Source organism: Chiloscyllium punctatum, chromosome 8, assembly GCF_047496795.1.
Source record: "Chiloscyllium punctatum isolate Juve2018m chromosome 8, sChiPun1.3, whole genome shotgun sequence".
NCBI classification, from domain to species: Eukaryota; Metazoa; Chordata; class Chondrichthyes; order Orectolobiformes; family Hemiscylliidae; genus Chiloscyllium; species Chiloscyllium punctatum.
The window spans coordinates 112,180,250-112,468,607 of NC_092746.1; the positions used below are offsets into that span (position 1 = coordinate 112,180,250).

At 41.7% G+C, this 288,358-nt stretch overlaps 1 protein-coding gene and 1 long non-coding RNA gene across 10 annotated transcripts; one reads left to right on the plus strand and one right to left on the minus strand.

The window, feature by feature from the left end:
- Nucleotides 1–15,265: 15,265 nt before the first annotated feature.
- On the minus strand, nt 15,266–211,610 carry LOC140480815 (actin-related protein 3B). 9 transcript variants are annotated; one of them, XM_072576242.1, is made up of 13 exons: nt 211,383–211,609; nt 158,079–158,134; nt 151,380–151,504; nt 135,526–135,636; nt 131,868–131,963; nt 102,754–102,861; nt 77,951–78,094; nt 74,368–74,541; nt 65,669–65,761; nt 42,586–42,711; nt 39,233–39,316; nt 27,060–27,133; nt 15,266–15,390 (listed from the first exon to the last, which is right to left on the minus strand). In XM_072576242.1, exons 1-13 carry the CDS (start codon nt 211,424–211,426, stop codon nt 15,381–15,383), a joined length of 1,245 nt encoding a protein of 414 aa, XP_072432343.1. In that variant the 5' UTR covers nt 211,427–211,609; the 3' UTR covers nt 15,266–15,380. The 9 variants fall into 9 exon arrangements, 8 of the variants coding, with proteins under 8 accessions (XP_072432343.1, XP_072432344.1, XP_072432345.1 ...); XM_072576246.1 differs by lacking the exon at nt 15,266–15,390 and adding an exon at nt 206,019–206,126 and having other exon boundaries at nt 24,373–27,133; nt 211,383–211,610; XR_011961408.1 differs by lacking the exon at nt 15,266–15,390 and adding an exon at nt 28,143–28,312 and having other exon boundaries at nt 27,007–27,133.
- Nucleotides 211,153–223,169, plus strand: LOC140480819 (uncharacterized). The gene is made up of 3 exons (XR_011961409.1): nt 211,153–211,410; nt 212,159–212,262; nt 223,066–223,169. It is a non-coding gene; the product is annotated as an uncharacterized lncRNA (long non-coding RNA).
- Nucleotides 223,170–288,358: the final 65,189 nt, after the last annotated feature.

Consider the following 288,358-nt stretch of genomic DNA (forward strand, 5'->3'; position numbering starts at 1 on the left):
GTTGTCCCAGTCAAAGTGGTGTCCTTCTTTATCTGTATGTAAGGATACTAGTGAGAGAGGGTCATGTCACTTTGTGGCCAATCGGTGTTCATGTATCCTAGTGGCTAGTTTTCTGCCTGTTTGTTACAATTCTTTCACGGTATTTTATAACTGACATTAGTTTTGCTTGTTGTCTGTATAGACAATAGACAATAGGTGCAGGAGTAGGCCATTCTGCCCTTTGGGCCTGCACACCATTCAATATGATCATGGCTGATCATCCTTAATCAGTATCCTGTTCCTGCCTTATCTCCATAACCCTTGATTCCTCAATCCTTGAGAGCTCTATCAACTCGTTCTTAAATGAATCCAGAGACTGGGCCTCCACTGCCCTCTGAGGCAGAGCATTCCACACACCCACCACTCTCTGGGTGAAGAGGTTTCTTCTCATCTCTGGCCTAAATGGTCTACCCCGTATTTTTAAGCTGTGTCCTCTGGTTCAGCACTCACCCATCAGTGGAAACATGTTTCCTGCCTCCAGAGTGTCCAATCCTTTAATAATCTTATATGTCTCAATAATATCCCCTCTCAGTCTTCTACACTCAAGGGTATATAAGCCCAGTCACTCCAGTCTTTCAGTGTAAGGTAATCCCGCCATTCCAGGAATTGACCTTGTGAACCTATGCAGCACTCCCTCAATAGTCAGAATGTCTTTCCTCAGATTTGGAGACCAGAACTGCACACAGTACTCCAGGTGTGGTCTCACCAGGGCCCTGTACAGCTGCAGAAGAACCTCTTTGCTTCTATACTCAATTCCTCTTGTTATGAAGGCCAGCATGCTATTAGCCTTCTTCACTACCTGCTGCACCTGCATGCTTACCTTCATTGACTGGTGTACAAGAACACCCAGATTCTGTACTGCCCCTTTACCTAAATTGATTTCATTTAGGTAGTAATCTACTTTCCTGTTCTTGCCACCAAAGTGGATAACCATACATTTAACCACATTAAACTGCATCTGCCATGCATCTGACCACTCACCTAACTTGTCCAGGTCACCCTGTAATCTCCTAACATCCTCCTCACATTTCACCCTGCCACCCAGCTTTGTATCATCAGCAAATTTGCTAATGTTATTACTATTACCATCTTCTATATCATTAACATATATTGTAAAAAGCTGCGGTCCCAGTACTGATCCCTGCGGTACCCCACTGGTCACTGCCTGCCATTCCGAAATGGAGCCATTTATCACTACTCTTTGTTTCCTATCAGCCAACCAACTTTCAATCCAAGTTAGTACTTTGCCCTCAATACCATGCGCCCTAATTTTGCTCACTAACCTCTTATGTGGGACTTTATCAAAAGCTTTCTGAAAGTCCAGGTACACTACATCTACTGGATCTCCCTCCAGGTCTTTCAAGTCTTTCAAGTTCATTAGCTGCTGTTTTAGTGTGTTTGTGGGTTATCATGATACCAAGGGGTCAACCTGAGTTCCAAATCCTCTCAAGACTCACAAAGAAAGAATGTGTTGGAGGCCAAATGTGAGAACACACATTTATATTGTACAGGACTGACTGTCTTTATGAGTACTGAATCTCATGCCATCTCCCTTCAACATTGATCAAACCAATGTCTACAATCAGAATCTCTTCCAATTTATAATCTCTACTCTTTATCCCTATGCTAATCTGCCTCAATTGCATTGCTCTCATTCTCACCTCTTCAACAATGCCCCATCCTCACTCCACCTCACCCAGCCCCAGCTAAATTCCATTCCCCCTATAGCAGCCACTGTTAAATCCCACTTGATACCAATAAGGTGCAATACAGTTTCAAATCTCATACACACACACACACACACAAACACACACACCATAATTTCATCCCCTCTTTCAAGCTTTAAAAACTTGGCAGTGACTCATACAGAAAAAAAAACATGAATCACACAAGATATTGAATATAAAAGAAAAAGTGATGATTGCAAATTAAATGAGATTAGATTAGGTTCCCTTCCCTGCAGTGTGGCAACAGGCCCTACCAGTCCACACCAACCCTTCAAAGAATAACCCACCCAGACCCATTTCCCTCTGACTAATGCACCTAACACTACAGACAATTTAGCATGGCTAATCCACTTGACCTGCACATCTTTGGACTGTGGATGGAAACCAGAGTACCTGAAGAAAACCCATATAGACAGGGAGAGAATGTGCAATCTCCATACAGACAGTCACCTGAGGCTGGAATTGAACCTGGGACCCCGGTGCTGTGAGACAGCAGTGAAAGTATTTGAAAAGAAGTATTAAAGATATATTTATTTGGAGAGCAAAGAGAATACAAGTAATTTGGAGAGAGGTAAATTATTTTGAATGAATTTTAGGATTTTAAAATCCTCTATTATATGGATGTGTCTTGGCATTATTCAGTGAAGAAAAGATGGCACAGCACCACCTGGTGTTTATAGTATCCATTGCGACCAAGGAGCTATTTTACCACAATTTCAACAAATCTAAATGTAAAATTCTGGAAATACATGGCTGGTCCATTGGACTTCAAGAAAAAAATGTGTTAAAATTACCATGGGAGCCCTCAGCAAATGGTTCACCAAGGCAAACGTTGATCATAGAACCTTACACTATGGAAGGAGGCCATTTAGCCCATCAAGTCTACACCAACCCTCTGAACAGCATCCCACCCGGTCCCAGCCCTATACTAAATTCCTATGACCCTGCAATTCCCATGGCTAATCCACATAGCCAGCTCATCCCTGGACACTATAGACAATTAGCATAACTAATCCACCTCATCTACACATCTTTGGACAGGAAGAAACTGGAGCACCCACACAGAAAACTTACAAACTCCACACAAACAGTCAGCTCAGGGTGGAATTGAACCTGGGTCCTTGGCACTGTGAGGCAGCAGTGCTGACCATTGAGCCATCATCTTAGCCCCTGCAGTTGAGAAAAGCTTTCTTCCAACAATCTGATTCAGCACACACTCTCACACAGTGGCACAGTGATTAGCACTGCCTCACAGCACCAGGGACCTGGGTTCAATCCCTGCCTTGGGCAACTGTCTGTGTGGAGTTTGCATATTTTCCCTGTATCTGCGTGGGTGCTCCAATTTCCTCCCACAGCCCAAAGATGTGCAGGTTAGGTAAATTGGCCATGCTAAATTGCCTGTAGTGTTAGGTGTAGGGGGATGGGTTGCTCTTTGGAGGGTCGGTTTGGGCTGAAGGGCCTGTTTCCATAATCTAATCTAAAAAATTGATTGTGTAAAAGCTCCCTTTCATGAAAGTCATTCAAAGCTTTTAAATTGCAAGCACTTAATCACTTAAAATAATATATAAAAGGACACTTTTCTACCCCACGTGATAGGCAGCTAATTTTTGATACCTTATAGAACACTTCAATTTAATTGATCACAACCATGAACATGTTTGTGCTAGTGGGATCTCTTCGGGGGATGTGTTGAATACCTTATCAAAGCATTTCCACTGTCCCCTTGCAGCAAATAAGTGCTGACTAGAGCAGTTATTTCTGGGGAGCTATTGTCAAACCTACAAACAATATGTCCAGCCCAGTGATATAGTTACCCTCTGACTTACTCAAAAACCTATGAAAATTATTTCTCAAACGATACCTTACTAGACTCCTCAAAGTTTACCCTATTAGATTTCCTCTTTGATCAGACTATCAGGTGGCACGGTGGCACAGTGGTTAGCACTGCTGCCTCACAGCGCCAGAAACCTGGGTTCAATTCCCGCCTCAGGCGACTGACTGACCGTTTGCACGTTCTCCCTGTGTCTGCGTGGGTTTCCTCCCACAGTCCAAAGATGTGCTGGGTCAGGTGAATTGCCCATAGTGTTAGGTTAGGGGTATGGATGGGGTGGGCTTGTTGGGCCGAAGGGCCTGTTTCCACACTGTAATCTAAACTCAGTCCAGTTTATCTTTATAACTTGAAGTCTATTGTGCATGGTATTAATTTGGTACCTTCACCACTCTCACAATGTCAGCCTTCCTAAAGTGAGGTGCCCAGACAGCACACAATGTTTTCACTGTAGTCTATTTAATGATAAGCCTAGGCTTAGTATTGCAACTTTCTCTCGAAAGATTAGTTGTCGAGTGCAATGGAAGTTTCAATATTAAAGGTCCTTTATTTTTCAGCATTGGATGCACCTCAATTTTCCACTGGGTAAATTCATAAGCATATTTCCATAAGGACTTGCTGCAGAAAGGCCACCATGATACACTATATTAATAATCATTTCAGAAGTACCTTAAAAGGCATGCGCCAGAGTACAAGCAGTGACAGAAGGCACTAAACAACCTGCAGATTTACAAACAAAAATGAATGCCTTGTTTAAATGACACATCTGTCAAAGCATTGACTGATTCTACAATGAATGGAAGACACTTATTTAAAATTTCTACTTTAGACATTATCTGATATAAATTGGGCTTATTTTGTGAATTGAATTTTTGGTTCGTGTCTGTTGAAATAAATCTACATATTGAAATTCAAAAAAGTAATTTTTTTCCATCAGGCACAGTAATTATGGTTTGTAATCTTTCTTTAATCTCACTTTATTAAAAATATTCCTTGACATTTTTAAGTGATAACTTGGTGTAGTTTTATGAATAAAGAAGATATTGTGCTTTATTATAAAATCAAGGCAATTTAATTAGCATATTAGTTCATCATTTGTGAAGAAGCCAATTGTAAATAACTGAAAATGCCTTTGAAAGGAAAATTCCTTGTGTTTTTTATTCATTCATGGGATGTGGGTGTTACTGGCTGGGCCAGTATTTATTGTCCAAACCTTGGTGCCCTTCAGAAGGTGGTGGTGAGCTGCTTTTGTGAATCCGTTTTGGTTACTTCTCATAATCAATCACAGGAGTCTCGATTATATGTTTACGATCATCTTTTCAAGCAAATGCAGGTAAAGTCGATCCAAGATGAGCTAGAATAGAATTCTGATGAATACAAGAAATTCATCTCTTTTATACACCTTTGATTACACAATTCATTATTTGAATTCTAAACTTGTTTGTATATGATCACATGAAAAGTGGATGGTTCCAGTCCCAGGTGAATATCTTTTACTTACTCAAGGCAGGTTCATTTAATCTAGCCCTGAAATACCAGTACTTCATCAGGTACTGTTTACTCTACTCCTTACCTAATTAGGTTCTGTTTAATCTTATTCTCCCCTGCTGTCTCCTAATTAGTTAATCCTTTATGATTCCCAAGACCATACTGAAAGGTTCCTACTGCTCTCAGCCTATATGGTGTACAAACTTCTCCAGGAGAATTGTACTCCCTTGGTTTGACCGTGATCATAGAAATTCCTATTTAATTTTTACAGTCTCCTGTAGTTTATTGAAGTTTTACAGCTCCTACACTCCCTCCTTTTGGCTCTCAGTCCACGTCTGAGGTAGCCAATATTGAGATACTGTCCCAATCCTTTACACTCTGCTATCCATTGATACTTGCTAGGTAACCAACTATCCATACAATTTTTCAATGTGCAAATGGCTACAGCACTAAATCAATTACCTCTTTTGTTACATATATCAGATGAGCACAAACTATGAGGTGGCCTCTACACTATATTTATATATTGCAGTGCTAACCACACTACACTTTATCTCTAATGCCTAAGTGGTATATTGTGATCTCTTACATAATGATTCACCTCATTACCCCTAACTTCTCAGCCATATATAATGCCTTCCTAGGTGTTGTCTTTGATAACAACAAGACAATGCCCAGTACTGCACACATGTTAAACCCATGAGCTGGCAACCAGGGATGCTTTTCATGAAAGATTTTAAAAGATGAGCATTTGTTAGCTTCATAACACTCAATGAATTTGTATCAAATTCTCCTGTATTTGCTCAGGCACCCATAACCCATAGTTACTGCAATCATCATTGTTATTTGCATCATCAAAATATTTTTTCCCATCTTCATTACTTTGCTAATAGTATCCACATGAGTGGTCAAGCTCTGAAACATTTATGTCTGGTCTTAGTCTGCACCTAACTGAGTATCCAGGGTCACTAGTATTAGTATTTTCTAATGCTTTCTTAAATGGTCAACTTAGGCCTTTTGGTCCATGTTAGCTAGATTGATTGAGTTAACTAAAGTGGTTCCTGTATCAAACATGATAGCAACTTCTAACAAATGGCACTTCAGCCAGATCTCCCTCCCAGGCCACTGGCTATATTCCACTGTTGATTTGAGGTGCTTCTAATATTAACTGACACATGCTGGTCACATACAATGGTTCAGTAGGAGATGAACACCATCAGGCTAGGGTTATACAGAAATGGTTGGGAACAAAGGTAGCAGCTCATGGACTACATGATCATACAAGATCTTATCATCACTAACAAGCACAAATCTGACTTCTGGTCCAGGGCTTAATATCGGAAAAGGTGGGTAAGCTGGTATGGTTTGTGAGATTTGGAATGCTTCTTCTCAGATTGTTGTCATGGCAGGTGGTGAGTTGGTTGGTAATGATCCTTACCTCCCTATGTCCACCTACTCTCATCCCATGCTCATGTTTGTTGCTTATCAGCATTTGGAAATTTAACAAATGAACCGAAGTCCCCAAAGAGTCCCAAATAAATGCCCATGTCTGTTAAATCATCATTGCTTATATGTTCAAATTTAAGTAGTTCCATACTGCTCTACAAAGTTGCTTGATATTTTTTGATTGGTCAGCAATTGTCTAAGGTAGGATGTCCTCCTCAAGTTAAGGGTAGAAGTCTCACCTTCACATGCTGCATGACAGCCATTAAAGTTACCACTTCTATTTTAGTTGGAGATGTGCGTGTAAATAGAGAACTGCTTGTTTGTGTATAGCTATGGGTTCTTTGACCCTTAATGCAAGATGCACTGCAGAAATTCACCAAAGGTCCTCAGACAGCACTTTCCAAACCCACAACTACTTCCATCTAGAAGGACAAGGTTAGCAGATATACGAGAACCCCATCACCTTTGAATTCCCCTCCAAACCACTCACTATCCTGATTTGGACACATATCACTATTCATTCACTGTCGCTGTGTCAAAATCCTGGAATTCCCTCCTTAATGACATTTTGTGTCAACCCACAACAGGTGGACTGCAGTGGTTCAAGAATGCAGCTCATCACCACCTTCTCAAGGACATCTCGGGACAGGTAATAAATACTGGCCAGCAACACTTTCATCCTACAAATGAATAAATTTTTAAAAATAAATAAATACAAGCTTGGGCCAGACTCCATAGTAACTGTTAAACTACATTTACTGCTAAGCTGTACATGATGTTAACACGATTAGAGGTGTACGAGGTCCAATTTCTTAACAGAACACTAACACATGATCACTCAAATCATAGTAACATCACAAATTATATCAGAATCTCATATGCAAATTCATGAAACCCTATTACTATAATCCCAACATTCAATTGCTGTAGGGCAACCATTAAGTTCATGGATGGACCTGCCAGTAGTGTTTGGGCTAGGGGCAAGGGGATGGACAGGGACTGTGGTATCTGATAACTTTCAGTCTCCTTTCTCTGTATTCAAGCAGAATACCAAACACCACTAGTTTTCCCTACATTTTCCTTGCGGATCCCAAATGCTCTAGCTAGGCTCCATTTCCTCCTTCTTTAACCTCAATGGCTGAGTTTCATAAAAAATTGCAGTGTTATTGACTCATGGACCCCATCACAACATCTCAAATCTATTTCCTCACATTACAAGCCAGATGACTGGAGACCCTGTCACAATTTTGAAATTTCCCGAAGAAGGCTCATGCAGCATGTCTCAATGTCTACCACCCAGTGGCCCTAACTTCAGTGGTCATGAAGTGCTTTGAAACGCTGTTCATGGCATTAATCAACTCCAGCCTTCCCACGACCCTTGACCCACTCCAATTTGCCTATTGGACCAACAGATCCACATCAGATGCCATATCACTTGCCCTTCACTCCTCCCTAGAACATCTTGACACCAAAAACAGCTACATAAGAATGGGGGGGGAGGTGGGGGGAGGTGGGGGGGCTTGGGAGAAGGGAGCAAAGAGTACAATAGATGAATGGGGGTGGGGGTGGAGGTGATAGATCAAAGAGGAGGGTGGTGTAAAGTAGCAAAGAGTACAATAGGTGATGGAGGTGATAGGTCAGAGAGGAGGGTGGAGCGGATAGGTGGGAAGGGAGATTGGCAGGTAGGACAGGTCATGAAGACAGTACTGGGCTGGAAGGTTGGAACTGGGGTAAGGTGGAGGGAGGGGAAATGAGAAAACTGGTGAAGTCCACTGATGACACCACCATACTCAGTCGAATCTCAGATGGCGACAAAACAGACTACAGACAGCAAAACCAAGGAACTCATTGATTTTCAGTAGTATGTTACTCATGCCCTCCCCTACACATTAACAGCACAGAGGTGGAACGAGTGGAGAGTGTCAAGCTCCTGGGAGTGGTCATCAACAACAAGCTTTCTTGGACTCTTCATGTGGACAGATTGGTTACAAAGACCCAGTGGTTAGCACTGCTGCCTCACAGCGCCAGAGACCTGGGTTCAATTCCTGCCTCAGGCGACTGACTGTGTGGAGTTTGCACATTCTCCCTGTGTCTGCGTGGGTTTCCTCCAGGTGCTCCGGTTTCCTCCCACAGTCCAAAGATGTGCAGGTCAGGTGAATTGGCCGTGCTAAATTGCCCGTAGTGTTAGGTAAGGGGTAGATGTAGGGGTATGAGTGGGTTGCGCTTCGGCGGGGCGGTGTGGACTTGTTGGGCCGAAGGGCCTGTTTCCACACTGTAAGTAATCTAATCTAATCTAATCTAACCATCTCTCCTTCCTCAGGCAGCTGAGCAAATTTGGCATGATGGCGAATACCCTTGCCAACATTTATAGGTGCGCCATCGAGAGCATTCTGTCTGGATGCTATGGATACTACCTGGTATGGCAACTGTACCATTCAAGATCAGAGATGGTTACAGAGAGTGGTGAACTCTGCCTGGACAATCACAAAGGCCAACCTCCCATCTATAGAATCCATCTCCCAGGCCCGCTGTCAAGGAAAGGCCGCCAGCATTCTCAAAGATCCATCCCACCCTGGCAATGTTTTTCTACAACCTCTATCATCGGGGAGAAGGCACAGAAACCTAAACACATGCACCAACCGGTTTTGAAATAGTTTCCACCCTACTGTTGTTGGACTCAGAGACTCTTAGTATTTACCTATACCTGTGTTTTTGTTTTTGCTGCTGTTTACCTATTATTACTTATCTGTGCTATTTAACTCTGTGATCTGCCTGTATTGCTCGCAAGACAAAGCTTTTCACTGTGCCTCGGTACATGTGACAGTAAATTTAATTCAATTCAATTCAATTTCATTTCCAATTATACAATACTTATCAAATAACTTGGTTACTGAACCTTGTTTTAAAACAAAACCTTTCACAAGCACCAGATATTTACAATACTTTTAAAGTAAAGTAAGAAATGCAGCAGCTAATTTGCATACAACAAGATCATAATAACAAATCACATGTTTGTGTGCAATTAATTAAGTGACAAATATTGGACAGGACGCCAAAGATAACCACCCACTCTTCTTTGAAATGGCTCCATACAATCTTTTACATTCGCCTGAGGAAGCTGAGAGAGCTTCAGTTTAACATCTCAATGGGAAAATAGTATTTTCAAAATTTGCAACTCTCCCTCAGCAGCGCATGGGATTGTCTTTCTTATTTATTGAGCTCAAGTCCTAGAGTTGGACTTGAATAAAGATTTAGAAGGGAGAGCATAAGCAGCTGAACCACACTGATAACATTGCAGAATGGATAGGATAAATTTAATTACAGCCAAAGTCAGAACACTACTACAGTCACATCAGGAGTAAACTTTGATCAAGAAGTTCATTCTAAGTGTTATTATCATTTGGAGTAATCATAATGTTTTAAGGGACTGTGCATGAGACATTTTACTTAGAAGTACTTTAAAATCAATTAAAAGCATACTCGTAGAAGTATGATTTAATAGGATTAATTTTCTCATTATAAAAAGCTGTAAAAATTCAATAACAAGTCTAAATATATTCTGCCTTAAAACAGTTTACTGGTATAGAAAGGTGCATGGTTAACGTTAGAGTTTAATCAAAGTCTAACTGATGATAATAGATTCCAACTGCCTCGGGATAAAGTGAATTTATCTTCCAAATGAACAGAGAGATTCAAGCTCCCAAATCTTTCAGACAGTTTCTGTTATGTTTTGGGACATGATGTATACTGCAGTATCTGATCAACTTTTGCCTACAGTGAATATGTGCTGTGGCATAACAGGAGGCAGCTGCAGCAGTGCTTCGATTTTAATAGCCACATTTAGAGTCATAGAGTCATAGAGATGTACAGCATGGAAACAGACCCTTTGGTCCAACCTGTCCAGGCTGACCAGATATCCCAACCCAATCTAGTCCCACCTGCCAGCACCCGGCCCATATCCCTACAAACCCTTCCTATTCATATACCCATCCAAATGCCTCTTAAATGTTGCAATTGTACTAGCCTCCACCACATCCTCTGGCAGCTCATTCCATGCATGTACCACCCCCTGTGTAAAAAAGTTGCCCCTTAGGTCTCTTTTATATTTTTCCCCTCTCACCCTAAACCTATGCCCTCTTGTTCTGGACTCCCTGACCCCAGGGAAAAGACTTTGTCTATTTACCCTGTCCATGCCCCTCATCATTTTGTAAACCTCTATAAGGTCACCTCTCAGCCTCCGACGCTCCAGGGAAAACAGCCCCAGCCTGTTCAGCCTCTCCCTATAGCTCAAATCCTCCAACCCTGCCAACATCCTTGTAAATCTTTTCTGAACCCTTTCAAGTTTCACAACATCTTTCCCATAGGAAGGAGACCAGAATTGCACGCAATATTCCAACAGTGGCCTTACCAATGTCCTGTACAGTTGCAACATGACCTCCCAACTCCTGTACTCAATATTTTGACCAATAATGGAAAGCATACCAAACGCCTTCTTCACTATCCTATCTACCTGCCACTCCACTTTCAAGGAGCTATAAACCTGCACTCCAAGGTCTCTTTGTTCAGCAACACACCCTAGGACCTTACCATTAAGTGTATAAGTCCTGCTAAGATTTGCTTTCCCAAAACGCAGCACCTCGCATTTAACTGAATTAAATTCCATCGGCCACTTCTCAGCCCATTGGCCCATCTGGTCCAGATCCTGTTGTGATCTGAGGTAACTCTCTTCGCTGTCCACTACACCTCCAACTTTGGTGTCATCTGCAAACTTACTAACTGTACCCCTTATGCTTGCATCCAAATCATTTATGTAAATGACAAAAAGTAGAGGACCCAGCACCGATCCTTGTGGCACTCCACTGGTCACAGGCCTCCAGTCTGAAAAACCCTCCACCACCACCCGCTGTCTTTTATCTTTGAGCCAGTTCTGAATCCAAATGGCTAGTTCTCCCTGTATTCCATGAGATCTAACCTTGCTAACCAGTCTCCCAAGGGGAATCTTGTCGAACGCCTTACTAAAGTCCATATAGATCATATCTACTGCTTTGCCCTCATCAATCTTCTTTGTTACTTCTTCAAAAAGCTCAATCAAGTTTGTGAGACATGATTTCCCACGCACAAAGCCATGTTGACTATCCCCAGTCAGTCATTGCCTTTCCAAATACATGTACATCCTGTCCCTCAGGATTCCTGCAGTCAGTGCTCCATTTTTATTGTATTGGCTGCCAAAATAAAATCATGGGCTGAGGATTCTGGGTCTGTACTCAATGGAGTTTAAAAGAATGAAGTGGGATCTCATTGACATTTACAGAATATTGGTTAGAATGGATGTGAAAAAGTTGATTCCACTAGTAAGAGAGACTAGGACCAGAGAACATAGCCTCAGAGTGGAGGGATGATCCTTTAGAACTGAGATGAAGGAGAATTTCTTCAGCCAGAGGGTGGTGACTCTGTAGAACTCATTGTTGCAGAAGACTGCGGAGGCCAAGTCATTGAATGGTGTTTAAGGCAGAGATAGATTGATTGGTATGGGGATCAACAGTTACAAGGAGAAGGCAACAGAATGAGGTTGAGAAACATACTAACCATGATCAAATGACAGAGCAGATTCAATGGGCCATATGGCACAATTCTACTCCTATGTCTTATTGTGCTATGCGGTACCAGGTGTCTTTGGAAAGGGAGCACGTGGTGTCCACCAATATTCTTGATGTCTTTAGCAAGAGGTGGGTCCAACAATGGGTAGATGATTCATCTCCCCTTCCAGCTCCATTTTAATTTAGCTCCCTCCACTTCTCTCTACCTCTCCTTCCCCTTTGATGGTTGGCTTTGCCATTAATGACCTCTGCACATAAATTATTCAATTGGAAAATATGGCTAATTTAGTGGTGTTGGTTAATAAATGGAAAAGAAGCACCACAGGTGATTTGGTGATGGGAAAGAAAACATTTAGCTGTGAGTAAGAGCACTGCTGTATTTAAAGGAAAAAAATAATAAAAACAAAGCACCATCCTCACACATTTAGCATTGAACTCTGAGAACATGGGTATTCGACTGAAATAACTCCACAGAAGCTGGTGTCCTGCCACCAAGTCACAGTTTAGTTACAAGCTCCCTCTGCAGCTCTACAGGATGATCTGAGCGTTGTGGTTTACCTGTTTTGGTGCCAAAGTATGCGTTTTCTTCTCACCTTGACCATTATAGTCACTGTACTTCCAATAGAATCATTCACAATGTCAAATGTGCAGTAGGCATTTTGAAGTGAAATACAACAGTTTTTCTTATTCATTCATGGGAGGTAGTTTTTTTTTATTCTGGTAAAGCCACATTTGTTACACAGACCTTTGAAAAACAATTAAGAATAAAGCACACCACAGTGGCTCTGGAGTCACGTAAAGGTCAGAGCAACAGATTTGTTGCACTGAAGGACATGACTGAGCCAGTTGTTTTTTTTTAATGACACATGATGTCAATTTCATGGTCATGGTTATTGAGAAATTGAATTTAAATTCCACCAGCAACCATCATTGAATTTGAATCTATGACTCCAGAACATTAGCCGAAGTTTCTGGATTACTAGCCCCCAGTAGTATTACCACTACACCAACATCAGCCTCAGGCACAGGGGTGTATATAGGTACAAGTGTAACCCAAGGACTCCAGTACAAATGCACCCTAACTGCTCTTCACTAAATATCCTGCTTGGACAACATTAGAGGTATGTTGCAAAGTAGTAATATATGTAGAAAAAAGCTCAGAGATTGCTACAATGTGTGCAACTTTTCAGAGGTGATACTCAAAACTAAACTAAGAGGTATATGCTTATTTAGAGTGGGTCTCCTATGCTTTAGCCGAAGTAAAGTTCCCCTTATTGTTTGAATTGTGATCTAGCTCTGAACATCTTTCCCACTGCTTCAGGTTCTTAATTGTTCGTGACATATCTTATTGTTACTTACCATTGGTTGGTTGCCAGGCTTGGCACTGATTTATCTCTGTTGGGAGAAGTATAAATTGACACTGGCAGCATGGTGTAAAAAAGCAGAAATGAAAAGTGATTTCAAAAGCAATCAAGATGCCAGTGGCAAGTCAAAGTCAGGCAGTCAGAGGGAGGCCCGGCAAGCAAGTGGAGAGGTTTCCTCAGGCAGGTCAGCAGGGATAAGAGGGGCAGTACAGCAGAGCATCAGCAAAGAGAAACATGACAGAAAAGGCCTAGAGATAGCATCTTGGAACAGAGAGAAGAATAATTAAGTGGCCAAAAGATCGATTTTCAAAATGGAGGGAGAAAGGAGCAAGCCGTGATAGAATATGGAAGGGAATTCAATGGCATTGTGGACATATGCATGGGTAAAAAGGATGAAGATATACAAATTTTAAAGGGGTAAAATTGAAAGACAGTCAAGAAACTGCGTGACAGAAAAGCTAATATGCGATAAAGAAAAAGGCAACCTGTGCTTGGCGACTTGCAGGGTTTACAATGTCACCAAGTACAGGGAACTGTTACAGGGAACTGGGAATTATTAATATTACAAGGATTGACTATATTGAATCAAAATCTTGCTTTCACAATAGGATCATATTTAAAAAGACTAGATGGGTGACAACTGTGGAAATACATAAAGAAAGAAATCACAAAAAGTATTGCCATATTACTGGCTCGCCCCACCACTTCACTCAATATTATTCAACACTGCAATGAAAGAAATGGCCTCAAATAGTACACAATATTAAAGCAGTCATTTCTTTCCAGTAGAAAGGGAAAACAGAGTGAGTGATAGAGTAAATGAAATGATTAGCAGAATTGTGACACTTAAGTACTGCAGTGGCTCAGTGGCTAGAACAGTGGTCTGTGAAATCAGCAGTCATGGGTTCAAGTCTCACTAGGGCCTGTGTGAATTGTTGTAAACCTGCTGCATCAACATCCAAAGGAGTACTTTGCTGTAACCAGACTCTGGTGTTGAAGTCTGAAATGGGGCAATATAAGCCAAGTGCGTGAAATCCTATCTTAAGGGCAGCACGGTGGCTCAGTGGTTAGCACTGCTGCCTCACAGAGACCCAGGTTCGATTCCAGCCTCGGGCAACTGTCTGTGTGGAGTTTGCACATTCTCTCTGTGTCTGCTGGGTTTCCTTCGGGTGCTCCGGTTTCCTCCCACAATCCAAACGTGCAGGTTAAGTGAATTGGCCATGCTAAATTGCTCATAGCATTCAGGGGTGTGTAGATTAGGTGCATAAGTCAGGGATAAATATAGAGCAATAGGGTAGGAGAATGGGTCTGGATGGGTTACTCTTCGGAGGGTTGGTGTGGATTTGTTGGCCAAATGGCCTGTTTCCACATTGTTGGTGTTGTACGGTTAAGTTGTTCCAGGGTGGTAAAATGGGAACCAGTACCTTAATCTAACTTCTGAAAAAATTATAAATACATCATTTCCAACAACATACACTTCTTGCATCATCAGAGAGCTCAGTTTTCCTATGAGAATGTTGTACAATACTCACAACAGAGGTGTGCTATACATTAGATTTTATGCTAGCGAATGCCTTCTTAATGTTTCATTGCTTGAAGTATCAAAGGGAAATTAATGTCATATATTTCACTGTTCAGCAGATGCATTCACTTCTGGAAATTGATATGGTTTTTACTCATTTATGATCCAGAAAAAGGGTTAACAGGGGCCATTTGCTTGTAATGATTTTAACAGAATGAATATTCAAGCCGTTATGAACTGTTGGACAGTGCTTTTTATTAATAGTTTTATAAAGGGTTCAGTCATCAATCTTGAAAGTCTTCTGGGTTCCAGTTCATTAAAACCTCATGTGGCTCATTTGCCAAAGTTCACCACTGCTGCAAGACATTCTCAAGGAAACCTGCACAAACAGCAAATGATTCAAAAAATTCAACTGGATTTTTTTTTTAAGAGGCTGAAAAATCTATCGCTGAATATTGCAAGTGTTTTATATATAAAATGAGAATAGAAAGTGCAGGTTATGAAGAAGAAAGCCTAAATTATTCATCACTGGCACTGTTATTCTTTCTATCCTTAATATCCGGGAGATAACTTGTCAGATGTCCCCGAGGAATGATTTGAAACAAAAATGGTCCATCTGCACAGCAAGATAATCCAGCACCGTCAAAGGAAAAATACGTCAGCAAAGAAAAAGAAGAGACAAACAAAGACAGTAATACTGTTTGCAAATTTATTAGTGGACAATTCTGATATGCAGCATTCTGTAATTTATTTCTCTGAGATGGTTTCTCAATAGCCCATATATATTTGCATAGCCGTCGAAGATTGACTGATAGGACTCACTTAAATTGCAATAATATGGAGTACGAGACAAAATGCTGCCAATCAATCCTTGACACAGATCACTGTTTCAAAATGCCAGCCCTGGTTTCAATAACTTTAAAAAGTTTCACAGATTTTGTTTTGCCCAGTTCCATTCTGCTTATCCTGTTGCATTGAGCTCTTTTTTTTTAATAAAGCAGCATTACGTGTGCCAGAAGAAAATTTGATTCATAGCACCTTCCTATTCTCAGGCCCTTGTAGGAACAAACAAGGTGACTTCCATACTGCTCGGAGAGGTGGGTTCATAACCTGCATTGGTATCAGAAAACACATTACTATTGCTAGCTCTTTGCCTAACCATATAGACTCTCAGACCAAAATATCATTAAGTTTAAAAAGCTTTTAAGCACATGTAAAATCCAAATACATGACACTGACATCAAACCCTATTAGTCAAAGCAGGAAAATGAGAATGCCAAGAAACCCTTATTTAAACTCCTGCTGTCTGGCCCACCATGGGAAAACTCTAACTATTACATTTGCAAGCTGGTGGAAAATCAAAGAAGAAGCACTGTGGAGGCCACACAACTCAGTGGAGACAATTGATCCCACCATAGGAAATAATAAAAGCAAGTCCATCATTGGGATCACAGGACAGATTGCAGGTTATGGCTGTTCTAAGAGGCTGGAGGTGAGACACAATTATCTGCAAGAGTCCAGAGAAGACAGCAGAACACTGACCTGATATTGAAAGTTTAGTCAAAAGGAAAGCATATGCAAGGTTTAGGAAACTGAACAGAAGAATTAGGAGCAGGAGTAGGCCATCTGGCCCTTTGAGCCTGCTCCGCCATTCAATAAGATCATGACTGATCTTTTCATGGACTCAGCTCCACTTACCCATCCTCTCACCGTAACATTCAATTCCTTTATTGTTCAAAAATAAAATCTATGCTAGCTTTAAAAACATTTACTGAGGAAGCCTCAACCATTTCACTAGGCAGGGAATTCCACAGATTCACAACCATTTGAGTGAAGAAGTTTCTTCTCAACTCAGTCCTAAATCTGCTCCCCTAATTTTGAATACATGCCCTCTTGTCCTAGTTTCACCCGCCTGTGGAAACATCCTCTCTACTTCCACTCTATCTATTCCCTTTATAGTTTTATATTTTCTATAGATTCCACCTCCCCCCCCCCCCCATTCTTCTAAATTCCAATGAATATAATCCCAGTCTACTCAGTCTCTCCTTATAAGCCAATCCCCTCAACTCTGGAATCAACCTAGTGAACCTCCTCTGCACCCCCTCCAGTGTCAGTACATCCGTTCTCAAGTAAGGAGACCAAATCTGCATGCAGTACTCCATGTATGACCTCACCAGTACCCTATACAGCTCCAATATAACCTCCCTGTTTTTAAACTCAATCCCTTTAGCAATGAAGGACAAAATTCCATTTGCCTTCTTAATAGCAGCTGCATCCCAACCCTCTGTGATTCATGCATAATTTGCACAGCAGCATGCTGAAATTTTTTACCAGTCAAGTAATAGTCCTTTTTACTATTATTCCTACCAAAATGGATGACTTCACATTTATTAACATTGTACTCCATCTGTCAGATCTTTACCCACCCATATCCATGTCCCTTTGCAAAATTTCACAGACCTCTGCACACTTTTCTCTACCAATCATCTTACCACGATCTGCATATGGTCCACAATTCCAAACCATCTCTGTAAATTGTGAATAATTGCAGTCCCAACACTGATCCCTGAGGCATGCCACTAGTCACTGACTGCCAATCAGAAAAGCACTCATTTATCCCCACTCTTTGCTTCCTGTTAGTTAACCAATCCTCTATCCATGCTAACACATTGTCCATAATGCCATGCACCTTTATCCTAAGCAGCAGCCTTTTCATGTGGCTCCTTGTCAAATGCCTTTTGAAAATCTAGATACACCATATCTACTGCATCCCAGTTGTCCATCGTGTTTGTAATGTCTTCATTGAATTCCATTAGAGTAAAATAGAACAAAGAACATTAAGCAGTACAGCACAGTGCAGGCCCTTCGGTCCCCGATGTTGTGCCGAGCATTTATCTTAATCTAAGATCAACCTAACCTACGCACCCCTCAATTTACTGCTGTCAGTGTGCTCATCCAGCAGTCGTTTAAATGTCCCTAATGTCTCTGACTCTACTACCACTGCTGGCAGTGCATTCCATACTCCCACCACTCTCTGCATAAAGATCCTACCTCTGACATCATCCCTGTACCTTCCTCCAATCACCTTAAAATTATGACCCCTCATGACAGCCATGTCTGCCATGGGGAAAAGTCTCTGGCTATCTACTCTATCGATGCCTCTCATTACCTTATACACCTCTATTAAATCACCTCTCTTCTTTCTCTCCAGCATGAAAAGCCTTAGCTCACTCAACTTCTCTTCATTAGACAAGCCCTCCAATCCAGGCAGCAACCTGGTAAATCTCCTCTGCACCCTCTCTAAAGCATCCACATCCTTCCTATAACGAGGCGACTAGAACTGGACACAATATTCCAAGTGTAGTCTAACCAGGGCTTTATAGAGCTGCAGCAAAACGTCAAGGTTCTTAAACTCAATCCCCCATTAATGAAAACCAAATACACCTTTGTAACAACCCTATCAACTTGGGTGACAACTTTTAGGGATCGATGTACGTGGACCCCAAGATCCCATTGTTGCTCCACACCATCAATAATCCTGTCTTTAACCCTGTATTCAGCATTCAAATTCGACCTTCCAAATCACTGACCTTCATGTCATCAGCAAACCTATTAGCCCACCCTTCCACTTCTTCATCCAAGTCATTTATAAAAACTACAAAGAGCAGAGGCCCAAGATAGATCCCTGCGAGACACTACTAGTCACCAACCCCAGGCAGAATACTTTCCATCCACTACCACTCGCTGTTTTCTTTCGGCCAGCCAATTCTGTATCCAGACCGCCAAGTTTCCTTGCATCTCATAACTCCTAACTTTCTGAATAAGCCTACTTTGGGGAACCTTATCAAATGCCTTACTGAAATCCATATGCACCACATCTGCTGCTCGACCTTCGTCAGCTTGTCTCATCACGTCCTCAGAACTCAATAAGGCTTGTGAGGCATGACCTGCCCCTCACAAAGCCTTGCTGACTACTTTTAAACAAGCTGTGTTTTCTCAAATAGTCATAAACCCTATTTCTCAGAATCCTTTCCAGTACCTTCCTTACCATAGACATAAGACTGACTGGTCTGTAATTGCCAGGGATTTCCCTATTCCCTTTCTTGAAGAGAGGAACAACATTCACCTCCCTCCAAGCATTCGGTACTACTCCCATGGAGAGTAAGAATGCAAAGATCACCACCAGAGGCACAGCAATCTCATTCCTCTCTTCCCATAGTAACCATGGATATATCTAGTCAGTCCTGGGGACTTACCTATCTTGATGCTTCCCAGAATTTCCAGTGCATCCATTTTCTTAATATCAACCTGTTCAACCCTATTAACCTGGTCCACGGTGTTTTCACTATCAACAAGGTCCCTCCCTACAGTGAATACTGAAGCAAAAAACTCACTAGGGGCCTCCCTAACCTCTTTAGACTCTAGGGCATCAGTTCCCTCCACTATCCCCGAACAGCCCTATCTTCTCTCTGATCATTCTCTTATTCCTCACGTACGTGTAGAACACCTTTGGGTTTTCCCGAAACCTTCTTGCCCAGGCTTTGTCGTCTCCCTCCTAGCTCTCCTCAGTCCATTTTTGAGTTCTTTCCTAGCTACCCTGTAATCCTCTAAAGCTGTGCCAGCTCCTTGTTTCCGCAACCTTAACTAAGCTTCCTTTTGACGAGAAGCTCTCTGCTCTTGTTATCCAAAGCTCCTTCACCTTGCCATTCCTTGCCTGTCTCAGTGGGACAAAGTTAACCAACATGTGCAACAAGGGCTCCTTAAACAGCCTCCACATTTCTATTGTGCATTTCCTGTAGAACAAATGTTCCCAATTTATGCTCCACAGCTTCTGTCTAATAATAGTATGATTTCCCCTTTCCCAATTAAATATCTTTCTATACTGTCTGGTAAAGGTGAGGCAGTTGCAGTCTCTGTCACCAAAATGCTCTCCCACCAAGAGATCTGACACCTGGCCTGGCTTGTTGCCTAGCACCAAATACAATATGGCCTCCCCCCCTTGTTGGCCTATCTACGTATTGAGTCAGGAATCCCTCCTGGACATGCCTGACAAAATCAGCTTCATCCAGACCAGCTGCACTAAGCATGTTTCAATCAATATTGGGGAAGTTGAAGTCACCCATAACAACAACTCTGTTACATCTGCACCTTTCCAAGATCTGCTGTCCAATCTGTTTTTCCATCTCTCTGCTGTTATTGGGGTGGGGCGGTGAGGGGGGGGGGGGGGATTCTCTATAGAAAACACCCAATAAAGTGAGTGCTCCTTTCCTGTTATTGCCTTCCACCCATGCTGACTTTAGGTCTATTAGCTTGCCCAACACGACCTCTTTCGTGGTAATGATTGTTTCCGGTCCTCACCTACTTTTATCTCTTTGTTGATTATTGGCATGTTATTTGTGTCTTCCACTGTGACGACCAACACAAAATATCTGTTCAAATGTCTCGGCTATTTCCTCATATCCCATTACTAAATCCCCCTTCTCATCCTCTAAAGGACCAACATTTACTTTAGCCACTCTTTTTTGTTTTATATATTTATAAAAACTGTTGCAATCTGTCTTTGTATTCTAAGCTAAATTCTCATAATCCATCTTACTCTTCTTTATAGCTTTTTCTGTGGCTTTCTGTTGACCTTTAAAGCTTTCCCAATCATCTAGTTTCCCGCTGATCTCGGCCCCGTTGCATGCCTTCACTTTCAATTTGATTGCCTTCCTTATTTTCTTAGACATCCATGGCAGATTACCCCTTTCCTTACAGTCCTTCCTTTTCACTGATATATATTTTTGCTGAGCACTTTGAAAAATTGCTTTGAAAGTTCTCCAAAGTTTGTCAATTATCCCACCATAAAGTCTTTTCTTCCAGTCTACTTTAACCAACTCCTCCCTCATCCTATTGTAGTATTTAAGCACAGGACCCTGCTATTGGATTTTATCTTCACATTTTCCATCTATACTCTAAATTTAATATTACTGTGACTGCTCCTTCCAAGAGGATCCCTAACTATGACATCATTAATTATTCCTGTGTCATTACACAGGACCAGATCTAGGATAGCTTGCTCCCTTACCGGTTCCATTACATACTGTTCAAGAAAGCTATCGTGGATACGTTCAATGAACTCTTCCTCAAGGCTACCCTAACTGACCTAGTTTGACCAATCAACATGTAGATTAAAATCTGCCGTGATAATTGCTGTACCATTTTTACAGGCATTAGTTATTTCTTTCTTTATTGCCATCCCCTAAGTAATATTATTATTTGGTGGCTGATAGACTACGCCTATCAATTATGTTTTCTTCTTAGAATGTCTAATTTCCACCCAAATGGATTCAACATTATTCTCCATAGAACTTATATTATTTCTAACCTCTGTCCTGATATCATCCTTAAATATCTGAACTACACCACCCCCTTTACATTTCTGTCTGTCCTTCTGAATAGTCTGGTTCCCAGAAGATTGGAGAATAGCCAACATTGTTTTTTTGTTTAATAAGAGCAACAAGGATAATTCAGAAAATTAGATGCCATGAGCCTTACATCAGTGGTATGGAAATTATTGGAGACAGCATTTTCTGACATTTGGAAAATAATTGACATATTAAAGATGGCCAGCATGGCATTGCACAGGGGAGGCCTTGTTTCACAAATTTGATTGAGTTTTTCAAGGAAGTGACAAAACTGATTGATGAGCGTAGGACAGTGGATGGACTTTACTCAAGCATATAACATGGTCCATCATGGTAGGCTGGTCCAGAACATTAATCCCTGGTGAGTTGGTAAGTTGGATACAAATTGGCTTGGTCATAGGTAGTTGTGGAAAGGTTTTTTTTTGACTGGAGATCTACGACCAGTGGTTTTCTGTAGAATCAGTGCTGGGACCTCTATTCTTTGTAATTTATATAAATGATCTGGAAATGTAGGTGGTCGGATTAGTAAGTTTGTAGATGGCACAAAAATTGATGGAGCTGTGGATAGTGAGGAGTGTTATCGAAAGATACAATGGGATATAGCTCAGTTGGAAAGTTGGGCAGAGAAATGGCTGATGGAGTTTAAACCAGGCAAGTGTGAGATTATACATTTTGGGAAGTCAAATGCAACAGGGAAATATACCATAAATTACAAGACTCATAGCAACATTGACATACAGAGGGATCTTCAGGGCACAAGTCCATAGCTCCCTAAAACTGACAAAGCAAATGGATAATGTGGTAAAGAAGGCATGCTTGTCTTCATTGCCTTCATTGATTGGGATATTGAATATAAAAGTTGGCAAGTTAAGTCCTTTAGTTAGGCCACATTTGGAGTTTTATGTAAAGTTCTGGTTGCCATACATTAGGAATGATGGAAAGACTGCGAAGGACATTTACAGGATAGTGCCTGAATTGGAGTATAAGTAGGGAGAAGATGGCCTAGTGGCATTATTGCTGAACTCTTAATCCAGAGTCCCAAATAATTCTCTGGGGCCCTGAGTTTTAATCCCACCATAGCAGATGATGGAATTTGAATACAATAAAAATCTGGAATTAGGAGTCTAATGGTGACCACAAATCCAATGCCGATTGTCAGGAAAAAAACCCATCTGATTCTTTAGGGAAAAAAATCTGCCATCCTTACCTGGACTGACCTAAATGTGACTCCAGACATACAGCAATGTGGATGACTCTAAACTGCCCTCTGGGCAATTAGGGATGGACAATAAATGTTGACTTAGTGGCGACACCCTCATCCTATGAATGAATTTAAAAAATAACTATAAGGAGAGGTTGGACAAACACTAGATCATCAGACACCGAGGTACGACTTGAAATAAGTATGTAAAATTATGCAAGGCATGGACATGATGGAAAGCAGATTCTTTCTCCCACAGTGGAAATGTCAAATATTAGGGGGCATAACTTATAGATGTGAGCATAAAAGTTTAAACAAGATATGGGCAGCACTTTTTTTATGCAGTGGGTGGTAAATGCCTGGAAAGTGCTGCCAGCAGAAGTGGTAGAAGCAGATATAAAAGCAATGATTAAGAGACATTTTGACATGAGCATGAATATACAGGGAATAGAAAGATAAAGTTCACGTGCACACAGATGGCATTAGTTTAGAATGGCATCATAGTCGGAACAAACATGGTGGGTTGAAGGACCCTTTCCTGTTCCATACTGTTCTATGTTCTAAATTGTGTCAGTACAGGGTTTTGGGGGAGATGCATATTGGTAAATAAGAAAATTAGACCGTAAGATATAGATGCAGAATTAAGCCATTCGGCCCATCGAATGTGCTCCACTATTTGATCATTGTGAATATGTTCCTGAACCTTATTCTCCTGCCTTCTCCCTGTAACCCTTGATCTCTTTACTAATCAGGAACCTATCTATCTCTGTCTTAAATATACTCAATGACTTGGCCTCCACAGCTTTCTGCGATATTGAGTTTCATAGATACACCACCCTCTGACTGAAGAAATTCCTCCTCTTCTCAGTTCTAAAGGGTTGTCCCTTCATTCAGAGGCTATGCCTTCAGGTCCTAGTCTCTTTTCTTCATGGAAACATCTTCTCCACTTCCACTCTATCGAGGCTCTCAGTATTCTGTAAGTTTCCATGAGATATCTCTTCATGCTTCTAAACTCCATTGGGTACAGACTTAGAGTCCTCAACCGTTCATCATATGACAAGCACTTTATCCCCACGATCATTATTGTAAACCTACTCTGAATCCCCTCCAAAGCCAGCATATCCTTTCTGAGATCCAGGGCCCAAAACGTCTCACAAAATCCCAAATGCAGTCTGACCAGAGCTTTATATTGCCTCAACAGAACGTTCCTGCTCTGGTATTCTATCAATCTGGAAATGAATACTAATATTGCATTTGCCTTCCTAACTCCCAACTGAACCTGCATGTTGACCTTAAGAGAATCTTCAACCAGGATTTTTAAATCCCTTCGTACTACAGATTTCTGAAACCTTTTCAAAGAGGATACTTCTATGTCCTGAACAACATTTGCAAGAAGCATGGTCAGTGGGAGCATGTCTAAGCTCCAGGTTTGGAACTTGACTAATAGTTGATATTAAAGCAATGCAGTAATGAGATTAGTATTGACATGGACAGCATGTAGGCAGATATTTTCACATCAAGTTATTCAGAGATAATATTACATAGCTATGGAGCAGGTGGAGCTTGAATCCAGCCTCTTTGATCAGAGGTAAGAACATTACCACAGTGCCATAAAACCCATGTTTGCATATGCTTACCCAACAGCCAAAGGGTACACAGGCAGAGCAAAATTAAGGAGTGACTGCCACGCAGTGCAAGTATTCCATTAGTGCACCTAGTTCACTCAGGTTTGAAGAGCAATGGAAGTGATGTAGAGTGCATCAGAGTCAAGTCCACAGCACTACAGCTGGCTCAGCTGCACAGGGAGGCAAGAGAAAGATCAGAAAAGCAAAAAAAGGCTCGGCATTTCTGTGGCTACAGACGTAAATCCAAAATGGAACATGTTGTCTCCCTGGCACCCCAAGGCAAGGGTGTCACTGACCAACTGCTCAGAACACTGAGAGAGTGGGGGTACACCCAGTGGTCATGGTTTGTATATCAAGGGCTTGGCTAGAATAAAGGGTGAGATTGCGCAGATTTAAAGAATCTGGGAAAGATTTGCCAGTAGGACCTCAGGTGAAGTAATCTAATCGGAGTCCTAAACCTTAATGAATCTAGTGTTACAATGTGGGTAAACCCTCCTGCTTAATTTAAACCAGCAACACAGAAAAGATTTATCCCGTGCAGTAATCTATGAAAAGTCGAGAGGCTAAGAGCAAGTTAATAACAAGTTTATTTTTTAAAGTATAGCAGAGAATAATTAACTGACATCTATTTACAACTCGTTCCTCTAACTTATCTCCTATACTAGTCTGATAAAACCCCCCAGTAAGATTTACCAAAAAAAATTCAAATTTCAAAACCTGTCGTATTTTCCTCTGTAGATTTGCTCTCCAGGTCAGTGTCGATGTTTTTCCTCTGTGCAAACTCCTTCTCTAGACAGGTACCTCTGAGTGAGTTCTTACCAGCAGCCTCCATCTGTTGGTTTTTTGCCAGTTCTCCCTCAACTGTTCAATTTTTCCTCGTCTTATACCCCAAAGCAACAGGTTGTGTCATTGGCTTTTACAATTGTCTATACTAAATACTAAATTGTCTATACTATACAATTATACTAAATTCAAACTTGATTGGAATTTGTTTTTTTTGGGGGGTATAATTTAAACTGATTGGCCTAATTCAATTTGTTTTTTGTCTCCAGGCAGCCAACTACTCTGGCTGCTGGACCAAAAGGTTACATTATATCTTGTTCAGAATACTTGGTGCTGTATCAGGTAGTTCTGCTAGCTTTTAACTCTCTTAAAGGTACAGTACCCCTTACACCTTCATAACACTAAAAATAGGTGGACAGAGCAGATGAATCAAGAGGTGGAGAGATAGAGGACTTTACATTCCCAGGGCAACAGGACTGATGCTGGAAAGGGGTGTGACCTATTGAGACCAGATGCTTTGTGTCAGAACAGAACTGGAGCTAACGTCCCTGTGATCCACTTTGGTAGTGCTATTGGAGGGATTTAAAGTGACTTGGCAGGGGAATAGGTATCAGAGATAGCATTAGAAACTTAAAGTAAGATAGGATTAGAAGAGACAGCATGTACTAGAAATTGTATTTTATTAAACAGGATCTAAATAAGATAAATACTTGCATTTATATAGTGCATTCCACTACCACATCACCATTCTATCATTCTCAAAGCTTTCCATACACAATGACATCCTTCCTTTTTTTCCTGAAGTGTTGCAATGTAGGAACTGCAGCAGCTAATTTGTGTACTGTGATGATGACTAGATTATATGGTTTTATGAAACAGTTTGAGGGAAAAATATTGGCCAGGAAACTGGGAAGAACTGCTTTGGTTTTTCTCAAAATGATGCCACGGGAATATTTGCATCCACTCAGCAGATAGATGGGGGTCTGTTTCAGATGGGGTCTGAAAGCGAACCATTCTGACAATGTTAAACTGGTTTTGCTAAAGTGTCAAAGGGTGAAATTAAACTGCGGATCAGTTTGAGATAAAGGAAGTACTGCTGAAAAGAGAGGTTGAGTATTTTAGGTAAGGCAGTGCACAGCCTTCTGTATGATTGATACAGAATCTTGGAAGCATTGTAAACTGAGGAAGAGAACAGCGATAGGCAAAGACGTTAAGGTGAAGACAGAGTACGTAGAAATAAACTGTTTCCATTGGCAGAGTCTGAGAACCAGAAGACATTAATATAAGGTAATTGGCAAGACAAACCAACAGCAACATGAAGAAAATCTTTATGCTACCAGGCAGTTTGGGTTTGAGATACACTGCCTTAAAGGAACTTGCAGTAGACACTAGTTCAGCCTCAGCTAGAGAACTAAATCTAATTCTGGGCACTATACTTTAATAACAATGTGAAGGCATTGAGAAGTGCAGAAAAGATTCAGGAGAATGATTGCAGGGATGAGGAATTTCAGTTAAACAGATAGATTGGAGAAGATCAAACTTTTCTTTAAAGAAGAAAAGGCTGAGAGGAGATAAAAGCTTTCAATATCATAGTTAATCCAGGCAGATTAAATATGGAGACAATACGTTCATTTGTGAAATGATCCAGAATGAGAGGGTACAGATTTAATTAATTAATAAAAGAAGCAAAACTGTAATATTAGGAAATGTTTTTCACACATCGAGCAGTTAGGGTCTGGTACACAGAGTGTGGTGGGGACAGGTTTAATCAAGGCATTCAGAAGGAAATTACACAGTTATTTTAGAAAAGGAAACTATGTAGACAAATGAAGACAAGGCAGGAGAACAGCACTAGACAAATGGTCATTTGGAGTGCCAGTGCGGAAAAAATGGGCCAAATGGCTTGCTTCTGCGCCATAACAATTCTGTGATTCTGTGAGAGGGTGGGAGGCAGATTCATCTGTGGTTTTCAAAGGGGAATCGAAGAACAACAAATTTGCAGGACATTATGAAAAAGGCTGAAAAGTGGTACCAAATGAATTGCACTTGCAGAGAGCCAGCATGAACACAATGGGCCAAATGTTGTCTTCCTGGACTGTAACCATCCTATTAAAATAAATAACAATGTATATTATAAAATATTCAAGCAATAAGTAGTAAAATATTGAAATAGTTAACAGTCTGTTCTATTTAATTCAATATTTCGAATAATTCAATGATTGGACAATTGAATAGTTTAGCACTGACAAATCCTCTTGTGGTATTTTATTTGAAGTTTCTGAATTAGAATCACTTCTACCATTTTAAGTGTAAAAACTGACTAGATTAACAGCAGTAGATAGCAATAAAGGCAAAATCTTGTAAAGGAGGAAATGACAAAGTCTTAAAGCATATGCATTGTGAAGTGCTTTTATTAAAATGATGCATGGTAGCATTTCATCCATTTATTATAATCTCAAAATATTTAACATTTCTCTCAATGTCCTGGCTCAAAACAGCAAACCTAAAACACTGCAAATAAGTAACTATGTAAGAAGCACAATGTTTAAGGCATAATGTTATAATTAATACTGTAAACTGAAACAAAACATTAAGGGTAATTTTACTTTAAACAAAAAGAAACATTCCTTCTTTTTAAAATAAATAAGCAACAGTTGCTAATGAACTCCATAGTTCCAAGTTCAAGATATTCAACTGTACACATTAGTAAACATCACACTCATCTGGATTGTGCTGAGAAAGTTTCAATCTTATAATGCAAAATAGTTATGAAATATAAACAAAACTGTCACGTGATTTGCAATATATCTTTCCATATTTACAAAGAGAATCAAATTCCTTTAATTGGACCATTTCATTCCTTCACTAGAAAGGGAGAATTAATGCTATTGGCATTACTTTTCAAAACCTACTTAGATTAGTATACTGTATCTCAAGTCCAAAACACTTTCTGCTGTGCTATAAACCTAAGTACAGGAAAGCAGGAACATTGCAAGAACATAAATAGCTGGCGCATGGTGGGCTTAACTAGAAGTAATTCTAGACAGTGTCCAACCCTGTCGGATAAGCGGTTTGGGTTCAACTATCCGGATTACAATTCAGCAGTGGTACAAACCTGCTAGTTCTTCCACTAATCCTGTTCTGTAGCAGGACTTTCAATTCCTAAGCTGCAGTAACTCATAGCTGCCATTATGACATGACGCCAAAAACTGGGTTGTGACGACAAATACTAGGACCAAATTCTTCATAATCCTTTTTTGTGTGGCATACTTGGTAAAACTCAGGCTGTTGGGAGGGAAACAAAGTAGTCATGTTGCTAAATTATTTTCATTTCTTTTCCATCACCTCACTTATCCTGATAATGACAATTATGATGACAGAGATAGTTTTGGACTCCAATCAACACAGCTGCATTTAATATGATGCTATTAAAAAATTTTGCTATATAAAAATGACATTAGAAATATAGGTCTTGGCATCAGAATAATCTTTGTTAGAATTACATACAACTTGAAAGATAGAAGACTGGATCGAGTATTTTCACCTTGAAAAAAGTAATTTTTAAGGGTGTGGAAGCTAAGCGAGCAGAAGGAAATAGGGACACTGGGCTAGCAGTTGAGAAGCAGTCATAAACATTATAAGGGACATTACAGAATATTTAGGAACAAGTAAAGGTACGGTAAAGTTGCCATAGTCCTAGCAGACCATAGGGCTGCTCTCTTATTAGGAAGAAGAAGTACATTCTTAGTAGAAAGAAAGGCTCTGTAGAATAAGACGTGCTATCTGTGATTAATTAAAAAAAGTTAAGGAGTGCATCAAGCTTCAAAGAAAAATATATAATTGTTCAAAGGGTGAATGACAGGTCATAGAGTCATAGAGAAGTACCCTTCGGTCCAACCCGTCCATGCCGACCAGATATCCCAACCCAATCTAGTCCCACCTGCCAGCACCCAGCCCATATCCCTACAAACCCTTCCTATTCATATACCCATCCAAATGCCTCTTAAATGTTGCAATTGTACTAGCCTCCACCACATCCTCTGGCAGCTCATTCCATACACGTACCACCCTCTGCGTGAAAAAGTCGCCCCTTAGGTCTCTTTTATATCTTTCCCCTCTCACCCTAAACCTATGCCGTCTAGTTCTGAACTCCCCAACCCCAGGGAAAAGACTTTGCCTATTTATCCTATCCATGCCTCTCATCATTTTGTAAACCTCTATAAGGAAAAGAACAATTAAAACATTAATTAATACTACTAAATTAGAGTATGAGAGGCTAGCTAGTGTTATAAAGATGTGAGCGTACTATACCTTTAACAGAGTAAAAGCTAGCAGTGACAGCACCAAGTGTTCTCAGTAAGACACAATGTAACATGTGCTCCAGCTACTGGGGTAGCTGGTTGCCTGGAAACAGCAGAACAGATCCGAATTAGGCCAATCAGTTTAAATTATACCCTGAAAAATACCAAATTCCAATCAAGTTTGAATTGAGTATATTGACGATCTCAAAAGCCAATGACACAATCCAATGCTTTGGGGTATAAGACCAGGGAAAATTGAACAGTTGGGAGGAGAACTGCCATCAGACCAACAGCTGTAGACTGCTAGTCAGAACTCTCTGAGAGGTACCTGTCTCGAGAAGAAATTTGCACAGAGAAAAACCTCAACACTGACCTGGAGAGCCAATCTACCGCCAAAGATTAAGAGAAGATTTGACTGCTTGCTGCTGTTAAAATTTGAATTTTTCTGTAAATCTTAATTGGGAGTTTTATTGGATTAGTATTATAGAAGGGAAGGTAAAAGATAGGTGAGAGGAAAGAATTGTAAATAGGTGTTTATTTAATTATTCTCTGTTATACTTTAAGAAATAAAGTTGTTAATTCTTAGTTTAAATAGTTGTTGGCCACTCAAATGTTTACAGGTTACTGCACTGGATAAATCTTTCCTGTGTTGCTGGTTTTAAATTAAACAGGAGGGTTTACCCCGTGTCATAACACTAGGAATGTAAAAAAATGATAGCAAGAGTTCCTGCAAATATTTAAAAAGGAAGACTGGACATTGGACCGCTGGAAAATAATGCTGGAGAAGTAATAATAGAGAACAAAGAAATGGCAGAGGAATTAAATAGATACTTTGCATCAGTTTTCACAGTGAAAGACAACAGCAGCACACCAGACTTCAAGACAATCAGGAGCAGAGGTGAGTACAGCAGCCATCATGAAGGAGAAGATGCTGGAGAAACTGAAATGTCTGAATATGGATAAATGACCAGATCAGATAGACAATATCTCAGAGTTCTGAAGGACATAGCTGAGGATATCGTAGAGTCATTGGTGGTGATCTTTCAGCCATCACGAGAGTTAGGGACAGTGCCAGAGGAATGGAAAATGACTAATGTAACACCTGATTAAGAAGGGAGGGTTGCAGCAAACAAGAAGCTATAGGCTGATTAGCCTGAAATCGGTCATTGATAAGAATTTAGAATCCATTGAGGCTATGCTTGACAAATCTGCTAGACTTTTCTGAGACAGTAATGAGACAGTTAATTGCTCAACAACAAAGGAGAGCTAGTGGACATGATCAATTTGGACTTAAAGAAAGCTTTTGACATGGTGCCACATAGGATGCAGCTAAATAACATAAGAGGCCATAGTGTTAGGAGCAAGATATTGGCATGGATAGAGGATTAACTGACTGACAGAAGGCAGAACATGGGGATAAAGGGGTCTTTTCCAGGTTGGCAGTCGGTGACCACTGGAGTTCTGCAGAGGTCAGTGTTGGGACAACAACTATTCACACTATTCATTAATGATCTGGATAAAGGGACTGAGGGCATTGTTGCTACATTTGCAGATGTCACAAAGATAGGTGGATGGTCAGGTTGTGGTGAGGAGCAGGGAGGCTACAGAAGGACTTGAGCAAGCTAGGAAAGTGGGCAAAGATGTGTCAGATGGAAAACAAAGTGGGAAAAATGTGAGGTTGTTCATTTTGGTAGGAAGAGGCTAAAACTACGTACTGAATGGAGAAAGGCTTCGGAAATCTGATGCACAAAGACAGTTGATGTAGAACTGGGCTGAGAAATGGCAGGTGAAGTTCAACCTGGATAAATGTGAAGTGATACATTTTGGAAGGTCAAACTTGAATGCTGAATATAGAATTAAAGACAGGGTTCTTGGCAATGTGGAGGAACAGAGGGATCTTGGTGTTCAAGTACATAGAGCCCTCAAAGTTGCCACCCAAGTGGATAGAATTGTTAAGAAAGCATATGGTGTTTTGGCTTTCATTAACAGGGGGATCGAGTTTAAGAGCCGCAAGGTTTTGTGACAGCTCTACAAATCCCTGGTGAGACCACACTTAGAATATTGTGTCCAGTTCTGGTTGCCCTACTATAGGAAAGATAGAGGCTTTGGAGAGGGTGCAAAGAAGGTTTACCAGGATGCTGCCTGGACTGGAGGGCTTGCCTTATGAAGAGAGGTTGACTGAGCTCAGATTTTCTCTCTGGAGAGAAGGAGGAAGAGAGGTGACCTGATCAAGGTATATAAGATAATGAGAGGCATGGATAGAGTCAATAGCCAGAGACTTTTCCCCAGGGCAGGATTGACTGGCATGAGGGGTCATAGTTTTAAGATATTAGGAGAAAGGTATGGAGAGGATGTCAGAGGAAGGTTCTTTAGAACATAGAACATAGAACATAGAAAAATACAGCGCAGTACAGGCCCTTCAGCCCTCAATATTGCGCTGACCAAAGCCTACCTAACCTACACTAGCCCAATAACCTCCATATGCTTGTCCAATGCCCGCTTAAATGACCATAAAGAGGGAGAGTCCACCACTGCTACTGGCAGGGCATTCCATGAACTCACAACCCGCTGAGTAAAAAATCTACCCCTAACATCTGTCCTATACCTACCACCCCTTAATTTAAAGCTGTGTCCCCTAGTAACAGCTGACTCCATACGCGGAAAAAGGTTCTCACTGTCAACCCTATCTAAACCCCTAATCATTTTGTACACCTCTATCAAATCTCCCCTAAACCTTCTTTTCTCCAATGAGAAAAGTCCCAAGTGCCTCAGCCTTTCCTCATACGATCTTCCTACCATGCCAGGCAACATCCTGGTAAACCCCCTCTGCACTCGTTCCAATGCCTCCACATCCTTCCTATAGTATGGCGACCAAAACTGTACACAATACTCCAGATGAGGCCGTACCAGAGTCTTATACAACTGCAACATGACCTCAGGACTCTGGAACTCAATTCCTCTACCAATAAAGCCCAGTACACCATATGCCTTCTTCACAGCACTATTTACCTGGGTGGCAACTTTCAGAGATCTGTGTACATGGACACCAAGATCCCTCTGCTCATCCACACTACCAAGTAGTCTACCATTAGCCCAGTAATCCATCTTCTTGTTACTCCTACCAAAGTGAATGACTTCACACTTAGCTACATTGAATTCCATTTGCCACCTTACTGCCCAGCTCTGCAACTTATCTATATCGCGCTGTAACCTGCCACATCCTTCTTCGCTGTCCACAACTCCACTGACTTTCGTGTCATCCGCAAACTTGCTCACCCAGCCTTCAAGCCCCTCCTCCAGGTCATTTATAAAAATGACAAACAGCAATGGTCCCAAAACAGATCCTTGTGGAACACCGCTAGTAACTGCGCTCCAAGATGAACCTATACCATCAACTACTACTCTCTGTCTCCTTCCAGCCAGCCAATTCCTAATCCAAACCTCCAACTCACCCTCAATGCCATACCTCCGTAGTTTTTGCATTAGCCTGCCATGGGGTACCTTTTTGAACGCCTTGCTAAAATCCATATACACCACATCTACTGCTTTACCCTCGTCCACTTCCTTGGTCACCTTCTCAAAGAATTCAATAAGGTTTGTGAGGCACGAACCATGCTGACTATCCTTGATCACATTATTCCTATCCAGATGTTCATAAATCCTATCCCTTACAATTCTCTCTAAGACTTTGCCCACAACAGAAGTGAGACTGACTGGCCTATAGTTACTCGGGCTATCCCTGCTCCCCTTCTTGAACAAGGGGACCACATTCGCTATCCTCCAGTCTTCTGGCACTGTTCCCGAAGACAACGACGACCTAAAAATCAAGGCCAATGGCTCTGCTATCTCCTCCCTAGCTTCCCAGAGGATCCTAGGGGACATCAGGCCCAGGGGACTTATCTATTTTCATCCTTTCCAGTATTCCCCAGACCTCTTCCCTACATACCTCAAGGCCATCCATTCTAATCACTTGTGACTCAATATTCATATCAGCAACAGTGTCCTGTTCCTGAGTGAATACTGACGAAAAGTATTGATTTAGTGTCTCACCAATCTCCTCCACCTCCACACACAACTTCCCACTACTATCCTTGACTGGACCGATACCTACCCTAGTCATCCTTTTATTCCTGACATACCTATAGAAGGCCTTTGGGTTTTCCCTAATCCTACCAACTAAGGACTTTTCATGTCCCCTTCTCGCTGCTCTTAGCTCTCTCTTTAGATCCTTCCTGGCTACCTTATAACTCTCAATCGCCCCAACTGAACCTTCACGCCTCATCTTTACATAGGCCGCCCTCTTCCCTTTCACAAGGGATTCCAATTCCTTATTAAACCACGGCTCCCTCGCAAGACCCTTTACTCCCTGCCTGACTGGTACATACTTATCAAGGACACCCATTAGCTGTTCCTTGAACAATATCCACATATCATTTGTGTTCTTCCCTTGAAGCCTATTTTTCCAATCCACGCATCCTAAGTCATGCCTCACCGCATCATAATTTCCCTGCCCCCAGCTATAACTGTTGCCCTGCAGTGCACACTTATCCATCTCCATCACTAGAGTAAAAGTCACCGAGTTGTGGTCACTGCCCCCGAAGTGCTCACCTACCTCCAAGTCTAACACCTGGCCTGGTTCATTACCTAGAACCAAATCCAGTATAGCCTCACCTCTTGTTGGCCTGTCTACATATTGTGTCAGGAAACCCTCCTGCATACATTGGACAAACACCGATCCATCTAACGAACTCGAGCTATAGCTTTTCCAGTCAATATCTGGGAAGTTAAAGTCCCCCATAACAACCACAGAGAGAGAGATTTGTGAATGCATGGAATGCATTGCCAGTGGTGGTGGTGGAAGCAGAGTCATTAGGGACATTTAAGTGACTGCTGGACATGCACATGGATAGCAGTGAATTCAGGGGTGCGTAGGTTAAGTTATTTTATTTTACATTAGGATTAATTCTTGGCACACATCATGGGCCAAAGGGCCTGTTCTGTGTTGTACTTTTCTGTGTTCTATGTTCTGTATGTTATATGAGTTGGGAGTTCCGGTTCAACATTCTCTTCATTTCAACATGCAGGTTCAATTCACAGTTAGGAAGACAAAAAGCACGGTAGTTCAGTGGTTAGCACTGCTGCCTCACAGCACCAGGGACCTGTGGCTTCAATTCCAGCCTTGAGCAACTGTCGGTGTGGAGTTTGCACATTCTCCTCGTGTCTGCAGGGGTTTCCTCTGGGTGCTCCAATTTCCTCCCACAGTCCAAAGATGTGCAGGTTAGGTACATGGGTTTTGCTAAATTGCCCATAGTCCCCAGTGATATGTAAGAAAGGGAAATGTAGAGTTATGGGATAGGGTGTGAGGGGTGATTCATGGTGAGATGCTCTTCAGAGAGTTGGTGTGGACCTCTTGGACTGAATGGCCTGTTTCCACACTGTAGGAATTCTATTCTATTCTAAATACAATGTTAGCATTCATTTAAGGAGGGCTATAATATAACATCAGCAATGTACTGCTGAGGCTGTACAGGCTCTGGTCAGATGGGATTTGGAGTATTGTGAGATCTTTGGGCCCTATAGCAAAGGAAGGATGTGCTGACCTTAGAGGGGTTTTTGAGAACGAACCCAGAGATGAAGGGTTTTTCATATGAGGAGTGTTAAGGATGCTGGGTTTGTATTCAATGGAGTTTAAAAGGATGAGGGCATCTGATTGAACTCACAGAACACCGAGATCTGGATAGAGTGGAAGAGGAGAGAATGTTTTCATTGGGAGACAAGACTAGAACCCAAGAGCACAGCCTCACAGTGTAGGGATGACCATTTAGAACAGAGATGAAGCAAAATTTCTTCAGCCAGTGGGTGGATAATCTTTGGAACTAATTGCTGCAGAGGTCTGTGGAGGCCAAGTCATTAAGAATTTTTAAGACAGAAATAGATAAGTTCTTGATTGGTAAAAGGATCAAGAATTACAGGGATAAAGCAGGACAATGGGGTTGAGAAACATATCACCCATGCTTGAATGGTAGAGCAGACTCGATGAGCCTAACTAACCTAATTCTGCTCCTGTATCTTATAATCTTACGAACAGGAGTAAATGAAATGAATGTTGGTCATCTGGATGGGGAAAATCGTAGTTAATTATTGATGATAAAGATATGATGGATGTAATGAATAAATGTTTTGCTTTGGACCTTCATGATAGAGCTGGAAATGTGTTGCTGGAAAAGCGCAGCAGGTCAGGCAGCATCCAAGGAGCAGGAGAATCAACATTTCGGGCATAAGCCCTTCTTCAGGAATGAGGAAGGTGTGCCAAGCAGGCTAAGATAAAAGGTAGGGAGGAGGGACTTGGGGGAGGGGTGTTGGGAATGAGATAGGTGGAAGGAGGTTAAGGTGGGGGTGATAGGCTGGAGACGGGGTGGGGACGGAGAGGTAGGAAAGAAGATTGCAGGTTAGGAAGGTGGTGCTGAGTCTGAGGGTTGGGACTGAGATAAGGTGGGGGGAGGGGAAATGAGGAAGCTGGAGAAATCTGCATTCATCCCTTGTGGTTGGGGGGTTCCTAGGTGGAAGGTGAGGCGCTCTTCCTCCAGGCGTCATGTTGCCATGGTCTGGCGATGGAGGAGGCCAAGGACCTGCATGTCCTTGGCGAAGTGGGAGGGGGAGTTAAAGTGTTCCGCCACAGGGCGGTTGGGTTGGTTGGTGCGGGTGTCCCAGAGGTGTTCTCTGTAATGTTCCGCAAGTAGGCGGCCTGTCTCCCCAATGTAGAGGAGGCCACATTGGATGCAGCGGATGCAGTAAATGATGTGTGTGGAGGTGCAAGTGAATTTGTGACGGATATGGAAGGGTCCCTTGGGGCCTTGGAGGGAAGTGAGGGGGGAGGTATGGGCGCAAGTTTTGTATTTCTTGCAGTTGCAGGGGAAGGTGCCGGGAGTGGACCTGACGAGGGAGTCGCGGAGGGAGTAGTCTTTCTGGAATGCTGGCAGGGGAGGGGAGGGAAATATATCCTTGGTGGTGGGGTCTGTTTGGAGGTGACGGAAATGATGGAGGATGATACGATGTATCTGGAGGTTGGTGGGGTGATAGGTGAGGACCAGTGGGGTTCTGTCCTGGTGGTGATTGGAGGGGCGGGATTCAAGGGCGGAGGAGCAGCAAGTGGAGGAGATGCGGTGGAGAGCATCGTCAACCACGTCTGAGGGGAAATTGCAGTCTTTGAAGAAGAAGGCCATCTGGGTTGTTCGGTAATGGAATTGGTCTCCAGCATCTGCAGTCCTCACTTTCTCCACCTTCATGATAGAGACTACAAAAACATCCCAGTAATACCTGTATATGTAGAGGTTAAAGGAAGAAAGGAGATTGGTGAAATTACAATCACTAGGGAAGCAGTGCAGAGCACACTGATGGAACTATGGGTTGATAAGTCTCTGGGTCCTGATGGACTTTATCCTACCATCTTAAAAGAGGTAGCTAATACAGGTGGCATGACGGCTCAGTGGTAAACACTGTTGCCTCATAGCACCAGGGACCCAGGCTCAATTCTAGCCTTGGTGACTGTCTGTGTGCAGCTTGCACTTTCTCCCTACATCTGTGTGGATTTCCTCCCACACTCAAACAATATATTAGTTTACATTTGCCATGGTAAATGTGATGTTATAGGGTCTGGGTGAGATAACCTTTGGAGGGTCAGTGCAGATTCAATGGGCCTCTTTTCGCACTGTAGGGAATCTACATGTGTTTCATTCATTTTCCTAAATTCTGGTAAATTTACATTAAATTGGAAAATAGCAAATATAATCCCTCCATTCAAGAAGGGAGGCACTAAAAAGGAAACTGTAGGCTAGTTAACTTAATGTCTGTCATAAGGAAATTGTTAAAATAAATCACTAAGGAAGTTATAACTGAAACTTTGAAAAACCCAAGGTAATTAGGAAGAATCAGCATGGTTTAGTGAAAGGGAAATTGTGCTTAACTAATTTATTGGAATTCTTTGAAGGAATAACAAAGGGTGCGAATAAAAGGGAGTCGGTTGATATAACATATTTGCATTTCCAGAAGCATTTGACAAGGTTCTACATAAAATGTTATTGTGCAAAAGAGGAGCTCAAAGTAATGGGAGTAACATACTAGCATAAATAGAATTTTGGTTGGCTAGCAGAAAACAGTGTGAGTCCTTTTTCAGATTGGCAGCAAGTGGGGTCCTGCAGGGACCTGTGCTGTTTGATCAACTTCTTACAATTTATACTAATGACTTAGATGAGAGAATTGATGACTTGGTGGTTAAACTTTCAGATGATATAAAGATAAGGAGGAAAGTAAATTGTGAAAATGACAAAACAAGTTTGCAGACCGATTATAGATGAGTAAAGCGTTTGTGCAAAGATCTGGCACTTGGAAAATAATGAGAAATAGTGAAGTTCACTTTTGCAGAGAAAATAAAAAAGCAGAATACTAAATTGGAAAATGACTGCAGAATTACGAAGTGCAGAGGGATCTAGGTATTCATGTTTTGCAGAAGTCATGAAAGCTAATGGGATGCTAGCCGTTGTTTTCAACATAAAATTAAGAATAATATGCTTCAGCTATACAGGGCATTGGTGAGACCACATCTTGGCTACTTGATTTGGTCTTCTTATTACAGAAAGGATGTAAATGCACTGGAAGTGGCTCAGAGAGGTTTACTTTCATGCGACTATCTGTGTGGAATTTGCACATTCTCCCCCTGTCTACGTGGGTTTCCTCTGGGTGCTCCGGTTTCCTCCCACAGTCCAAAGATGTGCAGGTCAGGTGAATTGGCCATGCTAAATTGCCCGTTAGTGTTAGGTGCATTAGTCGGGGTGAATGTAGGGGAATGGGTCTGGGGGGGTTGCTCTTCAGAGAGCCAATGTGGACTTGTTGGGCCGAAGGGCCTGTTTCCACACTGTAGGGAATCTAATCTAATCGATACTTGAAATGAATGGGTTGTCTTATGGGGAAAATTTAGACAGGCTGGGTTTGTTCTCACTACATTTCAGATGAGTGAGTGATGATCTGATTGAATTGTAACAGAGTGACATCACAGAGTGGGTTCAATTCCCACACCAGCTGAGGTTACCATGAAGGACCCTTCTTTTCAAAGAACAATATAGCACAGGAACAGGCCCTTCAGCCCCACAAGCTTGCGCTGACACATTTTGCCTTCCATACTAAAACTGTCTTCACTTACAGGATTTTTATTCCTCTATTCGCTTCCTATTCATATATTTGTTCAGGTGGTTCTTGAATGCTGCTACTGTATCTGCTATTGCGCTATTTTCAACCTCTCCCTCACCTGAGGTGTGGTGACCCTCAAGTTAAACCACCAGCAATCATCTCTCTCTCTCTCTCTCTCTCTAATGAGAGAACAGCCTATGGTCTGGTGGGACTATGGTGATATTACTATAGGATCCTGAACAGCCCTGAGAAGTGGATGCAGGAAGGATGTTTCTTCTTGTGGGACAGTCCAGAGTTAGGGAGCACAGAATTAAAATTAGGGATTGCCGTTTTATTAGAGAAAGGAGGGGATTTTTCATTCCTGTCAAATAGTCGAGCAACTTTGGAACTCACTGCCCTCTGTCACTGATAATTTTTAAGGCAGTTGTAGATAGATTCTTGTCAGGCAAGGTTAGTGCAGATGGATGGGAATGTGGAATTAAAACACACAGGTAAATCATGATCAAATTGAATGGCAGAGCAAGCTTGTAGGGATGAATGGCCTATTTCTGCTCCTATTTGAACATGGACTGCAGCAGTTCAAGGAGGCAGCTCACCACTACCTTTCAAGGGCAGTTGGGAATGGGCAATACGTTCTGACCAACCAGTGACACCTATCTCCCAGGGCTGAATAAAGTAAATATTTCTATGTTTGTGTGCATGTATGTTTAAGTTCACTTACTGTTGATGCAAGCATGGAGCCGCCGAACCAAACTGCATATCGCTGCATATGGTGGGTTATCACCTGGACCTCAATTGGTTTAGGCTTATTGAAATAATGAAAATTAATTATCAGCCTTTAAAACAATCTGAATCAATTACAAAGTTTCACAGTCATTCTTATATCGTAATACGAAATTGATAATCACGCCTTTTGAACTTCTATCTCACAACTTGTTACTTTTATCTATACAATTAAATTCTAAAAAATAAAATGATTAGGGTAACTTGTTTGTAAATTTTTTAACCTCACACTATCATTATAACAATACAATCTCAGGATATGATACAATTATTTTAAAATCGGAATGATTGGGACAGGGCACGCAAGAAGCAGATTGTTTCTAGTACTTCAGATCTTAACAATGAGGAATCCATGGATCAGTTATTCCCAAACATTTTCTTTCGGTGACTCCATTTGAAAGCTTGAAAACTGCCGTAACCCCTCTGTTGGACCTGTGAGTTCAGGCGAGATTGATTTAACAGAGGTCGGCATAACAGTCCTATACAGCAGGCCATGGGAAGAACCTATGAAAGTGGAGGCTGGGGAACCTATGAGGGTGTCAGTGGAGTGGGGTGGGGGATGGCAACCTGCTACAGCAGGAACACAGCTTTTGGAGTCCCAACCCAAACTTTGGGTAGCACCAGGATTCAAGGTTAAAACTAAGATAGGATGATAAGTTTCTCTATATAGCTGGCAAGCTGCAGATTACACTTTGAAAGTTTACAGTTGAGGTAGAAACTAGGTAATTGTTCAAGATTAGATTACCTAAATGGATGAAGTAAAAAGGAAATAAAAGGATGTGGGAACATACGGTTAGAACTATCAGCTCAAGCAGAAGTTAAGTGCTGATACAAGGTGTTGGGACAGAATGGCCTGTGGTTTGTGTGTTTGGACATCTGTAGTGAAAGGAAACTGAAAATGCTAAATAGCATAGTAAAAATTAATCATGTTTTCATCACAGCCTGTTTGTCTCTATCCACTTTACTTGAGTGATGTTTCCTAAAATGAAATACCTTAAGGAAAAGAACGAATCTGAGGAACACGTAAACTAGAATTTTAAGTTTTCTTTTAGAAATAACCTCTCAGTTCTTAAGGCAAACCTTTTCAAATCAATAATGCAGACTCTAAAATAAATCCTACAAAAGTTCATATTTATATCTCAAAACTAAAGGTATTGGTTGAAGTGCATCAATAGACAGGATTTGGAGATGCCATTGTTGGACTGTTGGTGTTGGATGGTGTTGGACATAGACAGGAACTGTTTAACAACAACACATCTCTATTCATGCCTATTTTAACCTCTGTACCCTGTCATCCCCATGGTGACAGGGTGGAGCTGCATGAATTGTCAAGAGTGGCATCCCTGGATTGTCAATTGCTACTGTCTTGGACTACCAGGTGCTTGGATTGTGGTTGCACTCTGGATGCTGTTAAATAGCTTTGTTAGTCACTCTCCCTGGATGTGATCTGATGTTCCTCAAGAATTCCAGGTTAAGTCCATCCATTGTTCCTGCTTTGGTTGCTGTCAGAATGTCATATACTTCCTGGACTTTATAAGGGTTTGAGAATTCAGAATGAACAAATAACAAAGAACAGTACAATTTAGGAACAGGTCCTTCAGCCCACTAATCCAGCACAACATAAGATGCCTTTCTGAACAAAAAGCCTTTTGTCTGTATATGGTCTATTTCCTGTCTATTCATGTATCTGTCAAGATACCTCTTAAATGTTCCTATTGTATCTCCTTCTACCACCTCCTCTGGCAGTACATTCTAGGCACTTGCCACCCTCTGTGTAAAAAAAACTTACCTCTCACATCTCCATTAAAATTCCCCCTTTTACCTTAAACTTATATCCCTTAGTAATAGACATTTCTACCCTGGGGAAAATAAACTCCAATTATCCATGAGGGTCATTTGTAAATTTTGATTTCATCATTTTGTAAACTTCTATCAGGTCTTCCCTCAGCCTCTGAAAACTAACATGTTTGTCTAATCTCTCCTCATAAGTGATACCCTCCGAACCAGGTAATATCCTAATAATCCTTCCCCTGTATCCTCTTCAATCTCTCCATATCTTTCTGATAGTATGGCAACCAGAATTGTACACAGTTTTCCAAATGTGGCCTAATTAAAGTTCAATACAACTGCAACATAACTTGCCAAGTATTATACTCTATGCCCCAACTGATGAAGACAAGCATATGGTGTCTTGACCACCTTACCTACTTGCCTTGCCACTTTCAAGGAACTGTGAAGCTTATCTACAAGTAACTTAAAACTTACAGGATTAGTCATTGTTCCCGAAATGCTCCCCTACTGAAATTTCTATCACCTTGTTGGGCTCATTCCCCAATACCAAGTCAAGTAACCCCTTTCCTTGTTGGATTATTTATATATTGCTTCGAGAAATCCTCCTGGATGCACATGACAAATTCTCCCCCAAAAAAGCCCCTGGGACTAATAGAAGCCCAGTTAATAGAGGGGAAGTTAAAATCACCCACCATAACAGTCCTGTTCTTTTAACATTTATCCATAATCTGCCCACATATCAGTTCCTCTATCTCCCGCCGGCTATTAGGAGGCTTGTCATACAATCCTATCAAGTGATTACACTCTTCCCATTCCTGAGATCTATCCATATGACCTCGCTGGATGAGTCATCCAAGATATCCTCCAGAATGCTCTGAAACAGATTTTGAAGAACTGCATCAGTGCTGTGTTATTTCTTGACAGGTTGATATTGTTGATTTTGTTAGGAGCTGTACAGTGGCCAAGATAATAGCTATCACTAGGCTAGGGAAGCCATCTGATGACCTAGACAGCTGCCCCCCTCCATCACTGAACTTTCAATAATAACCAACAACAGAGATGTGGCAGAGATCATTGGACCTAAAAAAAAACCCTCGCTGAAATCTGTAGTCATAAGTCCCAGGTTTCACCCTTACAGGGAAAATCTGCACAATCTACAATTGCTTGAGGATAGTTTGGGGAGATGTCGTCACTTGGTCCACAAGTGGAACATGAGGAGCTGCTCAAATTGTGGTTGCATCCATCACACATACATTGAACACCTACCCTGAGAGACCCTTTCTCATGGCTACACAACCATTCACCCTGTATCAGCTGTAGTTGTTGATTTTTAACCTCAATATCTAACTATAACTGCTTTCCCAGTTATATGACTGAAAATAAAACCAGGCCTTCAAAAAGGAAGGGGTTAAATTCATTTCTGAAAGAGAACGTCATTGATAGTTGGCTTTTCTAAGTCATCTAAATTTTTAAAAAAAATAAGAGGAGACAATAATGTACCTTTATTCGACCAGCGCTAAGCTGTTCACTAATTTTCAATCTTGCATCCACTACTCTTTTCAGATCTCGCTGTAAACGACGTCCAAAATCCCGAAACATTGTTGAACCTCCAGAAAGAACAATGTTCTATAAACGAGATTTAATTTTGACAAAATAAGGATTTGGCTTTACATGCTGCATGTCCAATGGATTTTCAAAAGTCCTCAAATGTATCCATGCATGTAGAGAAAACATAGTCAACAAATGGGATTTTTTAAAATTTAGATATTCCTAACAATAGTCTAGAAGTCATAAATGATAAAATTACTGGCAGCAGTCAACTGAGGGGTTTACCAACAGTACAGCAGTGCCACCTAGCTCTTGGACCACAAATCCAAAACAGTAGGTACAGGAAATAATTTATGTAAAAGTCTTTGTTGAAGAATAAGTTCTTTATTAGGGAGTATTTAGGGAGTCTGCTGCTGCTTTAAGTCAAACTGCTTTATAAAAGAATTTTTGCAAAGTTGTTTTTTCTAGAAAATAGAAGGCTGAGGGGTAAGCTGCAAGAAGAAGACGTTGCATTGACCCTATTGATAAGTTTGAAAGATAACATTTTGCTTCACGGGAGAGTCCACACTACAGTTAATGATATAAGATATCCACTAATAAAATCTAGGAAGAACTTCAGGAAATGTGGACCTCACCATCTTAAGGTGCATCTGGGGCAAATAGCATAGATGTATTTAAGGAAAGGTTAGGCAAGAAGCTGGAGACAGAAAATAATAAATGGCCACGTTGATAAGGTTAAAAGTAGTGTGGGATGTGGGTGGGTAGCTGGTGACGGAGTGCGCTTGTAAGAAACTAAACACAAGCGTAAACCAGTTGGGCCTAATGATCTGCTCTGTAATATAAATTCTGATCCAGTGACTTTACACAGATGTGCAGAATAGAGGTTTACTTCAGGAATACAATCTCAAATATTACTATCAGTTTAATTACAACATGATTCTTTATAAAACAAACTCAATTAAAATCAATTTAGGCAGCTAGCAGTAATCAGAGTGCACCTATGTCTTAAACAAGAGATATGTGTTTTGAGCCTTGGGGGCTGCCTGCATGTTTCCCTCTGTGGGAAAAAAAAAGAAAAGTCTTCTCCATTTCAAAATAACTCCATGAGGCCATTATCCAGTCACTGAGTCATTCTTCATTTACATGTATAAAGTCCTTGACTAGGCCAGACCACTCAAAACATTCTTAAGCAAGCAGCCCAGACCATAACTTTGTAAGTTGTTTCGGTAAGTGTACAGTGAAGGTTATTTGAAGCACGTTAGCTAGGTTGACAACCAGATTCTAAAACAGATAAAAGTTTATTCACAAAATTACACAATGAAACACAAAGAACAGAATAAAGAACCTCTACAGAGCTCAGTCAATCCAAACTAGACTCAGTTATGCTGTTCTGAATATATACAACAGTCCCAGTTAGCAAATCCCTTAAACACAGTAAAAATGAAACAAATGCTTACAGGTCGAAGTTAGAAGGACAGAAGGAGAGAGAGTTTACCAGCCTTTCTTCACACAGTCCACTGCTGAACTCCCTAACTCAAACTTCAGTTTCTCGGACTGACCACTCCTCTTTCTTAATACAGATCACTTCTAAAACATGATCACTTTGGTTTGAGTCTTATCTGTTTACATATAAACAGAAGGCCCTCAATAAACTCTTTCCTCTTTGTACCAAACCAGTCTAATGGGAGCTGAGTGGTTTATGACCTCTCTGAAAAAAACTAGGGACACAGTATCTTGAGAAAAGGAACAGCTTTTAGGAAAAGGACCAATTTTGTAACACCTCCCCCCCCCCCCTTAAAAAAAGATGAACCATTAATATCAATAGTGGGTGGCACGGTGGCACAGTGGTTAGCACTGCTGCCTCACAGCGCCAGAGACCCGGGTTCAATTCCCGCCTCAGGCGACTGACTGTGTGGAGGTTACACGTTCTCCCCGTGTCTGCGTGGGTTTCCTCCCATAGTCCAAAGATGTGCAGGTTAGGTGAATTGCCCGTAGTGTTAGGTAAGGGGTAAATGTAGGGGAATGGGTGGGTTGCGCTTCGGTGGGTCGGTGTGGACTTGTTGGGCCGAAGGGGCTGTTTCCACACTGTAACGTAATCTAATCAAAAGATGGTTTCATTTTTAAAACCCTTCAAAAACAAACTGGTTAGTAATCTAAAACACACATAAACACTGTACTAACTATACACATGCAAACATGCACAACCACATGCAAATACAGGGCATGGTATACCCGTCAGCGAATGCCTCCGTATCTCATTCAAGTCTTGATAATGGATCGGCAATCACATTTTTGTGACCTGCCACATACACAAATGTCAAATTAAATGGTTGCAGCAACAAGCTCCATCTAAAAAGTCTCTGATAAAGCTATGTCAGCTTCCTTTTGAACTAGCCTGCTTCAGCTTGTGCCATGGATAAACGCCCTGCATTTCTTCAGTTGCTTGAGTCTCCACTGACCTTTCAACTAGAGTAGGCAGCGCGCCTACCAGTGAATCAGCTATATCATTTGCAAGGACAAATTGTATTCCTGGAGCTGAGAGTTTGTCCAGTACTCCTACCACAAATTATCTACTTTACTTTGAACACTTTAGCCTCATTTTACATAATTGAGTGCTTTTTGTCTTACCATGGGTTTCTGTTACCAGTACCTTTTCTGGCAATAGTCCTTCAGGAGTAATATCTCCTCATCCTTCAGCATCACACATTGAGAGGATCCTGTGTCCCTTAATATTATAACACCTTTACCTGTTACTCCTGGCCTATGTGAATAAACTTAACCCTGTATTTTTTTTAGCAGATCTGGCACTTCCTCCTTAATCAACCTCTGATTCAGCTTTCTAGCTTCCATTGGGCTTTCTGTTACCATGCCAACAAAACAGGCTTGCCCTGTTTTCATTCATCTAGCTTTCTCCTAACCCACCAACACTGTGATTTCGTGTGGCCCACTTTATTACAATGAAAACACCAGAGCTTTTTAACTTCTTTGTCCCCCTCGAGGGTTTTTTTTTACCCTGTGGTAAGTTATCCTTATGATCTTCACTGAGATCTACTTCTCCCTTTCCATGTGAGGGTTTCTCTTTGCCCCTATTTCTATCCCTCAAGGACTGAAATTGATTCTGGAAGCCAAACCATGTTTTGTGGACCAGCCCATTATCATCAGTCACATCAGCTGCTTAACCTTGCCACTTTAACTCTCTGCTCTTCCACATGAGATTGCACTACTTCCTCACGAAGGTTCCTTCAGTCTTTATCTCCGGCCTTTAATCTGACTTCCCTTTTTACGAGTCAGTTTCCAAAGTTCAAACTCTCTCTCTTTTTCTTTCTCTTCTGCTAAAACCCTCCGTTCTTTTTTCTTTTTCTTCTGCTTTTAACCGGAACTCAAACTGTTTCATTTTTGCTGCCCTTTCCTTATCTCTCACCTCTAACTCAAGTTGCTTCATTTGCAATTGAATTTTTGCCATCCCTATAGGTTCTGATGGTATTTCCAGCAAGTTTAAATGCTGACCTATTGCTGTAATTATCTCTCCTCTCTTCACAGAAGGAGGCAGCTCCAATCCCAGTTTGTCTGCTAATTCCTGCAGCTTGGTCTTATTCAGCTTTTGCAAACTTCCAAAATCACCAAATCCACTTCCAGAAAACTTTTGGCGACTGGAAGAATCATTACTATCCCAAACTTACTACCCAACCAAACACAACACCCGAAATAAAGACACGAGCAACTACCACTCGCTGCTTAAAATCCTGCAAAGAGCCCCCAATCTGCTATGGACAAGGCAATCATCAGAAACAACACCAGAGTGTCAGAGTCTCTGACACTCCTCTTTTTCTCTGGCAGCCAGGGTTCTCTCATTATACCAAATTAACACTTCCAATCAGGGAACTATTATTCAAATGAGGTCCAGTTGGGTGACCTTGTTACGATTACTACATCCCTCCTCCTATATAAGTCCAAAGACATAGGCCAGTCCTTTTCGTTGGAGAGCCTCCTGAAACATTTTAGCACTGGACCAGGTTCCTCCAACTTGATTTCCAATATGGGTGGTGTGTAACGCACGGGAGCTCACCTCTTGCACCAAAAATGCCTCAGCAACTGTATTTCCACTGGCAAAGGCGTCAATATGGCCGCATCGATCATGTCCATCTCAGATTCAGACGGGAGATAATGGACTTGAACGTGTGGTTGGGGAACTGGTGCAGGAAGCAAGGTTTCAAGTTCTTGGATCACTGGGGTATATTTTATGGTAACCATAAATTCTACAAGAGAGACGGCTTGCACCTTAATAGAACAGGGATCGGCATTCTGGCAGGCAGGTTTTCTGCTGCAACACCGCTACATTTAAACTAAGTAGCGGGGGGGAGGGGACAAGCTGGATGTTTAAAAAGGAAATTGAAGGGGTAGTTAGAACAAGAGAAGTCAAGAAAGACAACTGTATCAAGGAGGCAGAAAACTGGAAAAGGCATCATGCTGTAAAGTTGAGTGAAATAAGGGTTGAGGGGAAGGGTGAGAGCAGTAACAAATTAAAAATTCTATATATGAATGCACGAAGCATTAGACACAAGGTGGATGAGCTTGAGGCTCTTTTGGAAATTGGCAGATACGATATTGTGGGGATAACTGAGACGTGGCTTCATGGGGACAGGGCCTGGGAAATGAATATTCAAGGCTACACGTGCTATCGTAAGGATAGACTGACGGGCAGAGGGGGTGGGGTGGCCTTGTTGGTAAGGGAGGATATTCAGTCCCTTGCGCGGGGGGACCTAGAGTCAGGGGATGTAGAGTCAGTGTGGATAGAGCTTCGAAACACTAAGGGTAAAAAGACCCTCATGGGAGTCATCTACAGGCCCCCAAACAGTAGTCTGGATGTTGGAGGTAAGTTGAATCAGGAGCTGAAATTGGCTTGTCGCAAAGATGTTACTACAGTTGTTATGGGGGATTTTAACATGCAGGTAGACTGGGAGAATCAGGATGGTATCGGGCCTCAAGAAAGAGACTTTGTGGAGTGCCTCAGAGATGGATTTTTAGAGCAGCTGGTGCTGGAGCCGACCAGGGATAAGGCGATTCTGGATCTGGTATTGTGTAACGAACCAGAATTGGTCAGTGACCTCGAAGTGAAGGAGCCATTGGGAAGTAGTGACCATAATACAATAAGCTTCAATCTGCAATTTGAGAGGGAGTGGGTACAATCTGAAGTGACAATATTTCAGTTGAATAAAGGGAAATATGGAGCTATGAGGGAGCAACTGGCCAAAGTTCAATGGTTCAATACCTTAACAGGGAAGACCGTGGAGGAACAATGGCGGATATTTCTGTGTATGATGCAGAAGATGCAGGATCAGTTCATTCCTAAAAGGAAGAAAGATCCCAGGAGGAGACATGGGCGGCCGTGGCTGTCGAGGGAAGTAAAGAAACATATAAGGTTAAAAGAGAAAAAGTATAACTTAGCGAAGATAAGCGGGAAAACGGAGGACTGGGAAGCTTTTAAAGAACAACAGAGGATTAGTAAGAAGGAAATACGCAGAGAAAAAATGAGGTACGAAGGTAAACTGGCCAAGAATATAAAGGAGGATAGTAAAAGCTTTTTTAGGTATGTCCAAGGCAAAAAAATGGTTAGGACAAAAATTGGGCCCTTGAAGACAGAAGCAGGGGAATATATTACTGGGAATGAAGAAATGGCAGAGGAATTAAATGGGTACTTCAGATCTGTGTTCACTGGGGAAGACACAAGCAATCTCCCTGAGGTAACAGTGGCTGAAGGACCTGAACTTAAGGGAATTTCTATTTGCCAGGATTTGGTGTTGGAGAGACTGTTAGGTCTGAAGGTTGATAAGTCTCCGGGACCTGATGGCCTGCATCCCAGGGTACTGAAGGAGGTGGCTCGGGAAATCGTGGATGCGCTGGTGATTATTTTCCAGAGTTCAATAGAATCGGGGTTGGTTCCTGAGGATTGGAGGGCGGCTAATGTTGTGCCACTTTTTAAGAAGGGTGGGCGGGAGAAAGCAGGAAATTATAGACCAGTTAGTCTGACCTCAGTGGTGGGAAAGATGCTGGAGTCTATTATAAAGGATGAAATTACGGCACATCTGGATAATAGTAACAGGATAGGACAGAGTCAGCATGGATTTATGAAGGGGAAATCATGCTTGACTAATCTTCTTGAATTTTTTGAGGATGTAACTCGGAAGATGGACGAGGGAGATCCAGTGGATGTAGTGTACCTGGACTTTCAGAAAGCTTTTGATAAAGTCCCACACAAGAGGTTAGTGAGTAAAATTAGGGCGCACGGGATTGGGGGCAAAGTACTAGATTGGATAGAGAATTGGTTGGCTAATAGGAAACAAAGGGTAGTGATTAACGGCTCCATTTCGAAATGGCAGGCAGTGACCAGTGGGGTACCGCAGGGATCCGTGCTGGGACTGCAGCTTTTTACAATATATGTAAATGATATAGAAGATGGTATCAGCAATAACATTAGCAAATTTGCTGATGACACAAAGCTAGGTGGTAGGGTGAAATGTGATGAGGATGTTAGGGGATTACAGGGTGACCTGGACAAGTTAGGTGAGTGGGCAGATGCATGGCAGATGCAGTTTAATGTGGATAAATGTCTGGTTATCCACTTTGGTGGCAAGAACAGGAAGGCAGATTACTACCTCAATGGTATCAAATTAGGTAAAGGGGCTGTTCAGAGAGATCTGGGTGTTCTTGTCCACCAGTCAATGAAGGCAAGCATGCAGGTACAGCAGGTCGTGAAGAAGGCTAATAGCATGCTGGCCTTCATAACAAGAGGAATTGAGTATAGAAGCAAAGAGGTGCTTCTGCAGCTGTACAGGGCCCTGGGGAGACCACACCTGGAGTACTGTGTACAGTTCTGGTCTCCAAATTTGAGGAAAGACATTCTGGCTATTGAGGGAGTGCAGCGTAGGTTCACGAGGTCAATTCCTGGAATGGCAGGATTGCCTTACACGGAAAGACTGAAGCGACTGGGCTTGAATACCCTTGAGTTTAGAAGACTGAGAGGGGATCTGATTGAAACGTATAGGATTATGAAAGGACTGGACACTCTGGCAGGAGGGAACATATTTCTGTTGATGGGGGAGTGCCGAACCAGAGGACACAACTTAAAAATACAGGGTAGACCATTTAGGACAGAGATGAGGAGAAACTACTTCACCCAGAGAGTGGTGGCTGTGTGGAATGCTCTGCCCCAGAGGGCAGTGGAGGCCCAGTCTCTGGATTCTTTTAAGAAAGAATTGGATAGAGCTCTTAAAGATAGTGGAGTCAAGGGGTATGGAGATAAGGCTGGAACAGGATACTGATTAGGAATGATCAGCCATGATCATATTGAATGGCGGTGCAGGCTCGAAGGGCAGAATGGCCTACTCCTGCATCTATTGTCTATTGTCTATTGTCTATTGTCTCATCAACCTTTGGTGAAGTGAACCCATGGGTTCTGGCAATCTTTCCAACTGCACCAAGGAGCAAAGCACCTTTTGCTCCCGCACCATTGAAAGTTCACAACTTGCATATGGTCCACATACTTGCTCAGGACCATTGCACCGACCCAAAATTTATACACCACTGGTCCTGACCTTACGTCAGCTATTCATCTTACACATGCAGGGCCATTGCCATGGTTCTTACACCAAATGTCATCTCTATAATAAACTAGCACTCTCACTTGGCAGAGTCTTGGGTCTGGCTCTGGCATTCGGAATGCCATTTCACCCTCACCCCCAGGTTCAGGAAGATCAGATTTAACTTGGTATGGACTCTTCTATCCATTAGTAACTCTGCCAATGCTATCCCTGTAGTTGCCTGTGGGATGGTCCTATAATCAAATAAAAATCAGAACAACTTTGTTTGAAGTGAAGCTGCAGGTTGTTTCTTCAAGCCTGCCTTCTAAGCTTGGACTGCCTCTTCTGCCAGAGCATTGGATGATGGATAGTATGGTGCTGCCGAATCCCATTCAACTCTAGGAAATAGCCAAATTCCCAGCTGGTAAATGATGGACCATTACCTGTGACCAACACTACCGGGACCCTGTGTATTGAAGAAAATGCATGCAGCTTTTCTATTCTAGTCCCCGTATTTGACGAATGGATTCTAAGCATGTCCGACCATTTTGAGTAGACATCTACAATGACTACGAACATTGAGCCCATGAAAGGACCTGTATAGTCAACGGGTAACCATGTCCAAATTTATCCGGCCATTCATACGAATGTGGGGGAGCTGGTGGCAGTAAGTTTTGTCCTTGGTGACACTCTGGTACTGCCCCAACAGTGCAGTTATGTCAGCATCCAAGCCAGTTCACCAGATGTAACTTCTTGCCAACATCTTCATCCTGGCGACCCCTGGGTGACCCTGGTAGAGTTTAGCCAATATCTAGCAGTGACCTTGGCTCAGGACAATCACTCTTGCTACATGTAACAAAATGCCATCCCCTACTGTAAGCAGTTCTCTTCAGGTCTAAAAAGGTTTCAATTCTGGTTGTGACGGCACTTTGATATCCACCATCACCACCAGCTGTTCTAGTTTTGCCAGGACCAGTTCTTTCTGTGTCCAAATGCTCATATTGTCAACTGTGACTGGAAGTTACTGAAAATTTAAAACCATTACAGACTCTTCCATTGATGATACCACCAGTGGTATATCTGCCAACTGGGAGACACCTCAATGCATCTATACCGCTACTTGGTCTCCTGTATGGGTGTTCTGATTTGTAATTATAGGCACTTAGTATTAAAGCCTGAATCTGTGAGTGGTACTGCCTTGCCCTTTTTAAAAAGATCAAGTAGGGGTTTGCGGTCCGTTATTATCTCAAATTTCCATCCAAAAAGGTATTGGTGGAACTTCCTGACTCCATACAAATTGGGCATTCCTCTCCACTAGGCCACCTATGAGCTAATACCATCCCAATGCCATATGGCGAGGTATCGCATGTCAATACCTGAACTTGTTTAGAATCATAGTGTGCCAATATGTTAGTGGATGATAATTGTTTCTTCACTTCACTGAAAGCTTTGGGTTGTCTACGAGGTCATTTCCAAGGCTAACCTTTTTTTAGGTTGATGCAAAGGTGCCAGGATGGAGGCTAGGTTATGTAGGAACTTTCCATGATATTTTACTAGCCCAAGAAAGACCTAAGCTCCTGCATAGGTGTGGGAGCTGGGGCACCATTGATAACCTCCACTGTAACTTCCAATAGGTGTAACCCAATCTTGTCAACTCTGTAGCCCAAGTAGGTCACTTGGCGTACCTGGAACACACATTTTTTCATTCTAAGGCATATGCCTGCCTCGGAGAAATATCTGAGGACTATGTCCAAGTTCTCTAAAGTTTCATTACTGTTCTTCCCTGTTATTAACACATCATCTAAATAAATGGTGACCTAAGGTGGACGTTGCATAACGTTCTCATCATCCACTGAAAAATTGAACAGATTGATGATACCCCAAATGGCATACTCATATATTGGTACAAACCCTTATGGGTAGTAATTGCAATATACTTCTGGGAATTCTCATCTAAATACAATTGCAATTAAGCATGGCACATGTCAAGCTTCAGGAAGGACACCTCCTTGCCAGCTTTGCATATAAATCCTCTATCATAGCAGTTGTGCACTTATCCAGCTGTGAAAAGTTGTTTGCTGTTTTTTTAAGATTCCCACAAAGGTGATCCACCCATCAGGCTTCAAAATCGGTACAACTAGTGCTGTTCATTCTGCAAACTGGACTGGTTTAATAATTCCTTCACTTTCCAGCCTTCTGATGTCTACCCCTACTTTTGCCAATAAGGCAAATGGCACTAGGCGGGCCTTGTAAACTCGTGGAGTTGTTTCCTGGTCAACATGCAAGGTGGTCTTGGCTCCTCTGAAAGTTCCTAGACATTCTTGGAAGACTTCTAGGTATTTCATTATGACTTCACTCAAGCAGCCATTTTCTAATTGAAAAATGTTGAACCAATTTCAGTGAATTTCTCTCAAACAATTTTGCCTCATCAAGCTTGGGCCTAAGTCTTTTACTACAATCACTGTAACTGAACCAGCTACTTTTCATAAGAGACTGAAATCAAAGTTGAATTCTTAACGTGTAATGGTTCCCCGATATAGGTTCTCAGTCGAGCCAAGATCTTGCGGAAACTTAAGTGTTAGAGTTCAGAACAAATTTTGTTAAAAACTGGTTCTGTGATATCTGATATGGCTGTGCCAGTATCAACCTCCATTAGAACTAGATGACCATTTAACCAACTGTCTATTTTGATTTGGTTCTGATTTGGGTATTGTTAAACAATTTAACTGTCCAACCCAGATGTAGGTGAACTTTCCAGGGTATGCAGACTCCTGGATACCAGCTTAATAGTTATCTTAATCAAGTTAGGTCTAGTAGGACTGTTTTGCTATCTCAAAACTGCACATCAGCAGCAACTACGATGGCTTGCTGGTCTGGATCTTGAAGAAAATTTTAATCGTTTGGTCGAGGCTTGGCTATGTTTTGGGCTTTTGCTGTGGACTGACCCAGAGTCTCTCCAATCAGGATGCATGCTGAATGAGGCTATGCTATTTCCTGCATTCAAGTGATGTTCCTCAAATTCAACCAGACTGGCAAGGGTGTCCACTTCCATTGGAATACTCTACTCTCATATGCTCCACTTGCCACATTTTCCAATGACACAGCCAATTGTACTGCCAATTTGATGTCCGGTTGGGCTTCAGTTGGTAGGCATTTTTGGATGGTTACATTATTCCCATTCATGTTACCACTGAAGTAACTCCACACAGGCAGGTATTCCATCACCAAGTCACTCTTTATTTACACACGCATAATACTTGACACTGGTCTCGCTTCCTCAGAACCTGTCTCGGAGTGAACAGAACCTCTGACACTCCTGTTTATATCTGTCAGCCAGGGCTCCCTGGTTGAACCAAGATAACAGCCCCAGTCAGGGAACTCCAGCTGGCTGACTTCCTTATAATCACTATATGTTTCACTCTCCATAGGTGGCTCCAGATCTGCTGAGTATTTCCAGCACTTTATTTTTATTTCACAAAAGAACAATTAATATTCTAAATTGTAGTTTCAGCAATAAAAAGATTGTGGAAAGTAAAGAACTTATTACAATGTTTTATAAACATCATTCAGGTGCCTGGATAAAATGAAATTCAATCTAAGGGCCTGCAGAATAGTTAGATGGTAAAATTAAATATGGGTCAGTGTTACAGAACATAGTTTGAGAGGTTAAGGAAAAAGGAAGGAGAAGGAAAAGGGGGCAGCACGGTGGCACAGTGGTTGGCACTGCTGCCTCACAGCGCCAGAGACCCGGGTTCAATTCCTGACTCAGGCAACTGACTGTGTGGAGTTTGCACATTCTCCCTGTGTCTGCGTGGGTTTCCTCCCACAGTCCAAAGATGTGCAGGTCAGGTGAATTGGCCATGCTAAATTGCCCGTAGAGTTAGGTAAGGGGTAGATGTAGGGGTATGGGTGGGTTGCGCTTCGGCGGGGTGGTGTGAACTTGTTGGGCCGAAGGGCCTGTTTCCACACTGTAAGTAATCTAATCTAATATATCCAGGGGAAAGATTGTAAATGATGTGGATGACCAAAACCATTTCAGATGACATTATTCCCTGAAAATGCAATCTTATAATTTATGGTTTTGTCTATACTGATAAGTATTTGGAATAAAGGAAATATGACTTTTCTTAATTCAGAGGTTGTGGGTGTTATTGGCTGAACCCATCCCTACTTTCTCTTAAGAAGGTCGTGGTAAGTTGCTTTCTGAGTTGTTGCAGTCCATTCGGTGGAGGTACACCCACAATGATGTTTGGGAGGGAGTTCCAGGACATTGATGCAACAACAGTGAAGGAACTGCAACACATTTCCAGGTCAATTTGGAGACTGTCCTGGATGGGAACTTGAAGGTGATGTGTTCCTGTGTATTTCCTGACCTTGGCTTTCCAGATGCAGCAATCATGAGTTTGAAAGGTGATGGCTGAGGAGCCTTGATGGATTTCTGCAGTGCATTCTACATGCTGCTGCTGCTGAGCATCAGTAATGGAGGGTCTGATGTTTTGTGGACATGATGCTAATCCATTGGGCTACTTTAGTCTGGATGGTGTCGATCATATTGAGTGTTGTTGGAGCTGCATTCATTGAGGCAAGTTGGAGTACTCCATCACACTCCTGACTTGTGCTTACATTGGAAAGGCTTTGGATGTAACAGGTCAGAGTTAGAGACTGTTATGGGCACTTATGAAAAGGACATTTTAGTCAACTACAGCATAGAATTCTAACTAATTGTGAGGAGAGGTGGACTACTATAACTATTTGCCATATCAAATAATGACTTATAAGATTCTAGAATCTTCCAGTTGGTCATACAGCCTATTCTGCCATAATGTGGTTGTTGCATTCCCATGTGACCTCATGTTATAGAAAATCATGCAGTAGAAATAATGGGGCCTTTGGGAAAAACAGGGTTGGGAGTAGACCACCAATAACATTCATAAAAATTGAAACAAAATACCATCCCAGATGGAGGACAGGAAAAATTTCTGGCTGTAAGAGATGCTCCTTTTTTTTGAGGTATTTTAGGTGTTGGAGGTGATTTCCCGGAATTCCAGGAGCAGCAATTACTGTTTTTTATGCTGTTGCATTGTTTTGGAACTTTGGAAAAAAAAGTCAAAACAACAACAGTTTAAAAGGGAGAAGAGCAGACAAAGGAAGCACATGGTGAGGTCAGTGCAGGAGAGAGAGAGAGAGACAGACAGAGAGAGAGAGAGAGAGAGAACCTGCACAGTTATCGCCTTTGCTGTTTGAATTTGTGTATCGCTGGACATCAGAGTGCAGCTGGGAAAATTAACTAACAGTGAAATTCATAAGTAATCTTGGAGGAACTGTTGGGCAAAGTTCACAGCACGGAATCAGGTAAGTTAATTGTTGTTTTAAGTCTGTCCAAACGAAAGACTGCAGTAGTAAGTATAGTGGATTCTTTCATGATTATATGTTTTTGGAGATAAGCCTCTTGCTTAAACTTAAAATATAAGCCATAGCTATTAATTTAACCTGGGGTAGTGTTTGTAGAGGAATAAGACAGTGTTACTTTCTGGGTCTGTAGATTGTGAAGGGGCAAAAATAGCCTTTGCAGTGATATGTGGGAGATGTGGGAGTTTAAAGAGAGTTTAAGGGTTACTGTGGATTATATCTGCCATAAATGCTGTTGGATGCGAATCTTATCAGATCGAGTGGATCGGTTGGAAAGACAATTAGAAGCAATGAGGAATTTGCAACAGCATCAGTATGTGATGGATGGCACTTATAGGAAGGGGGGAAAAGTCTCAGATACAGTCACATAGATGGATTAACTCCAGGAAAGGTAAAAGAGGTAGGCAGCTAGTGCAGGAGTCTTTTGTGGATATACCCATTTCAAACAAGTATGCAGTTTTGGAAAATGTAGGGGTGATGGATTCTCAGGGGAACGTAGCACAAACAGCCAAGTTTCTGGTATTGAGACTGGCTCTAATGCAACAAGGGGTATGTCGGCTTCCAAGAGATCAATTGTATTAGGGGATTCTGTAGTCAGAGGTACAGACAGACGTTTCTGTGGCCAGCAGAGAAAAAGCAGAATGGTGTGTTGTTTCCCTGGTGCCATGTCTCAGAGAGAGTGCAGAATGTTCTCACGGGGGAAAGGGGCCAGCAGGAGGTCATTGTCCACATTGGAACCAATGATATAGGAAGGGAAAAGGTTGAGATTCTGAATTGAGATTACAGAAAGTTAGGCAGACATTTAAAAAGGAGGTCCTCAAGGGTAGTAATATCTGGATTACTCCCCGTGCTACGAGCTAGTGAGGGCAGGAGTAGGAGGATAGAGCAGATGAATGCATGGCTGAGGAGCTGGTGGATGGGAGAAGGATTCACACTTTTGGATCATTGGAATCTCTTTTGGGGTAGAAGTGACCTGTACAAGCAGGACGGATTGCACCTAAATTGGAAGGGGACTAATATACTGACAGGGAAATTTGCTAGAACTGCTTGGGAGGATTTAAACTAGTAAGGTGGGGGGGGTTGGGACCCAGGGAGATAGTGAGGAAAGAGATCGATCTGAGACGGGTACAGCTGAGAACAGAAGTGAGTCAAACAGTCAGGGCAGGCAGGGACAAGGTAGGACTAATAACTTAAACTGCATTTATTTCAATGCAAGGGGCCTAACTGGGAAGGTAGATGATCTCAGGGCATGGTTAGGAACATGGGACTGGGATATCATAGCAATTAGGGAAACATGACTCAGGGATGGGCAGGATTGGCAGCTTAATGTTCCAAGATACAAATGCTACAGGAAGGATAGAAAGGGAGGCAAGAGAGGAGGGGGAGTGGCATTTTTGATAAGGGATAGCATTACAGCTGTGCTGAGGGAGGATAATCCCAGAAATACATCCAGGGAAGTTATTTGGGTGGAACTGAGAAATAAGAAAGGGATGATCACCTTATTGGGATTGTATTATAGACTCCCCAATAGTCAGAGAAATTGAGAAACAAACTTGTAAGGAGATCTCAGCTATCTGTAAGAATAATAGGGTAGTTATGGTAGGGGATTTTAACTTTCCAAACATCGACTGGGACTGCCATAGTGTTAAAGGTTTAGATGGAGAGGAATTTCTTAAGTGTGTACAAGACAATTTTCTGATTCAGTATGTGGATGTACCTACCAGAGAAGGTGCAAAACTTGACCTACTCTTGGGAAATAAGACAGGGCAGGTGACTGAGGTGTCAGTGGGGGAGCACTTTGGGGCCAGCGACCATAATTCTATTTGTTTTAAAATAGTGATGGAAAAGGATAGACCAGATCTAAAAGTTGAAGTTCTAAATGGAAGAAAGGCCAATCTTGACGGGATTAGGCAAGAACTTTCGAAAGCTGACTGGAGGCAGATGTTCGCAGGTAAAGGGACAGCTGGAAAACGGGAAGCCTTCAGAAATGAGATAACAAGAATCCAGAGAAAGTATATTCCTGTCAGGGTGAAAGGGAAGGCTGGTAGGTATAGGGAATGCTGGATGACTAAAGAAATTGAGGATTTGGTTAAGAAAAAGAAGGAAGCATATGTCAGGTATAGACAGGATAGATCGAGTGAATCCTTAAAAGAGTATAAAGGAAGTAGGAGTATTCTGAAGAGGGAAATCAGGAGGGCAAAACAGGGACATGAGATAGCTTTGGCAAATAGAATCAAGGAGAATCCAAAGGGTTTTTTACAAATATATTAAGGACAAAAGAGTAACTAGGGAGAGAATAGGGCCCCTCAAAGATCAGCAAGGCAGCCTTTGTGTGGAGCCACAGAAACTGGGGGATATACTAAATGAATATTTTGCATCAGAATTTACTATGGAAAAGGATATGAAAGATGTAGACTGTAGGGAAATAGATGGTGACAACTTGCAAAATGTCCAGATGACAGAGGAGGAAATGCTGAATGTCTTGAAACGGTTAAAGATGGATAAATCCCCAAGACCTGATCAGGTGTACCTGAGAACTCTGTGGGAAGCTAGAGAAGTGATTGCTGGGCCTCTTACTGAGATAGTTGTATCATCGATAGTCACAGGTGAGGTGCCGGAAGACTGGAGGTTAGCAAACATGGTGCCACTGTTTAAGAAAGGCAGTAAAGACAAGCCAGGGAACTATTGACCAGTAAGCCTGACCTCTGTGGTGGGCAAGTTTTGCAGGGAATCCTGAGGGACAGGATGTATATGTATTTGGAAAGGCAAGGACAGATTCGGGATAGACAACATGGCTTTGTGCGTGGGAAATCATGTCTCACAAACTTCATTGAGTTTTTTGAAGAAGTAACAAAGAAGATTGATGAGGGCAGAGCAGTAGATGTGATCTATATGGACTTCAGTAAGGCGTTCAACAAGGTTCCCCAAGGGAGCCTGATTAGCAAGGTTAGATCGCATGGAATACAGAGAGAACTAGCCATTTGGATACAGAACTGGCTCAAAGGTAGAAGACAGAGGGTGGTGGTGGTGGTTTGTTTTTCAGACTGGAGGCCTGTGACCAGTGGAGTGCCACAAGGATCGATGCTGGGTCCTCTACATTTTGTCATTTACATAAATGATTTGGATGCGAGCAAAAGAGGTACAGTTAGTAAGTTTGCAGCAAAATTGGAGGTGTAGTGGACAGCGAAGAGGGTTACCTCAGATTACAACAGGATCTGGACCAGATGGGCCAATCGGCTGAGAGGTGACAAATAGAGATTAATTCAGATAAATGCGAGGCGCTGCATTTTGGGAAAGCAAATCTTAGCAGGACTTATACACTTAATGGTTAGGTCCTTGGGAGTGTTGCTGAACAAAGAGACCTTGGAGTGCAGGTTCATAGCTCCTTGAAAGTGGAGTCGCAGGTAGATAGGATCGTGAAGAAGGCGTGTGGTATGCTTTCCTTTATTGGTCAGAATATTGAGTACAGGAGTTGGGAGGTCATGTTGTGACTGTACAGGATATTGGTTAGGCCACTGTTGGAATATTGTGTGCAATTCTGGTCTCCTTCCAATCGGAAAGATGCTGTGAAACTTGAAAGGGTTCAGAAAAGCTTTACAAGGATGTTGTCAGGGTTGGAGGATTTGAGCTATAGGGAGAGGCTGAACAGGCTGCGGCTGTTTTCCCTGGAGCGTCGGAGGCTAAGGGGTAACTTATAGAGGTTTACAAAATTATGAGGGGCATGGATAGCATATATTGACAAAGTCTTTTCTCTGGGGTTGGGGAGTCCAGCAGTAGAGGTTTAGGTTAAGATGGGAAAGATATAAAAGAGACCTAAGGGTCAACTTTTTCACGCAGGGGGTGGCACATGTATGGAATGAGCTGCCAGAGGAAGTGGTGGAGGCTGGTACAATTGCAACAGTTAAGAGGCATTTGGATGGGTATATGAATAGGAAGGGTTTAGAGGGATATGGGCCGGATGCTGGCAGATGGGACTAGATTGGGTTGGGATATCTGGTCGGCATGGATGGGTTGGACCGATGGGTCTGTTTCCAAGTTGTACATTCAGTGACTCTATGACTCTATGTTAGCCTAACACAAATGATAGCACAGTCTAAGTAATTTTTAAATTTGGTATTTTAATGAAATAATACAGTTAATTTAACACTTTAAGAGTTATCTGAGTTTGATTCGATTCCCTACAGTATTGAAATAGGCCATTCGGCCCAACAAGTCCATAAGACCATAAGACCATGAGACATAGGAGTGGAAGTAAGGCCATTCGGCCCATCGAGTCCACTCCGCCATTCAATCATGGCTGATGGGCATTTCAACTCCACTTACCCACATTCTCCCCGTAGCCCTTAATTCCTCGAGACAACAAGAATCTATCAATCTCTGCCTTGAAGACATTTAGTGTCCCGGCCTCCACTGCACTCTGCGGCAATGAATTCCACAGGCCCACCACTCTCTGGCTGAAGAAATGTCTCCGCATTTCTGTTCTGAATTGACCCCCTCTAATTTTAAGGCTGTGTCCACGGGTCCTAGTCTCCTCACCTAACAGAAACAATTTCCTAGCGTCCACCCTTTCCAAGCCATGTATTATCTTGTACATCTCTATTAAGTCTCCCTTTAATCTTCTAAACTCCAATGAATACAATCCCAGGATCCTCAGCCGTTCCTCATGTGTTAGACCAACCATTCCAGGGATCATCCGTGTGAATCTCTGCTGGACACGTTCCAGTGCCAGTATGTCCTTCCTGAGGTGTGGGGACCAAAACTGGACACAGTACTCCAAATGGGGCCTAACCAGAGCTTTATAAAATATCAGTAGCACAATGGTGCTTTTATATTCCAACCCTCTTGAGATAAGTGACAACATTGCATTCGCTTTCTTAATCACGGACTCAACCTGCATGTTGACCTTTAGAGAATCCTCGACTAGCACTCCCAGATCCCTTTGTACTTTGGCTTTACGAAATTTCTCACCGTTTAGAAAGTAGTCTATGCTTTTATTCTTTTTGCCAAAGTGCAGGACCTTGCATTTGTTCACGTTGAATTCCATCAGCCATTTCCTGGACCACTCTCCCAAACTGTCTAGATCCTTCTGTAGCCTCCCCACTTCCTCAGTACTACCTGCCTGTCCACCTAACTTCGTATCATCTGCAAACTTTGCTAGAATTCCCCCAGTCCCTTCATCCAGATCATAAATATATAATATATATAAGTCCACACTGACCCTCCGAAAAGTAACACACCCAGACCTATTCCCTACATTTACCCCTGACTAATGCGCCTAACACTGTGGGCAATTTAGCGTGGCCAATTCACCTGATCTGCACATCTTTGGATTATGGGAGGAAACCCACACAGACACAGACAGAATGTGCAAACTCCACACAGACTCCACTCGAGGCTGGAGTCAAACCCGGGTCCCTGGTGCTGTGAGGCAGCAGTGCTTACCACTGAGCCACAGTGCTGTCCCAGTTGCTAGGTTACAGTACTGTATTAAGACAAGGCTGAGGGTCACCATTCGCATCATCATTACTTTCAGGTGTTGATGTGGGTGCAGGATTAAGGTGAAAGAAAATGTTTAGTCCAGAAGTGGATGGCTGTGGCTTAATGTCTTCAGACTGTTTCTTAGAGGTTGCCTTAAAAAATGCATTTAATTTTTGCTGCTTTGCCATCTTTCTTCTTTCATGAAGAAGCTGTTCATAGCATACCAGATGACAGTTTATGCCACAAATTACTTTCCTGCTGTGTTCTGCACTGTAGTCATTGTCTTCTAAGGGCTGTAACTGCTTCTCAACTTCTCTCAAGATCGATTGTGGATGGAACAGTGGCACAATGGTTAGCACTGCTGCCTCACAGCGCCAGAGACTCGGGTTCAATTCCTGACTCAGGCAAACTGACTGTGTGGAGCTTGCACATTCTCCCTGTGTCTGTGTGGGTTTCCTCCCACAGTCCAAAGATGTGCAGGTCAGGTGAATTGGCCATGTTAAATTGCCCCTAGTGTTAGGGGAATGGGTGGGTTGCACTTCGGCAGGTCGGTGTGGACTTGTTGGGCTGAAGGGCCTGTTTCCATACAGTAAGTAATCTAATCTAATCTGAGAAGTAAAAGGTTCTTGTGGTGCTGCATCCTGGACTTCATCATCTTCATCTCAAGCTTCAATTTTTCCCTGCAGCAACAAGATGTATATCAGCTATGAGAAGTTTCTGCCAAACTGCATGCAAGCAGGCCTTACTGACATCACCCCAGGCCTCCACAATGATATCAATGGCATTCTTAATGTTAACGCTCTTCCAAAGTTGAAGAACACTATTGTGATATTGTCACTCCTTAAACACGGTTATGCTGTCCTTGGCATTTTTTTCAAAGAAGTCATAAAAGCAGTGATTCCAAAAAGTCTAGGTTGGAAGGGTTTTAGGGCCAATTTGATTATAGCCAACTGGTACTGCATCAGGCAAAAAAAACTTTCAAGTTTAAAAAACATTTGTACAATGAAAGGGGTGTGGCCAGTTCTCCCAGCTCAGCTTTTCGTTGTATTGGTGAAAGTGAGGACTGCAGATGCTGGAGATTAGAGTTGAGAGTGTCATGCTGAAAAAGTACAGCAGGTCAGGCAGCATCCGAGGAGCAAAAGCACTTCATCAGGAATTTCTTTGGTTTGGTGCGTTTCGTTTTTTAGCAGTCTGGGTGTTCACTAAAAGCAGTCAGTCAGTTTTGAGACTGCTGATCCAAGAAGGTGTGCCATGCTTAATCTCTCTGCCATATCTCTCTTTCCTGTAAGACCCTGTATTTGATTTTACCTTTTTTTGTCAAGGGGTGTTTATGTGGATTGTTGCAGGAGTTTGGAACATCATTATTAAATTGGGATAGTCTGTTGGGTTTTTGGACAGGTTAAGTTATTCTATATTTTGTTCTTCTTTTTTGTGTTTCATTCAGTAATGTTGAAAGTAAATTCTGTTTTGTTTAAAACTAAGTGGTTGGGCCAGCTGCATCTCTCCTGGAAAATCCATTCTACACCTGCTTCAAACAACTAGCAAGGCTAGGGTCCGGACTACTTTCTTGAAATGTTTTGAGGGGGTCTGGCCTGATTCATAATACTGTCCTCATTATTCCCGTCATTATTCAGCTTTCCGAATGTGCACCTTAAATAATAAGCTTTAAAACGAGTTTTTGCATTCTGGTATATCGGTTGAATGACAGAGGTTGTGTTTGGAGGTAGAAATAGCACTTTCAAAAAGCTCACCAATGATTGAAGGATGGCTTAATATATTCTGCAGAATGAGGAGAATCTTGAAATCCAATTTTTTTTCCTGAAATAATTTCTAAAAACATCCTCAGAAACATCAACAGTAAGGTCAGCAAGGTGATCCCAGATTGCTTTTCAATCAATCTTTTATCCACACACTTAGAAGTCACTCCATCTCAAGTTTCATTGTTCATAATCTCACCAAATCACATAATACCTTATGGAAGTTCACATTTTTTAAAAAAGTTCCCCAATTCACCAATCACATTACAAACAAATTGCATTGATAAAACATGCGTTATAGGAGAATGACCTGATTTGCTAAGCATCACCTGTCTCCAGAACCACAGAAAAGGCCTATAAGTAGATAAATTTTAAATAAACAATAAAACCTTTCTAAGCAGTTCATGAAGCCCAAAAGTGACCAATATTGAACTGTTCAATCCAATTGTACACAGCCTCTGTTAAATACTTCCTCCAAAAAATAATGGAGAACTGGAATCATCCTGCACAAATCTTCATCTCTTTGCCCTCTGAGGACTGTTTTAAGTAAAATCTGTTGAGCGTTTTCATTTTTAACTAATGCAAACATCCACTGCTCTGATTGTGCACCTCTGGTGAAAATTCCCTCATGGAATACTACAAGAGGAAACATTACCAAACACAAAAGGAGACTTGATAAAGGCTTTCAAAATTTTGAAGGATTCTGATCAAGTGGGAATGGGCAATGTACAATTTGTGACAAGGTATCATTAATTAAATGGGCACGGAGTTTTTTTTTAATTTACTTACAGGACATGGGCATGTACCAGCATTTAATGCTCATCCCTTGTTGCCTTCTTGAACTGCTACAGTCCATGAGATGTAGATTGATCCACAATGCCCATAGGGAGGGAATTCCAGGATTTTGACCCAATCAAAAGATTTTGACACTGAAGGAATGGCAATATATTGCCCAGTCAGGATGGTGAGTGGTTTGGAGGTGAACTTGAAGGTGGTAGTGTTTCCATATATCTGCTGCCCTTGTCCTTCTAGATGGAAGTGGTCATGGGTTTGAAAGATATTGTCTGAGGATCTTTTTTTTGTAGTACATCTTGTAGATAGTACACATTGCAGCTACTGAGCATCAGTGGTGGAAAGAGCAGGTGTTTATGGATGTAATGGCAATCAAGCGGGTTGCATTGTCCTGGATGGTATCAAGCATTCTGAGTGTTGTTAGAGCTGCACCCATCTAGGCAGTGGGGAGTATGCCATCACACTCCTGACTTTTGCTTTGTAGATGATGGACAGGCACTGGGGAGTCAGGAGGTGAGTTACTCGCCACAGTACTCCTAGCCAGTGACCTACTTGTGTAGTCAGTATGTTTATGTAATGAGTCCAGTTGAGTTTCTAGTCAACAGTAACCCCCAGGATGTTAATAGTGGAGGATTCAGTGATGGTAATACAGGAAAATATGGCTGTCTGGATGCAGAATTGGCTGGCCCATAGAAGACAGAGAATGGTGGTAGATGGAAAGTATTCAGCCTGGAGCTTGGTGACCAGTGGTGTTCCGCAGGGATTGGTTCTGGGACCTCTGCTCTTTGTGATTTTTATAATTACTTGGATGAGGAAGCGGAACGGGAGGTTAGTAAGTTTGCCGATGACACAAAGGTTGGTGGAGTTGTGAAGAGTGTGGAGGGCTGTTGTAGGTTGCAACGGGACATTGACAGGATGCAGAATTGGGCTGATAAGTGGCAGATTGAATTCAACCTGGAACAGTATGAAGTCATTCACTTGTATTCTGCATTCAAATTTGAATGCAGAACACAAGGTTAAAGACAGGATTCTTGGCAATGTAGAGGAACAGAGGGCTGTTGGGGTCCGTGTCCAAGATACCTCAAAGTTGCCACCAAATTTGATAGGGCTGTTAAGAAGGCATATGGTGTGCTGGCTTTCATTAACAGAGGAATTGAGTTTGAGAACCATGAGGTTATGCTGCAGCTCTACAGAGCCCTGGTTAGAACAAACTTGAAATATTGTGTTCAGTTCTGGTCACCTCATTATAGGAAAGATATGGAAGCTTTAGAAAGGTCGCAGAGGAGAAGCTGTAGAAAGGATGCAGAGGATGTGTCTGGATGGATGGCATGTTAGAACAGACAAGATACAGGGTTGTGAATAGTACACAGTCTTGACAGATTTGTTTGTTGTTGCACTCACAAAGAGCTGGTGTACACAATAGATCAACTGGCCTCCTTCTGGGCTGTAAACTTCAACATTTATATAAAATGCTGACTTCCCAAACTATTTGGCAAGTTTCTCTGGTGAATGACTCTGATGTACACAAGGTGCAATCTGTGTAACAAGTAAGCTGACCTCAGTGTTCCCAAGCTAACGAAATGGAAATTCTAATGATAGATTTGAACTGTTGTGTTTAATTTACAAACTATTCTCAAAATGTACGTGTGTAGTCACCAGACACAGATACCATATCCCCTTCCAGTCAAGTAGTCTATTAATGTACAACAAAGCCCACATTTGAATAATACAAGTTGATAAATGGTGAGTTATCATCCCCTTTAGCAGAAGTAAACAAGGATGAAAACTGGCAACACAAACAAAAACAGAAATCCATTTTTTTCCAGTTTTCCACTTGTATCCTAAAAGAAAGGGATTAATTTCATGTGGAGTTTGCATTTGGAACAGACTTCAATATAATTTGAAGTTATACAAAAATCAGTTTGTACAGCAATATAAGAATATCCCAGATTTATGACCCATGAAGCACTTAAAGGAACAGCATAAGTACCACATTTTTAAAACAGAATTCACTTACGTTACCTTATACAATGGACGTCTAACATCTATTGGACAGTTTTGTATTACTTCATCAACAACGTCTGAAATAGGTTGCATAAAGTCCGGATTTGCAAACTGCAAAAGTAAATAAAATTTTATTTTTTATCAACAAACAAAGCTTGCAAAGCATTAACTACATTAACAACTAACTTCAAACCATAATATGGCATCATTCCTCTTTGGTTAAAGAAATAATATGATACAAGTTTTCATAAGTATAGGTATGTCAAGATTATGCCAACAACTATTTAATCAATAATTATAACATTGTGTCTAGTTTAAACACTTTAAGATGGCAAGACTATGGACAGGATGTAAAAATTATCTTTCCAAAAAACACAAGGATTTATGCAATAAAAGAGTGAATGACAGAGTGTGACAGAGACAGCATGTGAGAGAGAGAGAGAGAGAATGAGTAAAGTGAGTGAGAGTGAGAGAGAGAAGTCCTCATTGCGGATGGGAGAAAAGATAAACCACACATACATGGGGGAGATGGAGACAGCATGTACACACCCCATGGTGAAAGAAGTGGCATGAATGGCTCCAGGGAGAGAGAAGTGGCACTCACACAATGAGAGAAAGGGAGGTAGTGTTTGTGTGCCCAGAGGAGAAGGTGAGTGCGTGAGAGCGTGAGAGCAGGCAGACAGTTCCAAATCTACTCTGTGCTCATAAATTAGCAATGTAAACATTGGAGCTTCAAATCCAAATCAGGATTATTTAGTACACAAGATGTTCAAACTGGGGAGAATTTTATAAACTGTTTGTTGCTTAATTAACTTTAAATGTGACTCTCCCAAGGAATAGAGATTACGGTCCATATCTTTATACAAAAAGTAAAGGACCTTTTTCCTTAGAAACCAAATGATAGATGCGCATGATTATGCACAAGCTGTTTTCAACCAACTGATTTCTTCAATTATGATTATTTAACGTATCTCAGGCAATTAACCAAATATTTTCTTAAAATTCATTCACAGGATAAGGGCATCGGTGGCTATGTCAGCATTTGTTACCCATCCCTAATTACCCTGAGGATAGTTTAGAGTCCACCACGAGCAATGGGTCCAGAGTCACAGGAAGGCCAGACCAGGTAAGGATGGCAGTTTCCTTCCCTAAAGAATATTAGTGACCCAGATGGTATTTTCCTGACAATCAGCAGTGGTTTGGTGTCATCATTGGACTCTTAATCCCAGTTTTTGGGATTAAGCCATCTGCCATGGCAGAATTTAAACCTGGGATCCCAGAACATTATCAGGTCTCTGGATTAACTGTCCACTAGGCCATCAGATCCCCTCAATTTTTTTATTATTATCAAGCAGTGAAATTGACAGTGAAAACCCCTCAAAGACAAATTTGCAAGTCCTCCTTCCTTGATCAAGTCCTGCTGTTCTGAATAAAACTTTTCAGCTCAGGACAGTGTCCACAATCTGTCACAGAGCTTGACATTTCAGACAACTATTGGAAGGAGGTCAAGAAAAGGTTGCATGACTTAAGACCACGTAAGACAGCAATACTAATCTACTGGAAAATAGCAGATTAGAGCAGAGGTGGCTAGTTGGCTGTCACAAGTGAAAATATTGGGCTGATGCCATGATATCAAAGTAAATGTACAATGGGAAGGAATTGCCTTGAAGCACATCAGCTGTTTTAAATCTATGCTGCCTGTGGTGGTATTTTGTTCACCCTTCAAGCCTTCTAGAATTAAAACACGTTCTTACTTGTCTCAGTCCATCTGCTGACCGATTCTTCTTCAATTAACTTTACCATGAAAAATCACCTGACAATCTTCTTCAATTTCTTCACCTCAGTCACATTCGTTAACCTCACCACAAACAAATAAGCTACCTCCCAAATTGAAGAGTTATGAACTTCAAGTTTTTTGATCACTTCTGCAGTTCCTTTCTCTAGTACTCTCTCAAGCATATCCCAAATTAGCATACTTGGAAAATATAAGCTCAATGCTATCTCTCCACCAAGGCAGTCTCCTTTGGTGGTCAAACAGGATAAAGCTCCGACACCAGCTGCAACACCCGTCCACCAGCACCTCCAAGTCCCTATCAGAGAAGTAGGTGTTCAGCTCTTCTTTCTGGGCCGTGTTATCAATTATCACATTTGAACAGCACATGTAACAGTGAGTTCCTGGCTTGCAACAACTGAAGTGTTGTGCCTCTATTATCGAATTGCATTCTCTTTCAATGCTTTTACATTCACCGGATATTAAACAAGCAGCCCATTACATCAATCTGATCTCGTCCACTATTGCTTATTATAGACTAGACCAGACCCATTCAAAGTATTTTAAGGTGGTAGTCTAGACCCTAACATTTTTTATTTTAAAGGCAAATATAAATTGCATGCTCCAGATGCAATGCAACTGGTCAAACTACTCAACATTAAACAAAATACAATTTATTTAAACACTGCAGTTAAAATTTAGAAAAGCATAGAGTGATTAAAGGCAGTCAGCATTGCTTTGTGAGGGGCAGGTCATGCCTAACTAATCTTATTGAATCCTTTGAGGAGGTGATGAGACAGGTCGACAAAAGTCGAGCAGTAGATGTGGTGTATATGGACTTCAGCAAGGCATTTTTTTTTAGATTAGATTAGATTACTTACAGTGTGGAAACAGGCCCTTCGGCCCAATAAGTCCACACCGCCCCGCCGAAGCGTAACCCACCCATACATCTACATTTACCCCTTACCTAACACTATGGGCAATTTAGCATGGCCAATTCACCTGGCCTGCACATCTTTGGACTGTGGGAGGAAATCGGAGCACCCGGAGGAAACCCACGCAGACACGGGGAGAACGTGCAAACTCCACACAGTCAGTCGCCTGAGGCGGGAATTGAACCCGGGTCTCAGGTGCTGTGAGGCAGCAGTGCTAACCACTGTGCCACCGTGCCGCCCGCATTTGATAAGGTTCTCCATGGTAGGCTCATTCATAAAGTCAGGAGGTATGGGATATGGGGAGATTTGGCTACCTGGATTCAGAATTGGTCGGCTAACAGAAGGTAGAGAGTGATTGTAGATGGACATTATTCTGCTTGGAGGTCAGTGGTGCATGGCATACCGCAGGGCTCTGTTCTTGGGCCTCTGCTCTTTGTAGTTTTTATAAATAACTTGGATGAAGAGGTTGAGGGGTGGTTTAGTAAATTTGCCAATGACATAAAGTTTGGAGTTACTGTTGATTGTATCAAGGGCGATTGCAGGCTGCAGCGTGACATAGACAGGATGCAGAGCTGGGCTGAGAAATGGCAGAGTTCAACCTGGATAAATGCGAAGTGATGCATTTTGGAAGGTCGAACTTGAATGCTGAATAAAGGATTAAAGACAGGATTCTTGGCAGTGTGGAGGTATAGTGGATCTTGATGTTCAAGTGCATAGATCCCTCAAAGTTGCTACCCAAGTGGATAAAGTTGTAAAGAAAGCATATGGTGTTTTGGCTTTCATTAACAGGGGGATCAAGTTTAAGAGCTGCAAGGTTTTGCTGCAGCACCAACAGTCCCTGGTGAGACCACACTTGGAATATTGTGTCAAGTTCTGGTTGCCCTATTATAGGAAAGATACGGAGGCTTTGGAGAGAGTACAAAGAAAGTTTACCAGGATACTGGAGGGCTGGGGCGGCATGGTGGCACAATGGTTAGCACTGCTGCCTCACAGCGCCAGAGACCTGGATTCAATTCCCCCCTCAGGCAACTGCCTGTATGGAGTTTGCACAATCACCCCGTGTCTGCATAGTCCAAAAATGTGCAGGTTAGGTGAATTGGCCATGCTAAATTGCCCGTAGTGTTAGGTGATGGGGTAAATGTAGGGGAATGGGTCACTCTTCAGAGGGTCGGTGTGGACTTGGGCTGAAGAGCCTGTTTCCACATTGTAAGCAATATTGTCTTACAAAGTAGAGGTTGACTAAGATTAGACTAGATTTCTTACAGTGTGGAAACAGGCCTTTTGGCCCAACCAGTCCACACCAAACCTCTGAAGAGTAACCCACCCAGAACCATTTCCCTCCTAACACGAACACTAGTGGGCAATTTAGCATGGCCAATTCACCTGACCTGCACATCTTTGGATTGTGGGAGGAAACCAGAGCACCCGGAAGAAACCCACGCAGCCACAGGGAGAAGGTGCAAACTCCACACAGTCACCTGAGGCTGGAATCGAACCTGGGACCCTGCTGCTGTGAGGCAGCAGTGCTAACCACTGAGCCACCATGAGCTAGGATTTTTCTCACTGGAGAGAAGGAGGAAGAGAAGTGACCTGGTGGAGGTATACAGGTAATGAATCACTTGGATAGAGTCAATAGCCAGGGCAAGATTGACTGGCACAAGGGGTCATAGTTTTAAGAGGAGACGTCAGAGGTAGGTTCTTTATGCAGAGAGTTGTGAATGCATGGAATGCGTTGCCAGCTGTGGTGGTGGAAGCAGAGTCATTAGGGAAACTTAAGCGACTGCTGGACATGCACATGGACAGCAGTGAATTGAGGGGGGGGGGTGCGTAGGTTAGGTTATTTTATTTTAGATTAGAAATAATCCTCAGCACAGTATCGTGGGCCGAAGGGCCTGTTCTGTGCTGTACTTTTCTATGTTCTAAAATATAACCAAAGAAAAAGGAATTTAGAATTACTTAAATCTATTGGAAAACTTAACAGAATAATAGATACAGTAACTAATAGTAATTAACTCTTCCAATACAGTAACATCCCATAAACACATCGTTTGGCAAAAAGGAAAATTCAAACAGATTCTCACATGTAGTTCTTCCATCCAGGAGGGAAAAATATCAAGAGAAAATTCAAAGATAGTAGCAGCCAGGAGATATCCACTGAAGCTTCCAACTCTGTTGAGACCCCAATAGCTTCTGATATTACTGAAAAACCAAAATCCAGAAATCCTAATCTGTGACGATGGCCATACACATTCAGGCTATTTTTTTAAAAAACCCAAGGCATTCCAAGCTGTTTACTCAAGTAGTCTTCAGCAGCTCATCACCTCTGCCTTACAACTTCTCTTCAACAAAAAAATTGACAAAATAATCTCATCACATGTCCACCATATACCACCAAGTATATTGGACAGTGAATGTGTGCCTCATGTGCCTTCATACTTTGGTTAGTAAATAACTGCTTAATAGTATAGAATTTAAACATTGCTTAAAGAGACAAGTTGGAGCAATTTATCTTGCATTCATCAGAACAATTGTGCAAGAAAAAGCCTTGCAAAAAGGCCACCACTTTATTCAGTATGAGAAGAGGGTTCAGATTGGTTGGGCTAACATTGGTTTGTATGGTTGCAGACTGAGTTGAATACAATTATGTCGTTGTTGATGGCCCACAGCGCCTCATGGATATTTAGTCTTGAGATCCTAAATCTGCAATAAAGTGGTTTTCTCCTCTCACGGGATGCTGCTGTTGAGCCGAATGAATGTTTTGCCTACCACACAACGAAAAATGTGATATGAATTTTGGTGTTGGTGTGTTGTCAGGTGTGGCAAGTCCCAGCCACTGGTGGCCTACATCAACCAACACAGCAAGAACAGTTACCTGTCAATATTAATTCTCAGACCAGGCAGGTGGACACTGATTGGTCAGGGTGTTGCCATGGGGATACAACAGTGATTGACTTCCTCCATTACCCTTTTTTTAAAAAAAAATGGACTGCAAGATAAAAATCCATTTTCCTACATAAAACAGGGTGCTGTGTATTCGTGTATGCAGCTTCTAGCACACACAAGTGCATTACGCTGCAAGCTCAATTGATGATATTAAAGGGTAATTTTTAGCACAGTGCAGAATATATAATAAATAATTTCCAATTGCAGAAGCACTTTTAATGGTGGATCTACGTTTTTGAGGATTGTAAGTACTGACTGGTTTAGCATGATCGGTATGGGTCAATGGGATGTGTTGTTTGATCTCACTCACGCTTCAACCTAAACGTGCTTCTCACATTTGACAACCTGACACAATGCTCAGGGGACCAGTATTCCTTTTGGTTGAGGCTTTTATTTAGAACAAAACTGTCAGACTGCTGGTCAACCCTCTTTGACAATAATAGTTGATAAAATTTAGAAAAGTCCACACAGAGGTGATCAGCACTGAATTCTAAATGCAGCTAGAGTCCCAGTAGAAATGATAAACATTTCACAAAAGTATGATGAAAGCATTCATCTGTCACTTTTATATTTATACACTCTTCTTCTCCACTTTAACTGGTGAACTATGGAAGACAGAGCTTGACGCAATCACTCAAAGGCCCATGCACAAGTGCTAGCGATATTTTTAATGACTTTAATATGTTGACGTGCTACTCAGCTGTTCCCAACTATTAAATTGCAAGTTGTGGTACAATCAAGCTGTCAAGAATTTATTTTCACTTGTAAAAGTTCAACTTTTTTGTTACACCAGCTTCTTGAATACTATACGTATTGTACTTTCTGAGTGACCAGAAATATTGTCAAACTCCATGTTGATGTCAGTTTATTATGACCTAGGTGAACATCATGTAGACATTAAAAAGCACTAAAGAAGCAGAATGAGCCATCTTGTAATTTCTATTTGGCATCAGTCCAAAGTTTATGTCCCAAGAGAAAACTGTCTGAATTTCAGAAGTGACCTAATTCTGTCATTGAAATAAAGATTGAAGGCCTTTTCACATTCACACAATGGAATTTACAATTTATGTCCAACTCAACAAATTATAGTCTATAACTTTGAAGATTAAATTCAAGATTTAGTTTGGACAGAAATTTAAGGGGAGGTCTAAGAATGAAAATCTAGTTCTCATGACAGATCAAATCTTCCCTCTTGATCAGACATGACTGGAATCCATTAATCTCTCAAGAAAAAAAACACAACTATCAAGTTCTTATTTTTCCCTACAAGAAATTCCATTTCACAAAATTGCAAATGATTTAATTAGCCATGCCAAAAATGTCATAGGAATTCAATAAATATGCCAAATAAAATTGCACTTGAGCAGAAATGATATTGTTTAAAAGATAAACCATTATTCAAAGACATTGGAAATCTGACCCTTCCAGGGCCACTTTTTAACTCTAAAACTCCCATTTACACTTGACAGTGAGGAATGATGATTCAATTAAACTATCATACCCCAGTTTTTGAAGACAGATCCTCACCTGCATTGAGCAATTCTTGAAAGCCTGTAGCTGAAATGCCAGTTGTGAAACTGTAGTGTGAATGGGGAGATTGGTTTCCCAACCTGATTTCAGTGGTGGTGGATGGGATTAAAACAACGATGGTTTAGATGTTGGAAAGGATTAAAATAACCAAAGTAGAAAAAACTTCACGGGTAACAAAAGTTCAAAGAATAGTGATTCGAGTTTATAATTACCAAATGTGTAGTGACTTATTGGTTGACATTAAATTGTTAGTAAAGTCAAATTCTCCTATTGTCTTGGCCAACGTTCTTCTTTCAGTTTGCCACCTTTACCCAATCCTACCTACATGCAACACAAGTCCCACTCAGATGCGGCTGTAAATTATTACTGAAGCAGTTCCTGGTAGCTGCAGCTTACTGCACCAGTGACTGCATGCACAAGAAAAGCAGAAAGTGCTAGAGAAACTCAGTAGGTCTCGCAGCAGTTATAGCGACAAACCAAGTTAATGATTAGAAGAAGATTCTGTCAGACCTAATCAGTTGCTCACGGGGTTTCTATTTTTAATTCCAATCTCCAACATTTGCAATATTTTCCTGTTATTATGTGAGGCTGCATAAAAAAAATTATCTTAGCAGATGTTATTTCTGTAAGTGCACGATATAGTCATAGAATCAATGTGACACAAAAGGAGGCCTGTCAGCCCACTGAGTCCACATCACTCTGCAAAGCAACTCAATGTATCCCATTCCCCTGCTTTATCCTTCTAGCCCTGCATGTTTATTTTCCTCAAGGGTTCTTCCTTTCTCTTAACTCAAACCTGCTTGCAAAGATCTGCCTCCCAACAATGAAAGCTGTCTTTAATGGGCAGAAAGATAGATTGTAGTAATTTGCATGTTAGCTGTAGGTTACTGCAAGCATCATGAAGGTCTAGCTGCATGTAATGCAGAACTCAAGCCCTAACATTTTGGGATATTGTGAAATTACTCATTCAAGCATCAAATTCAAAATTTCTATAATTTCTAAAAACAAAATTACATCTGATCACAGGGAAACTGTAGAGGGAACCATCTGACATTGTGAAGAGATACAACTGCTCAGTCCATACTGAGTATTCTTGTACAGCACAGTACTGTCATTTCAGATTGTAGAACCAATTTCTCTTTACTGGGACTGGGAAAATGTTACTTCCACTTAGGGATCCATTTCATGTGAACACAGGAACAGGAATAAGCCATTCTGTCCAGTGAATCTGCTCTGCTACTCAATTAGATCATGACTGACCAACTTCCTACACTATCCTCATATTCTTAGATGTCAATGTGTCTTGTTCCAGTAGCAGGTGTAGGGTGGGGAATATATCCAGATAGCTCAGTATTTACTTGAAAGTCAATTACAAAATGAATCAATTATTCAATCATTTTCAATCCAAAGACCAAGAACACATCCAGATTAGGGCCAGAAATAGGATTTCTACTTGGCTGAAAAAAAAACTGTTTTATAAACATTATACAAATTCCAAAGCGCACAAAAGCAGGACTATAGTCAATATTCTTGATCACCTCTGGATGGAAGAAAATTTCAGGTCCCAGAAACCTTTCATAGCCCACATCAACAGCAAATTGTCGTTTGCTGATAGCATTGATACCAATGTACGGCTTGATCCACTTCCCAGGATTCATGTCGTATTTAGTGAATTCCTTTACTATATCAGGGCAGATGTAACAATATCTCTCCTATAGAAAAGGTACAAAAGTTGACATGAGAAAACTTGAGCAAAGTAAAGAAAAAAAACACAATGCCAGTCACAAAGCATTCTGACTGATGTAAGCCAAGAGAAATAAGATTGATTAAAAGACAAAAGAGATGATTGTCCAAAGATGATGGTCATGGGATAATTAAAGAAACAAAATACATAGGTATATATGGTTTCAGTAGAATAATCTGAGGAAACTAGAACACTAAGTCAAAAAGATGAAATTTGGTTTCTTGAGTTTCATTGAGTTTAAATGGAAGATTGTGGGAGGTCAAGGGCAGAGAAGTCAGAAAGAGATAGAAAATCACAATAGTAACTGGCTCAAAGTTCAGAGTCAGGTTTGCAAGCTGTATTGTGGTGTTCACCAGAGCGATCATTCAATCTACTTTTGGTCTTTCCATTGTAGAGAGGGCCACATCGTGAGTGGTGATTATACTTTTATACAGCATATACTACAGAGTATTGTACATTAGGAGAGCAATATACTATTTGTGAAACTGTTAAAAATTAAATGATGTTAATGAGATTGTGTCTAAAGCTTATCAATTAAAAGTTAGGATTACAAGAAGGAAACTTAATCAGACGATTGTAGGATTTGTAAGGAAAAAAGAAATGCTGTATTTTAAGTGGTTTAGGTTAACGAAGCTAGATAAAAATGTTGATGATGTAAGGGAAATTATGATATGGAAGAATTCAGAAATAGCTTCATGTAAACCTAAAAGCTTATTTAGATGATTGTCAAGTATCAAGGATAAAAAATAAACAGCATTTCTGGCAGATACTAGTGATATTTCACACAACAGTTACAGGTGGAGAAATGGTCATATGGGTATCTACAAGGAAATTTAAAGGAATAGAAAATCTTCTTATGGAAGAGTTACTGATTTTAGGGGGAAAAAAGGAAGGATGCCAAAATAATAATGAAGAAAAGTGAGAAAACCAGCACAGGTAAAAAGACAAAAGTTCAAACTTTTATTGATAGAGATAAAATGTTCATGTTGTCATTTGCCTAAAGCATCATTGTTATCTGAGAAACCAATAAAAGGAAGGCTCACTGGATTTATCAAATCAGTTGTATATATTTATGTAGCAAACACTCCAGAAAGGAGAAAGAATCAGTGACTGTATCACATTAATATGCCAAAGAGATATTTTGACAAGGATGATAATCAAGAGAAAACTGTATTTATGGTATTGAAAGGAATAGAAGTGAATCAAAAATATCAGAACAACTGGAGAATGAATGAGAAACTCAAAACTCAAAAGTTGACCTTCCAACAATCAGATTGGGTAATATGGAGATGTTTAAATGTTTAGATTGCATAATATTTTATCTTCCAGAAAATTATTGAAAGCATTTGCAAAGGCAATTACAGAATCATAAATGTATTTATGTGAATAAGTCAAGAAAAACATACTCAGCTGTTCATGATGCTAACATAGGAGATGCATTACCTATAAAACAGCATCCTCACTGATCTAATCCAGAGAAATTAGTTTACATGTGGGAAGAGATTAACTTCATGATAGACAATGGCATTATTGAACAGAATCACAGTAGACGAAGCTTATCTATTACAATGATGCTGAGGCAAGGTAGGTCACAAAGATTCTGTGTTTATTATTGCAAAATCAACGCATGAACAAAAGTGGACTCATCCTATTCCAAGATTGGAGGAATGTATTAAAAGAATTAGATGTGCATGATGCATCACCAAAATTGACTTGCTAACAAGATATTGGCAAATTTCATTAACTGTGTTAGTTTAACATCATTTTGAAATATACATCATGTGGAAAAAAACTATTTCTATGGATCACAATCCCTTGATTTTTTTGGGAGAAGTTTCAGGACAAGAATTTACAATTGTTGTGATGGAACTTGAACTTAATCTCTTCCCACACAAACTAAATTGTCTGGAATAAGTCTGTAAGGACATTGTTTTATACACACCATCATTTATGGCTGAAAAAGACAAAGTATTGAGAGGAAATAGAATGCTAATGCAAATAGACATATAAAATATGGTTGACAGGAAACATATTGTACATTTAATGCTAATTATTATTGTGACATAGAAATATTATGAAAAGGATTGTTGATGATAAATGAAAATGTCTCTCAAAGATACATTTTCTTTGTGGAGGTACGTATTATGAAATGTACTTGATTTACATTTTGTTTGGAGTTTGGATTTCAAACGAGTCTCACATAAGGTTGCTGGTCTACATTTATGAATTGTATTAACTATATCAATCTTTCCAGAGCCGTAATTTTGTATGCATCAAACAACAGATTGGGTAAAGGCCTCTTAGAGTATTAATGGAAGTTTACTTATATTGTGGGGCTATATAGTAGGAGAGAGAAAAAAATTGAAAGACATTGGCTTGCTTTTTGATTAAGAATAATCAAGTCTGATTTTGTTTTTCCAGATACTGGAAAATTTCAGGTTAGTTCAAAGAAGATCTGATTAAAGTTGGAAACCAGTATATTCTCTCTGAGAAAAAGGAGAATGCTTAGGGCAGCAAGGGATTATGTTACCTCAGGGAAAGGATTTAATTTGTAAAACTATCAGATATAGAAACAAATAACATAGGAGTATAAGTAAGCCAATCTGCTTTTCGAGCCTGATCCGTTGCCATTCATTGTGATCACGGCTCATCATCCAACTCAATAGCCTACTTCTCATTTTGCCCCATTCCTCTGAACCTTTTAGCCTCAAATGCGATATCCAACTCCTTCTTGATTAAAACCTACAAAGTTTAATTTATTAATAATGGTGATGTCAGTTGTTTGTGGATTCAAGGAAAGGTTTCATAGCTCACAGGCTGGAACAAAGAAAAAAGCAGTTAAATCAAAAGAATGGATTGAGTCAGGAAGGAAAATTACTTTGGTTATGAGTAAAAGTAACTGTGAAGTAATAGTATTGGAGGGTTTAGGTGGGATTTTATTTTGCTGGGTGTTTTGATGTCTTTCAAACTATGTTTTCTGTAGATAGCTAAATTTGTTTTATTTCATTATTTTATGTAATAAACTTTTGTTTACTTTTTAAACCAGTGCTTATGTTTCAGTGAAAGGCCACCATGTTAAATTAGAAAAAACATATGATATATCAGACCAAATTTAATTCTGGGATCTGACTTCTCCAGTAACAACAGCTCAGATCATAACTCAATATTATATCATAGTAAGCAGTAAAGATAAATCAACATTTCACCTGGAAAGGGTATTTGGGGCCTGACGGGGTGGAAATGAAGGATTGGGTTTTGCACCATTGACATTTCCATCAGAAGTAGTAAGGGGATAGGGAGCAGGTATTGGAGATGATGGAAGAATGGCCTAGGATATCAGAGGGAAATAAAAAGAGTGTTTTTTTCTGGATTCCTACCTTGATCATCTTGGCAGTCTCCAAGGATTGTTCAGGTGGTATTCCAATTTCTCTTTCCCTCAAGAGCTGTTGAATAAAAAATGTAATATCCCGACCTGCAACTGGGATGTGTTTAATACAGCTTCCAATGACGTAACCTTCAGCCTATAGGGATTTTGAAAAATAAAAGAAAAGAAAGAAGTCAAACTTATAAAATAAATGTGCTGAAGTGAAAATTCTATTAATTTATTGCATCTCAATACATTAGGCAGTTTATTTCATCTGATTAGTAGGTGAATAAATAAATTTGAGAGACTCAAGATCAATTTGATTATTCTGGTGTTCAAGGAATTGTTATCAAATGTGTATCACTCCAACAAAGTTACTTGAGGTTGTTGAAAATAAGAACACAAATGCCACTTAGTTGTTTCCCTTTCTTGTGCAGTTATTATAATGAAGCTTACCATAAACTTTCCATCTCATTTCTTTCATGTTCTGAAGGTATGGTCCTCATAAAAACTTGATCTTCACAAGTAATCAGATAACACTCCAAGATTTTCATCCTTCTATTCCAGTCACACCATCTCCTCTTCAAACCCCTCTTTTCCCCTCACCACTGTTATCCTCCTGTTTCCCCAACATCACAGAAAATGTTCACCTTTAAAGATAGCTTGCCAACAATAGTGCTATGAATTGCAAAATCATATCAGAGAACAAAAGTGGTTCAGTTTGCCCTTCCTGAATTGTGCTTTTGGGAATACCATGCAGCATTTCTATCTTTTAAAAGCACACTCCTCACCTTGAACACTTGCTGCATAACAATAATTTTTTCCTCATCTTCCCTCTGATTCTTTTACGAAGAGCTTAAATTTGTGTCTTCTGACTATCACCTTCCTACCAAAGGGGAACTGCTTTCTCATCGCTCCCAAATACCCTAAATCTTCTGGATTTTGTAAATTTCTATTAAATCTCCTCTAAACCCAAAATAAATCCCCAAAGTTCCCACAGCCTCCTATTTGATGACAGCAAAGTTAGAGATATTACAGCACAAAGTTTGGAGCCCTTATTGCAGCAGTACGCAATGTCAAAATCTACTCTCCTCCCCTGCAGGTGTGAGAAGTACTTCTCATCCAGCATTACTGACCTGGAGGCAGGAAATTAGACAGGGTCTTATTTTGAGTCTATCGTGGCACCTTAAAAAGGAGGCTTTATTAAAGTTCAGGAGCACTAAGAAGCTAGACTTTAGAACAGCAAGTACCCCGAGTGCAAAGCTTGCAACACAGATAGATAGTCTTTGAAAGCCTTTGGCCACATGCATAAACTCTATTTCCCTGATTGCTACTGAGAATGGTGGCATTATCATTACAAATGACTGACTCCTAACATGGACCATCCTGATGTCAAATGCAGTATGATTCACAAATATTATTGGCAGAGACTCTGTTCAAGTAGTAACTAGTGGCATCAGTAACATTTCAATGTTTATAGTCCCATTCATTGAGGAGGTCAAGAGGCACTCGAGCCATTAAGAAACACTCGTAACCTCTTTCCTCTTGCATTTGACCTCCCGAAATACATCACTTCACATTTGTCCAGATTAAACTACATCCACTATTTCTCTGCCCGATATTCCAACTGATCTATATCCGCCTGCATCCTTTGACAACCTTCCTCACGATCCATGACTTCACCATTTTCATGTCATCCACAAACATACTAATCAAACCACCTACATATTCATCCAAATCATTCATGTATATGTCAATTAATACATGTTCCAGCACAGATCTTTGTGGAATACCACTGGTCACAGACCTCTAGTCAGAAAAGCACCCTTTCACACCTACTCTTTGTCTTCTATGACCAAGCCAATTTTGCATCCAACTTACTAACTTAACATGGATTCCTACCATGAGGGACCATGTCAAATGCCTTAGTAAAGTCCTTGTACACAACATCCATTGTTCCTGCTTCATCCATCATCTTCATAACTTGCTCAAAAAACTCTAGTTTGTGAGACAAAACTTCTCCAGCAAAACCCATGTTGACTATCTCTACTAAATCCATTCTTTTCTAAATGCAAGTAAATCCTGTCCCTAAAATTGTTCTCCATTAATTTCCCTCTCACTGATGTAAGGCTCACCAACCTTTAATTTCATGGATTATTCCTGTTGCCTTTCTTAAACAAAGTACCAATATTGGCTTTTCTCCAGTCTCTGGGACCTCACCTGTGGATAAAGAGGATACAAAGATCTCTGTCAAGACCCCAGTAATCACGTCCCTTGCCTCCTTCAGTATTCTTGAATAGATCTCATCAAGACCTGGGTACTTATCTACCCTAATATTTTTCAAGACACCCAACATCTCATCCTTCTTAATATCAAAATGGTCGCAAACATCAACATTCCCCTTTCTAATCTTATCATCATTCACATCTTTCTCCTTGGCAAATACTAGCGTGAAGTGTTTACTATAGGCCCCCCAATAGCAGCAGAGATGTGGAGAAACAGATTGGGAAACAGATTTTGGAAAGGTGCAGAAGCCACAGGGTCGTAGTCATGGGCGACTTCAACTTCCCAAATATCGATTGGAAGCTCTTTAGATCAAGTAGATTGGATGGGGCAGTGTTTGTGCAGTGTGTCCAGGAAGCTTTTCTAACTCAGTATGTAGATTGTCCAACCAGAGGGGAGGCCATATTGGATTTGGTACTCGGTAATGAACCGGGACAAGTGATGGGCTTGTTAGTGGGTGAACATTTTGGTGATGGTGACCACAATTCTGTGACTTTCTCCTTGGTTATGGAGAGAGATAGGTGCGCACAACAAGGTAGATTTTACAATTGGGGGAAGGGAAATTACGATGCTGTAAGACAGGATTTGAGGAGCATAAGTTGGGAGCATAGGCTGTCAGGGAAGGATGTGGTGGAAATGTGGAACTTTTTCAAGGAGCAGATACGACGTGTCCTTGATATGTATGTACCTATCAGGCAGGAAAGAAATGGTCGTGTGAGGGAGCCTTGGTTGACGAGGGAGGTTGAATGTCTAGTAAAGAGGAAGAAGGAGGCTTATATAAGGTTGAGGAAACAGGGTTCAGACAGAGCAGTGGAGGGATACAGGATAGCCAGAAGGGACCTGAAGAAAGGGATTGGGAGAGCTAAGAGAGGGCATGAAAAATCCTTGGCGGATAGGATCAAGGCATTTTTTGCGTATGTGAGAAACCTGAGAATGACGAGAACGAGGGTAGGTCCGATCAAGGACAGTAGTGGGAGATTGTGTATTGAGTCGGAAGAAATAGGAGAGGTCTTGAACAAGTACTTCTCTTCAGTATTTACGAACGAGAGGGACCGTATTGTTGAAGAGGAGAGTGTGAAACGGACTGGTAAGCTAGAAGAGATACTTGTTAGGAAGGAAGGTGTGTTGGACATTTTGAACAACTTGAGGATAGACAAGTCCCCCGGGCCTGACGGGATATATCCTAGGATTATGTGGGAAGCAAGAGAGGAAATTGCAGTACCGTTGGCAATGATCTTCTCGTCTTCACTGTCAACGGGGGTGGTACCAGGGGATTGGAGAGTAGCGAATGTTGTGGCCCTGTTCAAAAAAGGGAATAGGGTAACCCCGGGAATTACAGGCCAGTTAGTCTTACTTCTATGGTAGGCAAAGTAATGGAAAGGGTACTGAGGGATAGGATTTATGAGTATCTGGAAAGACACTGCTTGATTAGGGACAGCCAGCACGGATTTCTGATTGAATTCTTTGAGGAGGTGACCAAGCATGTGGATGAGGGTAGAGCAGTGGATGTAGTGTACATGGATTTTAGTAAGGCATTTGATAAGGTTCCCCATGGTAGGCTTATGCGGAAAGTCAGGAGGCATGGGATAGAGGGAAATTTGGCCAATTGGATAGAAAACTGGCTAACCGTTCGAAGTCAGAGAGTGGTGGTAGATGGTAAATATTCAGCCTGGAGCCCAGTTACAAGTGGAGTTCCGCAGGGATCAGTTCTGGGTCCTCTGCTGTTTGTAATTTTTATTAATGACTTGGATGAGGGGGTCGAAGGGTGGGTCAGTAAATTCGCAGATGATACGAAGATAGGTGGAGTTGTGGACAGTGAGGAGGGCATTTGTCATTTGCAAAGGGACTTAGATATGATGCAGAGCTGGGCTGAGGAGTGGCAGATGGAGTTCAACCCTGCCAAGTGTGAGGTTGTCCATTTTGGAAGAACAAATAAGAATGCAGAATACAGGGTTAATGGTAGGGTTCTTAGTCAGGTGGAGGAACAGAGGGATCTTGGGGTCTATGTACATAGATCTTTGAAAGTTGCCACTCAGGTGGATAGAGTTTGTAAGAAGGCCTATGGTGTATTATCGTTCATTAGCAGAGGGATTGAATTCAAGAGTCGTGAAGTGATGTTGCAGCTGTACAGGACTTTGGTTAGGCCACATTTGGAGTACTGTGTGCAGTTCTGGTCGCCTCACTTTAGGAAAGATGTGGAAGCTTTGGAGAGGGTGCAGAGAAGATTTACCAGGATGTTGCCTGGAATGGAGAATAGGTCATACGAGGATAGGTTGAGAGTTCTCGGCCTTTTCTCATTGGAACGGCGAAGGATGAGGGGTGACTTGATAGAGGTTTATAAGATGATCAGAGGAATAGATAGAGTAGACAGTCAGAAACTTTTCCCCTGGGTACAACAGAGTGTTACAAGGGGACATAAATTTAAGGTGAAGGGTGGAAGGTATAGGGGAGATGTCAGGGGTGGGTTCTTTACCCAGAGAGTGGTGGGGGCATGGAATGCGCTGCCCGTGGGAGTGGTAGAGTCAGAATCATTGGCGACCTTTCAGCGGCATTTGGATAGGTACATGGATGGGTGCTTAATCTAGGATAGAAGTTCGGCACAACATCGTGGGCCGAAGGGCCTGTTCTGTGCTGTATTGTTCTATGTTCTAAGTACTCATTAAAGACCGCGCCCTCTTCCACTGGCACCATTTATAAATTCCTTCCTTTGTTCTTGAGTGATTTCTTGCTACTAGTATACATACAAAATGTCTTGGGATTCTCCTTAATCCTATTTGCCACAGAGATTAGATGACATCTTTTAGCCCTTCTAATTCCATGTTTAAGTTTTTTCCTGCGTCCTTTGTATTCCACAAGAGCCTAGTCTGATTTCAGCTACATGCTTCCTTTTTTTTTGACTAATCATTCAATCTCTTATGCTATTCTGGGTTCCCAAACCTTGCCATCCTTATCTTTAAATCTCACAAGAACATGCTCCTCCTGAACTCTGATCAACCGACATTTAAAAGATTCCCAAATGTCAGATATGGACTTATCCTCAAAACAACTGCCCCTAATCTACTTCTCCTGTTCCTGTCTAATGCTGTTATTAGCCTTCCCTTAGTTTAGTACTTCCATCCCAGACACAGTCTAATTCTTACCCATAACCATCTTAAAACTTACAGAATTATGTTCACGGATCTCAAAATGCTCCCCCAGTGACATTTCAATCACCTCGTCAGTCTCATCCCCCAAGACAAAATCTAATTAGGCCCCTTCCCTAGTTGGGCTATCCATATATTGTTTCAAGAAGCCTTCCTGGATGTACCAACAAATTCTCCCATCTAAACCCCTGATACAAAGGGAATGTCAATCAATATTGGGGAAGTTAAAAGCACACATGACAACCCTATTGATTTTACATCTTTTGATAATCTGTTTACAAATTGGTTTTTCTATCTCTGCTGGCTGTTGGAGGCCTATAGTATAGCACTACTCTCAAGATTGCACCTTTCTTATTCCTGAATTCTACCCATGTGGCTTCTTTGGATGAGCCTCTAAAAGGTCCTTTTTTACTGCAGTTATGACATTCTCCTTGACAATAATGCAATTTCCACCATCTATTTCACATCCCTCTCTATCTCGCTTGAAACTCTAAATCCTATAACTTTGAACTGCTAGTCCTATCCTTCTCTCAACTAAGTTTCTGTAATGGCGACAATGTCATTGTTCCATGTACTAATCTAGGCTCTAAGGTCATTAACCTTACCTGTTAAACCCCTTACAATGAAAGAAATACATTTCAGATTGCCGCCATGTTCATTAACCAGGCTCTGCCTGTTCTTCCTGTTAGACTTATTTGACTTTCCTCTATCTTGTCCTCAATCCTCCAAACGCTAATCTATTGTTCTCGGTCCCAACTCCTGCTACACTCGTTTCAACCCTCCTGGGCTCATCACTAGACTCAAGTGAGGTACTGGAGGACTGGACGAACGGAAATGTAATTCCATTGTTTAAAAGGATACAAAGGAAATGCCAAACAATTATAGGCCAGTTAGTCTTACTTTAATGGTAGATAAATTGTTAGTTTATCTGTTCTCTCAGGATTGATTCAAACTAAGTAGTAGAAGGATTAGCAGATACGTGAGGGAAAACCTTTTTACACAGAGGGTGGTGGGTGTCTGGAATTCACAACTTGAGTTGAAGGTGGAGGTAAAGACCCTAAGCACTTTTTAAAAGTACCTGAATCTGCACCTTAAGTGCTGTACACTTCAGGGCCATTCAGCCCATTATGTCCATGCCACCCCAAAGATACCTAGATGCCCTTTCTAGTACCATTTTCCTGCACACAGTGAACAGCCCTGAAGTGTACCGTAGTTCAGATACAGGTCCGGATAGCTTTTAAAAGTGTTTCGGCTCTCTACCTCCACCATGGGCTCATGGTGACAAAATGGGCAAGGAAACTGTTAATTACCACACACTTCCTCCCTCAGCTGATGATTATCTGCTCCTACATGATGAGTAACACTTGAAGGTCTCAAAGGCACAGAATGTACAATGGATAGAGAATTTCCATGTCCACAATCAACAGTAATTTGGGGGCAACTCTATTGATCAAGCTAATCGAAAGGACATTGCTGATAGACTGGGTCTCTGGCAGGTGATGAGGAAACCAATGAGAGTCCAAAACATACTTTTCCTCATCCACACGAATCTTACTACTGCAAATGTATCTGTCCACAATAATACCAGTAAGAATGACCATCACACAGACCTTGTAGAGACTTCACATTGATAATACCTCACAATCTGTTCTATGGCACTATTACCATTCTAAATAGGACTGATTTCGAACAGATCTAGCAACTCAAGACTGGGCTTTCTTGACCCTTGTGGGCTAACATCAGCAGCAGAATTGTACTCATCAGTCTTCACAGTGGAAGACACCAGAAGCATACCAGAACTTCAAGACAGTCGGGACAGAGGTGAGTGTAATGGTCATCACTAAGGATGTGCTAGGGAAGCTAAATCATCCAAATCAAATGGAATACAATGTCGACTTCTGAAGGAGATAGCTGAGGAGACTGTGATGGTGATCTTTCAGGAATCAGTGGAGTCAGGAAGATCTCTGGAAACTGGAAAATCGCTAATGTAACATCCCTGTTTAAGAAGGGAGGGAGGCAGAAGACAGGAAAAAATGGGGCTTCATCAATAGAGGTCATGCCTGACAAACCTGTTAGAATTCTTCAAGGAGGTAATGAGCAAGTTAGACAAAGGAGAGCCAGTGGACATGATCTATTTGGATTCTTGGAAGGCTTTTGATAAAGGTGCCGCACAGGCGGCTGCTAAGTAAGATAAGAGCATATGGTGTTAGGAGCAAGGTATTGGCATGGACTGACTGACTAACTGACAGAAGACAGAGAGTGCGGATAAAGGGGTCTTTGTCAGGTTGGTAGCTGGTCACTAGTGCAGGGGTCCGTGTTGGAACCACAACAATTCACATTAAACATTGACAAACTGGACAAAGGGACTGAGGGCATAGTTGCTAAGTTTACAGATGACTGAAAGATAGATGGAGGATCAGGTAGTATTGAAGAAGTGGTGAGATTGCAGGAGGACTCAGGCAGACTAGAAAGGTTGGCAAAGAAGTGGCAGATTGAACACGATGTGAGGAAGTGTGAGGTTAATAACTTTGGTAGGATGAATAGAGACAGACTATTTTCTAAATGGGGACAGGCTTCAAAATCTGTGTCCTAGTTTAGGATTCTTCTAAGTTTAACATGCAAGTTCATTTAGCAGTTAGGAAGGCAACTGCAATGTTGACTTACATTGCAAAAGGGCAAGAATACAACAGTATAGATGTACTGATGAGGCTGTAAAAAGCTCTGATCGGACCACATTTGGAATATTGAGAGCAGTTTTGAGCCCCATATCTAAGGAAGGATGTGCTGACATTGAATGGAGGTTTACAAGAATGATCTGGGACATGAAGGGTTTGTCTTATGAGGAGTGGCTGAGTATTCTGGGTCTATACTCAATGGAGTTCAAAAGGATGAGAGGGGATCTGATTGAAACTTACTGAATATTGAGAATTCTGAACACAGTGGACATGGAGAAAATGTTTCCACTGACAGGAGAGATTAAGACCCAAGGACACAGACTCCGAGTGAAGGGATGACCCTTTAGAACTGAGATAAGGAGGAATTTCTTCAGCCAGAGGGTGGTTAATCTTTGAAACTCATTGCCACAGAGGTCTGTGAAGGCCAAGTCATTGACTGCATTTAAGACAGAGATAGATATGTTCTTCATTAGTAAGGGGATCAAGAGTGCCAGGGAAACAGCAAGAGAATGGCATTGAGAAACATATCAACCATTATCGAATGGCAGACCAGATCAGTGTAACATCCTAATTCTGTTCCTAACTCTTATGGTTTTATGGTGTTACTCTGCTCTTCGGACCTGTTCTGCCATTTAATAAGATGATGGTTAATTTGTATATGCAATTAACTAAAGATACCAAAACACAAGATAGAAAGTAGTTGTAAATGAACTGAATCAATCATTCAATGAAAAACAAAATCACTCAATGGGTAAATTATGTCAATTGCTAGGGTCGGCAAAGCAAATGTTCAGTATCAACTTGCTACATTTATTTCCTGCATTGCAAGGGAAAAAAAAGTTAGAAAATGGCAGGAAACAATTCATGGCAACATTGGGCTATGCAAAGATGGATTTGTGAAATAAAATCATGTAGTGATAAACTTGATGGATTTTTTTGAGGATGTTACCTGAAGCGTGAATAAAAGGAGAACCAGTGGATGTGCTATACTTGGATTTTCAGAATGCTTTTGATAAACTCCCAAACAAGAATTCAGTAACTAAAACTACAACACATAGGATTGTATAGGACCACAGAAAGTGGCAACACAGAGGGTTTTTTGTGTATAAATCACAAAAAAATTGCTATAGACAAGTTCAGCAATAGAAAACACAAATGGAATGCTGATCTTTGTTTGAAAAGGAATGGTGTATAAAAATAGGCAAGCCTTGCTAAGGCTATACAAGGCACTAGTTAGACTACTGCTGGAATACAGTAAACAGTTCTGATCTTCTTATCTAAGGAAAAATATACTGGCATTGCACAAAGTCCAGGTTCACTCAGTTTATCAGGGCATGAAGGAATTTTCTTCTGCGGACAAGTTGAGTATGTTGACTTTAGAACATTGAGAGGCAAACTTATTGAAATATATAAGATTCTTAGGGGTTTTGACAGGGTAAATGTCTAGAGATTTCTTCAATTTGTGGGAGAGTCTATGGACAGAGTACATAATCTCAATGTAAAGAGTCACCCAGTTAGGACAGAGATGAAGAGAGTTTCTTCTGTCAGATGGAATTCTTTACCACAGAGGAATATAGAGCATAATTGTAAAATGTATTCAAGGTTGAGATTGACAGACTTTTAATCAGGAGAGGAGTCATGGGTTATGGGGAACAAGCAGGCAAATGGAGTTGAGCTTATCATTTCAGCCATGATCTCATCGAATGGCAGAGCAGACTCAATGGACCAAATAGCCTACTCCTGCTCGTCCATCTTATGCTCTTCTCAGAGATCGTATTAGATTTACAATGCCAGAAGTACTTCCGATTGGATCTTGATCTGAATTGTCTCAATTTTACTTCAACTTTTATTGATGCATAAATATCTTCAAAGTGGCACTCTATTGGACTTTTTGTTGCAACATTTATTTGCTACAATCTAACTGACATGTTCTTCTTTGTTCAGTTTCTGGAACAGATTTTGGGGAAATTAGAAGGTGCTGTTTCTCTGTTGTCAAACTACTCAAATCCTAATGACACCACAAGACCTCCTCCCATTTCTCTAGTCTTTTAGTGGTTGTGTTTTCTTTCCTCACTGTACTTGATTTGTCTGGTCTATTGGAGTTCAACCATGCCACATTACTAGCTTTCCCAGTGGTTTAATAGACAGAACATTCCATATCTTTTAGCTTTTCATGTCTGTAATTACACCAAGAGTTTACTCATGCGGAAAATAAAATTCAGTAAGCAAAGTGTCCTATTCATCAGCAATTAATGTAAAAATGTCTTTTCAGCAGCCTGCCCTATGAATGAACTCCTGCCTCTTCACTGACCTATATACATTTACATTCCATTTACACATCTCTTATAATCATCTAACACCTCCTCCCATCAATTCTCAGTCACTTACTGCTTACATAACAGTTTTCTAAACTTTAAAGTTTTAAATTCACTTCACCTTAACCCCTTACTGTAATAAAGGTTTATTGGACCAGATTTTCTGACAGCCATTCAGTGGTTATTCCAGCATATATGGGAGTTGCACATGAGGAATCTCCAGAATCCCCATTGCAGTAGACTTCAAAGTGAGTGGCAATGAAATTGAAGATTCCACTACACAATCCTTCAACACTTGGAACCCTTCAAATGTCTCCATTTAAGGTAATGATCAAAACTTTACAGTGCTCTAAGCTGAGTGAACCTCAACTAGTCCATCCAACATCATAAAATTTAAAAAGACACATTCTGGAAGCAGTACAGGGATGTTCCCGAAGGCTAACTCCCAATGTTAAGACCAGGTTTTGAGAAAAAAAATTAAAGAGATTTAATTTGCTTTATAACCTTGAAAGGCAAAGAAAGGGTCTCAGAGGTATACAAGATGTGTAATCAAGGGGTATGGGGAGCATGCAGGAAACAGAAGCTGAAACTGAAGATCAGCCATGGATTATATTGATTGGTGGGCCCTATTGTCTTCTCCTGCTCTATTTCTTACATCAAATTCAACAATAATAGAGACACAAGTTCACATTAGAGAAGTAAAGAAAGACTTTCATTTAACCAACACCTTTCATGCCCTCAGGGTATTATAAAATATTTGGGAGCGTAGGAGATATATTTTTCTGAATTAGTCCCTTTTGTAATGTGGGAAACACGACAGCTAATTTGCACACAGTAAGGTCCAACAAGCAGCAATGTGATAAAACTGGATAATATGTTTTTAATGGTGTGCAAGTTTAGAACAGATTATCAGGAAATTCTCCTTTACAGTACCATTATTATGTGGAATAGACATCCAATAGAGCAATTAAGGCCAGCTAGTATAATTTTAAAAACATCTTGATGTCATATGAAGCTTCCCCATCAAGAAGTACCTCGTAACTGACAAAAAGTCATTCCACACAATAATTTTCCAATTAACAGAGGGAGTTTCCTTTAAACAAAAGAGCCAGATCAGAATCCAGGTCCAGACAATAGCAATCAGTAGTGTGGTGCTGGAAAAGCGCAGCAGGCCAGGCAGCATCCGAGGAGCAGGAGAATTGACGTTTCGGGCATAAGCCCTTCTTCAGGAATGAGGCTGATGTGCCAAGCGGGCTGAGATAAAAGGTGGAGGGTGGTGGGAGGGGAGTTTGGGGGAGGGGTGCTAGGAATAAGACAGGTGGAAGGAGGTGAGGATGAGGGTGATAGGCCGGAGAGGGGGGAAGAAGATTGCAGGTCGAGACGGCGGTGCTGAATCCGGGGGTTGGGACTGAGATAAGGTGGGGGGAGGGGAAATGAGGAAGCTGGAGAAATCTACAATCATCCCGTGTGGTTGGAGGGTTCCTAGGCGGAAGATGAGGTGCTCTTCCTCGAGGCATCATGTGTCCAGGGTCTGGCGATGGAGGAGGCCAAGGACCTGCATGTCCTTGGTGGAGTGGGAGGGGGAGTTAAAGTGTTCAGCCACGGGGCGGTTGGTTGGTGCGGATGTCACAGAGGTGTTCCCTGAAACGTTCCGCAAGTAGGCGGCCTGTCTCCCCAATGTAGAGGAGACCACATCGTGTGCAGCGGATACAGTAAATGATGTGTGTAGAGGTGCAGGTGAATTTGCGAGAAGGTTGAACAGTTCATCCACTTTACTAACACCTTCCACCCCGACCTCAAATTTACCTGGACCGTCTCAGATTCCTCCCTCCCCTAGACCTCTCCATTTCTATCTCAGGCGACCGACTCAACACAGACATTTACTACAAACCGACCGACTCCCACAGCTACCTATATTACACCTCCTCCCACCCTGCCCCCTGTAAAAACGCTATCCCATATTCCCAATTCCTTCGTCTCCGCCACTTCTGCTCCCAGGAGGATCAATTCCACTACCAAACAGCCCAAATGGCCTCCTTCTTCAAATACCGCAATTTCCCCTCTGACATGGTCAACAATGCTCTCCACTGCATCTCCTCCACTTACCGTACCTCCGCCCTTGAACCCCACCCCTCCAATCACCACCAGGACAATCACCTGGTCCTCATCTTCCACCACACCAACCTCCAGATACATCGAATCATCCTCCATCATTTCCGTCACCTCCAAACAGACCCCCACCACCAGGGATATATTTCCCTCCCCACCCCTATCAGCGTTCCTGGGAGACCACTCCCTCCGCGACTCCCTCGTCAGGTTCACACCCCCCACCAACCCAACCTCCACTCCCGGCACCTTCCCCTGCAACCACAAGAAGTGCAAAACTTGCGTCCACATCTCCCCCCTCACCTCCCTCCAAGGCCCCAATGGATCCTTCCATATCCGTCGCAAATTCACCTGCACACACCTCCACACACCTCCACACACATCATTTACTGTATCCATTGCACCCGATGTGGTCTCCTCTACATTGGGGAGACAGACCGCCTACTTGCGGAACATTTCAGGGAACACCTCTGGGACACCCGCACCAACCAACCCAACCACCCCATGACTGAACACTTTAACTCCCCCTCCCTCTCCGCCAAGGACATGCAGGTCCTTGGCCTCCTCCATCGCCAGACCCTAGCCACACGATGCCTGGAGGAAGAGCACCTCATCTTCTGCCTAGGAACCCTCCAACCACACGGGATGAATGTAGATTTCTCCAGCTTCCTCATTTCCCCTCCTCTACCTTATCTCAGTCCCAACCCCAAGATTCAGCACCGCCCTCTTGACCTGCAATCTTCTTCCTGACCTCTCCGCCCCCACCCCCTCTCCGGCCTATCACCCTCACCCTCACCTCCTTCCACCTGTTGCATTCCCAGCGCCCCTCCCCCAAATTCCCCGCCCCCCCCCCCCCACTACCTTTTATCTCAGCCTGCTTGGCACACCAGCCTCATTCCTGAAGAAGTGCTTATGCCCGAAACGTCAATTCTCCTGCTCTGCGGATGCTGCCTGCCTGCTGCACTTTTCCAGCACCACACCTTTCAACTCTGGTCTCCAGCATCTGCAATCCTCACTTTGTCCTAATAACAATCAGTAGGCAATCCTATGGAATAGCCAATCTCTTAGACTAAACCACAACATTTTTAAAAATTCTTAGTGCACTGCTTTTTGTCATTTATATAAATTATTCGGATGTGAATATAGGAGGTATGATTAGTAAATTTATAGATGACAAGAAAATTAGTGATGTAATGGACAGTGAAGAAAGTTATTTCAGAGTACAAAGGGACCACGACAGATGGGTCGATTGGCTGAGGAATGGCAGTTGGAGTTTAATCTAGGTAAATGTGACATGCTACATTTTTATACGGCAAATCAGGGCAGGACTTATACACTTAATGGTAAGATCCTGGGGAATGGTGCCAAACAAAGAGACCTTGGAGTGCAGGTTCATAGTTCCTTGAAAGTGGAGTCACAGGTACGCTTGTCTTTATTGGTATTGAGTAAGAGTTGGGAGGTCATGTTGCAGCTGTACAGGACATTGGTTAGGCCACTTTTGGAATAGTGAATTCAATTCTGGTCTCCCTGCTTTCGGAAAGATATTGTGAAACTAGAAAAGGTTTAGAAAAGATTTACAAGGAGGTTGCCAGAATTGGAGGTTTTGAACTATAGGGACAGGCTGAGCAGACTTGGGCTATTTTCTCTGGAGTGTCGGATGATGAAGGGTGACCTTATGGAAGGTTATAAAATCATGAGAGGCATGGATAAGGTGAATCGTCAAGGTATTTTTCGTAGGTGAGGGGCATCTAAAACTAGAGGGCATAGGTTTAAGGTGAGAGGGCAAGGGTATAAAAGGAACCTCAGAGACAACTTTTTCACACAGAAGGTGGTATGTGTATGGAACAAGCTATCAGAGGAAATGGTGGAGGCTGGTACAATTACCACTTTTAGAAGACATCTGGATGGGTACATGAATAAAAATATGGACCAAATACTGACAAATGGGACTAGATTAATTTAGGAGATCTGTTTGGTATGGACAAGTTGGACCAAAGTGTCTGTTTCCATGCTGTACATCTCTGTGACTCTATGACATTATTTCTTAGTACAACCCATCAATGCCACAGGTAAAGAAAGAAATCATAATCTGACAAGAAAAAAATGACTAAACTCCCATTGCTACCAAAGACACTCCTCTATCAATAACCAGTTATTGAAGCAGAACTTTATAGCACCTTCTGAACCTTCAAAGCCCATTCACAATTTAGAAGTATCAAGTCAGCTGTGTAATGAAAAATTCAACCCTTGCCTTGGTGGGTATACCAACAATCAAAAAACTCCACGCAATTCACACACATTTGGTTGTTCAGGACTCCTGTCACTGTACTCAGTATTCATTGCATTACTAGTACACTGTAGTAGCCCAAATCTTGCAATCAATAATCAACAAACAGTGCTAACTATTTACATACACACCCACATTTCTTCAGTGGGCTTTTGTACTGGAATTTGTGGTGATTGTAAATTTCAGCACATTGCACTCTACATGGGATTTGTGATCAGCATAAGGTGGCCAACCTTAACTAAAGCAGAAATTGCTAAAGAAACTCGGCAGGTCTGGTAGCATCTGCAGAGGGAAAATAGAGTTAACGTTTCAAGTGTGGTGACTCTTCATCAGAAGTTTCCTGAATTAGGCTAAACATTCGTGAGGCACACAGAATCTAAAAAAGGCCGTGGAAGTTATAACATTAAATTTTACGCCAAAGCATGTACAGAGAGCAAAACAAAACATATTGGAACTGAGAAAGAGTTGTGACAGAGAGCAAAGTAAAATTACCCCAAAGTCAACTGCATTTCAAGCAACAACATATCATGTTCTTAGTAATAGGCAACTATTATAGGCTGGGAGAAAGTGAGCACTGCATATGCTGGAGATCAGAGTCGAAGAGTGTAGTGCTGGAAAAGCACAGCCGGTCAGGCAACATCTGAGGAGCAGAAGAATTGACGTTTTGAGCTTAAGCTCTTCATCAGGGATAAGGTTTGTGGCCCAAGGGAGCTGAGAGATAAATGAGGAGGGTGGGGGATGGGAAGTCTGGAGGGAACGTAGCTGAGAATGCAATAGGTAGATGAAGTTGGGGGTGAAGGTGAAAGGTCAGAGGGGAGGGTGGAGCCGATAGGTGAGAAGGAAGATGGACAGGTACGACAGGTCAAGAGGGCAGTGCAGAGTTGGAAGGTTGGATCTGGGATAAGGTGGGGAGAGGGGAAATGAGGAAACTGGTGAAATCCACATTGATCCCGTGTGGTTGGAGGGTCCCAAGGCAGAAGATGAGGCGTTCTTCCTCCAGACATCAGGTGGTAAGGGTTTGGAGGTGGAGGAGGCCCAGGAGTACATGTCCATGGTGAAGTGGGAAGGGGAGTTAAAGTATTTGACCACGGGACAATGGGATTGTTTTGTGCATGTGTCTCGGAGATGTTCTCTGAAGCATTCCGCAAGTCGACATCTGACTCCACAATGTAGAGGAGATCACATCGGGAGCAACAGATACAGTAGGTGACATGTGGGAAATGCAGGTAAATCTCTGATGGATGTGGAAGGCTCCTTTGGTAAGGGAGGAGGTGAGGGTGCAGGTTTTGCAATTGTTGCGGTGGCAGAAGAAGCTGCCGGAGGGGAGGGTGGTTTGGTGTGTGCCTTTGCAACTCCCTTGTTAGGTGCACACCCCCCACCAACCCACCTTCCCCTCCCGGCACCTACCCCTTCCACCACAAGAATTACTAACCTGCACTCACACCTCCCCTCTTATCTCCATCCACGAGTCTTCCACATCCGTCAGAGATTTACCTGCAATTCCACACACGTCATCTACTGTATCCGGTGCTCCCAACGTTGTCCCCACTACATTGGGGAGACATCACCTATTTGTGGAATACTTCAGAGAACATCTCTGGGATACTCACATGAAACAACCCCATCGCCCCGTTGTCGAACACTTTAACTCCCCCTCCCACTCCGCCAAGGACATGCAGGTCCTGTGCCTCCTCAAACCCTTACAATGTCTCATCTTCTGCCTTGGGACCCTCCAACCACACAAGATCAATGTGGATTTCACCAGTTTCCTCATTTCCCCTGCCCCCCACCTTATCTCAGATCCAACCTTCCAACTCAGCACTGCCCTCTTGGCCTGTCCATCTTCCCTCCCTCCCTCCTGTCCGACCTATCACCTTCACCCCTAACATCATCTACTTCTCGCATTCTCAGCTACTTTATCCCCAGTCCCACTCCCCTCCCATTTCTCTCTCAGCCCCTTTGGGCCACAAGCCTCATTCCTGATGAAGGGCGTATGCTCGAAACATCGATTATCCTACTCCTCGGATGCTGCCTAACTGGCTGTGCTTTTCCAGCACCACACTCTTCAACTATTATGGGCTGGCAAGTGGCAATCCTATTCTATAGACAGGTTAATCTTTTTGTCAAATGACATTATGCATGATCCAGTTTGATGGAAGAGCTAAACACCCTTTACTCTTGTTTTTAAATTGTTCAGTTTTTTTTTCAATCTTTTTCAAACAGTTAAGGATTTGGTTAATAATATTGCTTCTGTTTGGGGAATTCCTGTCCCATCCCTTATTCCCTATAAATGGGACAAAGACAGAACAACAAATATATGAGAATATCACTGCCATAATTTCCTTCCCAGCCACATATAATCCTGACTTGTAAATGTGGCGAATATTATGAAGGCCTGAACCATGTGGGCTATGGAGAGAAATGTGGTGGAATGATGCAAGAACTTCAGCGAGGCCTATCTCAATGTTTTAATGTTAACCTTACTGTATCTTTTCATTAAGCTCTGGGTATCGAGGTGAGATTCTCACTCAGCAGCAATAGGTTGCCTATTCAGCAGAATATTGCTTGTTAAAAATTTTATTAATTACACATGTCACTTTATTAAAATGCAGTTTCCTGTCCGACCACCCTCTGCAAGCAAACTTGACATTGAACTTCCAATGGTCAAAGGGAGGCAGAGAGGGCAGAGTGGAGGGCCCAGCCACTCTGGAATAGCCTGAGAAGGAAATGGGGGTTTCGCAAGCATGTACTTCCAAACTTTCTAATGCTAACATTCCCATCAAGGCATCAGTATTTGTTCTGGGTTATAAAGAAGACAGCTTTGCTGATACTTCTTCTGAATCCTCAGAACTCTTTCCCCAGAGATCAAGGAGGTGTAGAGCAGCTCATCTTCCACTGAGAGCCCAAGGGCCCTGCAAAACACGAGAGAGACATTTTGCAGCCAACAGCTGAAAGTAGTGTACAATGACTGAGACTGACAGGGAGGTTAACGTGAGAGTTGTCTTGGATGGAAGAATGGTACTTACTCAATTGGCAGGACATGGTTGTCTCAGTATCCCCACACAAACAGTCTGGGTCTTCTTATATGAGGGACAGATTCTCTCCTCATAGTAGAACGTAGAACATAGAACATAGAGAAGTACAGCACAGTACAGCCCACGATGTTGTGCCGAGGATTAATCCTAATCTAAAATAAAAAAAACCTAACCTACGCAACCCTCAATTAACTGCTGTCCTTGTGCATGTCCAGCAGCCGCTTAAATGTCCCCAATGATTCTGCTTTCACCACGACCGCTGGCAACATATTCCATGCATTCACAACTCTCTGTGTAAAGAACCTACCTCTGATGTCCCCTCTATACCTTCCTCCTAATATCTTAAAGCTATGACCCCTCGTGGCAGTCAATCCTGCCCTGGGGAAAAGTCTCTGGCTATTGACTATCCATGCCACTCATTACCTTGTATACTTCAATCAGGCCACCTCTCTTCCTTCTTCTCTCCAGAGAGAAAAGTCCGTGTTTAATCAACCTCTCTTCATAAGGCAAGCCCTCCAGTCCAGGCAACATCCTCGTAAACCTTCTTTGCACCCTTTCCAAAGCCTCTGTATCTTTCCTATAGTAGGGCAACCAGAACTGGACACGATATTCCAAGTGTGGTCTCACCTGGGACTTGTAGAACTGTAGCAAAATCTCGCGGCTCTTAAACTCGATCCCCCTGTTAATGAAAGCCAAAACATCATATGCTTTCTTAACAAGGTAAAAACAATGACTGCAGATGCTGGAAACCAGATTCTGGATTAGTGGTGCTGGAAGAGCACAGCAGTTCAGGCAGCATCCAAGTAGCTTCAAAATGGAGATTACTTTTGCCCGAAACGTCGATTTTGAAGCTACTTGGATGCTGCCTGAACTGCTGTGCTCTTCCAGCACTGCTTTCTTAACAACCCTATCCACTTGAGTGGCAACTTTGAGGGATCAATGCACTTGAACATCAAGATCCCTCTGTTCCTCCACACTGCCAAGAATCCTGTCTTTAATCCTATATTCAGCATTCAAGTTTGACCTTCCAAAATGCATCACTTCGCATTTATCCAGGTTGAATCATAGCACCACTTTTATCTTCTCAAACATTTTCAGAAAGATTGTCTATCACCTAACAGGAAACTTTGGAGTGCCAGTGCTCAACTGAGTACACAGAGCCTTTTAAAAATCAAGGGGCATTAGAGATGCTTGTCTTGCGGCTGATATCCAATGACTAACAAGTTGCTCCAAAATAGGTAAGTAGTAGGACAAGGCTAGAATCAGATGAGACAGGCACCATAGGGGTGGAGTCAGTAGTTCATGAGATATATTTGGTAAGATGGGGTGAGAGATGACACCAGGTCTTGTAGTGAAAAACTCAATGAAACTGACAACTAGCCAATGAAAAGTAAGATTCAACCCTATGTTTCAGTGTCACTGGATAAAAATCCTGGAACGCCCCTCTAACAACAGTATGAGTATATCTACCCCACCATGGACTGCAGTGATTCAAGAAGGGAGTGCACTAACACTACCATCACTTTCTCAAAGACCATTAGAAATGAGGAAATGATGCTGACCCAGCCAGTGAGGCACCCTTCCCGTGAGCAAATTTTTTTGTAAAGTTATTTTTGTAATCTTTTCTTTTTTTCAGTCAATCTTATCTCTAGTAGCCAGCCCACCAACCAGTGGAGGCATTTTGACCTCAATTAATGTTAGTTATCAAGTAATCTCCATTTTGAGCATTCTCATTACAACCTCATACTATCTAAAATTACAGAAAGGTAAATGTTTCCATTCTTTGGTAACTTTTTGCTGAGCAAGATTGATGGTGTCCTGTACACTTTGGCTTATGGCAACATTCCTCATGCAATGGGTAGCACAGTGGCTCAATGGTTAGCACTGCTGCCTCACAGTGCCAAGGTACTGGGTTCGATTCCTGCCTTGGCTGACTGTCCATGGAGTTTGCACATTCTCGCCATGTCTGAGTGGGATCCTCTGGGTGCTCTGGTTTCCTCCCACAATCCAAAGATGTGCAGGTCAGGTGAATTGGCCATGCTAAATTGCCCATGGTGCTAGGTGCATTAGTCAGAGGTAAATATAGGGTAGGGGAATGGGTCTTGGTGGGTACCCTTCAGATGGTCGTTGTGGACTTAATGGCCAAATGGCTAATTTCCAAACTGTAGGAATTCTAATCTAATGAATCTTCCACTTGTCTTCTCATTAATCTTCTCATGCAATGAGTAGCACAGTGGCTCAATGGTTAGCACTGCTGCCTCACAGTGCCAAGGTCCTGGGTTCGATTCCTGTTTGCAACTCTTCAGCACTTCTCTCATGGAATAATGAAGTAGCAAAGGTGGAAGTGACAACCGCTGCCAGGACTGTCATGTTCATACCACTAATGCTATATTTAATCCTAGCTGCACATCACTTTAGAAGCTGCAAGTCAGGAACTTCTGGTGAGCTTTGAGAAGATTTGTAGCTAAGGTTGAGGTTCTGGATGTAAGTTTGCTTGCTTAGCTGGAAGGTTCATTTCCAACATTATGTCACCATACCAGGTAACATCATCAGTGAGCCTCTGGTGAAGCACTAGTGTTAGTGACCCACTTTCTATTTATGTGTTTAGGTTTCGGGAATCTCACTGATGATGCTATCTAGCATGGTGATGAAACATCTGAAAAATGAACCTTCCAGCTCAGAAAGCAAACTTACATAAGGAACTGCTCTTCACACTGTATTTCTGATCCTCACTTCTCAAGTGAATGGTCCAGAAAAGATTAGCTTCTTGGTTTATTGACAGGGACCTAGTGGTGCTTGTGATTGGGTTGGTCGAAAGAAGGGCAGTGCTTCATCCTGCTAACAAGCAAATTAAGGCCATGCACCATCTGGAGTGTGATTGTGGTCCGAGGTTAATGCAATATCGCACATGAAACTCAATGCACAATACTGCAAGCTGCAAGGGCAAGTGCCACATCTTCTCATAGCTGACTGACACTCAAAGGGCCAACATCAACTCTAACTCTGTCGCTGCACTCATCTCAAAAAGGCTCATCGACTACAACTCCCATTATAGTGTGTATTGTGTCAATTCAATTGTCCTCATCGATCTCATGATCTCAATCTCAAAGCCTCCACACTTCCTACTCACTCACTCCTTCTTACTTCTCCTCCTACTATATCAGCATTAGCTGCTCTTCCATCCACTGTCATATGCAGCCCCCCTCCCTTTATGTCATTAAAAGCAAAAGTTATCCATCTCCAGGACTGATGTCTCAAAAGCATGTCAAATTATGTACCTGTAATCCCTAATTGGTTGCACCTGTCCTACATGGCTGACTGTAGCCAAACCCCAGAACTAGAATTGGACAAGCTTTTCTGACTCTGGCTGTCGCACCTGACTGACCATATTCGTCCTTCAATCCACAAAAGTTTAGGTCCGTTTGACTTTCACACAAGGCTGTGTGGCTGAAGTATATGCAGTGTGATGGTTGAGTAAGCTGCCAGCATATGCTGTATGTGTGGCAAAGATGTAACATAGTGCCATACAGCAACATGTCTATACCCTTGACTGTTCACTATTCCAGACTATGAAAATATGCTAACTATCCCGATGCGCTAAAATCACAATGCTGATCAGGAGGAGATTTCAGGATTTTGACCCAGGAGCAGAGAAGGAATGGTGATATATTTCAAAGTCAGGATGGTGAAAAGCTCACAGGTGAACTTGCAGGTAGTGGTATCCCCATGTATTTGCCAGTCTTACAGAACATAGAACATAGAACATAGCTCAGTACAGGCCCTTCACCCCTCAATGTTGCTTCAACCTGTGGAACCAATCTAAAGCCCATCTTGCCTACACTATTCCATTTTCATCTATATGTCTATCAAATGATCATTCAAGTGCCCTGAAAGTTGGCGAGTCTACTATTGTTTCAGACAATGCATTCCACACCCTTACTACTCTGAGTAAAGAAACTACCTCTGACATCTGTCCTATATCAATCACCCCTCAATTTAAAGCTATGTCCCCTTATGCTAGCCAACATCATCCAAGGAAAAGGGCTCTCACTGTCCACCCTATCTAACCCTCTGATTATCTACTGTCTCAATTAAGTCATCTCTTAACCTTCTTCTCTCTAATGAAACACCCTCAAGTCCCTCAGCCTTTCCTCATAAGACCTTCCCTCCATACCATGCAACATCCTAGTAAATCTCCTCTGAACCCTTTCCAAAGCTTTCACGTCCTTCCTATAATGCAGTGAACTGTACACAATACTCCAAGTCCAGCTGCACCAGAATTTTGTATAGCTGCAGCAGTAGCTTGTGGCTCCGAAATTCAAACCCTCTACCAATAAAAGCTAATACACCGTGTGCCTTCTTAACAACCGTATCAACCTGGGTGGCAACTTTCAGGGATCTATGTACATGGACACCGAAATCTCTCTGGTCATCTACATTACCAAGAATCTTACCATTTGCTCAACACTCTTTATTACTGTTGTGCCTTCCAAAGTAATTCATCTCAAACTTCTCTGCATTAAACTCCATTTGCCACGTCTCAGCCCAGCTCTGCAGCTTATCTATGTCCCATTGTAACCTGCAACATCCTTCAGCACTATCCACGACTCCACCGACCTTAGTGTCATCCGCAAACTTACTAACTTATCCTCATCTAGGTCATTTATAAAAATGACAAACAGCAGTGGCCCCGGAACAGATCCTTGCAGTACACCACTAGTAACTGAACTCCAAGATGAACATTTCCCATCAACCACCACCCTCTGTCTTCTTTCAGCTAGCCAATTTCTGATCCAAACCGCTAAATCACCCTCAATCCCATGCCTCCATATTTTGTACAGTAGCCTACCATGGGGAACCTTATCAAATGCCTAACTGAAATCCATATACACCACATCAACCACTTTATCCTCATCCACGTGTTTGGTCAGCATCTCAAAGAACTCAATAAGGTTTATGAGGCACAACCTACCCTTCACAAAACCATGTTGACTATCCCTAATCAACTTATTCCTCTCTAGATGATTATAAGTCCTATTGCTTATAACCTTTTCCAGCACTTTACCCACAATTAAAGTAAGGCTCACTGGTCTATAATTACCAGGGTTATAGACCAGTGAACAAGGGGACAACATTTGCTATCCTCCAGTCTTCTGACAGTATTCCTGTATCTATTCTTGTCCTTCTAATGGAAGTGGTTGTGAGTTTGGAAGGTGCTATTTAAGGATCTTTGGTGAATTTCTGTGATGCATCTTGTAGATAAAGTTAAAAATCACACAACATCAGGTTATAGCCCAACAGGTTTCTTTGAGAGTACTAGCTTTCGGAGTGCAGCTCCTTCATCACATAGCTGTAGCGCAGTATCATAAGATGCAGAATTTATAGCAAAAGACATAAATTTGCTATGAATTATGTGTCTTACGATTCTACCTGACGAAGGAGCAGTGCTCCGAAAGCTAGTACTTCCAAATAAACCAGTTCGACTATAACGTCATGCTGTGTGATTTTTAACTTTGTCCACCCCAGTCCAACACCGGCACCTCCACATCTTGTAGATAATACACACTGCTGCTTTTGAGTGTTGGTGAAGGAGAGAGTGGATGTTGTGCCAATCGAGCAGGTTGCTCTGTCCTGGAAGATGTCAAGCTTATTGAGTGTTGTGGGAGCTGCATTCATCAGGCAGGTGGAGAGTATTCCATCACATCCAGACATGAGCTTTGCGGTGAACTGGTGTCTTTGGGGAGTCAGGAGGTGAGTTACTCACTGTAGTATTTCTCACCTCTGACCTACTCTTGTAGCCACTGTATTTATATGACAAGTCCAGTTGAATTTCTGGTCAAAGGTAACCCCCCCCCCCCCACCCCCACAGCATTTTGATAGTGGGGGATTCAGAGATGAAAATGTCATTGAATGTCAAGGAGCAGTGTTACATAATCGTTTATTGGAGATGGTCAATCCTGTCATTTGTGTGGTACAAATGTTAATTGCCACTTTACAGCTCTAGCCAAATATTTTTCAGGCCGTGCTCCATTTGGACATTGACTGCTTCAATGGTGCTGAACATTGTGCAATCACCAACAAAAATCCCTACTTCTGACCTTGTGATGCAGGGAAAGTCATTGATGAAGCAGCTGAAGATGGTTGGGTCTAGCTCACTATCCTGAGGAACTCCTGCAGAGATGTCCTGGAGTTGAGTTGACTGACCTTCAACAACCACAACCATCTTCCTATGTGCCAGGTATGACTCCAAAATGAGTCCTGAACACCTGAAATGAGATAAATTGGGCTAATAATTAGATGTAGATTCAAGGGAATAAAGTAACCACTGCTCATCAGCAAGGTTTTGATCTTGCTGTTTAAACCCTAAAGGGAAAATCATCAGAATTTTTTTCTCAACATCAAGATTCCAATTTTATAATTTCTGCTGTATTTTCTCTACTTTCTTGCCATGCCGCTAAAGGACATGGATCTGACCACAATTTGCTGCATTGTCATTGGATTTTAAAACCAAAATTTGGTCTTTGAAGATTTTCACTACTGTTTGTTTTATTTTAGTGAGGTTAAACCTCCAAAAGGTAAGCATTAGCCTTATTTACTGAGTTGAAGTGAATAGTGCCAGAAATGATACTCCCTCAGTATACAAGCAGCATTGTGCATGTCTCTCCACAAATGCAGAAAAGGTTTGTATTGAGGCACCATGGTGGAGGTTGGCTGAGAAAGGATCACACAAGCCACAGTTCTTCAATGCCCGCCATTCAACAAATGTCACAAGGGGCTTTTTATTGATTTCCAGTGTTCACTAGTCCTTCATCCAAAAGATGTTTGCTGATAAATCTTGTTCAGGAAGGTTGTTAGTTGTATTAATTACTAATTGCAACATACATCACATTCAGTTTGAAGATCTAACTAAACCAAATGTTTCTTCTCATGCAGTAGATATGATAATTATTTACACTCACATGTTATACTCACCACTGGAATACAATGGGTTACTCCATCTCCACTGTCTATCACTATGCCTGTTAATGTGCGTTCTCCAACCTGCCGTGATGTCCAGGAAGCAGCTAAGGCTAGCACAGCCTGCAATTTAAATTAATCCTAATAAATAACACAATTACAATTGAGGCAATACAATATTTTCCCCCCTTACTTGGAGTATAGGTTCATTGCCCAAAATCTGACTATCCAAAAGATACACAGTTTTGAACATATTCCATTCCAGTCAAATTAAATCTGAACTTATTGACCAAATACTGTGCCAATTCAATGTGGCATATTTCTTGATGACATGTCACTCTAGATAGTGGCTACAACAATTATTTACATCAGCATACTAATTTAACTCAAACAACTCTTAATCCCACATATCCAGGTGTCCCAGAAATCTGAAATCCAATACAGTCTCAGTCCTAAGAGTGGCAGACTTTTAAAATTAATGTGTGCAATACAGAAACATTTAAAAATATAGATCAGCCAAACGCTATTTTTATCCTAAAATTGCAACATTAAAAGTAACATACCTATACTGAATTATCCAACAATACTGAAAGAAAATCCAGTGTATATTTTGCATAGAACATAGAATAATAAAGCACAGTAAAAGACTTGCCTCACACATCTCCTTTCAAGTTTCTCCCTTCTGCCTTTTACCCCCTAATATCTGACATTTCCATCCTAGGAAAAAGACTCCATCTATCCACCCTATCCATGAATCTTATTTTTATATGCTTCTATAAAGTCATTTCTCAGCCTCTTACGCTTTAAACAAAACAATCCCAACTTTGTCCAACTCTGTACAGCTAATCCACTCTAATACTGCTGCAACATGACTTGCCAAATTTTATCCTCAATGTCTTGACCAATGAAGGTAAGTGCACATATGGCTTTTTTACCATCTTATCTACACGTGCTACCATTTTCAGGGAGCTATGGACTTGCACCCCGAAGATCCCTATGTGTATCAATGCTCCTAAGGGTCCTACCATTTACTGTATACTTCCCTCTTGCATTTGACCTCCCAAAATGCATCACCTCACATTTGTCCAGAATAAACCCATCCACCATTTTGCCACCCAACTTTCCAACTGATCTATATCCTGCTGTATCTTTTAACAACTTTCCTCACTATCTACAGTTCCACCAATTATCATGTCATCTGCAAACTTACTAATCAAACTACCTACATTTTCATCCAAATTATTTACATATATTATAAAGAGGTCCCAGTACTGATCCTTGCAGAGTAAATGCATTTTTCTTTCCAAATGCAAGTAAATCTTGTCACTTAGGATAGGTCAGTGATCCTTCCATCAGTGGTTCCCAATCAGTGATGGAAGTATCACTGACCTATAATTTCCTGTATTATTCCTGTTGCCCTTCTTGAACAAAAGAACAATATTGGTTATTCCCCAGTCTTCTGATACCTTACCTGTGGAGAAAGAGGAAACTAAGCTGTCCGCCAAGGCCCACTCCCTTGCCTCCTTAAGTATCCTCAGATCACATCTATTTACCTATTGGACCTATTTACTTTAATGTTATTCGCAACACTAAACACCTCCTTTTTAAATTAAAAATGCCCTAGAATATCAACATACCCCTCTGTAATCTTACCATCATCAACATCCTTCTCCTTGGTGAAGATAAATGAAAAATATTCATTAAAGACCTCACCCACTTTCCCTCGCTTTATGCATAAATTCCCTCCTTTGTTTTTGAGTGGATCTACCCTTCCCCGAGCCATCTTCTGGCTTCTAATATGCATATAAAATGCCTTCAGATTTCATGGCCTCTTTTAGCCCTCTAACTCCTTGTTTAATTTCTTTCATGTTTTATTTATATTCCCAAGAGCCTTGTCTGATTTCAGTTGCCTAAACCTTACATATGCTTCCTTTTCCTTTTAGACTAACCTTTTTGACATTTTAGAAGGCTCTTCAAATGAAGCCATATGAGTAGAACATAAAATCTGAAAGAAAAATGACAATGCTATAGGCCCCCTAAGAGTCTGAGAGAGATAGAATAGCAGGTGTATAGACAAATCTCTGAAAGTGTAAAAGTATTTGGATATTTAAATAGGGGATTTCAAATGCTTCAAATTAACTAGAGGTGGAGGGGGGAAGCACTCAAAGAGTCAATTTTAGGTAATGAATCCGGGCAATTTTTTGAACTATTACTGGGGAGGGATTTTGCAAACAATGATCATAACATTAATAGATTCAAGATTGTAACGGAAAAGACAAGAATGGGCCCAAAATCAGAGTTCTAAGCTAGGGCAAGGCCAATTTTAATAAAATCAAGTTTGATTTGGCCAAAGTGGACTGGGAGCAGTTACTTTTTTGGTAGATCTGTATCCAAGCAGTGGAGCACTCAGGAAGGGAATAGCGACAGTACAGGGCCAATATGTTTTAATAAGGATAAAAGGTGGAGCAACAAATCCTGGATATCAAGGGATATACAGTATTGGACGAAGAGAAAAAGCGAGGCTTAATGCCGATATTGACAGCTCTAAACAGCAGGTGCCCTACAGGAGTACAGAATGTGCAAGGGGAAAACTAGGAGAGCAAAAAAGGGCAGAATAATGGCAAGTAAAATAAAGGAAAATTCCAAGTTACTTTACAAGGACATGAACACTAAAAGGGTAACGATGAAAGGATCACAATGATAATTGTGCATGGCGCCAGAGGCTGTAAGTATGATTTGAAATGAATACTTTGTGTTAGTGTTCGCTGGTGAGGACAATGTGCATATAGAAATCAGGGAGAAAAAAATAAAGAAATTTGCATAGACAGAGTGGAGGTTCTAAATGGTATGGCAAGCTTAAAAGCAGATAAATCTCCAGGACTGGATGAATGGTACACCAGGCTGTTGAATGAGGCAAAGGAGGAAATAGGCAGGGGTGCTGGCAATAATTTTCAATTCCTTTCTGCCCACAGAGGTGCCAGTTTACTGGAAGATAGCCAGTGTAGTACTGTTATTTAAGAAGGAAGCAAGAGATAAACCAGAAACTATAGGCCAATGAGTCTAACCTCAGTGGTGGGGAAACTATTGGAAGCAATTCTGAGGGACAGAATTAATGAAGAACGGTCAGCATGGTTTTGCTAAGAGAATGTCATGTCTGAACAACTTGACTTGAATTTTTCAAAGAAGTCACCAAGTGTGAAGATGAGGGGAGAAGGCAGAGAGTGATGGCTGAGGGGTGTTTTTGTGATGAGAAGCCTGTCTCTCGTGGGGTTCTGCAGAGATCAGTGGTGTGTCCTTTGCTGTTAGTGGTTGATATAAATGATTTAGATTTGAATAAGGGAGGGTTGATCAATAGATTTGGGGCTGATACAAATATTGATGGGATGGTAAATTGTGAGGAGGATAATCCTAGATTACAGGAGGATAGAGATGGATTAGTCAGTAAGACTGATCAGTGGCAAATGAAATTCAATCTAGATAAGTAAGAGGTGATGCACTTGGGCAGGACAAACAAGGCAAGGGAATACATGATGAACGGCAGATCCTGGGAAGCACTGAGCATCAGAGTGACATTGTAATGCATGTCCACTGCTCCCTTAAGGGAGCAGAACAGGTTAAACAAGTGTTTAACAAGGCATATGAGATGCTTGCTTTTATTAGCCAAGACACAGAGGTAAGGAATAGGGAGGTTATCTTGTAACAGTATAACATGTCAGTTTGGCCATAACTAGAGCATTGTGTGCAGTTCTGGAGTCTGCATAATAGGAGAGGCTGCAGAAGAGATTTATCAGAATGTTAAATAAAAACCGAAAGAATTACAGATGCTGTAAATCGGAAACAAAAACAGAAGTTGCTGGAAAAGCTCAGCACATCTGGCAGCATCTGTGAAGAGAAATCAAAGTTAATGTTTCGGGTCCAGTGACCCTTCTTCAGAACTGATGGTAGCTAGGAAAATATTGGTTTATATACAGAAGATAGGATGGGGGAGGGGTAAGGAGTAAACAATAGGTAGAGATGGAACCCAGAGAAACAAATGAACAGTTAGACAGACAAATGAGTCGATAGCGATTTGGCTGGGAGGGTGAATAGTTGTTAAGTGGAGACTGTTAGTGACTAATAATAGGTAGTGTGTAATGGCAGACCATGTGATAATAAAGGAGAAAATGAGGACTGCAAATGCTAGAGATTAGAGTTGAGAGTGTGGTGCCGGAAAAACACAGCAGGTCAGGCAGCATTTGAGGAGCAGGAGAATCAAAGTTTTGGGCAAAAGCCCTTCATCAGGAAGATGTGATAACAATGATATGTGACAGCAAAGCCTGGTGTGTGGTAGGGGGCGAGGACATGGGCTCTAAAATTATTGAACTTGATATTGAGTTTGGAGGATGGCAGGGTCCCCAAGCAGAAGTTATTCTTCCAGCTAGCACTGAGCTTTGCTGGAGCACTGCAGCAAGACTGAGACAGAGGTGTTGCCAGGGAACAGAGTGGTGTGTTAAACTGGCAGGCAACTGAAAGCTCAAGAATTTTTTTTGCAGAAAGAACGTAGATGTTCTGTGAAGCAGTCACCCAGTCTATGCTTACTTTCTCCAATGTAGAGGAGACCATATTGTGAGCAGCGAATGCAGTGGACTAGATTGTCAGAAGTGCAAGTAAAGTGCTACTTCACCTGGAAGGTATGTTTGGGCCCTAGGATACTGAGGAGGGAGGAAGTAAACAGGCACCTTCAGCGGTTCCATGGGAAAGTGCCGTGGAGCTGTGTGGAGGGTGATAAGGGGTGTTGGGAGTGAAGGAAGACTGGATTATGGTGTCACAGAGGGAACAGTCCCTGCGGAACGTAGACAAGGGAGGCGAGGGGAATATGCATCCGGTGGTAGCATCTTACTGGAGGTGGCAGAAATGGCAGCTGATGATTTTCTGGATGTGGGATAGTTGGTAAGGACAAGGGGAACCCTATCATTGTTGCAGGAGGGAAGTGAAAGCAGAAATGCCGGAGATGGGTCAAACCCAGTTGAGGGCCCTATTGACAACAGTGCTGGGGAAATCTGCAGGTTGAGGAAGAAAGTGGACACTTCAGACTTCAGCTTGTCGAAGTTGGTCTCATTGGAACATATGAGATGGAGTCTTTACAGGAAAAGGATGTGTAGTCAAGGTAGCTATGGGAGTCAGTGGGTTTATAGTAGATATTAGTGGCCAGTCTATCCCAGCATTGGAAACAGAGATGTCAAGGAAAGGAAAGGAGGAATCAGAGATAGATCAGGTGAAAGTGAGGGTGGGGTAGAAACTGGAAGCGAAAATGATTAACTATTCCAATTCCAGATGAAAGGAGGAAGTAGCACTGATGACATCATCAATACATCAGAGAAAGAGTTGTGGGTGGGGGCCAGAATAGAACTGGAACCAGGAATGTTCTATATGCCCCTTGAAAAGGCATAACTGGGGCCTATGCGAGTAGCCATGACCACCCCTCTGACCTGAAGAAAATGAGGGGAGTTAAAAGAGAACTTGTTGGGAATGAGCACTAGCTCGGCCAAGCGAAGGAGGGTGGTGGTGGGTGGGAACGGGTCAGGCCTTTGCTCCGGGAAGTGGAGAGCCCTGAGACCATCCTTGTGGGAGATGGATGTGTACAAGAATTGCACATCCACAGTAAAAAGGAGGTGGCTGGAGCTTGCAAACTGGAAATTTGGAAACTGGTGTGAAGCATCAGAGGAATCACAAATGTATATGGGCAGGTACTGGACCAGGGGAGAAAAGAATGAGTCAAGGTACGAAGAAATGAGTTCTGTGAGGCAGGAGCAGGCTGAAACAATGGGTCTGCCCAGTCAGTCCTATTTGTGGATTTTCAGAAGGAGGTAGAACCGAGGGGGGGTGCGGGGTGGTGTTAGGGAGACTACCAGATGAAATAAGGTCAAAGTTTCCTGGCCAACATCTCTGTCTCAGGCTGGCTGCAGTACTCCAGCAAAGCTCAGCGCAAGCTGGAAGAATAACACTTAATTTTTTGCTTGGGGAACCTGCAGCCCTTTGACTCAATATCAAAATCAATAATTTTAGGGCCTGAACTCCCCAATGTCCTCGCCCCCTACCACACACACCAAACCTTGTTATCACAGTCTACCATTACACACTACCTATTGTTAGCCAACTATTCGCCCTCCCAGCCAGATTACTTTCAACTCCTTTGTCTGTCCCACCAGTCTTGTCCCTCTTCGAATTCCATCCCTACCCATCATTTACCCCTTACGCCTCCCCCACCCTATCTTCTGCATATAAACTGATATTTTCCTAGCTACCATGAGTTCTGAAGAAGTATCACCAGACCTGAAGCATTAACTTTGATTTCTCTTTACAGATGCTGCCAGACCTGCTAAGCTCTTCCAGCAACTTGTGATTTTGTTTATCAGGATGTTGCCTGAGCTCGAGAGTTCTGGTTATGAAGAGAGATTGGACAGACTGGGGTTGTTTTCCTCGGAGCAGAGGAGAACAAGAGAGGACATAATTGAGATATATAAAATTATAAGGCACATAAAACAGCGTAGACAGTAAGGAACTGTTGGTGGATACATTAATGACCTGGAGGCATATGTTTAAGGTAAGAGTCAGAGGAGTTAAAGGGGATGTGAAGAAAAAAAATTCACTCAGAGGGTTGAGCAAATCTGGAACTCACTGCATGTAAGGATGGTAAAGGCAGAAATACCTCATTCTTCAAGAAGCATTTAGATATACACCTCTGATGCCAAAGTACACAAGGCTATGGGCCAAGAGATGGAAAATGGGATTAGAATAGTTTGATGGTTGTTTTTGACCAGCATAGATGAGATGGGCAGAGGGGCTTTTAGTATGCTATAGACTCTATGACTTGAAGAGAAGACAGACGTGTAAAAAGAAGAGTGAAGAGAAAAGTAAAGAGAAAAGAGAGATGAAAAGAGCGAAGAGACTTATTTATTAATGGAAAGATTGAAGCCGAACATTGGAAGTTAGAGATCACAAAGATTACCTTCCAGATTGCAGAACCTCAATCACACTAATAATCACGTCATATCAACTTTTCTAGATATTTACAGACATTTGAAAGAACTTGTTCAGACATGTTATAACACAGGTAGGAACAGGTAGGACTTGAACCTGAAAAAACTTGACTTTGTTGTCCTCAAATAGCCCTAGTGTGGCAGGGAATGGGAACCTAAAAGGCAGCTTACAACTGACAAATCTGTTTAAGAAATTGTTACAACTGAGGCCAAAGGAATGCACCATTGCTCTAGTCATATGAATCCATTGGTCACAAAACAAAATAAATAACTTTTTTTTGCTGCTGCCAAAATGACCAATTAAATTCCTTATCTATATTACTTTTAAACAACAAGATCTAACATACACAGTTAATAAAATTGAAGTATAAATGCTGGGGAAAGAGGGTTATTTTTGAAAAAAAAGGTCAATAGATTATTCCTGAAAGTAAAAGAATAAGAATCAAATGTTCTGCATTCTGTTGCTCTGGTGTTCAGGCTGGTGTGGTCAAATCACTAGTCACACATGGTTGTCCCTAAAGTCTAGCAGATCCAGCTTGCCCAGGGAATACAATTCTGAGCTGTTTCTGCAATTACCCTTTCAAAGAGCAATTAGATTTCACTCTGAATTTAATAAGAGGCTTTTCTGTTTAGAAATTAGAGAGAAAACTACTTGGCAATTTGTCTTATCACTTTTTCCTCCTCAAATTGTTGTGAGTATATGGTTTTCCACCAACTCAACTTGTTCCTAACAGGTTGCTCTTTAATCAAACCAGATAAAATAAGCATCTCTATAAACAATCCACTGTTCAAAAACAACATTTACCAGGCGTCTACAGCAAATCCATTGTCACTAGTCATGTGTTTCATAGGAAGCTTGTAAAAAAAAGCTCCAATGTCCACAAGTGAACTTTCAATTAAAGAAACCATGAGTTTCCACACAACCTGAAATAAATCGATTTTGCATAATTTTTCAAACCTTGGATTCCCCAAACAATACTAAATATAAAGTATCTTCATAACATAATACAGAAACTGTCTTATGGGCAAACACAAATGGGCAATTTTACACAGTAAAGTCCAACAACAAGATTTAAGTGAATACTCAGTTAGTCATTTTTGATATTATTGGTGCAGGGAGGAATGTTGGCCAGGGCAAAACTTCCTGGTCATTTTCATAACATGCTCCAGGATCTCTTTTTATCCATACAAACAAGACACATGGGACTCTTGCATCAAATCACCAAAAGGAAAATAGCAGGAATACATACCTGTACCTTTCTGTTCTGTCATCCACTCGAGAGGTGGTACTTTGAATATAGATTTTCCTTATATGATATCATAATGTTTTTCATTATATCTAAATTGGGAATGGTGATTAATAATTTCACACTGATTGTCAAAGAAGGAACATTGACACATTGCCCGGCTGCTAGCTACATAAGCAAACAGCAGTAACACATACAACAGAAGTGCTAAACAGCTCTCCTTCAATCTCTGCTATAACTATGGAGCATACTTCACCACATGACCTTGAAGTTAACTGAAGAGAATAAACCTGTAAGACACTTGTCAGATTTCTTTCCAAAATCATAACCACTTCAGACCAAAAAGAAGTTTTTGCAAAAGATTGCCAGCTATTCATTATGAATATTCTGACTGAACGTGGTCAATTGTCTTCCATTTTGAAGCTAATATCTCAAATTTAAGTTACAGATGCAACAGTTTTAAACTAGAAAATGTGATTGTGCAATTTCAAAAGGTTTACTTAAATATTTTTCAGGAACATATTTGATGAAGATCTTTTATAATTATCAGACAGCAAGAAGAGGTGACAGACATTAATAATTTCCTAATATCTTTTCCCAATTTATAGGTGTGTTTTCTGGTAAAACATTTAAGATATTTACTTTTTTTTAGAATTCATTCACAGGATGAAGGTTTTGCTGACTCAACATGCACTTATTGCCCATTCTTATTGCCCTTGAAGAGGTGTTGATGAGCTGCCTTCTTAAACCAGGTATTCCCACAGTGCTGTTGCAGGGAGAGGTCCAGGATTTTGACTAGCAACACTGAGGAAATTGCAATACATTTCCAAGTCAGGATAGTAAGTGGTTCAGAGGGGAGTGAGCAAATGATGTTCCCATGCATTTACTGCCTTGTCTTTTTAGATGGAAATACTATTGGGCATGGAAAACATTGTTTAAAGGGGCATGGTGAATTTCTTCAGTACATCTTGTGCATATTACACACTGCTGCTACTGAGTAACAATGGTGGAAAGAATTGGATGTGGTGTCAATCAAGTAGGCTTCTTTGTCCTAGATGGTGTTGGAACTGCACTCATTCAGGCAAGTGGAGAGTATTCTATTGAACTCCACTTATGCCTTGTAGCCAATGGACAGGCTTTGGAAATCAAGAAGTGATCTGCCCTTGTAGCCTCTGTATTTATATGGCTAGTCTAGTTCAGTTTCTGGTCAATGGTAATGCTCAGGATGTTGATAGAAGGGGTTTCATGAAGGGCTTTTGCCCGAAACGTCGATTTTACTGCTCCTCGGATGCTGTCTGAACTGCTGTGCTCTTCCAGCACCACTAATCCAGAATGGGGTTTCAGTGATCCTAATGTTATTAAATATCAAGGGGCAACAGTGTGATTGTTTCTTGATGGATTATGTTATTGCCTGGCACTTGTGTAGCACAAATGTTACTTGCTACTTGTCAGTCCAAACCTGGATATTGTCCATATCCTGCTACATTTGGACATGGGCTACTTGGTGGAATCTGAGGAATCAGAAATAGTGAGGAACATTTGCTGATGATTGCACAATATCCCAGTTCCATCCTTAAAATGGAGAAAGGTCATTGAAAAAGTAGCTGAAGATGATTGTGCCTAGAACACTACTCTGAGGAATTCCTGCATAGGTATCCTGGAGTTGAAATGACTTATCTCCAACAACCACAAACATGTTCCTTTGTGGTATGTCAACTCCAATACAGAGGCTATCCCTGACTCCCAACGAATCCAGTTTTTTGAATTTTGATGCCATAACTCATAAAATGCAGCATTGATGTCAAGGGCAGTCACTTTCATCTCTCCCCTGAAACTTATTCTTTCGTCCATGTTTGTCCATGTCCAAAGCTCTCATGTGGTCAGGAACTGAGTGGTTGGGGCTGTTTTAGCTGGAGCGTCGGAGGCTGAGCGGTGACCTTATAGAGGTTTACAAAATTATGAGGGGCATAGATAGGATAAATAGACAAAGTCTTTTCCCTGGGATCGGGGAGTCCAGAATTAGAGGGCATAAGTTTAGGGTGAGAGGGGAAAGACATAAAAGAGACCTAAGGGGCAACTTTTCACACAGAGGGTGGTACATGTATGGAATGAGCTGCCAGAGGATGTGGTGAAGGCTGGTACGATTGCAATTTTTGAGAGGCATTTGGATAGGTATATGAATAGGAAGGATATGGGCCAGGTGCTGGCAGGTAGGACTAGATTGGGTTGGGATATCTAGTCGGCATGGACGGGTTGGACCGAAGGGTCTGTTTCCATGCTGTACATCTCTATGACTCTATGACTATGACTCTATGATCAGTGAGTAGGTTGTCAAGCAAGTGCTGCTTGATAGCACTATTAGAATCATAGAGTCATAAATTTATACAGCACTGAATCAAACCCTTTGGTCTAACTTGTCTGTGCCAACCAGCTATTCTAAACTGATCTAGTCCCATTTGACAGCATTTGACCCATATTCCTCTGAACCCTTCCTTTTCGTGTACCCATGGATACCTTTTAAAAGTTGACATCTTCCATCACTTTACTGATGATGTGTAGACTGATGGGGTAGTAATTGGCTGGGTTGGATTTGTCCTTCTCTATGTGTACAGAACATACCTGGGCAATTTTCCACATTGTCAGGTAGATTTTTGTGTTGTGGTTGTTCTATAGCTTTGCTAGGGGTGTGGCATGTTCTGGAGCACAAATGTTCAGTGCTATTGGCATGTTGTCAGGGTCCAAATCCTTTACAGTATTCAGTGGCTCCAGTCTTTTCTTGATAGCTGTTGCTGTAAATCAAATTGACTCAAGATTGGCATCTGTGATGGTGGGAACTCTGGAGGAGTCAGAGATGGATTATCTACTTGATCCTTTAGGCGGAAGATTGTTGCAAATGATTCAGCCTCATCTTTTGCACTGAGTGTTCTGGTCTCACACCTTTTAAAGGAGGGGGATATTGGTGGAATCTCCTCCTCCAGCATGTTGTTTAATTTTCCATCACCATTCACAACTAGGTGTATAAGGAATGTACAGCTTTGAACTGATCCATTGGCCGTGAAATGTCTTAGCTCTGTCAATCAAAATTGCTTATGCAATTTCACATGCAAGTAGTCCTTTTTGTTTGTAGCTTCATCAGGAAAACATCTAAGCTATAAGTGTGCCTGGTGCTGTTCCTGGCACATCATCCTGTACTCTTCAGTGAACAAGCATAAATCCTCTGTCCTGATGACAACAAGAGCGGAAGTTATGCCAGGCCATGAGTTTGCAAATTGAGTTGGAGTACAATTCTGTTGCTGCTCATGGCTCACTATACCTCATGAATGCTATGTCTTAAGTTGCTAGGTCGGTTCGAAGTCTGTTCCATTCAGCTTAGTCATAGTGCCACACAATATGATATAAGGTATCCTTAATGTGACGATGTGATGATACTGTCATGGACAGATGCATCTGTGGCAGGCCATTTGGTGAGGATAAGGTCCAGCATGTAATTCCATATTGTTGGGTCCCTTACCACCTGTCACAATCCCAGTCTGGATTAGTGGTGCTGGAAGAGCACAGCAGTTCAGGCAGCATCCAAGTAGCTTCGAAATCGACGTTTTGGGCAAAAGCCCTTCATCAGGAATAGAGGCAGGGAGCCTGCAGGGTGGAGAGATAAATGAGAGGAGGCTGGGGGTGGGGAGAAAGTAGCATAGAGTGCAATAGGTGAATGGGGGTGGGGATGGAGGTGATGAAGGAGAGTCGCTCCAAAAGCTAGTGTGCTTCCAATTAAACCTGTTGGACTATAACCTGGTGTTGTGTAATTTTTAACTTAGATAAACATAGAAAATAGATGTAGGAGTAGGCCATTCAGATCTTCGACCCTACACCACCATTAAATGTGTTCACAGCTGATCATGCAATCTCTGTATCCCATTCCTGCTTTAGCCACTCTGTCACATCCAGCTCTCTCTTGATGATATCTAATTGATATCTAATGAACTGGTCCCAACAATTTCCTGTGGGAGAGAATTCCACAGATTCACAACTCTGAGTGAAGAAAGTCTTCCTCATCTCAGTCCTGAATGGCTTACCCCTTATTCTTAGGCTGTGACCCTTTGTTCTGGACACCCCCAACATCGGGAACATTTATGCCGCATTTGCCCTGTCCAGTCCTATCAGGATTTTATAAGTTTTGATGAGATACCCCGCTCAACCCCATCATTCTTCTAAATTCCAGCAAGTACAAACCCATTTCATCCACTCTTTTCTCACATGCTAGTCCTGCCATCCCTGGAATCAATCTGGCGTACCTTTGCTGGACTCCTTCAATAGTAAGAATGTCCGACCTCGGACTAGGAGGTCAAAACTGCACACAATACTCAAGGTGTGACCTCACCAAGGTCCTGTATAACCACAGCAAGACATGCTTACTCCGACACTCAAATCATCTTGCTGTGAAGGCCAGCATGCCATTAGCTTTCCTCACTGCCTGCTGCATCTGCATGCCAACTTTCAACGACTGTTCCACCATGACACCCAGGTCTCATTGCACCTCACCTTTTCCTAAATTACCACAATTCAGATAATAATCTGCCTTCCTGTTTTAGTAATCAAAGTGGATAACCTCACATTTATCCACATTATATTGCATTTGCCAAGTATTTGTTCACTCAGCTAGTTCTGTCCAAGTCACCCTAAAGCTTCTTAACATCCTCCTCACAGCACACAGTGGCACCCAGCTTAGTGCCATCTGCAAACCTGGAGATATAGTTGGTTCTGATATCATGCAATAGTTCGCTTCGCACGCGATCTCGCATTATAAAAAAATCACACAATAGCCTCGCATTTAAATAAATGGGGCCGGAATCACGTTAAAGCCAAATTAGGTAAGGAAAGGCCATGTTCTGCAAATAACAGTCTAAAGTCTTCAATTGCGTTAAAGCCAATTGCTTTGAAAAAGACACGCATTTTAGCAGAACCGACTGTCTTGCATTCAATTCCTTTATCCAAATCATTAACGTATATTGCTAAAAGCTGAGGTTCCAGCACTGATTCCTGTGGCATGTCACTCATCACTGCTTGCCACTCTGAAAAGGACCCAATTATTCCAACTCTCTGCTTCCTGTTCTCTATCCACGCCAATGCATTACCTCCAATACCACGAGTTTTAATTTTCCTCACTAACCTTAAAGAATGGGAAGTGGACATGAGGGAAAAAAAGTTGGCAAAGATCGGAATTCCACCCTAAGTCAGAGAAGTCTCATCGCTACCTTTTTAAAATTTCATGAGCATTGATATTCCATTTCAATGAATCTGTGACAATTTAGGAAATTTTCTTGGCTTTTCCATGACCAGCAGGAGTCCTATATCTCCCTTCTTGAAGATATTAACAATTGTGCTATGGAATGATTGCATGTCACCTTAAGGGAAGCAAAAATCCACCAGTTTTGAAAAACTCAACTGGAATACCATAAGGGCCACAAATTCTCTTGTATATCATTCAGTTGATTTGCTTATTGCATCGATGAGCATTAATCCATGGATTCTCACACAATGAGATCGAACAAGGTCAACTGTAATAAACCATTGGACCTGTTCCCAAACCATTGGGCTCGAGCATCATTGTCACCAGGACTGACTGTTTTAAAACAATGCTGAAATATGTGACCTCTTAGAACAAAAATGAGTTGCTTTCATTGTCTCGCACAACAACACAAGGGCACAAGTCACAGTCATAGAGTTTATAAACTTCTATAAAGTCACCCCTCAGCCTCCGACACTCCAGGGAAAACAGCCCTAGCCTATTCACCCTCTCCCTATAGCTCAAATCCTCAAGAAGGCAGAATACCAACAATTCAGGTTTGATGCCCGAAGATAAATTCAGAAAGTAAAATATATGTGGTAGTAAGAGAAAGCCAAAGATATCCAACAATACAAAATAATACTTAGATTCATGAAAAGTCCCAGAGGATTGGTAAGCTGCCAACATAACACCCTTGTTCAAAAATGGAAGGAGGCAAAATAAAGGGGTAACTATAGGTCAGTTAGTTTATCATCTGTCTTTGGGAAAACATTAGACCCTATTATAAAGTCTGTATTAGCAGAGCATTTAGAAATGTATAACATAATCAGAGTCAGCATGGTTTCATGAAGGGGAAATCATGTGTGATGTAGGAGCATAATCCTGCCTTCCTCCCCCCAACCAGCAACAAAGACTCAGAAGGCAGGCAGGATTCAGGCAAATGGACGACTATTATTCAAGCAACAACCAGTTAATGCAGGGAGAGGGCCAAAAGCCTTCCCCAAATCTGGCCTTGACGTGAGAACCTAGGCATTCTCTTAATCTATGGCTCAGATTGGGAGAGAGATCAATGACACACTTTGATTTTTACAGTGAAATATAGTGCTTTTATACATTTTGTATTACAGTAATCACAAAGCATACTCATTGTGTCCTTCCCCAATATTCCATACGCCCAATCCTATGAAACACCTAATCAATGATGGGCATTCCTATGGACTTCCCCAAGTGCTGATGATCTCATGGTATTTAAGACATTGTAATCTCCAGATCTTCAGATCTTTCTATGCATTCTATTTATTTACATTCCAAAGTTACTGGTTACACCCCTTCTGGTCTGTCCTAAACTTGCTTATCTCTAAGGACTACTTGAATTCTGTTATTCATTGAATTCCATGTGCTGTCTCTATCAAATTCAGTTATTCCTTTTATACTTTCCAAATGACAATAGGTTTTAACTATCTACTACAAGATTTGTAATATTAATTTATGTTGTTAAGTTAGTTGTAAAGTGTAAAATTATACTGCTGCTTTTACTGTTAACACTTTGTAATTAATAAATTGCAAACAATTTATTTTGTTCAGGCCATGCCAGGCATCTTTTTAGAGATAAGAAAAACATTTCCTGAGACTAATTAACTTTCACATCTAGGTTTAAATGTTTTTTTCCCCTAATGCTTCTAATATTGGACCTACATCTATCTATAATTATGTCGAAATCTATATCTATGATTATCTGTAGTATCTTAAACTAGAACCTATTTCTCAATATAGTGAATAACATGCTGACTGCAGATGCTGGAAACCAGATTCTGGATTAGTGGTGCTGGAAAGTACAGCAGTTCAGGCAGCATCCGAGGAGCAGCTGTTCTTCGGATGCTGCCTGAACTGCTGTGCTTTTTCAGCACCACTAATCCAATAACTTCAAAGAAACAACTAATTATTATAAAATAACTTTAGCTGCTGTTTTCACAGCTGCTTAATGAGTTTGGCTGGCTGGTCCATGGGCTGAGATATATACCCTTTGTTCGAACTGGTGCTGTTCACTTAACGAGCCAACATCTTTTCATTAATGAGGCTGGAAACAATCACTTGTCTATCCTTAGGCATCTTCTTTGATGGTTGTTTGTTCACATTGGAGTAGCCTTGTTCAAAAGTACCATTGTGTTTCACTTAAATGCTGGAACAGGCTTTTTACTTCTACTTATCTCTTGTTTGCCATTTTGTGTCTTAATGCTGGAGTAGCCTGTTCTATTCTGATTACATAGAACATAGAACATAGAAAAATACAGCCCAGTACAGGCCCTTCGGCCCTTGATGTTGCGCCGACCGAAGCCTACCTAACCTACACTAGCCCAATAACCTCCATATGCTTGTCCAATGCCCGCTTAAATGACCATAAAGAGGGAGAGTCCACCACTGCTACTGGCAGGGCATTCCATGAACTCACAACCCGCTGAGTAAAAAATCTACCCCAACATCTGTCCTATACCTACCACTCCTTAATTTAAAGCTATGTCCCCTAGTAACAGCTGACTCCATACGCGGAAAAAGGTTCTCACTGTCAACCCTATCTAAACCCCTGTAGTTGGCCATTTTGTGTCTTTCAAATATGAGCTGCCCTTAGACCTACAACTATATTACAATTCTTTGAAGTGATAACAAATCGGAGCAGTGAGAAGCAGTGGATGCAATATATTCAATTTCCAGGTATCATATAAAATATGGTAATGATAAGGTACCATACATTAGGCTACTTAATAGGATAAGAACCCATGGTGTTGGGGTAGTATAATAGCATGGGTAGAGGAATGACTAACCAACAGAAGACAAAGAGTTGAGATAAAAGTTATATTTTCAGGATGGCAGTCTGTACAAGTGGTTCTTCTAAATCACAATGGTTGCATTCTTGTGCAATCCTGCATTATAGAAAAATTGCACTTCAGAAACTGCACATAAAGTGTTGGCGATGTAATCACATTACAGCCAACACACGTTTTAAAAGTTTGCACTTTAGAAACAGTGACCCAGTTCATCACTTGCGTTACAGCGAATTTGCTTTAACGAAACATGAGTTATAGCAGAATGACTACAGGGATCAGTGCTAGGGCTAAAACATAGAGGATTCGGGTGAGGGGGGTTTATGTACTATTGCCAGGCTTGCAGAAGACAAGTGGTGAGGATGACACAAACTCTCTGGAGAGGGATATAGACAGGTTAAGCTAGTAGGCAAAAACTTAGTCTATTGAACATAATGCAGGAAAATGTGTGGCAAGAAGAAAAAATGAGCTGGATATTGTTTGAATGAGGACAGACTGCAAAAACCTGCAGCATGGAGGATTTCCGCAGTCCTCATGCATTGATCACAAAAAGTTAGCACATACAAACCGAACAAGAAATTCTAAAGGCAGATGGAATATTGGCATTTATTTCAAAGAAAATGGGTTAAGTATTGCTGAAACAATACAAGTTAGATCTCAACAAGTATATTTTTAACAGTTTTGGTTCCATTAACCAAGCAAAGATAAATGGAATTGGAGACAATCCAGGGAAGGTTCACTAGGTTGATGCCAGGTATGGAAGATTGTATAATGAGGAGACGTTAAACAGGTTGGGCCTGTACTGATTTGGAGTTTAGAAGAATAAGACCTGACCTCATTGAAACATATCAGATCCTTATGATATCTGGCAGCATCTGCAGAGAGAAAGCAAAGTTAACATTTCAAGTTGTAAAGGTGGATAAATCCCCAGGACCTGATCAGGTGTACCCTAGAACTCTGTGGGAAGCTAGAGAAGTGATTGCTGGACCTCTTGCTGAGATAGTTGTATCATCAACAGTCACGGGTGAGGTGCCGGAAGACTGGAGTTTGGCTAACATGGCGCCACTGTTTAAGAAGGGTGGTAAGGACAAGCCAGGGAACGATAGACCAGTGAGCCTGACATCAATGGTGGGCAAGTTGTTGGAGGGAATCCTGAGGGACAGGATGTACATATATTTGGAAAGGCAAGGATTGATTCGGGATAGTCAACATGGCTTTGTGCATGGGAAATCATGTCTCACAAACTTGATTGAGTTTTTTGAGGAAATAACAAAGAGGATTGATGAGAGTAGAGCAGTAGATGTGATTTATATGGACTTCAGTAAGGCATTCGACAAGGTTCCCCATGGGAGACTGTTAGCAAGGTTAGATCTCATGGAATACAGGGAGAATTGGCATTTGGATACAGAGCTGGCTCAAAGGTAGAAGAGGGTGGTGGTGGAGGGTTGTTTTTCAGACTGGAGGCCTGTGACCAGTGGAGTGCCACAGGATTGGTGCTGGGCCCTCTACCTTTTGTCATTTACGTAAATGATTTGGATACGAGCATAAGAGGTACAGTTAGTAAGTTTGCAGATGACACTAAAATTGGAGGTGAAGTGGACAACGAAGAGGGTTACCTCAGATTACAACAGGATCTGGACTAGATGGGCCAATGGGCTGAGAAGTGGCAGATGAGTTTAATTCAGATAAATGCGAGGTGCTGCATTTTGGGAAAGCAAATCTTAGCAGGGCTTATACACTTGATGGTAAGTCCTAGGGAATGTTGCTGAACAAAGAGACCTTGGAGTGCAGGTTCATAGCTCCTTGAAAGTGGAGTCGCAGGTAGATAGGATAGTGAAGAAGGCATTTGGTATGCTTTCCTTTATTGGTCAAAATATTGAGTACAGGAGTTGGGGGATCATTTTGTGGCTGTACAGGACATTGGTTAGGCCACTGTTGGAATATTGCATGCAATTCTGGTCTCCTTCCTATTGGGAAAATGTTGTGAAACTTGAAAGGGTTTAGAAAAGATTTATAAGGATGTTGCCAGGGTTGGAGGATTTGAGCTATAGGGAGAGGCTGAACAGGCTGGGGCTGGTTTTTCTCTTGCGTCGGAGGCTGAGGGGTGACCTTATAGAGGTTTACAAAAGTATGAGGGGATATCTGGTTGGCATGGACGGGTTGGACTGAAGGGTCTGTTTCCATGCTGTACATCTCTATGACTCGATGAGTCTATAAGTTCAATGACTCTTCTTGTGACTAGGAAGAGGTGCTATATATGCTGAAGACAGGGATAGAGGAGGGATGGGGAAGAAAGGCTGATAATAGGGACCATAAGTAGGTGAAAACAGTTTGGTTGCACTGAAAACAGCCCATGTCATGAAAGGGCATTCAGTTTGGGGGTGGGTAAAGGACATAGGTGTTCAGGTTCTAAAATTATTGAACTCAATATTGAATATTGGATAATTCCTATTATTAACTTTTCTTTCTCCCTAGCATGTTTTTGTCCATCCCTTTTCTACCTGTCATTCTCTCTCTGTGGACCCCATCTTCATCCATCCGCTCACTCCTTTCCTCCATTCCCCTCCTCTATCCCTGCCTTCGGCATATTTACCACTTCAGATGGTAAGTTGGCTGAGCTCGCAGGTTTGTTTTCAGACATTTCGTCACTATACTAGGCAACAATGTCAGTGAGCCTCCGGTAAAGTGCTGGTGTTCTGTCCTGCTTTATATTTTGTGTTTTGGTCTCTTAAGGTGCTGCTATCATTTCCAATATCAGCCACCTTAAGAGATCAAGACACATAAATAGAAAGGGGAACAGAACACCAGCGCTTCACTGGAGACTCACTGATATTGTTGTCTAGTATGGTGACAAAATATCTGAAAACAAATCTGCCAGCTCAGCGAGCAAACTTACAACCTGAACCTCAACCTGAGCTACAAATCTTCTCAAAAATCGCAAACATATTTACCACTTTTCCTATTTACTTCAGTTGTGAAGAAAGGTCATTGAACGCGAAATATTAACTCTGCTTTCTCTCCATAGATGCTACCACACCCACTGAGTTTTTCTAGCAATTTCTGAATTTGTTTCAGGTTTTCAGCAACCACAGTTCTTTGTTTTATTTATGATACTTAAGGGGCTTGACAGATGATGAGTGGCTGTTTCTCCTTGTGGGAGAATCTAGGACCAGAAGGCATGATCTCTGAGAAAGGGGTCACTAATTTTGACAAAAATGAGGTGGAATTTCATGTTTCATGTCAGAAAGTAGTGAATCTGTAGCATTCTTTACTACAGCGAGAAGTGGAAGTTGAGTTGTTAAATATGTTCAAAGTTGAGATAGACAGATTTATAATCAGCACAGAAATCAAAGGTTATGGGGAATGGCAGGCAAGTGGACTTGAGGATAAGCCTCCTCTACATTGGGGAGACAGGCCGCCTACTTGCGAAACGTTTCAGAGAACACCTCTGGGACACCCGCACCAACCAACCAACCACTCCGTGGCTGAACACTTTAGCTCCCCCTCCCACTCCGCCAAGGACATGCAGGTCCTTGGCCTCCTCCATCGCCAGACCATGGTAACACGATGCCTGGAGGAAGAGCGCCTTATCTTCCGCCTAGGAACTCTCCAACCACAAGGGATGAATGCAGATTTCTCCAGCTTACTCATTTCCCCTCCCCCCACCTTATCTCAGTCCCAACCCCCGGATCAGCACCGCCTTCTTGACCTGCAATCTTCTTCCCAACCTCTCCGCCCCCAACCCCCTCTCCGGCCTATCACCCTCACCTTAACCTCCTTCGACCTATCGCACACCCGACGCCCCTCCCCCAAGTCCCTCCTCCCTACCTTTTATCTTAGCCTGCTTGGCACACTTTCCTCATTCCTGAAGAAGGGCTTATGCCCGAAACGTCGATTCTCCTGCTCCTTGGATGCTGCCTGACCTGCTGTGCTTTTCCAGCAACACATTTTTCAGCTCCTCCTTGAGAATAAGTATGTCAACAATGATTTCACTGGCAGAGCAAACCCGATGAGCCAAATGGCCTAACTCTGCTTCAATGTCTCTGAAGCCATCACAGTCATCTTCGGACTAATATCTTTAAAAAATGTGTAATTAAGAAAATTGAGTACAAAACAGAGAGTTTGGCAAGAGGGAGCTCTGTTGATGTGGGGAAGAAGACATCAGCTTCATTTTGCTTTTCTACCCTTCTCATCCTGTAGGATTTGGCTTTTTCTCCAATACTGGAAAATGAGTTACTTGTTCTGCTAGTATCCAGTAAGTGCTTAAGATCAATTCGATTCTAAAATTTTAAAATGCTACTCAAGTTTGTGGTAAATATAATAAAGTAAATTAAAAGCAACATAAGTAAGTGAATGATACAATTCAGTAATTAATTCAAACTCATTAAGGTTGGCAGAGCAAGCGACTCGTCAAGGTTGCAACATGTGAGAATTCCCAAACACCATTGTGGTCTAGGATAAAGAGTTCTGCAATAAGTGTTTGAAGTTCAAGCAGCTTTGGCTCAGAGTTTGAGAAAGAGTTGAATTACAGACGCTGCAATGCATTGGGGAAGAGAATTTTACCTGGATCCTTTGTATTACACCACTTAGGACAGGGTCTTCTGATTTGGTCAGTAGTCAGGGACAGGAGGGTGTCACAGTGAGTGAGTCAAGTTAGGGATCCCAGAGGGCAGGAGTGCAGGAACATCAACCTTTGAAATTATCAAATAAGTTTACCCAGAGATAAAAAATACTGCAGATGCTGGAATCCAAAGTGGACAAGCAGGAGGCAGGAAGAACACAGCAAGCCAGGCAGCATCAGGAGGTGGAGAAGTCGACGTTACACCCGAAACATCAACTTCTCCCCCTCCTGATGCTATCTGGCTTGCTGTGTTCTTCCAGCCTCCAGCTTATCCAATAAATTTATTCAGCTTATGTGGATGAGAGTGGTGGCTATAGGGTGGATGAACAAACTGAACATGGCACCATGGTATAGGAAGCTGTTTAATTAGTGGAGTAAAAGGAATGTCATGGTATTAGGTAATAATATTGTGAGGAGGACTGCTACGGTTCTCTGTAGCAAAGAGCAAGAATCCAATTAATGTGTTGCTCACCAAGTGCCGGGGTTCAGAACATGCAAGGAACCTACTGTGGGAGAAAGATCCAGTAGTCATGATCTATGTAGACATCAGTGACATAGGCAGAACTAGGAATAAGAGGATCCCCATAGAGAGTATGAGAAAAGCAAAAACACAAAAGGTTACAATCTCAGGGTTATTACTTGAGTAATGTATGAACTGGTTTAGAAGACATAACATTAAAGAGTTGAACACAGGGACGCTTCCTGAAGTCAATGACCAGCTTCTTCATTTTGCAGATATTGATGGAGAGATTGTTGGTCTTTAAACCATGTTGCTAAGCATGCAATCTCTTGCTTGCACTCTGTCTCGTCCTGTTTCAGATCCGACCTACAATGGCATTGTCATCAGCAAACTTGTAAATGGAGTTAGAGAGGAATTTGGCCACACAGTCATGAGTATAGGGTGGCGCGGTGGCTCAGTGGTTAGCACTACTGCCTCACAGCACCAGGGACCCGGATTCAATTCCCAACTCAGGTGGCTGTCTGTGTGGAGTTTGCACATTCTCCCTGTGTCTGCGTGGGTTTCCTCTGGGTGCTCCGGTTTCCTCCTAGAGTCCAAAGATGTGCAGGTTAGGTGAATTGGCCATGCTAAATAGTGTTAGGTGCATTAGTCAGGGTGAATTGGTCTGGGTGGGTTACTCTTAGAAGGGTTGGTGTGGACTTGTTGGGCCGAAGGGCATGTTTCTATACTGTAAGTAATCTAATCTATATAAGGAATACTGTAAGGGACGGAGTATGTAGCCTTGCAGGGCACCTGTGTTAAGGATTACCATGGAGGAGGTGTTGCCATCTATTCTTACTGATTACTGACAGGTCAGGAAGTCGAGGATCCAGTTTCAGAGCGGAGTGCCAAGACCTAGGTCTCAGAGTTTGGAGACGAGTTTGTTTGCAATTATGGTGTTGATGACAATAAGAGCTTGTTAACCAAATGTTTCAGGACTTGGCTTCAGGATGACAAGGCCTGCGTCTTGAGTACTAAGAGATATATGATATTCAAGAATTACAAGAAGCTAGATAAAAGCTGCAAATAGCATTTGTGAAATAGCATTTGATAGGAAGTGAAAAGTGAAGTCTCACAGGGTTCTGTGCTGGAGTCGTTATATCATTTACATTGATGGCATAGACTGGCAAATTCATGGCAGCTAAATTTGCAGATAATACAAAGATAGAAAGTCAAGCTTGTTGTGAAGAAGACATAAGTAGTTTGCAGACTGATAGTGATAGATTGAGTGAATTGGCAAAAATCTGGCTGATGAGTATAAATGGGTGAGGAAATGTAAATTTGTTAACTTTGGCCTGAAGAATGACAAAGCGGAGTATTTCTTAAACCAAGAAAGGTAGAGGAATTCTGAGGTGCAGAGGAATTTAGCTTTCTAATGCGTGAGTCAGAAAAAGTTAATATGTACGTACAACAAGTAATTAAGGAAGTAAGTGAGATTCTATTATTCATTGCAAGAGGAATTGAACATTAGCATTCAGCTATACAGGGTATTGGTGAGACCACATTGTGAATATTGAATGCAGCTTTGGTCACTTTATTTAAGGAAGGATATAAATGCTATACAGGAGCTTCAAATGAGGGTTTTTTAAAATTCATTCATGGTATGTGGGCTTCACTGGCTCTGCCAGCATTTATTGCAACCTGGAATGACCAGGCATGAGAAGGTGGTGGTGAGATGCCTTCTTGAACTCTGCAACCCATTTTCTATGGGTATGCCCTCAATGTTGTTAAGGAGGGAGTGAACAAGGAGGGATATGAAACTTGTTAGACCTTAGCTCAAGTATTTAGAAATTTCAATTATGAGGACAAACTGAAAACATTAGGACTGTTCCCCTTGGAGAGAAGAAGGCTGAGGGGAGATTTGACAGAAGATTTCAAAATCATGCATGGTTTGGTCAGAATAGATAGGGACAAGCTGTTCTTGCTTTTGTAAAAAAGTGATGTGCAAATGAAACAAAAGTGATGCGAGAAAAAAACTTTTTTACAAAGTGAAAGTTGGAGTCATAAATGCAAGGCTTGGAAATGTGATGGATCAGGTTCAACTGGAGGTATTGGAAGAATATTTGGATTTTTAAAAATTCATTCATGAGATGAGGGTGTTGTTGGTTTGGCCAGTATTTATTGCCCATCCCCAATTGCCTAGAGGACAATTAAGAGTCAATCACATTGCTGGGGTTTGGAGTCACATTGAGGCAAGACCAGGTAAGGATGACAGTTTCCTTCTTTGAAGGATATTAGGGAACCAGATGGGTTTTTCAACAGTCAACAATGGATTCATGGTCACCATTAGACTCTTAATTCCAAAGTTTTACTGAATTCAAATTTTACCATAAACTGAACCCAGATCCCCAAAACAGTACCTGAGTCTCTGGATTAACAATCCAGTGATAATACACCTAAGCCATCACCTTCCCTAAGATAATAGACGAGTTGTGGGGAGTCAGGAGGTGACATACTCACCACAGTATTCCTAGGCTCTGACCTGCTCTTGTAGCCGCTATGGCAAGTGTCAAGTCCAGCTGAGTTTCTGGTCAATGAATAGAACTGATGCAGGGGATCTTGTGGATGGTATACACTACTGCTACTGTATGTCAATGACGGAGAGAGTGAATGTTTGTGGATGTAGTGCCAATCAAGTCGGCTGTTTAATTCTGGATGGAGTCAAGCTCCTTGAGTGTTACTGCAAATGCATTCATCTGGGCAAAAGGGCAGCATTCCAACTCATTCCTGACTGGCACTTTGTAGATAATGGACAAGCATTGAGGAGTCAGAAGGTGAGTTGCTCACTGCAGGATTCCTAGTAGTTGACCTGCTCTTGTGGCCACAGTATTTATACAGCCAGTCTAGTTTAGTTTCTAGTCAGTGGTAACTCCCAGGATGTTTATAGTGGAGTATTCTGTAATGGTATTACCATTGAGTTTCAAGGGGCAATGATTAGATTCACTGTTGTTGGAGATGGTTATTGCCTGGCACTTGTATGGCATGAATGTTACTGGTCACTTAGCTTAAGTGTGCCTATTGTTCAGGTCTTTGCAGCATTTGGACATAGACTGCTTCAGTTTCTGAAGACATGCAAATAGTGCTGGACAGCAAATAATGCACATTCCCACTTCTGACCTTCTGATGGAGGAAAAGTCATTGATAAAATTTAAGATGGGCTAGCCTGGCACATTAGTTTGACACCTGAAATGAGTGAGATGTCTTATGATGGTAGATAGGAGAGCCTAGGCTCATTTTCACTGGAGAAAATGAGGACTGCAGATGCTAGAGATCAGAGCTGAAAATGTGTTGCTGGAAAAGCGCAGCAGGTCAGGCAGCATCCAAGGAACAGGAGAATCGACGTTTCGGGCATAAGCCCTTCTTCAGGAATGAGGAAAGTGTGTCCAGCAGGCTAAGATAAAAGGTAGGGAGGAGAGACTTGGGGGAGGGGCGTTGGAAATGAAATTCGTGGAAGGAGGTCAAGGTGAGGGTGATAGGCCGGAGTGGGATGGTGGCGGGAAGGTCAGGAAGAAGATTGCAGGTTAGGAAGGCGGTGCTGAGTTCGAGGGATTTGACTGAGACAAGGTGGGGGGAGGGGAAATGAGGAAACTGGAGAAATCGGAGTTCATCCCTTGTGGTTGGAGGGTTCTTAGGCGGAAGATGAGGCACTCTTCCTCCAACAGGCCTGTTGCTATGGTCTGGCGATGGAGGAGTCCAAGGACCTGCATGTCCTTGGTGGAGTGGGAGGGGGAGTTGAAGTGTTGAGCTACAGGGTGGTTGGGTTAGTTGGTCCGGGTGTCCCAGAGGTGTTCTCTGAAACGTTCCGCAAGTAGGCGGCCTGTCTCCCCAATATAGAGGAGTCCACATCGGGTGCAGCGGATGCAATAGATGATGTGTGTGGAGGTGCAGGTGAATTTGTGGTGGATATGGAAGTATCCCTTGGGGCCTTGGAGGGAAGTAAGGGGGGAGGTGTGGGCGCAAGTTTTGCATTTCTTGCGGTTGCAGGGGAAGGTGCCGGGAGTGGAAGTTGGGTTGGTGGGGGGTATGGACCTGACAAGGGAGTCATGGAGGGAGTGGTCTTTTCGGAACGCTGATAGGGGAGGGAAGGGAAATATATCCCTGGTGGTGGGGTCCGTTTGGAGGTGGCGGAAATGACGGTGGATGATACGCTTACATGGAGGTTGGTGGGGTGGTAGGTGAGGACCAGTGGGGTTCTGTCCTGGTTGGGGTAGTAGCTCACCTACCACCCCACCAACCTCCATGTACAGCGTATCATCCACCATCATTTCCGCCACCTCCAAACGGACAGGTAGGACAGGTCAGGAGGGTGATGCCAAGTTGGAAGTTTGGATCTGGGATAAGGTGGGGGTTGGGGAAATTAGGAAACTGGTGAATTTCATATTGATCCCATGTGGTTGGGGAGCCTCAAAGCAAAAGATGAGGCGTTCTTCCTCCAGGTGTCAGGTGGTAAGGTTTTGGCAGTGGAAGATGCCCCATGACCTGCATGTCCTTGGCAGAGTGGGAAGGAGTATTAAAGTGTTCGGCCATGGGGCGGTGGAGTTGTTTCATGCATGTGTCCTGGAGATGTTTTCTGAAGCGTTCTGCAAGTAGGTGTCCTGCCTCCCCAATGTAGATGAGACCACATCGTGAGTAATGGATACAGTATGGAAGTGCAGGTTTTTTTTACTAGCAGAACGTTTTCACAAAGTGTGCGTGCACAGAGCCTTCTGCATGAGCAATGTGAACTTTTCAGTGTGTCAGGAAACACAGCCTTCAAATTATTAGTCATACTTTAGGGACAGAGATGAGGTGAACTTTTTTCTCTCCAGGGTGCGCAACTTTGGAACTCTGCCTGAGAGTAGTTGAAGCGAGATTATTGAATACTTTAAAGGCAATGGCAGTTGGATTATTGTTATGCAAGGGAATCAAAGGTTATCGGGGTAGATGGGAATGTGGAACTTGAAATATAAACAGATCAGCCTTGATCTTATTAAATGACAGAGCAGGCTTGAAGAGATGAATGGTTCCTATTTTCCACATTCATATAGTCAAATGAATAAAAACCCATTGCTCACAGATTGGTGCTTTACTTATTAAGGGTGACAATGCCATCCATTTAAAGAACATTTTCAGTGCTCAATGGGTATACTGTCCAGGCTACCTTCCAATAGTAACTTTGTTGTAACTACTGTGAAATGTATCATTCAAATTGACTTTAATTGGACCATTAAATTAAAAAAAAGATTGCACCTTACTTTACATATTAATCTTTCAATTTAATGAATTAGTGGTTGTTCCTGTTTCCTGATCAGTCTGTGGATTATAATGCTCCAAACACACATCTGACCCCATCAGCATACTCTTTCTATTCCATGCTCTCACCCCCACCCAATTCATCTTACTTCCTTTTACATAAATCTAAGCTATTTGCCTCAATTATCTTACACAGTAGCATCGAAAAAATATCTGGGCAAGCACAAACTGAATTTTTGAACCTTGTGAACTCTAGTAAGATTTGAAAATTGCCAATTTAAAGTCCTATCTCCCAAGAAAAAATACAATTCTCAGAGTATTCTCTAATAAAGACATTGCAAGAGAAAGCTACTAAATTAGAAAGGTGTGGGAGTACATTTTGTGTGTAACTGCACCAAAAAACTACATTTCTGTTTCCATGGTTACAGATGGAATCACTAAATTGGTTAAGAGAACATTTCTGCATTCTGCTCTTCTCATCTCAAGTACTCAAGCAGTTTAAAACAAAAAAAATTCTCTAGTTAAAAAGTGAATGTCACTCCACCAACAAACATGAAAGCAGCTTGAAAGCCCCTACTATATTATTCAAACTAATCTTGGTCTTTTAGGAATGTTGGAGCAGAAATAGGCCATTCAAGCCATTGAGTCTGCTCTGCCATTCAATTTGATCCTGAATAATCTCCTACCACAATATTATTTTCTTGCATTCTCAAAATCCCTTCTTAACTTTAATATCTGAAAATTCATTAATTTCTTTATTGAAAATACTCAATGACTGAGCCATCACACCCTTCTTGGAGTAAAGAATTCCAAAGATTCACCACCCTGAGTAAAGAAATACCTCCTCATCTCAGAACTAAATGGCCTATGTCTTATTCACAGACTGTGTCCTCGGTTCTAGACTCTCCAACCAGGGAAAACATCATTGCTGCATCGACTCTATTAAGCCCTAAGTATCTGTGCACTTAAATGAAATCACGTCTCATTCTTCTCAAGTCAAAATAAATCTGTACACAACCTTGTGAAAGGATTCTGCTAGCTCAAGTTGAATCAATTCTGTTTCCACGTTCTTCACATTAAATTATAATTTAAATTAATAAAATAAACAAAAAAGTCTGATATCACACACCATTCTTCACCCTTCAACCATTTCAAACAAATAATTTCTATTTCACAAAGTATAGGGTAGAGCAGTCATCATCCTTCAAAATAGAATATAGTCAGTTCCTCTCTGACGCAATAGTTGTGTTCTTATGCAACCCCATGTTGCAGAAAAATTGCACTTTAGAAACAGAGCATTACAACCAACATACATTTTAAAAGTTCACGCTGTAGAAATAGCATCCCCAATTTACCAATCACATTACAGTGAATTTTTGTTGATGAAATGCATATTATAACAGAACGACCTGTCTGAAAATGTCAAAAGCAAGGCAAGTCAAGCATCAAAGAGGAGAAGAGAGAAAAAGAGGTGGCGATGGGATTTTTCAACTACAACCCACGTGGTTCTTTTTATTTTATCCAATATATCCACTTAGTCATAGAGTCATAGAGATGTACAGCATGGAAACAGACCCTTCGGTCCAGCCAGTCCATGCCGACCAGATATCCCAACCCAATCTAGTCCCACCTGCCAGCACCCGGCCCACATCCCTCCAAACCCTTCCTATTCATATACCTATCCAAATGCCTCTTAAATGTTACAATTGTACCAGCCTCCACCACTTCCTCTGGTCAGCAAAATACTCAAATTGGAGAAGGATATGAAAACAGTCCCTTTAGTTATGCTGAAATAAATATGGCTCATAATAATACAAATGCAAACTTATACTGCACCATCTCACTATGAACTTCCATAGGCTTGCTTCAGTGACATTGAAAAATGTGATAACTCTAAATTTGAAGACAACTTGATATTGTGTAAATAGGCACTCTAAGAAATCTAGTTAGTCTGTCAAAGCTTATTAACCTTAACTTCTGACCTATAAAAAGCATTGGAGAAGATCAAACTGTCAGTGTTACAAGACAAATTTGACTGAACAGTGCAAGGATATGCTGTAACATAATGTATCTCTCGGTTTGTGATGGGTTTTCTTTCTCCCTCGGCCCCCGATTACATCATTACTCCAGGAAAACAAGCTAAAAGATGGTCACATGTTACTGTCAAGTAAAAGGAAACACATACGCATGTGGGGACTAGCAGGCAAGCTGTTTCCAATGCTGCATAATTCCCAAGCATCCAAAATGAGAGGAAGTTTGAACAATTATTACATTCCAATTTTCACCTTCAATGGCACAGCCAAGATTAAGTGACAAAAAAGGTCAAGGCTGAAACCCACAGAAACATATCCTGCCACTGATTCCATCTAACTGAAATGCCAAGCAACCTCTGCTATTAGCAAGTTCCTTACCTGGACTGCAATGTAAAGACCTGGGACATTAAAGGATTCGAACATGATCTCTGCAAGGTACTCTCGATTTTCTGGTGTATTGAGTGGTGGTTCTGTCTGCATCAAAAGAGTGCAGAAGTTTTAAATGTAAATTAAATATTTCCATTGAAAGAAAATTTCATTGCCTTCACCCTCTTAATGTTGAAATATAGCACCTCTTCAAAGTCTGAATTAGCTCCAGATTTATTTCATTCTCTTTTGATGACTCCACATTTAGTCCTTCATCCATTTATATTTTTAACTTCACTATTTTCTCTAACCTCAGATAGAATTTACATTTCTTCCACTGATGAAATTGCCTCTTTCTTTCTCAGATAAATCACTTATTTTTTCTACAAATGATATTTCCAACTTTGCCTTAGATTTGAACATTTCTCCCATATTTGGGAAGGCATTTCTGGTACACTTTGTGCACTTATAAACAGGAAAATAAAAGCCAAAGCACCAAGAAGCTCCTCTGAATTTTCCTTTCATTCCTTCTAAATCTTAAAAATGTTCCCTACAGTCTCTTGCCTGTTTACTGCTCTACTGTGTGAAATTAAAGACCAACTGATTCTTTTACAAAGCTTCAAAATTGAAGTTTCTTAATTTCTTTTCCTTTTTCTTCTCTTAAAAACTTAAGGACTTAACTGAAAACATGCATTTATATTGCATCTTTAACATCTAAAGGAGCTTCACCGAGTGTTATCAATACTTAACATTCTTGTTCATCAAAAGAAACTATAGTGTTGGCCAAATGACCAGAAGATGCTACCAAGGTTGTAGTCACAAGGGAGGTAGTTGATGCACTGGGTTGATTAAAAAAAAGATCTGTACTCAACACTGATAAGCCACCTGAATAGTTTCAGATGCATCTAAGGATATTGAAGGCATAGTTACAAAGGATTGGAAAACTGCAGCCTTAAAAGCAGGTAAAGAACATACCCAGCAAGCCAATGAGTTTAACCTCAGTCAGGGAAAGCTTTTGGAGAAATAATCTGGTACAACTTGGATAAGTTTGCATTAATTAAGGAAAGTCACATGGCTTTAAGGCAAAATACATTTTAATAATTTGATTGTTTTTGTTTTGTTACATTAACAAAGGAGATTTATGATGGTAGTGCGATTGATGTGGTATACATGGAATTTTAAGAAGGTATTTAATCAAGGTACAGAGTTTACGGAGGAAATTCCAGGCTTTAGGACCAAGGCTGCTGATGGCATTGCCACCAATAGTAGAACAATGAAAACTAGAGGTGTGTGAGAGGCAAGATTTGGTAGAAAGTAGAAAGCAAGGAATGTTATATGGCTGCAAGTTAGATGCAAATTAAATCACTCACTCCAAATTTATCTGGCATTTCCACCTTAACTTCTGAATGGACCTGGGCTTTTTCATTTGACTACATAATTTTTTTTAAAAAGCCTTCACTGGGACTAAAGCAGAAAATGCTGAAAATATCAAACAGATTTGGAAATACAAAGTTCAGCGCAACATTTCAGGTACAACTCTTCTTTCATAACCAATGATTTCTTTGAAGATATTTACTAATCTGCTTTGCAAGTCAAGCAGCTTCATTTTAGATTTCCAGCATCTGCAGGCTTTGCTTTTCTCTATTTCCTAACCGACAACTAACTGTACCATCAGATAAGTTTCAAGGTTACAGACAAGCTAGTATTTGTTTCATTTTGTATTGCTCTTATTGTTTAAAAATTATCAACACTGGAGTTAAATGAAAAGCATACAACATTCTTGAACTTTATATCTGATCTGTGTGGTGATAAGAGCTCTCATAATTTAAAGGGTTAAGTGCAAGTTGCTGGCAGCTAGACAAGTAGGCCAATTTGGCACAGGGAATAAAAAGGATTTCCCTGAAACATATTTCAAGTGAATGACTTTCTGGTATGTGTGCACAAAATACAAATATTTTGAAGGTCTGATTTGGAATAAAATCACTATGTCAATTTCAATCACAAGAACTATAGGTTCTTGAAATTATACTGGTAATATCTAACAAAAGGTTACAAATAGATTCATCATAATTGTTTGAAATACAAAGTGTACCAGTTATGTATACATTCTTTTCTTTCTGAAAGTAAAAACATCTATAAGCTCTTTCCAGGCACAATTTTTCTATTCTACATTCTATCATGTAAATAGAGAAACTGACTTTTACAAATCCTCATTTCTGTTAAAGTACAACTTCTCAGCAACAAAATCAGTCCATTGTTAAATCTGGAAGAGAGATATATAATATCATACAAGCATAAACACAACAACCAAATTATTATTAACCAATGTTAATATATATTTCACTGTCAAATATTAGCATATACATCTTTTACTGCCAAGCCACATAATTACTACCTTGTACATTTATATGTTTCCATTGGTTGTAATATTTTCAATTATCGTTTTGTTTTTATTTAATTCCTTACCTCTCTCATGCTATACATACAAACCAATTCTCTGACCTCTAACCCTGTCACATTCTCTAACCCACACAATAGTCAATTCCCTAATTACTAGGAACACAAAAATTACCAAGTGAAAATAATTACCAGTTCACATCATTATTGTCCTCTATGCATTTGAGCCAAACCAATTTTCAAAACTGTCAAGACATTTCACACCAATTATAATACTTAATGGGAAAACTGCATTCTGTATAAATTTTAACTGCAAACTATCTCAAACTCAAATAAAAGCATTCTCTGGAAACTGAAATTAAATAAATTATTACCAGCACTTCCAGGAATCAAGGTTAATTATAATGCTTATTTTATGCTCTTCAAAATTTACTCAAAGTTTGGCAAACCTCATAAGAAAGCACACACAGAGGATTTTGGAACACTGGTCTGGTGACATTTTTAGTCAATTTTTTCCATCCCTTTCTTTAAGCCAATTCTTCCTTGCATACAGTTCTAAGTACCTATTCTTCACGTGCTGAGTCCAGTAATAACTGTTAACAGACCAATCACAAAAGGCTATTACAAATTCAGCCCCTTCATGTCTTTGTCAGGGGTTGGTCCAATCTATGGCGAGAGCTGATGAACAGGGTTTAGTAGATATGACCATTAATCAAGTAAATAGGGTGGGGATATAGAATGGTAGGACAGACTCAAGGTGCTGAGCGATATTCGTTTATTCTGACCTTTCTATAAGGATAGTTTACAGCTCAGGCCAGGGGGCTAGATCATATAAATTTGAGGTACTACATTTCCACCACTGGTTAGAATTGTGAATACAATGTGATAAATTTACATAAGTGGCTTATATTATAAATGTTGGGCTATAGATTTTGTATTACAAATAAAATCTACATAGAATGGGGAAAATATAAAACATGTGTGCCGATGTAAAATTACTAAGATATTAGAAATATTTTGTATGCTTCTGGTCTACTGCAATTTATTTCTTTTTAATTAATTCACAGGATGGGGGCATCAGTTGCCAGGCTAGCATTTATTGCTCATTCCTAATTCAGATTGCACCAACATAGATTTGATCAGATAATAGTATTTGAAGTGCAAGTACTAGCTGGAATACTGTTTTGATAAAAATTATGTAGAATATACATGAGCACAGGCAACTTCAAATAAACAGAATCATTATGAATGCCAAGTAATACAATGTTACAACCATTAAAAAGTGATGATCTTCAGGTTCTGCTCGGAGATACTTGAATATCACATGTTCCATAAATCTCTCCATTAGATCCCAGTCTTCAACTATACCATGCCGAATAGGCCACTAGAAATAGAAACAAAACTCCAATGTCAGCTATAGATGTGTCATCTTTTATATAGACCTAGTTCTTCAGCAGCATTTCCCATATCATTTGTAAATCTTATGGCTTACTGAGAACATAAATTTAAAAAATCCATTGATGCATAGAATGAAATAGGGAAGGGAAGATTCCAAAGGTCATATCATCTGATGAGCTGAACGTATTCCAGCGCTTACACCTTTTAACTGCAAGCACCTAGTACTTAAAAAGGAAATTCACATCTGTTAGAACCATAAAAATACTCTTTTTATTCAGGAATTCTGAACTCTACTAACAAAGGGAATAGATACCACAAATGAAATCAGAGATAATGCAAGGCATAGGATATTCTCCCAGTTAATTCTGATAAATTCTTCTGCTAAGCTATATTAATCAGCATTAATGCAGAGGACAATAGGTGGAAGCCTAGGTATTTAAAGGAAACTGCGACTAATTGTTCCCTCAAGGGTGTAAAGAACTCTGCACATCATTGGATTTAAAATTTAAATGGAGCTGGAGAGTGGACATGCAAATTGAGGGAATTGCATTACTTTAAGAATGTAAAAGATAGAAATACTCTATCAGCAACAAATTGTGGTATAGTGGAAGAACAGGTAATTAATACTGGCAATATAGTTAGAACAGAGGAAGAATTCAAACACAAAGGGCAATTTTAGTAAACATGCAGAATAGAGAAGGATAGGTTATTTTAGTAAGATAAATACAAGCATACATACAAATTCAGAACAAAAGTAGGCCACTCAGCCCATTGAACCTGCTCCATCATTCAATAAGAGTATGGATGATCTGATTACTCCACAACCATCCCACCCCCAATAGTCTTTCATGCCATTACTTATCAAGAACCTAACTCCAGCTTAAAACATTCAAGAGCTCCGTTTCCACCAGCTTTTCAGGAGGAGAATTCCAGACACTTGCAACCCTCTGAGAAAAAAGAACGTTCTCATCTCTCTGTCTTAAATGGATGACCCTTTATTTTATAAAGGGTGATCCCTAATTCCAGATTCTAGACAAGGATTTCCACATACATCGTGTCAACATCCGTCAGAGATTTATATGTTGCAATCACGTCACCCCTTATTCTAAACATCATTGGGTATAAGATGAGCCTGTCCAACACTCATCATACATATTAGTCCAGTAACCTTTTTTAATCAAATGCCCTTGTACTAAATGCATTCTCTACTTGCTTTCCTGATTACATGCAAGACCTTATGAATTTATACACAAGGACACCCAGACCTCACTTCATCTCCTGTAGCACCTCTGGTAAGCTATTCCTGGAGAGCGACAACACTGACTTCAACCAATAATTTGGAAAATTGCTCAGATAAGGCATGAATACAAAAAGAACACACATGTCCTACTACAAAGGAAATCTGTCATCCTTACCTGGTGTGGCCTTCATGTGACTCCAGACCCATATCAATAAGATTGACAACAAAAACAGAAATTGTTGAAAAGCCTCAGCATGTCTGGCAGCACTTGTGGAGAGAAATCAGAGTTAACGTATTGGGTCGCATGACCCTGCCAGACCTACTGAGCTTTTCAAGAATTTCTGCTTTTGTTTCTGATTTACTGCATCCACAGTTCTTCTTGGTTTTTATTCAATAAGGTTGACCCTCACCTCCCCTTTGAAATAGCCTAACAAGCCATTCAGGTTTCTCAGCCACTGGAAAATATCTCAAAAAATGAATGAGACCAGGCACACCACCTAGTGCCAAGTAAGACATTGTTAACTATCAGCCTGACATCATCATACTCACAGAATTATATATTGCACATGATGACAATACCATCATCATTCCTGGATATGTGATGTCCCATTGGCAGGACAGACACCAGAAATGCTGGTGACACTGTGATATACACTTGGAAGGGAGTTGCCTTGCAAGTCCTCAATATTGACTCCAGATCCCATGGAGTCACATGGTATCAGTTCAAACATGATCAAGGAAACATCCTGCTGATGTCCACATACCAGCTCCCCCTCAGCTAATAAATAAGTACTGTGTTGAACACCACCTGGAGGAAACACAGAAGCTGGCAAGAATACAGAATATATTCTGGTGGGGGATTTCAATATCACCACCAAAAGTGGCTCTGTAGCACCACTACTGACCAAGTTGGTCGAGACCTAAAGAACACAATTGCGGCAAGTAGCAAGTGAACCAATAAGGAAGAATATACTTGACCTCATCCTCACCAATCTGCTTGCTGCAGATGCATCTGCATCAGTGCAAGTGACAATTACATAGTCCTGTGGGAACAAAGTCCTGACTTCATATTGAGGATACCCTCCACCATGTTGAATGGCACAATCATTATACAAATTGGGAGTTATTTCCAAAAGATGTAACAACTCAAAATTGGGTTTCTATGAAGTTTTGTTATGAAGTTGAAGGTGTGTACTGTACTTTTAAGGGAGAGTGAATGCTATTTTGCACTGAGAACTTATACACACCTATCATATGATTAGATGGCAGTCATAGAGTGTACTGGAAAATTGAAAATATGTAACATTTGTCTGTGAAATGGATACATGAGTGGATTGCTGTTTTCACAACAATTCAAATTTAATCAATCAGCTTAAATTAGGCCTCAGGCTACTAAAAGCCAATAAAGTTTATATTTATGGTTTTGCCAAAATCAAACAAATGAGACTATCTGATGCTGGCAGTATAAAGAAGCAAGCATTTTGAAAGTTAGACAGAAAGTAAGCTGCCATTGAGAGTAAACTGCCATCAAGGCAGACTGCCATTCTAACCACTCTCTACCAAAGGTACCTTGTTCATATGAAATAACATTGCAATAAAAGATAGAAGACGACCCAGAGAAATCTTCCAGAGGAAGACAGACACTGATAATGACAGCTGTTGTCTGGTTTTGAAATTAAGTTTATGTAATGTTAATGGAATAGTATGCGATTATAGAGTTGAAGGCAGATAATAAGCAGTTATAGATAGCTTACTCCTGTTTCTAGTTCATATGTTCTTAAGAGAAAGGAAGCTTAGATTTGTAAATAATTGTTATTTAATGTTCAGTTTAAGAGTTAAGGAATAAATTGATATTATTTTTCTTCAAATCGTGGAATTTGGGAGTTCTCTGTCACTCATACTTTAACAGATTATGAGGTGAGGTGAGCTTTTCTGGGTATTTGGTTTAATTAGCAGATGGGTTCACCGATGTGTTGTAACAGTTTTGCAAGCCATTAGCATCAGTGGAACTGTACTCCAATACATTCCAGAACATCATAGCCTGACTTATGTCCCAAGCATACATGCAAAAAGGCATGCCAGGAATAGCAGCACACAAAGCTAAAAATGAGGTGTCAAACTGGTGAAGCTACAAAACAGGACCATTTGTATAGGTGAAAGTGAGTACTGCTGATGCTAGAGATTAGAGTCAAAAGTGTGATGCTGGAAAAGCACAGCAGTCAGGCAGCATTCGAGGAGCAGAAAAATCAATATTTTGGGAAAAGTCCCTTAATCAGGAATGAGACTGCGAGCCTCTGGGGTGGAGAGATAAATGGGAGAGAGGTGGGGCTGGGGGAAGGTAGCTGAAAGTGCTATAGGTGGTTGCCAGTGGGGGTAAAGGTGATAGGTCGGAGGGGAGGGTGGTGCAGATAGGTGGGAATGAAGATGGGCAGATGGGACAGGTTATGAGGACGGTCCTGAGCTAGAAGGTTGGAACAAGGGTAAGGTGGAGGGAGAGGAAATGAGGAAACTGGTGAAATCCACATAGATGCCACATGCAGTTGGAGGGTCCCAAGGTGGAAGATGAGGTGATCTTTCTCCAGGCAACAGGTGGTTAGGGAACGGCAATGGAGGAGGCCCGGAACCTGCATGTCCTTGGCAGAATGGGAGGAGGAGTTGAAGTGCTCGGCCACGGGGCAGTGGGATTAGTTGGTGCGGGTGTCCCGGACATATTCTCTGAAGGGCTGTGCAAATAGGTATCCTGTCTTCCCAATGTAGAGCAGACTGCATCAAGAGCAACGGATACAGTAAATGACATGCGTGGAAGTGCAGGTGAAACTTTGATGGATGTGGAAGGCTTCTTTGGGGCCCTTGGACGGAGGTGAGGGGGGAAGTATGGATGCAGGTTTTGCAATTCCTGCAGTGGCAGGGGAAGGTAGGTTGGTGGGGAGTGTAGACCTGATGAGGGAGTGGCGGAGGGAACGGTCTTATACTGAAAGCGGATAGGGGTGGGGAAGGAAATATATCTCTGGTGGTGGGGTCCGTTTGTAGGTGGTGGAAATAGTGGAGGATGATGCAATGTATACAGAGGTTGGTGGGGTGGAAGGTGAGGAGCGGGTGGGGGTGGGTTCTGTTCTTGTTGCGGTTGGAGGGGTGGGCTTCAAGGTCAGAGATGAGGGAAGTGGATGAGATGCACTGGAGTGCATCATCAACTACATAGGAGGGGAAATTGCGATCTTTAAAGAAGGAGGTCATCTGGTATGATCTGTGGTGGAACTGATCCTCCTTGGGGCAGATGCGGCAGAGTTGGAGGAATTGGGAATAAGGGATAGCATTTTTGCAGGAAGCAGGGTGGGAGGAAGTGTAATGCAGGTAGCTGTGGGAGTCGGTGGGATTGTAGAAAGTGTCAGTGTTGATTCGGTCACTGTTGATGGAGATGGAGAGGTCCAGGAACGGGAGAGAGGTGTCAGAGATAGTCCAGGTGAAGTTAAGGTCGGGGTGGAATGTGTTGAAGTTGATGAACTGTTCAACCTCATTATGGGAACACGAGGTGGCGCCAATGCAGTCATCAATGCAGCGGAGAAAAAGGTGGGGAGTGGTGCCGGTGTAAGTACAGAAGATAGACTGTTCCACGTAGCCGTCAAAGAAACAGGCATAGCTGGGGCCCAGACAGGTGCCCATTGGCTACCCCTTTCCTCTGAAGGAAGTGGGAGGATTCAAAGGAGAAATTGTTGAGGATGAGGACCAGTTTAGGCAAACGAATAAGAGTGTCAGTGGAAGGGTACTGGTAGGACATCGGGAGAGGAAGAAACGGAGGGGTTGAAGGCCCTGGTCATGGCAGATGGAGGTTTATAGGGACTGCATGTCCATGGTGAAGATGAGGCATTGTGGGCTAGGGAAATGGAAGTCTTGGTAGAGGAGGAGGGCATGGGTGGTGTCTCAAATCTATTTGGGAGTTCCTGGACTGGGGGGATAGGACAGTACCAAGGTATGTGGAGATGAATTCGGTGGCGCAGGAACAGGCTGAGACGATAAGACGGCCGAGGTAGTCAAGCTTGTGGATCTTGGATAAGAGGAAGAACCAGATGGTGCAGGGTTCCCAAACTATGAGGTTGGAAGTTGTGGGTGGGAGATCCCCTGAGGTGATGAGGTTGTGTAAGGTCTGGAAGATAATGGTTTTGTGATGGGAAATGAGGTCGTGGCTGAGGGAGCAAGAGAGGAGGTATCTTCAAGTTGGCGCCTGGCTTCAGTGGTGTAGAGGCCAGTGCACCAAACTACCACTGTATCCCCCTTGTCTGCTAATTTGATGGTGAGATTGGGGTTGGAGCAAAGAGAGCGAAGTGCTGCATGTTGTGAGGGTGAGAGGTTGGAGTAGGTGAGGGTGGTGGACAGGTTGAGGCGGTCAATGTCTCGGCAACAGTTGGAAATAAACTGATCGAAGGTGGGTAACAGACCTGGGGTGTCCAGGTGGATGGGGAGTGTTGGAGCCGGGTGAAGGGGTCCTCGGAAGGTGAGCAGGAGTCTTGATTGAAAAAGTAATCTCGGAAGCAGAGGCAGTGGAAGAAGAGCCTGACAACACAACGCATTTGAATTTGTTGAGCTGTGAACAGAGGGGGATGAAGGTAAGGCCTTTGCTGAGGATTGATCATTTGTCCTCAGTGAGGGGAGGTCTGGGGGGATGATGAAAACTTGGCAGGGCTGGGAGCTAGGACCTAGGACCTGGTATAGTGCTGGAACTGAGAGTGGGGGCAGAGACTGTAACTGGAGTGGGCATGGTAGTGGGGGGACTGGTGGGCACCTCATGAACGGAAGTGATGCTCATCCCGGGCTCTGGGGGGCAGAGGTGGTGACAGTGGGATCTGTGGGGGCATATTGGCAGTGTTCAGGTGAGTGGCGTCGGTCGGGACGGAAGTGGTTGCGACGACAGCAGCTGCGGGGGTGGAACGCGTGGCGTCAGTGATGATGTAGGGGTCAGAAGTAGCGAAATACATGGTGTAAGTGATGTAGTTGGGGGCAGAAGTGGCTGCGAAAGTGACCACAAAGGGGGCGGAAATCATGGAATGTGTGGTGTGGGTGATGTCAGAGGGGGCGGAAGTGGCTGCGGCGGCGGCAACAGAGGAGGCGTAGAGTTCCAGTTGGGCCTTGCATTGATCTCAGCGGCAGTGGACCTTGTAGCGGTCACGATGGTGGCTGTCTGGCTGATGTTTGCGGCTGCTGTAGTCTGGCCAGTGGTCGCGGAAGCAGCATGATCAGTCGTGGCTGTGGGCTGTCAGGCAGCGGGGACAGAGGTGACGTCATCGTTTGTCGTGGTGATGATGGCTGGCACGGTCTCGTGATTGATGGCGGCTGAGCAGTTCCAGATGCCGGGGAAGCTTCTGGAATGTTCGAGGAATGCCAACAATTGAGGTGGGTATATGAAAGTTTTTGTACTTACAGTTTTTGATGTTTGAAATGGTGTAGAAAAACTGTTTGTTAAGTGTATGAATCCTTCTGAGGATATAATACAGTAGGGATCTTTTGCAGTTCTGAAAGCGTGTAGCCCTCAGTTGAGGCAGGGCTGACTGTTGAGAGGTAAGGTGGCAGCTAGTGGCTACAAGTGTGGAGTGGAGGATCCAAAAGGAGAACCGTTGCTGGAGGTTTTGAATTTGTAGTCTGTACTAATTGTCCTGTTCAGGTCCAAATTGTGTTGGTCTGAATGTGGTTCAGAGTCCACGTCGGAACTATTTGTATGCCAAACAGCATAAGCTACAAATAACAGAACTAAGAGATTCCATAACCAACAAATCAAATCTAAGCTCTGTAGTTCTGCTACATCCAATCGTGAAATATGGTGAATAATTAAATAAATCACTAGTTGAGAAGGCTCCACAAATAATCTCAAACACAATGACGGGGGAGCCCAACACATTAGTGCAAAAGTTAATGTTAAAGCATTTGTAACGATTTTTTACCCAGGAGTGCTGAATGGATGATTCATCTCAAGCTCTCTAGAGTTCCCGAGCATCATAGATGCCAGCCTTCAGCCAACTTTATTCAATTCCAATTTTGGTTCAGTTAGTGCCAATCAACTTCTGCTCTTATTACTTGGATGAAACAGCTAAATTCCAGAGGTGAATCAAGAGTGACTGCAATTGATATCAAGTCTTCACCCTTAACAAGTAAGGCAAAACTATCACCCAGCAATAATTTTCTCAATGTCACCCAGATAGGGTTCTACGAACACACAATATACAGTCAAGGAATAAGAGTAGGCCACTTCGCCCTTTGAGCCTGTTCTACCATTCAATAAGATTATACCTGATCTGATTTTCAACTCTATATTCATGTATATCCCCAATAATCTTCCATCAATGACCTAGCCACCTCTCTGTTAAGAATGTTTAAAGGTTCTGCATCCATTACCTTTTAAGGAAACATATTCCAAAGACACTCAACCCTCTGACAGGTTTTCTCCTCATCCCTGTTTTAAATGTTCAACCCCTTATTTTCAAACTAAGATTCATATTTCTACATTGTCCCACAAGAAAAAACATGCTTCAACATCCAATCAGTCAAGTTCCCTCAGGAACTTGTGTGTTCCAATTAAGTCATTTCTGATACTTCTAAACTCCAGAGGATACAGGCCTAGTCTAGTCTCACCTCATAAGGCAATCCACACATTCCAGGCATTCACCTTGTAAATCTTCCCTGAATTGTTTCCAATGCATTAACAACCTTAGAGTCATAGAGTCATAGAGATGTACAGCATGGAAACAGACCCTTCAATCCAACCCGTCCATGCTGACCAGATATCCCAACCCAATCTAGTCCCACCTGCCAGCACCCAGCCCATATCCCTCCAAACCCTTCCTATTCATATACCCATCCAAATGCCTCTTAAATGTTGCAATTGTACAGCCACCACCACATCCTCTGGCAGTTCATTCCATACATGTACCACCCTTTGTGTGAAAAAGTTGCCCCTTAGGTTTATTTTCTACCTTTCCCCTCTCACCTTAAACCTATGCCCTCTAGTTTTGGACTCCCTGACCCCAGGGAAAAAACTTTGCCTATTTACCCTATCCATGCCCCTCATCATTTTGTATATCACTATCAGGTCACCCCTCATCCTCTGACGCTCCAGGGAAAACAGTCCCAGTCTGTTCAGCCTCTGCCTATAGCTCAAATCCTCCAACCCTGGCAACATCCCTGTAAATCTTTTCTGATCCCTTTCAAGTTTCACATCTTTCCCATAGTAAAGAGACCAGAATTGCATGCAATATTCCAACAGTGGCCTAACCAATGTCCTGTACAGCGCAACATGACCTCCCAGCTACTGTACTCAATACTCTGACCAATAAAGGAAAGCATACCAAACGCCGTCTTCACTATCCTATCTACCTGCAACTCCACTTTCAAGGAGCTATGAACCTGCACTCCAAGGTCTCTTTGTTTAGCAACAATCCCTAGGACCTTACCATTAAGTGTATAAGTCCTGCTAAGACTCGCATAAGTACATTGACCAGTACTATACACAATATTCCTGATGTGGTCTCACCATTTATAATTGAACATACACTCCTTACTTTTATATTCGATGTCCCTTGCAATAAACTGTAACATTCTATTAGCTGTCCTGATTTCTTGCTGTATCTGCATTCCAACCTTCTGTAATTCATACACCAGGATATCCAGGTGACTCTGCATGTCAGTGCTCTGCAACCTCTCACCATTTAAATAATGCATTTCTTTTTTATGCTTTCTGTCATGATGGACAATTTCACACTCTTCTACGTTATACTCCATTTGCTAGACCATAGCCCATTCCCTTAATGTATCCTTTGTCGGCTTTACAACTTGTTTTCCTACTTGCCTTTGTATCATCAGGTAATTTAGCCACCATACATACAATCCCTTCTTCCAAGTGATTTATATACATTTTAAAGAATTGAGGCCCCAGAACTCACCCTTGTTGTATACCATCCATGACATTCTGCCAGCCTGAAAAAGAAGCATTTATTCCTATTCTGCTTCCTGTTAGCAAGCCAATCTTCTATCCATGTCAATATGTTACCCCTTACACCATAGGTTTTCTGCCAGGATCATTTAGTCTGCAGTCTGGAGGTTCTGCCAGGATCACTAAGCTTCTGGCATCGTTCCTGACTTTGTCCGAACATAGACTGTATTTGATTGAATGTGGCATCAAGATGCCTGACCAAAACTGTAATCAATTAAACCAGGGGTGAAAACCCTCTGTTGGTTCAATCATACCAAGCACATAAGAATATTATTGAGGTTTTTGGAAGTCAATTATCTCAGCACCAAGAAATCACTACAGGCCTTCGTTAGGGCAGTGTCTTAATTGCCCAGAGGACAGGAGAAAGTGTTGACTGCAGATGCTGGAGAGTCAGAGTCGCAAATTGTGGCACTGGAAAAGCACAGCAGGTCAGGAGGCATCTGAGGAGCAGGACAGTTGACATTTCCGGCATAAGCCCTTCATCAGGAATTGGGGGGGAAAGGGGGCTGAGAGATAAATAGGAGTGTGGGGATGGAGCTAGGAGGAAGGTAGCTGGGAAAATGATAGGTAAATGCAGGTGAGAGTGTGATTGTTACAAGTTGATTGGGAGGCTGAAACAGATAGGCGGGAAGGAGGACAGGCAGCTAGGACAGGTCAAGACGGCGGTGCCAAGTTGGAGGGTTGGATCTGAGATGGGGTGGGGGAGGAGAGATTCGGAAACTAGTGAAGTCAATGTTTTTGCTATGTACTTTAAGGGTCCCAAGGCAGAAGATAAGGCGTTATTCTCCCAGTGGTTCGGTGGCTGAGGAGGCCCAGGACTTGCATATCCTTGATGGAGTGGAAGGGAGAGTTGAAGTGGTGGGATTGTGTGGTGGGTGTGTCCCAGAGATGTTCCCTGAAATGCTCCATGAGTTGGCATCCTGTCTGCCCAATGTGGAGGCGACCACATCAAGAGCAATGGACACAGTAGATGAGGTAGGTGGATGTGCAGGGAAATTTCTGCCGAATGTGAAAAGATCCTTTGGGGCCTTGAGCAGAGGTGAGGGGGGAGGCATGGGTGCAGGTTTTACACCTCTTGCAGCAGCAAGGGAAGGTGCCAAGTGTGGGGGGGTTGGTTGGTGGAGAGGGGGGGGGGGGTGGCGTGGACCTAGTGAGGGAATCACAGGAGGCAAATGTGGTGGGGAGGTAAATATGCCTCTGGTGGTGGGGTCTGATTGTAGGTGGCAGAAATGGTGGAGAATAATGCGCTGTATCCGGATATTAGTGGGGTGGAAGGTGAGGACCAGTGGGGTTCTATACTTGTTGCAGTTGGAGGAGTGGACAAGGGAGTAGAGGAGATGCGCTGAAAGGCATTGTTGATTACATGGGAGGGGGAATTGTGGTCCTTTAAATAGGAAGCCATCTGGGATGTCCTGGAGTGGAATTGGTCCCCTGGGAGCAGATATGGCGGAGGCAGAGGAATTGGGAGTAAGGGATCACATCCTTACAGGAGGTGGGATGGGAGGTGGTATAGTCCAAGTAGCTGTGAGAGTCAGTGAGTTTGAAATTGATGTCCATGTTGAGTAGGTCACCAGAGATGGAGATGGAGGGGTCCAGGAAGGGGAGGGAGGTGTCCGAGATGGTCCAGGTGTACTTAAGTCAGAATGGAAGATGTCAGTAAATTTGATGAACTGTTCAACCTCCTCGTGGGAGCATGAGGTGGTGCTGATACAGTCATCTCAGGAGCAAGAGGTGGGAGATGGTGGGAGATGGTAACTGCGGAAGATGGACTATTTTATGTATCCTATGAAGAGGCAGACACAGCTGGTGCTCGTGTGGGTGCCCATGGCTACCCCTTTGGTATGAAGGAAATGGAAGGATTCGAAGGACATGTTATTGCCAAGAGGGCAGTCAAACGTCAGCCATAATGCTGTGTCTGCAGCCACATGTAAGTGACCAGACCAGGTAAGGATGACAGCCTCTCTCCCTAAAGGATCAGTAGTGAATCAGATGGGCTCTGCCGACAATGGATTTATAGCCACCATTAGACTCTTCATTCCAGATTTTTATTGAATTCAAATTCCACCACGTGCCATGACAAGATCTGAGCCCAGAACTCCAGAACACTAACTAGGTTCCTGGACCAACAGTACAGTGATAACACTACTAAGACTATCAACTCTCTCTTTGGGACTCATTGCTGCAGAAGGCTCTGAAGGCTGAGTCATTGAGTATTTAAGACACGTTTTCAATCAGTAAGGACATCAAAGGTTACTGGGAGCAGAAGAATGAGGTTGAGAAACACATTAGCCATCATCAAATAATGCAATAGACTCAATGAGCTGAATGGCCTAATTCTGTTATAATCTTATCTTCCAACCTTTTGCTCACTCATTGAACCTGTCTATATCCTCCCATAGACTTCGTGTCATTCTCAACACTTGCTTTCTCACGTACTTATGGCATCATTTCCTCATCCAAGTCATGAACATATGTTGGAAATACTTGTGGACCCAGCAATGATCCCTGGGGCACTTCACTAGTAAAGGGCTGCTAGCCTGAAAAGTGAGGACTGCATATGCTGGAGGTCAGAGTTGACAGTGTGTTGCTGGGAAAGCACAGCAGGTTAAGCAGCATCCGACACTTCAACTCCCCCTCTCACTCCGTCAAGGCGTGTACCGCAAGGGTCAGTGTTGGGTCCACTGCTTTTCATCATTTTTATAAACGACCTGGATGAGGACATAGAAGGGTGGGTTAATAAATTTTCAGACAACACTAAGGTCAGTGGAGTTGTGGATAGTGACGAAGGATGTTTGAGGTTACAGAGAGACATAGATAAGCTGCAGAGCTGGGCTGAGAGGTGGAAAATGGAGTTTAATGCGGACAAGTGTGAGGTGATTCACTTTTTTCGGAGTAACCGGAATGCAAAGTACTGGGCTAATGGTAAGATTCTTGGTAGTGTAGATGAGCAGAGAGATCTCGGTGTCCAGGTACAGAGATCCTTGAAAGTTGCCACCCAGGTTGACAGGGTTGTTAAGAAGGCATACAGTGTTTTAGCTTTTATTAATAGAGAGATCGAGTTCCGGAACCATGAGGTTATACTACAGCTGTACAAAACTCTGGTGCGGCCGCACTTGGAGTATTGTGTACAGTTCTGGTCACCGCATTATAAGAAGGATGTGGAAGCTTTGGAAAGGGTGCAGAGGAGATTTACTAGCATGTTGCCTGGTATGGAGGGAAGGTCTTACGAGGAAAGGCTGAGGGACTTGAGGCTGTTTTCATTGGAGAGAAGAAGGTTGAGAGGTGACTTAATAGAGACATATAAGATGATCAGAGGGTTAGATAGGGTGGACAGAGAGAGCCTTTTTCCAAGTATGGTGACGGCAAGCACGAAGGGGCATAGCCTTAAATTGAGGGGTGATAGATATAGGACAGCTGTCAGAGGTAGTTTCTTTACTCAGAGATTAGTAAGGGTATGGAATGCTTTGCCTGCAACAGTAGTTGATTCGCCAACTTTAAGTGCATTTAAGTCGTCATTGGACAGGCATATGGACGTACATGGAATAGTGTAGGTTAGATGGGCTTCAGATTGGTATGACAGGTCGGCGCAACATCGAGGGCCGAACGGCCTGTACTGCGCTGTAATGTTCTATGTTCTACGTTAAGAACTTGCAGATCCTGGACCTTCTCCACCACCAAATCGTTACCACCCAACGCCTGGAGGATGAACGCCTCATATTCCGCCTTGGAACCCTGCAACCACACGGGATCAATGTGGATTTCAACAGCTTCCTCATTCCCCACCCCCCCACATTATCTCAATCCCAAGCCTCCAACTTGGCACCACCCTCCTGACCTGTCCATCACTCACCCCTCGGACCTATCACCTTCTCCCTCACCTTCATCCACCTACCTCTTCCTCAGCTATCTTCCCCCCAAACCCACCCTCCTCCCTTCTATCTCTCAACCCCTGGCCCACAAGCCTCATTCTTTATGAAGGGCTTATGTCTGAAACATCGATTCTCCTGCTCCTCAGATACTGCCTGACTTGCTGTGCATTCTCAGCACTACACTCTCAACCCTTATTCCAACGCCCTGTCTTCTATTAGTATATCACTTCCAACACCACCAGGGGTCCAAACATTTCAGACCACTGCTACACCATTGTGTAAATTGCCCACTGTTCTATCCCCTGCCCTCATTTTGGGAACTCTGACCACAATGCCATGCTCTTCTCTTGAATTACAGGCAAAAGCTCATGCAGAAGACCCCCTCGCAGATATAGGTCCAGTGCTGGTTGGAGGAGGCAGAGGATAAATTCCAGTGCTGTCTGGAATCAACTGATTGGGCCATGTTCAAACAGTCTGCAGGTACCTTGGACGAGTGTGCCACCACCATCACGGACTTTATCAGCAAGTGTGTGGAGGACTGCATACCGAGGAAGTCAATCTGAGTGTTCCCCAACAGGAAACCCTGAATGAATCAGTACATACCTGCTAAAAGCCAGGCATGAGGCCTTCAGGTCAGGAGACCCAATTCAATATATGGAATCCAAGTATGACCTTTGTAGAGCCATTAAGACAGCCAAGGACCAATACCGATCCAAACGAGAGACTCAGACAGACACCCAGTGACTATGGCAAGGACTGAATGACATCACAGGTTCTAAAAGAGACAGTACAAGATAGCAGATGATGACATATCCCTCCCAGATCATCTCAATGCCTTCTATGCTCGCTTTGAGCAGAATTTTGGCAGAGAGGTAACACCTATTCCAACAAGCCTTGACAAACCTATCCCAACAGTCACTTCATCAAAGGTCGGATCAGTTTTCCATTGTGTGAGTTCAAGGAAAGTAATGGGACCAGACAAAATACCAGGCCATGCACTCAGAGCATGCGTAGATCAACTGGCAGAGATCTTCTCAGACATCTTCAGCCTCTCCCTGCAGCAGGATACTGTCTCTGCCTGTTTCAAGAGGGCCAACATCAACCCTGTGCCTAAGAAGGCTCACGCAGCATGTCTCAATGACTCCCGCTCAGTGGCCTTAACTTTGGTGGTCATGAAGTGCTTTGAAAGGCTGGTCATGGCATTAATCAACTCCAGCCTCCTCACTATTCTTGGCCCACTCCACTTTGCCTATCGGACCAACAGATCCATATCAGATGCCATATCACTTGCCGTTCACTCCTCCCTAGGACATCTTAACACCAAGAACATCTATGTAAGAATCCTACTCATTTGACTACAGTTCAGCCCTCAACACTATTATCCCCTCGAGACTGATTACTAAACTTCGTGATCTCAGACTAAGCCCCACTCTCTGCAACTGGATCCTCAGTTTCCTGACCCACAGGCCACAATCAGTGAAGATTGGGGACAATATTTTATCCTTACACCTACACATTAACAGCAGAGGTGGAACAAGTGGAGAGTGTCAAGCTCCTGGGAGTGGTCATCCACAACAAGCTTTCTTGGACTCTTCACGTGGACGCACAGGTTACAAAGGCCCAACAATGTCTCTTCTTCCTCAGGCAGCTGAGAAAATTTGAAATGATGACAAATACCCTTGCTAACTTTAATATGTGCACCATCAAGAGCATTCTGTCTGGATGTATCACTACCTGGTATGGCACTGTAACATTCAAGATTGGAGACAGTTACAGAGAGTGGTGAGCTCAGCCCCGACAATCACATTTAATGTCTATCTATAGTTGTCCTTGAAGGAGGTCATGAGCTGCTGCCTTAACCACTGCAGTCCACACAATGCCATGAGGGAGGGCATTCCTGAACTTCTATCCAGTGATCTTGAGGTAGCAGCAATATATTTACAAATCAGGATCATGAGTGGCTTGGAAGAAGTTGTGCCCTATACTTTAAGGTCAAGGTAACAATATATATCTTTACCTAGACAGTCCTTAGAATGTGGAAATCATAGCTAAATTGAGTACCAAGACAAAGATCAGAAAACTGATCAAGAAGAAGCTAGATAACATGATGGGTGAAGAGAACAGAAAGTATGCTGATATGGTTTGATTGAATGCAAGATTGTGTGGTGACTAAAAACCAATATAGGCACATTGTGTGCTGTAAATTCTATGCAATGCTTCAAAGAGAAATTTTCAACAAACATTAAAGTCCTTCAGTCACTCATCAGCTTTGCCCCAAGGAAAAGCTATGTCAACAAGGTGAAACTTTAGGAATGTCAATATGTCCAAATTATTACACAGAAATACCAACATAGACACAGGTAATTTTTGTTTCATTAATCTATGTTCACTTATCAACACCCCTGTAGCATTGGTTTATAACCTGTTCCACAGTTTTCCACAGTATAGCAGCACAAATGATCTGACATCTCTAAAATGAGTGCCTGTAATCAGCCTTGTGAAACAAGAGAAAGAGTTAAGTGGCTGCCCATATAGTACAGTACTTTTTTTCCTTTTCCATCAAGAAAAATTGCTGGCCACATCAACCTCATAGCCCAGCTGCAATTATATATTGACAACAAGAAAGAGTAAAATTTTAAAATAACCTTTGTGGTATACGTTGGTTTATCTACAGCTTCATCACCTATGTAAAAGTCTAGGTCATCCACTCCCCTCACCAATCTTCGCTGTGCATGGTCACCTATCTTGGCTGATTCTTTGATGGCTATACCTGGGGAGGTACAAAACACAAGATTAATATTAATTGCACCCACTTAAATACAGTCAATGTATTAGCATTATTGTAATTTGGCAAACTTTAAAAAGCTTATAGCTCAAAGTAACCATGGTAACTAATGTACGTGAATGATAGAAGCTAGCAATAACTACTTGATATCTTATTTATTCAGTTTAAGGAGAACAAACATTGATTCTGTAAAAGGGCAAGGTTTTCAACCAGTAGTAACAGGAAATAATAAAAGCCAAGTGACTGTATTTACACAAACTTCTCAGCAACAATATAAATGTGCATCAAATTATCTATCACAATGATTTATGCATACAAACAATTATTTAAAAGAATTGAAAATGAACATTTCTCAGCCCTTCATGAGGTAAATAAAGACAATGCATTTAAATTGCTCCAGTAAAAGCCTTTACAAATTGCACAAAATCAGCAGTGAACCAAACAAAGGAAGGCATTGAGCCCAATGTGCCCTGCTGCTTCTTGAAAAGAGCTGTCTAATTAGTCCATTTCCTTTGTTGTTTCCCAACAACTCTATCAACTGCTTTGCTTCAGTAATAATCCGATTTTTTTTTTGAAACTTTCCATTGCATTATAATCATCTTCTTTTAGGCAATGCAGATTGAAGATCACAAAAACTGTTGCATGAAACAGAAAATCTCTGGTTCTTTTGGCTTCATTGAAATCTGTGTCATAAGACATAGGAGCACATGTAGGCCATTCAACCCATCAAATCTGCTCCACCATTCAATACAATCATGGCTGATTTGATAATCCTCAACCTCACTTTCAGTCTTTTTCCAAATAACCTAATTCCCTGACTGATTAAACCTTCGTCAATCTCAGCCTTGAATACACTCAATGACCAGGTCTCAACAGTCCTCTGTGGTAAGAATTCCACAGATTAACACCCTCAGAGAAGAAATTCTACTTCATCCTTATCTTAAAAGAACGACTACTTATTATAAGACTATGCTTTCTGGTCCTAAACTCTCCGAGAAGGGAAAAAAAAATCCACCTTACAAACTTCTCAGCAACAATATAAATATGCATCAAATTATCTATCACAATGATTTATGCATACAAACAATGTAAGGTGAATATTCCAGAAGCAACACAGCTGGTCAAACCACTCGGTTTTAAACAAAACATAATTTATTTACATAAAAACCAAAGAAAACCGAATTTAAAATAACATAACTACTTGAAAACACAACCAACATGAAAGTGCAACTTAACAAAGCTGTTACAATTTCTGACAACATCACATTAACACCCTTTGGCAAAAATGATAAATTCAAACACACGTTCTTACAGGAGAGAGATGTCAGAGAAAGAGAGGATCAGCATGGAGATGCTTTTGGGTCCCCAGCTAAAGCCAAAACTAGAAAGCTGAACTCGGAGAACTGGCCACTCCCCTTTCATTGTACAAGTGTTCAAAAAAAAACCTGAACGCCTTTTCTGATTACTGACTTAGGCGGCATCTGTTAGCCACTTTTAAAGTAGCCAATTCAGACAATTCAGCACCTCTGCCTTTATGACCCCTCTCAAAAAAGTCCAAGGACAGAATAACCTTGTTAAAAGAGCAGCATCATCACACCTCCCCCTCTTAAAAAAGAGCCATCAATATCCAAAGATGGCTTCATTTTAAAACTACTTAATCTTTCATTGCTTGTACACAATAACACATATACATTACATTGGCTGTAAACATGTAAACATGCACTACTACATTCTACTTCCGTCCATTTACTCCTGCCACCAAACGCCTCCATTTCTCATCCAAGTTTAGACAATGCATTGGCAATCACGTTTTCGCACAAATGCACAATTTTCAAATTAAATGGCAGTAATAACAAGCTCCATCTAAACAGTCTGGAATTTTTGTCCTTAAATTTCTCCACAAACTTCAATGGGTTATGATCAGTGTATTTGATTCTCTCAAATACATTACTCATGACATAAACATTGAAATGTTGTAACGCCAACACCAAGCTCAAAGTCTCTTTCTCTACTGTTGAATATTCCTGCTGATGAATGTTCAGTTTCCTGGAGAAATATCTGAAAGGTTTTTCCATCTTCTCATCATCTGCCTGTAATAGTACAGCACTGATACCCACATCACTCACATTGATAGCCATCTTGAATGGCTTTGCTTAATTAGGTCTGGCTAATACTTGGACAGTGGTTAACACAGCTTTCAGGCTGTCAAATGACTTCTGACAGTCTCCTGTCCACTGAAACCTTTTGCCTTCCTTTAGTAATACAATGAGTGGAGCAACCACACTGCTAAAGTTTGGTATGAGTTTCCAATAAAATCCATTCAATTCCAGAATTGTAGTACTGCTCTTTTTGTTGATGGTATGGGAAACTCACCAATTACCTTTGTTTTTGCATTCTCTGGGGCCATTTCTCCATGTCCAATAACATGGCCCAGGAAGGTGACTTGGACTTTCATAAATTCACTTTTCGCTAGGTTTATCGTCAAGCCCGCTTCCCGAAGTTGATCAAATAATTCTGATAAATGTTGCAAATGTTCCTCCCACTTGTGACTAAAAATCACCAGGTCATCAATACTTACCACACAATTTGGTAAACCAGAAGTGACCTTATTGGTTAGTCTTTGAAATATGGCTGGTGCATATTTCGTATCAAATGGCATGACTTTAAACCAATATCTCCATGCTTCAGGCTCACTGCCTTTATTCCTGATGAAGGGCTTTTGCCTGAAACGTTGATTTCGCTGCTCATTGGATGCTGCCTGAACTGCTGTGCTCTTCCAGCACCACTAATCCAGTATTTGATTTTCAGCATCTGCAGTCATTGTTTTTACCTTGTTGATTTTAACCCTACTGCGAATCCTCTTGCAAGGATGCCTGCCTTGAAGAAGTTTTCCTCCTCTCTCTACAAGAATCTCAGGGAGTCCCTCTCCCACTGCAACTCCCAGGTCATTTCCTCTGCTCTGACTCTATGCTACTCTCTCCCCACCCCCACCCTCCTCTAGCTTATCTCTCCATGCTTCAGGCTCACTGCCTTTATTCATGATGAAGGGCTTTTGCCCGAAACGTTGATTTCGCTGCTCGTTGGATGCTGCCTGAACTGCTGTGCTCTTCCAGCACCACTAATCCAGTATTTGATTTTCAGCATCTGCAGTCATTGTTTTTACCTTTAAACCAATACAGTCCATTCGGCAATGCGAAAGCCAAAATTGACTTTGCTCTTTCAGACAAAGGTACCTGCCAGTATTCTCTGAGTGAGAAATATAAGTTGTTTGTCCCACCTTTTCAAGACAGTCTTCCAAATGTGGAATCAGATATGAATCAGACTTTGTACCGCATTGACTTTGAGATAGTCCACACATAACCATTGGGTTCCATCTGCTTTTGGAACCATTACTATGGGTGAGCTCCAGTCTCTGCAACTTAATTTGATTATGTCATTTTGGAGCATGCGTTCAATCTCCATTTGAACCTATGCTAACTTTAGAGGGTTAAGCCTTTAAGGATGTTGCAATATCCCATAAATGCACCCCTTGGCAAAAAAGTAAATTTAAATACAGTTTCTTACAGCAGAGAGATGTCAGAGAGAGAGAGAGAGAATCAGTATGGAGTTGTTTCTTGGGTCCCCAGCTAAAACTAACCGAAACTAGAAAGAATCCCTTAACTGGGAGAACTGGCCTCTCTCCTTTCAATGTACAAGTTTTTTTTATTTTAAAAAAAATCTGAAAGCTTTTTCTGATTGTTAACTTAGGCAACATCTGTTAGCCATTATTAAAATAGCCAGTTCAAATACTTCAGCACCTCTACCTTTATGACCCCTCTCAAAAAACAAGGACAGAATAGCTTTCTTGAAGGAGTAGCATCATCATACTAGTGCTGTGTACAGTTATAACAAAACCTTCCTTCTCTTATAACAAACGAAAGGACCATGGATGCTGTAAATCAAAAACAAAAATATTGCTGGAAAAGCTCAGCAGGTCTGACAGCATCTGTGGAGAGAAAGCAGATTATACATTTTGGATCAAGTGACCCTTCCTTAGAACTACAGAAAACGCCAACGGGAATAGTTTCTCTCCATTTACTCTTTGAAGACCCCTAATGATTTTGAGAACCTACATCAAATTTCTTCTTAATCTTCTCCAAGAATAATCTTCTCCAATCTATCCATGAAATTCAAGTTTTTCATCTCCAGAAACAGTATCATGAATCAGTTCTGCATATTACCTAATGCTTTCAAATCCTCCCTTAAATGCAGTACCAAGAACTGGATGCAGTACTCCAGTTGAAGTTAAACTCGTGTTTTATACAATTTTATCACAGCTTCTTTGCTTTTGTATCCTATTCATAAAGCCTGTGATGCTATAGGCACTTTTTCAACCTTTCCAGCTGCCTTCAAATGATTTGTGTACATGTACTAGGAGAAAGTGAGGACTGCAGATGCTGCAGATTAGAGTTGAAAAGTGTGGAGCTGGAAAAGCACAACAGGTCAGGCAGCATCCGAGGAGCAGGAGAATCGATGCTTCGGGCATAAGTCCTTCATCAGGAATGCGGGAGGGAAGGGAGTTGACAGATAAATAGGAGGGGGGATGGGGCTGAAGGGAAACCCCAATGGTCCCTCTGCCATGCAACCCCTATAGAACTCTAACCTCTATTTTATCCTGTCTCTCCTCACTCGTCTTACAAAGATGCATTAATTCACCCTTCTCTGAATTAAATTTCATCTTCCATTTACACATGCTTGATTTTGTCTTTTTGAAAGTTACCAATATGCTCCTCTTAGCCCACAGCTCTTCCATGTTTTATATTGGCTACAAACTTTAAGATCATTCAAATCTAGGTCATTAATACACATCAGGAAGAACAAACATCCAAACATTGACGCCTGGGAAACTCTTGGTATACCTTACTCTAGTCAAAAGCCAACCATTCAGTATTTCTTTCTGTTTTCTGTCACTGATCAAGTTCTACTTTCATATGGCTACTGTTTCTTTTACTCATGGGCTTGCTTTTCTGAGAAGCCTAATATGTGGCATTTTATCAAATATTTTTGGAAATCTTCATACATCACATAAACCATGGTCTCCTCATCCAGCTTCTATCACCTCATTAAAACACTCTACCAAGCTAGTTAAACATAATATATACTCAACAAATCCATGTTAGCGTTCTTTAATTTTGTTTCAAATTATCTTTCCACAAGCCTTCCCAACAGCCAGATTAATCTGTGGCCCGTATATCTTTTCTTAAGCAATGGTATAACATTTTCAATTCTCCAGTCCTCTGGCACTGATAATCTAAAGAATTTTGTAAGATTAAGACCAGTTGCTCTGCAAATTTCCAACCTTGTTTTCTTGGTACCCTTGGATACGTTTACCTTATTATGGTGCCTTACTAACAGTTAAGTACAGCCTTTCTAGTGAAGTAGCTAAGGCTTCCTCATTGAATGTTTTTAAAGCTAAGATAGATAATTTTTTGAACAGTAAGGGAAGTAAGGGTTATGGTGAGAGGGTGGGTAAGTGGAGCTGAGGCCACAAAAAGATACGCCATGATCTTATTGAATAGCGGAGCAGGCTCAAAGGATGAGATGGCCTTCTCCTGTTCCTGGTTCTTATGTTCATATGTTCTAACACCTCTTTTTTTGTATATTTCTCATTTACCAATTGTACTATGACTTGGGAAGCTTCTAATGGTGCAATCCGCAAATTATTCATCACTTCAGAAGTGCCTCAGGGTAGATTTTTTTAATGACACTGTTCAAAGATATTATTACACATCCCTGGAGCACGTGAGATTCAAACTCAGGTTTCCTGGTTCAAACACAGGAACAACACTACCCTGTGTCCATATCCTAGGATCAATCACTTTCAGCTACTTCAATGATTTCCACTCAATCATAAAGTCAGAATTGAGGAGGATCATGCAAAGTTCATGATTCCTCAAACTCTGAAGCCATCCATGTCCAAATGCAATTGATCCTGGAAAATATCCATGCTTCGGCTAAAAGATGGCAAGTAATATTCACACCACACAAGTCTCAGGCAATGAACATAGTCTGGCCTACATGTGACTCCAGATCCACAGCAATGTGATTGACTCTTAACAAACCATTAGGAATTAAGGATGGACAATAAATGCTGGCCTACCCGGCAATATCATCCTCCTGTGAATATATAAGCAAAGTCCTGCAACTCTCTTCCTAACAGCACAGTGTGTGCACCTAAACCTCGAGAACAGCATTTGTTCAAGGAGGCAACTCACCACTATTTTCTTAAGAGCAGTTAGGATTGGGCAGTAAATGCTGATCTAGCCAGTGATGTCCACATCCATAGAATGAAAAAGGAAAAGGATTAGTAGCAACAGTTCACCAGAGATTCTATAATGTGCCAGTCTATTGAAATAACAGTCTCAAAACATCACAAAGGTTGTTTTAGATAAAATTTAGGATTTCCCCTCTCTCAGTTTAAATTAGTCTTACAACATTTCCTTCCAATAGAATAAAAAATATGCAATACAGGTCTTAAAATAATAAAACTGGAGAAATTATAAAGTATGCTTATACTTACATGAAGGAATGATGAACTGTGGTTCAGTGTTACCTGCATAGCCAAGCTTTGTATATCTGAGGGCGAAAATGGAAAAACATTCTACTCAGCCATTTATTTTTAAAAAGTTAAAGTCACGAATAGTTAACATTTCACTTTATTTTCTTTTGACAAAACCTACAAAAAAGTCTCATTTAAAAATGTTTTGAAACCATATGCAAAATACAGACAAAGGTAAAAAATTAACTATGCAGGAAATGACAGGCTGTTTAGCCTATCATCAGTAGTGGGGATAATGCTAGAGTCTTTTACAAAAGGCGTGATAACAGAAAATTTGGAAAACATTAATGGGATTAGACAAAGCCAGCATAGGCAAATCATATGTATCAAATCTACTGGTGTTTTTGGAGGATGTAAGTCGTAGAATAGATAAGGCAGAGCCTGTAGGAATGGAGCAGTTAGATTTTTAGAAGGCCAGATATGGGCCAGATGCTGACAGGTGGGACTAGATTGGGTTGAGATATTTGTTCAGCATGGACAGGTTGGACCGAAGGGTCTGGTTCCATGCTGTACATCTCTATGACTCTATGACTCTACCTCCCGTAAGAGGTTACCAGGCAATGTTAGAATGGGATAATACATTGACATGGATTGAGAATTAGTTGGTAGACAGAGTAAATGGATCTTTTTCCTAGGGCAGATACTGACTAGTGGGACACTGCGCAGATAAATCTTTGGGCCCCAATTATTCAGTATGTATATGTATACTCTGGATTGGGGAACCAAATGCAACATTTCCAAATTTGCTGAAGTGATAAAACTGGGCATGTTTGAACATTGAGGAGGATGCTAGGAGGTTTCAACGAGATCTAGACAAGTTGAGTGAGTGGGAAAAAGATGACAGATGCAGTACAATGTGGCTAAATGTGAAGCTATACATGTCAGTGTGAAAAGGGAGGAATATTATTTAAATTACTATATATACCGGGATATGTAGATGTCCAAAAGTTCTCGGTGTCCTTGTATTTTCAATGAAAATAGGCAGCCCCTACAAAAGGTTATACATGCCATGAAGGGGATGTAATGGAGGTTCATTAGGCTTCTATCAGGGATGGCAGGACTGTCCTATGAGGAGAGATCGGTTTGGCTGGGGCTTTATTCACTAGAGTTTATAAGAATGAGAAGGGATTGAATGAAACATAAAATTCTCATAAGGTCAGACAGAATAAATTCAGAGAGAATGTCTTCCCTGGTCGAGGAGCCTAGGACCAGGGGATACTGTTTCAGGATATGGGGTAGACCATATAGGACTTAGATGAAGAAACACTTTTTCACTTAAAGGATATTAAACCTGTGGAATTCTCCAGCACAGTAGGCTGTGGAGGCAAAGTCATTGAACTGTGCTATTGCTTGGCAACAGCAAACTAATAACATACAAAAAGGTCAAATAGTCCAAAAGGTCCATTAGTCAGCATGGTCTATGCCACAGTATGAAGGACTGCTGGACATGAGATTCAATGAACTCATGTAATTGTTTTGAAGTTAAAGTTAATGTGAGTTTATTTTTAGCAGTCTCGGAGAAAGGGATTACCCTTTCTAACAAAAGCATCTAACAAACTGCACAAAAATTCACTGAAAGGAACTAGATGGCAGCTGTACTAATGCGAATTTGAGCAAGAAGCCTGAGTAGTGCGGTATTCATTGAGGTTTAGATGCTTGTAATGTTATTGCTCGGATAAAAGAAATAGTGTGAATTTGAATACTTTTCTGATGTATGTAATGACATCTTTCCAACGTTTTGATTCAACTAGTGTGATATATTTCATTTTATTCCTCTCATGTTAGAAGTACACTGGCAGCATCTCCACAGTTAAAAAAAAATTAGAATCCAACAAGCCTAGGTTTTATTCTGACTTGTGCAGTGTTAATATATAGTTGGAATCACAAAATATTCTTGTGGCCATTACATGTAACTATTGTAAACTGAAGCAAAAAGTTTACAGATCCTGACAGAAGTAGTTTGGCAGGTGTTGAAATTGCATGCCATGGCAGTAGTATCATACGTGCCACATACTCACCTGTAGGATCAAATTACTGCAGGTACTGGAATCTGTACAGAAAGCAACATATGCCAGAGATCACAGTAGGGCAGACAACATCCATGAAGAGAAAGCAAGCTAATGTTTTGAGTCTAGATTTGATGAAGAATCATCTGGACTTGAAACATTAGCTTGCTCTCTCTCCAAAGATGATATCTGAGCCGCTGCGATCTCCAGCATTTGTTATTTTCAGTACATACTCCCCTGTGCAAGTTTCTTATACCCAGAGATGAACTGAAGTTCGTAGAGAGCTAATTTGATGTGATTTGAATTTTTATTGTTACATGTACCAAGATATAGTGAAAAGTATTGTTTTGAGTGCTAACCAGAAAAATCATACCTCACACAAATACAGGAGGGTAACAGAACAGAATGTAGAATATAGTGTTATAGCAACAGAGAAGGTGCAGAGAAAGATCAACTCTAATACATGAGAGGTCTGTTTGTAAGAGAGAAAGTGAGGACTGCAGATGCTGGAGATCAGAGTTGAGAATTTATAAGTTTAATAATAGCAGGGAAGAAATGTTCATAAATCTGTTGGTATGTGTTTTCAGACTTTTGTATCTTCTTCCCGATGGGAAAGGAAGGAAAAGAATATAACCAGGGTGTGAGGGGGTTTTTGATTATGCTTTCCCAAGACAGAGGGAAGTGAGACAGAGTTAATGCAAGTAAGGCTGGTTTTCATGATGAACTGGGCTGCATTCACAACTCTCTGTAATTTCTTGCAGTCTTGGCAAAAGCAGTTGCCAAACCACACAGTGATGCATTTGGATAGGATGCTTTCTATGGTGCATCTATAAAAATTGATCAGAGTCATTGTGGACATTCTGAATTTCCTTAGCCTTCTGAGGAAGTAAAGGTTTTAGTCTGTTTTCTTGACTGTAGTGTTGACATAGGGTGGCCTCACCACCCACTGTTGGCCACCCCAACTAGCAGTGGCAGGTGTTGAAGTTACCCTATGTCCACAGGAGGCCACATCCTCCACATCACCCCAGTCTCGACCTGCTAAATCTAGACCCCGGCCCACCTTTCCAGGGTCTATACAATCAATCTCCAGCAAAACCTTGGACTTAACAGTCTGGAGACCCATGGTCTTGGAGACAATCTGTAGAGTTTTGGGCAGAGACTTTCACCAGTTGAAAGGAGATCCCACCTCCAAAATCTGCCAACCAACTAAAAGGACCGCATTTCCAATCCCAGCAAAGCTACTTGGGGCACTGGGCACTGCTCGGACTACTGGTAGTCTTTGGAAAAGGTGCATGCATCCAGACTTAAGACAAACCCAAAGTTTTGAGAGGGTAGTCCTGAAATATAAAAATGGCCAATTGCAATAAGTAAAGTTGAGGTACTCTACAGGGTCAAAGGCAGCAGGGATATAAAAGCGGGTGAAAAGGGACAATGAATTATGATCACAATCCCAAGATATAACTGCAACTTTTTTCAAAAGTTCATGTTGAAGATGACGCATTACCTTTTCATTCCGTTCCCAACAATTAAATAATCATATTGAAAAGGGATTGGTATTGTATGCTGGCCCCCTCACCTCTTCTCAGAGAAGGTCAGGACTGCAAATACTAGAGATCAATGTCGAAGAGCGTGGTGCTGGAAAAGCACAGCCGGTCAGGTAGCATCCGAGGAGCAGGAGAGTTGGTATTTCAGGCATTCCTGATGAAGAGCTTATGCTCGAAACATTGACTCTCCCGCTCCTCGGATGCTGTCTGACTGGCTGTGCTTTTTCAGCACCACACTTTTTGATCCCTCACCTCTTTGCCTTTATATTAATCTTAATTCCAGATTTTAAACTGCATTGAGATAGTCTCTTCAAGTTTTTTTATTAAAATGCTTGCTCATGTCAATAAAGGTCCTTCAGCAACATGGAAAGTGCCAACATCAAGAAAGTACCTGACAATGTATAGATAACAAATTATGATGCCTGGCAATGGTAGTTTGGAGCCATGATACTCCTGCAACTAATTTGGTCAACTTCAGCTGAGGTGGGCAATTTCACATGCTACAACATGCTGCTGCCAATGCCAGTAACAAGAGTAAATCATGGGGCAAAAGGAATGGAGGAATTTAAAACAATCACTTGCCCCATCAAAAAATTAACATAAGTATTAATTGGGCATACAGCTAAAAAGCCCTGTACTTAATGCCTATTTCCTAAGGTCTTAAAGTTGACTGCAGTGCTAAATGACTTTAGCTCTGATGATGAGTCATTAAGATTCAAAACATTAGCTTGATCTCCCTCCATAGATGCTGTCTGAGCCACTGTAATCTCCAGCTTTTGTAGTTTTCAGTAGATGGTAAGGGGTCCCACTCGTGAGCATAATGGGGAACATTACCAGTAAAACATGGGACACACGTGAACTCGGCTACAACCTGCAAGGTCTTTGATAAAACTGTATAAACTTTTATAGAATAATTTTTGAGTTTGAATTTTAAAATACTGACAAATGGGCCTTGGTTACTTCAGTGAAGAGTTTTCTCTTTAAGAAAAAGTCAAAGCTTCCTTCCAGGATAGTGACTTAATCCAGTATGTCTTAGAGAGCAGGTGACTGCACACCCATGTAGTATTAACAGAAGGAAATTTATATTGTAAGTTTCTTTTTCAGTTTCTCAGTTCAATTCAAAATCACCAGCACTTACAGCAAAAGCGAGTTTAATTTCTTTCCGAGCAATGGTTCAGAGAATAAGTTACCTCACTAGAAGGTTTGATTTATCAAATTTCCAAAAGTTTGGTTAGAAATTTGCACATTATTTGAACAAAAAAAAAACTAAGCTCTCAGATTTGTGAAAAGACCATATCAGCAGGTTTGGAAATGACGCATCGACTTGTCATCACAATACAAGGTCAAAAAACTGTCAGAAGTCAGTGAAGTAGAACTTCTCAGTGTTAAAATATGGGGTGTAATATTTCTGGTCTGCAGTTGATGCAATGGATCATGGCAGGAAATGAGTTGAAACTTAATTTTGCTGTGTTTGTAGAACGTGCCAACTGCCTTCAATATTTAGATATTTGTTATTTTTTCATTCCTCTTTTGTGGAATTAACTTCCACAATGTTGTTCAAAGAACTGTTCAGCCTCATATGAAAATGTGTCAGCAATTCACCACCACATTAATAAATTAAAAATGAAATGATCCATAAATCCAGATTTCATTCTGAAGAAGGGTCACTGGACCCGAAACATTAACTCTGATTTCTCTCCACAGGTGTGTTTCCAGCAATTTCTTCTTTTGTTTCATTCTGGGACCTGACTTGTCCAATTGTACTGTCACATAGAATTATAACAATTCCAAAGAACACTCTCTCCTTCCCATTTAAGCACATGTTATGAAGCTGTGGGTGTACCTTTAAGAGAGTTACTAACAACAGAACTACTGGACAGCACCAAGTGTTTTCAATAAGGCAACAATGTAACACTGGGTTGAACAACTTGAGTAATTCGTTGCCTGGAGAAAAACAAATTCAAATCCAGCCAATCAGTGTAAACTATACCCTGATAAAAATACCAATTTCCAATTAAATTTGAATTGAGTATATTGACAATCTTAAAAGCCAAGACATAATCCGATGCTCTGGGATATAAGACCAGTGGAAAATTGAAGAGTTGAGAGTAGAACTGCTCAACATGTAAACAGATTGCTTGAAAATAGCTCTCTCTTAAAAGTACCTTTTTGATCAGTAAACTGTAATGCAGAAATTCCTAACAAGGAGAAAAGAAGACACAGGAACATACGAAGACAAGAACCTACAGCTGCCTGGTTTTGAGATAAGAAGTGTTGTTTTGTAAATCTTAATTGAGAGTTTTATTGGATTAGTATTATAGAAGGAAAGGTAGAAGATAGGTTCGAGAAAGAAATTATAAATAGTGGTTAGTTAATTATTCTCTGCTATACTTTAAGAAATAAAGTTGTTAATTTTTACTTTACATTGTTCTTGGCCACTCCAAATTTTACAGATTACTGCACAGGATAAATCTTTTCTGTGTTGCTGTTTTAAATTAAGCAGGAGAGTTTACCTCGTGTCGTTACACACATAATGTTACACAGTCAATAAATTGTGCTGTTCATCAGCATGAAAACAGATCTGCCTCTCTCTACTATGATCTCACTACATAGCAGTATCAGTAACAGATATCTGGCTCAGTAAAACTTTCATGTAAATCAATTTAATTCAAAGTAGTCACCAGCAAAAGAGAAATCCTCAGGAAAGGCCCTAAAGCAGAAGCAGCAAACCACTCTCATTGCCCCAATGGAAGATGAGGTCTGAAATTGATCAGGCAGACAGTCACTGCACAACAGAAAATCTGCATGCCTCAAAGTTACCCAATCCAGGCCTCAGATGGTGGTGAGCAGCCGCAAATAAACAATAGCAGCTTCAATGCAGACGTAGCTCTCAAAACTGTGAAATATCCTTTCTTTACATTGATATATAGGGCAAAAGTGGACATTGGACTGCGGAAAAATTATACTGTAGTGGGGAACAAGGAAATTGCTGAGAAACTGAATAATCACTTTGCATCAGTCTTCACGGTGGAAAACATGAGTAATATCCCAAAGGTACAAGAGAGTCAGGGGTAAAGTTGAGTATGGTGACCATCACCAAGGAGAAAGTACTAGAAAAACTGAATGAACTGAAGGTGGATAAATCACCTTAATGGATGGACTAACCCCAGAGTTCTAAAGGAGATAGCTGAAGAAATAGTCAAAGTGTTAGTGGTGATCTTTCAGAAATTATTAGAGTCAGGAACAGTCCCAGAGGACTGGAAAATGGCTAACATGACACACCTGTTTAAAATGGGAGTAAGGCAAAGACAGAAAATTACAGGCCGATTAGCCTAATCTTGGTAGTGGGTAAGATCTTAGAGTCCATTGTGAAGGATGAGATTTCTGAATACTTAGGAGTGTATGGTAAAATAGGCCAAAGTCAGCATGGTTTCATCAAGGGGAGGTCAGGCCTGATAAATCTACTAATTCTTTGAGAAAGTAATGAGCAGATTAGACCAAGGAGAGTCAATGGATGTTATCGACCTGGATTTTAAGAAGGCTTTTGACCAGGTGCCACAAACGAGGTTGCTGATCAAGATAAGGGCCTGTGGTGTTACAGGCAAGGTGCTAGCATGAATAGAAGATTAGCTGTCTGGCAGAAAGCAGATAGTGGACATAAAAGGGTCGTCTTTAGGACGGCAGCCAGTGACAAGTGGTGTTCCACAAGGGTCAGTTTTGTGACAACTTTTCACTTTATACATTAATGGTTCAGATGAAGGAACTGAGGGCATTTTGGCTAAATTTGCAGGCAATACAAAGATAGGCAGAGGGATAGGTAGTATTGAGGGTAGAGGAGAGGTTGCAGAAGGATTTGGACAGGTTAGGACAGTGGGCAAAAAAGTAGCAGATGGAATACAATGTGGGAAAGTGTGAGGTTATGCAGTTTGGTAAGAAGAATGGATGTATTGACTATTTTCTAAATGGGGAGAAAATTCAGAAGTCTGAATCTCAAAGAGACTTGGAAGTTCTCCTCCAAGATTCTCTCAAGATAAACTTGCAGGTTGAGTCTGTAGTTAGGAAGACAAATACAATATTGACATTTATTTGAGAGGACTTGAATATAAAAGCAGAGATGTACTTCTGAGGCTCAATAAGGCTCTTATCAGATGACATTTGGAGCATTGTGCACAGTTTTGGGTCCCATATCTCAGGAAGGATGTACTGGCCCTGAAGCATGTTCAGAGGAGGTTCACAAGAATATCCCAGGAATGAAAAGCTTAACGTATCAGGACTGTTTGAGGGCTCTGGGTCTATACTTGATGGAGTCAAAACGTGTGGCACTGGCAAAGCACAGACGTTTCAGGCATAAGCCTTCCTGATGAAGGGCTTATGCCTGAAAAGTCAACTCTCCTGCTCCTCGAATGCTGCCTGACCTGCTGTGCTTTTCCAGCGTCACACATTTTGACTCTGATCTCCAGCAGCTGCAGTCCTCACTTTCTCCTATTCTTGGAGTTTAGAAAGATAAGGGGGGACCTAATTAAAACTTACAGAATACTGAATGGCCTGGACAGAGTGGATTTTGGGAAGATGTTTCCATTGGTAGGAGAGACTAGGGCGCAAGGGCACAGCATTAGAGTAAAAGAAAGACCTTTTAGAACAGAGATAGGGAGAAACTTCTTCAGCCAGGGAGTGGTGAATCAGGTCATTGAGTATATTTAAGACAGAGATAGATAGATTCTGGATTGTCAAGCAGATCAAGGGTTATGGGGAGAAGGTGGGAAAATAGGGTTGAGAAACTTATCAGCCATGATTCAATGGCAGAGCAGACCCGATGGGCTGAATGGCCTAATTTCTGCTCTTATGTCTTATGGTCTTAGGTTTGGTACATGCATCGAGGTGAGTACCATAAAATTACATTAAAAAACTTACTGAAACTTTCCAGGAAACTAACTGGAATTGACAAAATTCAACACTAAGAGTTATTTCAGACAGAACACTGTAATTTGATTACTTTTGAGAAGAATGGCCCTCAGTTAATTCACTTGATATAAATCTAAAGTGTCAACATATAATTTCCCACCAATGTTCAGGTGAACTTTAATGATCAGTGGAAAAATGAAGCTGATATATGAACAAACATGTGTAGATGAGTAGATATATGTGACAGGAATAGGATTGTGCTTGGAGGGGTTTTTAATTTAACTGGGATCACCTTTGTGTGAAATGATTAGATGGAGTGGAATTTTGAAAGTGCCTCCAAGAGAGCTCTTTATGCCAGTATGTAGACAGTTCTAGGAGATATGGGACAATACTTGACCTAATCCTAGGGAATAAAGCCAGTCAAGTGTTTGAAGTGTCAGTGCATGAGCATTTTTGTGATAGTGAGTATCACTCTGTAAATTTCAAAGTCATTATGAAAACAGTTAAGGATAGAGCAGAAGTGGTACCTAAATTGGGAGCAGGCCAATTTCAATATTATTAGACATGATCTGGTAATCATAGATTGGGTGCAGCTGCTTTCCTAATGAAGGACTCTTGCCTGAAATGCCGATTCTCCTGTTCCTCAGATGCTGCCTGACCTGCTGTGCTTTTCTAGCACCACACTCTCGACTCTGATCTCCAGCATCTGCAGTCCTCACTTTCTCCTTTGCAGCTACCTTCAGGCAAGTCAATATTTGGTAGGGGAAGTATTTTAGAAGTAGTATAATGACAATTCAGAACCAGGATGTTTCTCTAAGAGTGTAGGTCAAAGGCAGGAAATCCCTGGAAGGTGAGGGACATCAAGCATTTGATAAAGAAAAAGCAGAAAGTGTATGTTAGGTACAGAGCATTAAAACAGTGGAGGCCAATAATGAATATAGTGTATGTAAGGGGATGCTTAATAAGGAAATTAGGAGGACAGAGAGGGGCCATAGAGTGCGAAATAATTAAGGAAAGCTCCAAGGCATTTTATAAGTACACTCAGAGCAAAAGGATTTCGCAAGAAAGAGTGGACCTATTAGAGACCAAAGTGCAATCCATGCATAGAGCCAAAGGACATGGGTGAGGTCTTAAATTAATACTTCTCATCAGTACTCACAAAGAAAAAAGACATTGCAACTGATTTCAGTTGAGATGGTGAGATTCAAAAGCATGTTAAAATTAATAAAGAGGAGGTAATAGATGTTTAAACAGACATAAAGGAACATAAAACCAAAGCACCTGATGAAATGTATCCCAGGCTGCTGTAAGAGGCAAAGGAGGATATTATGGGGCCCTGGAGAAGATACTTATTACTTGGCTGGCCACAGGTGAAGTGCCAGATAACTGGAGGATAGCTAATGTGGTTCCTTTGTTCAAGATGGGCAATTGGGATAATCCAGATAATTATAGCTTAACATCAATGGTAAGGAGATTTTTGGAAAACATTCTGAAGGATAGCACTAATAACCACTTGAAAAGACAGGGATTGATCAGGGATAGTTAGCACAGAATTGTTGGAGGGCGATCCTGTCTGACTAATTTAATTCAGGGCTTTGGAAAGATAACTGCATATATTGATGAGAGTACTGCAGTTAATGTGGTTAACATGGACTTTAGTAAGGCCTTTGATAGGATCCGAAATGGAAAGCTGGTCCAAAAGGTAAAAGTCTATGGAATCCAAGGCAATTTGGCAAACTAGACACATAGTTGGCTTATAAATAGAAGGCAAAGGATAATGATAGAGGGTTGTTTTTGTGATTGGAAGACTGTAGCCAACGGTGTACCAAGGGGATTAGGGCTGAGATCCTTGCTGAATGTTATGTACACTAACGACTTGGATGTGAAAGCAGACTGTCTAATTAGTAAATTTGCAGATGACATGAAAATCGATGGTGCTGTTGATGGTGAGGAGTTTGGTCTCAGGCCACAATCTGATATTGGTCAGCTGGTAAATTGGGCAGATCAACAGTAGATAGAATTTGCTCCAGCTATGTGATGGATGATGCATTTTGCAAAGTATAATAAGGGAATGATTTATACAATGAATGGTAGCTCCCTCGGGATTGTTGAGGAAAAAATAGACCCTGGTGTACATGCCCATAGTTGACTGAGAATGTCAACAAAGGTAGATAGAGTGATGAAGAAGGCATACATGATGTTTGCCTTCATTAGCCAGGTTGTAGAATATCTTATTTGGGATATTGTCAAAAGATTTCTGAAAATCCAAATAAGCTACATAAACCATTGGTTCCCCCAATCAACTCTAGTAATTACATCCTCAAAGAATTCTAGTAGATTTGTCAAGCATGATTTCCCTTTTGGTAATCCATGTAATGTCTGATTCTATTACTGTTTTCTAAATGTTATAGAGTCATAGAGATGTACATCATGGAAACAGACCCTTCAGTCCAACCTGTCGACGCCGACCAGATATCCCAACCCAATCTAGTCCCACCAGCCAGCACCCGGCCCATATCCCTCCAAACCCTTCCTATTCATATACCCATCCAAATGTCTCTTAAATATTGCAATTATACCAGCCTCCACCACATCCTCTTGCAGCTTATTCCATACACATACCACTCTCTATGTGAAAACGTTGCCCCTTAGGTCTCTTTTATATCTTTCCCCTCTCACCCTAAACCTAGTTCTGGACTCCCTGACCCCAGGGAAAAGACTTTGCCTATTTATCCTATCCATGCCCCTCATCATTTTGTAAACCTCTATAAGGTCACCCCTCAGCCACCGATGCTCCAGGGAAAACAGATCCAGTCTGTTCAGCCTCTCCCTATAGCTCAAATCCTCCAACCCTGGCAACATCCTTGTAAATCTTTTCTGAACCCTTTCAACTTTCACAACATCTTTCCGATAGGAAGAAGACCAGAATTGCGTGCAATATTCCAACAGTGGCTTAACCAATGTCCTGTACAGCCGCAACATGACCTCCCAACTACTGTACTCAATACTCTGACCAATAAAGGAAAGCATACCAAATGCGTTCTTCACTATCCTGTCTACCTGCGACTCTACTTTCAAGGAGCTATGAACCTGCACTCCAAGGTCTCTTTGTTCAGCAACACTCCCTAGGACCTTACCATTAAATGTATAAGTCCTGCTAAGATTTGCTTTCCCAAAATGCAGCACCTCACATTTATCTGAATTAAACTCCATCTGCCACTTCTCAGCCGATCGGCCCATCTGATCAAGATCCTGTTGTAATCTGAGGTAACCCTCTTCACTGTCCATTACACCTCCAACTTTGGTGTCATCTGCAAACTTACTAACTGTACCTCTTATGCTCGCATCCAAATCATTTATGTAAATGACAAAAAGTAGAGGACCCAGCACCAATCGTTGTGGCACTCAAAGTCCTTGATAATGGGCTGCAGCATCTTCCCCACAATTGATGACAGACTCACTGGTCTATAATTTGCTGTTTTCTCTCTACCTCACTTTTTAAATGGTAGGTTAAATTAGCTATCCTTCAAACAAAAAGAACGGTTTCAGAATCTGAATAATTTTGTTCTCAACGTTGCAAAAAAAGTTTCTAGTTTCACTACAGGATTTAAGCCTGAAGCCAGATGTCTAAAGGAACAACTACTGAAAAAGACAAGCTAGGGCTTGAATAGTGATATTTAAAATTGTAAGGCTATCTGATAGGGTAGACATAGGAGATAGGATCACTAAAACTCAGGATCAGAAATATAGGAAAGTTAATAAATGTAGGTTTGCTCGCTGAGCTGGAAAGTTCATTTCCAGATGTTTTGTTACCCTACTAGGTAACATCTTCAGTGGGCCTCTGGGTGAAGCACTATTGATAATTCCTGCTTTCTATTTATATGTTTGGGTTTCTTTAGGTTGGTGATGCCATTTCCTGTGGTGACATCATTTCCGGTGGCAATGTCATTTCCTGTTCTTTTTCTCAGGAGGTGGTAGATGGGGTCTAACTCGACGTGTTTGTTGATAGAGTTCTGGTTAGGTGCCATGCTTCTAGGAATTCTTGTGTGTGTGTGTCTCTGTTTGGCTTTTCCTAGAATGGATGTGTTGTCCCAATCAAAGTGGTGCCCCTCCTCATAGATATGTAAGGATACTAATGAGAGTGGGTCATGTCATTTTGTGGCTAGTTGATGTTCATGTATTCTGGTGGCTAGTTTTCTGCCTGTTTGTCCAATGTAATGTTTGTTACAGTCCTTGCACAGTATTTTGTAAATAACATTAGTTTTGCTTGTTGTCTGTACAGGGTCGTTCAAGTTCATTAGCTGCTGTTTTAGTGTGTTGGTGGGTTTGTGGGCTACCATGATGCCAAGGGGTCTGAGTAGTCTAGCAGTCATTTCCAAGATATCTTTGATGTACGGGAGAGTGGCTAGGGTTTCTGGGCGCGTTTTGTCTGCTGGTTTTCAAAACTCGCTAGGATAGTTAAACAAAGGATATATTTCCTTTGTCAGGGTGTGATTGACAATATGGATCTTAGATTAATAGCAAAGCAAGGAAAGTGTAGAAGGGAGAAAGTAGAAGGGTATGTTGACAGATTTGAGGTAGCTCATAGAGATTAAATAGCAGTTCAGATTTGACCCTAGTGGCCTGATTCTGTGCTGTAAATTTTCTGTAATATGTAGTTTCTGTTATATAGTCAGTAGATAAGGAGCACATAAGGGCACAATTCTGAAAAGCTGTTGTAGTAAAATTCCTACAAAAAACGTTGAAGCTTTTACTTTGATCTTTATTGAAAATACATGGCAATCTGCAGAAAGCAGTTTCACAAGTCTTCACTCAAACAAGGAATTAGGAGGGCAAATAGGGGCCATTAAATGTCCTTGGCAAATAGGATTAAGGATCATCACAAGGCATTTTATATTTATGTAAGGAGCAGGGGTTGCTTTGGGAAAGGACAGGTCTATTCAAGGACACAGGAGAGAATTTACATGTGGAGCCAGAGGAAGTAGGAGAGGTCCTTAATGAATACTTTGCATCAGTACTCACAAAGGAGGACATGGTAGGTGGTGAGTCTAGAGAGTGGTATGTTGACATTCTAGAGCATATCAATATAAAAATAAGGTATTTGGTGTTTTGAAAAGCATTAAGACAGACAAATCCCCGGGACCTGTTAGGATTTATTATTCCAAAATGATGAGAGAGGCAGGTGGGGCAATTGCTGGGGCCTTGTACGAAACCCTTGTATCTTCTTTAGCCACAGGAGAAGTCCCGCAGAACTGAAGAATGGCCAACATTGTTCCTTTGTTTAAGAAATTATAGAGCAGTGAGCCTTCCGTCAATGGTAGGGAAATTATTGGAGAAGATTCTTAGGGATAGAACCTACTCCCATTTGTAAAGATATGGAAACATATTAGCAATAAGCAGTATAGCATTGTATGGGGAAGGCTGTGTCTCACAAACTTGATTGCATTTTTTCAGAAAGTGGCAAAATGATTAATGAGGACAAGATGGAATATGGACTTAAGCAAGGCCTTTGACAAGTTCCTTCTGCTGTATCCTTCAGGCTGATACAAAAGATAATAGACAATAGGTGTAGGAGTAGGCCATTCTGCCCTTTGAGCCTGCACCACCATTCATTATGATCATGGCTGATCTTCCTCAATCAGTATCCTGTTCCTGCCTTATCTCCATAACCCTTGATTCCATTATTCTTGAGAACTCTATCCAACTCTTTCTTTAACGAATCCAGAGACTGGGCCTCCACTGCCTTCTGGGGCAGAGCATTCCACACACCCACCACTCTCTGGGTGAAGAAGTTTCTCCTCATCTAAATGGCCTACCCCTTATTTTTAAGCTGTGTCCTCTGGTTCGGGACTCATCCATCAGCGAAAACATGTTTCCTGCCTCCAGAGTGTCCAATCCTTTAATAATCTTATACGCCTCAATCAGATCCCCTCTCAGTCTTTTAAACACAAGGGTATACAAGCCCAGTCGCTCCAATCTTTCAACATAAGATAGTCCCACCATTCCAGGAACTGACCTCATGAACCTACGCTGCACTCCCTCAATAGCCAAAATGTCTTTCCTCAAATTTGGAGACCAGAACTGCACACAATATTCCAGGTGCGGTCTTACCAGGGCCCTGTACAGCTGCAGAAGAACCTCTTTGCTTCTATACTCAATCCGTCTTGTTTTGAAGGCCAGCATGCTATTAGCTTTCTTCACTGTACCTGCATGCTTGCTTTCATTGACTGGTGTACAAGAACACCCAGATCTCTTTGTACTGCCCCTTTACCTAACTTGACTCCATTTAGGTAGTAATCTGCCTTCCTGTTCTTGCCACCAAAGTGGATAACCATACATTTATCCACATTAAACTGCATCTGCTATGCATCTGTCCACTCACCTAAACTGTCCAGGTCACCCTGTAATCTCCTAACATCCTCCTCACATTTCACCCTGCCACCCAGCTTTGTATCATCAGCAAATTTGCTAATGTTACTATTAATACCATCTTCTATATCATTAATATATATTGTAAAAAGCTGCAGTCCCAGCACTAATGAAGTCACATGGAATCTGTGGTGTGCTGGTAAAATGGATACAGAACTGGCTTGGTCATACAAGACAGAGCAATGCTTGAAGGAAAATTTTCAGACTGGAGATCTATGAACAGTGGTGTTCCACAGGGATCAGAGCTGGAACCCTAGTTGTTTGTAATATATATAAATGATTTAGAAGAGAATGTAGGTGGCCTGATTAGTAAGTTTGGGGATGACACAAAGATTGGGGAGCTGCAGATAGTGAAGAGGAATGCCAGAGGATACAGCAGAATATACACCCTGCAGATAGGTCAGAGACTTAGGCAGAAAAATGGCAGATGAAGTTTAATCCAGACAGATGTGAGTTCTTGCATTTTGGGAGATCTAATTCAAGAGAGAAGTACTGTATACAGTAAATAGTAGAACTCTTAGTCGTATCAAAATACACAGTTCTAGGCATACAGGTCCACAGTTCCCTGAACGTGGCAACACAAGTGGTTTAGGTGGTCAAGAAAGCATATGGCCACCTTGCCTTCATTTTTCAGGGCACAAAGTATAAACGTTGGCATGTCATGTTGCCATGTATAGAACTTTAGTTCAATCATATTTGAAATATTGTGTACAGTTCTGGTTGCCATGGTACCAGCAGGATATGGAGAGGATATGGAAATGGTTTACCAAGATGTTGCCTGGTTTGGAAGGCATTAGCTATGAGGAGAAATTGAAAAAACTTGGTTTGTTTACACTTGAATGTCACAGAATGAGGGGCAACCTGAAAGAGGTTTACAAAATTATGAGAGGCATGGATAGACTGGGTAGTCCAAGTCTTTTTTCCAAGGGTAGAAATGTTAACCACTAGGTTAACTAAGTTAACTGGGTGCACTGCTGTTCGTCATTTTTATAAACGACCTGGATGGGGGCGTAGAAGGGTGGGTTAGTAAATTTGCAGAATACACTAAGGTCGGTGGAGTTGTGGATAGTGATGAAAGATGTTGTAGGTTACAGAGAGACATAGATAAGCTGCAGAGCTGGAGTGACAGGTGGCAAATGGAGTTTAAGGCGGACAAGTGTGAGGTGATTCACTTTGGTCGGAGTAACCGGAATGCAAAGTAATGGTAAGATTCTTGGTAGTGTAGATAAGCAGAGAGATCTCGGTGTCCAGGTACACAGATCCTTGAAAGTTGCCACCCAGGTTGACAGAGTTGTTAAGAAGGCATACAGTGTTTTAGCTTTTATTAATAGTGGGATAAAGTTCCAGAACTACAAAGTTATGCTACAGCTGTACAAAACTTGGAGTATTGTGTACAGTTCTGGTCACCGCATTATAAAAAGGATGTGGAAGCTTTGGAAAGGGTGCAGAGGAGATTTACTAGCATGTTGCCTGGTTTGGTGGGAAGGTCTTATGAGGAAAGGCTGAGGGATTTGAGGCTGTTTTCCTTGGAGAGAAGAAGGTTGAGGAGTGACTTAATAGAGATATAAAAGATAATCAGAGGGTTAGATAGGGTGAACAGGGAGAGCCTTTTTCCAAGTATGGTGACAGCGAGCATGAGGGGGCAGAGCTTTAAATTGAGGGGTGATAGATATAGGACAGATGTCAGAGGTAGTTTCTTTACTCAGAGAGTAGTAAGGGTATGGAATGCTTGCCAGAAATGGTAGTAGATTCGCCAACTTTAAGTACATTTGAGTCGTTATTGGACAAGCATATGGGTGTACATGGAATAGTGTAGGGTAGATGGGCTTCAGATTGGTATGACAGATCGGCGCAACATCAAGGGCCGAAGGACCTGTACTGTGCTGTAATGTTCTATGTTACATCGATTAAAAGTAAAATGGGCAAGTTGAAAGGATGTAAGAGGCAAGCAGTAAGTGTCTGGAATGCACTGCCAGAGGAGGTGGTGGAGACGAATACAATGACAACATTTAAGAGGTATCTTGATAGATATATGATCAGGTAGGGAATAGAGGGATACAAACTATTCATATATCTATCAAGACACCTCTTAAGCTTTGCCATTGCCAAAATATTTTTAGTTTAAAAAGTCATCATGTGTCAGCATAGTCTTGGATGGTTGAAGGGCCTGTTCTTATGCTGTAGGGAATCATAATTTAATTTGAGGAAATCTTTATTGAAATTATAATTAGACAAAAACTAAGAACACCTAATTAAATACATTAGAGTGTTAAACTATTTACAGATTGGAGGGGTTATTCATTTTGTTCATTTATAGAGTCATATAAAAATCACCATCTAAAGCAACCCATTGCAACTTCTGTGTACTCTGCCTAATTCAGTCTTTCATATTTCCATACTCCATCCCCTCCCCTCCCTCCCGAACAATCAGGGTCAGGCTTCTCTAAGTTAGAGAATCAACTGTGACTAGTCAGGAGTCAGATGTTGCCCACAATTTGCTGGTGTGCTTAGTGTACTTACTAATTTTCAATTTTGTACACCTTTCCCAAGAAATGTTCAGGCTTTTGGACTTCTCTTTGTGAGACTACATATAGGAGCAAGAATAGACTATATGGTTCAGTGCCTGCCTCCGTAACCAACTCATCCCACACGGACTCCAGACCACCTTTAAACCAGCAGAGTTCGGACCCGAACAGGACAAACAGTACAGACTACAGATTCAAAAACACCAGCAACAGTTCTCCTTCAGGATCCTCCGCTCCACGCTTGCAGCATTGCGCCGTCACCTAACCTCTCTACAGTCAGCCCTGCCTCAGCTGATGGCCACACTCTCTCAGAATTGCAAAGGACCCACTCTGTACTACATCCTCAGGAGAATTCATACTCTCAACAAACAGTATTTCAATTCCATCTCAAACATCAAAAACTGTAAGTACAACAAACTTTTATCCACCCACCTCCATAACCAGCACTCCTCAAACATTCCAGAAGATTCCCCTGGCCTCGGAAACGCCATTAGCCATGCGGCTGATGCAGCTACCACCCCCACGCTGAGTGATGATGTCACTTCTGCCCCCATCATGGCCACTCCCACAGCCACTTCCGGCCCTCACATCATCGCTGATGCCACATGCTCAGCGACTCCCGCCACCCCTACTGCCATGATCACCACCACTTCCACCCCCACCAGCGCCACTCACCTGCATTCTGCTGACACGGCCCCCACAGACCCCACTGTCACTATCCCCACACCCCAGAACCCCGAGGGCAACATAACCCCTGCTCATGCCTCCACCCCCATTCCCCCCACCATCACACCCACTCCAGGTACTGGCTCCGACCCCACTCACAGCTCCACACCCACACCAGATCCCAGCTCCCGGCCCTGCCGAGTTTTCACCATCCCTCCAGACCTCCCACTCACTGAGGACGAACGATCAATCCTCAGCAAAGGACTCACCTTCATCCCCCTCCGTCCACGCATCAATGATACACAACGTGACATCGAACAATTCTTCCGTCGCCTCCGCCTCCGAGCTTACTTTCACAATCAGGACTCCCGCCCACCTTCCGAGGACCCCTTCACCCACCTCCAACACACTGCATCCACCTGGACACCCCGCGCTGGCCTATTACCTGCCCTCGACCTCTTCATTTCCAACTGCCGCCGGGACATTAACCGCCTCAACCTGTCGTCCCCCCTCCCCCACTCCAACCTCTCACCCTCACAACGCGCAGCCCTCCAATCCCTCTGCTCCAATCCCAACCTCACCATCAAGCCAGCGGATAAAGGGGGCGCAGTGGTAGTCTGGCGCACTGACCTCTACACTGCTGAAGCCAAACGCCAACTCGAGGACACCTCTTCCTACTGCTCCCTCGACCATGACCCCACCCCCCATCACCAAACCATCATCTCCCAGACCATACAGAACCTCATCACCTCAGGAGATCTCCCACCCACAGCTTCCAACCTCATAGTCCGGGAACCCCGCACTGCCCGGTTCTACCTCCTTCCCAAGATCCACAAGCCTGACCACCCTGGCCGACCCATTGTCTCAGCATGCTCCTGCCCCACTGAACTCATCTCTACCTACCTTGACACTGTCCTATCCTCCCTAGTCCAGGAACTCCCCACATACGTTCGAGACACCACACACGCCCTCCACCTCCTCCAAGACTTCCGTTTCCCTGGCCCCCAACGCCTTATCTTCACCACGGATATCCAATCCCTCTACACCTCCATTCGCCATGACCAGGGCCTCCAAGCCCTCCGTTTTTTCCTCTCCAGACGTCCCCAACAGTACCCTTCCACTGACACTCTCATTCGTTTGGCCGAACTGGTCCTCACCCTTAACAATTTCTCCTTTGAATCCTCCCACTTCCTCCAGACCAAAGGGGTAGCCATGGGCACACGTATGGGCCCCAGCTATGCCTGTCTCTTTGTTGGCTATGTAGAACAGTTGATCTTCCGTAATTACACCGGCACCACTCCCCACCTCTTCCTCCGCTACATTGATGACTGCATTGGCGCCACCTCGTGCTCCCGCGAGGAGGTTGAGCAATTCATCAACTTCACCAACACATTCCACCCTGACCTTAAATTTACCTGGACTATCTCTGACACCTCGCTCCCCTTCCTGGACCTCTCCATCTCCATTAGTGACGACCGACTTGACACTGACATTTTTTACAAACCCACTGACTCCCATAGCTACCTGGATTACACCTCTTCCCACCCTATCTCTTGCAAAAATGCCATCCCGTATTCCCAATTTCTCTGCCTCCGCCGTATCTGCTCCCAGGAGGACCAGTTCCACCATAGGACACACCAGATGGCCTTCTTCTTTAGAGACCGCAATTTCCCTTCCCCTGTGGTTAAAGATGCCCTCCAATGCATCTCGTCCACATCCCGCACCTCCGCCTTCAGACCCCACCCCTCCAACCGTAACAAGGACAGAACGCCCCTGGTGCTCACCTTCCACCCTACAAACCTTCGCATCAACCAAATCATCCACCCACATTTCCGCCACCTCCAAAAAGACCCCACCACCAGGGATATATTTCCCTCCCCACCCCTTTCCGCCTTCCGCAAAGACCGTTCCCTCCGTGACTACCTGGTCAGGTCCACACCCCCCTACGACCCACCCTCCCATTCTGGCACTTTCCCCTGCCACCGCAGGAACTGTAAAACCTGTGCCCACACCTCCTCCCTCACCTCTATCCAAGGCCCTAAAGGAGCCTTCCACATCCATCAAAGTTTCACTTGCACATCCACCAATATAATTTACTGTATCCGTTGCTCCCGATGTGGTCTCCTCTACATTGGGGAGACTGGGCGCCTCCTAGCAGAGCGCTTTAGGGAACATCTCCGAGACACTCGCACCAATCAACCAAACCGCCCCGTGGCCCAACATTTCAACTCCCCCTCCCACTCTGCCGAGGACATGGAGGTCCTGGGCCTCCTTCACCGCCGCTCCCTCACCACCAGACGCCTGGAGGAAGAACGCCTCATCTTCCGCCTCGGAACACTTCAACCCCAGGGCATCAATGTGGACTTCAACAGCTTCCTCATTTCCTCTTCCCCCACCTCATCCTAGTTTCAAACTTCCAGCTCAGTTACTGTCTCCTTGACTTGTCCGACCTGCCTATCTTCTTTTCCACCTATCCACTCCACCCTCTCCTCCTTGACCTATCACCTTCATCCCCTCCCCCATTCACCCATTGTACTCTATGCTACTCTCTCCCCACCCCCACCCTCCTCTAGCTTATCTCTCCATGCTTCAGGCTCACTGCCTTTATTCCTGATGAAGGGCTTTTGCCCAAAACGTTGATTTCGCTGCTCGTTGGATGCTGCCTGAACTGCTGTGCTCTTCCAGCACCACTAATTCCAGTATTTGATTTTCAGCATCTGCAGTCATTGTTTTTACCTAATCCAGTATATGGTTCCTTGAGCCTTCCCCACCATTCCTTACAATGACAACTGATCTTTTGCCTCAGCTCCAAATTCTTGTCCACTCCTTAATCCATTGATTTCCTCAGAGAACAAAACTCTGTCTAGTCCAGTCTTCAATATACACAATAATAAAGCAACTTTCTCTGGTGGAGAGTATCAAAGATTCATTCCTTGCATGTCAATTAAAAATGACATCACATACATACATGATCAACATTACATGTTGAGTCCACATTCAGGTACCCTTGAAACACATTATGCAATTTTGTTTTGAATACAGGTTGGGAAAACTGGCCAAGATAATAATCCTGCTTATGTCAAAAGGTTATCAACACAAAAAAATTGTGTTGAAGACTTCCTTTTTTTATTCATTTGTGGGATGGGGGCATCACTGGCCAGGCTAGTACTTATTGTCCACCTTTAGTTGGCTTTGAGAAGGTGGTATGAGCTTTTTTGAGCCACTGCAATCTATGTTCTGTAGGTTGAGCTACAATGCCTTTAGGGAAGGAATTTTGGGATTTTGACACTGCAGTGAAGGAATTGTGATATGTTTGCAAGTCAGAGTGGTGAATGGCTAGGAGAGGAACTTGCAAGTAGTGGAGTTCCCCTGTATCAACCACCCTTGTCTTTATGAATGGCAGTGGCCATGGGTTTAGAAGGTGCTGTCTAAGGACTTTTGGGAAGTTTTTATCTTGCATCTTGGAGATAGTACAGTTGCTACTGAACATTGATTGAGGAGTGACAAACATTTAAGGAGACGGTGCTAATCCAGTGTCCTGGATGGTGTCAAGCTTCTGGAGTATTATTCTAACTGCACTCAAACAAGCAAGTGGGAAGTATTCTATCACACTCTTGACTTATGCCTTGTAGATGGTGGACAGGCTTTGAAGAATTAGGGGGTGAGTTGCTCACTCCAATATTCCTTGCCTCTGATCTTCTCTTGAAGCCACAGTATTTATATAAGTCTAGTTCAGTTCTGCTCAAAGGTGACCTCAAGTATGTTTAGAGTGAAGGACTTAGATATGGTCATTGAATGTCAAGATGTAATGGATAGATTGTCTCTTTTGGAGGTGGTCATTTCCTGACATTTGTGTGGTAAAAAAGTTACTTGCCACTTATCAGCCCAAGCCTGGATTTTGTCTAGATCTTGTTACATTTGAACTTGGGAGTATCTGAAGAGGCTTGAATGATGTTGAACATTGTGCAATCATCAGCCTAAATGTCCACATTTGACTTTATAATGGAGGGAAGGACAGTGATGAAGCAGCTGAAGATGGCTGGATCTTGGACACTACCCTGAGGAACTTCTGCACAGATGCCCTGGAGCTGAGTTGACTGACCACTTACAACAACGATCATCTTCCTATGTGTCAGATATGATTCCAACCAGTGAAGAGTTTGCCCCCTGATACCCATTGATTCCATTTTGCTAGGGATCCTTGATGCCACACATGGTCAAATGCAGCCTTGATGTTAAGGGCTGTCACCCTCACCTCACCTCTGGAATTCAGCTCTTTTGTCCACATTTGAACCAAGGCTGAAATGAGGTCAAGAGCCAACCAGCCCTGCTGACAACCCAACAGGGCATCACTGAGCAAGTTATTGCTAAACAGATGCTCCTTCATAGCAGTGTTGACAATATCTATCACTTCACTAATAATTACTGAGAGTAGACTGATGGGGCAACAATTGATCAAAATAAGTGTGTCCTGCTTTTGAGTACAGGACAGAACTGGTCAATTTTCCACATGGTCAGGTTTATTGTAGCTGTACTGGAACAGGTTGACAAGGTGTTCTCCAATTTCTGGAGCAAAACACTTCAGTAAATTGCTGAAATGTTGTCAGGTTCCATAGCTTTTACAGCATTCAGCGCCTTGAGATCACAGAATGTATTCAAGTGGCTGAAGACTGTCATCTGTGATGGAGAATAAGATGGATCTTCCAATATTTGGAGGTGGCAGTGTTGGCCTGGGGTATACAAAGTTAAAAATCACAACAGCAGGTTATAGTCCAACAGGTTTGATTGGAATCACTAGCACTGATGAAGGAGCATTGCTCAAAAAGCTAGTGCTTCCAATTAAACCTGTTGGACTATCACCTGGTGATCTTCCAATAGGCACTTCTAGTTGAAGACTGTTACAAATACTTCTGCCTTATTTTTTGAACTGATGTGGTGGGATCTCACATCATTGATGATGGGGATATTTTTAGAGCCTCCTCCTCCTCCATTAAGTTGTTTGATTGTCCAGTACCATTGATGACCGAATGTGGCAGAACTGCAGAGCTTAGGTATGATTGTATATGTCAGGCCAAGAGTTTGCAGATTTATGGGAGAGCAGTTTTGCTGCTGATGCTAGCCCACAGTGCATCAAAATGGCCCAGTCTTGAGTTGATAGAAGTCTAGTTTAGTACAGAAAATTACTTAAATTTCTGGACTATCTCATGATAATTTCACGTGGCCATCACATCCTACCTGTACCAATATTCCAAAGAATCGATTATTTCATTGCTGTATGGACATGGTGATATACCATATGAACTCAAACCAGTATACCTTTTTGATACACTGTGTGTGTGGTGGTGGTGGTGGTGGTAGGAGGGATGAAATATCAGTGTCACCACAATGGCTATGTTGTACAGCAGAGTGAGTCAAAGTTTAGATGAGTGGTAGTGGTGGGTACTCTATAATCAGGGGTACAAACAGGTGTTTCTGTGGCCACAAGCAAGAGTCCAGGAAAGTGTGCTGCCTCCCCGGTACCAGGGTCAAGAATGTTTCTGGGCATGCACAGGATATTCTGAAAGGGGAAGGTGAGCGGGTAGAGTTCGTGATCCATATTGGTACTAATAACATAGGCAGGAAGAAAGGCAAGATCCTGCAAAAGGAATTTGGAGAGTTTGGTGGGAAGTTCAAAATCAGAACCTCCAGGATTACAGTCTCAGGATTACTCTCTGTGTTGTGCTTCTGTTTGCCGAGCTGGGAATTTGTTTTGTAGATATTTCGTCCCCTGTCTAGGTGACATCCTCAGTGCTTGGGAGCCTCCTGTGAAGTGCTTCTGTGATGTTTCCTCTAGCATTTGTAGTGATTTGTACCTGCCGTTTCCGGTTGTCAGTTCCAGCTGTCCGCTGCAGTGGTCGTATATTGGGTCCAGGTCAATGTGCTTATTGATTGAATCTGTGGATGAGTGCCATGCCTCTAGGAATTCCCTGGCTGTTCTCTGTTTGGCTTGTCCTATAATAGTAGTGTTGTATCAGTCGAACTCATGTTGCTTGCCATCTGAGTGTGTGGCTAATAAGGATAGCTGGTCATGTCGTTTCGTGGCTAGTTGGTGTTCATGGATGCGGATCGTTAGCTGTCTTCCTGTTTGTCCTATGTAGTGTTTTGTGCAGTCCTTGCATGGGATTTTGTATACTACATTGGTTTTGCTCATGCTGGGTATCGGGTCCTTCGTCCTGGTGAGTTGTTGTCTGAGAGCGGCTGTTGGTTTGTGTGCTGTTATGACAACACTACTATTATAGGACAAGCCAAACAAACAGAGAACATCTAGGGAATTCCTAGAGGCATAGTACTCATCCACAGATTCAATCAATAAGCACATCGACCTGAACCCAATATACCGGCCACTGCAGCGGACAGCTGGAACTGACAACCGGAAGCGGCAGGTACAAATCACTATAAATGCTGGAGGAAACATCACAGAAGCACTTCACAGGAGGCTCCCAAGCACTGAGGATGTCACCAAGACAGGGAACGAAACATCTGCAACACAAATTCCCAGCTCAGTGAACAGAACCACAACAACGAGCACCCAAGCTACAAATCTTCTCCCAAACTTTGATTACTCTCAGTGCCATGTGCTAGTGAGGCCAGAAATACAAAGTTAATATCGTTGAATGCATTGCTCAAGAGTTGGTGTAGGAGAGAGGGCCTCAGATACTGGATCATTGGGATCTCTTCCAGGGCAGGAGGGACCTGCTCAAGGACAGGTTGCACCTAAACTGGAAGGGCACCAATATCATTGCAGGGAGGTTTGCTCTTACTGTTCAGGAAAGTTTAAACTAGTGTGGTAGGGTGTGGGAACCAGATCAGTCGATCAGCATGTGAAGTGATTGAGAATGTAGAAGCTAGGATGTAAACAAAGAAAGTATGGTTAGTAAGTTTGCAGATGGCAACAAAATTGGAGGCATAGTAGACAGTGAAGGTTATCTTAGAGTACAACAGGATCTTGATCAGATGGGCCAATGGACTAAGTAGTGGCAGGTGGAGTTTAGATAAATGTGAGGTGCTGCATATTGGAAAGGCAATCAGGACAGGACTTATATATTTCATGGTAAGATCCTGGGGAATGTTGCTGAACAAAGAAAACTTGGAGTGCAGGTTCATAGTTCCTTGAAAGTGGAAGTGCAGGGAGATAAGATAGTGAAGAAGGCATTTGGTATGCTTGCTTTATTGGTCAGTGTATTGAATGTAGGAACTGGGAGGTCATGCTGCAGCAGTACAGGATTTTGGTTAGGCCGCTTTTAGAATAATGCGAATAATTCTGGTCTTCTGCTATACAGAGGATGTTGTGGAACATGAAAGCATTCAGAAAGAATTTACAAGGATATTGCCAAGATTAGAGGCTTTGAGCTATGGGGAGATGCTGAATAGGTTGGGGCTATTTTCCCTGGAATGTCAGAGGCTGAAGGGTGACATTACAGAGGTTTATAAAATCATGAGGGGCATGGAAAGAGTAAATAGACAAGGTATTTTCCCAAGAGTAGGGGAGTCCAAAATTAGACAGCATAAGTGAGAGGGGGAAAGGTTTAAAAAAGACCTAAGGGTCAACTTCTTCATGCAGAAGGTGGTGTGTGTGTGTGTGTATGTGCGCGTGCAATGAGCTGTCAGAGGAAGTGGTGAAGGCTGGTACAGTTACAACATTTAAAAGGCAGCTGGATGGACATATGAATAGGAAGGGTTTAAAGGGATATTAGATCCAAATGCTGGTAAATGGGACTAGATTATTTAGGATATCTGGTTGATACAGATGAGTTGGACCGAAGGGTCTGTTGACTCTAAGTCAAATAGGAAAAACAGGTGTCACATCTCTCAGTGGAAGAGTATTTCGGTGATAGTGATCACAACTTTATAACCTTTACTATACTCATGGAGAGGAATAGAATCAGACGGTATGGGAAAGTATTTAATTGAGGAAGGTGGAATTACAATGCTATTAGGCAGGAACTGGGATGCCTAGATTGGGAACAGAAATTCTCCAGGAAATGTACAACAGAAATGTAGAGGTTGTTTAGGAAGCACCTGCTGTTAAGTGCTGGATAGGTTTGTCCCACTGAGGCAAGGAAGGGATGGTAAGTTGAAGGAATCTTGGATGATAAGGGATGTGGAACATCTAGTCAAGAGGAAGGAAGCTTACTTAAGGTTAATGAGGCAAGGATCAGGCAGGGCTTTAGAGGTTTACAAGCTGGCCAGGAAGGAACTGAAGAATGGACTTAGGACAGTTAGAAGGGGGAATGCAAAAGCTTAAGCGGGTAAGATTAAGGAAAACTCTAAGGTGTTCTACACTTATGTGAGGAACAAGAGGATGGCAAGAGTGAGAGTAGGGATGATCAGGGAAGGAACCTGCGCCTGGAGTCAAGAGTAGGGGAGGTCCTGACTGAATACTTTGTTTCAGTATTCACTACTGAGAAGGGTCATGACGTTTCTCAGGACAGCGTGAAACAGACTGATATGATAGAACAGGTTGATGTTAGGAAGGAGGATGTGCTGAAAACTTTGAAAAACATGCTGATAGATAAATATCCTGGGCCAGACGGAATATACACTAGGTTGATACTGGAAGCGAGAGAAGAGATCATTGTGCCTTTGGCAATGATCTTTGGATCCTCACTGTCTACTGGAATAATGCCAGATGATTGGAGGGTGGGGTATTCCAAGATAGAGGATGGAAAAAATTTGTCACTGTAACAGCTGCTGCTTTTTTGAGGTATTTTGGGTATTGGAGATGATTTTCTCAAATTCCAGGAGCAGCAATTACTATTTTATATTTGTAATTGTTTTGGAAATTTGGAGGAAAAAAAGTCAAAACAACAGCACTTTTAAAAGAGAGAAAGACAGAAAAAGGCAGTGAGCGCATGGTGTGTAAGGGAGAGAGAGAAAGAAACCTACACTGCTGACGCAACAGTGAACCTGTGCTGTTACTGCCTTTGCTGACTGAATTCATGTATCGCTAGACATCAGAGTGTATTGCTGGACATCGGAGTGTGTCTAGGAAAAATTCACGAACAGCGAAATGTACTGATTTTGGAGGAACTTGTTCGGGAGAGGCCACAGCACAGTAACAGATGAGTGAAGTTTAAAGTATAGCCTTGCTGTAAATCTACAATAGTGTGTAGAGTGGGTTCTTTCTTGATTATATGTTTTTATTGGCATCTGTCTCTTGATTAAATTTTAAAAATATAAGCCATAAGTATTAATTTAGCCTGGACCAGTGTTTTGTAAAGCAATAAAACAGTGCTATTTTCTGGGTCTGTAAATGAGAAGGAGCAAAATGGCAGTGATGTGGGGATTTCGAGAGAGTTTACAGGTTACTGAGGATTATATCTGCAGTAAATGTCATTGGTTGTGAATCCTATCAGATCGGATGGATCAGTTGCAGCAACAGTTAGAGGCAATGAGGAAGAGCTAGGGGGTATGATGGATGGTAGTTATAGGAAGGAAGAAACCCTGCAGATACAGTCAGGTAGATGGGTTAACTCTAAGAAAGGTAAGAGAGATAGGCAGTTAGTACTGGAGTCTTCTGTGGCTATCCCCATTTCAAACAAGTATGCGGTTTTGGAAAATATAGAGGATGATGGACTTTTAGGGGAATGTAGCACAAACATCCAAGTTTCTGGTATCAAGACAGGCTCTAATGTAATGGGGGGGGTACATCAGGTTCCAAGCGATTGATTGTGTTAGGGAAGTCCCTATTCAGAAGCACAGATAGATGTGTCTGCAGCCAGCAGTGAAAAATCAAAATATTGTGTTGCCTTCCTGGTGCTAGGATCAAGGATGCCTCAGAGAGGGTATAGAATGTTCTCAAAGGGGAGAGGGACCGGCAGGAGGTCATTGTAAAAATTGGAACCAATGACATAGGAAGGGAAAAGAATGAGATTCTGAAGGGAGAAACATAGAAAGTTAGGTAGGAATTTAAAAAGGAGGTCCTCAAGGGCAGTAATATGTGGATTACTCCTGGTGCTACGAGCTAGTGAGGGTAGGAATAGGAGGATAGAGCAAATGAATGTGTGGCTGAAGAGCTGATGTATGGAAGAAGGATTCACATTTTTGGACCATTGGAATGTATTCTGGGGTAGAAGTGACCTGTACAAGAATGATGGATTGCACCTGAATTGGAAGGGGACTAATATACTAGCAGGGAGATCGCTAGAGCTGCTCAGGAGGATTTAAACTTGTAAGGTGGTGGGAGGAGGGGGTGGGACCCAGGAAGATACTGAGGAAAAAAGTCAATCTGAGACTGGTACAGTTCAGAAAAGAAGCGAGTCAGTCAGGGCAGACAGGAACAAACCAAAGAACAAGTTAGGACTTATAAATTAAACAGCATTTATTTCAAAGCAAGAGGCCAAACAGGGAAGGCAATGACGAACTCAGGGCATGGTTAGGAACATGGGACTGGGTTTAGCAGTTACAGAAATGTGGCTCATGGATGGACAGGACTGGCAGCTTAATGTTCCAGGTCACAAATGCTATAGGAAGGATAGAAAGGGAGGCAAAAGAGGTGGGGAGTGGTGTTTTTGATAAGAGATAGCATTGCAGCTGTAGTTAGGGAGGATATTCCTGGAAATACATCCAGGGAAGTTATTTGGGTGGAACTGAAAAATAAGAAATGGATGATCACCTTATTGGGATTGTATTATAGACTGCCTAACTGTCAATGGGAAATTGAGAAACAAATTTGTAAAGAGATTTCAGTTATCTGTAAGAATAATAGGGTGGTTATGATAGGGGATTTTAATTTTCCAAACATAGCCTGGTTCTGCCATGGTATTAAGGGTTTAGATGGAGAGGAATTTGTTAAGTATGTACAAGAAAAATTTCTGAGTCGGTGTGTGGACGTAGCTACTGGAGAAGGTGCAAAACTTGACCTACTCTTGGAAAATAATGCAGAGCAGGTGACTGAGGTGTCAGTGGCCAAGCACTTTGGAGCCAGTGACCATCATTCTATTAGCTTTAAAATAGTGATGGAAAAGGATAGAATTGGAGAAAGACTAATTTTAACAGTATTAGGCAAGAACTTTCAAAAGCTGATTAGGGGCAGGTTTCGCAGGTAAAGGGATAGCTGGAAAATGGGAAGTCTTCAAAAATGAGATAATGTGAGTCCAGAAACAGTATATTCCTGTTAGGGTGAAAGGAAAGGTTGGTAGGTGTAGGAAACGCTGGATGATTAAAGAAATTGAGTGTTTGCTTAAGAAAAAGAAGGAAGCGTATGTCAGGTAGAGACAGGAGATTGAGGGAATCAATAGAAGAATATAAAGGCAATAGTATATTTAAGTGGGAAATCAGGAGGGCAAAAAGGGGACATGAGATAACTTTGGCAAATAGAGTTAAGGAGAATCCAAAGGGTTTTTACAAATACATTAAGGACAAAAGGGTAACTAGAGACAGCATAGGGCTGCTTGAAGATTAGCAAAGCGCCCTTTGTGTGGAACCGCAGGAGATGGGGGAGATACTAAACAAATATTTTGCATCAGTGTTTCCCGTGAAGAAGGACATGGAAGATAGAGAATGTGGGGAAATAGATGGTGACATCTAGAGAAATGTCATATTACAGAGGAGGAAGTGCTGGATGTCTTGAAACACATAAAGGTGGATAAATCCCCAGGACCTGATCAGGTGTACCCTAGAACTTTATGGGAAGCTAGGGAAGTGATTGCTGAGATATTTGTATCATCAATAGTAACAAGTGAGGTGCCAGAAAACTGGAGGTTGGCTAATATGGTATGTGGATACCATATTTGGTGTCCTTACCACCATTTAACAAAGGTGGTAAGGACAAGCCAGGCAACTATAGACTAGTGAGCATGTCATCGGTGGTGGGCAAGTTGTTGGAGGGAATCCTGAAGATTGGCACATATTTGCAAAGTCAAGAACTGATTAAGGATAGTCAACGTGGCTTTGTGCATGGGAAATCACGTCTCACAAACTTCACTGAGTTTTTTGAAAAAGTAACAAAGAGGATTAATGAGGGCAGAGTGGTAGACATGATCTATATGGTCTTCAGTAAAGCGTTTGACAAGGTTCCCCATGGGAGACTGGTTAGCAAGGTTAGATCTCATGGAATACATGGAGAAATAGCCATTTGCAAACAAAACTGGCTCAAAGGTAGAAGACGGGGTGGTGGTGGAGGGTTGTTTTTGTCTGGAGGCCTGTGACCAGTGGAGTGCCACAAGGATCGGTGCTGGGTCCTCTACTTTTCATTATTTATATAAATGATTCGGATGTGAGCATAAGAGGTATAGTTAGTAAGTTTTCTGATGACACCAAAATTGGAGGTGGAGTGGACAGCAAAGAAGGATACCTCAGATTACAATGGAATCTTGACCAGATGGGCCAATGGGCTGAGAAGTGGCAGATGGAGTTTAGTTTAGATAAATGCAAGGTGCTGCATTTTGGGAAAGCAAATCTTAGCAGGACTTATACACTTAATGGTATGGTCCTAGGGAGTGTTGCTGAACAAAGAGACCTTGGAGTGCAGTTTCATAGCTCCTTGAAAGTAGAGTCGCAGGTAGATAGGATAGTAAAGAAGGTGTTTGGTATGCTTTCTTTAATTGGTCAGAGCATTGAGTATAGAAGTTGGGAGGTCATGTTGCGACTGTTAGGCCACTGTTGGAATATTGCATGCAATTATGGTCTCCTTTCTTTCAGAAGGATGTTGTGAAACTTGAAAAGGTTCAAAAAAGCTTCACAAAAGCATTGCCAGGGTTGGATGGATTTGAGAGAGGAGGAGAAGCTGAATAGGCTGGGGCTGTTTTCCCTGGAGCATCCGAGGCTGAGGGGTGACTTCATAGAGGTCTGTAAAATAATGAGGGGCATGGAGGATAAATAGAGAAAGTCTTTTCCCAAGGGTGGGGGAGTCCAGAACTATAGGGCATAGGTTTAGGGTAAAAGAGACCTAAGGGTCAACTTTTTCACGCAGAGCGTGGTGCTTGTATGGAATGAGCTGCCAGAGGAAGTGGTGGAGGCTGGTACAATTGCAACATTTAAAAGGCATCTCCTGTTTGAAAGGTTCAGAGGGATATGGGTCAAGTGCTAGCAAACGGGACTAGATTAAGTTGGGATGTCTGGTCGGCATGGACGGGTTGAACCAAAGAGTCTGTTTCCATGCTGTACATCTCTAAGACTTGCTGTTATTCCCTTGTTCAGGAAAGGAAGTAGGGATAATCCTGGGAATTACACACCAGTCAGTCTTACGTCAGTGGTAGGCAAATTATTTGAGAGGATTCTGAGAGACATAATATATGATTTACTTGGAAAATTACTTCGAAAACCATAGTTCGATAAGTGATAGTCAGCATGGTTTTGTGAGGGGCAGGACATGCCTCACAAGCCTTACTGAATTCTTTGAGAATGTGACAAAACACATTGATGAAGGTAGAGCAGTGGATGTGGTGTATATGGATTTTAGCAAGGTGTTTGATAAGGTTCCCCATGCAAGGCTAATTCAGAAAGTAAGGTGCCATGGGATACAGGGAAACCTGTCTGGATACAAAATTGACTGATCCATAGAAGACAGAGGATGGTGGTTGATGAAGAATATTCAGCCTGGAGCTCAATGATCCTAGGAATCAGTTCTGGGACATCTGCTCTTTATGATTTTTATAAATGATTTGGATGAGGAAGTGAAAGGGTGGCTTTGTAAGTTTGCCAATGCCACAAAGGTTGGTGGAGTTGTGGATAATGTGAAGAGCTGTTGTAGGTCACAATAGAATCGACAGGATGCAGAACTGGGCTGATAAGTGGCAGATGGAGTTCAACTTGGAAAAGTGTGAAGTCATTCACTTTGGAAGGTTGAAGTTGAATGCAGGATACACGGTTAAAGGCAGAATTCTTGGCAGTGTGGAGGAACAAAGGGATCTTGGGGTCCATGTCCACAGATCCCTCAAAGTTGCCACCCAGATTGATCGGGTTGTTAAGAAGGCATATGGTGTATTGGCTTTCATTAGCAGGGGGGCAGAGTTTAACAGCTGCAAGGTTATGCTGCAGCTATATAGAATCCTGGTTAGACCATACTTGGAATATTGTGGTCAGTTCTGGTCTTCTCATTATACAAAAGTTTTGGAAGCGTTAGAGAGGTGGCAGAGGAGATTTACCAGGATGCTACCTGGACCGGAAAGGATGTCTTATGAAGAAAGATTGAGGGAGCTAAGACTTTTCTCATTGGAGCAAGAAAGAAGGAGGTGGGTTCATAGAGGTATACAAGATATTGAGAGGCATACATAGAGTGGATAGCCAAAGACATTTTCTCATGGTGGAAATATCTATCATGAGGGGTCATAATTTTAAGGTAATTGGAGGAAGGTTTAGGGGAGATGTCAGAGGTAGGTTCTTTACTCAGAGATTGGTGGGTGTCTGGAATGCACTGCCAGAACTGGTAGTACAGTCAGATACATTAGGAAAATTTAAGCAACTCTTGGATAGGCACATGGAAGTTAGTACAATGAAGTGTATGTAGGTTAGTCTCATCTTAGAGTAGGAAAAACCAGCACATTGAGAGTCAAAGGGCCTGTACTGTGCTGTACAGTTCTCTATTGTATTTACAGGCAGGGTCAGGTTAATGAACATGGCATCACTCGCAGTGTTTTTATTTCAATGTAAGTAACAGATAAGGTAGATGAACTTAGAGGCTAGATTAGTAAATGGAACTATAATGTTGTAGTCATTACAGAAACATAGTTGACAGAAGGGCAACGTTCCAAGGTTTAGATGTTTCCGGTGTGGTAGGCAGGGATGTTGTGATTAAGGAGAATGTAACAGTTGCAGTGAGAGAGGGAATTTTGGAGGGGTCATCTAGTAAGGCTGTATCAGTAGAACTCAGGAATAAGAAAGGTGCAATCACTCTGATGGGTGCTTCCTCCAGACCTCCAAATAGTCAGCATAAGATAGGGAGCCAGATTAGTAAGCAGGTATAGACATAGAAATTTGAAAGAGTTCAGAAAAGATTTACAGGGATGTTGCCAGGGTTAGAGGATTTGAGCTATAGGGAGAGGTTGAATATGCAAGGGCTGTTTTCCCTGGAACGTCGGAGGCTGAGGGGTGACCTATAGAGGTTTACAAAATCATGAGAAGCATGGATAGGGTAAATAGACAAAGTCTCTTCCCTCTGATGGGGGAATCCAGAACTAGCGGGCATAGGTTTTGGGTGAGAGTGGAAAGATATAAAAGAGACCTAAGGGGCAACTTATTCACACAGAGGGTGGTATGTGTATGGAATGAGCTGCCAAAGGAAGTGGTGGAGGCTAGTACAATTGGAACATTAAAAAGGCATCTAGATGGGTATATGAATAGGAAGGGTTTGGAGGGATATGGGCTAGCTGCTGGCAGGTGGAACTAGTTTGAGTTGGGATATCTTTTCAGCATGGACAAGTTGGACTGAAGGGTCTGTTTCCATGCTGTACATCTCTATGACTCTATGTAAAAACAATAAAGTTATTGTCATGGGCATTTTTAACTTCTCCAATACTGACTGGCAATCCCTTAGTATCAGGAGCTTAAATGGAGCAGAATGTGTTAGCTGTGTGACATCACAGATTTAATAATTGTTCATGGATCGAATGAACCAAAGATAAACTATAATACCTGAAAGAATCAGCAATAACTCTGTCTGAAATAAACCATTAAAGAACAAATTTTTACAGAATTGAAAGCAATTTGCCATATTTGGCAAAAGGAGAAGTAGTGATTATATAAACAAAATTGTTTTGTCACCTGCTTGATCAACTGGATGCTTTATGGCCACAAAGGCAAGGATTGCCCTGCAGAAGAAATTAAGAAGTTAACTACAGGAAAGCTCTGTCTTCAGACAGATAGCCAATGCCAAATGTAACAAGGAACTCAGAAGTTACTTCTGATAAGAAGGCAAGCTGCAGACTTGCAGCAATTTCGATAGAAGGATACTCAAAGAATTAATATATTACATTTATTAGATATATTATCAATATATTAGACCTGAAGAATGAAAATTGAACACCACAACTCCACCTCGAACAGAACTTCGAACAACACTGTACAAGGATTGGACCTTGGGCACTTCCAAAGACAGAGCATGGTTGGTTGAAATTTTGGCCAGATTCCACCAATAATCAGGTGATAGCCAAGTTGGGTTGTGAGGTTTAACTTGCTTACTTGAGGGGTCTTACTTTAGTTGCTATATGCAATAGTTTAAATCATTGTTTCACTATTTGATTGTGAGATATCTTAATAAGTAGCTGAATTAAAAGGAACATCTGATGATTTACCCACAACAGGTGCATCCAGGAGGGCTTCTTGAAACAATATGTAATTAATGCAACGAGGGAAGGGGCCATACTACAACTTGTGTTAGGGAATATGCCTGACTAGGTGATTGACGTTTCAGTGTGGGAGCATTTTGAGAAGGGATCTTAACTCTGTAAATTTTAAGATAGTTATGGGTAAGACTAGCTCTCAGGTGAAAAAACTAAGGGAAGGTTAATTATGATAATATTAGACAGGAACAGGAGAAATTAGATTGCGATTGGCTGTTGGAGGGCAAATCCATATCTAACATGTGAGAGTCTTGAAAAGGGCAGTTGATCAGAGTTCAGGCCCAGTATTTTCCTGTGAAGTTGAAAGATTGGATGGTAAGATTTGGGAACCCCGGATGACAACAGATATTAAAAGTTTTGTCAAAAAAAAAACAAAGCATATGTAAGCTTTAAGAAATTGAAATCAGACCAGCCCATTGAGAAATATAAAAGAAGCAGAAAAGAACTTAAATAAGGAAAGAACTGAAATAAGGAACTGGGGGGTTAAAAGGGGCCATGAAATGTCTTTGCAAGTCTCATTAAAAAGAACCCCAAGCCATTTTATAAATATTTTATGAAAAGAGAGCAGCAACGGAAAGGGTAGGTCCACTCAAGGACAATGAGAGAATTTATGCATGGAGCCAGAGGAAGTGGATGAGATCATAATAAATGCTTTGCATCCGTATCCACCAAGGAGAAGGACATGGATGACTGTAAGATTGGGGAGAGGTATGTTCATATTCTAGGGTATGTCAATATTTAGGAGAGGATGTTGGGTTTCTTGAAAAACATTAAAGGTAGATAAGTCCACTAGGCCTGATGGGATCTATCTCAGGGCACTGGAAGAGGCAAGAGAGGAGATTGCCGGCATCATGACTGAGATCTTTGGCCAAAGACGAGGTCCCAGAAGACTGGAGAATAGCCAATGTTGCTCGTTTGCTTAAGAAGGGCAGCAGGGATAATCTACAAAATTATAGGCCATGGAATCTTACATCAGCAGTAGTGAAATTATTGGAGGAGATTCTTAGGGACAGATCTACTCACATTTAGAAAAGGATGGACTTATTAGGGATAGTCAGCATGGTTTTGTATGGGGTAGCTATTGTTTCACAAATTTGAGTTTTTAAACAAAGTGATGAAGATGAATGATGACGGTAGGGTAGTGAATACTGTTACATGGACTTTACTAAACCATTTGACTAGGTCAGTCATGGAAGGCTAATCCAGAAGATTAAGTCACATGGTAGCCATGGAGACTTGGAAAACTGGATACAAAATTGCCTTGGTCATTGAAGATACAGCAGTTGCAGGGGGGTGTTTTTCTGATTGGAGAGCTGTTCCACAAAGATCATCGCAAGGACCTCTGTTATTTTAATTTATACAAATACTTTGAATGAAAATGTAGGTGTTCTGATTCGTAAGTATGCAAATGACAAATATTGGTAGAGTTGGGAATAGTGAAGAAGGCTGTGAAAGGATACAGCAGAATATTGATCAACTGGAAAGTGGAGCAGAGAAATGGCAGACGGAGTTTAATCCAGACAAGTTTCAGGTGATGTATTTTGGGAGGTCAAATGCAATAGGAAAGTATTCTGTAAATGGCAGAAAGTTGGATGCAAATCTGTAGATCACTGAAAGTGGCAATGCAAATGAATCAGGTGGTAAAGAAAGTATACAGCATGCTTGCACTCATTAGTTGGGACACTGAGTATAAAACTTGTCAAGTCATGCTGTAGCTATATAAACCTTTATACCATATTTGGAGTACAGTATTGTGTGCAGTTCTGTTCACCACAATTCCAGAAGGATGTAGAGGCTTTGGAGAGGATGCAAAGAGGTTTACCATGATGTTGCCTGGATTGGAGTGTATAAACTATAAAGGGAGATTGGAAATGGTTGGATTGTTCTTGGAGAAGGATCCAAGGCTGAAGGGACAAGTTAATAGAAGCATTTAAAATTATGAGAGGCACAAATACGATGGATAGTCAGACTTTTTTTTCCCCAGGGTGGAAATGTCAAATACTAGGGGGACATAGATTTAGATTAGCTGGGGAGATGGGCGGGAGGGATATTTGAAGGAAGAGTGCAAGGCAACTTTTTTTTATTACATGTATGGGGTAGTAGGTGTATGGAACTTACTGCTGGGGAGAAGCAGATAAGATAGCAATATTTAAGAGGTATTCAGGTAGACACATGAACAGGCAGGAAAGAAGAGGTACATACCACGTGCAGATGGGATTAGTTTAGAATGTCATTATTGTCAACACAGACGTGGTGGCCTGAAATGTATGTTCCTGTGTTGTACTATTGTGTTCTAACAGATCACGATGAAGGTTACTGCCTCTATCGTCATAAGTGTTGGAAATTACAGGACCTGCTTGTTCTAGTGTAGTATAGGAAAACTACTTGCTAGTCTAATTGGAAGACTTTCTTATAGTTAACAACACATAGTTCATGATATGTTAGCAACTCATTCAAGTTACATTAATACAACATTGTTAAATAAACTTTGAAGAGGACGGTATGTTAGGTCTCATCCCATTCACAATTCTATTTGGCCTAGTGACATTATAACGAGTGGTGGTCATGGTTCTCCACAGCATTAACCCTTTCATAAACCATACTCAGCAAGTATCACTGACATTTATTGCCCACGATAGGTTGGCCTTGAGAAGGTATCGATGGGCCTTCTTCAACAACCTTCATTACTGCTGCCTCTGTGGTGAATTTCCTACCACAATTTATTTTCAGTTCAGAGGTTCCAAGATTCAGGATTTTGACAGTGAAATACATCTATGTCTAAGACTGAATGGTATTTGGCATGGAAAGGACTTTTCCATTCTCGTGCTGAACACATTTTTAATGTAGCAGTTGAGTATATTTCAGAGATCTGAAAACTTGTTGCAGCGCATTCTATAGTTCGACAGCATGCAACTGGTCAAGAGTGGATGTTTAAATCGATAGGTGATGCAGCCATTTCAGACTGTTTTGTCTCGAAGGTTTCAACATCAGATTTAATTGTAACTACATCTGTCAATCAAGCAAAGAGTATTTCATCATATTTCTAAATTATGTTTGCTAGGTAGCAACTTTGGGAAGTCAGGCTATGAGCCAGCATTATTCACTCCCAAAATACATCACCTGAAACTTGTCATTTCCTGTGGAAGATGTTTTGCAACATCTCTCCCTTAACCTGACAGGCTGGACTCTTTTCATTGAAGAGGGGATGTTAATGAAGGCTCACTGCCCTGGATTGTTTATTGCCATCCATAACTGGATATGGCAGGAAGACAGAATTTTAATTGTTGGCTGTGGGATGTTTAATTCAGTCTACTGCATCCAGCTGCCACTGTTTAGCATGTATGTAGTCCTGTGTTGTAGCTACACCAGGTTGGCACTTCATTTCTAGGTTTAACTGGTGCTGCTCCTGACATGCTCTTCTACACAAAAACCGAAAGAACTGTAAATGCTGGAAATCTGAAAAAAAACAGAAATTGCTGGAAAATCTCAGCAGGTCTGGCAGCATCTGTGGAGAGAAATCAGAATTAAAGTTTCGGATTCAGTGACCCTTCTTCAGAGTTCTTTTACATCTTTCACGGAAACAATGTTGTTTGTGTGACCTAATGTGAGTGTTGAAGTCAAGGATATGCCAGGCCATGAGGTTTAAGTCGTAGCAAAATACAATTCTGCTACTCAGATGTTCTACGCTGCTCCTTGAATGCCCCATTATGAGTTGCTAGATTTGATTTTAATGGCTGTTTGTTGAATTTCATAGATCAGCCAATCACCAGCAAATAAAATGTTACATTTTCGCTCTCCTTCCAACCACAAATGATTATTGCACAAAAGACAGCCTGTCATACTGGAAATCACAGTGCTTTGGTAACCCACTAATTATAATACTGCCCCAATCTCTCCCCACAGGGCTACAGTTTTCTATGCTTCAAATATTTATCCAATAGCTGCAAAGCCCAAGTTAAACATACAAGAAATCAGAACAGGAAAAAGTGAGGACTGCAGATGCTGGAGATCAGAGCTGAAAATGTGTTGCTGGAAAAGCGCAGCAGGTCAGGCAGCATCCAAGGAACAGGAGAATCGACGTTTTCCTGAAGGATTCCTGAAGAAGGGCTGATGCCCGAAACGTCGATTCTCCTGTTCCTTGGATGCTGCCTGACCTGCTGCGCTTTTCCAGCAACACATTTTTGGCAGAAGAAATCAGAACTACCAACTAAAATTAACATATAACAAAATCTAATGTTCTTGTACTTTTAATGAAACCTCTTGTTCTTAGAATAGATTCAACCCTTCTGCCCCAAAGTAATAGAAGGGTACAGTGAATAATCATCATGGAAATCCCTCATCAAATTGAGCTCTTGCTCTTAGAGCACAATGTTCAAAAAAGATGTAGTCCAGGCCACTCATGTATCCTAATGACCGGTTCACTACAGATAAGCCAGAAGTAAAGGCCTTGACATAGCTCACAAATAAAATGCTGGAAATCTGAAATAAAATCATGCTGAAAAAAATCAGATTTGGCAGTATCTACAGAGAGAGAAACTGAGTAAACAGTTCAGGTCAAAGAACTGCTACAATTCAGATGTAGATCATTAACTCATACTTCAGCCAAGTGGCTTCAAAGTTTTAGTCAGCATATTGTATAGAAAAGGAAATAAAGATGAATTTACATCCACCCAGAATGATTTCCCTTTGACCTCCTTTAAAATGCTAACCACTTCAGAATTGAGAAACACAACCTGGTGGTGAAGATGCTTTTTAGCCAGTGTCCAGTCCAGCTATATTGATTTTGGTGATTTGCTCAATTGCTTTTGGAGTTGACTTAAGGAGGAAACCAATGGTCATTCCATGGTTCACACGCACCCCCCACCCCCACACCCCCCACCCCCGCAACTGAATCCAGACAATACAACAGATGCATTTCTGACAGACTTTCTCCAGTGTTCTTATGGATCAATGTTACAGAGCCCAGCCCTCAGCATGATGACGACAACTGGTATTGTACTTTATTGATTTACAGACGTTGTCAATGTTCCTGTCACTGACAATAATGATTGGGAGGACTAAACAGCAATTGTTCAAGCTAACAAACAACTTGTGCATCAAGTTGCATCACTGTTCAAATCCAAACATCAAAGAAGCAGCAGAGAAGGACAAGGGAGCAAATCCTACACTCAGGATCCCACTACCTGATGGGATATACTGCACCTAATACCCAAAGATCTTCACAGTGAGAATTGGATTGTTCAATCACATAGGAACCCAAGGCAAAAAGTCACCACCCATATAGATGTCATCCTCAAATACTGGAACAGGCCTTAACAAAAACATATGTACAAACACTGTTCCTTACAGAGTTAATCCTTCCTAAATGAGCAATTTTCTAAACAAATCTATAATAAAGCTTAATTTTTGTCTGTTCAGATGATTCTGATTTGTCACTTTACACCATGCATTGTTGAATGTTGCCTAGTGCTTGTGGCAGCACATTTAGTTTTCAGTACCACTTTGAACTAGAATAGAGGTGAGTAGTGAAGGTTGGCACAGTGGTCAGTGGTGAGCACTGCTGCCTCACAGCACCAGGGGCCCACATTTCATTCCACCCTCGGGCAACTATCTGTGTGCAATTTTCACATTCTCCACATGTCTGCATGGGTTTCCTCTGGGTGCTTCGTTTCTTCCAACAGTGCAAAGATGTACTGGATTAGCCATAGAAGCTGCAGGTTTACAGGGATAGAGAGGTCGAAGTGACTTGCCTTTGGAGGATTTGGAGGTGCCAAATGACCTGCTTCCACACATAGGGATTCTACAGCTACTATTATTTTAAAAAGCTGATGAGACACATGACAGATTTCTAAAATGCTGTTTTAGGAAACCGGTTGCTAACTGAATTTTCTTTTAAAAATTTGAATTACACTTATTGCTTTTAATTAAATTTTGATACATGTAAAACATCTTCCCATTCAATTTTCAATAGTTGATTAGTGGCAGCAAAGTGTTGGCAGCATAGGAAACCAATGGAAGGTAAGCAGCCTGATCAGATGAAGTGCCAACTCTCCATCTGGCTACATTCAGTCAAGAAAAATGGAGGGTGGGGTAGAATAAGGATGCTCTAGGAAGAAAGGGTGGGATGGGTTGATACGGGAAGGGTGAAAGGAATGGGATGATGGAAATGGTCAATTGTGGAAACACAGCAGGGATAATTATTCAAAAAAAAATTAAACAGAAATCCTGTACTTGAGTAGTGTGTTGCAATGAAAATATGAATTTCACTGCCACTCATTTGCTGGTCTCCACTACTACCAGACTGGTAAATTAAACTGAATTTATTTCAATGCAAGAGGCCTGACCAATAAGGCAGATGAACTCAGGGCATGGTTGGGAACATGGGGACTGGAATATCATATCGATTACAGAGACATGGCTTGAGGATGGACAGAACCGGCAGCTTAAAGTTCCAGGATACAGATGTTATAGGAAGGATAGAAAGGGGCATGGTAAAAGAGGAGAGGGAGTGGTGTTTTTGGTTTAGGATAATATTTCGGATGTACTGAAGAAGGATATTCCTGAGAGAACATCCAGAGATGTTATATGGGTGGATCTGGGAAATAAGAAAGCAATGATCACCTTATTGGGATTGTACTATTGGCACCCCAATAGTCAGTGGGAAATTGAGAAGCAAGTATGTAAGGAGATCCCAATTATGTGTAAGAATAACAAGTTTGCATGCTAATGGGATTTTAACTTTTCAAACATAAACTGGCACTTCCATAGTGTTAAGGGCTGGGTGGAGAGGAATTTAAGTGTGTGCACAAAACTTTTCTTATTCAGTTTGCAGATGTACCTACTAGAGGAGCAAAACTTGACTTTCTCATGGGAAATAAGACAGGGCAAGTGATTGAGGTGTCAGTGGGAGAGCACTTTGAGGCAAATAATCACAATTCTATTAGTTTTAAAATACTTACGGAAAAGGATAGACCTGATCTAAAAGTTAAAGTTCTAAACTGGAGTATGGCCAATTTTGACGGTATATTTTGAAATTTGATTAAGAGAGGTATTCGCAAATAAAGTGATGGTTGGAAAGTGGAAGGCCTTAAAAAATTAGATCACAAGAATTCAGAGACATTATGTTCCTATTAGTGCAAAGGGCAAGGCTGGTGAGTGTAAGGAATGCTAGATGACTACAGAAATTAAAGCTCTGGTCAAGATAAAGAAGGAGGCACATATCAGGTATAGACAGCTGAGATAGAGTGAATTCCTCGAGGAGTAAGGGCAGTATGAGTATATTAAGAAGGAACTCAGGAGGGCAAAAAGGGGACATGAAATAGCTTTGGCAAATAGGGTTAAGGAGAATCCAAAGGGATTCTACAAATACATTAAAGGCAAAAGAGTAAATAAGGAGAGAATAGAGCCACTAAAAGATCTAAAGGGCCATCCTCGTGTGGAACCAAAGGAAATGGGTGAGATATTGAACAAGCATTTCACATCAGCATTTACTGTGGCGAAGAACATGAAGCTTGAGAACTTGGGGAATATAAACAGTAATATCTTGAAAAGTGTCCAGAAGATAACGTGCTGGATGCTTTAAAACACCAAGGAGGATAAATCCCCAGAACCTGACCAGGTGTGTACCAAAACTTTGTGGGAAGCCTGGGAAGAGAGTGCTGGGCTCTCTTGCTAAGATATTTGTATCATTGATAACCATAGATGAGCTGCCAGAAGACTGGAGGTTGGCTAATATGGTGGTAAAGGCAAGAAACTATAGACCAGTGTGCCTGATGTATGTTGTTGGAGGAAAATCTGAGGGACAGGATTTATATGCATTTGGGATGGCAAAGATTAATTAGGGACAGTCAATATGGCTTTGTGCATGGGAAATTGTCTCTCATTAACGGTTGATATTTTTGAAAAAGTGACAGAAAGGGCAGCACTGGCCTCACAGCGCCAGGGATCTGGGTTAGATTCAACCCTCAGGGGACTGTCTGTGTGGAGTTTGCACATTCTTCCTGTATCTGTGTGCATTTCCTCCCACAGTCCACAGATGTGCAGGTCAGATGGGTTGGCCATGCTAAATTGCCTAAAGTGTCCATGGAGGTGCAGGCTAGGTGGATTAGCAATGGGAAATGCAAGTTTACAGGGATAAGTAGGGGCATGGGTCTAGGTGGGATGGTCTTTGGAAGATCAATGTGGACTCGATGGGCCAAATGGCCTGCTTCCACTTTGTAAGGATTCTATGATTGCAGTGCATATAAAGTTCTTGAAGATAGGCTTTTTTTACTTCCTGCTTGTAGAATAAAGATATTTTGGTATCTGCAGGGAGTTATAGTTTTAAGTACAACAGATTTGCTTAGCTCTCCATAACATTTCCTCAAAAGACAGAAATTTTTCAAATGAAGTAGCATATTTGTACACAAAACCAAAATCAGTTAAAACATTTGACATTAAAAACGATACAAGGATGTTATGAATGAAAAATTATTTATCTTTCTTCCAGTGATTTAAAATACCATTGTCAGATTTCATTCATGGACTCTTATGTAAAGTCAGTTTACACAATTTTAAAACTTATTTCACTAATCGAACTCTCAGACAAATAAAACTTTTTAGCACAACAAATGATATTGATACAACAGATGAAAGGTAATCCAAGATGGAGGACAAGAAAAATTTCTGGCTGTAACAGCTGCTCCTTTTTGAGGTATTTTAGGTGTTAGAGGTGATTTCCTCGAATTCCAGGAGCAGCAGTTTTATATGCTGTTATTTTGTTTTGGAACTTTGGGGGAAATAAAAGTCAAAACAACAGCTGTTTCAAAAGGGAGAAGAACAGACAAAGGAAGCACTTGGTGAGGTCAGTGCAGGAGAAAGAGAGAGAGAAAGAAAGAAAGAAAGAAACTGACACTGCCTTTGCTGTTTGAATTCATGCATCGCTGGAAAAGTTTCCCAGTGCGTCTGGGAAAATTAACAAACAGTGAAATTCACAACTGATCTTGGGGGAACTGTTGGGCGAAATTCACAGCACAGAATCAGATACGTTAATTGTTTTAAGTTGGCTACAGAAAGTCTGCAGTAGTGAGTGGGTTCTTTCTTGATTATATGTTTTTGGAGATATGTCTCTTGTTTAAACTTAAAATATAAGCCATAACTATTCATTTAACCTGGGGCAGTGTTTGTAGAAGAATAAGACTGTGTTATTTTCTGGGTCTGTAGATTGTGAAGGAGCAAAAATGGCCTTTAGTAGAGCGGTATGTGCTTCTTGTCAGATGTGGGAGTTTAAAGAGAGTTTAAGGGCTACTGCGGATTATATCTGCCATAAATGCTGTTGGTTGCAAATCTTATCGGATAATGTGGATCGTTTAGAGAGATAGTTAGAAGCAATGAAGAATTTGCAAACAGCAACAGTGTGATGGATGGCAGTTATAGGAAGGGGGAAAAGTCTCAGATACAGTCACATAGATGGGTTAACTCCAGGAAAGGTAAGAGAGGTAGGCAGCTAATACAGGAATCTTTTGTGGCTACACCTATTTCAAACAGGTATGCTGTTTTGGAAAATGAAGGGGGTAATGGATTCTCAGGGGAGTGTAGCTCGAACAGCCAGGTTTCTGATATTGATACTGGCTCTAATGCAACGAGAGGTATGTTGGGTTTCAAGAGATCAATTATGTTTGGGGATTCTCTAGTCCGAGGTACAGACAGGTGTTTCTGTGGCCAGCAGCGAAAAAACAGAATGGTGTGTTGCTTCCCTGGTGCCAGGATCAAGGATGTCTCAGAGAGGGTGCAGAATGTTCTCACGGAGGAAGAGGGGCCAGCAGGAAGTCATTGTCCACATTGGAACCAATGACATAGAAAGGGAAAAGGTTGAGATTCTGAAGGGAGAATAGAGAATTAGGCTGGAATTTAAAAAGGAGGTCCTAGAGACTAGTAATATTTTGATTACTCCCAGTGCTACAAGCTAGTAAGGGCAGGAATAGGAGGATAGAGCAGATGAATGTATGGCTGAGGAGCTGGTGTATGGGAGAAGGATTCATATTTTTGGATCATTGGAATCTCTTTTGGGGTAGAAGTGGCCTGTACAAGAAGGACGGATTGCACCTAAATTGGAAGGGGACTAATATACGGGCAAAAACATTTGCTGGATCTGCTCAGGAGGATTTAAACTAGTAAGGTGAGGGGGTGGGACCCTGGGAGATAGTGAGGAAGGAGGTCAATCTGAGACTGGTACAGTTGAGAACAGAAGCAAATCAAACAGACAGGGCAGGCAGGGACAAGGTAGGCCTAATAAATTAAACTGCATTTATTTCAATGCAAGGGGCATAACAGGGAAGGCAGACGAACTCAGGGCATGGTTAGGAACATGGGACTGGCATATCATAGCAATTATAGAAACATGGCTCAGGGATGAACAGGACTAGCAGCTTAATGTTCCAGGATATAAATGCTACAGGAAGGATAGAAAGGAGGCAAGAGAGGAGGGGAAGTGGCATTCTTGATAAGGGATAGCATTACAGCTGTGCTGAGGGAGGATATTCCTGGAAATACATCCAGGGAAGTTATTTGGATGGAACTGAGAAATAAGAAAGGGATGATCACCCTATTGGGATTGTATTGTAGACTTCCTAATAGTCAGAGAGAAATTGAGAAACAAACTTGTAAGGAGATCTCAGCTATCTGTAAGAATAATAGGTAGTTATGGTAGGGGATTTTAACTTTCCAAACATAGACTGGGACTGCCGTAGTGTTAAGGGTTCAGATGGAGAGGAAATTCTTAAGTGTGTATAAGAAAATTTTCTCATTCATTATGTGGATGTACCTACCAGAGAAGGTACAAGACTTGACCTACTCTTGGGAAATAAGGCAGGGCAGGTGACTGAGGTGTTAGTGGGGGAGCACTTTGGGGCCAGCGACCATAATTCTATTAGATTTAAAATAGTGATGGAAAAGGATAGACCAGATCTAAAAGTTGAAGTTCTAAATTGGAGAAAGGCCAATTTTGACGGTATTTGGCAAGAATTTTCAAAAGCTGATGGGGGCAGATGTTCTCAGGTAAAGGGACAGCTGGAAAGTGGGAAGCCTTCAGAAATGAGATAACGAGAATCCAGACAAAGTATATTCCTGTTAGGGTGAAAGGAAAGCTGGTAGGTATAGGGAATGCTGGATGACTAAAGAAATTGAGGGTTTGGTTAAGAAAAAGGAAGCATATGTAAGTATAGACAGGATAGATCGAGTTAATCCTTAGAAGCGTATAAAGGCAGTAGGAGTATACTTAAGAGGGAAATCAGGAGGGCAAAAAGGGGACATGAGATAGCTTTGGCAAATAGAATTAAGGAGAATCCAAAGAGTTCTTACAAGTACATTAAGGACAAAAGGGTAACTTGGGAGAGAATAGGGCCCCTCAAAGATCAGCAAGGCAGCCTTTGTGTGAAGCCACAGAAATGGGGGAGATACTAAACAAGTACTTTGCATCAGTGTTTACTGTGGAAAAGAATATGGAAGATAGACTGTAGGAAAATAGATGGTGACACCTTGAAAAGTGCTGGATGTCTTGGAACGCATAAAGGTGGATAAATCCCCAGGACCTGATCAGGTGTACCCTAGAACGCCATTGAGGGGCATGGATAGGGTAAATAGGCAAAGTCTTTTCCCTGGGGTCGGGGAGTCCAGAACTAGAGGGCATAGGTTTAAGGTGAGAGGGGAAAGATAGAAAACAAACCTAAGGGGCAACTTTTTCACACAGAGGTTGGTACGTGTATGGAATGAGCTGCCAGAGGAAGTGGTGGGGGCTGGTACAATTGCAAAATTTAAGAGGCATTTGGATGGGTGTATGAATAGGAAAGGTTTGGAGGGATATGGGCTGGGTGCTGGCAGGTAGGACCAGATTGGGTTGGGATATCTGGTCAGCATGGATGGCTTGGACCAAAGGGTCTGTTTCCATGCTGTACATCTCTATGACTCTATCTATAGCACAATGATCAGTTTTTAATATAAAGGCTACAACTACTACTCTGTTTCAAAACATAATCCGCTAAGTGAGCCAAAACAAGTTAGAGAACTTTGCTGCATTCATTTATATAAGTTCCAATGTAGGGCTGCTAGGAGAAAAACAGTTTTGATGGAAATGAATGTGAAGATCTTTTAATAATACTGTCAAAAATGTTAATATTAAAAATTACACTGCTGGGTCTGTACAAAATTCAATGAAGTTCACAATTAAAATAAAGTTTTGAAATAGCATACAGATCATAAACTTGATATATGGAGACAAGTTGTCAGAGTTTCATCTTGCATTCATCAGAATTATGATGCAAGAAACATTTGTTTTGAGAACATCACTATTCCTCTATATTCTCATTTTTGGGTTTGGACCTGTGAGTTGCAGTCAAGAACGGAACATGAAACAGCAGCTCATTTTAGAGAAAAAAAAGAATACTAGAGACTGCGCTTTGCTGTTGGGAACTGGCCTGGAAAGATAATGCTGCCTAATTAAAGCTCTGAGGACTTTAGACAATCCAGCACTGAGATGTTGTTATTCTCAGGCACTGGCAGCTAGTTCGATGTTGAATTGGTCAATCAAGGGAGAACCAGTAGGAACAACTTGATGCAGATGCTGGAACCTGTACTGAAAACAAAAATTGCTGGAGATCACGCAGGTCAGAAAGCATTCATGGTGACAGAATAAGCTAACATTTTGAGTCTAGATGACTCTTCATCAGAGCTCTGAAAAAGAAATCAACTGAACTCAAAACGTTAGCTTGCTCTCTCTCCATGGATGCTGTCTGACCTGCTGTGATCTCCAGCATTTGTTGTTTTCAAGGGAAAACCAAAGCCAGCCATGCTGAAAAAAGAAGGAATAAACAGTGAACTAGCTTTGAATTTTTTGTGTCGGGGACAGTTTGTTTTGGAAGCTGTTTTTGTTGTTGACTTGTTACAAGTTCTGAGATTATAATTCCAGTTGTAAGAAATAAGTCCAGGTTTCTAGAAGTCTGTGGAATCTGCTTGCATTGACCGCTGACTTCGCACAATTCACACAAGATGTACAGACCTATATGCCTGTAATAGAATCCATTAAAAGATTTCATGAAAACCTGATATTCGTCACTGAAACAGTTATCGAACTGTCAAAATAAATTTATTTTCTTTTTTATTAATCTCTTAACTGTGTGTTTGTTGATGAGAAAGTAAGGAGTTTATGAGAAAAGATGATTAGGCTTAGATCATAGATAATTAGATTGCTTTGTCATTCAACTGTGTTTGGCTAAAGTTACATTATTAATAATAAATTGTCAATCTTTAAGTTACAAACTTGGTATCCAAGATCCATTATTCCTAAAGTCTGGTTAGGAACAATTAACCAATTTTAAAGGTCATTAAATGTTTTAATTTCACTATGTTGTGAATCGAGTGATAGTGAGGCTGATTTGATTTGGCTTGCTATCTCTGTCATAACACTTGTAAGAAGGGACACCATTTTAGACAGCTGATTAGTTCGACCATCATTGGCAATCAATCTTAATTCACAGACCAAACAGGTAGGCTCTGACCAAAGTCAAGAAGTTGTCATTTGAAGGGCACTGCTTGTCACTGGCCACTCGGGTGTTTTCCCCCTTTTGGAGATTGGATCAGTGTGTGACTGTGCGTAAAAAAGAAAAAAAAAGAAAAAAAAAGTTGTCATAGGAATGCAGCAAACGTTGGCAGTCTCCTTGACCAATTTCTTTTCCACAAAAAAAGTGCAACGGTTTTACAAATTCCTTTGTTTACATAAAACAGGGTTTTGACAGCCCAACTGGCAATCTGAAAATTGGTTTCTGCGTCATCGCGTTGACCATCCACAACCAGCAACATACCAATTATGTTGAATCAGCCTGCGTTTGCAAGCCTCAAAATATGTGCACCATAAATGTGATTTGGCTACTATAAATCATACATTAAATAACGTGAACTATACTAAGAGTTACAGCAGAAACCACTTTAAGATCATCAGTCAGGATCACAGTCTGATGCACTTGTACATGCTAGATGCTATGACTATTAGTACAGAAGAGTCTCCTTGCCTGGAATAATCAAAAAATGAACTTAAATTAAAAGAAAACTTCTACTTACTTGGCACCTTACACGATCTCCTGATATCCCTAAACACCTCTTGCTAATGTACTTCTAGGTAGTCATTATTCTAATGTAGGAAACTTCCTTCCTCAAAAAGGCAGTGAAAGTAGAATCCTTAATTTTTTTTTCTAAGTGAATAGGTAAATAGATTCTTCATAAGAAAAGGGTGGGGAAGTTTATCAGGGATAGGCACAACTGTGGAGTAATCAGATCATCCATGATCTTACTGAATGACAGAGCAGGCTCGAGTGGCTGTCTTCTGCTCCTAAATGTTTGAACACATATTTGAAACATGACAGTCAATTTGCATACAGGGAAAACTGTAATGAGATATTAACTAGATAATCCACTTTCATGATGTTCACTGAAGGATACCAGTGGCTAAATTTTTTGAAATAGGGCCATGATTCTTTCTTTTCCACATTATGGAGAAGACTGGGTCACTCATTTGACAGATTGCACTTGTGACACTCCAACACTCCCTTGGAATGTCAGGCTTGACTTTTGAGCTCAGAATCAAGACAACCACAAATAATGTTGGATGTAATGCAAGCAGTTCAAAAAGGTGGCTTATAACCACCTTCCAGATGGACAATAAATAAATTTGAAGTTCATGGAAGACACAGATAGCCAAAACTAAATGAAAATAATGCAAGATAAAAACACATTATAAATAAAGTTATAAATGCATGACTATTACAATTGTTAAAGTTCACAGATGCAACCAGTTGAGGTGCTTCAGTTTTACTGCACTTGGTGTTGCAGAACAAAAAACACAACTACAGTATTACATTAAATTCTAGTCACTATACTTCAGGGACATTTTGACGGTCCTTGAGAGAGTGCAGAGGACATCAGCAGAATGGTTCCAGGGATAAGAGAATTTTAATTACAAAGTTTAGTTTGAAGAAGCTGAAACTGTTCTCCACGGAGCACAGATAAAGCAGGGGGATTTAGTCAATGTGAAAAAGATCGTGACAAGTTTAACTAAGATTGACAAAGAAAAGCTGTTCCCATTCACCAATGGACTAAAAGACAGAGATTTCAAATTTTGGTAAGAGATGAAAGGGTAATAGAGGAAAGGTTTTTTGTTAATATAGTGAGCAGTGATGACCTGGAATAAAATAAAATTGCTGTAGAAACACCAGACTTGATCTGCGAAGGAAGCATCTGTGAAGGAAGAAACTTGTACATTAACAAGAGTTAATGTTAAGAATCCAATATCCAAGAGAACCTCTTCAGAGGTTCATGTAGTGCAGTGGTCCCCACCTCTGAGCCAGAGACCTAGGTTTAAGTTTCACCTGCTCTAGAATTGTATCATACCACAGCTGAACAAGTTGGTGGATAACTATAATGCCTCTTCAGAAATCATTGACCTAGTACACATAAGATCATAAGAAATAGGAGCAGATGTAGGCCATTCAGCCAATCGCATCTGCTCCACAAATCAGTGGCTGAAGTGAAAATCCTCAACTCCACTTTCCTGCCTTTTCCCTACAACCCTTGATTGCTTTACTGATTAAGTATATTCAAGGCTGAGAGACAGATATTTAATGACCTAGTTTCAACTGCATTCTGCAGTAAATAAAATCCACAGATTTACAGTCCAAGAGAAGAATATCCTCCTTTACCCATTTTAAACATGCAAGACCTCTTATACTGAGAATTATGCTCACTGGTCCTAGACTCTCCGACAAGGGCAAACAACCTTTTAATATCTACTTTGTCAAATCCTTTAAGAATCTTGCACAGTTCTAAGGTCACCTCTCATTATCCTATATTCCAACGCTAACAGGTCCAATCTATTTAACTTCTCCTCACAAGGTAGTCCCTCCGGACCTGGGATCAACCTAGTGAATCCTCTCTGGACTACCTCCACTACTAGTGTATCTTTCCTTAGATAAGGGTCCCTCTCACCCTAAACTTATGCCCTCTAGTTCTGGACTCCCCCACCCAGGCGTTGTGTGATTTTTAACTTTGTACTCCCTAGCACCTTGCCATTAAGTGTACAAGTCCTGCTAAGATTTGCTTTCCCAAAATGCAGCACCTCACATTTATCTAAATTAAACTCTATCTCCTACTTCTCAGCCCATTGGCCCATCTGATCAAGATCCCATTGTAATCTAAGGTAACCTTCTTCGCTGGCCACTGCACCTCCAATTTTGGTCTCATCTGCAAACTTACTAACTGTACCTCCAATGTTCATATCCAAATCATTTACATAAATGATGAAAGGTAGTGGACCCAGCACCGATCCTTGTGGCATTCCACTGGTCACAAGCCTCCAGTTTGAAAAACAACCTTCCACCACCACGACTGTCTTCTACCTTTGAACCAGTTCTGTATCCAAATGGCTAGTTCTCCCTGTATTCCATGAGATCTAACCTTGCAAACCAGTCTTCCATGGAGAACCTTGTCAAATGCCTTACTGAAGTCCATATAGATCACATCTATCACTCTGCCCTCATCAATCCTCTTTGTTACTTCTTCAAAAAACTCAATCAAGTTTGTGAGACATGATTTCCCACGCACAAAGCCATGTTGATTATCTCTAATCCGTCCTTGCCTTTCCAAATACATTGTACATCCTGTCTCTCAGAATTCCCTCCAACAACTTGCCCACCATCGACATCAGGCTCACTGGTCTATAGTTCCCTGGCTTTTCCTCACCACCTTTCTTAAACAGTGGGACTACGTTGGCAACCTCCAGTCTTCCGACACCTCAGCTGTAATTATTGATGATACAAATATCTAAGCAAGACGCCCATACCTGATTCCTCTCCCTCTCAGCCACGCCCCTGTCCCCTCACCCCTCCTGGCCATGCGTCCCCAGGTCTCCCCTCTCTGCTGGCCAGGGCCCACCTCTCCACTCATCCTCCTAGCCAGATGTGCCCCCACCTCTCCACTCCCCTCCCCTGACCACTCAACAGCCATGTCCCCACCATTCACCCCAGGCTACACACCAGCCATGCCCCAACCTCTCCTCTCCCACCCATGCCCCTATCTCACTCACCACTTCACACCAGAGATGCTCCCAACTATTCCCTGCCAGCATATCAACCCTCCTCCCCCCTTCCTGCCAGCAAAGCCCCAAACCTCTCCCTTCTCTACCAGCTACGTAGCACTCCACTCTCACTACCTACCAGCCATGCCACAATCTCTCCCCATTCCACTCAGCCAGCCATGTCCCAAACTCTCACCTCCCCTCCCCTCAGTCATACCTCCAAGCCAGCCATACCTCCACTTATTCAAGCCCACCTCTCCACTCCTGACCTCTACCCTACCCTCCCTTTCCTCCAAACCAACATGCCCACCTCAAATTCCCCTTCCACCCCCCATGACCAGGCCCCTCCATATCTTCCCTCCCCTCACCATCCACACCCCAGCCAGTCCCCTCCGATCAACAGCTAATTCCCAGCATCACCCCTCCCCACCTCTCCCCAAATCTCCCCTACCAGCCACACCCCCTCCACCAGCCACACCCCCTCCTCTCCTCAAACCCCACTCCCTGCCACACCCCCTCCTCTCCTCAAACCCCACTCCCTGCCACACCCCCTCCTCTCCTCAAACCCCACTCCCTGCCACACCCCCTCCTCTCCTCAAACCCCACTCCCTGCCACACCCCCTCCTCTCCTCAAACCCCACTACCTGCCACACCCCCTCCTCTAGGCAAAAGTGAGAACTACAGATGCTGGAGATCAGACTCAAGATTAAAGTGGTGCTGGAAAAGCAGCACCCCCTCCTCTCCCTTGCAGCCAAGCTCCCTCCCCCTCCTCACCAACTACATCCATATCCTCAGCCTCACCAGCCATGCCCTCACATCTTTCCCTCCTCCCCCACTATGTCCCACCTCTCCTTAACACCCCCTACCAGCCATACAAACACACACACAACCAGCCACGCCATTATATCTCCCCTCCCACTCCCTGCCAGCCACACCTTTACCTCACCACACCCCCTCCAACCAGCCACGCCATTATGTCTCCCCTCCCACTCCCTGCCAGCCACACCCTTACCTCACCACACCCCCTCCAACCAGCCACACCATTATATCTCCCCTCCCACTCCCTGCCAGCCACACCCCCTCCAACCAGCCACACCATTATATCTTCCCTGCCAGCCACACCCTTACCTCACCACACCCCCTCCAACCAGCCATGCCATTATATCTCCCCTCCCACTCCCTGCCAGCCACAGCCACACCCTTACCTCACCTTACCTCACCACACCCCCTCCAGCCAGCCACGCCCTTACCTCACCACACCCCCTCAAACCAGCCACACCATTATATCTTCCCTGCCAGCCACACCCTTACCTCACCACGCCCCCTCCAACCAGCCACACCCTTACATCACCACACCCCCCCAACCAGCCACGCCCTTACCTCACCACACCCCCTCCAACCAGCCACACCATTATATCTTCCCTGCCAGCCACACCCTTACATCACCACGCCCCCCCCAACCAGCCACGCCCTTGCCTCACCACGCCCCCTCCAACCAGCCACGCCCTTACCTCACCACGCCCCCTCCAACCAGCCACGCCCTCACTTCTCTCCCCCACCTCCGCGCCGGCCACACCCCTTGACCTCTCGCCAACATGGGAACATTCACGCAGATTCACGGCGGCCGTTACCAGGGCAACCGGTGGGACAGAGACGGCTGGACGCAAGGGCATTTGGTGGTGGCGCGGGGGGAGGGTGTAGGTGGTCCGTGGATTATTGAGTGAAGATTCCTCCCGCAAACGCGTTAGTAGATTAACAGACAAGACACAGCGGACTCACCCTGTCCCGCAGTCAATCACACAAGGAGGTAAGTTGCCGGCCATACCGTCGGGATAGTCGGGGGGGGAATGAAAAAAAAACTTTTTTTGTTGCCAGTAAGTGGCGATCGGAGCCTGGAGCTCGCTTTTCAAAGCATGGGTAGAGAGGAGGGGGAGGGGAAGGCGCCAACCGCCGCCACCAACCGTTAACCGCCGCGTCTCCGCAGTCAGCGCGCGCGGAGCACTTCCGGGGTCAGCGCCGGCAGAGGGCGCTGGCTCGCGCTTCACGGGGTCGTCAACCTCCGGTCAGCCCCTTCCTTCGACACCGGGGGGTGTGGGGTGAAGGATATCGGTGTACTTTCAACATCCCTGAACAGCTCAGCTTCTATAAAAATGCGTCCTAACCTATTGCCAATCGCCACCCCCACCCCCCACTTTATCCATTCCCCCTTGAAGGGCTAACGTCGACTTTCCTGCTCCTCGGATGCTGCCTGACCTGCTGTGCTTTTCCAGCACTACTCTAATCTAGACTCTGTCTGCATTGAACACACTGCCAGCTAGTGTCTTTGATACCCTAACTCTCGTCGCTTAGTGAGGAAAGCCTTTGCACCTTTTGTGACTCACTTTAAATCTGTGCCCTTTAAACCTGCTTCTTCCCTACCCCTGAACTGGACTACCCCCAAGTCCCACCTGCACCAGAGCTCATCCAGCTGTCGTGTTGACTTGAAACATGAGCTTGCACTCTTTCCACGAATGCTGCCTGACCCGCTGTGATTTACAGCATTTTTTTGTTTTCAGTACAGATTCCAGGACCTCCAGGAATTTGCTCCTGTCTCAAATCTAACCTCAAAACTGAAGTTTGTCGTCCCTGGAACCAGCCTTGTCAATCGTGTGGGATATAGGTAAATTAATGTTACTTCTGCAATTCCATCTTACAAAGTAAAATGAACTCACACCAGTGTGTAATTGTTTTAGCCAAGAGCTGAGTCAACAAGAATGGAAACGATGTGGAGGAAATATATAATTGTTTTTGTATTAGCTAAAACTGTATGTCAGAAGGTAGACATTATGGGCAAGTAGATAAGATGTTGTGAGGGGATGAAGTTAAGCTAGATACGCCTGTACAAACAGTAGATATAAACATGTGCTTCCCACTTTTACAAAAACACAGGAACAAACCCCAATTAAAAGGGTCATAGGGATCAGAACGGCCTCGGGAAAGGCACAGATGAAGGGGGTAGATAATGATGAAGAAAGGATAGGCCTAACAATGACCTATAGCAGGGTAAGGTCAAACAGCCTTGTGAGACCAGAAATAAGCATTTTATCACAGACAAGGCCGGATAAGGCAAGAGGCAAACAGGGGTAATGGGGGCCGGTCTTAGGGAAGTGGACGATGTAAGCAGGGGAGGGAGCAGTGTAAAACAATAGACATCAAATCATATAAATGTTATGTATGAATTGAATTTAGTGTGTGTATGTCCCTTGCCTTGAGAAAGTGACAGCACACCCACTTGCAAGTGTAAAATAAATGGCACTACTGATTCAGATCTTGTCTCGGACTGAAATTATTGAAGTAAGTGGGCTTTGTTTCTCACAATCGCAACTGCACTCTCTCCAATGTATTCAAGTCTTTCTTACGTTGTACAAAGTTAAAAATCACACAACACCAGGTTATAGTCCAACAGGTTTAATTGGAAGCACTAGCTTTCGGAGCGCTGCTCCTTCATCAGTTGGTTGTGGAGTACACAATTGTAAGACATAGAATTTATAGCAAAAGTTTACAGTGTGATGTAAATGAAATTATACATTGAAAGATACCTTGATGGTTAAATCTCTCATCTGTTAGAATGACCATGTTAGTTTCACTTCTTTCATGTGTAAATCACAAAACTTTTTTTTTAAAGTTACATTCTCAGGTAAATCACTCTTACGTTGTGGCATCCACAGCTGTGTACTGTACACATTACACCAGATCAGGTTTTGCAAGTGGTGCAAAACTGGGATCACCTCCCCGAACAAGGGAAAGGCTTCAGGCAGAGCTCAGAGATGCATTACAGCAACATGAAAATGGTGAATGTTTGGAATCATTTCCAAGGAAACTCTACACTACAATAAGGAAAACAACAGTTAAATAGAAATGCTTGTAAATGTCAATACTGTAGCTCCATTTAGAAATATCCAGGAAAGGTCAGAGCAGAATTTGTTGCTCAATTTTGGCATAATTTGAGGATATGCAAAACAAACAAAGTGCTGAAGAAACTCAGGTTTAGCAGCATCTGTGGAGAGACGCACAAAGTTAATATTTTAAATCTGATATGATTCTTCTGTTTCAAGATTTCGGAATGTAGTGTTATGCCTATGTAAACCCTAGAGCTGTCCAGTTGAGCTAAAATGTACTTTCATTTCCCAGTCTTGAAAATCACTTTGCTACTGTGGTTTTTGTTCCAGTCTCAGCAGCCAATCAAAATTCTTTAAAAATCTTAAAGAGGCTTTTGGAGCCGGAGCCGGAGCCAAAACCAAAAACAAAACAGATGCAAAAATGTACACTTGGTAATGCAAATGCAGAAAGGTGGAGGTATAATTCTGTGTTCAGTTTTGGTAAAAGAATGACTTGCATTTGCATAGCACTTTTTATGAGTACAAGTGCTTCATATCCAGTAGTTTTGAAGTGCCGTCACTGTAGCTTCTAAAATAACAGCCAAACCACATTGTGAAAACCAGCAGATGAACTATTCATGTGATTTTGAGAATGGCAGGGTCTTGATTTGAAAGCGAGCACTTCTGACAATGCATCACTTGCACTGGAATATCATCCCTGAAGTTTGTGCTCACATCCTAAGCCTTCGAGGAGAAAGTGAGGACTGCAGATGCTGGAGATCAGAGCTGAAAATGTGTTGCTGGAAAAGCGCTGCAAGTCAGGCAGCATCCAAGGAACAGGAGAATGAAGAAGGGCTGTTGCCCAAAACGTCAATATATCTTAAGCCTTGAACATTTGAGACTGAGTTAAGAGTAATGATCCACAGCTGACTGGAAGGAGGTCCAGATTTTGACTGTCCTTTGTTTGAAGACCATCCTGGTTTCACCCTTGAATGGCTCAGCTTTAGTTTTAAAATTACAGCTACTTATTCTGGATGCCTCCAAAGGTATACAGGTATAATACACCAACTTTAAATCATCTTAAGCCCCATAAATAATTCACCCTTTAATGTTCTATACCCAAGTCCTGTAAACAGAGCCTACAATTCTGTTACAGTTTGTGTATGGATCACTAAGACAGAAAAGACATGAAGTGTGGCAGTGCAGATCAATTTAATCAAAGACCTGAAGTAGTTCGCCTGGAAAAACAGAATGTTCTGCTCCTCAGTTGTAGAAAGTTAATATCTAATTTATTATTAGATGTTATTGCTTACTATGGGCTGTGTAATTGCAGTGATAATTTGCATCAATTAAAGAGCTGTTCTCGTGAAGTCAATGAGCTTGTCACAGCTGCAAATCTGATTTTCACTTGTTACGTGCTGGTAAAAGTTGTTAAGGATAAACTTGTGCATTGTTCTTTAGCTGGAAAAACAAACCAAAAGAGTCAAATGTTTACTAAACAATCCCCAACTGAAGAAATGATCAAACACGATTTCATTTTTGTAATTGCTTTTGACTCCTGCCAAAGTATTAGTGTAAATTAAATATAATTTAATATAGTTGGTACAAACTGTAAACTATAGATGGAATAGCAGATAGAATGCCCAGAAAAATAAAACCGAAAGAACTGTGGATGCTGTAAATCAGAAACATAAACAGAAATTCCTTGAAAAGCTCAGCAAGTCTGGCAGCATCTGTGAAGGGAAATCAAAGTTAATGTATCAGACGACCCTTTCTTAGAACTCCAACTGAACTTCAGCTCTGAAGAGTCATCTGGACTCTTAAGTGTTAGCTTGCTGTCTCTCCATGGATGCTGCCTGACCTGCTGTGATCTCCAGCATTTGTTGTTTCCATCCAGGCAATATTCTATTCTTCTTCATGGAACTTCCTCAGCTTTCATCTCACATTGGTCTATCTGAACTGGCTTTACATGTTATAGCTGATTCTGGGCATTCAGTCATACTCAGGAATGAAAAGAAATAGCACCACATGCTTTCTGACTGCTGAGGAATCTAATTCTCCAAATCTGCTTGCTGACCGCCTCCTCACTTCAGATCTTTTTCTTCTTCTTTGTGTCTACTTCAAGGCTTCTGTATTTTAACTCCCTTCCTGGTGCTGCTTTGAGAACAAATGTCTCTTTACATGTGAGTCAAACTTTAAGAAAGTCTTCTCAAACATTTTTAAAAACACTTAGTTTTCCAACATGAGAAAGTAATTTCTAATTTCTGGAAAACTTCAGCAGGTCTAGCAGCACCTGTGGAGAGAAATCAGGGTTAGCATTTTCAGTCACCAGTTCTGAAGAAAGATCTCGACCCGAAACGTTAATTCTGATTTACCATTACTGTCACTGTTAGGACCCCAGCGATTATGATCATAGAGTCAGAAGATGTATAGCACAGAAACAGACCCTTCAGTTCAATTTGTCCATGCCAACCAGATATCCTAACCCAATCTAGTCCCATTTGCCAGCGCTTGGCCCACCTCCTTTAACTCCTTCCTATTCTTGGATCCATCCAGATGCCTTTTAAATGTTGTAATTGTACCAATCTCCACCCACTTCGTCTGGCACTCATTTCATACATGCACCACCCTCCGCATGAAAAAAACTCCCCTTTAGGTTTAAAGTGAGAGGGGAAAGAGATAAAAGGCACCTATGCCCTCTTGTTCTGGACTCCCACAACACAGGGAAAAGATGTTGTCTATTTACCCTATCCTTGCCCCTCATGATTTTATAAACTTCTATTAGGTCCCCCACAGCCTCCAGCATTACAGGGAAAACTGCCCTAGCCTATTCAGTCTCTCCATATAGCTCAAACCTTCCAACCCTGTCAACATCCTTGTAAATATTTTCTGAGCCCTTTCACGTTTCAGGTGAAAGTGGGTAATTCAAATGCTAGAGATTAGCGTCAAGACTAGAGTAGTGCTGGAAAAGCACAGCAGATCAGGCAGCATCCGACGTGCAGGAAAATCGACATTTTGGTCAAAAGTCCTTCATCAGGAATGATAAAGGACTTTTGCCCGAAACATTGATTTTTCCTGCTCCTCAGATGCTGCATGACCTGCTGTGCTTTTCCAGCACTACTCTAATCTTGCCTCTTTCAAGTTTCACAACATCCTTCCTGTAGGAGGTAGACCAGTACTGCACACAATATTCCAAAAGTGGCCTAACCACTGTCCTGTACAGCTGCAACATGACTTTCGAACTCCTATACTCAATGCTCTGACCAATGAGTTGCCAGAGGAAGTGGTGGAGGCTAGTACAATTGCAACATTTAAAAGGCATCTGGATGAATATATGATTAAGAAGGGTTTGGAGGGCAAGGTGCTGGCAGGTGGGACTAGATTGGGTTGGGATATCTCGTTGGCATGGACAAGTTGGACCAAAGGGTGCTATACATCTCTATGATTCTATATGAAACTCCTTCTTCACTAACCTATCTACCTACTACCTTCAAGAAGCTATGAATATGCATCCAAGGTCTCTTTTATTCAGCAACTCTCTCCAAAGATGCCTCCAGATCTGCTGAACTTTTCCAGCAATTTCTATTTTTGTTTCTGATTTATGACATCCACAGTTATTTTTTGATTTTTAAGTACAAATTTCTTACTGTTACTATTTCTGGGACCATCAAACAAATCAGACCCAATATCAGTGGAAAACATCTCTTTCCACCAAGATACAGCACCATTTCTTCAGACGAACCAATTTCTGGTAGGGGTTTGACCACCACTTGCCCAATAATATATATCAGTACTACTCCAGGGACTGTACCTATCCTGCCCTTATAATGCCTTAACGAGTCCTCTTGAAAGTTTATAGTTAACGTGAGAACAAAGAAGGTTTAGTGGGCGGCACGGTGGCACAGTGGTTAGCACTGCTGCCTCAAAGCGCCAGAGACCCGGATTCAATTCCCGCCTCAGGCGACTGACTGTGGAGTTTGCACATTCTCCCCGTGTCTGCGTGGGTTTCCTCCCACAGTCCAAAGATGTGCAGGTCAGGTGAATTCAGGTGAATTGGCCATGCCAAATTGCCCGTAGTGTTAGGTAAGGGGTCGATGTAGGGGTATGGGTGGGTTGCGCTTCGGCAGGGCGGTGTGGACTTGTTGGGCCGAAGGGCCTGTTTCCACACTGTAAGTAATCTAATCTAAAACCCCAAAACTTTTCTTAGGAAAAGGAGATCCACTCACATTTACAGAAAGTCAATTTCCATTCCTCCATGGCAGATGTAACTCATGCATTGGGCCTCCTTTGTCAATAAATCAGCCTATTCTCAGTTGGCATTGAGATGTTTCCCTCAAAGGTTGCATCTTCTACAGCTGGACTTTACAAACCATTTTGGTGACACTTTTTATCAGATGTAGAAGAGATAAGCTATTATTCCAGGTGTCTCAAAATGGGGGCTGGTATTTTATTATTGAAATGTCATGCACAGTAAGAACCATGTTTCAAAGTCACAGGTTGTGATTTTAGTCGAGATGAAAAAGTTCTGAATGAAAATTGAGTATCTCTCCCAATTTTTAATAAAAGCAGAAAATGGTGTTAGATATAAATAGCTGTATAACAGCCGAGATGGATCAGCTAATTTGGTATTATAATTCAAGTGGAATGACTTTGAAAAACCTTAATCAAGTTAACCACTTGCCATCTCACTGGAGGGCTCCTAAAAATCATTCCAAAAATAGACAGGTTATTAAAAATTGAATTTCCAAAGGTAAATAATCACTGCTGTGAACACATCTGTGATTGTTTGACCTCAGAGCAGATGACAAACGTGACTTTGTCCTATGGATGTGGCATGTTTATTTGGGAGAATGTGGGGTTTTTTTAACTTCCATTCTCTGGGATGTGGGCATCACTGGCAGGGCCAGCATTAAATGCCCTGCCATTTTCCCTTGAAAAAGTGATAATGAGCCTTCTGGAACTTTTGCCATCTATGTGTTGAAGGCATTTTCGAAGTAATATTAGGTAAGAAGCTCCAGGATCTTAACCTTATGAAAGAAAGAAACATTTGCACTTGTACAGCATTTTTCATGATAACCAGGGTCTCAAAGTCCCAGCTCAAAGTATCAGCTGTAATGTAGTGACAGAGAAGGAACAGTTTCCAAGCTGGGACAAGTTGTGACTGAAGACTGTTGAAAATGGTGATATTCACATGTACCAGTAAAACAAGAGAGTTCTCTGGAGGGAGACGGAAAGAGAAATAGAGGGAAAATGAAGGATTGATATTCTTTCTCTGAATTTAACTTTTAAAAATACTCCTAGTAAATTCAGTTTTAAAAGCAAGTAAAGCCTCTCAGAGAGACTGCTTTGTGTGTGTGAGTGAGACAGGGAGAGAAGAAAGTTTGAGGGAGAGAGTAAGATCCACCCTCTTTGATCCAAAAGGAGAAGAGAGGCAAAAGAGGACAGAGACAGAAACATAACAAAGAGTTGGGTAAAGAAATGCAAAGAACTGGAAATAAACAGCTGCAGAAAGAGAAATTGATAAGGTAGAGGCCATATTCACCGATCATGGAAACTCATGAATGTGCCCATGTACATGCTAAAACATTTGTGTCTTTGGGAAAAACTAACTAGGGAACTGACAAAGTGAAATCTAATGTACAAAGCAAATCAGTTATAGAGTCATAGAGATGTACAGCATGGAAACAGACCCTTCGGTCCAACCATCCATGCCGACCAGATATCCTAACCCAATCTAGTCCCACCTGCCAGCACCCGGCCCATATCCCTCCAAACCATTCCTATTCATATGCCCATCCAAATGCCTCTTAAATGTTGCAATTGTACCAGCCTCCACCACTTCCTCTGGCAGCTCATTCCATACACGTACCACCCTCTGCATGAAAAAGTTGCCCCTTAGGTTTCTTTTATATCTTTCCCCTCTCACCCTAAACCTATGCCCTCTAGTTCTGGACTCCCTGACCCAGGGAAAAGACTTTGCCTATTTGCCCTATCCATGCCCCTCATAATTTTGTAAACCTCTATAAGGTCACCCTTCAGCCTCCGACAGTCCAAGGAAAACAGCCCCAGCCTGTTCAGCCTCTTCCTATAGCTCAAATCCTCCAACCCTGGCAACATCCTTGTAAATCTTTTCTGATCCCTTTCAAGTTTCACAACATCTTTCCAATAGGAAGGAGACCAGAATTGCAAGCAGTATTTCAACAGTGGCCTAACCAATGCCCTGTACAGCCGCAACATGACCTCCCAACTCCTGTACTCAATACTCTGACCAATAAAGGAAAGCATACCAAATGCCTTCTTCACTATCCTATCTACCTGCGACTCCAAGGTCTCTTCGTTCAGCAACACTCCCTAGGACCTTACCATTAAGTGTATAAGTCCTGCTAAGATTTGCTTTCCCAAAATGCAGCACTTCACATTTATCTGAATCAAACTCCATCTGCCACTTCTCAGCCCATTGGCCCATCTGGTCCAGATCCTGTTGTAATCTGAGGTAACCCTCTTCGCTGTCCACTATACCTCCAATTTTGGTGTCATCTGCAAACTTACTAACTGTACCTCTTATGCTCGCATCCCAAATCATTTATGTAAATGACAAAAAGTAGAGGACCCAGCACCGATCCTTGTGGCACTCCACTGGTCACAGGCCTTCAGTCCGAAGAACAACCCTCCTGCACCACCCTCTGTCTTCTACCTTTGAGCCTGTTTTGTATCTATAGGGCTAGTTCCCCCTATATTCCATGAGATCTAACCTTGCTAATCAGTCTCCCATGGGTAACCTTGTCGAACGCTTTACTGAAGTCCATAAAGATCACATCTACTGCTCTGCCCTCATCAATCCTCTTTGTTACTTCTTCAAAAAACTCAATCAAGTTTGTGAGACATGATTTCCCACGCACAAAGCCATATTGACTATCCCTAATCAGTCTTTGTGCCTCCCTATTATTTCTCTACCGGAAGCTCCTCATAATTAATTCATTTGCTGCCCATCCCTCTTGTTAGGATTGAAGCTTCTGCATATACTGATGATATATACAAATCATTTTATTTTTGCCAGATAGTTGAGGAAGGTAGTATGAGAATGGGCAAAAGTATTTCATTCCCCTCAAATACACACAGGCTAAAAGGGACAGACATCCATTATTTTCATTGCAATGTTTGTGTCCACTGAGAATATCAAAGCATTTTCAAGATGAACCATATTTCAACATCCAGTCCATTAAGAATGCTTTAGAAGTGATAAGATTTCATTATTAGAAGGTTGCTTTTCTGAAGCACGAAAATGGTGTTACAAGTTTACCAAGTTGTTGGAGAGTCAAATTGATACTCTAGCAACCTGTTCCAAAGTTATTTTGGCTTGACTATTATGTATTATATTAAGTGTACAAGCCATCGATCTAGAATATACTATTTTAACATCTGAAAAAGAAATACTGACGTCAGAAAAATTGCCACAAAACTGCAGAGTTGTTGTAAAATCACACTTGGTTCATTCAGGAAAGGAAACCTGCAGTTCCTACCTAATCTGGTCTATATTCATCAACACTAATAAATGATACAGAATTGTTCACTTCAAGCTATCAGTTAAAAGATGCACTATCCCCTCTTCAGGGCACTAAGGATGGATATTAAATGCACCATACATATCCACATCCCAAAAATGAATTAAACAGCTGTAGTATTATCAGTCTCATGATTATTTTAGGTGCACAAGAAAGATAACTCGTCTTTATCCCAACTCATAGTCAGCTCTGTATGCTGCCTCTCTGTTGTCTGGTAATAAAAAGGCATATCTTTGCCACTCCTAAGCCAATTCTCAGCCTAACTGACCCATTACATGGCTATTGGCATCACTTTCTTCAATGTGTTGCTGCTCCCTATCCACTCTCAATGTTATGATCTAGATTCATCATTCTAACTTGGCTATGTGGCCTGCTGACTCCAGCCGTGAAATGTCATTGAAGTAATAGGAAAATTCCTCTAAGCCATATGTTGGTGATCAGTGCTCACCTTCTTTTCATGCACTTATTAATATTCAAAGTTATCCACCCACCATCTTCAGTGATGTGGAGGTGCCAAGGGTGGACAAGGTCAGAAGTCATATGACACTAGGTTATAGTCCAACAGATATATTTGAAATCACAAGCTTTCTGAGTGCTGCTCCTTCCTAAGGTGAAATGAAGAGAAGCACGCAAGCACAGAATTTATAGGCAGAGAGTTCAAAAGATCATACAAGTGATCTGAGTGGAGTGTCAATGGGATGAATAACAAGTCTTAGTAGGTGAGCAAAAGTGTGAGATGGTGTAAGTAAGGTGTCAACAGCTGAATAGCAAGTGAACAACCTCTGGTCAATTAATTGAGGCAGAGATAATTGCAAAATATTAAAAATATGATGGAGCTGGAGACAAGCCAAATGGCTGGAATTACATGATAGGTTAAAGAGTCACAGGCCAAGGGTTTAACCAAAGTAACAAACAATCCAAAACTAATTGAGGTAGAGAGATCATAACAAGTGATCAAGGTGATGGTGTCAAACCAGGACAGTAAGGAAGATTTTACAAATACAGAACTGTACGGTGGGGATACAGGTAACACAACATGAACCCAAGATCACATTTGAGGTTGTCTTCATAGATATGGAACTTGGCAATAAGATTCTGCTCGGCGATTCTGTGTTGTTGTGTATCTCAAAGATGATGTGTGATTTCTGACCTTGACCATCTTCAGTGATGGCTTTAACTTTAATCTGAACAAGATGATGGGTTGAAATGCATCATGTCAATGGATGCCAAATAATGTTTGATTCAATAGAAAAGCGAAGAACCCACCTCATGCAGATTGCCACTCCAACTCTTCTTCTTTACTAATGGAACGAGCTCCGATCAGGTCTCCTTCAGAAATGTGGAACCATAATGACAGTTCTTTCATAGTACAGAACTGATGTGGGAAGGTAGGTTATGCCCCTTTTCACAGCAGTCATCCGCTGTATTCTGAAATTTAAAGGTCTAGGTGTCCGCTTTAACTGCTGCTGTCAAACAGGTAAGTTCATAAAGTAAGCGTGATGTTAGGGTGCTGGGAGGGTAGTCTTTCAGGTGTGATGGCAAATAAGCTATCACATAAGGATGGTGCCACATGGGAAGGGGGTCAGGGTGCCAGTTTGGAGAGGGGTAGGATGCCAAGTAATCTGAATGTCCTTGAGTACTGTAACAGCTGAGTAGGAGTAAAAGGCCAAGTAAGTAGGTTGTCAGCAAGTACGGTGTCAGCTGAGTAAAGGTGGGGGCCCGAGAGGACAATGCCAAATTGATAAGGTGTAGAATGCCAAGAAAATAGAATACCAAGTGGTAACTGGCCTATATTGGGTCAGCATTTGGGAATTGCTAAGCAGTCTGGTGGAGATGTATTTGGGGTATGTATGGTAAGTATGGAGTAGTTGAATAATTACTCAGGAGATAGATTATGTATTTAATAGGCTAACCTTTTTTGAGTAGTTGTTTATCTAGTTTCATTGGAATCCTCCAGATTCTCCAACTTAAATGGAGAAGTTCGGAGGGTTTAGGCATGGGGGAATTATGCAACAGAATTGTCAATTTCCCATTTCTTTTGAGGTCTGCTAAGATGGGGACTCTGCAGGGTCCCCATGCACAACTCACATCTGTGCTGGAATAAGGACTGTCTGGCCGTCGGAAAATCCAGGCCAATGATTCCCTGCAAAAAGGTAGGAATGTTTTGCACCTGCTAAATGAAATTCTAAAAAGCACATATTGGATATTCATTTCAGTATTTAGTGTGCCATGAGAAGGGTGGTCAAGATATTATAGAGTGCTTACACTGAGAAAGAGACTTTCAAGTCAACATTTTTTTTAAAAGAAAACCCATATCTATTGCAGCAATGCAGCGTTCTGCTGGTTGGGGAACCCAGCTTCAGTGCCAAGGATTCTCTGGTTAGGGGAGATGATAGCATCATGGTAATGTCACTGGGCTAGTGATCTTGAGGCCAGACTAATGCTATTGGGAATAGTTTCAAATCCAGCTCTTGTAATTGGTAGAATTAAATTCAATTAATAAATCTGGAATTATAAATCTAGCCTATTTAGTGGTAACCACAACTCTCATTTTGTTTTTATAAACACATCTGGGTAATAATGTCCTTTACAGAAGGAAATCTGCCATCCTTAGCAAATCTGGTCTATATACAACTTATGACCCACAACAATGTAGTTGAATTTTAACTCTCCTCTGAAATGGCCTAGTTTAAGGGCAATTAGGAATGGGCACCAAATGCTAGCCTAGCTGGTGATGCCCTCATTTCTGAAAAATACAGAAAGCTGATACTATGTAAATCTTACTCTACTATGTTGTAACACTACACATTAGTCTCAAGAGTACAAACAACTGCAGCTGAATATTTTTTGTCCATTTTCCATAGTTCTCGATTTCATACTGTCCATTAGTGCCAAGTTGTCACAAATTGCTGTCAGCTTTGTACTCCGTGCAAGAAACCAGGTTTTTGGCTCATTCTGGATAGAATCCCTACAGCTGGACAAAGGGAGGAAACTTTGATCCAAGAAAGCTAGTCTGGATTCAGACTCACGTGCCAAAGATATGCTAAATTATTGCATCAGCTCATCCTCAAGAGACAAGAGTTGAGTTCTCTGTCACTGACCCAAATTTACCCTTTTATTGGCTGAGTAAAATGTCCGATACAAATCTGAAAATATCAATGTAAATTGGTTAAAATTGCAGGTAGGTAGAGGTAAGGTTATAATTTTAAGATTAGGCCATGTCATGAAAGACATGGAGAATGGGGTGGTGGGGTTGGCAGAAGATGAAGTGAATGTCTCTTTCATGCAAAGAATGGGACAACCAGCTTCCTGAGCTAATATTTTACTGCACAGTGTTTACACATAGTGCAATGCATTGATATATAATAACATGCAATATAACTACAATACCAAGCAGATTTCATTTCCAGCACCCTGCATGGAAAGCCACAGGAGTGACAGTGAGTCAAGACACCTGGACTTATTCTACCCTCATTCTGGAAGCCTCTTTGTTGACAGCTGGCTTTACTGAAGCAGTTTAATATTGCACGTGATCAATGTGAGATTATACAAGCAAACTAACCCCATGTGACTGCATAGTGCTTTTATTTATTAACTATAAGTAGCCAGCTGTACTTGACAGTAAGTTATGGGGCTATGTGATTTTACATTTGTACCTGTTCCTCCTCATTCTTTCCCTGTGTTCTCCGTATTTTATGCTGTCTAACTAATGATCCTCTCCAATTGAAGGCAATGCCTCGCACTGAATACACTGGCTCAGCTCGCCAGCCATTCTTCATGTGTGAGTTATCAGTGAGGATCAGTATAGCAATGGAGTATCCTAACCACCCTGATCCATCCTTCCCACCCTACAGCAGAGATCATTTGATAATAATTGCAACTGGAAAACTTAGCTGCTTGCTTTCTTCCTTCCCAACCCTAGCTTAGAACAAGGACACTGAGGCTAAATGGGCCATTCCAGCAGGGATCAATCACTAGGGTGCATTTTGGAATTGAGCATGGTGCAGATGCTGGTCAGGGCACACTAATTCTTCAAGGAGTTGCTAAGATCTTTCCCCCATGATAGAGAAGTCCAAAACTAGAGGGCATAGGTTTAAGGTGAGAGAAGTAAGATTTAAAAGGGACCTGAGGGGCAGCTTTTTCACACAGGGGTGGTACATGTATGGAATGAGCTACCAGAGGAGATGGTGGAGGTGGGTAAAATTACAACATTTAAAAGGCATCTGTATGGGTAGAGGGATATGAGCCAAATACTGGCAAACAGGACTAGATCAGTTTAGGATTTCTGGTCAGCGTGGATGAGTTAGACCAAAGGGTCTGTTTCCGTGTTTTATAGCTCTTTGACTCTATGACCTTAAATGTGAACTAGTCTCTTTCCAGTCTACGTTCAAATTATCATTCTGGTTCACATAAAATTCCCAATAACTTTTTGGCAAGATTCCTGCCTACAGATATGTGAAAATCCTCAATTTTTAAAAGTTAGATTAGTGGTTTTACTGAAAGAAACAACTTAAATCGATGTTGAAGAAACTGAAATCTTTTTCTTTAAATTCAGTCTGGCAAGGTATTATAATGTCTTCCAAACAAAAGCAAGCAGTTGTCTCAGTAACTGTGGAAACAACCCGAGCCAGCTGTATTTAGTCTGCACAAAATCAGGAAGTTGCTGGTGCCATTCCAAGCACCATTCAAAATCTGGCACTAGTGTAGAATGAATCAAGGAGTGTCAATGAACAGTGATCTGCCAATATGAATGAATGATGGAGATGTTGACTATTTCAATGGCTTGCTGCCTGATGTTACTTAACCACCATCTGCTACGCAGAAATGGCCATTCCTTCAGAGCACTCTGCTCAACTATAGAAGGAAAGGCATTGGTAATTATCTGAAGAGCACAACAGACTCCATCAACGTATTCAATCATGGTTGCTTTTGGACGGATGCTGTGTGCCAGATAACAATTGCTTAAGCTGGAAACTGCAAAGATTCTGCTGAAGGTGCACACCATATTCTAGTATCAATCGAAGCAAACCCACTGACGTTGACCCAGTTTGAAGAGATTGTGTTATAACTGCAGTAGATACTCAATTATCCACATACAATGCATTTTTCTTGGGAGTCACCGGATAAATGGTTTATCCATGCAACAGGCATCTAAAGATTATTGTCAAAAATTTATATTTTTTTCGTAGGAGTCAAAGTCAAGTATCATGGCTGTTGAAACAAAAAAACTCCACAAACTTGATTGAGGTTTTGAAGAAGTAACAGCAAAGTTTGAGAGCAGAGCGGTGGATGTGATCTATATGGACTTCAGTAAGGCATTCAACAAGGTTCTTCATGGTAGACTGATTAGCAAGATTAAATCTCATGGAATACAGGGAAAACTAGCTATTTAGTTACAGAACTGGCTCGAAAGTAGAAGATAGGGGGTTGCTTTTCAAACAGGAGGCCTATGACTAGCGGTGTGTTATAAGGGTCAGTGCTGAGTCCACTTCTTTTTGTCTTTAAATAAATTATTTGGATGTAGACATAGGAGGTATGGTTGGTAATTTTGCAGATGACACCAAAGTTGGAGGTGTTGTGAATAGCAAAGAAGGTTACCTCAGAGTACAGCAGGATCATGATCAGATGGGCCAATGGACCAAGGAGTGACAGATGCAGTTTAAATAAATGAGAGGTGCTGCATTTTGGAAAGGCAAATCAGAGCAGATCTCACATACGTTATGGTAAGAGATCTTGGAGTGTGGGTTCATATTTCCTTGAAAGTTGAGTCCTAGGTAGATGGGATAGTGAAGAAGGCAATTGGTATGCTGCCTTTATTGGTTAGTGCATTGAGTGTAGGAGTTGGGAGGCCATGTTGCAACTGTACAAAACGTTGGTTAGGCCACTATTGGAATACTGCATGCAATTCTGGTCTCCCTGCTATAGAAAGTTTGTTGTGAAACTTGAAAGGGTTCAGAAAAAAACTTTGCAAGGATGTTGCTATGGTTAGAAGGTTTGAGCTATAGGGAGAAGCTTAATTGACTGGGGCTATTTTCCCTGGAGAAGAAAATGTGCTGCTGGAAAAGCGCAGCAGATCAGGCAGCATCCAAGGAGCAGGAGAATCAACGTTTCAGGCATAAGCCCTTCTTCAGGAAACATCGATTCTCCTGCTCTTTGGATTCTGCCTGACCTGCTGCGCTTTTCCAGCAACACATTTTCAGCTCTGATCTCCAGCATCTGCAGTCCTCACTTTCTCCTATTTTCCCTGGAGCATTGAAGACTGAAGGGTGACCTTATAGAGCTTTATAAAATGATGAGCTGCGTGGATAGGGAAATACACAAAATCTTTCCCTGGGGTGGGGGAGTCCAAAACTAGATGGCATAGTTTTAAGGTGAGAGGGGAAAGATTTAAAAGAGATCTAAGGGGCAATTGTTTTACTCAGAGGGTGGTGTGTGCATGGAATGAGCTGCCAGAGGAAGTGTTGGAGGCTGGTACAATTACAACATTTAAAAGGCATTTGGATAAGTGTATGAATAGGAAGGGCTTAGAGGAATTTGGGCCAAATGCTTGCAAATGGGACTAGATTTGTCTAGGATATCTAGTAGGCAAAGGTCTGTTCCCATAATGTATGTCTCTGTGACTCTATAACCTTTTGATGTTGATCATAGCAATAGGGAACAGATTCAAAATCGATTGGGAAAAAATAGGATTTCTATCCAGCAATGTGGCAAAATTGAACCTGTGAGTTACAAAAGTTCTAAGACACACCCAATAATTAGATTTCATCAATATTTATATTTCATTTATTACTCTTTGTGATGCACTAGTATTATACAGGATTCATTGACACTCTTGCCTGCTGTGTAACATGAAAATTCTTCCCAGATGTTTCATCTAATTATTTCAGGGTTCGCCTGGCTTTGGCCAGAATGCAAAACAACGGATTGATTGTGATCACTGTTATATTTTGATTAGATTTTACTGTCACTTGTAGCTGAGTACAGGAGTACAATGAAAAGTGTACTGAGTCACCACTCGCTGGTGCCATCTTAGGTTACAATAGCTAGAATTAAAAATGAGCTGAAATTAAAGAAACAGAAACAGATGGAAAAGAATATGTCCAAATCACCCTTGCCACTGCAATGAGGTTTGAGCTGGACCCACCAACACCACAGTGCTTCCATCGCTGCAACCATCACCAGTGCCATCGCCTCGAGTACCGCACCTTGCCAGACTCAACAACATCAAAATCGTCATGCTCAGGCACCAGCACTCACCACTGGACCCACCTCTCACTCATCAAACCCCAAAAACAAACACCCATTCCACTCAATCTGTTCTCCTAAGACAGTCTTCTCTTCCCAGGAATTAATCTGGTGAAGCTGTTTAATACTCTGCAAGAGAAGTATTTCCTTCTTTGTGTAACAAGACTTAAATGCATGCACAAAATCGAGATGTAATCTCACAAAAATCCTGTATAATTTCAGCAAGATTTCCTCACACTCACTCATACACCACCCATTCTCCCAATAATAACGGCTATCTGACTTTTTAATTTGATATATTAGTCACATGTACTAAGATACAGTTGAAAAGTATTGTATTGCAAGCTAACTGGAAAAATCATACCTTACAAAAGTAAGTCAGGGCAATAGAATAGAGTACAGAATATAATTTTACAGTTACAGAGAAGCTGAAGAGAAGATCAACTGTAATATTTGAGAGGTCCGTTCATAAGTCTGATAGCAGCAGAGAAGAAGCTGTTCTTAAGTCTGTTGGTACATGTTTTCAAACTTTTGTATCATCTGCCCAATGGAAGGTGTTAGAAGGGAGTATAACTGGGATGGGAGGGCTCTTTAATTAAATTGACTGCTTTCCTGAGGCAGCAAGAGTGTAGACTGAGTCAAAGGGAGGAAGGCTAGTTTTATGGTGTACTGGGTGTATTCACAGCTCTTTGTAATTTCTTGCGGTGTTTGACCAAGCAGTTGCTGTACCAAGCTGTGATGCACAGGCATAGGATGCTTTCTATCATGCATCTATTAAAAATTGTTAAGACTTATTGTGGACATGCTGAATTTCCTTAGCCTTCTGAGGATGTAGAGGCATTGGTGTGCTTTCTTCACTGTGGTGTTAACATGGATAGACCAAGATGGTTTCTATTAACCTTTGCATGAAGAAATATTAACTGATTTTACTCCAACATAGTCTAGCACTAATGTTAAACCTGTGTGCTCTAGGTTCCAATATCAGTTGTTTTCTGTACTTATTTTATTGAATCCTTTGATCATTTTGTACGCATTGATAGGTGAACTAATCAATATTTGAAGGTTTCCACAACCTTTATGATTACGTTTTGTACCTTTATACCAGCTTTTAGTGCAAATTAACACCCAGCTTGTTTACTGCTAAAATCATCATTGAGAAATATTATACTTTATCTTTCGCAGATCAAGAGTGGCTAACCTCACACCAACTCACATTAAAATATCTGTCCTAGTTTTTCCAACTTGCTTAGTCTGTTTACATTGCTTTGCAACTTCCTAAAAAAAAACTAATGGTCCCAGTTATGAGTTGGACTACATCCTAAGATGTTTAACTTACATTCACAGTATATGTAGGTCAATTATCTTATAAACTGAAATGCACACCATCATGAATGCTGTGATCACAGCTGACTGCTGCAGGGTTTGCAATTATCCTTTCATAACAATGCAATGCACAAGAATCACATAAGATGCCACTATGTTCGCCTGCGCACACCAAAATCCACATTATCAAACTAATGCCTAAAGCTAAGATTTTTTTTTAATTGCAAATGTGAGTTTATTCAGAAGCATTGTGTCAAGTACAAAGTTTTATAAATCCTTAACTAAGGCATTGTAACTGCAACACATAAACTGCAGCTGTTCAATAAGATGTCTCTTTCTGAAGGGCAATTGGAATAGATAATAAACATTGGCCTTGACAGCAGTGCCCACATCCCACAAATTTAAAAAAATCCATCCACAAGGCCTTAAAAATCATTTGTACATGTCTTAAACAGTCCAATAATCTGCAAGATTTATAGATGAAACAGATATTTGTTTCTGGTAATCAGTTCATGGATATTATTTGAAATCCTGCCTACCAAAGAAATCCAGCTGTCAATTGGTCTTAATTAAAACTGAACGATAGTGATGCAACTAAGACAATATTATCTATGGCAAAATAATCTATATACTATAGATGAATGCAATTCCATAAGAATTTAACTACCTCACACAAGAAATGTTGTAGTGGCATTGCAGCACTTGAAATTTGAATTCTACAAATAAAATCTGGAATTGAAAGCTAGGCAGCTACTGTCAATTGTTGTAAAATCTCATCTAGTTCAGTAGTGCCTTTCAAGGAAGGAAATCTACAGTGTCCCCAGAATCTGACCTACCTGTGACTCCAGATCCACACAATATAGTTGACTCTTAATTACTCTCTGCAATGGCCTAGCAAACCATTCTGTCCAATTTGGAATGGGCATCAAAGAAAGAAAAATAAGTGATCAAGGTCTGTGAATATATCTCACAACTGTACTGTGAGGCTTACAAAATTCTTGTGTACCATAACCTTATTAATCACAACTCATATCCAATATGCAAATATTTCGGCTCACCCACACATACTTAGAAGGTTTGCAACTCACACCAAGGTTTCACAGCTTGCAGGCACTGTGCGCTATTCAGCTGTGGCCCAAACCACTTCACCCAGACACATTACATGGTGTTCTCTGATATCCAGTCCTGTTTATTGCAGGAGAAGGTGGCATATAAATGCAGACAGCAGAAGCTAACTGAGAAATATGGTAACTGAAAAGCCATTGATAAGGCTAGACCAGCAGTGAGGTTGAATGTGTTTACAGTGAAGGTGTCCTCTAGTCTAATTCTCCTGCTTGTATCTGTCTTTCCCCTTATCCCACAATCTCTTTTGACTTAGAAGCTGCAAATGGTGTAAGCATGCAGCTCTTACTTTCCCCTCTCTTGCACAAACATACGTTCAGATACCCAAACAGGTCTACACAAACATCCTTGTATAGAAATCTTGAGGTCATCAAAAGTCTCTTCAGTACCTGCCATGCTACGGTTATGAAGTTGAAAGCATATACTGTAGAGCGAGTGAATTCTGTTCTGAACTGAGAGCTTACAAACACTGGTCTGATATGATTAAATGGCAGTCTCAGAGTGTACATGAAAAGTGAAAATATGTAGCATTTACTGTGAAATGGATACCTGAGTTTTGGTTGCTGTTTTGACAACAAATTCAAATTTAACCAATCAGTTTGAATTATGCCCCAGCATACTAAATCCCAATCAAGTTTGAACTTATTGTTTTGCCAGCATCAACCCAATGAGACAATCCGATGTTGGGGATATAAAAATGCAGGCATTTTGAAAATTGGAGTCAGAGCAACTGCCATCAAGAGAGAGCCAAGAAATTAGGAAACCCTCTCTATCAAAGGTATCTTTTCATATGAAATCTCTTCACAGTAAAAAGGAAGAAGACAACTTTGGGAGATCTTTAGCCGGAAGAAGACACATACCAAAATTGACACCGCTGTGTGGTTTTGAAATTAAGTTTAAGAACTGTCTTATTGGAACAACATATTGTTATAGAGTCATAGAGATGTACAGCACGGAAACAGACCCTTCAGACCAACCTGTCCATGCCAACCAGATATCCCAACTCAATCTAGTCCCACCTGCCAGAACCTGGCCCATAACCCTCCAAACCCTTCCTATTCATATACCCATCCAAATGCCTCTTAAATGTTGCAATTGTGCCAGCCTCCACCACTTCCTCTGGCAGCCCATTCCATACATGTACCACCCTCTGTGTGAAAATGTTGCCCTGTAGGTCTCTTTTATATCTTTCCTCTCTCACCCTAAACCTATGCCCTCTAGTTCAGGACTTCCTGACCCCAGGGAAAAGACTTTGCCTATTTGCCCTATCCATGCCCCTCATAATTTCGTAAACCTCTATAAGGTCACCCCTCAGCCTCCGACGCTCCAAGGAAAACAGCCCCAGCCTGTTCAGCCTCTCCCTATAGCTCAAATCCTCCAACCCTGGCAACATCCTTGTAACTCTTTTCTGATCCCTCTCAAGTTTCACAACATCTTTCCAATTGGAAGGAGACCAGAATTGCACGCAATATTCCAACAGTGGCCTAACCAATGTCCTGTACAGCCGTAACATGACCTCCCAACTCCTGTACTCAATATTCCGACCAATAAAGGAAATGCATACCAAATGCCTTCTTCACTATCCTATCTACCTGCGACTCCACTTTCAAGGAGCTATGGGCTGACCCACCACCCTTGCCCCATTTGAAGTTATTGGAAAATTATTGCATATTTAAGCCCACTTCCTGTTCATTGTTAATTGTCAGACTGTTGAGAGGGTGTCAGGTGCCCTGGGGACAGCTTTCAACCTGATCTTCCTTCTCAATATCTTCTTTCATTTCTATGGAGATGCCATGTAGAAAAGAACAACTAAACTTTACATTGAAAATAGCATTTAACACAGCATAAACTTTTTAATTTTAGGACTACAATAATATTGACAACAATAAAGATTTAACAACAACTTTAATGACACTAAGAACACCACAAATCAACACGGTGAATTCAGTACAATGGGATAAAAATACTAATAACAATCAGCCAAATCAAGTAAATAATCAACAACTTGAGCTGCTCACCAATTGTCAAACTAAACCTCTCTCAATCTTTCCATCAGATAGGTTTAAACATTCAAATCCATTTGATTGATTGGCAAATTGGCAGATGTGGAAAACACAGTTCCTAAGATTTTGAACAGCTCCTGAATTGGACACCAAGTCAAATGCTAAGCAAGTTAGTACACTTAACTATGTAGGGAAAAAAACAGCAGTCGGGATGGTGGCAGAGGAGTGGGCAGCACTTAGGTTCCTGTGTCCGGGCTTGTCCTCATCTGTATTTTTCTTTTTTCTTTTTCCTTCTACTTTTTTCCCCTCAAACTTACCTGATAAAGAGAGCTCTGCAGCAGGTGGTGGTTTCGCTGGTGTCGAGAGTGGTGGCTGTGTTTTCAGAGGCAGTGTGGCTGCAAAGACAGTCAGCCTGTGAAGCATGGAGCGGGACTCTTACATCTATGTGCAGTGGGCCCTTGGTGGCAGTATGGCGAGGGAGGGAAGCCCAGAGCAAGTCACTCGTTCGAAGGAGGACATTCTCTCAGCTGCATGGCACAGTCTAATGTAGCTCAGAGCGGGACACTCTCAGCAGCATGGCACACGCTAATGTAGCCCGGAGAAGGACTCTCTCTTGATGGCATGGTGTGGGCTAGGAAACGCAGAGCAGGACACTCTCAATGGCATGGCATGGGTTGGGAAGCCCAGAGCAGGACACTCTCAGCAGCATGAAATTGGCTGGGAAGCTAGGAGTGGGAAACTTTTTTCAATGACATGGCATGGGCTAGGAAACCAGGAGCGGGACTCTCTCGACGGCATGGCATGGGCTGGGAAGCCAGGAGAAAGACTCTGGTGGTGGCATGCTGTAGCATTGGAGAAAGAAAAGTTGGACTCTCTTTATTTTTTTTATGCTGTGAATGACGCTTATGTACAAGGGACAGGAAATACTTTTTCACTGTATTTTATATTGAGTGCATATGACAATAAAGGATATACATTCATCATATGTTTCATAGACAACAGATCAATCAGAAACAGATTAAATTTGACAACCCCATAAGTTTTTGATCATTCTTTCACTTCAATAACAACTGGCAAGATGAAGCTTCAATAGCAGATATTAACTCCCACGATCTGTAGATAGTACATACAGGTCAATAGTGAGATATGTTAATGACTCCCATTAACCCAGTTTCACCAAAGAAGCTATCAAACCCTTCAGCTTCATTCTGCATATCTTAAGTAACCATTTTTGGGGTTTAGTCCCTTCTTCATGTTTAGTCCCTTCTTAAGGTCTGTGGCCAGCACTACTTTTTCATTCCAGAGTAATTAATTCACTAAATCTATCATTCCTTTCTCCGGAGCACTGCTCCATATAGCCATCTTGTTCAAGGTCTTCATAGGACTAAACTACAAAAATAAAACTTGAAATAAAAAGTTTCTCTTTTTCTTGGCTAATGCTATTTTCCTTGAGCTTAAAAAGAGACAGATTACAGAACTTTCTATCAAATGTTTGAGACCTCTCCATTTACCATGCTGGGTCACAAATAGTCTGACCAAAAGTCTATTAGTCCATAAACCTCATTCACTCTGTAGCCAAGCTTCAAAAACTGCTTTGAAAATAAATTACCGTTGTTACAGAAGTATTTACAAGTTAATTATTAACTTAAGTTAATTACTAGCTCACCAACTACTAGCACAAAAGCAGAAATGCAATCTCACAGCAACTAACATCAAACATTATACTTAACAATCCCACAATTTATATCAACCGTAGAATAAGCTTCTTTATATGAAGAAGAACAATATATTGATAGACTATTTTTTTTAAAATGGGAACTAACAGCAGTATCCAGTGCTAAAAATGGACTAAAAGAAATTTAACCATCTCTTCATTTCATACAGTCTTGCAGTTACATCATTGTAAGTTCCTAAAGTCAGATCAGTTGAATATCTGATCTAATAGAAGCCAACGGGGAAATTGCAAAATCACCAACATTACCTCAAATGTTTCTAAACCAGGTCATAGATTTTCTTTGCGTGCCCATCTATATAGATAGGCCCCGACTGCCCTGGATGTACCTGTTTCTTCCGTCACTGCTGCTGACCTCCTATCAGTCTTCCTGAGAGTCAACCCAAGGAAAGCAACGGGTGAGATGGAGTCTCCAGCTGTGCATTTAGATCCTGTGCTGACCAGCTGGTGGAGGTATTCAGTGACATCTTCATCGTCTCCCTCCTACAAGCTGAAGCCCCTATCTACTTTAAGAAGACCTCCATAATCATGAAGTGCTTCGAGATATTGGTCATGCCCACATCAACTCAAGGCTCCCAGCCTGCCTCAATCACCTGCAATTTGCCTACCAATGAAACAGTTCCACACCAGACTCCATTTCCCTAACCTTCTACTTATTCCCGGAACATCTGGACAACAAGGAGACAGGTCAGATTTCCACTCATCAACTACAGCTCCGACTTCAGTACCAAAATCCCCTCCAGATTGATCTTAAAACTGTGAAACCTAAGTCTCAGCTCCACCTTCTGCAATTGGACCCACAGCTTTTTGACTCATAGACCACAATCTGTGAATCTCCTCCATGATAAGCCTCAACACTGGAGCCCCATGGATGCATTCCCAACACCCTACTGTACTCCCTGTACACCCACGACTATGTTGCCATATTCTGAACAAATGTCATCTACAAGTTTGCTGATGAAACCACTGGAATAGGATGAATATCAAACAACAATGAGTCAGAATACGGAAAGGAGATAGAGGACTTGGTGTCATGATGTAATGATAACAGCCTCTCAATATCAACAAAATGAAAAAAAAATAATTGACTTCAGAAAGAAAGGAGGAGAACATATCCCATCTACATCAATGAAGTGGAGATTGAGACAGTTGAGAGTGTCAAGTTCTTAGGAGTGACAATAATTGACAACCTGTCCTGGATTTCACATATACATGCGACAGTCAAGAATGCACAACAATGCCTCTTCTTCCTCAGACAGTTTAGGAAGTTCAGCATGTCCATAAGGGCCCTCACCAACTTTTACAGATGCACCATCGAAAGCATAGTATCCAGGTACATAGTGGCCTGGTGTGGCAACTGCTGTGCCCAGGACCATAAGAAGCTAAAAATGGTTGTGTGCACAGACCAGACCATCAAGTGTAACTACATTTCCATCCATGCACTCTATTTACACTTGTCACTGCTGCTGAAAGGCTGCCAATATTATCAAAGACCCTTTCCACCTGCAACTTCTTCCATCAGGCAGAAAATACAGAAGCTTGAAAACACGCATCAACAGATTCAATAACAGCTTCTTTGCTGCCATTATTAGACTGATGAATAGACTCTCTAACTTTAAATAATGTTGAGCTTATTAATGTTGACCTCGCTTCACGCACCTCCTGTGCAATGTAACCTGTACGCCTCACTCCATTTAAGCACCCTATGATCTGTATGTCCTTGCTTACTTTGATCTGCATGTACTGCTGGCAAACAAAGCTTTTCACTGTATTTAAGCATACATGACTACAATAAATCCAATCAACTCAGATGAATCAAGTCAAAGACTTAGGAAGGAAAAGAGAGAGATAAACAAAATTTACAATAAATGAAGCAGTCTAGTTAACTCATTTGAGAATGCATATAGTCTAAGCTAATCTCTCCTTATGCGAATTCTTACAGGTGGGGACAACGTTTTAATCATTCACCGGATGAGGGTGTCACTAGCTAGGCCAGCATTTATTGCCAATCCCTAATTGCTTAGAGAGCAGTTAAAAGTCAAAGACATTGCTATGAGTTTAGAGTCACATGTAGGCCAGACTAGTTAAGGATGGTTGTTCCTTCCCTTAAAGATATTAGTGAACCAGATGGATTTTCTGATAATCAGCAATAGATTAACGGTTGTTAGTAGATTCTTATTTCCAGATTTTTATCGAATTCAAATTCCACCATTTGCATGGTAGATTCAAACCGAAGACCCCAGAACCTAGGTCTCTGGATTAATAGTTTAACAATAATGCCACTAGGCCATTGTCTCCCCCTGTTCATTGTCATGGATAGTTTTATGCTCACCATTACTGGGGCCAGCTTTTAATTCCAGATTTTGATCATTTACCTTAAATTCTGCCAGCTGGCTAAACTGTGGAAATAAGTTTAATTAATTAAGTAAAATCCTAAATGAGAAAGAGTTAGTATTGATGATAATTACTAAAATATGAGTTTCCTTTTGTCAAAAAAACATTTCGTTCACCTAGCTGTTTTCCTAACCAATCTGGCCTATATGTGACTTTGGACCCATAGCAATGTTGTTGACTCTTGGCTGCATTGTAATGGTTATAAAATCAAAAAACAAAGTAGTTCAAGAAAGCAACTCATGAACATTAGCTAATGAGTAACATAAGGTGGTCTTTCCAGTGATTCCCATATCTTTTGAATGAATAACAAAGTAAGTTAGAATATGGAACTTTCCACATGGATTATTTTCTCTAAATTGGGATTGTGAATTTTCATCAACCTTGATTTATATCAGCTAATGCACTTTCTAACTGAGATCATTATTTGTTTACTATATACCAGAGGAGTCAGGTGGGCAGAGAACTTTACTTTTCATTGCTGGTACTGAAATGTTATGAATTGAACAAAGCAATTGCTGTATTCTATGAAAAATAATCCCCCTTCCCAAAAAAAAGGGAAACTAAAGAAAACTGGAAGCCACTGAAGTTCTCAAAGTTATACTTACTCCTCCAATATCACTTCTCCAGAATTGTGGTGGAAATCACAATTTACACAGAAAGGTAGTGTTTATTTTTAAACTATTAGGGCAAAGCAGCATCAACTGAACACATATAGGGATTTTTCAGCCTCTGAATAGAAAATCTGACATAAACATAAAACTTGCTGAGAACCACTGTTGAATTCCATTGACCATGACTCTTTTTGTGGCTTTGTTTCATCACCTACACAAAATTAAGTGCAAAATATGGGTCAGGCCAATATAAAATTAAGTACAGATGTCTTCATATGACTCATTCGGTTTCAGAACAGGCCTCAAAGGTAATCACACTATCGGAGTAAAATTACACACATACAGAATGTTTCCGACAGTTGGAATAACACCTGGAAACTGCCATGTTGCATAAGGTAGTATGTTCATCTGTTGGAGGTGGAGATTTCAAGTTATTAAGGATCATCTTGCAACATTCAAATGGATTTACAAAGTGTTGAAAATGCTATCAAGCAATTAAAATTTACTCAGTGACTGAACAACCACAGCTCCTGGGGTAGGGTCTTCCAAAAATTCACAACCCGCCAGCAAAGAAATTAATCCTGTCTCGGTCTCATATAATGGACTTTTTTTTCTAAGACCTGTGCATCTGTGTTCTAAATAGTGGTTCCAGTTTCTCCATCCTTCAGGTGCCTTGGACCTTTGAGTGTATTCCTATGCTGCTGCGAATGGCTCATGGTATTTGCCAATGTTATCCACAGCATAATAAGATTGATCTTTGTTTTACCATTCAGTTCTTAGTCAGAAGATTCAAGCCCCATTTCATAGCCTTGAACAAATTGTGCCTTGGGGTTTATGGTCAGCAACAAAGCAAGAGGTCACTAACCTCAAAGTCACCCTCCATTGAGAGATTTAAACAAAAATTGATCTCTATCACCATGCAGTGATATTGCATTTGGTCACAGTGGCCTTTTACTGAGCTTTGCAGCATGAAGTTGAATTGATATTATTGGGCTCCCCAAGCAACCAATCACATCCAACCAGGAAGCAAAATAGCGTAAAACAAAATCAATTGAGGCAAATTAAAGAATTTAGCATGTATTTGAATGTAAAAATCCACAAATTAGTCATTTAGCAGCATTTGAAAAATATAAAATCGTTTTTCAGTGTCAATTCTATTGTTTATCAAATACTATTGTGAAATGGGTAAACCCTCCTGTTTAACTTAAACTACCACACAGGAAAGATTTATCCCATGCAGTAATTTGTGAAAATTCAAGAGGCCAAGAACTATTTAAAGTAAAAATTAACAACTTTATTTCTTAAAGTAGAACAGAGAATAATTAACCTACAACTATATACAACACCTTCCTCTAACCTATCTTTTACCTTCCCTTCTATAATACAAGTCTGATAAAACCCCGATTAAAATTTACCAAAAATTCAAATTTTCAAAATCAGCCTGATGTCGAATCTTCTCGTTATAGCTTTCTCTGTCTTCTTCTTGTTAGAGATTTCTGCTTCACTGGTTACTGATCAAAAAAGAGAACCTTTTTTTGGGCAGTGTGTATGTGCTGGTGACTTGGCAGTTCTCCTCTCAACTGTTCAATTTTTCCCAGTCTTACACCCCCAAAGCATCGGATTGTGTCATTGGCTTTTAAGATTATCAATATACTAAATTCAAACCAGATTGGAGTTTGGTATTTTTCGGGGTATAATTTAAACTGACTGGCCAAAGTTGAATTTGTTTTGTCATCTCCAGGCACCCAGCTAATCAAGTTGCTGACTAAATGTTACATTATATCTTGTTTAGAACACTTGGTGCTGTGTCAGGTAGTTCTGCTAGCTTTTAACTCTCTTAAAGGTACAGTACACCCATATCTTCATAACACCTCCCTCCTTAAGAAAAAATGGAACCAGCATAATGACAAGATGGTTTCATTATTTTTCTATTCTTTAAACACATTACCCTAACAAACCGATAACTTTAATCTAAGTTCACTTTAACTTCTTCCCATATAACTATGTGTGCGTATATATATATATATATATATATATATAAAAAACATTAAATAAATACAATCTCATCTAAACTTTATCAGTTAAATCCACGATAACGCATCTGCGATTATATTCTTACGACCTGCATATACACAACCGTCTCCGAGACATTGTTCGTGACATAAACATTAAAATGTTGTAAGACCAGTACCAAACTCTATAATTCTTTTTAGATCATGGAGTATTTACTCTGGTAGATGTTGATCTTTTTCAAAAAGTAACCAACTGGCAGTTCAATCACATCCTCATCTGCCTGTAGGAGTACAGTTCCAATTCCTATGTCACTAGCATCGATGGTGACTTTAAAAGGTTTTGAAAAGTTTGATGTAGCTAAAACTGGTTTGGTGTTTGTATCAATTTCAAATGGTCAAATGTCTCCTGGCATGTTTCTGTCCACCAAAACTTTGTGTTCTTCTTCAGCAAATTGGTTAATGGTGCCACGGTACTGCTAAATGTTTGCAACAAACTTCCGATAGAATCCGCTGAGTCCTCAGAATCAGAGCACCTCTTTCTTCAAGGTCGGTTGTGGAAATTCCTCGATGATCTCCATCTTCGCGTTCCGTGGGGTCAACCTTCCATGACCGATGTTATGTCCCAAGAACTTCATCTCTGCTGTCGCAAATTCAGTTTCATTTAAGCTTATTACCAGTTTTGCTTCTCGTAGTCATAGAGTCATAGAGATATACAGCATGGAAACAGACCTTCGGTCCAACCCGTCATGCCGACCAGATATCCCAACCCAATCTCGTCCCACCTTCCAGCACCTGGGCCCATATCCCTCCAAACTCTTCCTGTTCATATACCCATCCAAATGCCTCTTAAATGTTGCAATTGTATCAGCCTCCACCACTTCCTCTGGCAGCTCATTCCATACACGTACCACCCTCTGTGTGAAAAGGTTGTTCCTTAGGGCTCTTTTATATCTTTCCTCTCTCACCCTAAACCTATGCCCTCTAGTTCTGGACTCCTTGACCCCAGGGAAAAGACTTTGCCTATTTATCCTATCCATGCCCCTCATAATTGTGTAACCCTCTATAAGGTCACCCCTCAGCCTCCATCGCTCCAGGGAAAACAACCCCAGCCTTACCATGTAATCTTCCCAGGACCTACTAAAGATCACTGCATCGTCCAAATAGACTGCACAGTTTATTAACCCAGCCACAACTGTGTTCATGAGTCTTTGGAATGTGGTAAGTGCGTTCTTCATTCCAAAGGGCATCACTTTAAACTGACATAGCCCATTTGGGTTACAAATGCAGAAATTCTTTTCACGGTGTCCAATAAAGGTACCTGCCAGTAACCACATGTTAATCCAACTTGGTGATGTAATTGGCTTGTCCGACTTTCTCGTTACTGTCCTCTAATCTAAGACAGTCGATATGAGTCCGATTTTGTAACGGCATTGACTTTCCAATAATCCGCACAGAATTGTTGAGTCCTGCTCGGTTTGGGGACTAAGACAAACGGTGAACTCCGCTCACTTTGGCTTAGTCTGATGATGTCCTCATCGAGCACGGCCTCCACCTCCATCTGAACCTGTCTGTCCTTGGAAGGATGAAGCCGATAGGGGTGTTGTTTTATCGGAGCAGAATTCCTTTTGTCTACTTCATGTTCAATAGCATTAGTCCTCCCTAGCTGATTCCTACATATGTCCTTATACTGCAATAACAAATCTTCCAACTGCGTTCTATGCTCCTGAGACAGATAGCTTACTAACCTATCCCGCTCATCAAGGACTTCTTCATTTTTTAAGCTATTTAGAGGCACATCAAAATCCGCATTATCTGGATTTGATTCCTCACTCTGCGGAGCAGTAACTAATATCTGTTTCTCCGGTTCTTTCTCTAGTATAATACGGTTTCAACATGTTCATATGACATACCCATTACCTTTTCTGTCTATCTTGCATATTTACTAGATAGTTCACCTGACTCATCTTTTTCTCAAATTGATAGGGACCATTAAACCTGGATTTGAAGGGTTCTCCTATCATTGGTAACAGTACTAACACGTCATCCCCTTGGAAAAATGTCCGAATCTCTGAGCTTTTATCTGCCACCTGCCTCATTCTATAATGTGCCTTCTTTAGATGCTGTTTAGCTAACTTGCCTACTCTATTTAATCTCTCCCTCATCTCCGAAACATAAGCTAAGTGTGAAATCTTTGACTTTGGTACTTTCAATGTTTCTTTAATTAATTTCAAAGGGCCTCTCACTTCATGCCTGAATATTAACTCAAAGGGAGTGAACTGAGTAGATTCGTTTTGGACATCTCTAATGGCAAAAAATACCTTTATCCCAGTCATTTGGGTAATCCTGACAGTATACTCTCAACATGGTCTTCAAGGTCTGATGCCACTTTTCTAGGATTCTGGATTTAAAGTGTTGTATACCTAAGCTATCCATAACATCCTTAAACAGCCTTGCAGTAAAATTTGAGCTTTGGTCTGTTTGAATCTCTCGGGGGAGCCCATACCATGTGAAGAAAGCTACTAACTCCTCTACCACGTTTTTTGCCTTGATACTCCATAATGGAATTACCTCCCCAAATCTGGTAAATGCATCCATTATGGTTAACAAGTATTGGTTCCCGGTTTTAGTTCTCGGGAGGGGACCGACACAATCAATTAAAACTTGCATGAAACATTCTTCAAATGTGGGAATTAGCAACAGAAGTGCTGGTTTTGTTACCACCTGTGGCTTACTTACCATTCGGCATGTATGACACATACTGCAAAAGTTAACGACATTCTTGCACATTCCAAGCCAATAAAAAGATTTTGAACCTTCGCCTGAGTCTTTTGTAAACCTAGGTGACCTCCTACAGATAGTTCATGTGCTACCCGTAACATCTCCAATCTGTACACTACTGGCAACACGATCTGGTGCACTTTGGCCCATTTCTCTTCTGCACTACCTGGTCTATTTCCGCCTTAGGATTCTATCTTTCAGATAATAACCTTCCGGAATATTCTCTGCCTCATTTTTGGTGTATACATCCACACACTCACACATTTATATGTTTTTTCATCTTGTCTTGCTGTTGCAAATCTCTTAGCCTTTCAACACTAAACACTTCTGTCTGACCCTCTTCCTGTTCAGGTTTTTCCTGCACCATTAGATCAAACAGGACATCCACTCACTGAAGCTCCTTCACCTTTGTCTTTAGTTTTCACTTCGTGCTGTGACTTATGATAGTGGGATATGGTTACCACACAGTCTGGGAAAATATCAGGATATTTCTGTTCTAACTCCTCAGTTTCTTAGTCTTCTCAATCCTGCCAAATCACTCCAAGAACAATTCCTGGAATTGCTGAATTCCTGGAACTGACACTCTGTCAATCACTCCCACCGTAACCTCCCCAGTCTTGAGTTGGCACTCCATCCTGATCTTAAATAGGGGAATACTAAATTTCTGTCCATCTATCCCACAAATTACCATACTCTCGGGTAACAAATCAGAAAGAGTGCATATTCACTCATCCCTTCCTATCAGCGACTGATTATCTCTCAAAATAATAACATCTTGTCCTTCTCCCCCTGTTCTTTCTGAGTAAACATTACCCACAGAGGCAAATTCTTTATAGAGATCAGTTACTAACTCCACACCCAGCCACTGCCTAGGCTGTGCACTCTCCTGCAGCTCCCCGGCTCTTCTTGGGATTTCCTTTACTACCTTCACGAATGCCACTGGCTTATGTCCTTTTACATCTTTTCTCACAGTGCCTTTCTTTAACCACCAGCACTGTGACTTTACATGTCCCACCTTCTGGTAATGAAAACATCTTTTCCCAGGCCTTCTGAAACTACCGGCACTGTAATTTTCTGTGTCCCACTCCATTACATTGAAAACACCTGAGGCCTTTCACCTCCTGTCCATCCTGTTGGGCTTCTTTAATTTGTGATAAATTCGTACCAGAGCTCTCTACTCTTGGTTTTGTAGTATGGGATCTCCCCTTCTCCCAACTTCTATCCCTCGCAGGATGAAAATTTGGCCAGCAGTTTGTCTTATATGCCAACATGTACTCATCTGCTAATTCTGCTGCCCTTGTCAGTTCCTAAACTTTCTGTTCCTCCACATGAATTCTTACCATCTCTGGAAGTGAACCTTAAGCTCCTCCAGCAGAATAATCCTTCATAGAGCCTCAAAGGTTTTATCTATTTTGAAAGCAAGCACCCATCGATCAAAATGACTATGTTTAATTCTTTCAAACTCAAAATAGGTGTGACCTGGTTCCTTCTTTTTGTTTCTGAACTGCTGTCTATATGCTTCTGGTACCAATTAATAAGTACTTAAAATAGCCTGTTTAACCTCTTCATAATCTGTTGACCCCTCATCTGACAGTGCGGCAAATACCTCACTAGCTCTGCCTACCAGTTTAGTCTGAGCTAGCATTACACATAAATCCTCGGACCACTCCATCTCCCTCACCAATTTTTCAAATGAAGTAAAGAAGGCTTCAACATCTTTCTCATCAAAATGTGGCAGAGTGTTGAAGTATTTATATATAACACTACCTTCTCTTTTAATTTCCATCCTGTTAACTTTATTTTGCTGACTAAGTTGCAACTTCTCAAGATCAAATTCTCTCTCTTTTTGCTCAGCTAAGAACCTTCTCTCTCCTTTTTCCCTCTCCCTCTCTCCCCTCTCTCTTTCTCTCTCTTCTCTCTCGCTTTCTCCCTCCCTTTCTTCTCCCTCTCTTTGATCAGCTAAGAACCTTCTCTCTCTCTCTCTCTCTCTGTTTATCTTCTAACTCCATTTCCCTCAATTGTAATTTAGGTTTTTCTACCTCTACTGCACTTGTCTGTTTCTCTGACACACCTAAGTACTTGAGTAATTCCCTTACAATTTCAGCTTTACTTATGTCCTTGGTTAAACCCAAATCTAACTTATTTGCTTATTCTAAAAATATAGCCTTTTTCTTCTAAACTTTCTTGGCAATTTTGAGAATCATCTTCAAATCCCAAAACCTCTTTAGCAATTTTTAGAGCCATTTCTCTCACTTTTAATTTAATCAACCACAAGTAACCAAAAGTAAACAAATTGTCTCACCTACATTTTATTCAAAGATCTAGGATGCAAACCTGCAAGTGTTTAAATCTGCTGGGATTTTTCATGCTCCCAAATCTACTTAAATCCTGGACGAGCCCCCAAATTGTTATGACACAGGGTAAACCCTCCTGCTTGATTTAAACCAGCAACACAGAAAACATTTATCCCTTGCAGTAATCTGTGAAAATTCGAGAGGCCAAGAATTATTTAAAGTAAAAATTAATAACTTTATTTCTTAAAGTATTACAGAATAATTAATTAACAACTACTTACAACGCCTTCCTCTAACCTATCTTTTACCCTCCCTTCTATTATACTAGTCCTTTAAAAACATCAATTAAGATTTACCAAAAATTCAAATTTTCAAAACAAGCCAGATGTTGAATCTTTTCATTATGTCTTCCTCTGTCTTTTTCCCCCTTCTTACGGATTTCTGTTTCACAGGTTACTGATCAATAAAGGTACCTTTAGGGGAGTTATTTTTGGGCAGCCTGTACATGCTGGTGACTTGGAGGCAGTTCTCCTCCCAACTGTTCAGTTTTCTCTGGTCTTATATCCCCAAAGCATCGGATTGTGTCATTGGCTTTTAAGATTGTCAATGCACTAAATTCAAACTTGATTGGAGTTTGGTATTTTTGGGGGTACAATTTAAACTGATTGGCCGAATTCAAATTTGTTTGATCATCTCCAGGCAACCAGCTAATTGAATTGTTTGGCCAAACGTTACATTATATCTTGTTCAGAACACTTGGTGCTGTGTCATGTAGTTCTGCGAGCCTTTAACTCCCTTATGGGTACAGTACACCCACGTCTTCATAATACTATTGATCATAGAACACAGAACATAGAACAATACAGTGCAGAACAGGCCCTTCGGCCCTCGATCACTTTCCAAATAAAAGTTCAATGGTGTCTGACTGAACAAATTGTAACTTTTGAAGTATTTCCAAGAAAATGGGGGACATGAATGTTCAAATTCCCATTGAAAACTTTGATTATTGGTTCTGAGGGTTAGACTGGGAGTGTGTGAGATGGGGGGCAGGTAGAGTAGGGGTGGGCAGACTGTTTCAGAGGTTAACTACAAATCAAATATCTACATGCTTACATATGCTTAACATCAGGAAGTTGTGATCAGTTTTAAAGGGTGTAAATATGGAAAATGCTGACAATTTGGGTGGTATGGTGGCTCAGTGCTTAAAACTGCTGCTTCACAGCACCAGGGACCTGATTCAATTCCAGCTTTGGATGATTGCCTGTGTGGAGTTTGCACATTCTCCCTTTGTCTACATGGGTTTTCTCCCACAGTCTCAAGGTTAGGTGGATTGACCATACTAAATTACCCTGTATGTGCAAGTTAGCTGGATTAGCTATGGTAAATGTGGAGTGATGCGGATAGGAAAGAGAACTGGTCTTGGTGGGATGCACTTCAGAGGGTTAGTGTAGACTCAATGGGTTAAATAGCCTCTTTCCACAATATAGGGATTCTATGAATTTTCTGTCAGAAACCCTCACAAAATCTGGGCACTAATATGAACTGACACTTGCATACAATTTTGCAAGAATACTGTAGTTTTGGACAAGGCATTAAACTGAGGCCCTCATCTGCTTCTCCTTGGCAGTATTCAAAGAATTCCTACAGTTTGTTCTTCAGCAAGAGTCACTCAAATTGTGGAGTGAATTTTAATGTGCCAACCAGAATTCTGAATGGAGCACACTTTATGTTAATGAAGTCAATTGAGTGGAGAATCAATGTGGAGCATAGACACCAGCATGGAACACTTGATCCATTGACCAATTTCCGTGCTGAACATGCAGTATAACTCAGGAGAAATTGATTTCCATCAGTAGTGAATTAGTTGGTTACATCCCAACTTTAGAAAGGATGTTAAGACTTTTAGATTAGATTACATTACAGTTTGGAAACAGGCCCTTCGGCCCAACAAGTCCACACCGACCCGCCGAAGCGTAACCCACCCATACCCCTACATTTACCCCTTACCTAACACTATGGGCAATTTAGCACGGCAAATTCACCTCACCTGCACATCTTTGGACTGTGGGAGGAAACCGGAGCAACCGGAGGAAACCCACGCAGACACAGGGAGAACGTGGAAATTCCACACAGTCGTCTGAGGCAGGAATTGAACCCAGGTCTCTGGCGCTGTGAGGCAGCAGTGCTAACCACTGTGCCACCATGCCGCCCGTAGGTACAGATATGGTTTTCCAGGCATAAGAGATTTCACTTATGGAGACAAATTGGAGAAGCTCAAAGTTTGCCGTCATTCCGCAGCATCAACTCTGGTTCAGTGCAGATTACAAGAGGGCATGCTAGGAGCAGCACCTAAAAATGAGGTGTTAACCTGGTGAAGCTACAACCCAGGACGCCTGTATGCTAAACACATAAGCAGCAAGTGACAGACTGATCTAAAATCCCACAACCAATGGCCCAGGTCAAAGCTCCACAGTCCTGCCACATCCAGTCATGAGGAGTGGTGGACAGTTAAACAATTGACAGGAGGTGGAGGCTCCAAATATATTCGCATCCTCAAAGATGTGGGAGCCCAACACATCAGTACAAAAGACAAGGCTGAAGGATTTGCTTCCATCTTCAGCCAGAAGTGCTGAATGGGTTATCATCTCTGCTTCTTCCTGAGATCCCCAGTATTATGAATTTCAGTCTTCATCAAATTTGCTTCACTCGACATGATATATGATGAAATGGTTGAAGATACTGAGTACGGGAAAGGCAATGATTAGATTAGATTAGATTCCCTGCAGTGTAGAAACAGGCCCTTCAGCCCAACAAGTCCACACTGACCCTTTAAAGGGTAACCCACCTAGACCCGTTTCCCTCTGACTAATGTACCTAACACTATGGGCAATTTAGCATGGTCAATTCACCTGACCTGCACATCTTTTGGACTCTGGGAGGAAGCCAGAGCATCCGGAAGAAACCCATGCAGACACAGAGAGAATGTGCAAACTCTACACAGACAGTAACCCAAGGCTGGAATCAAACCTGGGACCCTGGTGCTGTGAGGAAGCAGTACTAACCACTGTGCCGCCCCAATGGACTGTGACAAGATCCCAGTAATACTATAGAAATCATGCGCTCCAAAATTGGCTGCACCCCAGCCAAGTTGATCCAATGCATTTACAATTCTGACATCAAATTGACAATATAGAAAATTGTGTAAGTATGTCCAGTCCTGTTCACAAAAAGCAGAATCAATTCAATCCAGCCAATTACTGCCCCATCAACTTCCTCTTGGTCATCAGTAAAGTCATGGAAGGGGTCATCATAGGTGCCATTAAGTGGTCCATATGCTGGAATAACGTCCTCAGTTTGGGTCTTGCCGAGGCCATTTAGCTCCTGACCTCATTAAAAACTTGGTCCTAACTGGACAGAACAGCTAATCTCCAGGAGGGAGGTAAGATAGACAGTCATAGAATTATGACAGTATTTGACCAAGTGCAGCATCAAGGAGCTTAATGAACTAAAGGCAATAACAATGAAACAAAATCCTCTCTGCTGGTTAGTGTCTTTCCCAGGAACATAATTGTTGTTATTGGAGGTCAACTGTCTCAATCCCAAGCATCACTGAAGGAGTTCCTCAAGGTAGACTACTAGGCCCAACCATCTTCAACTGCATTATCTATTACCTTCTTTCCATTTTAAAGCCAAAGCTGTGAATGTTTGTTGACAATTACTCAAGGTTCACTACGATTTGCAACTCCTCAAATTCTGAAGCAATGCAGTGCATGTTCATCTGCAATATGATCTCAGACAATTTGAAGGCTTTTGGCATTACTGTTACTTGCAATGACCATCTCGCAGGAGAGAATTTAACCATCTACTCTTGACAGTCAATGGCATTACCATTTCTGAGTCCCAGTTTATCAACATTAATCACATTGACTAGAAACTGAACTGAATCAGCCATACAATATTTTGTCTGCAACAGCAGGTCAGAGATATGAATTCCACGGTGGTTAATGCAGCTTATGACTTCCCAGTATCTGTCCACCATTTGCAAGGTACAAGACAGGAGTGAGATGGATTAATCTCCACTCATATGAGTGTAGTTCCAACGACATTCAAGAAACTCAACAAAATGCAAAGCAAAGCAGCCCACTTAATTGGTACACCATCCACCACTTTAATATTAACTTTATTCACCAGTGATGCACAGTGGTATGCATAGCATCATGTCCTATTTAAAAGAGGAATCAGAATATCAAAAATTGCTTAGAAAATAAGTTCACTGAATTTATTCATGTCTTTATGTTTGGAGCAGTATGTCCTAGTGCCAACCAGGGAGCATGTTATTTTAGATCTATTACTTTGAAATGAGACAGTATCATGACCCAGTTGGGAAAGTGTGCTAATACTTGAGCCTGACAGCTCCTGAGGTCATCACAAAAGTTAAGGATTTAATGAAATTGGTCAAAGTCCTGAATTTTCCTGTTCTGATGAACTAGGCGTCTGTATTTAAGAAGCTATTATTATTCCAAATAAATCAGTTCTAACTACAGGCAAATAATTTATCAATTTATAAATCTAACTCTTCATAAATCCCTACACACTTATGCAGATAAACATAGACAAACAAACAAAAAGATATTACAGTAGAGAAAAACATATTAGATGAAGAGAGTTCAATAACACAGTTAATAGGATTTACTGAAGTATCTTTTTGCTTCCTCAGAGTCCTCTGGTCTCTGATGTTCTTTCCAGGTCAATTCAGTTCTTGACTGTAGGCACAGAACAATTGGCACACTAATTGATCAGTCTCTAAATGACTGGTTAGAGCCAGCAGCTTATAGGCATTCGGGAGTGAAAAGAGCTATTTTCCAGTTTTTTGTTACTTCTCTGCTAGCAGACTGATGCTGTGATTTTTAGAGTCTGGAGGCTTTCTGCCACTATATTGTTTGTACTTAGGCTGTCCACCTGCCCAAGAATCGAATTGAGAGGTGTTGCCATGCTGATGACCCCTGGGCAATACAACTGCCTTGTTTAAAAATTGTCAACAGTTCAACTTGAGGCAAAGCTACCTCCAAACATATACATTCTGTTGATGAGATTCCCCCACTGTTTGATCAAAGCAACAATGAAAACTATCTCACAGTTAGTTCCAGTAACTTATTTTAAAATTGTCACATTTTCTTCCATAGTTTTTGGCTTATTACAGTATTCCTTTCCCATTATGGTCCTCACTCCATAATAAAAAAAATATAAAGATGTGATCTTTACAAAAGGGGTAATTAATAAACCTCATAGTGAAAGAAACCAAGCAGAAGTAATAGAATGTGCCATTCAGTTTGAGGGACAGAATCGTGAGGGGTCTAGGACAAGCATCTTAAATTAACTGAAGGAAGTTAAAAGGATATGAGGATAGAGTTGTCTGAAGTTAACTTGGAAAATAATTTAAAAGGTAGGAGCACAGAGAACTGGTAGGCAGTTAAGGTGAAATTTCCTTACTCATAGCCAAGATATATTCAATTGACGAAGAAAAGTGTGTGACGTTATGACAAACTAAAGTTAAGGATAGTTAAGGATAATTAAATTAAAAGTTAAAAAAACTTATAACTCCTCAAATTTAGTGATAGATCAGAGGAATGGACAGATTTTAGAAAACAGCAAAGAATGATTAATAATAGGAAGAACAAAACTGAAAGAACTAACCAGAAATATAACAACAGAAAGTAAGAGTTTCTCCAAGCACTTTAAAAGGAAGAGAGTAGCTGAAGTAATTGTTAGATCCTTAAAGGCTGAGTCTGGGAATTAATAATGAGAACAAGGAAATAGCTGAACTGTTGAAAAGATACCTTGTGCTGCCTTCACTGTTGAATATACAGGAAACATCCCAAGAATGCTTTAATGTCAACAGAAAAAAGAACAAAGAATTTAAAGCAAAGACAACCACTGAAGAAAAGATACTGAGAAAATATTAGAATTAAAGGCTGACAGGTCCTCTGGACCTGATGGCTTCAATTCTGAAGTCTTAAAACATGTAGCTGCAGAGCTAGCAGGTTGTGTTCTTCCAAAACTCCCTAGATCTAGAAAGATCCAAGCAGAGTGGAAAATCTCCAATGTAATTCCTCTTTTCCTGAAAGGAGGGAGACTAAAACTATGAAATTATCAATCAATTGTCCTCGCATCTATCATAGAGAAATTACTTGAATCCATTTAAAATTTATTAAATCAAAACATAATCAGGGAGGGGTGATCTAGTTTAGTGAAAGAGAAATCAGGTTTGATTGTGAGAAATCTTTGAGAATGTAACATGGTTAATGTGGAGCCTGTAAATGTGGTTTACTCGAATTTTCAAAAGAAATTCAATAAGCTGCCACATCAAAGGCCGCTCAAAGGATATAAAGGAAGAACTCACTGTTGGGTTAACATATTCATGTAGCTAAAGCTTATTAGCTGAAAAACAGATTAGGAATAAATGGATCATTTTTGAGTTGGGATAGCTGTTACCAATGGAGTGCCACAATGATCACTGTCCAGGCTGCAAATATTTCAAATCTATACAGTAACTTGGATTACTTCAGTTACTGGATGTATAGCATGTAAATTTGTTGATTACACAAAAGTAAGTGGCAAGTAAGCAGTCCAGAGGACATCGAGAATCTACAGAGGTTAAATAATTGGGCTTTTTTTTATTCAGTCACAGGATGAAGACATCACTGGCTAGGCCAGCACTTATTGACCATCCAATAGGGCATTTAAGAGTCAACCACATTATTGTGGGTCTAGAGTCACATGTAGACCACACAAGATAAGGATGGCAGTTTCCTTTCCTGAAGGATATTAGTGAAGCATATGGGCTTTTTTTCCCAACAATCATCAAAGGTTTAATGGTCATCATCAGACTCTTGTTTCCAGACTTCTACTGAATTTAAATTCTACCATTTGCTGTGGCAGGATTACCTGTCCCCAGATTACCTGGATCTCCAGATTAGCAGTTCTGAAGACCTATTTTGAGTTCAGAGAAAAGGTCTCTAGACCCAGAACATGAACTCTGATTTCTCTCCACAGATGCTGCCAGACCTGCTGAGCTTTTCAAGCAATATCTGTTTCTTACTCTAGATTAACAGTCTAGGAATAATACCACAAATCCATTGCCTCCCCTCACATAGAATGGCACTAATATGGAAGCTTGTGTACTCATATTGTTTGATTGGATAGAACCTTCAAAACTTCACAGAACAGCGCATGTAGTACATGAATCTCAAACTTGTGTATGTGGCTACAGTATGTGATTTGGAAGGTAAATAGAACATTGCCATTTATTGAAGAGGAATAGGATGTAAAAGTAGGGAAGTGTTGCTGCAGCTGAACAGGGCTTTAGTGAGACCACTTTGGGAGTATTGTATGTAGTTTTAGTTTCCTTACTATTGTGCCAAAGTGTTACCTAAAATATTAATTTATAATATCCTTGGCAGGACATCATGGGATTTTGGAAAGAGCATTTTTTTCTAAAATATTGCATTTGTGAAGAACAGATTGCTTTCCTTAGAAGCACAGTCTGTGAAGAGCTCAGGAGAGGTCACATGACCTAGTCTTAGGTGTGAGAAAGCTACTGAATTTTGCAATAAAGTCAGAGGCAAAAAATTACCACAAGTCAGAAAGGAGACAGCGTCATCTTTCTCTTTAAATGTATTTCATCAAACTGAGTTGTTGATTATGTAGCCCTCCCAGAAGTCTTCATTACTGCAACTTGAGAGGTTGTCAAGGAAAATTCCAAATCAACTCTACTGTTTCCAAGAAAGCAAGAAAATTACCCAAACCACAGCTGCAGAGTGACTGCTCTAATAACAACCTCCAGTACCAGCAGCTACTGTAAGTGGTCCTTCAGCTCTAAACAAGCATTGGAACAAACCATGAATCATTTTCTTTCTAGTCTGTTTTATGCCGTGATTTAAGTAAATTCGGCTGCTAGTAATGATGTCATTTCTGAGTAAAACACCTCTGCAAGTATATTATGGCCTGAGTGTTCCCTCTATGTTAGTCCTGGTATCAAATACGATGAAGACTGGGTTCTTGTTGAGACAGTGAGGAGAAGGCAAGGGCTGCAGATGCTGGAGATCAGAGTCAAAACGTGTGGTGCTGGAAAAGCACAGCCAGTCAGACAGCTTCCAAGGAGCAGGAGAGTCAATAGTTTGAGCATACGCTCTTCATCAGGAATGGGTGAAGATCTGATGAAGAGCTTATGCTTGAAATGTCAATTCTCCCGTTCCTCGGATGCTGTCTGACTGGCTGTGCTTTTCCAGCACCACACATTTCGACTCTTTGTTGAGTCAGAAATCTTGAAGTTTATTAACAAGAGTAACCATTTACACTGCTACATGATCTCAGAGTCACAAATAGACTCAGTGCTGTGCTTACTACCATCACCACTACAGGTGAGGTAGATAGCAACATACTAGAAAGTCATAGAGATGGAAACAGATCCTTAGGTCCAACTCGCCTGTACCGACCAGATATCCTAAATTAATCTCATCCCACCTGCCAGCACTTGACCCATATCTCTCTAAACCTTCCTATTCATGTACCCATCCAGATGCCTTTTAAATGTTGTAAATGCACCAGCCTCCATCACTTCCTCTGGCAGCTCATTCCATACATGCACCACCCTTTGCATGAACATGTTGCCCCATAGGTTCCTTTTCAATCTTTCCCCATCACCCTAAACCAATACCATCTAGTTTTGGACACCCTTGCATGCAATAGCAGCTAACTGTGTTGAAGATACACTGGTTGTCTGGCCTGGAATGAATGCAGTATGAACTAGCCCACCTTTAAAGAGTGGGAAACCTTTTCTGATAAATATGCATATAGATGTATTATCTCTATAAATTAAGATTACACTTAAGCATGCATAAGACATAACCAGATCTAGTCCTTGACGGTTACACTGACTTGGCTGTGTCACTTCACTCTGTGATGTGCTGCCTGTCATCATGGATGGATGTGTGATTGTCATCTGACATTAACTCCCCCTCCCACTCCACCAAGGACATGCAGGTCCTTGGACTCCTCCATCGCCAGACCATGGCAACACGACGGTTGGAGGAAGAGCGCCTCATCTTCCGCCTGGGAACCCACCAACCACAAGGAATGAACTCAGATTTCTCCAGTTTCCTCATTTCCCCTCCCCCCACCTTGTCTCAGTCAAATCCCTCAAACTCGGCATCGCCTTCCTAACCTGCAATCTTCTTCCTGACCTCTCCGCCCCCAACCCCAATCCGGCCTATCACCCTCACCTTGACCTCCCTCCACCTATCGCATTCCCAACGCCCCTCCCCCAAGTCCCTCCTCCCTACCTTTTATCTTAGCCTGCTGGACACATTTTCCTCATTCCTGAAGAAGGGCTGATGCCCGAAACTTCGATTCTCCTGTTCCTTGGATGCTGCCTGACCTGCTGCGCTTTTCCAGCAACACATTTTCAGATCTGACATTAAAATAATACTTTCAATACCTGATTCAGCATCCTGTGTGGTGAATGAGCAAATGCAGTTCAAGTACACTGCCTATCTCTTCACAGGACTTGTGTGGTGAAAGATGTGTTGTTTATATAGATATATTAATAACATTTTTAAAGTGTAGATTTAAAATTGTGTCATTTGGCTTTGGTTACAGCAGTTGGCGAGGCAAGGACTTAGTGGGGATAGTTATTGTTTTTGTGAGGGAATTGTGTCTCACAAACGTGAGTTTTTTGAGGAAGAAATCAAAAAGATTAATGAGGGCAGCACAGTAGATGTTGTTTGTATGGTCTTTACTAATTAGTCTACCATGCAGAAGCTTATCAAAGGCTTTATTAAAATTAGATCACACAGGGTTCAAGGTGAGCTTGCCAATTGGATACAAAATTGGATTGATGGTAGGAAATAGAGGGTAGTGATGTTTTTCTGACTGGAAGCCTGCGACCAGCAATATTCCACAGGGATTGGTACTGCGTCCCCTTTTGTTTGTAATTTATGTAAACGATTTGGATGAGCATTTAGGAGGCATAGTTAGTAAGTTTGCAGATAACACCCAAATTGGTGGTATAGTGGACAGTGCAGACAGTAATCTAAAAGTGGAAAGTGATCTTGATCAATTGGGTCAACGAGCTAAGGATTGGCAAATGGAGTTTAATTTAGACAACTTTGAGCTATTGCATTTTGGTAAAATAAACAAGGGCAGGACTTATACAATTAATGGTAGGGCCCAGGTTGTGTTGTAGAACAGAGAGACCTAGGGGTTCAGATACATAATTTTTTGAAATTTGCATCACAGGTAGGCAGGGTAGTAAGAAGACATTTAGCATGCTTGTCTTCATTGCTCAGGCCTTTGAGTATCAGTGCTGGGATATCAGTGCTGAGGTTGTACAGGATGTTGGTGTGGCCTCTTCTGGAGTATAGTGTGCAATTCTGGTTGCCCTACTTTAGGAAGGATATTATGAAATTGGAGAGGAATCACAGAAGATTTACCAGGAAGTTACCAGGAATTTGAGTTATAAAAATAGTCTGAATAGGCTGGGACTTTATACAGGGAGAAAGTGAGCACTGCAGATGCTGGAGATCAGAGTCAAAGATTGTGGTGCTGGAAAAGCATAGCTGGTCAGACAGCATCCGAGGAACAGGAGAATCGACATTTGGAGCATAAGCTCTTAATCAGGAATGAGGGGTGGCCCAAGGGGGCTGAGAGATAAATGGGAAGGCAGGGTGGGCTGGTGAAGGTAGCTAAGAATGCGATAAGTGGATGAAGTTGGGGGTGAAGATGATAGGTCGGAGAGGAGGGTGGAGTGGATAGGTTGGATAGGTGGGAAGGAAGATGGACAGGTAGGACAGGTCATGAGCGCAGTGCCAAATTGGAAGGTTGGATTTGGGGTAAGATGTGGTGAGGGGAAAATGAGGAAACTGGTGAAATCTTATGTGGTTGGAAGGTCCCAAAGCAGAAGATGAGGCGTATTTCACTCGAGAATAGGTGGTTGAGTGGTGACCTTTTGGAGATTTATAAAATCATGACAGGCATGGACAAGGTGAAAAGCAAAGGCCTTTTCCCTGAGGTGTGGGAGTTCAAAATTAGGGAGCATTTTTTTAGGGTGAGAGGAGGAAGTTTTAAAATGGACACGAGGGGCAACTTATTGACACAGAGTAGTTTGTGTGTGGAATGAACTGCCAGAGAAAATGATGAATGCAGGTTCAGTTGCAATATTTAAAAGATACTTAAGTCAGTACATGAATAAGAAAGGTTTGGAGGTTTATGGACCAAACACAGGCAAGTGGGTCTTGTTTATTTTGGTAACATGGTTGGCGTAGACTAGTTGAACCGAAGAGTTTGTTTCCATGCTGTATGACTTTATGACTTTGTGTAGGTATAAAAATAATTAGGTCAGACCGTCTTTCTACAACAGTGACTTCGTGCAGTACGTATCAGAGAGCTGGGTCCACTTGGAGTATTAACGGATAAATGTTTTTATTGATTTGGTTTATGACAGGTGGGATAAATATTGAAGGCCTTTAGCTTGTATTTAGTTCAGAATAATCAAAGGTTAAGTTTAGCTTAGGAAACTCAGAGTTTGAAAGTTTTTTGAAGTAAACTTGGAGGAGACCTGGCTGGAATCAGAAGCAAATATCGTTTTTCTCCAAGAAAGGGATATAGATGGTTCAGGGGAAGCAACCTCAGTGAGAAAGTTTAGTTTGTGCAATTTCCAACCATGGCATTAGGTTAGAAATCTGTAGATTTCTAAAAGCATTTGGAAAAGAAGATTTCATTGTTCACAGGAGTGAACTGGGGTAAATTAGTTAAATCAAAGTTAAAGTTTGGATATTTTTCCAGGTAATTTCTCTGGATTTGGATCTCTGTTAAAGATAATTTTGGGAAATGAGATGAGACATTGTTTGCTGTGAGATTTAAGACCTTTCAAATTCTGTACTTACATAGCGCAACTTTATTTTCTTTTGTGTCGTAAAACACTTGTCACATAAACACAGTGGCTACAAGGTAAAAACAATGACTGCAGATGCTTGAAACCAGATTCTGGATTAGTGGTGCTGGAAGAGCACAGCAGTTCAGGCAGCATCCAAGTAGCTTCGAAATCGACGTTTCGGGAGGAAGTGATGGCCTAATGATATTATCACTAGATTGTTAATCCAGAGACCCAGGTAATGTTCAGGTACCCTGGTTTGAATCCTATCATGGCAGATCGTGAAATTTGAATTCAATAAAAATGTGGAATCTCGGGTCTAATGACGACAATTGTCGATTGTCGGGAAAAACCCATCTGGTTTGCTAATGTCTTTTCGGGAAGGAAACTGCTATCCTTACCTGGTCTGGACTACATGTGGCTCCAGAGCCCGTGCGATGTGATTGACTTATAACTGCCGTCTGGCATGGGCAATAAATGCTAGCCTAGCCAGCAATTCTTTCATCCTGTATTGTATGAATACAAAAAATCTACAAGGTACAAGTCAGGGATACTCCCTACTTGCCTAGATGAGTGCAGTTCAAACAATAATGCAAAAGCTGACACCATCCAGGGCAACACACTTGACTGGCACAACAAACACAAACATTCAGTCACTTTCCAACGACACTCAGTAGCAGTTGTGTGTACTAACTACAATATGTGCGCAGAAATTCACCAAAGATCCTTAGACAGCACCTTCCAAATCCACAACTACTTCCGCCCAGCCTCAGACTCCCAGTCTCAGTGCAGACATGGCGAAGCATCCTCTTGGTCTGGCAGGGCATCTTCCCAGCCCAGCGTGGTGTCTTTCTGCCCAGCGTGGCAGTCACTCAGCCCGGTTTGGTGGTTTCCCAGGCTGGTGTAACAGTCTCCCACACTGGTGTGGTGATCTCCTGTCCTGGTATGGTGGTCTTTCAGCCCAGTGTGGACTTCAGGTCTTGTGATGATTCCAGAGCAGTCTCCTGGCCTCAAGAACCTTGAAGTGAAGCTCGGTGTAGTCTGAAGGCTAGGTGCCAGCATGGACTGGTTTGGAACTACTGTTGTTCTGAACTTTTCATTTCTCTACTTTCTGATTTATTCCTGCAATCTGCAATGCTGGACTTTTTATTTCTATATTTTCTCTTTTTCTTTTCTCCCCAAAGCACTTTTACTGAAGAGTCTGCATCTAGGTGACAGCATAAGTGGCAACTTGTAAACTTTTCACTGTGCTCAGCTAAGAATGTGTGATATTAAAGCTAATTCATTTCAATTCAATTCAGTCTAGAAGGACAAGGGCAGCATAGACCAGAGAGCACCACCACCTGCAAGTTCTCCTCTAAGCCACACACCTTTCTGACTTGGAAATATAAAGCTGTTCCTTCAGGTCAAAATCCTGGAATTCCCTCCATCAGGCATTGAGGGTCAACCCACAACAGGGGGACTGCAGCAATTCAAGAAAGCAGCTCATCACCACCAAAGCAACTAGGGATGGGCAATAAATGCTAGCCAGCCAACGATGCCCACATCTCATGAAAAGATAAAATAAGAGCCTTCCAGGTACCCATATGCTCACACAAAAATCTTAAACTTCTACAGATTTTTTTTTTAACATTGGAATAACATACATATGAAACAGGATAAGGAGCAGGCTATTTTGCCTCTCAAGCCTACCCCGCCATTCAATTAGGTTATGACTGATTTGACTGCAATCTCAAAACCATGCTCCTGCCTTCAGTTGGAAATTTGCATGTTTAAGCTTTTTACTGGGATTTTAATTTTAATTTTAGATTCAGCAATTAATAGAGTCATAGGGATGTACAGCATGGAAACAGACTCTTCAGTCCAACTCGTCCATGAATGACCCAACCCAGTTATCCCAACCAAATCTAGTCCCACCTGCCAGCACCCGGCCCATATCCCTCCAAACCCTTCCTATTCATATACCCATCCATACTCTGTAAAGTAGTGTACTCCATTATTAGGGATGTCAGATGATGTCGCATCATATGGAACTGGGACCCAAGTGTGTAAGTTCCAGCGATGCTTACCATTTCTTACATGTATCCTGTATACTGAGTAAAGATTGCTGATGTTCACTGGTGTGGGTATGGATTACCTTCTATCAAAACCTCAGGCTTGTTGTCAATAAATTAAAAATACAATGGATACTGGAGATAAGAAATAAAATTAAGTGCTGGAGAAACTCAGCAGGTTTAACAGTTTCTGTGGAAAGAGAAATTAAGTTCACATTTCAAGTTTGATGTGACTCTTCTTTAGAATTGAAAAGGGCTGGAAAATTATGGTTTTATACTGTTGACGAAGTAGAAGGGCAAGTGAATGGAACAGATGGTGCTGGTCAAAATACTACCACTACTAATAGGAGTAAATGAGAACTCTCGATGCAATTTAGGTTAAAGTTGGTGTGAATAGTAAAAAAAAAAAGTCAGCATGATGAAAGCAAATTCATGCAAAGAAGACACTAGGGGAAAGGTTTGTAATCAAAATGAAAGTCAGTGTTCACGCACTGAAGTCATTAAACTCAGTGTTCAGTCCTGAATGCTGTAAAATGCCTAAGCAGAAAATGAGGTGCTGTTCCTCCAGCTTGTGCTGAACTTCACTGGAGCAGTCCTCGGAGAGAAATGTTAACATGAAAGCAAGCTGGTGTTTTGAAATGGCAAACAACTGGAAGGTAGGGGTCATTCTTACAGCCAGAGCAGTGGTCATCTACAAAATGGTCATAAGTCTGCATTTGGTATGGCTAGCATAGAGGAGAATGCATTTGAACAGCAAATAAAGTACACTAGATTTTTAAAAAGTACAAATAAATCGCTGCTTTACCTGGAAGTGTTTGGAGCCTCGGATAGTGATGACGGAGGAGGCAAAAGGACTGCAATTTCCTGGGAAGGTCATGGTGGTGAGGAATGTGTTAGGCGTGACATGAAATGGCCCTGGGTGTCATGGAGGGAACAGTCCCTGTAGAATGCTGATAGGACAGCAGAAGGTGTGGTTTATTGTGGCATCATCCTGGAGGTGGTAGAAATGGTTGAGGGTGATCAACCACTGACTCTGGAGGGTAGTAGGGTACAAAATGAGAATAAGTGGAATCTGGTCTTTTTTCTGGGAGAGGGGTAAGGACAGAGATGCAGGGAATTAATCAAGCATAACTGAAGGCCCCGTCAATCATGAGAGACAATCTTTGATTGACAGAAAAGAAGGACATGCCAGAGGCACCACTGAGAAAGGTGACATTATCGGAACAGGTGGGTGGCCATTGGCGAAAGTAGGAGAATAGAATAGAATCTTTACAGGAAGCAGGGTGTAAGAAAGTGTAGTCAGGTTAGGCATTGTTGTTGAACCACTGAAGTCTGCATATTGAATTAGATATATATTAGATGTATATCGTAGGGCTGAAGGTATCAAAGGGTATGGAGAAAGTGTGAACAAGGTACTGGATTGGATGATCAACCATGATCATATTGAATGGTAGTGCAGGTTTAAAGGACTGAATAGCCTAATCCTGCTCCTCTTTTCTATGTTTCTATGAAGGTACTGCTGTAGTCCTTTCTGTGAATTACCATCTAGCTGCAGTGGAGGGGTTTGAGTGTTCCATTGATTCAGAGAGTGATGCAATAGGAGTTCTCACCCTCAAGGGAGGAACCAGACAAAACACAATCCATAATAAGTCCTCAACTGTGATCCAGGTGGAAGATATTCATATGCTATCAGCAGCCGCAATGGTAGATGAAGGTTGTAGGAAGAACGAGATCCCCCGTCATTGACGTTTCCTTGCCACTGGAACTGGATCTCCCTTCTGTGAAGAACTATCTGTCAGTTGATGTGTAATTGCATTCCCATGTGAAAAGGTATCCCACACAAGAGGAATTCAACACCCCCACACACCTGCAGTGATTGGCAAGAGGTGGCAAGGGCAGCTTTGAGAGATCTGGAAGTCCCTAGTTTTGGATGGCACATAGGTTATGGAGTTTGACTGTGTAATTTCACTCCTGGAATAAGAACAGAGGAGCTTTTCGGCAGCTTTCTACATGACTGAGTAGCCCTCTTCAGAATCCACTCTGCTTACCTCCACACGGGAAGAGGCTAAACAAGGTACTCTAAAAGTAGTCTGGTCCATCATCAACCTGGCTGAAAAACCACATCTAGCAGTTTCATTTATCTGTGGTCTGAAAGCCAAAGTCAAACACAGTCTCAGAACCAGGAATGTATGAATACCCATGGATAACACACAAAACAATTGTTCAGAACAAGGAACTGCCCTTAGGGTGTTTACACCTTCCTTAGCACAGCAAAACCCAGGGATAGCTTAGGACTCGCTGGAATTGGACTCGCTATCAAGAATGAACTCATCAACCGACTCTGGAAGGTCCCAGTTAGCATCAACAATTGCCTCATTAGTCTCGGTCTATAAATTGCCATAAGCCGGCAGGCAATGGTCGTGAGTGCCTATGGGCCAACCCTTAATGCCATGAATGAGTTCAAAGAAGGCTCTACCTTGGACACCACACTCACCCACATCCTAAGGAAGGTAAAAATATTCTCCTTGGGGACCTCAATGCCAGGGTTTGAAAGGATGTCAACTCTGGAAAGGAACTATAGGAAAGGAAGGAGTTGGGAATTGCAACACCATGGGATTCTACTGCTCACCAAATACATGGAATACCAGCTGGTCATCACCAACACACTGTTCTATCAAAAAGACAAGCTGAAGACTCCTTGAAGGCATCCACAATCAAAACACTGGCACATCATTGATTATGTCATTGTTCAATTCTAAGGCTTGAAGTATGTCCTCATTACCAAAGTATTGACCAGTGCAGATGACTGCTGAACAGAACACTCGCTTATCCACTCCTCAATGTCCAACTAAAGTCACCAAAAGTAGCTGAAGATGAAGGGACAATTCAGAAACAAGTTCAGTGGAGAAATCTTCCTAAATGAGGAATATTTTCCCTACATGGGAAGCTATCTCTCAGCTAAGGCTGACATCACTGCAGCAATTCAACATTGCATCCGATCTGTGAGTGCCTCCTTCTGACGCCTAAGGATGAGAGTATCTGACAACTGTGATATTTGCTGATACCAACGTCCTTTTTTATAAGGCAGTCATCCTTCTGACTCTTCTATATGGCTCCAAAAAGTGGACTATATATTGACACCACCTCAAAACCCTTAAGAAGTACCATCAATGATGTTTCAGGCAGATTTTCCGTATCACGTGAGAGGACAGGCGTACTAACATTGGCATCCTTGAAGCAGCTAATAGCACCAGCTTCAAGACCTGGATCATCCTAAACCAACTCAGCTGGGTCAACGACATGCTTAGGGTGACTGAGTTCCAACTGCTAAAGCAAATCTTCTTCACCCAGCTCAAGGAAGGTACTCAAACGAGAGAAGGGCAAAGGAAACATTTCAAAGATTGCTTGAAGGCTTCCCTCAAGAAGTGCAACATAGATGTTAACACATGGGAGACTCTTGATTAGAAGAAACCGACTTGAAGCAAATGTCCTTGTTGAAGGGACACCACGCCTTCAGAACATCCAGCACCAAGAGGAAGTACGGAAAAGAAATCAGAGAAACTAAAGACCACTTCCATTTCCCGGAAACATCACATGTGATTGGAGATTTGTCTCTCGGATGGGGGTCATCAGTCATGTAAGGATCCAAGAACCCATGACTAGTGACATGGAATTTCCTAGGTGGAAAACCACACTCCCTAGCTAGCGATTGCTGCCGCCAACAATTCCAATAGATGAAGGTGTGCCTATACCCCATTGTCCTCATTCTTCTGGGTAATAAAGGCTGCAGGCTTGTGAAGTTAGAGAAGCTAAACTTGTTCTCCTTACTTTGTTTTTCTTTCTTTTGAATAATAAACTTTTGTTTTATTATTAAAACCCTGCAGCCTGGTGGGCTTATGTTAACATGAAAAACTGCCTAGCAAATGAAGAACAAAAATCAAAATATAATCAACCAAACCAGATTCCTTTCTGGGATCTTACTTGTACAGTAGTAACATCAGAGATCATAGCAAGTGGGATCTGAGCTTATTGAATTTAAAAGGGATCTGTCTCTTATATAAACTGCAACATGGAAGTGTTGAACATAAAACAGGTGTGTTGAGGTGACATTTATTGCACAGATTTTCAAACTGACTTTGAATATTGCTAAGAGCTTTCTGGAAGAAGAAATAACAGTAGATATTTTGAAATCTTTATCCAAGACTTTGTTGAGGGAATTAGCAGATAAGTTGAAGGTAAAAGCAAAAGCAGGATCATGTACTGAGCAGATCATTTAGAATTAGAGAACGAGAAATCTGAAACTGTGGTGTCACAGCTAGGATTAGTTATGATACATTTACAAATGAAAAGGCTTGACTTAGAAGAAAAAGGAAGGATAAAGAAAAACAGAAAAAGAGAAAGTGTGGATAAAGAAAACAGAGGAAAATAGAAAGTGAAGAGAGAAAACAGAAACTAATAGAGATGGGGAAATTCGACAACATTAGTTGGCCATAGTCAAGCTTACAATGGAGAAGGAAAGAAGTCATAGTAGCTCAAAGGATGATTCTTATTCCAATGAAAGATTTGATTGTTTTGTGCCTACATTTACTGCAGATGGATTTGAAAATCTTTCACCAGGTTTGAGAAGGTAGCTGGACAGAGAAAAGATGCTTGTGACTTGTGCCTTAAAGTTAGAAAGTATTTTGACATGTACAGCTGTGACTGTTTATGCCAATTTGTCAGAACAATCTGCAGCTTATGAAGCTGTTAAAAAAAAACATAGTAAAAGCTTATAAGCATGTCACTGGAGCTTATTGATTATAATTTAGGATGAAAGAAATCTAATCAGATATTTGCAGACTTGCAAAGGTAAAAGAAAAACTGTGGGATCAGTGGTTTTGATCACTAAAGTTAGAGAAATACACTAAGAAGGTAAGTGGTGTTATAATTATGGAAGGATTCAGAAAACTGTGAAGCGTTTTAAGATGAATGTCAACTGTCCAAGGTTTGACAAGCAGCAGTTCTGGCAGTTGCCTATGATATCTCGCGCAATTATAGATGTGGAAATGGTCATACGGGAATCCATAAGAAGACTGGAGGAACAGAAAATCTATGGATTGAAGAGGTACGAGTTTTAGTGAACAAACACCAGACCAGAGGTCAGATTAGTTTTCCTTCGTGTGGATCCAAGGAAAGCAATGGGAACAGATAGAGTACCAGACCATGCGCAGATCAACTGGCAGAGGTCTTCTCGGACATCTTCAACCTCTCCCTGCAGTAGGCCACTGTCCCTGCCTGTTCCAAGAGGCCAACATTATCCCTGTGCCTAAGAAGGCTCATGCAGCATGTGTCAATGACTAATGCCCAGTGGCCCTAACTTTGGTGGTCTTGAAGTGCTTTGAAAGGCTGGTCATGGTATTAGTCAACTCCAATTTGCCTATCAGACCAACAGATGCACATAGGAAGCCATATCACTTGCCCTAGAACATCTTGACATGAAGGACAGCTGTGTAAGAATCCTACTCAATGACTATAGTTCAGCCTTCAACACTATTGTTCCCTCAAGATTACTAAACTCAGTGATCTCAGACTCAGCTCCACTCTCTGCAACTGAATCCTCAGTTTCCTGACTAACAGGCCACAATCAGTGAAGACTGGGGACAATATTTCATCCTCAGTAGCACTCAACACTGGAGCCCCCAAGGGTGCGTACTCAGCCCCCCACTGTTCTCACTGTATACCCATGACTGCATTGCCAAATACCAGACTAATGCCATTTACAAGTTTGCTGATGACACCATCATAGTCAGTCAAGTCTCAAGTGGCAATGAAACAGATTACAGATGGGAGGTGGAAGACCTGGAAAAATGGTGCACTGAGAACAACCTAGCTGTCAATGCCGGCAAAATCAAAGAACTCATTATTGACTTTCGGCGGGATGTTACTCATGCCCCCCCACCTCCCCCACCCCCGACACATTAACAGAATAGTGGTGGAACGAGTGGAGCGTACCAAGCTTCTGGGAGTGGTCATCCACAAGTTTTCTTGGACTCTTCATGTGGATGCACTGGTTACAAAACCATACTCCCTAGCTAGCGATTGCTGCCGCCAACAATTCCAATAGATGAAGGTGTGCCTATACCCCATTGTCCTCATTCTTCTGGGTAATAAAGGCTGCAGGCTTGTGAAGTTAGAGAAGCTAAACTTGTTCTCCTTATTTTGTTTTTCTTTCTTTTGAATAATAAACTTTTGTTTTATTATTAAAACTCTTCTTCAACATCTCTTCTTCCTCAGGCAGCTGAGGAAATTTGGCATGATGGCAAATACTATTGCCAACTTTTATAGGTATGCCATCAAGAGCATTCTGCCTGGAGTATCACTACCTGGAATGGCAACTGTACCACTCAAGATCGGAGACGGTTACAGAGAGTGGTGAACTCAGCCTGGACAATCACAAAGGCCAACCTCCCATCTATAGAATCCATCTACCAGACCCGCTGTCAAGGAAAGGCCACCAGCATTCTCAAAGATCCATCCCACCCTAACAATGCTTTTCTACAACCTCTACCATCAGGGAGAAGGTGCAGAAACCTGAACACACACGCCAGCTGGTTTTGAAACAGTTTCTACCCTACTGTTGTTAGAATACTGAATGGATTCATAAACTCTTAACATTCACCTGTCCCTGTGATTTTGTTTTGCCACTGTTTACCTATTATTTACTTACCTATGCTATTTAACTCTGTGATCTGCCTGTATTGCTCGCAAGACAAAGCTTTTCACTGTACCTCGGTACACGTGACAGTAAATTCAATTCAATTCAGACCAGAAGTTTAGGGCCATTAGATATTCCAAGATTGAAAAAAAAAGTTTTAATCTGTCAGGAAATCAAGAGTTTTACAGAAAAAGCAGGAAAGTGGAATTGAGGAATATCAAATCAGCCACAATTTCACTGAATAGCGGAGCTGACACAATGGGCTAAATCGCCTATTTGTGCTTCTATGTCCTTTGGCCATATGGGCACTAGAGTAATAAAGGAGAGAGGCTAGAACCAAAGACTGATCTAAAGAAAATATTACATTTTAACAAGACTGGATATACAAAAGCTAATTGCCAGAAATTAAATAGCATAACATTTGTAATAGTAGGAATGTCCAAGGAATCTTCAGAAAAGAGAGCATCAGGAAAGGTAATGGGTATCAAAACTATAGCAGGTATTACAAAAGAACATGTTTCCTTAGAATGTACTAAAAAAGGGGAGATGACTCTGGACAGCTATGGAAACGTTTTTTTTCAAATATTGACAAAGATATTTAGACAACTAAAGGTTCTGAATATTTTTTCACAATAGGTGAGTACTTGGTAAACAAATAAAGATACTGCAGGATACTGGAGTAAGTCAACCACTGATGCTAGCTTATGATTCTATTTGTCTTCCAGAGGAGTTAACCGAGAAGAAAATGTTAATTGAAGGTATTCATGGAGGGTACAAACACACCCCATTTTACAGATGTAAATTAAAGTGCAATTTAGTTACTGGATAGTTGGACCCATGAAACAAATTCCTATAGAAGGAGTTGACTTTATCTTCAGAAATGGCCTGGGTCATTAAAAAAAATTGGCTTACCAAGACCTGTGAAATAATCATTGAAGTGAAAGAAGCTGATATGTTACAGGAGGAAAATCTTGGATTGTTTCCTGAAAATGTTGTGACTAGATCTCAGAACTAAAGAATTAGACAGAAAGAAGACCAGTTTATGAAATAGAGAAATGGCTTGGAAATTTAGCTATTAGATTTATTTTTGATAATTTAAATTAAAAGGATGAAAGCAAAGTGAATGGAACAATTTTGGCCCATCTTCTTTCATATAAATACAACAAATGGGTCCTGAATCAAAAGAGTTAGACCAAACTGTTTTCTCTAAAATTGAGTCAGTCCCAATACTTAAGTGTCATTGCTTGAAAGACAATGATGAAGTGGAGACCACTTTGATTACTAGCCAATGAAGAAAGGGTAGTCCATCAAGTGTTAGAAACATTATGAGTGGCCCATGAAAAGTCATTGAGGTATTAGGAAAACACAAGCTAATTTTTAAAAAAAATTATCAATCAGAATTGGATAAAGAAGTGGTCCAGTTTTACCAGACATGACATATGTGGCATATATTGAGACAGCTCTCACCATTAGTTAAATTTGCTCCTTTAAATCCAATGCCATTGAAGAACTATTTAGCAGGGTCCTAATAGATTCTACCTAAAACTGTGAATGGAATCATTTTATTTAATTATTATAATTGTCTCAACAAGATTTCCTGAAGTACCAGTGCTCTTAAGAAAAGAAATTTGAAACTTGTAGCAAAAAGGTTAGTAAACAAGATATCCATTATCAAAGAAATACAATTAGATCAAAGTTCAAATTGTATGGTGCAAATATTCAAAGAAAATGTCATCAATCTTTGAAGACTGTGACAAAACCTTATTACCAAGATTGTCCTAATAATTTGAATAAACCATTAGAGACTGTTTGCCATTAGAGACACTCCTAATGAATCCATAGGGTTCAGTCCTTTTGAACTGAGGGAATGTAAATAAAAGCAAAATTCTACAGATGCTAGAAACCTGAAATAAAATGGAAAGTCATGGAGTAACTAAGTACAGTTAACTCTGTTTCTCCCTCCATAGGTGCTGTCAGTTCTCGCTGCAACTCCATGCCAATCAGCACCTTCTTCTCATGCTGTATAAATTGGTGTTCCTTTATTCAAGTCCATTTGTATCATGTGGTTCCACTGAGTGCATTACAAAAAAAAACTTCTTGCCCCCTTTAAGCAATGTTTATATATAAAACTACTATGTACAGATATAAGGAAATGTGACAATACATAAGGAAGGAGCTGAAGAGTCTTACTTAGAGTTAAAGGACATGCAGCCTCCTTGTGTGTATATGCAGATAGTCACAGCCCGAGAAACGCCAGACTGGTATCTCAACATGCAAGTGGTCCTTGGTTTTAGCACAAGGTAATGCGAATTAGTTTGTCTTCCAGTTGTTAAAATGCTGTGCTAATCAATGATCAACTGACATCATACTTGGTGAGAAACAAACTGCCATCATATGGCAGTCTTAACTGAAAGCATGGCAGCTAATGTCAAAATTCAGCTTTCATATTCATGAATTCATGATATTTGTCAACAAATAGAACAGAGAAGGGTAGGAGGAGAATTGATTGAGGGATTTAAAATCTTAAAAAGGTTTAGTTCATATAAAAAAGAGAAACTATTTCCAATGTTTGCAGTGTTGACAATCAGAGAGCACACCTTTAAGACTGGTAAAGAACAACAGACGTATGATGAGAAATATTCTTACCCAACCATTGGTGAGAAATTGTAATACATGACCTAATTGGACGATAAATACAAGCTTAGGAGTAATTATGAGAAAAAAAATTAGAAGAGATTTTTTTAAAAACTAGGAATGTGGGGGAGGAATGACAAACTGGCCTGCTCTTCAAAGGAATTGGCACAAACTTAATGTACTGGCGTATTCAAGATTCTGTGAAAAAGCCCTGTTAAAGGGCAAAATTTCCAGCCTATGAAATCATACCTCAAATGATTTGTTGTGTACAAAACTTTGAGAAAGGTAGAGTTTATATTTAACATGCGACTTTGGCAAGCAATGTATGGACTTTCTTTGGCCTGATTAATTAATTCTAAAAACCTGAGAACCCAGGAGTCTCTAAGGAAATTCCTTCTGAGTACTTGTTTGAGGTGCCATTATGATTTAGAGAGGAAACAAAGTATGTGTTCCAGGTGTTAGTAATTTTAGTGCAAATCAGTAAAGAGATGTGTTATTTCTGTTACAAAGTTTCAGGAAGGAAAGAGCTGAAAATGTGTTGCTGGAAAAGCGCAGCAGGTCAGGCAGCATCCAAGGAGCAGGAGAATCGACGTTTCAGGCATGAGCCCTTCTTCAAGAATGACGGGCTTCTTCATTCCTGAAGAAGGGCTCATGCCCAAAACGTCGATTCTCCTGCTCCTTGGATGCTGCCTGACCTGCTGCGCTTTTCCAGCAACACATTTTCAGCTTTGATCCCCAGCATCTGCAGTCCTCATTTTCTCCTTCGGGAAGGAAAGGACAATCACATGAACACAAAGACCTCTTTTGGACCTTGTTGAATTGTTAGGCAAATAGTAAATGGTTATAATGTACTGGCTTGGGTAAGGAATTGATCAGAAGGAAGAACACAAAGAGGAGATACTAAGAGTATGGATGCCAATTGGCAGGATTGGATGATTGCTTTTAGAGCTGCAGTATGTGGGAGCTCAAGATACTATTGTGATCCAGAGCAAACGTATCTGCAGTTCAAGTAGCGTAAGCTCAGAGCTTATGGAGGCTGGAGACTGAAGTACAGACAGTGTGAAGCATCATGAGGGGAAAAGTTAGTTGGATTCTTTGTACGAGGAGACAGTCACACCTCTTAGGATACTGTGTTCTAATATGGTCAGTGGTCAGGAGAATGTAGCTACAAAAAGGCAGCTAAAGGACCCAGAGGACTATAATGCAGGCATGTCAGCCTGTGCAATTGTCCAATAGGTTTGATGTTCTCTCAACTTGCTTGGATGAGAGCGGCGGCTGTGTTAGGGATGAACTAATCGACCATGGCACTGTGGTACAGGAAAGCATGCAAGCAGGGGAGCCAAAAGGAATATAGCGGCAGAAGAGGACAGCATAGTCAAAGGGATTGACATTGCTCTCTGCAGCAAAGAGCATGAGTCCAGTTCAGTTCTGATAGAGTCACCGTATTCAAAATGTTAACTCTGCTTTCTTCCCATGGATGCTGTCAGAGCTGCTGAGTTTCTCCAGCAATTACTATTAATCTTTCATGAGTCCAAAGGCTGTGTTGTCAGCCTGGTGCCAGTGTTCAGGACAACAACTGTTGGCTGAAGAGAAACGTCAGTGGCAGGAGGATGATCCATTTGCCAAGGTCCACATAAGTACCAATGACGTAGGTAGAATTAAGAAAGAGGTTCTGCATAGCCAGTATGAGGAGCAAGGCCCAAAATGCAGGAGCAGAACCTCAATCTGCTGCAGCTGTATACAGTGCTGGTGAGGCTACACCTGGAATACCGTGTACAGTTTTGGTCCCTTTACTCGAGAAAGGATGTACTGGCATTAGAGAGGGTGCAGAGGAGGTTCACTAGGTTGATTCCGGAGTTGAGAGGGTTGGTTTATGAGGAGAGATTGAGTATACTGGGACTATATTCATAAGAATTTAGAAGAATGAGGGGGAATCTTGATTTGATTTGATTTGATTTATTGTAGTCACATGTACAGTGAAAAACTTTGTTTAATGAGCAGTACAGGCAGATCATAGGGTGCTGAGACAGAGTGAGGCATACAAGATACGGCTACACAGGAGATGCACAAAGCAACATAAACATCAGCAAGATCAATATTATTTGAAGTTAGAGAGGTTCATTCTGCAGTCTAATAACAGCAGGGAAGAAGCTGCTCTTGAACCTGTTTGTGCATGTGTTTAAGCTACTTTATCTTCTATCTGACAGGGTGGGAAGGTCTTTGCTGATGTTGACAGCCTTTCCACAGCAAAAAGAAATGTAACTAAATATGATTGTCTTGGCTATGCACACAACTTTCTGTAGTTTCTTACAGTCCTGAGCAGAGCAGATGGTGTATCAGACTGTTATAGAATGCTTTCCATGGTGTATCTATAAAAGTTCATGAGGGTGCATATGGACATGCTAAATTTCCTAGGCTGCCTGAGGAAGAAGAGGCGTTGCTGTACCTTCTTGCCATCGCGTCTACATGGGAAGTCTGGGACAGGTTGTCTGTTATTATCACTCCTCAGAACTGACACACTCGACCCTGTCCATCTCAGCTCCGTTGATGAAGATAGGGACATGACATCCTCCTTTCTTTTATCTAATAGAAATGTATATAATTATGAAGGGAATAGATAAGGTAGAAGCAGGGAAGTTGATTTCACTGGCAAGTGAAACTAGAACTAGGAGACATAGCCTCAAAACTAGGGGAGCAGATATTGGACTGAGTTGAGGAGGAATAGCTTCACCCAAAGGGTTGTGAATCTATGGAATTCCCTGCCTGGTGAAGCAGTTGAGATTCCTCAATGAATGTTTTTAAAGCAAAGACAGATAGATTTTTGAATAGTACGAGAATTAAGAGTTATGGTGTGTTATGGACCAGGCCAGACACCCCTCAAAAACATTTCAGGAAAGTAACCCAGACCCTAACTTTGCTAGTTGTTTTAAGCAGATGTAAAATGGATATTCCAGGAGAGATGCAGCTGGTCAAACCATTTAGTTTTAAACAAAACAGCATTTATTTACAAGATTACCAAATGAAACACAAACAAAAGAGAACAGAATAACCAATAACTCAACCAACCCAAAAACCCAAAGATTATCCCAACTTAATGATGCTGTTCCAAATACTTGCAACAGTCCCCATAAGTACTCCGTGGCAAAAAAGGGTAAATCAAACACAGGGTCTTACAGGAGAGAGAGAGAGAGAGAGAGATGGCGGGATGGAATACTTTCACCATGTAGCTGTTTATTGGGCCAGCAGCCTCAAATTGAACTCACTGCTTTCAGTGAGCAGCCAGACTGCTAAAAACCAAACCATACCAGAGAAAAGCTGAGCTGGGAGAACTGGCCACTCCCCTTTCATTGTACAAGTGTTTTTTTTTAAACTTGAATGCCTTTTTCCTGAAGCAATATCTGTTAGCTATAATCAAATTGGCCCTAAAACCCATCCAAGCTAGACTTTTTGGAATTGCTACTTTTATGACCTCTCTGAAAAATAAACCCAAAGACAGAATAATCTTGTTAAAGAAGCAACATCATCACAGGTGAACATGGAGCTGAGTCCATGAAAAGATCAGCCACAATTTTATTGAATGGCGGAGCAGGCTCGTCAGGACAGATGGCCTACTCCTGCTCCTATTTCTTATGTTTTTGCATTCAGAAAGGTTATAAACTCTGGATACACACACGCATCCTCCCACCCACACTCACACTCACCCATAGACCTTCCCACAGGCTTATATTCTATCATATTCGCAGACACACTCGACCAAACACATACTATCTCATATGCACTCACACGCACACACATGCACACATTCATACTCTTGCTTTCTCATGCACCCTCACACATATAAGTCTATGGGGTGAATTTGTGCTGACAGAATTATATTTGTAAATATATTCTATTTTGTTCAAGGGGTGCATAAATTGCAGGCAGTCAATACAGGCAGTCATAGAGTCATAGAGATGTACAGCATGGAAACAGACCATTCAGTCCAACCCGTCCATGCCGACCAGATATCCCAATCTAGTCCCACCTGCCAGCACCCGGCCCATATCCCTCCAAACCCTTCCTATTCAAATACCTATCCAAATGTCTCTTAAATATTGCAATTGTACCAGCCTCCACCACACCCTCTTGCAGCTCATTCCATACACGTACCACCCTCTGCATGAAAAAGTTGCCCCTTAGGTCTCTTTTATATCTTTCCCCTCTCACCCTAAACCCATGCCCTCTAGTTCTGGACTCCCCAACCCCAGGGAAAAGACTTTGTCTATTCATCCTATCGATGCCCCTCATAATTTTGTAAACCTCTATAAGGTCACCCCTCAGCCTCCGACGCTCCAGAGAAAACAGCCCCGGCCTGTTCGGCCTCTCCCTATAGCTCAGATCCTCCAACCCTGGCAACATCCTTGTAAATCTTTTCTGAACCCTTTCAAGTTTCACAATACCTTTCCAATAGGAAGGAGACCAGAATTGCACACAATATCCCAACAGTGGCCTAACCAATGTCCCATACAGCCACAACATGACCTTCCAACTCCTGTACTCAATACTCTGACCAATAAAGGAAAGCATACCAAACGCCTTCTTCACTATCCTATCTACCTGTGACTCCACTTTCAAGAAGCTATGAACCTGCACTCCAAGGTCTCTTTGTTCAGCAACACTCCCTAGGACCTTACCATTAAGTGAATAAGTCCTGCTAAGATTTGCTTTCCCAAAATGCAGCACCTCACATTTATCTCAATTAAACTCCATCTGCCACTTCTCAGCCCATTGGCCCATCTGGCCCAGATCCTATTGTAATCTGAGGTAACCCACTTCGCTGTCCACTACACCTGCAATTTTGGTGTCATCTGCAAACTTACTAACTGTACCTCTTATGCTCGCATTTAAATCATTTATGTAAATGACAAGAAGTAGTGGACCCAGCGCCAATCCTTGTGGCACTCCATTGGTCACAGGCCTCCAGTCTGAAAAACAACCCTCCACCACCACTCCCTGTCTTCTACCTTTGAGCCAGTTCTGTATCCAAATGGCTAGTTCTCCCTCTATCCCACGAGATCTAACCTTGCTAATCAGTCTCCCATGGGGAACCTTGTCGAACGTCTTACTGAAGTCCATATAGATCACATCTACTGCTCTGCCCTCATCAATCTTCTTTGTTACTTCTTCAAAAAACTCAATCAAGTTTATGACACATGATTTCCCACGCACAAAGCCATGTTGACTCTCCCGAATCAATCCTTGCCTTTCCAAATACATGTACATCCTGTCCCTCAGGATTCCCTCCAACAACATGCCTACCACCGAGGTCAGGTTCACTGGTCTATAGTTCCCTGGCTTGTCTTTACCGCCCTTCATAAACAGTGGCACCATGTTTGCCAACCTCCAGTCTTCCGGCACCTCACCCGTGACTATCGATGATACAAATATCTCAGCAAGAGGCCCAGCAATCACTTCTCTAGCTTCCCACAGAGTTCTCGGGTACACCTGATCAGGTCCTGGGGATTTATCCACCTTTAACTCTTTCAAGACATCCAGCACTTCCTCCTCTGTAATCTGAACATTTTGCAAGATGTCACCATCTATTTCCTTACTGTCAATATCTTCCATATCCTTTTCCACTGTAAATACTGATGCAAAATATTCATTTAGTATCTCCCCCATTTTTTGTGGCTCCACACAAATGGCGCCTTGCTGATCTTTGAGGGACCGTATTCTCTCCCTAGTTACCCTTTTGTCCTTAATATATTTGTAAAAAACCCTTTGGATTCTCCTTAATTCTATTTGCCAAAGCTATCTCATGTCCCCGTTTGCCCTCCTGATTTCCCTCTTAAGTATACTCATACTTTCTTTATTCTCTTCTAAGGATTCACTCGATCTATCCTGTCTATACCTGACATATGCTTCCTTCTTTTTCTTAACCAAACCCTCAATTTCTTTAATCATCAAGCATTCCCTATACCTACCAGCCTTCTCTTTCACTCTGACAGGAATATACTTTGTCTGGATTCTTGTTATCTCATTTCTGAAGGCTTCCCATTTTCCAGCCGTCCCTTTACCTGCGAACATCTGCCTCCAATCAGCTTTCAAACGTTATTGCCTAATACCGCCAAAATTGGCCTTTCTTCAATTTAGAACTTCAACTTTAGATCTGGTCTATCCTTTTCCATCACTATTTTAAATCTAATAGAATTATGGTCACTGGTCCCAAAGTGCTCCCCCACTGACACCTCAGTCACCTGCCCTGTCTTATTTCCCAAGAGTAGGTCAAGTTTTGAACCTTCTCTCGTAGGTACATCCACATACTGAATCAGAAAATTGTCTTGTACACACTTAAGAAATTCCTCTCCACTATGGCAGTCCCAGTCGATGTTTGGAAAGTTAAAAATCCCCTCCCATAACTACCCACCCTATATTTTTACAGATAGCTGAGATCTCCTTACAAGTTTATTTCTCAATTTCCCTCTGACTATTGGGGGGTCTATAATATTACCCCAATAAGGTGATCATCCCTTTCTTATTTCTCAGTTCCACCCAAATAACTTCCCTGGATGTATTTCTGGGAATATCCTCCCACAGCACAGCTGTAATGCTATCCCTTATCAAAAATGCCACTCCCTCTCCTCTCTTGCCTCCCTTTCTATCCTTCCTGTAGTATTTGTATCCTGGAACATTAAGCTGCCAGTCCTGCCCATCCCTGAGCCATGTTTCCGTAATTGCTATGATATCCCAGTCCCATGTTCCTAACCATGCCCTGAGTTTATCTACCTTCCTGTTAGGCCCCTTGCATTGAAATACATGCAGTTTAATTTATTAGTCCTACCTTGTCCCTGCCTGCCCTGACTGTTTGACTCACTTCTGTTCTCAGCTTTACCTGTCTCAGACCGATCTCTTTCCTCACTATCTCCCTGGGTCCTACCACCACCTCCCCTCCCCACCCCACCTTACTAGTTTAAATCCTCCCAAGCAGTTCTAGCAAATTTCCCTGCCAGTATATTAGTCCCCTTCCAATTTAGGTGCAATCGATCCTTCTTGTACAGGTCACTTCTACCCCAAAAGAGATTCCAATGATCCAAAAACGTGAATCCTTCTCCCATACACCATCCTCCTCAGCCATGCATTCATCTGCTCTATCCTCCTATTCCTGCCCTCACTAGCTCATTGCACTGGGAGTAATCCAGATATTACTACCCTTAAGGACCTCCTTTTTAAATTTCTGCCTAACTCTCTGTAATCTCCCTTCAGAATCTCAACCTTTTCCCTTCCAATGTCGTTGGTTCCAATGTGGACAATGACCTCCTGCTGGCCCCTCTCCCCCGATAGAGCATTCTGCACCCTCTCTGTGACATCCTTGATCCTGGCACCAGGGAAACAAGCCATTCTGCTTTTTCTGTGCTGGCCACAGAAACATCTGTCTGTACCTCTGACTACAGAATCCCCTAACACAATTGATCTCTTGGAAGCCAACGTTCTCCTCGTTGCATTAGAGCCAGTCTCATTGTGATTTAAAAGAAGTTCTGGGATTTACATATTAATGAACCAAAACCTGCAACTCATTCTAAAAGATGAAAGACTTAACAGCAATCTCAGGTTGTTCAAAATATCATATGATACTGATAAAATATGATACTGTAAACTTCTGCTATAGATTCTATGTCTTATGATCCTGCTTCACAGCCACCTGACGAAGGAGCAGTGCTTCAAATCTAGTACTTCCATATAAACCTGTTGGACTATAACATGGTAGTTGTGTGTTTATAACTTTGTCTACCCCATCCAACACCAGCATCTCCACAAATTGAGTTAAATAAATACAATTTAGCAACCATTACTGAGGGGTGGCTGCAGGATGATCTAGACTGGGATCTGAATATTAATGGTCATGTGCCACTTAGGAAGGATAGGAAGCCAGGAAAGACTGGAGGAGTATCTCATAGAGTCAGACAGCATTTAATTAGGCCCTTTGGCCTGCCAACAAACAAAATATTTACCAACAAACACCAAGCTACATAAGTTGAAAAATGTCATGCTGGAAAAACACAGCCGGCCAGACAGCATCCAAGGAGCAGGAGGACCGACGTTTCGGGTATAAGCCCTTCTTCAGGCTTATGCCCGAAATATCGATTCTCCTGCTCCTCAGATGCTGCCTGGCCTGCGGTGTTTTTCCAGCACGACATTTTTCAACTCTGGTACTCCAGCATCTGCAGTCCTCACTTTCACCAAGCTACATAATCCCATTTGCATACTAGAAAAACCAGATGGCAAAATTTGGTCTAATTGAGGAATTCAGGGCGTATTTTCAGGACAATTTCTGCGATTAGCATATTGTGGCACCAATAATAGATCAGGCCATGAGACGTAGTTTTGATCAATAAGATATAAGTGATTACTGACTTCATAATGAAAGCACTATGATATGACTGAATGTTACACCAAGTTTCATGGAGGGAAGTGTGCGTTCAAGACTACTGTTTTGAATTTAAACAGGAGCAATTATGAAGGCATGAAAGCAAAACTAGCAAAAGTGAACTGCAATTTAGGTTAAAGGTTAGGTCAATGTAGATGCAAACATTTAATAGATATTGCTGAAAGTACAGTATATATACATTCCAGAAAATAAGAAACATTGTCAGGGACAGATCCGCCATCTGTCGTTAACTCAAAAATTCAAAGATAGTCTTAAACTCAAAGAAAAGGCAGATTGTTATGCAAAGATAGGCAGAATATTTTTAACAACGCAAAGAATTACTGAAAGATTAATAGTGTTTGAAAGGGACCGAAGGTATGGTGGCTAAACACGTCAATGACACAAAGGCAGGTGGGAAGGTGAATTGTAAAGATGCCATAAGGAACCTACAAAGGCATTTGAATAGTTTAAGTGAGTGGGCAAAGTGGGCAAATGAAATACAATATGGGAAAGTATGTAATTGTCTGTTATAACAGAAAGAATTTTTAAAAAACATATCATCTAAATGTTGAAAGCCTGCAGATCTCTGAGATGCAGAAAGACCTAGGTGGCCCAGTGCATGAATCACAAGATGTTAGAATGCATATACAGCAAGGAATCAGGAAAGTTAACAGAATGTTATGTTTTACTGCAAGCAGAACTAAGTGGAAAAGCAGGAAGGTTATGTTTCACTTATACAGAGCATTGATGAGATCTCATCTGAAGTGTTGTGTGCAGTACTGGTCACTGTACACTTTGAAGGATTTTAATACATTGGAACCAGTTCAGAGAAGGTTTAAGACCATGAGACCATAAAATGTAGGAGCAAAATTAGGCCATTTGGCCCATTGAGTGTATTCTGCCATTCAATATGTTTCTTAACTCCATTCTCCTGTTTTCTCCCTTGAACACTGATCTCCTTACTAGTCAAGAGCCTATCTACCTCTGTCTTAAGTACACTCAACGACTTAGTCTCTACAGCCCTCTTCAATAATGAGTTCCACAGATTCACGACTCTCTGGTTGAATAAATTCTTCCTCATCACAGTTCTGAAGGGTCATCCCTTTGGTCCTAGTTTCTCCTACCAATGGACACATCTTTTCCATGTCCATTGTATCCAGGCCTCTCAGTATTCTGAAAGTTTCAATGAGATTCACCCCTTATCTTTCTAAACTCTGTTGTATACAGACCCTGAGTCCTCAATTACCTCCACACCAGCATCTACCTATCGCCTTCCCAGCTATCTTCCCCCCCCCCCAACCCTACTCCTATCCCCCTTATTTATATCTCAGCACCCATCCCCCTCCACATTCCTGATGACGGGCTTATGCCCGAAATGTTGACCCTCCGGCTCCTCAGATGCTGTCTGACCTTTTGTGCTTTTCCAGCATCGCACGTTTTTACTATGACTCTCCAGCATCTGCAGTTCTCATTTGCTCCTGACCAGAGTCTTGCACGGCCTCAGCAATACCTGCCTGCTCATGTATTCTAGCCCTCTCATAATGAATTCTAACATTGAATTTGCTTTGCTAACTGCCAACAGAACCTGCTTGTTAATCTTAAGAGAATCCTGAACTAGCACACCAAGCCCATTTATGCTTCAGATTTCTGAAGACTTTCCCCATTTAGGAAATAGTTTACACCTCTACTCTTACTATGAAAGTGCATAAAATCACATTTTCCCACACTGTATTCCATCTGCTACTTCTTTGCCCACGCTCCTAGCCTGTCCAATCCTCTGCAGCATCCCCAATTCCTCAACACAACCTATTCCTCCACTTTGTGTCATCTTCAAACTTAGCAACAGTGCTTCAGTTCCTTTGCCCAGATCATTAATATATAATGCGAATAGTTGTGGTCCCAACACTGGCCCCTGAGAGACATCACTAAGTCACTGACTGCCATAACGAAAATAACGCCTTTATTCTCACTCTCTGTCTTCTGCCAGTCAGCCAATCCTCTATCCATGCCAATACCTTGCCCTTAACATCATGGGCTCTTATCTTATTTAGCAGCCTCCCGAGTGGCATCCTGTCAAAGGACTTCTAGAAATCGAATTAGATCATGTTCATTGATTTCCCTTTGTCTATCTTGTTCATTACTTTCTCAAAAAAGTCTGACAGATTTTGTCAGACATGACCTCCCCATGATGAAGCCATGCACTTCCAAGTACTCCAAAATCTCATCCTTCATAACGGATTCAAAAATCTTACAACCGACTACGGTCAGACTAACCAGCCTATAATTTCCCGTCTTCTCCCTCCTTTCCTTCTCTAACAGGATTGTTACTTTAGCCATTTTCCAGTACTCTGGCACCCTGTGTGATTCTAGTGTCTTCAGAAAGATCACCATCAATATCCCTACAATCTCCTCAGCTACCTCCTTCAGAACTCTGAAGTGTAGTCCATTTGATCCAGGTCATTTATCCACCTTCAGGCTTTTCAGTTTCCCCAACACCTTCTCCTTGGTCTTCGCTACTACACTTGCTTCTGCCCTCTGACTATCTTGAAATTCTGGTACACGACTGGTAGCTTCCACTGTGAAAACTGTTGCAAAGTACTTATTCCGTTCTGCTATCATTTCTTTTTTCTCCATTACTATCTCTCCATCTTATTTTTCAGTAGTCCAATGTCCACGCTTGCCTGTCTCTTACCTTTTAGATATCTAAAAGAGCTCTTGCAATTTTTTTATACTTCTAGTTAGCTTACCCTCATATGGGCATAAGTTTAGAGTGAGAGGTGAAATATTTAGAAAAGACCTAAGGGGCAACTTTTTCATGCAAAGAATGGTGTGTGTGTGGAATAGACAAGCAGGAGGCTGGGAGAACACAGCAAGCCAGGCAGCGTCAGGAGGTGGAGAAGTCGACGTTTCGGGTGTAACCTTCTTTAGAACTGCCCGCGTGTATGGAATGAGCTGCCAGAGGAAGTGATGGAGGCTGGTACAATTACAACATTTAAAAGACATCTAGATGGGTTCATGAATAAGAAGGGTTTAGAGGGAAAAGGGGCAAGTGCTGGCAAATGAGACTAGATTAATTAGGTCAGCATGGACAAGTTGGACCGAAGGGTCTGTTTCCAAGCTGTGAATCTCTATGAGTCTAAGATTCTATTTCATCTTCTTGTCCCTAATTGCAATTTTAGTTATCCTCTGCCCATTTTTAAAGCTTCCCACTGATCTTCACCACTATGTATTCATTTTCTTTTGCTTTTATGCTGTCCCTGACTTCCCTTGTCAGCCATGGATGGCTCATCCTCCACTCAATGTGTTTCTTCTTCCTTGGGACAAATTTATGCTGTGCCTCCTTAATTACCCCCAGAAATTCTGCTGCTCCATTGTCTTCCCTGCTAGGCTCCCCTTCCAATTGACTCTGCTTAGCTCCTCCCTCATGTCTTTGTAGTTACCCTTATTCAATTGTAATACCATTACATCTGATTCCAGTCTATCCCTTTCAAACTGCGGTGTGAATTCTATCATATTATGATCACTGCCTCCTTGGGGTTCTTTCACCTTAAGCTCCTTAATTAAGTCTACTTCATTACACACTATTAAATTCAGAATTGCCTTTTCCCAAGTGGGCTCTACCACAAGCTGTTCCAAAAACTTTCTTGTAGACATTCCATGAATGTATTTTCTTAAGATACGCTATTAACCCAATTTTCTCAGTGCCTTTCTTACAGGTCTTTCCTATATCCTGATATATTCTCTGCCCCTCCTGGTAACTGCTAGGAAGCCTACACATAATTCATTATTTTCTTTTAGATTAGATTCCCTACAGTGTGGAAACAGGCCCTTCAGCCCAACCAGTCCACACCGACCCTTCGAAGAGCAACCCGCCCAGACCCATTTCCCTCTGACTAATGTACCTAACATTATGGGCAATTTAGCATGGCCAATTCACCTGGCCTGCACATCTTTGGACTGTGGGAGGAAACTGGAGCACTCAGAGGAAGCCCACGGAGACACAGGGAGAATGTGTAAACTCCACACAGACAGTCACCAAGGCTGGAATCAAACCTGGGACCTTGGTGCTGTGAGGCAGCAGTGCTAACCACTGAGCCACCATGCCGCTCCATCAGGTCCTTTTCTTCCTTAGTGTTTCCTCAACTCTACCCACGCAGATTTTATGCTTTCTGACTCTAAATTACTTTTTGCTATTGATTAAATTTTGTTTCTCACTGATAAGGCAACCCCATCCCCTCTGTCCATCTCAAAAAGTGTGGCACTGGAAAAGCACAGCAGGGCAGATCAGATGCTGCCTTTTGTGCTTTTCCAGCGCCACACTTTTTCACTCTGACTCTCCAGCATCTGCAGTCCTCACTTTCTCCCACCCTTTGTCCATCTGTCTGTTCATTTAGTAGAACCTGTTTCCTTGATAATTTACAGGATTATTACCTGGAAGGAGCTGATTGACTTATGAGGAAAGGCTGGCCTGTATCCCTCTGAAGTTTAAAAGAGTCAGAAATAACTGGCAGAGCTATCTCACCTCTTGATTACCAAGAGGATGAAAATTTTCAGAGATATGTAGGAATATAGAGTTGAGATTAAAATCAGAGCAGCTGTGATCTAATTGAATAGGGTAGCAGGGTCAAAGGGCTGAGATTTGCTCTTGAGTCTTAGCTTTTCATTATCCTTATAACTGTGAATCCAATAAAGCTTCATGGCTTTAGGTCATACAAGGGCAAAGTGTGGTCATGTTGCTGAACTCGTTTTCCAGAACCCCACATTATTATTCCATGTATTTGGGAACAAATCCCATGATGTCAGTGGAATTTCAATTCAAAATAAAATGGAATTAATAGCTATCTAAGAATGACTATATATCACTGTCAGTTGAAAAAATCCATCGGATTCCTTTATGGAAGGAGATCTACTTACCTTGCTTGGTCTGGCCTACATGTGACTCCAGATGCTAGACAACAATATGGTTGACTCTTAACTGCCCTCCAGGACTGGTGACGAAAGCTGGTCTAGCCAAGAGCACTCCTGGCCCATTTCTTCCTGAAAAACATGATAAGCAGACTGTCTGTGGGTCACATAAAAAAGCTCATCAAGCCAGAAGTACTAATAATCTTTGGCTCTGGCCAAAGTACCAATCCGCTAAATGACATGACGGGTAAGGTAAAGCAAGGCATGGGAGATGTGTACATGCATGTAGGTGGTAAATGAGTGAATACTAAGACAGCAAGCAAACGGCCCTGAATTGAGATGAGCTGAGTGCCTGTCCCTGCACTCAATGTGTTCCTGCTGCAGCCTTTCAATTCTGGCTGCTGGGTGCGTCCTGGAGTGCAACTCTGTGCTTCCTCAATGTCGTGCTGGTGAATTGGAGAGGTTCTATGAAGATCATGAGGGGTTGGGAAATGTCAGATGCCAATGTCTATGGTTGAGGAATGCCTGCAGTCTCTGCCCAAGGATCATACCCTGAGAAACTGCTTGGTCCTAAGCAACAAGAAGGTCTTTTCAGAGCAAGCAATGAGCTGAAATCAGCTGGAACCTGCTGTCATTTTCCTGCCAAGACTTCTCAACATTTGACACATCTGGTAAGACAGGAAGCTGAAAATTAATGAGACATTCAACAAACTATAAACCTCCTTAATAACAATTTGAAACTACATTACGAGAAACTCACTGAACCACTCTGCAAAAAATAATAGATGGTGTAAAATGCTCCCAACAATGCCAAACATCATGCCATAGCCCACATCACTTAGACTTCTTTATGGTTCCACCCAATATTTTTAAATGATGCCACTAAGTTAGGCACCACAGAAAATAGTGTCAGTAGGAACAAAAAGTTACCTAGAGTCATCTATCAATCAACTGAGTGGGAATGATGTTTCTCAATGTTGGAAAGTTTGAGGTCATCAACTTGGACCAAAGACTGACAAATTGGTGCATTTTCTAAATGGCAGGACTCTGGGAGCTGTGGAGAAGCAAAGAGATTTAAGAGCCCGTGTACAAAAATCACTAAAAGCTAGTGGATGTTTCCAAAAATAATTAAAATGGTTGATGGAATGTTGGCCTTGAGTTCAAGAAGGCTGGAATACAAAGGAGTGGATATTATGTTACAGTTATGGAACACAGCGTTCAGTTCTGGGCAAACATCTCAGCAAAATAATGTCAAATAATTACGGAACAAGAAACTATAAGAATCGGCTGCACAGAGTCAACTTCTATTGTTTTCAATATAAAAGTTTCAGGGTCAATGTCAGGAAGGGTTTCCTCACATAAAGACTAGCAGGAATTTGGAACTTTGGGCTGAATTTCATCAGCGACAAATACGCTATGCCTACAGCATACGAAGCAAAAGTTGATCACAAATTGATGAATGCATGAAGTCTTCTGGTGACCCTGGGCCCTCCTCCCAGAGCTATTCTCAATCAGGAAACCAGCAGTTCAGCAAACTCATCAGTGTCACTGATTATTCAAGGAGACAGAGTACAGTAAGTCTATTTAAAGAATTGGGATAAATAGTCCAGACACCGACATTCAGGGAGGAAGGTGTGGGTATGGTTGCCTTCAAGGTGTTGTGAGAGAAAACCATCTGTGGGCTATGGTGTCCATACAGTGGAGCCCCCTCCATTCCAGCAGCCCACCCTATAGTCCCTCTACAGACACTGCAGCAGGCAGGGAGCCTCTAGGCCTGCATGAAACAATGGCCTTGATCCACCTCCAGGACCCTGCTTCCAGCACTGAGATCAACCTGTTGAGGCAGATGGGACTTGAACACAGGCCTTCCAGCCTAGAGGAAGGGATACTACCTGCCCACGAGCCCTGCTAATAATAGGAACCTGGGGGCCAACTGGAACATTATAGCTGCCTTCCTTTAGTAATGAGACATGTCACCGTTTGCATAAGGAAAGATAGGCTTGCACTACTCACCTCACACTCTCACATTTCCCTCCTCAAAACATGCCCAAAGGTAGGATGGAACCAGAGAACTGGTGCAATGGCTGACAGGGTCAATTTTAATTCCCACCTGCCTCCCATCCATGTCCGAAAATCCAGCCCATGGTCTTAGTCATTGGTAAAAACAAGGACTGCAGATGCTGGAAACCAGATTCTGGATTAGTGGTGCTGGAAGAGCACAGCAGTTCAGGCAGCATCCGAGGAGCAGTAAAATCGATGCTTCGGGCAAAAGCCCTACATCAGGAATAAAGGCAGAGAGCCTGAAGGGTGGAGAGATAAGCTATAGGAGGGTGGGGAGAAAGTAGCATAGAGTACAATAGGTGAGTGGGGGAGAGTATGAAGGTGATAGGTCAGGGAGGAGGGTGGTCATTGGCCTTTCAGCAAAGCTATTGGGATGAATGGCTTTAAGATATTTTCTAATCATCTTGTTCAGAAATGTTATTACATACCTCTGGAACATGTAGAACCTGAACCGAGGTCTTCTGGCTCAGAGATATGGACACTACCACTGTTCAACAAGAGCTCAATGAATGGCTTTGAAGCAAAAACAGAGCATGAACGACAAGTGACCAAAAAAGTGAAGGTGCAAGGCAAACACAGACACAAAAGATAGGCCCAGTGATTATGTAAATGGTTACAGAATGCCCAAGAAGAAATGGCAGTGTTGGGTAAGATTGCTTAACGATGTCATAGCTAACTCTTGAGAAACAGCCAAGTCAAACTATTTTTCCAATAGAATCTCACCTATAATTCTAAAGTGATTTGGTGGACATGAAACTGAAAGTTATTTGACTTCTGACAGTTAAGTGTGTAAGACCTATAATTCTTTCTGTCAGTCAGGATTGCTTTGGGCACAGCTTAAGAACATCTGGATGTTCTATCATTGCAAGATGGCTGTAAGAAATATTTCTACTCCCCAGGAACACAATAAACTGACTCAAAATGAAAACAAAGACACCAGGACGAGGAAATGATGTCAAGCACCTTGACGAACACTTGGTGCCAGAATTCTGACAGATGTCAACACGATTCACTAAATCATTCCCAAGTTCAAACAGTTGGCCAAGGCACTGCCCGACAAGCGATCATTAAGAACAGAGCAGGTATTCACAGGCAGCAAAAAAAACCTATGAAAATTAGATTTAATTTGGAGAAAAAAAACTTTCTTTCCCCAAATGTGGAAACAGTTTCTTCTCAGCCAATCAAACTAAACACTAGAGTAGCAGACCATCTTCTTCACACACTTAATGTGAGACACGAGGTGAACACCAACTCAGATTTACTCTCAGTTTGGGAGATGATCATGTGGGATGGTTTCCTGATCAAACCGTCAAAGCCACTTGGCAAACATTTATTAACCACAATTAATAAATCACTCATGTTTCTAATTGAATCATTTATGTTCAGGACAATGTCGACCTTTAGAGGTGAGGGAGAGGTAGAGAGAAAGGGAGGGAGGACTCCGTTGTTTTTTTTCTCTATGCAGAAGTGCTATCACACCAAATGTTTTGGTTCCCAACACTAAACCAGTGTGAGTGACTATTAACCACTACAGGTAAATCAATCATATAGCCAGTTGAATATCCAGCACAACTAATCCAGTATTTGGTTTTCAACATCTGCAGTCATTGTTTTTACCTTATCTATATGCAAAGCCCATTAAGGAAGTGCAAGTCATTAAAGATGAGGGGGAAATAGGGAAAAGGGAAGGGGACTAAATCAAAATGAAGTTGGTTAGAAAGATAATAAGGGAGGCAAATGAACTGGACTGTTAATTCAGAAACACAGAACATTACAGCACAGTACAGGCCCTTTGACCCTCAATGTTGCACCGACTTGTGAAAACAGTCTGAAGCCCATCTAACCTACACAATTCCATTTTCATCCATATGACTTTCCAATGACCATTTAAATTTCCTTAAAGTTGGCAAGTCTACTACTGTTGCAGGCAGTGCATTCCATGCTCCTACTACCTCTAACATCTGTCCTATATTACTTAGATTACTTACAATGTGGAAACAAGCCCTTTGGCCCAAAAAGTCCACACCGACCCTCCGAAGAACAACCCACCCAGATCCATTCCCCTACATTTACCCCTTCACCTAACACTGTGGGCAATTTAGCATGGCCAATTCATCTAACCTGCACATTTTTGGACTGTGGGAGGAAACTGGAGCACCCGGAGGAAACCCACGCAGACACGGGGAGAATATGCAAACTCCACGCAGACAGTTGCCTGAGGCAGGAATTAAACCCGGGTCTCTGGTGCTGTGAGGCAGCAGTGCTAGCCACTGTGCCACCGTGCTGCCCGTAATCTATCTATATCTATCATTCTTCAATTTAAAGATATGTTCCCTCATGCTAGCCATCACCATCATCAGAAAAAGGCTCTCACTGGCCACCCGAACTAACCCTCTGATTATATTATATGTCTCAATTAAGTCACCTCTCAACCTCTTCTTTCTAATGAAAAGGACATCAAATCCCTCAGAGTTTCCTCATAAGACCTTCCCTCCATACCAGGCGACATCCTAGTAAATCTCCTCTGAACCGTTTCCAAAGCTTCCACATCCTTCCTATAATGCGGTGACCAGAACTGTACACAATACTCCAAGTGCAGCCACACCAGAGTTTTGTACAGCTGCAGCATGACCTCATGGTTCCGAAACTCAATCACTCTACTAATAAAAGCTAACACACTGTATGCCTTCTTAATAACTCTATCAACCTGGGTCGCAACTTTCAGTGAACTATATTTATGGACACCGAGGTCTCTCTGCTCATCTACACTACCAAGCCATTAGCCCAGTGCTCTTCATTCCTGTTGTTCCTTCCAAAGTGAATCACCTCACACTTTTCCACATTAAAATCCATTTGCCATCTCTCAGCCCAACTCTGCAGCTTATCTATGTTCTTCTGTAACCTACGACATCCTTCTGCACAATCCACAACTCTACCGGCCTTAGTGTCATCCGCAAATTTATTAACCCATCCTTCTACGCCCTCATCCTGGTCATTTATAAAATGACAAACAGCAGTGGCCCCAAAACAGATTCTTATGGTACATCACTAGTAACTGAACTCCAGGATGAACATTTCCCATCAACCACCACCCTCTATCTTCTTTAGCTAGCCAATTTCTGATCCAAACGCTAAATCACCCTCAATCCCATGCCTCTATATTTTGTGCAATAGCCTACCACAGGGAACCTTATCAAATGCCTTACTGAAATCCATATACACCGCATCATACACTGTTTTATATTCATCTACCTGTTTGGTCACCTTCTCAAAGAACTCAATAAGGTTTGTAAGGCACAGCCTACCCTTCATAAATCTGTGCTATTCCTAATCAACTTATTCCTGTCTAAATGATTATAAATCCTATCTCTTATAACCCTTTCCAACACTTTACCCACAACCAGAGGAAGGCTCACTGGTCTATAATTGCCAGGGTTGTCTCTACTCCCTTCTTGAACAAGGGAACAACATTTGCTATCCTCCAGTCTTCTGGCACTATTCCTGTGGACAAGGATGACACAAAGATCAAAGCCAAAGGCTTGACATTCTCCTCCCAGGTAATGTTATGGGGACCAGGGTGTGAATCTTGACATAGTAGATGGTGGATTTGAGTTCAATAATAATCTAAAATTAAGATTCCAATGATGACCATTGTCAATTGCTGGAAAATCCCATTAGGTTCACAAATGTCCTTTCAGAAGGAAACTGCCATCCTTACCTGGTTTGGCCTACATGTAGCTCTTGACCCACATCAATGCCCTTAACTGCCTTCTGGACAATAAATACTGGCCGAGCCAGTGACAACCTCACCCTGTGATTGAATAACAAAAAAGATTGGATGAGGAGATAAAGCACTCTGTCTCCTGCAGTGCTTACCTTTCTCTAAAGGTATCAAAGGCATCGGTAGAGCCTCTCTTTTTATATACTCAGATGTTAACACACATCCAAATAACTTTCCCACCACCAAATCACCGTGACATTTTTTCCCAACTATTGGCCACCATGTGTAAATTACCCGTGAAGCCAATTGGAAATTTACATTCAGAGAACAATATGGGCAATGCAAACCATCAGAGGTGAGGGGGAATTGGGAGAGGACAGGGGACTAAATCACAATGGGGTTGGATGGGGAGATAAAGCACTCTGTCCTCTGTGGTGTCCACCTCTCTCTAAAGGCATTAAGAATACAATTGGTTCTGATATAACACAATAGTTCCACTCTCATGTGATCATGCAGTATAACAAAATTGCGCAATAGCCGCACCATTTAAACTAATGGGGTTGGAATCACCTTCTGGCCAATATAGGTAAGGAAAGTTCATATTCGACAAATAACGATCTAAATTCTTCAATTGCGATAAAGCCAATTGGCATTGAAGAAACACACATTATAGCAGAACCGACTATATTGGTAGAACTCAGTTCTTAAATGCAAAGTCTAAAGAGCATCACCTACTCTCAAGATGGAACTGTTCTAGTTGATCCTAAAAGGATGCTGCATTTTTAACACTGAAAAGGCTGCCTTTTTAAGACCACAGTGATTTGGTGATGAAGGATAAAAAAAAAAGCTCAGTTGCATGTAAGAGGAAATCTAGATGTAAAAGAAACAGCTGAGTTCTCTCCTCTTCCACAGCTACATTCAAGCATTGGTGTCCTTGGAGAGAGAGAGCATGTGGTGTCCATTAATACTCTTGATGCCTTTTGAAAGAGGAGAACACCACCGTGGTTAAGTGCCCTATCTCCTCATCCAAGTCCATTTTAATTGAATCTCCTCTCTTTCTCCCCCCACTTCCCTCGTATTTGGTGTCATGGCACTGCTCTCAGTGGGCTCTGCATGTTGACTGGTTTTGAATTGGTAACTCTGGTGATTTGGTCATGGTGGATAACAAATGAAAAGCTTGGTGGGTGGTCTGGTGGTGGAAAGAACATCCATTCAGTTGTGCATGAAAACACTTCTGTATATTAATGGAAAATAAAGGAGCTGAGTTTTTAGGCAGCAGGCTGTGGAGGGTGTTGTACTTTCTGACTGTCTCTCTCTCTTCTGTGGTTTTAGGGAGAGGTGGGCACCACAAAGGCAGAAGTGTACTATTTCAGCTACCAACACTTAGTTCCCTTCTCTTGGTTATCCCCATTTTTCAATT

Bases quoted from the DNA above. Each gene is read 5' to 3' on its own strand.
- LOC140480815 (XM_072576240.1), bottom strand. From the start codon at position 211,426: ATGGCCGGCAACTTACCTCCTTGTGTGATTGACTGCGGGACAGG. The intron at 74,542-77,950 runs GTAGGAATCCAG...CCTTTTCTATAG, and splicing joins AGACTGCCAAGATGATCAAG to GAGAGATATTGTTACATCTG. The intron at 27,134-39,232 runs GTAAGTGAACTT...TTATTTTAATAG, and splicing joins GCTCCATGCTTGCATCAACA to GATGGTTACAGTCCAGGAAG.